Raw genomic sequence first — 231779 nt, 5'->3', positions numbered from 1 at the left:
AACCCTAACCCTAAACCCTCCCAGAACCGGAACCCTCCACTGAAACCTAAGCCCGCCTCGAACCCTATCCCTCCACTTGAGCCACCCCGTCACTTGGGCCCTCACTTCAGCCCTCGAGGGAGATCACGAGACTGGGGTCACTTTGGCCCTGGCGATGCCCTGGACCGAACCCTAACCCTAGCTCAGACTCTCTCCCAATGGAGACCCAACGAACAAACCATAAATCGTCTATGAGAAAAATTCAAGAACCCCAAAGAAATGGAAAACATTCCATGGTCATGGATTAGGAGAACAAACATTGTTAAGATGTCAACACTATCCAAAGCAATCGACACATTCAATGCAATCCCTATCACAATAACTTGAGCTTTCTTCACAGAGCTAGAATAAACAACCCTAAAATTTGTAAGGAGCCTGAAAAGACACCAAATAGCCAAAGTCATGTTGAAAAAGAAAACAAAGCTGGAGACATAACAATTCTGGATTTGTGGTATTAGAAAGCCACAATCATCAAGACAGTATGGTATGGGCACATAAACGGAGACAGACATCAATGGAACAGAAACGGGAACCCAGAAATATACCCTCAAACATATGGCTGAGTAATCTTCGATAATGCAGGAAAGAATATCCAATGGAAAAAAAGAGTCTCTTCAGCAAATAGTACTGGGAAAACTGGACAGTGAGAAGAATGAACCTGGACACTCTTCTTAAAGGACACACACACACACCTCAAAATAGATGAAAGATCTAAATGTAAGTCAGGGACCATCAAAAACCTGGAGGAGATAACAGGCAATCTACCTCCTTGATCCCGGCCACAGCCAACTTCTCGCTTCTCATGTCTCCAGAAGCAAGGGCAATATAAACCAAAATGAACTGTTGGGTCCTGAAGATAAAAAGCTTCTGCACCGCAGAGGACACAATCAGCAAAACTAAAAGGCAACTGAATGAAGTGGGAGAAGATATTTGCAGGTGACATATCAGATAAAGGGTTAGTATCCAAAATCTATAAGAACGTATCACATTCAACACCCAAAAACCAAATAATCCAGTGACGAAATGGACAACAGACATGAAGAGACACTTTAAGAAAGATGACATCCAGATTGGTCACATATGAAAAGATGCTCAATCTCACTTCTCATCACTGAAATTTAAATTGAAACCACAATGAGATATCCCCTAACACCTATCAGAATGGTTAAAATTAACATCTCAGGAAATGACAGATGTTGGCAAGAATGCATGGAAAGGGAACGCTTTTGCAATGCTGGTAGGAATGCAAAGTGGTGTAGCCACTCTGGAAAATAGTATGGAGATTCATCACAAAAACTAAAAATAGAACTACACTAGGCCCCAGCCATTGCACTACTAGATATTTATCCAAAGGATACACTAACGCTGACTCGAAGTGGCACATGTACTCCAATGTTTAAAGCAGCATTATCAACAATAGCTAAATTATGCAAAGAGCCCAAATGACCATTGACAGATGAATGGATAAAGAAGATATGTATATTCATACAATGGACTATTACTCGGCGATCAAAAAGAATGAAATCTTGCTCTTTGCAACAACATGGATGGAACCGGACTTTATTATGCTAAGCAAAATATGTCAGAGAAAGACACACATCCTATGATTTCTCTCATCTGTCGAATTTAATAAAACTGATGAACATAGTGAAAGGAAAGCAAAAATAAGGTACAAACAGAGAGTCAGTCAAATGATAAGAGACTGTTAAATAGAGGGAAGAAGCTCAGGGTTCCTGGAGGGCTACTGAATAGGGGTATGGGCTAAATGGTTGATGGGCATTAGTCGCGGCACCTGGGATGAGTATTGGGTATATTTTGTACTTGATGGATCACTAAATTCTACTGCTGAAACTGTATTCCTCTATAAGGTAACTAACTTGGGCTTAAATTTAAAAAAAGAAGAAATATTAAAAACAAGTAAAGAAATGTACTACCAGTCAAAAGAAAAGAATATTTAAATTGGGTTCTTTGAGTGGAAATGAAAGACTAAAAGTGTTACAGACAAGAAAGGATCAGAGAAACATCAAGAAACAATGACAAAACAACTAGTAGAATGGGACTAAATATATACCTATTAATAATCACTCTGAATATAAATGGAATAAATGCTCCAATCAAAAGACATTGGATAGGGTGTCAGAATGGACAGAACAAACAAACAAACAAAAACAAGACCTATCTAGATGCTGCCTACAAAGCCTTATTTGGACTTAAGTCACCTGCAGATTTAAAGTGAGGGAATGAAGAAACATTTATCATGCCAATAATGTCAAAAGAAAGCCAGTAGCAATACTTATATCAGGCAAAATAAACTTTAAAACCAAGACTCTATTTTGGTACCCTTTGGGTAAATACCTAATAGTGACATTGCATGCACCCAATATTTATAGCAGAATTATCAACAGTAGCTAAACTACGGAGAAAGCCCAAGTATCCATCAACTGATGAAGGTATAAAGAAGTTGTGGTGTGTGTGTGTGTGTGTGTGTGTGTGTGTGTGTGTGTGTGTGTACATATGTATATGCATATGTACATATGTGTATTTTCATATATACATACATACATACAATGAAATATAACTCAGCTTCAAGAAGAATGAAATCTTGCCATTTGCAACAATGTGGATGGAGCTCGAATGTATTATGCTAAGTGAAATATGTCAATCAGAGAAAGACAAATATACGATTTCACTCATGTGTAATTTAAGAAACAAAACACATGAAAACTAGGGAAGGGGGCAGGAAAAGAGAAGAGTGGTAACAAACCACATGAGTACCTTAATGTTAGAGAAAAAAAAGCCCTGAAGGTTGATGGAGGGAGATGGGTCAGTGCTGGGCTACACGGAGGACGAGTATTAAGGAGAGCACTTGTTGTGATGAGCACTGGGTGTTGTATGTAAGGGATGAATCACCGAATTCTATTCCCGAATCCGAGAATGCACTGTATGTCAACTAAGACTTAAATTAAAATACATAAATATATACATACATACATACACACAGACATAAATAAATAAAGCTATAACAAGAGATGAAGACAGACACGATCTCATACTAAAGGGGACAGCCAAACAAGAATATCCAATGATTGTAAATTTTGATGCACCCAACATGCGATCACCAAGTATATAAAACATTTATCAACAAACATAAAGGAACTCATTTATAATAACATAACAATAGTAGAGGACTTTAACACATCACTCACATCAATGGACAGAACCTATAAACAGAAAATCAACAAGGAAACAATGGCTTTAAATGGCACACTGGACCAGATGGGTTTAACAGATATATTCAGAACACTCCATACTAAAATGGCAGAGTACACATTCTTTTCAAGCACACATGGGGCATTCTCCAGAATTGATCACATTCTAGGTCACAAATCAGGCCTCAACAGGTACCCAAAGACAGAGATCAGACCAAGCATCTTTTCTGACCACAAAGCTAGGAAACTTGAAGTCAACCACAAAAAAGGGGGGGGAAGGCCACAAATAAATGGAGGTTAAATAACATGCTACTAAATGAATGGGTCAAACAGGAAATCAATGAGAAATACACTGAAACAAATAAAAATGAAAATACACTGGTAAAACCCTTTGGAATGTGGCAAAAGCAGTCTATGATGGAAGTATATAGCAATACAAGCCTACCTTAAAGAGCAAGAAAAATCTCAAACAATCCTAACTTACAACTAAAGGAATGAGAAAAAGAACAGCAGAAGTAAGGAAATAATGGAGATTAAGGCAGAAATAAGGCATATAGAAACCGAAAAGACACTAGACCAAATCAATGAAACCAGGGGCTGGTTCTTTGAAAGCAGTAATCAACTTGAAAACCTCCTAGGCAGACTTTTCACAAAGAAGAGAGAAAGGACTCAAATAAATAAAATCACAAATAAGAAAGGAGAAATAACAGTCAACACCACAAAAATACAATTAGAAGATAATATTATGAAAAACTATATGCAACAAATTGGACACTCTGAGAAAAATGGACAAATTCCTAGAAACACACAAACTACCAAAACTGAAACAGGAAGATACATAAAATATGAAAACAGAAAGAAATCAAATCAGTAATTTAAAAAATCTCCCCCCAACACAAGAGTTCAGGGCCAGATGGCTTCATTGATGAATTCTACCATACATTTAAGGAAGAGGTAATATGTATTCTTCTCGAATTATTACAAAAAATAAAGAAGGAAAACTTACAAATTCATCTTATGAGGCCATCATTACCCTGATACCAAAACCAGATAAAGCCTCCACTAAAACCGAAAACTGCAGCGGTGCCTGTGTGGCTCAGTCGGTTTACTGTCCAACTCTTAATTTTGGATTAGGACATTATCTTGCGGTGTGTGGGTTCGAGTCCCACGTTGGACCCTGCCATGACAGTGCGGGGCATGGCCAGGATTCTCTCTCTCCCTGTCTCTCTGACCCTCCCTCACTTTTATGTACTCTATCTAAGTAAAGAAATAAACATTTAAAAAAATGTTTAAAAATTTTTAAATAAAACTGCAGACCAATAGCCTGATGACTATGTATGCCGAAGTTCTCATTAAAATACCTTCAAATTAAAGTCAACAATACTTTAATAGAACTATTTACCATAATCAAGTGGGATATATCCCTGGGCTGTAAGGGTGGTTCCACATTCACAGATCAATCAACATGATGCACCACAGTAATAGAAGAAAGGATAAGAACAATATGATGGTTTCAACAGATGCAGGAAAACCATTTGACAAAATGTCACATCCATTCATGATAAAAACCCTCAGCAAAGTACGTTGAGACTCAACCTACCTGCACATAATAAAGGTCATCTAGAAAAAACCCACAGCTAATCTCATCCTCAATGGGGAAAAATTGAAAGTTTTTCCTCCAAGGTCAGAGACAAGACAGGGATGACCCCTCTCACCACTGTTATTCACATAGTACAGGAAATCCTAGCCACAGCAATCAGACATAAAAAAGAAATAAGAGGCATCCAAATCGGCAAGGAAGAAGTAGCACTTTAGCTATTTGGAACTGACATGATGTGCTCTATAAAAAACATGAAAAACTCCCTTAAAAATTGCTAGAATTGATATATGAATTCGACAAGTCACAATATACAGAAATCAATGTACATAAATGTATTGCATTTCTATACACGAATCATGAATTAACACAGAGAGAAAGTAAGGGATCAATCCCATTGACAGGTTAACAAATACCACAAGATAACAGGAATATACCTAACCAAAGAGGTGAAACACCTATACTCTAAAGGCTATGAAACACTGATGAAAGAAATGGAAGAGGACACAAAGAAATGGAAATACATTTCATGTTCATGGATGGCAAGAACAAAATATTGTTAAAATGTCTACACTCCTCAAAACAATCTACACATGTAATGAAATCCCTATCACACTAACAAAAACATTTGTCACAGAACTGGAACAAATAATCTCAAAATTTGTATGGAATGACAAAAGTCCCCAAACAGCCAAAACAAACTTGAAGAAGAAAAGCAAAGCTGGAGACATCACAATTCCAGACTTTAGGTTATATTACAAAGCTGTACTGATCAGAACAGTATGGTACTGGCAAAACAACAACACAACAACAACAACAACACACAGAGGCAGAGATCAATAGAATAGAAACCCAGAAATGAACTCACACCTATATGGTCAATTAATTCCCAACAAAGCAAGAAAGAATATCCAATGGAAAAAAAAAGATAGTCTTGGGACACATGGTTTTCTCAGTCACCAAAGCGTGTGACTGTGAATTCAGCTCTGGTCATGATCTCAGGGCAGTGCAGAGCATGCGTGGGATCCTCTCTCCATTTCTCTCTGCCCCTCTTTTGCATGCTCTCTCTGTCTCTCAAAATAAATACATAAACTTAAAGTCTCCTCAACATATGGTTTTGGAAAAACTGGACAGCAACCTGCAAAACAAAACAAAACAAAACAACAATGGACCACTTTCTTACAACATACACAAAAATAAATCCAACATGGATAAAGACCTATGTGTGAAACCTGAAACCATAAAAATCCCAGAGGATAACAAGGGTAGTATCTTATTTGACATTGCCTGTACAAACGTCTTTATAGATATATCTCCTGAGGTAAGGGAAACACAAGCAAAAATAATGGGACATCATAAAAATAAAAAGCTTCCATCACCAAGGAAATAATCAACAAAACTAAAACACCTAGAGAATGATATTTGCAAATGACATCTGATAAAGGGTTAGTGTCCAAAATATATAGTTATACTGCACACAAAAAATGAGAAATCCGATTAAAAATGTGTAGAAGACACAAATAGACATTTTCCCAAGGAAGACATACACATGGCCAAGAGACACATGAAAAGATGCTCAACGATACTGATCTTCAGGGAAATACAATTCAAAAGTACAATGAGATAACACATCACATCTGTCAGAATGACTAAAATCAATGAATGATGAAACAGTAGGTGTTTCCAAGGATGTGGGGAAAGAGGAAACCTCTTGCACTGTGAGGAGGAATGCAAACTGGTGCAGCCACTCTGGAAAACATCATGGAGATTTGTCAAAAAAAAAAAAAACTGGAAATAGAACTACCTTACGATCCAGCAATTTCATTACGAGGTATTTACACAAAGAATACAAAAATAATTCTTCAAAGGGATACCTGCACCCTGATGTTTACAGAAGCATTTTCTACAACAGCCAAATTATGGACACTGCCCAAGCATCCATCAACTGATGAATAAATTGAGATGTAGTATATGGAATGTAATATTATTTCGCTGTAAAAACATGAAATCTTGTCATTTGCCATGAGGTGGATAGAGCAAGAGAATGTTATGCTGGGTGAAATAAGCCTGTAAGAGAAAGACAAATCCCCGATGATTTAACTAACACATGGCAATAAAACAAAACAAAGGGGAGGAGGAAAGGAGACAGTGACAAGCAAACAGACTCTTAACTAGGAAACAAACTGAGGAGTTCCACAGTGAGGTGGGGGAATGGGTGAAACAGCTGCTGGGGATTAAGAAGTGCACCTGGGATGAGCACCGGGTGACGTGTGGAAGGGTTGCTCTATATTGCACACCTGAAACTAATATTACACTGTATCTTTACTCACTGGAATTTAAATTAAAAGATAACGTTAATGACAGGTACGAACCAGGTTTTCTATAGTTTTCAATCACTTCACTACGTTGGAAAAATAACCATGAAATTTTTTAAAAAGCATGTATGATGTGGGGGACAGTTTGTGCCCTTACCTCGGTCTCTGGTTCCAGCAGGACTCGGAAAGTGGGTCCCAGCTCATTCTTCTAGAAGGTCGTGAGACGAGCATTTCATGTATCCACGTCCAAACTGAATGCAGCTCCCGTTCTTCTGAATTTCTGTCAGGGTTTCTTCCCGGAAACAAGCCTGGATCTGGAACAAACCATCGACTGCATCGATGAGGTGATGTCGTGGGACCCCGCAATCCACGAGTCCTTTAGTAAAATACGTCTTGTTCAAATACTGTCCGGGAAGGGGAGGAATGAAACACGGGAACAGCCCAGAAAATGCAAAGGCCTGTGCAGCTCAGCAACCAGCTTGACCAGGGAAGCCACCCGGCGCCACCTCCTCAGCACTCAGTACAACAAGGCAGCTTCTCTCTGACGATTCAGGAGATGCCAAATTCCTGCAAAGCTCCCAAGGTCTCCCCTGGAGCGGCGGCAGAACCTGCTGGAAATGCAGCTCTGCTCTCTGTACTGAGGCAGCGTCAGAGGTGCTGAGTCCTCTGGGAGCAATAGAAGCCCTTCCTGCTCTCAGGTGCTCTGGGTCAGAAAAGCTGATGGTGCGCCCTCTGCTGGCCATCACTGCCTGGCACAGGAACCCGCCCCTCCGGGTCTGTGGTGCTCGAGCTCTCTCTGCTGGCCACCATGGGAATTCCTGCAATGTTGAAGGCCCTGGTCGCTCAGCTGAGAGACCGAAGGTGCTCTGGGCAACTAAGCCTGTTCTCCACATTGGGAAGGGTTTTAGTGACAGGGCCTGGGACACAAAGAAATCTTTTCCTTCTACTTTCTTGTGAGTGAAGAATGAAACCGAATTTATTAACGTAATGACATCATTTGTAATGTTTTAAGCAATGTTCACAGAAAAATAGACTGCCAACTTACACATGCTGAACAAGAGGTAATTGTGTTTACCACCAAAATACTTAGGTTAGATAAAGAATGGACACCTTTGAGAGAGAGATACTGGCGTCCAGCTATGGAATGAATGGGTCCTAGGGATACAAGGAACAACCAATGAAATGGAGTCAATCCTGTAATAATACTGTTGCATGCTTTCACATGATAGCTACACTTGTGGTTAAGTACAACATAATGTATAGACGTATGGAATGACTACAATAGATGCCTAAAACTAATACAACAAATGTGTGAACAATATCTCAATTAAAAATAGACATCCTTTACACTATCTTTAGTTTCTCCTTTGCCAATAAACTATCATTCCTGGGGTGCTTGGGTGGCTTAGTCGGTTAAGCGTCCGACTTTGACTCAAGTCATGATCTTGCAGTCCATGAGTCTGAGCCCCGCATCAGGCTCTGTCCTGAGAGCTCAGAGCCTAGAGCCTGCCTCAGATTCGGTGTCTCCCACTCTCTCCCTCCTCCCCAGCTTGGGCTCTCTCAAAAAAGAAAAAAAGAAACATTAAAAATGAAAAATTGTTCCTCATTTAGAATCTGTGAAATTCCATTTATACCAGATTCTCTAACATGACCATCTTGATGTTGAGAGCTTATCTGAAAAGTCACTAATAATATCTTTGATGACATATACGTGACAAGGTCAGAATGCAACTTACAGGGAGCTACACATCTGTTGTGAATTTACAGTATGTATCCTTGGCTAATATTTCCAACGAAATGTGCTTTGTGGATATGGATGGATGAAATAATGTCCATCAGTCATATAGGTCAATATCCTATAGGACCATTATGCCTTCAATTAGTAATTGCCATCTCTTCAGAATTAAAAGAAAGCTGGAATAAGAAAATGTCTTTGAATTTGATGTAAGAGAAGACTATGGTGTTTTAAAGGGTTCACCTACCTTCTGGAATCCTCAGATTGGTTGCGGACAGGAGGATAGCAACCCACGATTTGGATGCACACCGCTAGTCCCAGAGGGAGGATATGGAACTTATTGTCAAATATTTTTTTATCAATATCACTAGTCCACCTCTGCCAGGTCCAGACTGCAGGACCTGGGGGCAACACAACGCCTGATGCCTGGGTTCAGAACTTGAGGAAGGCCAGCTGGTGGGGGGAGGGGGGGAAATCCAACAGGGCCTGGGGCAGTGAGGAAGATGGCCCCGGGACACCTCCCCACAGGGCAGGCTCTGGAGTTTACCTGCCAAAGAGCAACACACTCTCCCTCAAGACATCCCTCTGCATGACAGAACATGAGGCTGAGCCTCACAATTCTAGAAGAAATGAGGGATACCCATGTTTTCAATTGCAATGGCCTCTGCAGGGCTCGGACCCAGGGATGTTGGAGTCTTGGGGTCATGGAAGTCCGATGCCCATGATACAAGCCCTTTCTGCCCCAGCACTCAGAGCCACTTCATACATCCCCTCTCCCCTGGCCCATCTCACCCCGTCCACATACCTGGACCAGGTCTCTACTTTCCTCCTTGTACTTCCTCTTTGTCTCCGTTTCTCTCTAACCACATCTCTCTCTGTTTCTTCCTTTCACTCTCTAGGGAGTGGTGTAACATACGGTGCTAAGCTTTATTCTTATACATGTGAATATCCAATTTTCCCAGCACCAGTTATTCAAGAGACTACTCTTCTCCACTGTGTATTCTTGACTCCCTTGTCAAATACTAGTTGACTGTGCATGCATTGGTTTAGTTTGGGCTCTCAATTTCTGTTCTATTGTCTTGTGTGTGTGCTTATGCCAGTGACATAACTGATTTCTTTGTGTTAGAATGAAGCTTGAAATCAAGAAGTGTGATGCCTCCTGTTTTGTTCTTTCTTGCATTGGCTACTTGGGTTCTTTTTGTGGTTCCAAATACATTTTAGGATATGATTTTCTAATTGGATAAAAATTGCATCGGAGTCTTGATAGAGATTGCACTGAATCTCTAGATGGCTTTGGGTATTATGGACATTGTATCTATATTAATTCCTCCAAAAGATGGACATGGGATGGCTTTTCACTGACTTGTGTGTTCTCCTGTTTCTTTCTCCAAATTAAATTTCTTCCATTCCTGCACACAGGTTTCATAGTTTTCTGTAGAGAGATTTTTCACTTCCTTGGCTTTATTCCTATATATTTTATTGTTTTTGATGCTATTGTAAATGGGATTGTTTTCTTTACTTCTTCTTGGATAATTTGGTTCGTGTATAGGAAGGCTACAGAATTTGATATGGTGACTTTCTATTTTGGAACTTTACTGCATTTCTTGATTAGATATTAACAGTTTCTTTTACATTAAACTTTTTATTTCAGTCCTTTACCTTATTTAAAAAAAAAAACATGTTATTTGGGAATAGCTGACACACTATGTTACATTAGTTTCAGATGAACAACATAGTGATTAGACAAGTGTATACATTCTGCTACGATAATACAGGTGTAGCTAATCATCTGTCACCATGCATCACTATTCCAGTACCACTCTCTATGTTCCCTATGCTATATCTTCTATCTGTGATTTATTCATTGCATAACCAGAAGCCTGCTTCACCCAATCCCCTTCACATATCTAGGGCATCCTTGTCTTGTGCCTGATTTTAGTGGAAAATCTTTCACAATTTCACTATTGAGTATGATATTAGCTGTGGGCTTCACATACATGGCCTTTCTTATGGTGAGATATATTCCTTCTACACTGAATTTTAAAGAATTTTTTAGCACAAATGGATACCAAATTTTCTCAAAACTTTTTTTCTGTGTCTATTGACATCATCACATGAGCTTTCTTTTTATTTTTTAAAATGTATTTATTAGTTTAGTTTAAATTTATTTATGAATTTTTTAGTATTTATTTTTTCAACTTTCTTATAAATACCAGTTGGTTAACATACAGTGTAATGTTAGTTTCAGGTATAGAATGTAGTCACCCATCACTTACATACAACACCAAGTGATCCTCACTACTAGCGCCCTCCTTAGCCCATCACCCATTTAACCCATCCCCCTACCCACCTCCCTTCTAGTAACCCTCTGTTTGCTATTTATAGTTAAGAGTCTTGTTTCTGGTTGATTTTTCTTTCATTCAATTATGTGAGGGGTCACATTGATTGATTTGCATTTCTGAAACATCCTTCCTTTGCAGGGAAAAAACCCTTCATCACAGTCAATGATCCTTTTAATGTGCTGCTGAATTTGGTTTGCCTGTACATTATTGGGAATTATTCAACTACATTCATAATGGGGATACTGGCCTATAGATTTCTGTTCAGGTAGTATCCTTTCCCAGCTTCCTACCAGGATAATTCCAGTCTCATGAAATGAGTTTTGTGGTGTTCATTCCTTTTGAATCAGTGAGATGACTGCTATTAGTTCTACAAACTTTTGGTCAAATTCACCAGTGAATCCACCTGGTCCTGGGCTTTTCTTCCCTGGGAGAACTTCAGTTACTGATGCAAATGATTTGCATTGGTTATCTTCTTGTATTGATACAGTCTTCCTTTAATGGGTCTGTGCAAACCTTCTACTTCTTCCTGATACAGTCTTGGTAGGTTGTGTGTTTCTAAGAACCTCTCCATTTCTTCTAGGTAGGCGGTTTGCTGGCATCTAATTTGGCCATAGTCGCCACTTTGTCTCCTTTATGTTTCTTTGATATAAAGTGTAATGTCTTCTCTTTTATTTATAATTCTTTTGAGTTGGGTCCTCTCTCTGTCTTAGCGTAGTCTATGTATAGTCTTGACAATTTTGTTTCACTCTTCTGAAAACCCCTGTTGGTCTTCTTCATATTTTCTATTGACTTCATGGTCTCAGTTTCATTGGTTTGCACTCTCACATGGATTACTTTCTCCTTTTTGAGAACATTGGACATGGATTGTTGTTTTTTTTCTAGTTCTTTGAAGTTAAAGGTAGGTTGTTCATTTGAGTCCAAAATCTATCCTCCACGCATGCAAATCCAGTGGCTCATTAGAGAACCTTCAATAGGTCTTTTCTGTCCTATTTCTCATTCTCAGAACTCTGAGAAATAGAACCAGAAAATTTATTTGAAGACACGATAGATGAAAACTTCCCTAATGCGGGGAAGGAAACAGATCCAGAAGCAGGAGGCACAAAGAACCCCCAATATATTCAACAGAAGCAGATCCACACCAAGTCATATAGTAATTAAAACGCAAAATGTCGTGATGAAGAAAAATTTTCACAGCAGGAAAACAAAAGATGACATTTACCTACAAGGGAAACCCCATAAAGTTATCACTGGATGTTTTTCAGAAGAAACTTTGAAACCGTAAGTGACCAGCATGGTATGGTAAAGGTGCTGAATGGAAAACATCTGCAGCCAAAGAGAGTCTATCCAACAAACTATCATTCAGATGGGAGGAGAGATCAAGAGGTTCCCAAATAAATACTCAGCGAGTTCACAACCAACAAACAATCCCTGCAAGAAATGTTAAAGGGGACTCTTTAAGTGGAAAAGAAACACCTAAAGTGACAATATTAAAGTGCGAAACGCAAAAGCAATAAAAATGAGTGTATCTGTAAAACATCAGTCCAGGTATTCACGATATGAAAGGTTTTGAAATAGGAACACTACATAGCTACAACACGGGGAGAAGAGGAGTAAAGAACTGGTTCAAACTTAAACAACTATCAACTTAATATAGACTTCTATATGCAGAAGTGGTTAGGTACAAACCTCATAATAACCACAAACCAAACACCACAAATACATATGCAGAGTATAAAGACAAGCAATTTCAACTGTGAAATTGTGATGAAACCCAGCAAACCAAAAAAAGAGAAAGAGAAGAAAGGATCAGAAAAATTCAGAAACAACCAACCTCAAGTAATAATAGGACAAGTACATGTCTATCCATTACTTTGAATGGTAACATAATAAATGCTCAAATCAAAGGCACTGGGTGACAGATAGGGGCAACTGGATGGCTCATCGCTTGAGATTTCAACTCTTGATTTCAGCTCGGGCTATGATCCCAGGATCATGGGATTTAGCCCCAACTGGGCTCTGCACTGAGCATGGAACTTGGTGAGGATTCATTCTCATTTTCATTCTCTCTCTCCCTCTCTCTCTCTTTGTCTCTCTCTTCCCCCATTCTCCCCACCCCGCCCTCCCATTCCTGTGCTCTCTCTCTTCATAATAAAAGGCACTGGGTGATAGAATGAATACAATATAGGACCCATCTATTTCCTACCTACAAAAGACTAGTTATAGAACTAAAGTATCAAAAGAAAACTGCAGTAGCCATACCTATATCAGACAAAATAGATTTAAAAATAAAACTGTAGGGGCGCCTGGGTGGCGCAGTCGGTTAAGCGTCCGACTTCAGCCAGGTCACGATCTCACGGTCCGTGAGTTCGAGCCCCGCGTCAGGCTCTGGGCTGACAGCTCGGAGCCTGGAGCCTCTTTCCGATTCTGTGTCTCCCTCTCTCTCTGCCCCTCCCCCGTTCATGCTCTGTCTCTCTCTGTCCCAAAAATAAAAAAAAATTAAAAAAAAAAAAAATAAATAAAAAAATAAAACTGTAACAGGAGACAAAGAAGGACACTATACTAATAAAAGGTACAATCGAACAAAAAGATAGAACAATTATAAACATATATACGCTCAACCTGAGAGCATCCTAATACACAAAACAGTCCAAAACTAAAGTAAAGAATTGATAGTCATACAATCATAGTAGGGCACTTTAACACCCCAATGACATCAATGGAGAGATCATTCCATCAGAAAATCAACAAGGAAGTAGTGACTTTGAATGATAGAGTAGATCAGATGGACTCAACCGATATATTTTAGACATTCCATCATAAAACAGAACAATACACATTCTTTTCACGTGCACATGGAACATTCCCCCACACTTGATAAAATATTAGGTCATAAAACAAGCCAAAACAAAATCAAACCGATTGACGTCATACCATGTGTCTTTTCAGACCACACTGCTATGAAAGTAGAACACTACAACAAGAAAAAAAATCTGGAAAAGGCACAAAAACATGGAAGGTAAATAACATGCTACTAAATAATCATGGCTCAACCAAGAAATCAAAGACAAAATCCAAAATGACATGGAAACAAATGAAAATGAAAACACAACAATCCAAACTTCTGTAAAGCAGGAAAACTGGTTTTAACAGTGAAGCTTATAGCAATACAGGTCTGCCTCAGGGGAAAAAATAAAACCCTGAAGTAAACTCCATAACCTTATAACTATAAAAGCCAAACAATGGACAACAAACAAAACCTCCAAACAGCATAATGAAGAAAATAAATAAAATCAGAGGAGAAATAAATTATATAAAGATTAACACCATGCATCCAATGGACCAAAAATGGATAAGGCTGTATGTGAAATCCTACCACACCGACAGAAGCAGGGTGAGGGTATGAAACACTCTAGAGTCAAGCTGGAATGGGGCGAGACGAAAACACCCACCAGAGCAGAGAGACAGGAGCAATAAAATGAACGTAATCCTTCCGATATACATGGCGGTGTCCACGCATGAATCTCCTCCTGCTCCAAGTGGAAGTGCAAACATGACCTACTTCGTACCCTAGCCCTAACCCTAACACTAAGCCGAATCCCAACACCTAAACTTAACAGCTAATGCTAACCATAACCCTGACACTAAACCCTGCCCCTATCCCTACATCTAAACCCAACCCTAACCCTACCGAACCATAATAGTAAACATAACCCGAACTAACACTACCTTGACCCTAACCCTCTAACCTTAACCCTATAACTTTATCCCTAAAACCCGAACCCTAACACTCTAACTCTACCCGCTAACCCTAAAATTATAAACCTAAAACTAACTCTACCCATAACCATAAAACTCTCACACTAACCCTAACCGCTAATCCAATCCATTAACCCATAATACTACCAAAGTACTATACCTAGACCTCACCTTATGCCTAAACCTAATGCAAACCCTAACACTAACGCTAACAACTAACCCTAACCCTACCATCTAACCATAACCCTAACTCTCAAACCCAAACCATAACCCTAAACCTAAGCCTAACCCAAGCCCAAACCTAACGTCTAAACCTAACTCTAACTCCAGACCCTAACCCCTAACCATAACCCTAAACACTAACCATAACCCTAAACCCAACCCTAATGCATAAACCTAACTCTAACCCCTAACACTAACCCCTAACACCAACCCTAACCATAAACCTAACCACCAACACCAAACCCAATCCCAAACCCTAACCCAACGCACACAACACACAGGAACGGTGTCACCTCGGCACTGGTGAAGTCCCTGGGCAGAGCATTAACCCTAGTTAAGGATCTCTCTGGATGGGGACGCAATTCCTATCTCTGAGAACACCACAAACAACGGGCCCAAAGCAATGCAGGATTACTCGGCATAGAACACGGAACATCATTATGACATTTCCAACGCCCGCATGGAGCTGCACAAGGGGGTTGATGAGGCCCAGCTGAAGATGGCACACACACAAGGTTGGCCCTGGCTCACAAAGATTAAGCCTGAACAGCCTGCTCCAATGAGGCCTACACTCAATCCTCTGAGGAGACCACTACCCTGCAAGATTTTCAGTGCTTGGAGGTTCCTGGGACCTAATCCCTCACCTTAACTGCAACACTCACATACCGCTCAAACTTAACCTCACCCCAACTCTAAACCTAACCCTACACATGACCCACACCCATGCATGGACCCTCATACAGCCCTCCCAGGTGATCACGGCAAAGGTGTCGCTTCAACCCAGGCAACGTCCCTGGACTGAAACTTAACCTTGGCTAAAGCTTTCTCCTAATGGGGACCCAAATCCTAAGTATGAGGACATGTATGTGCCAGTTGCCCATACACTTGTCTTCCCATGGAACCAAAAGACTAATCCTAATTGGCACCGTCCTTATGCGCTCAACTCAGCCCTTCCAGGAGACCACTGCCCTGCTGTGGGTTCAGCGCCAGGAGCCTCGTTGGACGTAACACTAACCCTAACACTCAAACTAACCCTAACCCTAAACCTAAACCTAACCTTAACCTTGACCCCTAACCCTAACCCCAACCCCTAAATCTGACCCTGACCCTGACCCTGACCCTAACCCTAACCTCTAACCCTAACCCTAACCCTTACCCCAATCGTAACCCTAACCATAAAATTCCACTGAATCCTAAACCTATCTCTAACTCTAAACTAACACTTGACTAGCACTCTCACATGGGCCCTCACTTCGGGCCTCGAGGTAGATCGTGAGACTAGAGTTGCTTTGGCCCTGGTGATGGCACTGGACTGAACCCCAACCATAGCTAAAGCTGTCTCCACATGGAAACCCAATACTAAAATCTGACAGCTCCAAGGACATGGGGTCCAGATGCAATGCAGAATCACTAAGCGTAGAACCTGGAACATCACTACGTCATTTCCAACTCCAGCTGCAAATGAACGAGAGGATTCCTGAGGCCTACACGAAAAGTGGCCCATACACTTCTCTTGCCTTGGAACCCAAAGACTAATCCAGACCAGCACACTCCCTTGTGCATGTCACTCAGCCCCTCAGGGATACAACTGCACTGCTGTGGGATCAGCTCCTGGAGCCTCCTGGGACCCATCCCTAACCCTAACCCTAACCCCTAACCCTAACCCTAACCCTTACCCTAACACACGAGGACATGTTCTGAGAGAAGGTGCACTGATTAGCTGTCATTACCTGTGGAAGTGGGTTTTGGCAACAGCAGGTGTGAGCTTGTTGCTTTTAATTTTACTGTGTATGCTTTGTATCATCTGAATGCTTTTTCAAATGAAGAATATCGCTTTTTCTCTGATGTCCGAAGCCTAGGTATTTAGATTGCTTGTCCTCCTGAGGACAGCTAGAAAGGATGAGAAAACATAAAAGGTAGGCTCGGGCAGCACAAACAAACAGGTTGGGGAGCATCTGGATGGAGCTAGGCCTCTAGAAAACTGCCTGCAGCGCTGGGCTCAGCTTTTCCACTAGGCTCTGTGGCCCCCGGAGGCAACATATCCCAGGTGGGCAAATATGGATGGGGAGTGGCATAGCCCAAATTTTGGATGGGACCCTTCTGGCCTGTCTGGTGCCCCTCTACACCTGTAGCCCAGCTCCCAGTACATCTCAGAGCCCCACAGATCATCCCGATCCCTGGAACTGAAATTACACCCGTAGTAGTAGTAGATACATCCTCTCTGCAGGAAACTGGTGTCATTCTCTTTGAGTTTGTTGGAAATAGAGTTTCCAAATAAAGAATTCAGGCCACAGGCTCAGTAGGCTTCAGGAGGAGGGAGGGAAAGTCCCCAAAGGAATGGGCAGGGGCTGTAGCACCAGGTGAGGCTGTGTGCCCACTGGACTCACAGGAGAACACTCTCCACGCTGGGCTATGGAGTGTGGGGGGTCATGTAGGGTGGTTAGCTGGCCCAGAGCTTCCCAATGACTGGAAAACCTCCTTCCCAACTCCTAGTCAATCACGTGCCCCTTGCTTTCATCTGTAGAGGTGACCAGAGGAAACCACTTTAGTCCACTAATGCATTAGCATCTTCAGGATGAGAAAAGTCAAGGGTTACAGTGAGAACAATAGCTGTGTTCCTACAAATCCTCAAGACAGTGTATTGATGAGCAAACACCTCACATGTGAGTGTGGTCAGTTCCTGCTGACCACACTGACTGTGAGCTGTCTCTAGAGCTGTGGGACAGGACTGAGACTGTGCCCAGTGTCAGCCAGGCTCACAGTACCTAGGACACATTACTATATTAACTACTGGGAAGAAGAGGTGGGGGACCCTCCTTGCCAATGCAGGAGCAGGTGCCACAGCCTGCCCTTCCTGCTTCCTTCTCCCTCCAATGACCCCTGCCCTTCCTGCTTCCTTCTCCCTCCAACCCAGTCCCATCTCTCAGTCCCTCTCTGTAACACCTGTACTGGCTCTTGCCCTGGCATGCACAGAATGTACGGCCAGTCAAGTCTGTGCCTCATGTCAGAGGCAGTCAGTATTGTTAAGGAGACAATGCAGGGTGCAGGGTACACCCCTAAGTGGGCAGGGTCCTCCACTGTTTTTGCTTCCTGGCAATTTCTAACCCCTTGAGCAGTGCCAGGCTCACAGTGAAGGCTTAAAGAATTTTGTCGAATAGGTGAATGAATTATTAGATCAATTTACCTGGGTCATCAGCTCAGATGACATAAATTTACTAATTTCCATTTATATTTACTAATTAAACATATTTGTTAATTAAAAATTACTACCCAAACCTTATTATCTCTTCACGTTGGTGTTTTAAACCCTCATGACATACTCCCAGTATTCAAAATAGTAACATCTGATTTGTGGACTTGAAATAGACTAGGAAATTCGATCCAATCTTTCTGCTGAAGACAAGTGGAAAAGCAGGGCCAATTATTTTTAAAGGTTGTCTGAAGGTATCAGAGAAGTGAGCAATTATGAGACAGATTCAAGAGGAAACAGACTGGCAGGTACGTGAGCTTGGATTGGGGCACTTGTGGCCCGTACATGCTAAGTGGGTTAGCAGTGCCTTTGACGTCCTGGGGGATATGGGAGGAGAATGTGGGGTGCCATCACCCAGGGGCACCCATGGTGATCTCCTGCATTTGGATTGGAACCCTGGGAGTAACATGAATTAGAGGTAAATGGGGGGGAAAAGCAAAGACAACCGAGCAGACTGCAGCTGGTGCTGAGACATCTGGGGGCTTAGAGATTCACAGTTTCTGAAGATAGAATTAGGTGATTTCCATTGTTAGTCAGCAAGGAGCTTCAAATTATTTCTAGAGGTAATTTTTAAGGCAATGTGTAGCCTGACATTCAGATCTAGCCTGACATGGGAGGAGACCAGATAACATTAACAAGAACCAGTAGAAAGAACCAACAATAGAAATGGGCTCACAGGGGATCAGAGATTAGAATTAGAATATGCAGGGATGCCTGGGTGGCTCAGTCAGTTAAATATGTGATTCTCGATTTTGGTTCAGGGCATGATCTAATGCTTGAGAGATCAAGACCCACAATTTTTACACAGTGAGTACACCATTGAATACACAATTTTTACACATTCAGTAACACACCCTAGCAGTGAGTGGTTGTGATAACCAGAAATTGTGCAGTGGGAATGAGCTGCCCGGTGTTTTTAGATGCAACATGAAGACATCTGTGATTCCTGTCAGGGGCAGGCCACAGGTCCTACTAATGTCACTGGGTTCTGTTGCCTGCACTGACACTTGAAGGAAATGCTTAATTTCAGTTAGAGGTTAGTGGGGGAGGGAGGGTAATATATAGCTCTTTCTCCCCCATCCATTATATCTGGATAGACACTCCAAAATCTCTCCAAATTAAGAATTACTATTTTAGGGATGCTTTGGTGGCTCAGTCAGTTAAGCATCTGAATCCTGATTTTGCCTCAAGATTGGCTCTTTATCATGGGATCAAGCCCCACATCAAGCTCTGTGCTGAGCATGGAACCTGCTTGGATTCTTTCCCTCCCTCTGAACCTCTCTCTGGCTCACACTCTCTCTTTCTCAAAATAAATAAATACACATTTTTTAAAAAGGAATTACCATTTTAAAGGGTATCTCCAGCCCTTATATACCCACTTAGCACAATGCTTATACAAAATCACTCCCAAACATGTTTGTTTTATTATTATTGAAGAAGATGGGACTCTTAGTTGCAGGTGACAGAAGTTCAGCTCACAATCTTGGACCACTTACATCTCAAGGTGCTGCAGGTACAGCTAGATCCAGGGGCGAGATGCCATTGTCAGGCTTCTTCCTCCCCTCTCTCTCTGATTGCCTCTGGTTCTGCTGGGGTGTTGGTCTCCCACTCCTGCCACAATCCACAATAATGACAAAAACTCTCTCTCACCATGCTGAGAGTCTCATGGAAGGACCACGGTTGGGTCTCATGCCCAACCCTTGAAATTATAACCCTGAACAAGATGGGGAGCCACAAACAGTCAGAACTGAGCCACCTAACTAAGCCTGTGGCAAGGTGTAGGAGCAGCACCCTGGCGAACAGATGGTTCCAGGCTGACAGAACCAGTACAGGTCCCACTGTGTTAAAGCCAGAGGATGAATGTTTAATCACAGTGCATTCCTTTAATGACATGGTAATAAAGAGACCTGAAATACAGTGGCTTAATGAAGGTGGACGTCTATTTCTAATACAACGTTGCCAGAGGTGGACAGGCAGACCGTTGGAAGCATGGCATCTGCAGGGAATAAAGGCATGCTCACAGATTCAGTGGGACAGGAAGTGGCACGCATCAGCTCTGCCACATACCATTGACCAGAAGTTAGTCATGGGGCCACTTGCAGCTGCCAGGGAAGCTGGGACATTCAGTCATTAGCTGAGTGACCGGGAGCCCAGCTACAAGTAACTACACTAAGGAAGGGGAAATAGATCCGAGTGCACAATTAGGAACTGCCCCATACACACTTTAGTGTAATTAGTGCTGTAATAAACGTACATGGAAAACTATCGCCCACTAGAATTCTAGAGTTGACAATACCCCATGCTGGCGAGGATGTGGAGCAGCTGGTGGGGGCGTGAAACGGCACGGCTGCTTTGGAAATCATTTCAGCAGCACCATTCGAGGCAGACAGGCCCATGCCCTCTAACCTGGAAGTCCCTCTTCCAGGTGTTTACCCACAAAACTGAGGGCACATGTTCACCAAAAGGCGTGTGCAAGAATGCTCGTAGCAGCTTTATTGTAACCTCAAATTAAGAACCGTCCAAGTGGACAACAGTAGAAAGACAAAGGAATCCCAGTGCATTCACATGGTGGAATACTACTCAGCAGCAGAAAAATGAAGGGCCCTGCAGATTGTGGAGGCTTCCTGCAAGCAGGAGAGGATCTGGCCAGGCAGCTGTGTCCTGGGACAGGGGTGGGGCTTTGACACGGCCAACCTCTTCTTGGGTCCCCCACAGCTCCCCAGATGGACTCTATGGTCCATGGGACTCCTAAGGCTCCCATGGAGGAGGCCATGCAGCTGTGCCCACTTCTCTTGGGACACCTGCTCAGGTAGTGTCCATGTGACAAGCTGGATTCTGAAGGCACCCAGCAGAGGGACCACACAGGGAGATAGAGACAGAGACTGAGACTGAGAGAGAGAAACAGAGATAGGGCCTGACCTGAGTGCAGCAGGTTATTCAGAGGCCACGTTCCAGTCTCTGCAGCCTGGTCTTGGCCTATGGGCTGAGGGGCCTTGAGCTGAATCCCTGCAGAGTAGGGTGGCTGCCCCTGTTGACCAGGGACATTGTGTTGTGTCTCGGGGGTCTGTTGGGGTGGCTGCACAGAGAATCATCTCAGACTGCTGGGGGTCCAGGGGCTGGTGCAGCAAAGAGAGCAGACCCATTGCCCAGCCCTCCACCCTCAGTCTGACTTCCCAGCATCTAGAAGCTTCTCTAGGGAGGGCAGGGCTGGCAAGAGAGCCAGAGGGATGGATGCTGCCAAGGGCAGCTGAGCTCAACCACTGAACTGGACTCGGCTGGAATCACCCACCGCTGCATCCAAACCACCAAAATGCCCAGATTAAAGCAACAGGCATGTATTGTTTTGCATGATTTTATATGTGGTAAGTGGGATCTGCTTATTTCCCTGGGCCCCAGCAGGCCTGAGTGGGGATGTCAGGGGCTCAGAACATGTCAGGATGTCCCCAGGCTCTCCCTGCAAGGGGTCTTGAATTCCAAGCTTCTCCACCCACTGGGGTCTCAGGCAGGTTCCCCTGGGAGCCCATCTGAGGAGGTCAATGTAGAGACCAGCACAAATGATGAACCTGCTGAGGCAGAATCTGCAACACATCTGGTTCACATCTTGTTTACCACAGGCAGATCTCCTGGATGGATGCGATGGGGGTACCCCTTCCTTCCCATCACCCACAGCTTAGCAGACAGAGGCTCACAGGTGGCTTCAGTCCTAGGAGGTGACAGTCCTGCCCCTTCTGTTGACCAACATCTACCTGGCTTGAAGTCCCTGGAGGGCAGGCAATAGCACATTCTGTACAGGACATCTTAAGTATAGAAGTGAGCACTGGAGACACATTCTCATGGGCCTGATGTTTGGACTTGGCACCTGTGCCCCTAAAATCTCCACAGAGATGGTTGTTTTATTTTACTTGTTTTTAATTTTTTTAATGTTTACTTATTTTTGAGAGAGAGAGAGAGAGAGAGAGAGAGAGAGAGAGAGAGAATGCAAGCAGAAGAGGGGCAGAGAGAGAGGAAGACACAGAATCTGAAGCAGGCTCCAGGCTCTGAGCTGTCAGCACAGAGCCCCATGCAGGGCTCAAAACCACAAACTAAGAGATCATGACCTGAGCCAAAGTCAGATGTTTAACTGACTGAGCCACCCAGGCACCCTGTCTTATTTTACTTTTAAAACCTAAAACATTTTAGTTAGAAATGCATTTATTTAGGGTGCTGGCACAGTGATGTGAGGCACACATACCAGTGACGTGATGGCTGGAGTCAAGCTCCGGACCTACCTTCTCTCTACTTGGCTACCTTTTGTGTGGGGTGACAGCACCTGAGGTCATGCACACTCAGGATATGGCTGTCAGCTGGTTACCATACCAGGTGCCAGGTGTTTGGGCTTCCTCCTACATCACTGTCACCGTGTACCCTGAGATCCACATGTCCCCACCCCACACCATTCTGTGCTTGGCTTCTGCCTGTTCTTCAGATTCCACACTTACGTGAGACCACACGGCCTTTTCTTTGTGTGTCTGGCTTATTTCACTCAGCATAACATCCTCCAGATCTGCCCGTTCTTTTTTACAGCTGAGCAATATTCCTTTGTATATGCATCACTCATTGGATGGACACTTAACCTGCTTCGATGACTGGCCATTGGGAACAATGCTGCCATGAACATGGATGTGCAGAGATCTCTTCCAGACAGTGATTTCCTTTCCTTTAGGTAAATCCCCAGGAGTGGGATTACTGGACCATAGGGTGGTTCTACTTTTAACTTTTTTTTTTTTTTTTTTAATTTTTTTTTTTTCAACGTTTTTTATTTATTTTTGGGACAGAGAGAGACAGAGCATGAACGGGGGAGGGGCAGAGAGAGAGGGAGACACAGAATCGGAAACAGGCTCCAGGCTCCGAGCCATCAGCCCAGAGCCCGACGCGGGGCTCGAACTCACGGACCGCGAGATCGCGACCTGGCTGAAGTCGGACGCTTAACCGACTGCGCCACCCAGGCGCCCCTACTTTTAACTTTTTTGAGGAAACTCCATACTGTTTTCGACAGTGGCTGCACCAGTTTGCATTTCCGCCAAGAGCGCAGCGGGGTTCCTTTTTCTCCACATTCTCACCAATACTTGCTATTTTAAAACAGTGGAGATTTAAACAGTGCCCTCATTGCCAGCAAAGAGTCAGGATGCACCCAGGGAGCTGGGTAGTGTTTAGGCCTGGGGGGGGGGGGGGGAGCCAGAATGTCCTGAAATTCATTGAGTGTGGCAAGCCTCTCTTGGCCACCTGCTTTCCCCAGAACTGAAGAGCTGGCTTGTAGGAATACTCAGCAGGAAGTTAGGGACAGGGGATGGAAAGGCCAACGGAAAGGGAAGAGAGACACAGAGACAAGGAAGTTGCTGGAGACCAGGTGCTGTGCGGAGGGGGGGACAATCAGGCTGGAAATAGGTCCCTGCAAGCTAGGCTGCCCCCAGAAAGTGGGTCAGAGACATGCTATCACAGTGCATTGGGTAAGAGCAGCACCTTCCCAATCACTGTGAAGCTTTATGGGCAGTGGGGCCATCTGACATGTTGGAGTGTCTCGGGAGGATCCGCTCCAGGCCCTGAAACTGCAGACAATGTGATTGTTAGTAATGATTCATGCCAACAGCCTTTTGGTGTCCATTGGCATTTCCTCTGGCCACATGCACAGTAGCAATCACGTGTCCATCAGGTCTGACAGTCCCGAGCACATAAGGGGATGCAGCCCTCTGCTTGTTTCATGGACACCAGGAGAAAGGAGGAGGGGATCAGATCAGGGACACCACTGAGGGCAGAGCAGCGCCTGCCTGGAGCCCCACAGCTGCCTACAGCCATGTGGAAGAATCATCTTGTCACCTATGCAGACCGTTCCTCCAGGGACATTAAGGGACAAGTCAGAAGTTCCACTCATGGGCTCTTCCCTGAGATAAACCTCCAGCAACGTAGGATCCGAATCCAGAAAGATCCCAAGGGAAACTCTCCTCTTCATGTTCAACTTGGATGAGAGCTTCCCTGGCTTCTGTCGTGCAATGCAACCTCTCAGGCACGTCAGGACCGCAGCCGCACCTGCTGCAGGCCTGGGTGCCCCTTCTTCCTCCCTGGGAGGGGGTGCCTGGGGTCCTTCCCTGAAAGAGCACTGTGTCTCCCCATGAGCACTAGGCTTGTCTCTTCCCTCCAACTGCAGCACCCTGTGACCGAGGACAAGGGGGTGCAAGACCACCCATCTCTAAGGGCCCCCAACAGACCGGGTGGGGCCACTCAATGATGACAGAATCCAAAGGCAGAGAGAGGAGTGGAAGTGACACAAGAAAGTAATCCATTTCAGTGATGACAACACCAGGAAGATAGCAGACCGACATCTCAGAGACTATTTCCCAAGAGCTGAAAGCACATCCAGGTTGATGTAAGGAAAATATGAAACAGAGGCCCCAGGGTGCACGCAGGGGGTAGTGAAGGCAGGTGGGTATGTGCAAGGAAGCAGTGGGAACATGCAGAGGGACAAGTGAGTGCGTGCGGGGAAACCCATGGGTGTGTGCAGGAGGGCAGGGGGGTGTGTGCAGTGGGGCAGTTGGGTGCATGTAGGTGGAGTAAAGGCAGCAGAGTGCATGCAGGAAGTAAGGGGGGCATCAGGAAGACAGGGGGTGGGTGGGTCCATGCAAGGGGGCAGGGGGTGCATGCAAGAGGGCAGGTGAAGGCATGCAGGGTGGCAAGGGGGCTGGCTGGGGGATGCAGGCAGAGGGGTGAGTGTGTACATGCAAAGGGACCGTGGAGCAAATGGATGCATGCAGGGGGACAAGTAGGTGCATGCAGAAAGTCGGGGGCTGCGCGCAGGTGGCAGGTGGGTGTGTACATAGGGTCAGGGGAACAGGTGGGTGTGTGCAGGTGGGCAGGGGTCAAGTGGGTGCATTCAGGGGGCAGGTGGATGAAGGCAGAGGGGCAGGGGGCAAGTCAGTTCATGCAGGGGGCCAGTGGACATGTATAGGGAGGCAGGGGGCAGATGATTGTGTGCAGGGGTGCAGGGGCATGTGGCTGTGTGCAGGTGGAGTGAAGGCAGGTGAGTGCATGCAGGGGGAATGAGGGAAGGTGGGTTCCTACATGAAGAGTGAAGGTGGATGGGTGTGTGCTGGGAGACAGGTGGGTGTACGGTGGGGGGCAAGTGGGTGAATGCAGGGAGGCAGGGGGCCCGTGGGTGTGTGCAGAGGGGCATTTAGGTGCGTGCAGGTGGAGTGAAGGCAGGTGAGTGCATGCACAGGGTCAGGTGGGTATGTGCAGGGGGATAGGGAGGTGCATGCAGGGCATCAGTGGGTGCATGCACGGGAAGATGTGTGTGTGTGTACAGGGGGCACCGGGTGCGTGCAGGGGGCCAGTGAGGCTGGTGGGTGCATGTATTGGGGAGTGAAGGCTGGTGGGTGTGTGTAGGGGGGCACTGAGGTCAGGCCCATCATTGTCCTGGGGTCTGTCCCAGGTGGGGTCTTGCTGGCTCAGGGCAGTCCTTGCTGCTTGAGGGTGTAGTGTGGGTTCCAGCAGGGGATGCTTTGCCTGTGGGGTCTCTTGCCAGAGTTCAGAGGTGGCTGGGACAAACAAGGAGTCAATTAGAGTACAGACCCCAGTCAGAGTGGAGGCAATAAAATCCTCTCTGTTCTTCTTGGCATCTTCACTGTTGACACTCTGCCCACCATGATGCCCCTTTGGGAAGGCAGTGTGGCAGTTTGTGTACCTGAATTGTGCAGGTGCAGGCCCGTGACTGAGCCTGTGTTGAATCATCCCTGAAAACACATGCAAGGATCCTCACAGAATGTGCACAGCCACTGTGAGCCACGGAGAAATAAATAACAGTGGACATCTTCATGTGGTCCACAGGGACCAGTCCGCAGTGTGGCACCACCTCCCAGGGGCACACAAGCCTTTCAAGGAGAACAGTGCAAATGTGCCCAGACACAGGAAGACGCTGGCGTCAGTGATCCTGGCACATGACAACATTAAGGGGACTGGGCAGCTGGGAAAAAGGCACCTTTACTATCTCACAGTGTCCATGGGTGGGAGTCCTGGTGAGGCTGAGCTGGGTACCCTGAGACAAAGACGTGAGCTGGGGCTGCTGTCCCATCTGAACCCCCCACCAAGAGGCAGAACCTGTCTCCTTATTTAGGACTTTTCCACCTCTTAGGTCTGAGGAAAGAATGGATTTGGGGCCCATGACCTGTGCAGAATAATTTATGAGGAACTCAGAAGTTCACCGTGATATTTTCAGGGCTGGGATGGTCCTGCAGAAGTGGATCCTGAGGACAAACCTAACCCTGGCCCACACAGTCATCTGGCCCCTGAACCCAAACCCTAAGCCTGACACACGCTGAATCGTCACTCTCAATTCAGCCCTCCAGGGAGATCATTGCACCGCTGGCAGTTGAGTACCTGCTGCCTCCTGGGACCTAACCCAAACCCCAGCCACGGCTATTGCCCTAAGGGGGATCAGTCTGAGGTCTGAGATAAGAATGAAAGTGGGGACAAAGACCAGTGCAGGACATTTCAGCCAGGAACCCAGAATTTCACCATGACATTTTCAGAGACTGGATGGAGCTGAAGTAGTGGATCCTGAGCCCAAAACTACCCTGGTCCGTCCTATCATCTGGCTCCTGAACCCAAACCCTAAGCCTGACCCACACCCTAACACCCACCCTCAACTCAACCCACCAGGGAAATCACTGCAGTGCTGGGCATTTGGCTCCTGAAACCTCCTGAGACCTAAGCTTAACCCTAGCTACACATAGCTCTGGCCCTCAGGAGACCCATCTCCTAGGTCTGAGAAAAGAATGGATAGGTGGACCATGAGTGGCCAAGGATTATTCAGCATGGAACCCAGAAAATCACCATGACATTTCCACAGTAGGGATAGAGCTGCACAAGGGGGATCCTGAGCCCAAACCTAACCCTGGCCTACCCATCATCTGACTCCTGAATCCAAACCTTAAGCCTGACCTGTACCATCAACTCAACCCTCCAGGGAGATCACTGCACTGCTGGTGGTTCAGCCCCTGACATCTCCTGGGACCTAACCCTAACCCTGACCATGGCTCAGGCCCTAGGGAGGCCCACCTCCTGGATCTGAGAAAAGAACAGATTTGGGAGCCAAGAATGTCACAGAATTACTCAGCGTGGAATCCAGAAAGTTGCCAAAACATTTCCACAGCGGGGATGGGGCTGCACAAGGGTGATCCTGAGCCAAAACCTAACCCTGGCCCACACAATCTTTTGGCTCCTGAACCCAAACCCTAAGCATGACCTGTACCCTACCATGTGCCCACAACTCAGCTCTCCAGGGAGATCACTGCACTGCTGGTGGTTCTGTTCCTGCCACCGCCCGGGACTTACCCTTAACCCTAGCCATGATCCTGGCCCTAAGAGAGCCCACCTCCTAGATCTGAGGAAGGACCAGATTTGTGGTCCATGACTGGTACAGAAGTATTCAGCAAGCAACCCAGAAAATCGCCATGCATTTCCACAGCAGGGATGGAGATGCACAAGGGGATCCTGAGCCAAAACCTAATCCAGGCCCACACCATCAGCCGGCCCTTGAACCCAAAGCCTAAGCATGACCTGCACCCTAACAGGTGCCCTCAACACAACCCTTTGAGGAGATCATGGCACACTTGGCCATTGGCCCCTGCTGCCTTCCAGGACCTAACCCTAACCCCAGCCAAGGCTTGGCCCTAAGGGAGTTCCACCTCCTAGGTCTGGGGAAAGAATAGATTTGGGGACCATGACCTGCACAAAATTATTCAGTGAGGAACTCAGAAGTTTAACATATCATTTTAATGGAGGTGCAGAAGGGCATCCTGAGCCAAAACCAAACCCTAGTCCACAGAAGTGACCAGCCCCTGAACCCAATGCCTAAGCCCGACCCCCACCTTAACACCAAGTTCTAAACTTAACCCTCCAGGGAGATCATGGCACTACTGGTGGTTAGGCCGTTGCCACCTCCTGGGAACTAGCCCTAACCCTAGCCATGGCTCTTGTCCTACAGAGGCCCATCTTATAGATCTAAGAAGTGATTTGGGGCCAACTACAGGCACAGAATACTTCAGCAAGGAACGCAGGATTTAACCATGACACTTTGAAGGCCAGGATGGAGCTACAGTAGTGAATTCTGAGCCAAAACCCAACCCTAGCCCACAGGATTATCTGGCTCCTGAACCCAAACCATAAGCTTGACCTGCACACTGAAACCTACCTCAACTCAGCACTCCAAGGAGATCACTGCAGTACTGGTTGTTCCACCGCTGACACCTTCTAGAACCTAGCCCTAATCCTCACCTTGGCTCTGGCCCTAACGGGACCCACCTCCTAGGTCTGAGAAAAGAATGGATGTGGAGCCGGTGGCCAACCCTGCCTTATTCAGCAAGGAAGCCAGGAGGATGACATGACATTTCCAGGTTTGGACTGGAGCTGCTGAAGGGGATCCTGAGTCAAAACCTCACCCTGGAACACACCATCACCCTGAACGCTAACCCTAACCCCTAACTCCTAAACCCTAAACCCTACCTAACCCCAACTCTATTCCTAACCCCAATCGAATCTTTAATCTTAACCCCTCACCTCTTAGTCTAACTCTAACCTTAAACCCTAATCCCTAGCCCTAACCCTTGCCCTAAACCTACATCACACTTCTTCAATCCTCAAGGCTCCCAAGTGTCTCTTATCAAAGGATCATAAGGCCAGTCAATCAAGCTATATCCTGGCAAGGCTCTCCTCTGTCCTCCAACTCAGCCTTTAAGGGAAACATGTATATATTTGTGTTGGTTCAGGCTTGGAAATGGGTAGATTCCATGTATCCACAACAGCCTTCTCCTGAGACCAGTCTTCTCCTGAACTTTTCTCTGTACAGATCCCCTGGGTAAATCCAACTGTGTGGGGCGTGCGTGCACAGTACACACTGATCAGCCAGCCTTGTGCATCCAGGGCCCAACAAGCCAGTGGAGTTCAGGCTGTCCCCAACAAAGTGTATAAACATTTGAAAGGAGGGAGTTCACCCCCCAAAATCATTCCACAGTGGCAGATTTAAACTGACATCAGTCAGTCTATATCCAGACTGACTGCATGCTGGGGATTCTGACTTCCACAGCAATCAGTGCTCCCAGTGTTTTATCAGAAACCCCAGCAAGTCTGTGGAGCCTGACACTCACAAGGCAGTATAGCTTCCTCCAGCTCTGCCTTCAGGGGGAATATGTGCATTTGAGTAGGATAAGTCTAGGAACTGGGCAGATAGCAGGTGCCCCAAATAGACTACTGGAACACAGCCTCTCCCTACAGCTGCCCTGTCCCAGGTCCCTAGCTCTTTGGATCTGCCCACCTTTCATATGCACACTATAAACTGTCTCAGCCCACTAAGGGCAGTCATAACCCTGTAGGTGTGTGGAACCAAGGCTAGTCTTGAACCACCTGCAGAGCCTCCTGGCTGAAGGTATACACCCCAGAATATTTTTCTCAGGCAGCAACTTTAGACAACAGTCAGACCCAATTTGGACTGGCTGCCTGATGGGGTTCCCAGCTGCTACAGCAATCAAGGACCCCAGGTGTCTCTTAGAAGAAAGCTAGGATTCCCTATCCCTAACCCTTAACCACATTTTGTTTATGCATTCACCATTGATGGGATTTTACACAGTTTCTACATTTTGGCTGTTATTAACATTGTTAAGTGCTCAAAGCTTGAGGCTTGGGTTCAAGGGTGGCATTGGGGGTTCTGGTTTCTGGTTCAAGGTTCAGGGCTAGGGGTTCAGATTGGGGTTTGGGTTCTGGATCCAGGGTTCAGGTTAGGGTCTAAATCTGAAATCTGTTTACTCTGTGTGTCATGAACTGGTTCAGAGTTAGGGTCCCAATAACTGCCCCCTGACAGTGTTGTGATGCTAGAGTCAGTCAGCTGCACAGAGGCTACCCTTTGTCTCAAACACACCCTTTGCAGAGAGGGATGAACCAGTGGCAAATTCAGGATCATTGTGTGATTCATGAAGGTGTGAAACAAAAACCAGGACTCATGAAATATGAAACAAGAGACAATTCATGGACTCCAAATTCTTCCACAGTAACAAAACTAAGTCTGTCTCCCAATAGAATCTGGTAATGTTCCCCAGGAAGGACTATGGAACTCACTACAGGTAGCAAAAGAGGGCCCCCTCCCCTGGTTTAAATGATCACTTTTATTTTGTTGTCAAGGATAAAATTTCATTGATAATTAATTGCATATGCCAATGTACAGTTTGTGGGGGAGTTGCCAACCTTCTTCATATGCAAATACTCATTAATATGCTGATAAAATGCAGGCAACATTGTAACACTTTGGAATACCTCTCATTGGAACACCAACTACAAGGAAGGCTAATAGAAGTAATAATAATATATCTACTATTAAACTCAACAAAGCACCCTTTATGGGCACTTTATGAGGATACCTATCCGTAAGACCTAACATCTCACCATAAGGAATCTACCCATTAAAATCTTCAGTGGCAGGGCACCTGGGTGGCTCAGTTGGTTGAGGATCCCACTCTTGATCTCAGCTCAGGTCATGATCCCATAGTTGATGGGATCAAACCCCACATCTGGCTCTGTGCAGACAGCTTGAAGCCTGCTTAGGATTCTCTCTCCCTCTCTCTCTGCCCCTCCCCTGCTCATGCTCTCCCCTTTTCTCTCTCTTAAAATAAAGAAATAAACTTTAAAATTTTAAAATCATCAGTGACAACAGTCTGCTGGCCCCTGTAACCACCCTATCTCTTACCTAGAGGCTTGTAATACACATTCCAACCGCTAGAGACACACTTCCCAGAAACAGAAAGGGATTTGCCCACTCCCCAGGGCTGAACAGGGACCTATGTCTTACAATCAGGATCCTAGGAAATTAACAACCCTTAAAACAAAGTCACAGAAACCATGCCCATGCTTAATAAAACGGGCAGACATCTCATCAGTCAGATGCTGCAGATAACTACCACCCTCAAGAAGTAACTCAAACAGTGGACACTAGATCTGTCCTCTTCCCAAGGTTGCAAGGTACACCATAGTCCAATACTCCATCCTTAGAACAATTCCTTTTATTGTCCTAGTCAGTCCTGCTTGCAGGCTCAAAAAGTGAGCCCTGCAAAAGCCAGGCACCTTCTTGAGAGCACTCAGCCTGTCATGTCTATTGAGGTTCGCAGATCCTTTCAGATGGATGGTGCCCTCTCCCTGACTTCTCTACCAGCAACAAAATACTTGGAACAAATCTGGCCATACTCCACTCAAGAGGCATATTCTTCATCTGTGAAATTATTTTTTATAATATATTTATTTATTTTTTTAAATTTACATCCAAGTTGGTTAGCATATAGTGCAATCATGATTTCAGGAGTAGAATCCAGGGATTCATCCCCTACATATAACACCCAGGGCTCATCCCAACAAGTGTCTTCCTTAATGCCCTATTTAGCTCATCCCTCCACCTACAGACCCTCCAGCAACCCTCAGCTTGTTCTCTATGTTTAAGAGTCTCTTATGTTTGTCCCCCTCCCTCTTTTTATATAATTTTCGCTTCCCTTCCTTCTGTTCATTTGTTTTGTATCTTAAATTCCTCATGAGTGAAGTCATATGGTATTTGTCTTTCTCTAATTTCATTTAGCATAATATGTTCTATATGTTCTAGTTACAGCCATGCTGTTGCAAATGGCAAGATTTCATTCTTTTCGATTGCTGAGTAATACTCCAGTGTGTGTGTGTGTGTGTGTGTGTGTGTGTGTGTGTGTGTGTGTGTGTGTATCACATTTTATTTATCCATCATCCATGAAATTGTTGACAGTGAAACACCACCGACCCCTCACACCTTCTGAATCTAGGTAAATTAGAGATCCAGGTTGGCCAGGGCTGTGAACCCCACCCCCTATTCTGCACAACCCTCTACCTGTGTGTTCCAGACGGGTTTCCACTTTTTCATTCTCAGCCATTATCTCTATAGAATAGTTAATACTAACCCAGCACCTTGGACCTACTCAATACCACAAATTAATATGCATTTCATCAACTGTGATGTATCCCCAAGCCATTATCACCATGGCAATGGGAAATGCCATCCCCACCGGCAAAGGTTCCTCTGAACAAGAGCCCTGTGAAGGCGCGCTCTATGCAGTGCAAAGGAAAAATGCTACTCCCAGATTCTCCTGACAGTTCTCAAGGAAAGGGTTTTTAGTGGTATTTCAACTCTGACTTGCCTTGTAATGGCACGTCCACATGTCTGCAACCCAATGGGAATTCACTTGCTTACACAGCGATGATGCTTAGAAATGGAGCCGTAAATGTGAATGTGTGAGTGTGAACATGTGTTTACTCTTTGTTAGCCACAGTATTCACATAGAATACAACACAATAGAACAACTTCTGTCTCACAGTAATGGCCACGTTATGTGGCTACATAATGAACATCAGAAGGAATCCACTTTCACAGAACAAACTTCATCTGGAAGAACTCCCAAATCCAAGACCCAGTGTCCAGGGCACTGAGGCTGAGGACACACAGAGGGACAGAGGCTCACCCTGCCCAGCAGGGTTTCCAAGTACACCTGCTATTCAGGAACAACAGATCCAGAATCCATTCATCCACCCATCATCCAGCCAGGCAGCCATGAAGGATATCTACCTGTACCAGAAAGAACAGAGAGACAACAAATGACAGCATGGTGTGGCATGTGTTACTACAGGGGACACTCAGGAGGACCAGGGTGTGCAGGGTCGGCCAGACCAGGGGTGGAGATTGGGAATGTTCCAGGAGGATGGGCAACGCATGGCTACATGTGGCACTGTGACTGCGCATTCACCAGAAGATGACCAGGCTGGGGTGGTGGGCTGAGGGGATGACCAGGCACCAGGAAAAAGCAGGTGCTGCCCCAGCCCAAGACATTCAGCCAGCACCTCAGGCTCACCCAGGCCTGTACTGGCCCTCTGTTCCCCCGTCCTACCATCTGCCGTGATGGCTCTGGGAAAACTGTCTCCTCATCCAACCCTCCTCCTCACCTCACCCACCTCAGACCTTGCTGGACCCAGAGCACCAGAGAAGCCCAGAGAAGTCTTTGCAGTCAGGGGACCAAAGGCTACAATCTGCTCCCAGAGCTGGCCAGCCCTCTGGGGCCCCCCAACACACCCCTGATGGTATTGACAGAGATGCAGCTGGTGTCTGAGCTGTAGAGTCTGTTCATCTCACCTTCACTGAGAAGGGCTCTACCCGCGATGCACACTTAGATTTATACTCTTTAAGAAACATTTTCCTAGAGACTTTTATCCCAAGGTGTCTTCAGTAAGTCAAAAGTTCAGTAATGAGACTTCTTTCAGCACAATTTCCTTTTACATGACTCCTTAGATGAGTCCTTAAGGCAGGTTGTGCATAAAACGAGGTGTGTAGTTTGCCATTTCTTTCAAGTTTGAGGCACCAAGGGCAGAGCACGCCTGATAGTTATTATTGTTGCTTTCACAGAATGCTGAGTTTTCCCGCCTTTATCTCCAGACCCAAGGAGCGAAAAAAGGCCGGATGAATCTGCACACTTTGAAATGCCTGCAGGAATCTGAAAACCCAGGTTCCCACAGAAGTGAGCTAAATAAAGTTTAGGGACCTGGGTGACCAAAATGGGGGGAAGATAGCAAGTAACCAAAACAAAGTGTCACGGTGTCTGCAACCTTCTCTACCTGTTCAGAGTGAGCCACAGCTGATAGGAGGAAGACACAGTGAGCCTGGCTCCTCTCTTTGGGCTGTGCTTAGGCACAGCAGAAGCAGTGCTGAGCCAGTACTGAGTCAAGGGGAGAGGGGGCAGCCAGCCATGGGCAACACCTGCCAAGTACCTGTGGGACCAACTCCCAGCCCTCACCTGTGGTTTAACAATAGTTACAGTTATTTGTGTTTTTACTGTGACCAGTCGTGTGCTCAGTGCTTTGATTATATTCTCTTATTTGATTTTCTAAGCCACTTTATGGAGGTATGACTGACATACAAAAAGCGCTACGTAACAAATGTATGCAATAGACAAATACCATAAACATATCCATCACCTCCAAAAGTTTCCTCTTGCACTATTTATTTATCATCATCGTCTCCACCGTCATCTTCATCATTTGTGTATGTGGTACGAACGCTTAACATATGATCCATCCTCTGAGAAAATTTTAATTTTGCAACGCATCCTCGTTAACTACAGCAACCATGCGGTACAGATCTCCAGAACTCATTCATCTTGCACACCTGACAACTTTGACAGGCACCTCTCCCTTTCTGTGGGAGTCGGGGACTGGGGGTTGGGGGTGAGGCAGGGAATACTGTTTCAGGTCTTTACAGCTCCGATGCAGCAGAGGGTTGGTGTCTTCCTAGTCTGTACAGATCCTCTGCACCTGGCCACGCCCCCTTGATCACACACCCTAAATCTCAGCCTGTCCCCCAGGCCCACCCATGGGTTGCAGAAAACCTTATTTCATGGACCTAAGAATACCCTACATATTCTCTTCTCCCTTCTTCCAATGACCCTGCTTGCTTCCCCACTGAAAAAGAGCTGGTGGATCCATTTCTGGGTTCTCTATTCTGTTTCATTGATCTATGTGTCTGTTTTTGTGCCAATACTGTACTGGGCTCCCCTTTCTCCATATCCTTGTCAACATCTGTTGTTTCCTGAGTTGTTAATTTTAGCCACTCTGACCAGTGTGAGGTGGTATCTCAATGTGATTTTGATTTGTATTTCCCTGTTGATGAGTGATGTTGAGCATCTTTTCATGTGTCTGTTGGCCATCTGGATGTCTTCTTTTGAAAAGTGTCTCTTCATGTCTTTTGCCCGTTTCTTCACTGGATTTTTTTTTTTCGGGTGTTAAGTTTGGCAAGTTCTTTACAGATTTTTTATACTAATGCTTTATCCAATGTCATTTGCAAATATCTTCTCCCATTCCGCCGGTTGCCTTTTAGTTTTGTTGATTATTTCCTTTGCTATACAGAAGCTTTTTATCTTGATGAGATCCCAATAGTTCATTTTTGCTTTTATTTCCCTTGCCTTTGGAGACATGTCAAGTAAGAAGTTGTTGCAGCTGAAGTCAAAGAGTTTGTTGCCTATGCTCTCCTCAAGGATTTTGATGGTTTCCTGTCTCATATTTAGGTCTTCCATCCATTTTGAATTTATTTTTGTGTATGGTGTAAGAAAATGGTCCAGTTTCATTCTTTTATATGTTGCTGTCCAGTTATCCCAGCACCATTTGCTAAAGAGACTGTCTTTTTTTCCACTGGATACTCTTTTCTGCTTTGTCAAAGATTAGTTGGCCATACATTTGTGGGTCCATTAACAACTCAGGGAATAATAGATGTTGGTGAGGATGTGGAGAAAGGGGAACCCTCTCGCACTGTTGGTGGGAAAGCAACTGGTGCAGCCACTCTGAAAAACAGTGTGGAGGTTCCTCAAAAAATTAAAAATAGCACCCTACTATCCAGCAATAGCACTACTAGGAATCTATCCAAAGGATACAGGAGTGACGATGTGTAGGGGTACATGTACCCCAATGTTTATAGCAGTGCTATCAACAATAGCCAAATTATGGAAACAGCCCAAATGTCCATCAACTGATTAATGGATCAAGAAGATGTGGTATATGTGTATGTGTACACACACACACACACACACACAACAGAATACTACTTGGTGATGAAAAAGAATGAAATGTTACGATTTGCAACAACGTGGATGGAACTGGAGGGTATTATGCTAAGTGAACTAAGTCAGTCAGAAGAAGACATATATCATATGTTTTCACTAGTATGTGGAATTTGAGATACTTAACAGAAGACCATAGGGGAAGGGAAGGAAACATAAATTACAGAGAGGGAGGCAAACCGTAAGAGACTCCTAAATACAGAGAACAAACTGAGGGTTGGTGGGATGGGGGCGGGGAGGTAGGGAAAATAGGAGATGGGCACTGAGGAGGGCACCTGTTGGGATGAGCACTGAGTGTTGTATGTCAGTGATGAATGACAGGAATCTACTCCTGAAGCCAAGACTACACTGTACACACGGTATGTTAGCTAACTTGACAATAAATTATTTAAAATTATTTAATTAATTAAATTTAGAAAGAAAGAAAGAGCTGGTGGAGAAAAGGTGAAGTCAGGCTATGCTAATAACGACACACATGTGGGGCCTCCTGCTTCAAGGAGGGCTGTTGAGAGTGCTTACTACTTCACACATTTATTTATTCCTCACAACAACCTCAGGTAAGCAAGGGTCGCTATTGCCTTCATTTCACACATGAGAGAGCCGAGGCAGAGTGCTGGACTAAAGTACCCAGCCCCACACACGATGAGTGGTCAGAGATGCAATACAACCCAGATGTTTTTAACCTGGGCCTCACCTAAAAGGAAGGTTCTGGTTCCAGCCCCCCGTGAAATGTAGCCACATCCCACCTCAGGTTTTAGGAGACACTGCCGGATCCTCGTCTTAAATCCCCTCAAGATCAACAGGCTCTCAAATAATCTACGCTGCCAAGTTACTTCAACCTCAGGCTACAAATCTGAAACACTGAAGACAGATTGGGAGAGCCCAGGACACAGAAGAGGAGGAAGCAGCCACCCAGCTGGAGAAGGGGGAGGGCTTGGGGAAGTGGGACACATGTAGCCAGGAAGGAAGAGCTTGTGGACCCTCTCGCTGCCCTGCCTCCACTCAAGCACAGACTCTTACCAAGTCCAAGGCTGCATCGGGACTCTCCTCAACAAATGTCTGCGTAAGAAAAGCAACAAAATGCATAGTTCTGTTGTGAGTCACTGAGACTGAGCTATGAGAGGCAGACACAAGCATCACCTGCACTCTGTCCAGCACATGCACATGCCCAGAGGTAGGTTCTCCACAAGTCATTTCGGAGATTTGTGGACAGTATCTGCTCTTCCCCAAGCCGAGGAAACTGAGACTCACAGAACTCAAGTCTCTGGACCAGGATCACATGCAGTCTGCAGACAGAAGGTGGGAAACACCAGTGTTCTGGGAGGTCCCCATTACTGATGGAGCCATGGCTGAACATGCTGGTCAAGAGCCAGACAGGATCCTTTTGCAAAGCTGCGAACCTGCACTGGGCTGCCACTCTATTAGGTGACTTATTACAGATATGCATACTCATGGCAGATGCTTCAAAAGTGCAAAAGAGAGAAAATAAAACTCCCCTGTGATTCCATCCCAAGATATACCCCACCATTAATCTACTGATGGGCCTCCTTCAGCCTCAGGCTGAGCTGCTCTGACCTGGAGTTTGGTCTGGAGTGGATGCCACACACCACACACTATTCCTGGATCTCTCGGTGCACAGCTGAACAACACGCTGAGAGCCTAAGGGTGGGTGCCTGTGGCTGGGAGAGCCTTCTGAGGGTGTTGACTGGGAAAGGTCCTGGGCTTGGAGCATGGGTGTGTGTGTCTTCATCAGACCTCTGCTACTCGTCAGCCTCGCTGCTCAAGGATGGTCCACAGAGCAGCTGCTGCCTCACCGCTAATTGGCCTGATTTGTCTCTTTCTAGCCCAAACACCACAGCCCGCATTACCAGTGGGACTGACACCAAAGCTACCAACACTAAAGTCAACAGCCACCTGCCCCAGCTTTTTAGACCCTGCCCCAGGGCAGAGAAGGAAGGGGTGGGGTGGAGGTACTGGGGTGGTCACTCAGAGAGTTAGGGAACTAATGAGCCCTCTATTCCTGACTTCTAAGGATGGGGCACCAGATCACTCATCATTGGTGGACAACAGAAGGTCCTCAAACTTGACCAAGCTAAAGGAGAGGATGGCCTGGGTTGGGGAATAGAAAAGGGATGGTCCAGGATCCTGACCTTCTCCTGGAGGCCAGCATTACCACACACCCATGTTTGTCACTTCAGCACCATTGACATTCTGGGAAGGATCACAGGATCACAGTGAGAGATTTGCAGTGAGGGCTGTTCTATGCGTTGTAGGGTGTTTAGCTGCATCCTGGCCTCTACCTGCCATCAGCACACCCTCCAGACATTGCCAAGTACCCTTGCAGAGAGAGAGGGTAGGAATTCTGTTTAGAAACCCCTGAACTTATCCTGCTGCACAAACGCAGGCTCTGGGCAGCTCTTACGCCAGCCATGCATGCAGGACTCCCCTCCTAGCCTGGCACTCCAGGAGGTAAAGCAGGGTGGGTGGCCCTGGCTGGTTCTCTACTGCTTCACAGACTCTTCTCCATCACACTTGGAATTGACAAGATGTGTGGACAGCTGATTCAGTGACTCACACAAGGTTGACATTTCTCTCTTTGTTATCAGGGCCTTAAAAATAATTTATCACTGTGTGTTCCACTATTAAATACTGATGATTTTTCTGATGATGGTACCTTTATTCCTCAACTATTTAGAAGTTTGAGATTTGAGGGCCACCTGAGAGGCTCAGTTGTTTGAGCATCCAACTCTTGATTTCGGCTCAGGTCATGATCTCAGGGTTGTGAGATCAAGCCCCGCATCAGGCTCTGTGCTGAGTGTAGAGTCTACTTAAGATTCTCTCTCTCCTGGGGCACCTGGGTGGCTCAGTGGGTTAGATGTCCAACTTCAGTTCAGGTCATGATCTCACAGCCCCTGAGTTTAAGCCCCACATCGAGGTCGCTGCTGTCAGTACAGAGCCGCTTCGGATCTTCTGTCCCCCTCTCTCACTCTGCCCCTCCCCTGCTTGCACTCTCTCTCTCAAAAATAAATAAATCTTAAGAAAAAAAAAATTTTCTCTCCCCCCCCCCTTCTCCCTGGCTGGTGTCTCCCTCTCTCTCTCTAAAAAAAAAAAAGGAAGAAATTTGAAATTTTTTAACTTTATTACTCATTCCATTGTGGATGCTAATGCCTGCAAGGTCAGGCCTAGGGCTTTGGGGAACATATTTTCCTGGGTCTACAATGTTTCCTTTTTGATACTGGGGGACTTGGTCACCATTTTGGATGGATTGTCTGAAGCCAAACACATGAGGGGGATTAGGCCCCTAGCTCTCCCACTTTTCTTTCTCAGCCTCTGTCTGAAACCAGCTGCTCACCCTGTACAAATGGTAAGGGTGTATCTCTGTGATCCAGGCCTCTGCCTCGGCCATGAGCTTCTCTCAAGGCTGATACACTCACTCCTGGCACCGACTCTGCTCCAGGCCAGGCGGGAGACCCCTCGGAGCACTTCTATTGGCAGAGCACTTTTCGAGATTTCACAGTGGGACCCATCTGCCCCATTATGATACCAGGATACTGCCAGGAAGCTGCCAAGGCACCTGCTTCACATATAAAGAAACCTGAGGCCCAGGAAAGTGACATGCTCAAGTTCAGGTCCTTTGTGAGATGCCTGCACAACACACAGCGTAAAGACAAGGCCTACCGAAATTTCCAACACCTTTGCTGAGAGTCTCAATTAACTTCACCTAACTCTCTGAACACTTTACTGAGGCAGCTAGCTCCACGATCACAAACAGAACAGCAATTAGGAGTGTGCGTCCGGCCTGTGACTGGGGCATAGCACGAACCGTTTGGAGCCCACCTGCCCCAGCTAGAGAGAGCCCAACAATAGGGCTGCCCGCTGCTCCTGGGCTCCTGTGGTTGTGTGTCAGGCCAGGACCTGTGGGGAGATTTGCAATCATGCTGCTGGATTAAGAAGCTTTTCCATCTGAAGGTTCGGCCCAGCCACTTGGTTTTGACTATACCCGACCCACACACAGGCTTGAAGCCCAAAAGAATCACCTTCAAGTCCCCCCTGGAGACTCAGGCTCCGTCCACATACATGTCCTCCTGCTGACCATGCCCCTCAAGAACTGACAGAGCAATAGAAAACTACAAACAAGGACACACAAACCAGCAGGGGATCTTGTTCAAGTGCAGATTCTGCTTCAGTGGGGCTGAGGGGGTATTGATGAGAAGCACCAGATGGGACAAATGTAGCTGGGCCACAGGCATGACAGAAATGATCTCACTTCCATCAAGGATGGAATTTTGTAGCTTCCAGCCCTCTCTCCATCTCCGAGCCCTGAGTAAGCCAGTTGGTGCCCTGCACCTGCCCACATCACCTAGAATGCTGCCCAACTCCTTCACCCCTTGTCCCCACTTCTTAAGAAATCTACGGGGTGCTCTCCCCCCAGCATGATCACTGTTTGCTGACAGTGATGACCATTCTCAACAATCAGCAATAGCCACAGACCCACATTTCCATTTAGGGGATTTCTCCTCTAAAGTCAGCACCTCTGTGCACAGTTTGCTCTCTCAGCTGGCAGAGTGTGTATCTCTTTGGAATTCAACTTGGAATTTATTAAAATTTGAATTGATAACAAACCATTGTATCAGGTCCTTTGTAGTTTTCACACCAGTGGACATCCTCAAACTTTTTTCTGGAATAGTCTTTTCCTCTTGGCATTTCTGCCTTGATTTGGAATCCTGTCTACATGACTGGACCCCTGGCCAGATTGGTGTCTTTTTTAAAAAGCAGGAACTATAACTCTATGCCTCTGCAATGCCCCTGGCATGTATGTAACAGGAGAGCTTAGTGAAAGGAAGTAAAAATTAAATTCTAAGTGATACAGTTTGCCAATCTGTGTTAAAGGATTTAGATATATGTGTGCTCCGTGACATACTCATTCCATTTTTTTGTAGTCAGTTCTAATGAAATAATTAGAAGTAAGTGAATTCAAGAAACACAGTATGTTATAAAAGCTAAACATTGAGAACATCTTGAATATCCAATAATGCAATGATTAAAAATTATGTCTATAGGGGCGCCTGGAAGGCTCAGTTGGTTAAGCATCTGAATCTTGATTTCGGCTCAGGTATTATCTCCCAGTTTATGGGATCGAGCCCCACTTCGGGCTCTGTGTTGGCAGCACTGAGCTTGCTTGGGATTCTCTCTCTCCCCCTCGCTCTGTCCCTCCCCTGCTCGAGCTCTCTCTCTCTCTCAAAAGAAATAAACATTTTTAAAAAATTATGTCTATATTTATATACGCAGCTCTTAAAAACCTTATTTAAGAACATTTAATGAATGTGTTTCTTACATAACATGAGGTGAAAAAAATAGGTTGCAAAACTGGTTAAACAGCATGATCACAATTTTATAAAATATATAAATATATATTCAGAAAAAAACCCATAAATAATATATACCAAAAGGTTAATAGAATTGATTGCTGACCAGTATAATTGTAGGTGACCGTATTTTTTTTTCTTTCAATTCTTTGTATTCTCCAGATTTCTTTTATAGTAATTTATAGTAATTTCATAATTGCATAACTTATAAATTACGATTATTTATGGTATACCATAATATAATAATATTTAACCTTACTTGTCCCGTCTTCTTAGCTCCATCACAAATTCCTGAAGGATGAGGATTTTGGTTTCCCGCTTCCAGAGGGAAGATTCCAGCTCCTCTTCCAGAGCCCTCTAGAAAATAAGTACACAGTGACGGTGCTAACAACCGATTCCGTCTTTCTCCTAAGATACCCTTTTTTCCACTGGCCTTACGGAAGACTTCCTTTCCATCGGATAGGCCTAGAGGTGCTTCTGACGCTCTCCTTGCTTCTACCTGTGCTAAGTACGCCTTAGGAGTTTGCCTCCTTGCAGAACTTTCGCCTGGACCCATCTACTACCTGGCAGCTAGTACCGACAGGTGTGGCCCGAGGGAGTCAGTCAAGCCTCCACTGGTTCGCGCATCACCCAAGAAAATGACAAAAACCAACCCAAATCAGCCCCTTTCCCTGGCCGCCCAGTGGAGGTAAACAGAATCATGGTGGAGGGGAGATGAGGGAGAAGTTGCGGGCGCCCAGGTGGGAGTGAGGCGCCCCGAGTTGGTCCAAGCTTCTTTTCCCTGCCTCCGGTCGCTGCCACCTCCCGCGGAGCAGCGGCTTTGGGGGCTGGCCGCGGGGGCAGGTTCTCGGGGCGCCGGGCGGGACCAGGTTCCTCCGGACTCGTGGGGCGGGTCCTCGGGGAATGGGGCGGGGATTGGGGGGCGGGCCCTCGGGGCTCGGGGCGGCACTAGGGTCCTTGAGAGTCGTGGGGCGGGTCTTCGGGGCGCGGGGTGGGCACGGGGGGGGCGGGTCCTCGCGGCGCGTGGCGGGACGTGGGTCCTCGGGACTCGCGGAACGGGCCCTCGGAGGCGGGTCCTCTGGGCGCGGGTGAGACTGGGGCCCCCGGAGCTTTGGGGGCGGGCCCTGGGTGGGCGTGGGGTGGGGGGGAGTTGGCGGCTCCACGGGAAGCGGGGCGGGCCCTCGGGGCTCGCGGGGCGGAGATTGGGGGCGGGTCCTCGGGGCGGCGCGCGCCGGCGTCCCCCCGCTCCTCCCGCGCGCGGCCCCTGGAGTCCCGAGGCGCGCGGCCAGCCCAGCTCCGGCCGCCGCACTGAGAGCGGCGGGGCGGCCGAGCGCGCGCGGGCCGGGGCCGGGGCCGGGGCCGGGGCGGGGGGCGCCGCCCCCAGCGTCCTCTGCAGCCCCGGGAGCGAGGAGCCGAGGCGAGGACGAGGCTGAGTGGGGCCGGAACCATGAACCGGAGCTTCCACAAGTCTCAGACCCTGCGCTTCTACGACTGCAGCGCCGTGGAAGTCAAGAGCAAGGTAAGCCGGGCCCCCCTGCGAATGAATGGGCGCCCCCGGGGGGGACTGGACGCTGCGGGAGGTACCGGGGCAGGCGACAACTTTGGAGTGCGGGGGTCCAGCCGCCTTTCCCGCCGCTGCAAGGACACAAAGCCCGGCCGCCCGGCGGGTGCAGCTGGAGCCCGGCGGTAGGAGGGCCGCGCGGGCTCCGGACCCCCGCGGGAGCGGCTCTTTTGTTCCACGAGCGGGAGGCGACCCGGCGCGCCACACGGTGGAGGGGCGGCGTTTCCGGGGCGACCCGGGGGCTGCTCGGAGTGGGGTCGTGGGGGGGGGGGGGAGGTGCTGGGGGGCCCGGGCCGGGGGAGGGCCTGGCCGCGCCGCCTCCTTCGCTGCGGAGGAGGCTCGGGTCTAGCGAGGGGAGAGCGGCAGCGGGCCGGGACCACCCCCCACCCCCCGCCCCTGGCCCAGGCTCTCTGGGCGCGCCCGGCCGGTGGCCCCTCCCGCTGTCCGCGCCCCGGCCCGAGCGTGCCCCAACTTGAGAGCTGCTGTGCGCGTTCGGGTAATTGGCTGATAGGATCTGGCGCTTCTGCCCTCTGCGGGGGCGGCTCATTCGCGGCTGACGCTTTTGTCTGCGAGGGTCCTGTTGCAGTGGCTCAGGGTCCCGGAGGAGGGGGCTCCTCGGGTCCTAAGCTGCCGCCGCCTGGGGGTTGGCCCTCTCGCCCTTCCTCCACGCCTCCCCCGTCCTGTAAAGCGAGGCGGAGCAGCTTGACCGGTGGGAGAGGGGCAGGGCCAGAGGGTGGGCTCGGACCCCCATCTCCACACGCACTTGGGCGCCGGGCGTTCGTGTCTAAGGAGCCGAGTCCAGTGCCCCCACTGTCCAGGCCGCCCCTGCCCGCCAAGGGCGGAGGGGGTCCTTTGGTAAAGGGTTTACAGGGCGTCCGCCGAGGATGGGGGGCGGCTTCTCCGCAGTGAGCCAATGGAGTTTCGGGATTTCGTTTTCATCTTGAGGAGACCGTCTTTTTATGAACCCCTCACTTCTGTTAAGGTCGCACCCTTCCCCCGAATGCTAACTCTGTGACCCTCGCCCGGAACTCATCCCCTCTTTAGCCCAGGAGTGCCCCCAGCCTCCCAAATCAAGTGTGCCCGCTGCGGGTTGTGTGAGGGAAGAACCCACAGGCATGAGTGGGAGCTCCAAACAGTTGTGGGTTTCTTTAACTGGGTGGAGACAGCTGATTGGAGCTCCTGGACCACTACCATAGGCATTGAGCACATGTAGTGGTTCCTTTTTTTTTTTTTTTTTTTTTTAACTTTTTATTTTGAGATTATTTTGGATTCACAGGCAGTTGTGGGAGAGAATACAGACTCCCAAGAAGGTCACTTGTAGTGGCACAGTGTCTTATCCAGGACCTGGTCATGTACCTCTGCTGTGTGTACGTCCCTGGGATTACCAGCAAGCACAGACAAGCCACAGAACACTTCCATCAAGGGTCCCTCCGGCTGCCCTTTTAGGGTGTTTGATTTCAGGTGTAAACTGACTAACACTAAACGCTTTTCCTAAATCACACGAGCCACATTTCTCATGCTCAGTAGCCATGTGCGCCTCACAGCTGCCTGATGACAAGCACAGCTCCAGAGGACCGATCTAGAAGGACAGATCTGGAGGAGAGGCCCTCACCAGGCCTTATCACACAGTTCTGGACTGCTGGTACAGGGCAGGCTACTGGGGGCCTGCCTTTGCCTCTCCTCCAGGACAGGAGTGAGAGGCTGTGGGGGTTCTGGCTGCCCAGCCAGCTGTGTCAGACTGCCCTACCCCTTCTAGCTCCCCAGTTGCTGGCCCGTGCTCCAAGCTTGGGTTCAGGCTCAGATGCAGTGCATGTTCCCCTGGTGGTGAGTGGCAGAGCTGGAGTTTGGGTTGGATTTGGGAGCACCCCTGAAAGGGCCACACCAACCTGGGTGCAGGGAGTGCCTGCTGAGCTGGCTGTTGGACACACACACGTTCCGTTTTGGATGACGGGGCTTGCCTTCTTGTCTGTCCAGAGAGTACACCTGGCTCTTCCTTCCGCATACACCCTCCCACTGCCCCCCTTAGTGGTTAATACTTGATACCATGGCGCCCATCTCCGCAGGGAGCCTTTACTCCAGCTGCTCTTGTCAAAATACAGGAAGCAAAACTTGATGACAATGATGTCCTTATTCAGGTTAAACGTAGCGCCATAGCATCTCGGTTTGCGTGTGGGGAAAATGGTGCCGGGGCCTGAGTCCAGCTAGGTCTGCTACGTACTTCTCTTTTGAACTTTCAGGAAAGTCATTTAAACTTTCAGAGCCTTGGTTATTTCATCTGTAAAATGGGCATTGTTCCTGTTCTGCTTACTTCCCAGGACAAAAATGAGGTAATGAATGTGAAAGCACTTTGAAGACTTGAGGAGTTCCTGCAGTTGTAAATGTCAGTTCCTGCAGTTCAGAATATTGGGTCTGAAATCGTGTGGCATTTCAGGATATTGGGTCTGAAATTCACCTCTCACCCTCTCAGAATTTTGGGCCATGTGCTACAGCTAGTCAATTCCCAAAGCCTTGATCTGGTGGCTCTCCCCCATCACAAACATTTCCACATACTTGTGATTGATCTGTTCCTCCCCAAACCAACAGAATGTACTTCTTACTCCCCAGCCCTGGGAGTGGGACTGCCTTTTTGCCACTTGCTTTGACTTTTGCCTCTCCTCCTATGAGACCTGCAGTGTGGAGGGAGGAACTGTGCACAGGTCTGGGGGAGCATGTTCAGGCCCAAGGGAGCACATCTTGGAGCCTCGTAGGGGTAGCAAGAAGGCCAGTGTCTAGGGGAGGTGTCTGCAAGGGGCAGAGGAGTTAGAGGATGTCTGAAGGAGCACAGTCACCCTCTGTCAGCAGTGTGCTCCCCCCGCACAAGCCCCTACCTTCTAGTTGAAGACCCTGGTGCTAAAGGAGGCCCGTCATTGTCCAGACACCCAGTCCCAGTCGGGCCTCATTCACATTCTCTTAACCTGGTGGCCTGTCTGCCATGGTTATGTAGCTTTCCCCCACCTGAAGTGCTCTCTGAGAATCCACCCTGTGCACCAGCCCTCTCCTACAAAGCCCATCCGATGCCTTCACCGGGCCAAGCCCCCTCCAACTCCTGACCCCTTCTCATCTTATGGCCCTTGTCACAGTGTGGCACAAGGCGGTTGTTCACAACAGAGACAAAGACTGTGTTTACAACTCAGGGGCATGTCATGTCCATTGTGTTTGGCGGAGATTCACTGCTAAGGGTTTTAATCCAGTGTTTGCTGCTTTGTTTAAATCATGTTGGAGATGGGGTGGCTGGGTGGCTCAGTCGGTTAAGCGTCCGACTTCAGCTCAGGTCACGATCTTGCGGTCTGTGAGTTCGAGCCCCGCATCGGGCTCTGGGCTGATGGCTCAGAGCCTGGAGCCTGCTTCCGATTCTGTGTCTCCCTCTCTCTCTGCCCCTCCCCCGTTCATGCTCTGTCTCTCTCTGTCTCAAAAATAAATAAACATTAAAAAAAAATTTTTAAAAACAAATAAAAAATTTAAAAAAAAATCATGTTGGAGGCTTTTCTGGATTGTAAACAAATATGTTGTCATTATAGAAAATTTAAAAACTGTATCAGGCACAAAATGGGATCAGTCTCCCATCCAGAAATGACCACTGTTCAGTGTTGCCATGTGTCTTCTTGACCCTTTATAAGCATATGTAGCATCTTTATGCTACAGAATCAGGATCATATTTTACAGGCATGTTATTCTATAGCCTGCTTTCCCCCATCAGTTTAACAGTGTGTTTTCTCGTGTCATTAGAACTTCCTTAAAAACATTTTTAAAACATATTTTAAAATTACTACTTAGTATTTATTTTATGTGTAAACCATAATTAATTTAACCAGTATCCTATTTGGGTCATTTCCAGTTGTTTTCTGTAATAAACAATGCCGTGAATAACATTTATATTTAAAGTCTAAATAAACATTACCTACAGGGTATGTATAGATATGCTACATAAAAGGTATAAAGAACTGCTGATTTATTAAGTCTTATTGTTTCTTCAGGAAGATTCCTAGAGTGCAGCTGCTATGTTAAAAATATGCACATTTATAAGACTTTGAATATATATATGTATATATTGCTAAATTTTCTTGCAGAAAGTCTCTTCTGCAGATTTATATACTGTTTCACATCTGCCCATCCATCTCTGTCACCCCTCCCTCCCTCTAGCACTGGTATTTCTTTCTTTCTTTCTTTCTTTCTTTCTTTCTTTCTTTCTTTCTTTTAGTTGATTTATTTATTTTGAGAGAGAGAGAGCACGAGTGGGAGAGGGAGACAGAGAGCTGAAATCCAGAGTTGGATACTTAACCGACTAAGCCACCCAGGTGCCCCTGCCCCTAGCACTGGGCATTATTCTTTCCCAGGTAGATAAGTGGAACCCCATCCCATTGTTTTAATTGGTATCTTTGAATTATTGGTGAATTGAACGGTTTTATATTTGTGGGCTATTTGCCTGTTTTTAGCTGCCTCTTTCTTTCCTACATGCTTTTTTTTTTTTTCCCCTGTTAGTCCTTATTTTTTATTGAATTATGGGAGCTGCTTGACAACAGATTTTCCCACCTGTGCTGAGGTAACAGTGTTTCGGCCCACGTGTTCCCTGGTCCCCAGACCTTATCTCTGGCTGAGGTTGTTGGCTGCCTGGTGCTGCAGGAACATGTCTTTCCATCTGGTGGGCTGGGGGCTGGGCCAGGCCCTCCCCATGGGGTGATTGGGCACTTGCCTGCAGCGAGCCAGTTAAGAACTGCCTGACACAGTTTGACTCACCTGTGTGTGTCAGCTACACCCTTTTAAGATTCCAGCTTTGTATGTGTGCACGTCTGTGTTCAAACAGGTTCGGTGACTTGATGTGGGAAGCTGCATCTGGAGGAGACTCTCACCAGGAACCCAGGTAGCAAATGTCAGTCTAGTGGGTGCCAGTGGTGTCCATGCCAACCTTTTGTGGGTCTCAGAGCCCTGTGAACTCTCCCAGAGGGTACTCCAACTAGTCAGGAGTTCGAGCCTTTTTCTAGGACCCATGGCATTTCAGATGGAGGGTTCTCCCAGTTTCAGGGAAAGAGTGTCAAGAATTGGAAGGTGCAGCTATTCAGGGTATCAGAAGCTCAAAGGTTTCTGGGTCATGTTTAAAATCAGTGAAAAAGGAGAGGCACCCCGACCCTTTCCCATGAAGGTGCCTCCCGGACCTTTAGAGGCAAGCAAGGAATGAGCTAGGAACGATGGCAGCAGAAGCCACCATGACAGTAGTCATTTAACAAGGGAGCATCAAGAGTTAGTGTAAGACTTGTTCAGCTGGCTAAGTACGTGTTTACTGGCTCACCACTTCCTCTTGGCAAATCTCTAGTCTTCTGTGAACCTGGGGAGTGATGGGAGATACTGTGAGCCTTTTTAGACCCTGCAGCTTTCCTCTGAAGCTACCCCTGGACACAGTAGGGCTATACAGATGGTCCAGGCTGGACACTCCCCTCTGTGTACAGGGTGCACTCAGAAGTATTTCTTCAAATTTGTTTAACTGCAGATACACACGCCAGACACTGTTCTAAATACACAGCAATTGCAAATAATAGTTCCTTAAGTCCCATCACAGCCCTGCAAGATGGGTTCCGTTATCACCACCAGTATATAAGAGAGAACACTGAGGCCCAGGGAGTTCCACGAAGCTGCCCAAGGTCAGAGACCCCCAGCAGTCTGGCTCCAGAGTGCATGCTCTTTGCCATGAACTGTCAGTGGCCACTGGGGGAAGAGGGCTCCTGATTTCTCTTCCTCTGACAAGCCCTGAAATCCAGGTCTGGGTATTGATGCAGGTGTTCTTAGCGTGCCCTGTGCAGAATGAGACAGACCCCCTTCGGCTGTCTGGATCTAGAGCTTGTAAGGGTAAGCTCTTGTGCTTTTGGGGCAAGAAGTTCTATTTTTCTTACATCACCATTACAGGTTCTTATGGGATGGTCTCAAGGGAAGTTTTCTACTCAGTAGTTGTTCTGGAAAGTCTGATTCCACAATGCGTTGATTTATTGTATTGTATTGTATTGTATTGTATTGTATTGTATTGTATTGTATTTACTGAGCAACCACTATGTGCCAAGCATAGGGCTCGTGGTGGGCGTACAAAGATAGCTAAGACAAATGTTATCTCCTCCTTATAAAACTATGGTCCAGGGACACCTGGGTGGCTCAGTAGGTTGAGCGTCCGACTTCGGCTCAGGTCATGATCTCACAGTTCGGGAGTTCGAGCCCTGCGTTGGGCTCTGTGCTGACAGCTCAGAGCCTGGAGCCTGCTTCAGATTCTGTCTCCCTCTCTCTCTGTTCCTCCCCCACTTGCACTCTGTCTCTCCCAAAAATAAAGATTAAAAAAGAAAGAAAGAAAGAAAACTATGGTCCAATGAAGGTTTGGTCTGGCACGTGGGAAGATTAGGGTGGGGGTGGGGGTGGGGTGGAGGTCCTTCATTCTGATATCCCAAGTGTCACCAAATCACCACTTCCCACTTCCTTGAGCTCAGAGGCTTCTGGCACATCCCAGCTGGCCTGTCAGCCCAGCAAGACCAGTCATGGTGGTCAGCCTCCAGGAACCACCCGCCTGCTTTCTAGCAGCAGCAGAGTCAAAGTCTGCTATGGTTGCTTTGAGATAAGTCAGACCACCTTCTCCCTTCATTGCTTCCAGAAGCAGCTGGGCTCTGGCCTCCACTTTTCCTCATCTGGGGGCTCTCCTCTGCACTAGACCAGGAGGCCAGCTCTGAAAACTAGCTACATTTCTCAGTGATCTGCTCCAAGGAGAAACTCGGCATCTAAAGTGTGAAAAGCAGTGTTTTGCACACAGGAGGTGCCCAAAAAATGTTGGCTGAGTTGAATTCAGATAAGGAACAGCTGGATTTTCCTGTTGGCTACTAGTCCAGAAGTTGTTAGGATACTTTAGAAAAGAACTACTTTTTGAGGAAGGTGACCAAAACTTGGCTCACTGATGGGATTATTCTCCGGGCACCTCTGAGAGGAGCCTTGTCCCCTCCCTGCCAGTGCTGCAGGGGACAGCATGGACAGAAGCAGGGAGAGGATGAGCTAAACAGAAAAGAGAAACTTTGAGAGTTGAAAGGAAATTGTTTTAAAAGTCCGTGTTGATATTTCTGCTGTGTTGGTATCTGCTAATTTCCTTAGTGTTTGATCACAGGCCGAGAGCCCCAGGGGGTGCAGCCCGTGGGCCCCTTTTCAGAGCCAGCTCTGTGTGCGTCTCCAGGAGCCAAGCTCATAGCCCTTCCTTGCAAGCTCCATTGGCCCTACATGCTTCCTCCTCTGGAGCTGCCGCAGGCAGCCCCGAGTTACCTACAGGTAGGGGTAACAGGCCCAGGACACTCACTGTTACAGCTGTGACATCAGTTACCTTTGATGCCTTTTTTCCCTGTCCCCTCATTTCAGTTCTTCCCAGGTTCTCAGGGTCCAGGGATGTGTGTCCCACACCCCATCACCCATCGCTCTATCTCCTCCCAAGGCCGTGTTCCTCATTGGGGCTCTGAGCAGATGCTCGCCATATCCCCAACCAGAGCACCTGCTCTGTATTTTGGGGTATGTGTGTTGCATTTTACTTGGGGGTAGAAAAAAAGCTTTTGCTGCTCACAGAGTTTGAAAACCACCCAGAGCCTCATGCATGGCCCAGCCTTGTTAAATTCTTGGTTTGTCTCCTCCCCCTGCTCCACAGGCTGACCTTCTTACAACCCGATCCCTTCCCACTCTTGCCCAGGCTTGAGGCTGCAATAGCTGCCTTTTCAGTTGGCTGTTCCGGACCTACTTAATGCGGCAGGCTCTCTCCTTGTGACACTAAAGTACACTAATCTCAGGCGTGCAGCTTAATGAAAGCTTGCATGCTTACACACCCAGGTGACCACTATGCAGATCACAATGTGGAACATTCCAGTATCCAGGAAGCTTCCCTCATACCCTGTCTAGTCAGCACCCACCCCCAGTGTAACCACCATCAGGGGCGCGGTCACTAAAGATGAGTGTTCTGGTCCTCGGATGTGATGTAACGATACACTCCTGTGTCCATGCACACGTTGTGTGCATCAGTGGAGGTTTTTTATGGGTGCCACGTGTTGTGCTTCTGCCTGTGTTGATGGTGCCCAGAGCCGCGTGCATGTCCTTTGGTGGCTGTGTGCACGAGTGCCTCTTCAGTGCACTCGTGCTCTCCACTGGCCTCCGTGGTACTGCTGTGCTCGGTGCGGTGGGACACTGAGCTGCCCTGGTGGTCCTGCTGAGTCTAACCCACCATGCAGTGCGACTGTTCTCAGCTCTGGCCCTGGACTAGACTGGATTTAGGGGAGCGGCTGCTGTGGGACGTCTGAGCATTTGAGAGTCCCAAAGGCCTTGAACCACAACTTATTAAGTGTGTGTTGATTAATAAATTAACATAAATCAGGAAGAGATTCTGTGTCGCAGAATTTATGTTTCCACCGCTGACGGGTGAAGGGACTCTGATACTTCTCCATGTGATTCTGTGGTTCCTTTCCTTCAGTCCACACCAGCTTCCATGGGCCCCTCTGGTGGACCTGGCGTTGTGCAAGAAGCTGAGACCCTGGACGAACAAGGATGGGCCTGCGGGCTGCTCGACAGGTCACAGGGCATCTCATGCGTTGAGTGAGATGCGTTGTCTCCTTTTTGAATAGTGTCTGATCTTCATGTGTAGAATGAAAACCCCACAAGCAGCCTCAGCTTGGTGGGCTGTGGACACCTGTGCAGGTCAGAGCTTTCAGCCACCTTCACCCTGGGAGGTTTCCTGTGTTACCCGGAAGCTCTCCCTGATACACACCTGTGGATGTCGACAGATCACAGTGCAGCCACCGGTGGGGCTTTGTCTGCTCCTCCTTAAAGCCCAGTGAGCAGGTGTATCTGTTCTCCATGTTATCACATCGGTGTGCTTGCCGAAAGCTGGGTTAGGCATCAGTCTACCAGGCAGACCTCTCTTGGTATCTTTGCTTCTGAGACAAGGCGAGGACAGACAGGGCACCCCTTTTGGGGGACGTGTGCTTTGTGGAAGGACCCCAGGGTCCCTGGGTAAGGGCTGTGGAAGAGAGAATTGTGAGGGACAGCTGAGAAAGGTGCCATGCTGGAAGGATGTGGAGAATAAAGTAACATCCATATCCTGTTTTCCACGGCACGGGGGCCTGAGCCACTGGCTCCCCACCCACAAGTCCTGACCTGACTTCCCCTGTTGGCCTGAGATAATGATGGGGTGTTGCTATGGGACAAAACAAACTTCTGTGCCTGTAGGATGTTCCCTCACGTGGGGCCGCAGGTGGCCCCAGCCTCAGGCCCATCAGCAGCTGTCCAGACCCAGGGGCACAGGCCCAAACCTCATAGGAACATGCTCCTGTTGACGGCAGGTGAGGCAGGGGCTCTGCTTCTCTGGGCAGATGTTGGCAGCACTGTCAGGGAGACACTCCCGGGTGAAACAGCGTGTTGAGGAACACCCTTCGCTGTTCACGAGGTGCGGTGAGCTGCCCTGGGTTCCCCCTCACCATGCTTGGAGGCACCTGTCCCATCCCCCATCTCCCAGGGGCGTGGCCCCATTGCCAGTCTGCCGGTGGTGCCTCTTCCCAGCCAAGGTGGCCGAGGACTCTCGTCATGGCGTTGCCAGAGATGAGCACGTGGCCATGAGAGTGGCCAAGGCTGTGCCGTTGAGGGTGCCATGCATGTCCCCTCAACTGGGTTTCTGGGAGGCACACAGTCTCTGGGCCCCCTCCCTGCACCAGGAGCCTGGCCAGCCTGGTGGGAGCATCTGCTGCTCAGGTCACATCACCTGGAGAGTCTAGGTGGCTATGACCCTCTCTGTTCAGTTGTGGCTTCCTTTCTTGAAGCATCAGCTGTGTGCTGTGCTTTCTGCCAGGGCTCCCGCCAGGTCTTCGACATAGATGTTTTCCTCAAAGCTCGTGACACAGTGTGCATGAACTGTGGTGGGAAGCACCCTTGGGGCTTGACCAACCTATTAAGTTAACTAAGCAAGGCCCAGGTATAAGTGGCAAAACCAGATCCTAAACCCTCAGTTGCTTCCCATCTGTTTCACGTTGTTTCCTGATTCTACCTGCTGGAAAATAGACAACAGCTACCTGCCTGGATGTGGTCTGAAGTCACATCCTCTATCTCTCCACCTCCTCCCCGCCCCCACCCCCAGCACCTCCTGGACCCTGGCTCAGGGCTGTACTGCTTCCTGTGTGTCCCTCACGGGTCCTGTGAAACCCCCTTTCCCAACAGCCCCATGAGCTCCAGCCTGTGCATCGTCTGTTTGGTGCAGGGATGAACCTGATCCCACTTCCTCCTCTGGTACCCCATGGGATCTTCGCAGCTGTGGTCAGAGTAGTTGGTGACCACCCCTGTCCCTGGCACACTTGAAGTGCCACAAAGCGGATGCCCCTTGAATTGCATGGCTAAGGGTGCACAGTGCCCACTGGGCTCTGAGCCTCCACCTGAAGCTGCGGGGTTCGGGTCATGCTCATGAGCACAGCTTTTCTCATACAGAATTATAAGGAGGGTGTTTCATCTGAAACATGGACCTGAGAGATAAGTGCCAGCCAGGGATGGAAGGGACGGGGCTGAGGAAAGTGGCTCCTCAGGAACCGGGAAGGTGGCTCAGCTGAGGAAGGATGTATTGCTTTCAGTGGCCCACAGCATGTTTGGGTCTCTGAGAAGGGCTCCCCAGGATCAGCTGTGCGGGAACGCTGTGCACCTTCTCCAGGCAACCTGGCCAATAGCGGCCGTTGGCTGGGATCACACTCTCAGGACAGCCCATGTATTTGTATTTGAGTCTCACGAAAACCCTATGAAGAAGATATTTTTGTCCCTTTTTTACAAAGGAGGAAATATGCTCAGGGAAGTTTAAATTATCCAGAGTCACACAGCCAGGAAAGGTGAGTTGGGAATTTGAACCTGCAGAGCCTTGAAGTTAATGACTCTGCCCTCCTGTCTGTTGTTGGACACCATGGCCCAGATCTGGTGCCATCGCAACCCATCCCCGTCCCTGGAAACTGCCCCTTTTTTGTACATCGTGAATTCATGTTGGGCTATGACTCTGCTTCCCTAGGGGGCCAGGGACCCAGGTCTCTGCCTGGGTGGCTCTCTGCTTCTGGTCCCAGAAAGGCAGGGTCAGATGGCCTCCACATCCTGCATGCTGTGGCCTAGGCAGACCTTCCAGTCGGCGGGCTCCCCCTCCCATAGCAGCCGGGGCAGCCCGGCTCTCTATCGTGCTGCTCCGCCTGCAAGAGCCCCGCCTCATCCACACACTCAGTGGTTCAGGCATCCCTTCCCACTTGGGGGTCTGCTCCCAGGGCCCGAGCTTCCACATGGGGTTCTCACCATGCCACTGGAGCTCTCTGGCTCTTTTCTGCATTCCCTCTGGTATTAGCCTCAGTTTCTCCATTTACTGGGCTCATGACTAAGGGCAGGGATTGAGTCCTTCCAGGTCTCAGTGTCCTGGCCTTTAACATGGGACTAGTGACACCTCTGGATTTCTGTTAGGGTTAAAAAGAGCTTGCACACAAAGCGTGGCACTGATCATACCTCGTCTACCGTACTGGAAATCCCTGCCAGACAGAAACCATAGACCACGTTCCTAAATTTCTGTGTTCTCCACTCCCAGGCCCACCCTACACCTACATTTACCAGTGCCGGATCCCTGGATGCAGATGGCACGTGTGACCTGGAGAGTATGTATGTGAGCAGAGGAGTGCATGCAACACCTGCAGCGCGCACACACACACACACACACACACACACACTCACTCACTCACTGAGGTGACCCAGGTACACTGGGCTCTTGGTCCCCAGCAGCCTCACACAGGATGTGGTGCCTGTCTGAGCAGTTCTGCAGCTACTGGTGGCTGGGACGTCATTGCTCTGGATCAAGATGGGTGCATGGGGCACAGGAAGGGGCCCTGCTCCGCTGCCAGCTCCACCCCGTCTGACTCACAGGTCTGTGGCCTGATTTTAAACTGCCCTAACATGCCAGCCCAGGAAGTCATCCCATGGTGGGGTCCCACATTCTGACAGATGCCACATGAGGATAATGACCCGTGCTTCCTGATCATTTCCAAAAGGGGGGTCTTCCCACAGATTTCCATATGGCCTGCACGTGCGTTCGTGCTCCTTGGCCCTGTCCCCAAATGGTCCAAGGTGTTGGCATTACCTTATGAAAGTATGCTGCTGAGATCTTTCACACCTGGGCTGCCTGGCGCCTTCAGTCTGTGCTGCAGGTGACCTGTTCCCATCCTCTCTTTACCTGAATATTTCCTTTCCTCAAACACAGAGTTTAAATCAGGGCCTGTGTCCTACAGTTTCTTTGTTTGCATTTCCCAGTTTGTAATTACACATTTGCATGTGTGATTACTGTCCAACATCAGGCTTTCAAACAGCCATCAACCCAATGAAGACGCTCAACACCAGCACGGGGCGCCACCCACGTCCGGCATTCAGCAAAATTTTGTTCAGTGAACGAATATGTAAACAGATACCAAAACCCAGCACATAGCAGTGACCAGCAAGATGGTTACTGGGATGTTTACAACCGTGCTTTTCACACTCGTGTGCACAGGAGTCACTGGGGGTCTAGTTAGAATTCAGGTTGTGACTCCCTAAGCCTGGGGCCTGAGTTGAAGGTCCCAGGTGACAGTGATGCTGCTCCTTCAAGGAACACACTTTGAGGAGTTTCTGAGCTGCGGATCCCTGGGCCCAGCCGCAGAGGTGCTGGCTTCCTGGCCTCAGGTGTGCCAGACGTGCACAGCTCCCTAGGCTCTTCTGTTCACAGCCCTGGGCTGGGCCTTGCTGCCTTATTTGTGCTGCGCCCCAAGGATCACGCTGGATTCGGCTTTGCATCGTTTTCTGTCACTGCCCACGTGGTTAAAGGCTTCCTTGAGTCATTAAACCCACTAATACAGCGTGTATCTGTTGGCTTCATTATATTTCATCCTGGGGATGTACTTTGTTTGGTGAACTTTTACAGTTAACATTTTATACTACTGTAAATATTTTTAAATGTTTATTTATTTTTGAGAGACAGAGTGCGAACAGGGAGAGAGAGAGGGAGAGACAGAGACAGAATCTGAAGTAGGTTCCATGCTCAGAGCTGTCAGCACAGAGCCCCAGTGGGGCTCGAACCCACGAGCCGTGAGATCATGACCTGAGCCCAAGTCGGATGCCCAACCGACTGAGCCACCCAGGTGCCCCCAAACTACTGTATTTTGATGAACGTTTTCCTTGAAAATCTCTGTTTCTGATGACTTCCCGCGATTGCTCTCACCTGAGAGGCCTGGAGGCGGGGTCTCACTGGGAGGTGTTCAGGGGGTGCGGTCTCAGAGCCTGGGTGGGCGGGACCCGAGCTGGAGGCGGGGCCTCGGCGGAGCCCTGCAGTGACGCCTCGGAGGGAGCGGGCCTGAGACGCTGGGCCGGGTGGTGCCCAGCGGGGTGGGGGAGGCTCCGGGAGCTGCAGCGATAACCAGGGTAAAGTGAGTGTGGCATTTTAGGTCTGGGTTTGTCGTGCGTGAAAGGACAGAGTAGCCCCCCTGGATGCCCCTCGGGAGTATCTTTTATCCAAGATAAGTAACATCTTACGCTAGGAGTCCCGGGTGGGTCGGCCCCACGCCCCGGTCCGTGCGTGTCCGAATGAGATTTAGTGGCTCGGACCCTCCTTGGCCCCTCAAGATTAGGGCAGCTTCGAGATAACTGAGGAGTCTAGCCCTGAAGAATTTTTTTTAAGTAAAATACTGCTCTGTGGTAGTTGTATTAATACAGTGACCAGGAGTAGAAGCGGCAGCGGCAGGAGGGAACCTGCTCTGTGCTGGAGCCTTCACCCGCACCCTTTCATAATACCTGCAGGTGGGGCTGGAGCTCAGAGAGGATGGGGGGCTTGTCCCAAGTCCTCTAGTCCAGGGCAGGAGGGGCAGGGGCCAACCCATCCCGGACTTGGGGAAGAGACCCAGGTGGCCCTTGTGCCCTGATGGTCTGCACTCCTACATAACTCCCAGCAAATTGGAGAGCACATGTGGCCTCCTTGACATGTTCTGGCCTTTTGCCCGTGGCACTTACCAACTTCTAACATATTCTATGACTTAGGCGCTCGTTATTTTTAGTTTGCTACCTGTCTTCCCTGCTGGAATTTAAGTTTCATAAGGACAGGCATTTTTTCTGTTTGGTTCACTCCCTTCCCCAGTGTGTAGAAGTGCCTGTTGGGTAGAACCACTCCACACATTTTCACTGGATGATAAAAGCAGGGGCCATACATTACACTAGTTATTCAGTAAACGTATTTTGTACGACTACTGTATGCCAGGATGGGGGGTGGGGCAGGGGATGAAATGGAGACCATGTTTTTCTTTTACAACTGTAAAGACCAGCACAGGAAAATATTTGCTTGGTGAATAAGTTCCTGTTTGGTATTTTGGAGGAGTGAGTTCAAATAAAAGACACATGTCCCTTAGTATGACACTTTTGGAGAAGTATCCTGGTGACTTGGTGGTTCTTGGGGTCGCTGTCTGGTGACAGGAAGCAGTGAAAGCTAATGATGCTTCTCAGACGTACTTCTCTTTTAGAGTCAGTTCTGCCCAAGGAAGGATATGAGCTGGGAAGCAGGTGGGACATGGCCGCAGAGGCTCTTGGGAGAGTGCGTCTGCCTGCAGCAAGTGTGTGGTGGGTGATGCATGGTGACTAGCGGAAGGCACGGCCTGGTGTCCGTGAACCAAGGGCTCCCACCCGGGTTTATCCAGAGCAGAGGGCATGTGGTCAGAGAAACTGACTACCCTTCGTTCCTGGGAAAGTAATTTGGAAACCAGGCCTTTCTTTAAGAAACAGCTTCAGGCAGCCCTTGGGTGTGATTGAGACCCCATGACCTTTCCTGCCTTTAAAACTGGCCGTTATCATTGAGCCATCTGAAGCAGGGTCACAACCTGATTACCACAGAGAGTGTGTTTTACGTGGCTAAAGACCCCTCGGTTTGCCTGTTTACTCACCTGTTTGCAAATAGTCACTGGGACATTGTCTCCTCGGTTTTGACGGTGAAAACCTCACCCTTGTGTTGGGGGGGTGGAGGGGACTGGCATTTATCTTCAAATCTAACATACATGGGACAGGGCTGATGTGTGACATGGGACATGGTTTGTGACTTCATGCTTATATCTCCTACTGCGTTCCTGTTTTGAGACTGTCAGTCAATGTCCACTTAATTAAAATTCTAGAATTTTATTTTAAAACCAGTTGACGGAAGTTTAATTCATTAATTCAACGAAAATTTGTGTGTCTACTGTATATTAGGGACTCTACTAGTCTAGAACAAGCAGACCCCATGCTCCTGGGCTCGCACTCTAGTGAGAGCTATGGCAGTTTGCTGCCCTAACTCATATGGTAATTGCAAATTTTGTAAAATAAATAAAGAACCAAATTTGTGGCTCCCTGAGGTTTGGGAGGTGCCTTAAAAGTGACCCAGTTACTAAGCAAATTTTAACTGGTAAAAACTCTACCTTAACACCTGGCTCCTGTGACCTTCCCTGGTGAGTCTGACGATACCCTGTCACGTCCCTGTCTATGGGTACCTTACAAACCAGGAGCCAAGTGACTTAACCTTTCTCAGTTCAGGGGCATCTGAGAGTTAGAGATTCCTCCCTTACAAGACCATGAGCATCCAGAAAAAGAATGTTTTCAAAATATAGAAGATAAGTGGGAAAAAAAAAAAAAAAGCCCTCCAGAGTTGACCAGTGTGGATAGCATGCTACCATTTATTTAGAAAAGAAGGAATATAGATACAGTTCACATGTGCCTTCACATGCAGAAAACACCTTTTGAAGGGTGCATACAACTGAAATCACCAGCTCCAGTGGGGAAGGGGCAGGTTTTTACTGAATACCTTTTGACTTTTCAGCTGTGTGATTCTACCCCTATTCAAACCATAAAGAAAAACACACCAAACAGTGTGTAGTTCCAGTTTTGTTTTGTTTTTTTTTTTTAAGCATACATGTTGGAGAGGCCTCCACGAACATCCTGTCACACACTGCACAGATGTCTCAGTGCAATGTCCCTGCATGTGACCCTCGTGAGCCAGCCCAGGTACTGAACTGACCCCAGAACTCTGGGCTCCACATGGCACCTCAACTGTCATACCAGATACTAGACCTCGATTTTCCTCTTTTCTAGGCTTGAGATTAAAAATGGTGTATGTGCATCTCCTGCCCCCACAAAACTGTTAGAAATACAAACGTGTGAGCTTTTAATCCTCAAGTGATAGAAACAGTGATTAATTGCCTCCCCGACAATCTTCGCAGCATGTGGGGACATCACGTGGGGTTCAAGCCCTGAGTTCCCTCTCTAGCTAGAAAGACACTGTGTGAAGCGGCCTAGATGAGAAGAAAGTGCTAGGTTTGATTTCCTTCTCTTCTCTTTGACTTTAGCCCTCACAGAGGGGATGACCTTGTGCCACCTTGTGCCAGAGCTGCTTCTTAATCATCAGAAATGTGCCATCTTAGGGGCACCTGGGGGGCTCAGTCGGTTAAGTGTCAGACTCTTGGGTTTCAGCTCAGGTCATGTTCTCACGCCTTTGTGAGTTCAAGTGCACTGAGAGTGCAGAGCCTACTTAGGGTTCTCTCTCTTTCCCTCTGTCTCTGCCTCTCCCCTGCTCACAGTCTCCTCTCTCTTCCTCTCTCTCTCTGAAAATAAATAAATAAACTTAAAAAACATTTTTTTAAGGTGACATTTTAGAGTTTTTAAGTAAATGTTACCTGAGTGAGTGTAAGAGGAAATCTGGGAACCATGTTTTCAGTGGTAGGAAGAATGGTTTTTTCGGTTAGCTTGGAGTGGCAGCAGCTTAGCGCTGCCCATGTAGAAAAGGATCAGAGTCAAGAAATGGAGTCTTATTTCCAACGTGGAATCAAGGATTTGTGTGGCCTTGGGCAAATCTCTCACCTTCTCTGAGACCCTCAGTGTGAACTCTTGGAAGGGCACTTCCCATGGGGAAGCTTAGGACTTAATTGTGTGCATGAAGACAGCTAACCCAAACAAGCCTTTTGTGCCCTGCAGTGTCCTACACAAAATAGATTTTTTTTTAAACATATGGGTAAGTGTAGAAAGACCTCATTATGTATCAAGAAAAAATTTTTTACATTTTTAATATTTTTAACCTGGAAAATAAGAAATAATCATGTTAGTGGTAACAGATTATCCTTGGAGTCACATGACATTGATTGATGAAAATAGATTTGTATTGCCAGAGCCTTGGGACTCCAGAAATATCGTTCATATAAAGTTTTAGTTTCTGAATTGGACAAGAGGGACTGAGAGCCTTTTGCAGTTTGGGGCCAGGGTGGAGATGGGTGTGAGGGAAGGCAAGTTCTACCCTGCTCAGAGTGCCTGCCCTCTGTCCTTACCAGTTCAACACTGTGGACCAACTTGAACTGGAAAAGCTTGCCCTACCAGCTTGGACTAAGTCTCACGACACGACCCAGCAGTAATGACAGGCACGGGGGGGGGGGGGGGGGGGGGGGGGGGGAGGGGGGGGAGTCCCTGGGGTGTTCCCTGACTTCTTAAGTCTTTATCTTATAAATTGATGTGTGCTGACAACAGATGCTTGGACACTTGGTCCTTCAGCATTTCCCGTATGCCTAGAGCAAAAGCAGAGCCTCCATTGTATTTGGCCAGTGTCACTCTCTGGGGTTTCCAAGTTTCTGAATACAGCTTCCAATCAGTCTTCAGTCGGCTATTTTAGAAAATTATTCTTTGAGGTGAAACCTTTTTAAAAAATAACAGCTCTGTAAGCTATAATTCATGTGAAATAAAATTCACAACTTTAAAGTACACATTCAGTGGTTTTTAGTATATTCACAGACTTGTGCAATCATTACCACTACCTAATTTTAAAGTATTTTCTTCACCCCAAAAATAAACCTCCTACCTCTTAGCAGCCGTTCTCAATTCCTTCCTGTCCCCAGTCCCTGGTGACCACTAGTCTGTTTTCTCTGTGAATCTGCCTATTCCATACATTTCATACAAATACATCATACAGTACGTGGTCTTGTGTATCTGGCATCCTTCACTTAGCATGTTTTCAAGGTTCATCTTTGTTGTGGCATGTATCAATACTTCATTCTGGGGGACAACACAGGCCCGTTCCACTCACAAGAGCTTGGCACTATCCAGGGAAAGCCAGAGGCCCCACACACAGTGTTGCCACTTTGGACCTTAGTCTGGCTATGGGGTCAGTGTGCCTGATGGAGACCAAGTACACGCTGCCAGCAACTACAAATGTTGGAAGCAGGAAAATAAGCTGCCTCTGTAGTTGTCTCTTAATCAGAAGAAACAAATTACAAACAGGCAAAAGTATACTTTTCTGCCATTTACATATACCTCTGTAGTTACATTTAACAGTACTATTTATTCCAGTTAATATATAGTGGTCTTTTATTTCAGCCTCAAGGATAGCTTTAAAATTTCTTGTAAGGCAGGCCTGCTGGTAACAGTTCTCCCAGTTTTTGTTTATTTTGGACTGTCTTGTTTCTCCATTTTTTGAAGGATAGTTGTGCTGGATATAGAATTGTCAGTTGACATTGTGCCCCCAAACATGTTACCCCACAGCATTTTAGCCTCCGTGATTTCAGATAAGAAGTCAGTTATTCATATCATTGCAGATCTTTTATATAGGATGAATTGTTTTTCTTCTTTTAAGATTCTCTCTTTGGCTTTGGGTTTTACAGTTTGACTAGGATGCATCTAGTTGTGTATCTCATTGAGTTTATGTTAATTGTAGTTTGTTGAACTTTTGGATATGTAGTTAAATTCATTACATTTGGGAAGTTTATACACATTGTTTCTCCAAATATTCTTTCTGCTTTTTTCTCTCTCCTGCTCTGGGACTTCCAGCTGTGTTTCTTTGGATGCATGGTAATACGCCACAGGTCTCTGAGGCTCTGCTCATTTTTCTTCATTCTTTTTTCTTTCTGCTGCTTAGACTATACAGTCTCAATTGACCTATCCTCGTATTTTCCGATTCTTTCTTTGACCACCTCTGATTTTCTGTTGAGTCCCTCTAGGACATTTTTACTGTAGTTATTATATTCTTCAACTCTAGAATCTCAATCTGATTCTTTTTTTAAAAATGATTTCCAGGGCGCCTGGGTGGCTCAGTCAGTTGAGTGTCCGACTTCAGCTCAGGTCACGATCTCACGGTTCCTGGGTTCGAGCCCCACATCAGGCTCTGTGCTAACAGCTCGGAGCCTAAAACCTGCTTCGGATTCTGTGTCTCCCTCTCTCTCTGCCCCTCCCCCACTCACGCTCTATCTCCCTCTCTCTCTCAAAAATAAGTAAACATTAAAAAAAAATTTTTTAATTTCCATCTCTTTGTTTTTATTCTGTGTTTGGTTAGACATTGCTTTCATGATTTCCTTCAGATCTTTAGACTTGGTTTCCTTCACTTATTTGAACATAATTATAATAGCTGATCTAAAATCTTTGTCTCGTAAGTGCAGCATCTGGGCCCTTCATTGGCTGCTTATTTTCCTCTGCATGGAGGCCATTTTTTTTCTGTTTCTTGATATATCTCATAAATTTGCTGAAAACTAGACATTTTTTTTTTTAATGTTTATTTCTTTGCTGCTTTTTGTTTGTTTAGTGACTTTCCTGGACAAATTCTGTAAAGTGTATTATTTGTTATGTGCGACCACTGTTAACTTCATGGTCATCTGGTAATTGCACAGAGATTTCCTTTCATGAGCTCAACCAGTAGGTCCCCCAGCCTCTGCTCGAGGCTCTATGTGTGTGTCAGTTCCAGCTGCTTAGGCTCCACTTTAGCCTTCACTTCCTGACTCACAGAATCCCAGGTCAACCAGATAGAGATTATATAGCCTTCTTGGGTCTCTCCTGATCACACACACAGCACTGCATGTGTGTGTGGCCTGTGTTTGTAGGAATTTCAGAGCTTTTCCCAGCCTCCTGTGGGTATCTTATTCCCCTCCATTTCTTTCACTGTGGTAAAATACACATGACGTAAAATTTGCCACTTAACCATTTTACGCGTGCTGTTCAGTGTCACTAAGTACATTCACACGGTTGTGCAGCTGCCGCCCCCCCCCCCCCATATCCAGAACTCTTTTCGTCTTGTAAAACCAAAAGTCTGTCAGTTAAGCAATAACTTCCCAGTTCCTTGCAACTACCGCCTGCTTTCTGTCTCCATGATCTGATGGCTCCCGGGACCTCCTACACGTGGAACCACACAGCGTTCACCCTTCTGCTGCTGCCTCGTTTCACACAGCACGGTGCTCCAGCTTCGTGCATGTTGCAGCAGGTGAAAGAACACCCTTCCGTTTTAAGGCTGAATGACACTCCATTGTATGGATATATACCAGTTGTACTTAGGAGTTCTCTGTATATTCTGAGTATTATCCCTTTTTGCAGGCTGTTGTACTCTGTGGATAGTGTCTTCTGATGCACAAAAGGTAGTTTTCACTAAGTCCGATGTCTGTTTTTTCTTTTGTTACCTGTGCCTTTGGTGTCATATCCAGTAAATCACTACCAAACCCAGTGTCCTGAAGCTTTTGCACTATGTTTTTATTTAAGAATTCTGTAGTTTCAGGTTTTACATTTAGGTCATTTATCCATTTTGAGTGACTTTTGGTAATGGTGTTGTTACGTAAGAATCCAACTTCAGTATGATAAAAGCATTTTATTTAAATATATATATTAGCATGGGGTACTGACTTTATATTTTTACTTCCCTTTATATCAGATTAAACAAGTTTCCTCTAAATGCAGACACGATTCGTTGGCATATAATTCTTGGTGTACTTACCAGAAATTGAAAAAGTGGTTCCAAGGATTGGGCAGTAAATCTTGCAAGTCCAGTGGTTTCCAAGACTTTGCTTTCAACAGCGTTGAAAGTTGTCCTAATTGTCAGCTAATAGATTATTAAAAATATTGTTAATGATAGACCACTCTATGATTATTTATTTTTGGCACATTACTTGGTAAGAGTCACAGAGCTGAGGTCTGGCATGCCTTCTGAGCCCTCAGTCCCATCAATTTACATTCACAGGGAGGAGAAGGAGCAAAAGAGCCAATGTTACTCTGACCTCATTTAGCAAAAACACTCCTCATGAAAGATTTTTTAGGTGTTTACTTTGGATGGTTAATAATTATTTATGAAAATGTGTAACTCTGTTTCAGTCATGATTTAATCATTGTAATGACTTAGGCTACAAACTTTTTACTGTAAAAAATCTATTTATTTTATGTTACTGTATAGTTTTGGTCCATAACCCAGACATTAAGTTCACCATCATAGCCAGTTTCTGAGCACACAGTTCACAGTATACAGTTTACATTCACCGTTGTGCATACCGTCCAGTACTCTTTCCATCTTGCAAAATTAAAACTCCATACCACTGACACAAATATAGAAATATTCTCCACAAATAGAGCCTTGTGGCCATGTGAAAAAGAATGTTTAATTCAATTTATCTGATTTTCTTGCATAGAAGAGTGGTAGGGTACTCCAGCATAAATTATTATGATAAAATACTAGGCTTCAGTCCTCTTGGAGCAGTGTGATAGAAACAAGGGACCAAACAGAAAAAAAGCCCATGTGGAATTTCTGATTGTTACAAAAGAGTTGGTTATTCTATTTTAAAATGCATGATGGTAACATCATATCACTATGGCATTTAGCTTTCATTGACTGTATTTAAAAGATCATCTGATAAAATATTTATTTTTAAAAGAAATACAGTATGCTGGAAATTATATCCCTTGCAACCATTTATTTTTGTTATGAAAAATTTAGATGCTAACTTAAAAATATGTTATCCTTTTTATAGTGGTAGTTTTTCAGAATTCCTTAGGAGGTATGTGACATTTGAAGACCACTGCATTAGTACATAGGGATCCCTATGCAAATGCCTGAACCAACTTTAAAGTTTTCTGGAGACCACCCTGAAATGCCGAGCCTCGCTATAGGAGTTTGTTCCCGCGGCAAGGCTCATGACAAGGTAGTGACGGCTGAGCGTCAGACACTCGCCTGCTGTCCCACATTCAAACCTGCAGAACTCCACAAAGGGAGGTGTCTGTTTGGGAGGCCGTCTCCTCAGTCCAGAACAGGTACAACTTCAAAGCTAAGTGCTCACTAAGGAAAGTTTTAAGAAAAACTGACATTATGGCACCTGCCCTAGGTTGGCAGGCAAGTTAGACAGCGGCCTCAATCTACCTTTTCCTCCTGTGCCCTGCTCACAGCCGTAACATTTCCCCTTAGAAGGACCCAGATCCACAGAGTAAAGCAACCCACAGAATGAGAGTGTTTCAAATTATATATTTGATCAGGGGAATGAGCCAGTTACAGAAAGACAAAAACGGATGATTCCACTCATATGAAGTACTTAGAGGAGTCATATTCATACAGACCGGCGGGTAGGTGGTGTCACCAGGGTCTGGGGGAGGGGCTGGGAGTCCGTGTTTAATGGGGACGGACTCAGTTGCACAAGATACGAAGACACAGGGATGGGGACAGCTGCTCAGCAGTGTGAACGTATTACTGCCACTGAACTCTGCACTTAAGTAATGGTGAAGATGGTAAACTTTAGGGGCACCTGGGTGGCTGAGTCCGTCAAGCATCTGACTTCGACTCAGGTCACGATCTCACGGTTTGTGAGGTGGAGCCCCACATCCAGCTCTGTGCTGGCGGCTCGGAGCCTGGAGTCTGCTTCGGATTCTGTGTCTCTCTTGTTGTCTGCCCTTCCCCTGCTTGCACTCTGTCTCTCTCTCTCTCTCTCAAAAATAAAAAAAATTTTTAAAAAATTTTTTAATGGTAAACTTTATGTTATGTGTATTTTGCATAATAAAAAAAATTAGGAAAAATGCTAATATCCCATTTCATACCTCTTTTTGCCAAACTTTGGGACTCATTCAACGTAAGAAGCATTGTTCACCATACTGCTGGATGGATTAACAAAGTCAGCCTCGTTATCAAATACAAATCAGACTTGCTTTCTGTCAGGAAGCAGTCTGCATTCATTTTCATTTCCAATCCACACGTTAAGACGTATTTTGAAGAAGGGGCACCTGGGTGGCTCAGGTCATGATCCCAGGGTCCTGTTCGTGAGCCCCGTGTCGGGCTCCATGTGGAGCCTGCTTAAGATTCTCTCTCAGTCTCCCTCTGCCCTCTCCTCTGCTCACTCACTCTTTCTCTCTCTCTAAAAAAAAGTTTAAAAAAAATTATAAAGACGTATTTTGAAGAAAACCACTAAAAGATTGGAGAAACAAATTAGATTAACCTTAGATTGACTGCCAAATGCAGGAGGGACTTGGCCCAGCATGGGCTGTTTCTCACTGCTCACCTAGGATGTGGCCTAATCCAGGGGGAGTGAGTCAGGAGAGGCAGCCGGTGTCCCTTAAATCAGAGTGAGTGTGTGGTGTCCGGTTTGGGGGAAGAATCAAGAACCGCACATGAAACTCAGAGGCATACGCTGATTTCATTGGACACCATTGAACTCTCCTTATGTGCTTAATGAAAAGAGGGTGCATACTGATAAGAACTAATTGCTCTGGAAGTTAGCTTGTATTAGATCTGAGATGGGAGAGATGACGGCTATTGTTGAAATAAATATTCATGATGTGACGACATAACCGAATCTGAAAAAAGATCACATTAAACTAATGTAGGCTTGAACTCTTGTGTCTTCAAAAGTTTTGTGGCCCCAGGATGTGTGTGAGAGATTGTGTGCTGCTCACCCTGGGCCAGCCAATGGTGCATGCTGGGATAAATACGGAGAAGAGGAGGAATGCTGACCTTTCAGCAATGCGGGAAGGATTTCTCGGTTTGCTGTGCTGTGTTCACAGGCCCCATCTCAAGGTGGGCACCTCTGACAGCGGCAGAGCGGCGGGGGAGAGCCTTGCCGCGTGGCCCTCTGTGCTGAGCCCGGAGCCCCTCCTCCCCTGACCCAGTACGTGGGAGGAGGCCTTAGGGGTTGTGCTTGCCCATCGAAGGTGGCTTTTCTTGAACCAGTATTTCGGAAAGTCCCACTGTCCTGCGTGCTGAAGTATTTTATTCCTGGGGCAATGCGGGATGGGTGAGAGGTTTGTTTTGTTTTTTAAAAAGGGAAATGGAACAGCACACTCTGGTTCTCAGAGATCTGTGGCCACGGAGATTTGGAGACTGATTTCCCTTAAAACCAGTGGTTTTATGGTGTGGTCCCCAGCCCAAGGGCATCAGCTTCTCCTGGGAACTTGTTAAAAATGCAAATTATGGGGCCCGCTCTCCAGATCAGCCCAGTCCAGACCTCTAGGGGCCTCCAGGTGATTCTGATGCCTGCCCACTTTGAGAACCACACAAACCCATATGGTTTGAGTTGATTTGCCCTTGACTAGTTGACATAATGTCTAGATGATGTAATGACTCGTATTGTGTAAACATTAGACATTTCATTTTTGTGTATTTTGGAACCACTATAATTAGTTTTCAGTTGTGTTGAAGAGCACTGAATCTGTGCTGCCTGATGAATAAAGGTCTGTATTGCCAAGCGAGGGACAACAGCATGTCCTAATCCAGAAACCCTCAGGCCAAACAGAGGTGGTGTCCTTGGATCCCAGGATGGTTCAGCCCGTGGGAGGTGACCTAGGGTCCTTTCCTGGCAGAGAACTGTGTGGGCACCTGAGCCAGGGCCAGGGACTGTCAGGAAAGTTGGGCCCTGGGTATCTCCCAGAGCAGGCGGAGTGAGTACCGTCTGTTGAGAGAGGAACCTGCTCTGTGTTTTGGGCGGGACCAGGGCCCACGTTCGTGTCTCCCTGAGATTTGTGAAGCCTTCTTTTTACCACAGTCCTTCCTTCTTTCACTTTTGCTTCCACTTTTGATCCTTCGGTCTTTTAAAAATACAAATCAGAGGCCCCTAGGTGGCTCAGTCCGTTAAGCATCTGACTCTTGATATTTGCTCAGGTCATGATCTCGCGTGGGGCTCTGCACTGACAGCACAGAGCCTGCCTGGGATTCCCTCTCTCTTGCGCTCTCTCTGTCTGCCCCCCTGTCGCTCCTACGTTTGCTTTCTCTCATTCCCTCTGTCTCTCAGTAAATACATAAAATTTTTTTAAAAATCAAATGCAAATCATATCAAATCAGTTCCTTGCTTAAAATTGAAATTGTTCCAGGACCACCCATTGCCCTCAGGAAAAATACAGAGCGTTCAGCTGGCCTTGCTTCCCTCCTGCCCATGAGTGTTTGCCCCTATCTCGGGGCTGTGCGGACACCGCAAGCTGAGCCTGGACAGCCACCCCAGGTGAAGGCCCTCACTAAGCACAGGCTCCTGTTTCAATCTCGTCCACCATACTCCTAATACTTTTTGACCTTGCTTTTTCTTCAGTAGCCTCAGCTCCAGCACCTGTCCTGTCCAGGACACAGGTCAGCGTTGAGTGAACTGATCCCCCACACTCCTGTCTCCCCTTTCCTTGTGTGTTTGCAGAAGCTCTATGAGGACAGGGACACGGTTCGCCGCTGTGTCCGGGCCTCACGGAGGCTCAGGACGCGCTTGGCATGACGTGAACAAGCCTTATTTCCCGTCCTTTCCCTGCTACTTATGTCCCCCCTGTCTCTTGCATTGTAGTTTGGGGCTGAGTTCCGGAGATTTTCCTTAGACCGTCAAAAGCCAGGGAAGTTTGAAGACTTCTACAACCTGGTGGTTCACACGCACCACATCTCCAACACAGACGTGACCATTGGCTATGCAGATGTGCACGGCGACCTGCTGCCCATCAACAACGATGACAACTTCTGCAAGGCGGTCTCGAGCGCCAACCCCCTGCTCAGGGTCTTCATCCAGAAACGAGGTACCGGGGGCCACTGCACCCATTTCAAACATGCAGTTTTCGGTTTTGTCTGTTGCTACAGAGCCATGCGTTCTCTTTTCTAGCCTGTGGTAGAAAAGAAGGTAACGTGTGTTTGGTCAACACCAGTTTATTAGAAAGTCTTCAAAATTTTAAATGCATTTTCAATCTTAAAGAGTGTTGATTTCTGATTTTTAAAGACTGAGGAAGAAATACTATTGATGCTTTCATATTTTAACTGGATGCGAGTTCGCTAACAAAACGGCATTAGCCAGTAACCCAGGAATGAAACTTGTGGTTGCTAGTGTGTGTTTTCCACTGTCTTTTTAGGATTGGAAACTTATGCTAGCTTTAAATTATAACTTTGGCTAACTTTTAGCTCTGAGGGTCTAGCTTTGCTGTAACAGTATCATTTTATGGGAAAACCGGCTGCTAACGTAGGTTAATGGTTGGGAGGGCGTGTGCCCCGCTGTTGAGTCGAAGCTGGGCCTCGTGCTGGTCTCATCTCTACACTCGGGAGAAACTTCCCATTTCCAAATAAAATACTGAAGGAAAGAGCCGCCTGCAGGGAGGCGTTTCCCGGCTGATTTGGTCGTGACTGGAACTTCTGTGCCCACAGCGAGCGCACAGACCGCCCGCAGGGGACACTTGCAGGGTGACCGCCGTGGCTCGCCGTGTTGGCTGCAGTGGCCTCAGTGGGGGCAGGAGAGCTGAGCAGAGACCGGGAGCAGCAGCCACAGTGTTCGGAACAGAAGGAGGCCGGGACGCTGGAGGCCGAGGCGTATAGCCGGGCGCCTGGTTCTGAGGGCAGGCGGTGCCTCAGTCCCTGCTGCGGCATCACGTTGTCCCGAGGGGAGAAGGCGCACGTGCGGAGAGCTCAGGGCGTGCTGGCCGCGGCTCCGCGAACATTCTCTCTTCTTGTTTGTGCTGCTGGAAGGGAACAGCGGGAGACCCGCTGACCTCACCTTCTGCCTGGTTCTCTGGCACGAGATCAGACAGCTCTGCGTCTTCAGTCCCTGCTGAGCCTGGCCGTCCCGCTGATGGCACCGTCACTGCCGCGCAGTGGCTTTTGCTTCGTCCCCAGCCCTGCAGCGTTGCTCCGCTGCCTCCACGTGACCCCGGGCTCTGCCGCGTCCTCCTGCCGGCTGCTCTGGCCGCACCTGCGCCCGGCTGCCCCCCGCCTGGAGCCGCCCTCTCTCAGACCGCGCTACCCAGTCACTTCGTGTCCCCTCGGCCCGTTCTCTGTCCTGTCACTCTGCTTCTCTGTGCCTTACTTAGCGGCCGTTCTCAGGGCTCCTTGCTGGCCATCGGGGCCACGTCCCGCCGCTCCGCCCTGGCCATCCCGGGTCACAGTGCTTGCTCTCAGGGTGCGGGAGGGTGAGCAGTGGGTGCGGAGCACCGTGTAAACCGGAGATCTGCACGCGGGCTTTGTCATCCATCCGTCACAGAGGGAACGAGTGGTGTCTGTGCGGAGCTGAACTGGAGGTGCCACCGAGGGCGTGCCTTTCCCTCAAAGTGCTGCTGACACCTGGCACCCCGTGCTGTGGACCCTCTGAGGCTGAGGTGACACAGGAAGCTCCGAGGTTCGTGTGCTCACGAGTGTGTCCACTTCCCAGGGGCGACTCTGGCGGCTCTGCCTCTTTTCAGCTTGCTGGCTGAGGCCCTGTGTCCTGTCTTCATTGTTTACTTTCCCTCTGGCACTGCCCTGAGAGAAATAGCTCAAAGTTTAATTGGCCGGCTCAGGGTTTCTTCCCCCGCCCCGTAGTGTGTCACCTGCAACCTGTGCCTTTCTCTGTCACATGGCAGAGACCTCTGTCAGGGACCCCAGTTCAGACCCTGCCTCTAGCACCTTCTCGCTGACTCTGACCAGCTGATCCCTAATGTTCTGGTCTATAAAATGGGAGAGCAGCGCCTACCTCAGATAGTTGTCATACTTGGGGCACCCGGGTGGCTCCGTCGGTTAAGCATTTGACTTCAGCTCGGATCGACATCTCACAGTTCATGGGTTCGAGCCCTGCGTCCGGCTCTGTGCTGACAGCTCGGAGCCTGGAGCCTGCTTCGGATCCTGTGTCTCCCTCTCTCTCTGCCCCTCCCCAACTCACACTCTGTCTGTCTGTCTGTCTGTCTGTCTCTCTTTCAAAAATAAATAAACATAAAAAATTAAAAAAAAACAAACAATAGTTGCCATACTTAAATAGGAAAGGGCTCCTGGGGTGCCTGGGTGGCTCAGTCAGCTAAGCTTCCAACTCTATTTCAGCTCAGGTCATGATCTCACAGTTTGTGAGTTCGAGCCCCACGGTGGGCTCTGTGCTGACAGCTCAGAGCCTGCCTGGGACTCATTCTCTCTCCCTCTCTCTCTGTCCCTGCTGTGTGCTCTCTCTCTCTCTCTGAAAATAAGTAAAAGAAAAAAGGTACTCGTAATATTCACAAAGCTCAGCGCCTCGATTCCATCTCCGGGGAAACGGGCTCTGCTCTTGCCATGCTCAGTGGACTCTTGCTGTAAATACTGTGTCCAGGTGGGAGAGGCGGGACAACTGTGTTGCTGTGGATGGTAGGAAGCAGGAGCCGTCCTGACACCCTCCATGTTCAGGACAGACTTGCTAACTGTGAGAAAGGCAGTGCCCATCTGCAGGGAGGCCATCGCTGAGGCTACCCTGGGAGGTGACACTCAGGTCCCACGTTCTTTTCCTACAGCAGGTGTTCCGAGATGTCGGTCACAGTAATACCGTTTTCATGATTTTACTGCAGCCACCCTCACTCAGTCACTTACCTAATAACTTTCTATACCGTGGTGTATATTTTAGGAGAAAACTGTACTCCTATCACAAGTGAAGAGCCATCAGCCTTCTAACAGATGTTGAAGTAAACCCACAGTTATGTTTAGGAAACATACTTTGTCTGCCACTCATTAATCTCTTACCCCAAACCACACATGCACATCACAATGAAACTTCAGGCCAACCTCCCTTGTGAATACAGATGTGGAAACCCTTCGACAAAATACCAGGATGTGGGAATCCTATTCCCACACAGGAACTTATGCGTGACTGTTGACTGCCGCGGTGTCCATGATGGCCAAAAGGTGGAAACGCCCCAGCGTGCGCAGACCGGCGAGTGCACACAAGACGTGCGGTGGGACAGGGCTCAGTCGTAGACGGGACTGAGGGGACGCAGCTCGCGGGAACCCTGGAAGGAGGGGCAGGTGAGAGTAGCCGGGTGTGCGGGCCGCTGTCGGAGGGGTGCGTTCAGTCTGTGCTCTGAGGTGCAGAGTCTGTGTCTGCGGAGCCGCTAAAACTTATTCGTTGCCCCAAAGCAATGCTCAACGCTCAGCGGCCACTTGCAGACGCGCGGGGCAGTGGAGGGTCGGCCGCCAGTGCAGCGGGGTCCACCTTCTCGCATCAGGTCTTCCGGCACACACGTTTCCTTGCCACAGTCTATTTACTGCCATGTTTCCCACTTTTTTGTGCTTATTCTTTTTTAATAATTGTGGCAAAATACATACAACGAAGCTTGCCACCGCTGTATACCCATCCGTCTCCACGATGCTTCTCATCCTGAAAAACCGAGTCATTCTGTCTTTTAAACCCTATCTCCCCGTTCTGCCCTCCCTCCAGCCCCTGGTGCCCACCACCCTACTTTCTACCTGTGTGATTGTGACCCCTCTAGGAGCCTCCTGGAAGTGGATTCCTGCAGTATTTGTGACTGGTTCGTTTCACTGAGCATTATGTCCTCAAGGTTCTTCTCAGGGGAGAGACTGCCAGCATTTCCTTCCTTTTCCAGGTTGAATGATATTCCATTTGAATAGGCCACATTTTGTTCATCATTCACCCATCAGTGGACATCTGGGTTTCTTCCATGTTTTAGCTGCTGTGAACATGAGACAAACATCTCTTTGAGACCCTGTTTTCAATTCTTTTGGGTATAGACTCTGTAGTGTAAATATTGCTGCTTCACATGGTAGTTCTACTCTTAAGTGTTTGAGAAACCGTCATACTGTTTTCCACAGCAGCCGCACCATTTTGCATTCCCACCAACAGCGCACAGGGTCCCAGTTTTTCCACACCCTCACCAGCACCTGTTTTCTGGTTCTTTAAAAGTAGCCATCACAATGGGTGTGAGGTGGGATCTCCTACTCTTGATTTGCAAGTCCCTAATCCTTAGGGATGTTGGTGTTTGCAGTGCTTCATGGGCACTTGTACGTCTTCTTTGGAGAGACATCTGTTCAGGTCCTTTGCCCATTTTTGCACAAGGTTACCTTTGGTTGTTGAGTTTCAGGGGCTCTTTTTGTTGTGGATGTTAATCCCTTGTCAGATGTGGACTCGCAAATATTTTCTCTCGTTCTGTAGGTTGCCTTTATACTCTGCACATTGTCTTTTGATGTACAAAATTTCTAATTTGGAACAAAGTCAAATTTGTCTATTTTTTCTTTTGTGAACTGTGCCTTTTATAACTGGCCGTGTGCTGGCCTGCCCCGAGACCTTAGTTCTCGCACGGCCTCTAGTGACTGTCTCCTGTCCTGTCCTTGCGTCTGCCCTACTCCCGGGAACAAGCAGTTCTTGCAGAAAAGGTCGGTGGTCCCCACCTCCCACAGCGTTTGTCTGTCTGGGAACGTCTTGATCTCCCTCTCGCTTTGCAGCACAGTCTTGCCGGATATAGGAGTCACACGTGACGGGCCTGTCTTCGTACATTGTTTTGAATGTGTTGTGCACTTTCTCTGAAACCCAAAGTTCCTGGTGAAAAATCTGCAGATAAGCTTACTGAGGGCCCCTTGGGTGTGATGATTCCCCTCTCTCTTGGTGCTTTCAAGATTCTTGGTCTTTTGAAAGTTTGGTTACAACTTGTCTCAGAGTGGGTCTGTCTGAGTTCATCTTATTTGGAATTTGCTGAGCATCTTGGATTTTATATTCATGTCTTTCTTAAAGTTAGGAAGATTTATAACCATTGTTTCTTCAAATATTCTCTCTGCCCCTCTCTTTTCCTTTTGAGACTCCCACAGTGTGTGTGTCGGTCCTCTTGACGATGTCCTATGGGTCCCTCAGTCTCCGTTTTCTTCATTTACTTTCTATTCCACAGTGTTGATGATTTCCACCGTCGTGTCTTCAGGTTCACTGGTATTTCTCTGTTTGTTCAAATCTGTTTTGAATCCCTCTAGTCAATTTTTCATTTCAGTTATTGTACTTTTCAGCTCCAGAATTTCTTTGGGGTTTCTTTGCTGGTTTTCTCCTTCTTTACTGATATTTCCATTTTGTTCATACTTTTTTTTCATGATTTTATCCACATCTTCTAGTTCTTTCAGCATCTTTAAGACAGTTGCTTTAAAGTCTCTCCAGTAGATCTGACACCGGGTCCTTTTTAGGGACAGATTCTGTTGAATTATCTTTTTCCTTTCAATGGGCCGAAGTCCCCTGTTTCTTTGTGTGCCTCGTGATTTGCTGAGCGCTGGACATTCAAATCTCATGATGCGGTTACTCTGGAAATCAGATTCTCCCCCTTCCCCAGGGTTTGCTGTTTTGTTGTCCTCGTTCTTTTCATGGTTGCAGGCTCTGTGCCGGGGGTCAACCTGAGGTGTCCATTTAATGTCTTCCTCGGCCTTTTCTGAGCCTTTCCTTGGACATGTGCCATCACTTCCTAATTTCCCCCAAATAGGCAGCTGTTTTTCAATGTCCTAGTCTTTAACGTGTGGCTCCCGAAAGGGGAAAAGTGGAAAACAAAAGGGGGATAAGAGGGCACTTATCCCCTTGAAGTCACTCGAGCTGGAGGGGTGACAGCAATGGCCGCCAGCCTCTGAATCCGCACCTGTGTGGTCAGAGCGTGGCCTCCTGGCGTTTGGGGGACAGGGTCCTTTTCGTCCACCTGGCTTCTGCGGGCTGCTCCAGAAACACGTGCCCGGCTGCCTGCCACATGGCTGGGGCGCGGGACGGGTAGGTGCTGCTGTGCTGCGAGCTGGAATGGACCAAAATCGACTACTTCTCCCGGACACGTGGCAGGCCTCGGGCAGAGTCCACAGTTCCAAAGCAGTCCCATCACACAGGTTCCGCCCCTGCTGTTGTCATCTGGGGGGGAGAGATTCCTGGGGACCCTGCTCTGCCGTCTTCCCAGAATCCTCCTGTGCTTTTCTTGTGATTTCACTGTTGAAAATGACTCCATGCCTAGTGCAGGAGTGCTACTGAGTTTTCCTAAGTGCAAGAGGGATGTGATGTGCTGTACATAGAAAGTGCTCTTAGCTATGAGTTCAACATTAAGAATCAATAATATATACTAAATACATGTCTTTTTTAATGTTTATTTATTTTTGAGAGAGAGGGTGGGGCGGGGGGGACAGAGAGAGAGGGAGTCGGGATCTGAAGTGGGCCCTCTACTGACAGTCTCTGTGGGACTGAGTCATGAGCCATGAGATCATGACCTGAGCCAAAGTCAGATGCTTAACTGACTGAGCCCCTCAAGCACCCCACTAAATATATATCTTTAAATAGAAACACATATAGCAGAAGGTTTTATGTTGCTCAGTGGATGAAAACGTTGGTCAGAGGCTCACAGGAACCTAACCGTGTATTTTCCAAATAGCCATGTTTCAGTATTCAATAATTCAATGTTCACGGAGACTTTATAGAATATAACTACCATGTATAATGAGAGTCAACTGTGTATGAGAAGTCCAAAGAGACAGAAACAGATTTGTGGTTGCTAGGGAGAGGGAGTATTGGGAGGTTAGGGTTTCTTAACTGGGCACTGAAATATTCTGTAATTCAATAGTGGTGTTGATTGCAGGCCTTTGTAAATATACTCATAACCATTGAATTATACTCCTTAAATGGGTGAGCATTATGGTATGTAAGTTATTTTTCAATAAATTATATCTCAGTATCTCTCTTACAAAATTAAAAAGTATGAGATTCAAACCAGAGTCTCCTGAGTCTGAGCCTTGACCTTGGGTGACGTCATCTGGGCTCATCTTTAGGCTTTATTTCCAAAATTCAGCCATTTTCAATATGTGTAAAAACTTGGAGTTTTTAATTAATTTATTTAGCATCAAAACTCCAGGCAGTGCTCAGGAACCTGCAGCTGGCCTCTATTTGGGGTCCATTGGTAAACTTATGAGGTATGTAACTGGTCCTGCACAGCAGGGGTAGCAGGGCCTGCAACTTTGTTACAATAGAAATCATGGATATTCTCATATTGTATGTTCATGTGCTTATTGTGGCCAGATATTTTGAATGCTATTTACTGTAAGCACTATTTTATTATTTTTTTTTTAAGTTTATTCACTCATTTTGAGAGAGAGAGGGAGGGAGTAGCAGAGAGAGAGAGAGAGAGAGAGAGAGAGAGAGAAAGAGAGAATCCCAAGCAGGCTCTGGGCTGTCACCACAGAGTCCAAGGCAGGGCTCGATCCCACAAACCTCGAGATCATGATCTGAGCCAAAACCAAGAGTTGGGCACTCAACTGACTGAGCTACCCAGGTGCCCTTGTAATCGTTATTTGAAAACACTGGTATGGATTGTTATTCATTGTGTTAGTAAGAAAGCACATACAGTGTTATATCACATATTGGCTGTAGTATTTTGATCACTGTCTTCAAAGTAACTGATTTCCTTTATAAATACACGTATTTTACTTGATGCCTTTAAGAACATTATTCTGAGCAGCCATTTCCCAACACCATCTCGCCGAGGGCCCTTGGAGCGTGCAGGGTTAGGAAGCCAGTTATGGAGAGTCTGCATTTGAGAGCTCAGATGACAGGCCAGGAATGACTTGGATTTTGTCCTCCTGGGACCCAGCCAGGGACATCTTCCTTAGGATGTTAGATGGCATTTCTGCCCAGGGGGACAAAGGACCACGCCTTTGGCCTTCACACATACAGGCTTCTCTCCTTCCACATTTAGTAGACTTCTGTAGTCCTCTGTCCAGCGCCGGACCCCTGCTAAACACTGCGGGGTCTCCCCATGTATGCACAACAGACATCATCATGCCTTTCACTTGAATGCTGTGCCCACTTAAGTAAGTTGCTGGAATCGAATTGTCCCAGGATTTGCGTACGTGCGCCACACACCCAGCCAGTGCTGGGGAGCCAATCTTCCCTGTCTCCTGCTCACTCCCCTGGTCATCCCCAAGGATGCAGGAACATTTCAGAAAGCTGGCCCAAACCAGAGAGAATGCAGGAGAAGACCAGCAAAGATACTCAAAGTATCTGTTTCTATTTTTAGCAGAATAAACAGGAAATGCAAACACTAACTTTTCACCACATATCCTTCAATAAATCCCTCCAACACCAGCTTCCCAGCCCTCTTGTTATTTAAGAGATGGGCCTTTTTGCCTCCCAGGCCCCAGCCCAGAACTGGAGGTGGAGCTCTTCTGTCCCCAGGGTGGGTGGCCTCAGGGTGTCACAGGGGGCTTGAGAAGACTTAATTATACCACAAGATTTTCAGCACAATTAGAATGCTCTGAAGTGTTTACTTGTAAAAGAAACATAAATACTGTGCGCTTCCCCGTATCTTTTCGCTGTTCTTGGTGTCGTGGTGTCCTTCTCAGTGCCTCGAATGAACAAGAGACATATGTCTGATTTATCACAAGTTGCATGATTGGGGAGGGGGAGGGAGGGAGTTACCAGAAAAAGTAATTACGGGATGTTCTTCAAAGTAAAACATAGAATCGCTGACAATTTGGTTACATGCACTGGAAGAATCTTAAAGTGTCAGGCTGTGTAAATCCTGCTTATAATTGCTTTTCTCAGATACTTCATTAAGTCCCAGAAGTTGTGTTCGGTTTTTAGGTTGGGGGTTCACTGCTTAGCAGGAAGCACTCAGGGTCTCTGACGTTTTAGGGTGCTACAATTCTCTTTCCTGAGACACTGCCCCGGGTTGGAGGCTGTGTGTGTTGAGGGCAGGGAAAAGCCTAGTTGTGCTGAAGTAACCTTGTCTGTGTCCCTGTGCTTGTAGGAACAGATGTAACACCCTCTGCTGTGGGAGCTTTTTCATGAGACATATTTGCTTCTTTAACTGCCACTGATTCCTGGAAGTTTGCATATTTGGAGAATTTCCTTTTTTTTTTTTTTTTTTTTTTTTTTTTTTTAATTGAAAGAAAAGGCAAACACTCTCCCGTGGCTCCACCGTGGGAACATTCAGAAAACAAAATGCCTGAAGCCCGCATTCACCCCTGGAGTGGGAGTGGAAGGGGGGAGAGAATGTGCTGATGTAGCTCATTAAAAAGAAAACAAAGCCAGAGCCACCCACCATCCAGAAGAATCCAGGGGCTGGTCCTGGGCAAACTAGCCATCTGTGCAGGCAGTCAGAAACCACGAGGTCATCGGCATCTCCTGGACACAGCTTGGTGCACCTGTGCCCCGGGGCTGCCCCTGCCCCCCAGCTGAGCCTGTGAGAGGGCGGGAAAGTGCCCCAGCCCAGTGAGCACCTTGTACATGGTGGTGACATGGAGGTGGGTTTGACCCTTTTCTTGTTTGTTTCCTGGTCACATGTTTTTTTACATATTCAAGCCCAGGGTGTGTTTATAATTTGGACTCGTGCTGTTTAAAGTCCTAATATATCATAAATATATCCTGTCATTAAACTCTTTGCAAGACTTTTTGTTTTTATTTATTTTTTTAATTTATTTTTTCCCTTTTCTTTTTATTTACTTTGAGAGAGACAGGGAAAGGGAGAATCCCGAGCAGGCTCTGTGCTGACCGTGCGGAGCCCGATGTGGGGTTCAATCTCACGAAACCGTGAGATCATGACCTGAACCATAATCAAGAGTCGGACTGAGCCGCCCGGGCACCCGTGTAAGACTGTTTTTAAAAGTCTTTTCTGCTTATAACATATTTGTAAAAGAAAATTCAAACAATGTGGAAATAAACAACTCCACCACCCCCAAGGTAACCACCATTAGCATTTTGGTGACCCCTCCCAGATCACGTGGTATAGGTAAATAAGTTGGACATAGTTTTACATAAATAGGATCATAATGAACATACACTTTTAAATTAGTTTTAACTCACAGACATTGTTTTAAGCTAGTATTGTATTTTTTTACTTTATGTAGATGTATGTAGACACAAACTATCTTTTAATGGAGATATATAAATGTATATATAAATGTTATATCAATGTAACAAAATGTAACCAACCACTTATTTTATATTTAAAACTTTTCCAAATTTTCATTCTTACAAACTGTGTTATGCGTTTTTACTTATGTGTCCATCTGTCTCTTCTGGGTAAATTAGCCGAAATGTCTTGCTAGGTTAAAAAGCATATGTATTTTGAGCTAAGACACTGCCAGTGGAATTCTTTTTAGGAGGGCATTAGAATGACATTTGAATGGAATCTTCTTAAACACATCTTTGAAGACTGTCCTTGTGTGGCAGGAAGACTCATGAGCCTTGAATTTGCCCTCCTGAACGCTGCAGTGAAGGCCGGTGAGGGTTTCCCCAGAAGTGGGCTGTGGGCTGCTCTCCTGTTAGGACAGCAGCCAGCTTTGGACCCTGCAAGTCTGGGACCTCAGCTGCCGCCTTATGGGCGTCTTATCCTGCTCTAAACAGCTGATATCTTACGTCCTGTGTGTAGGGAGCTCCTCTCAGCCTGGCCTTGCTGGGTGCAAGCTGCAGACCCCAGGGCTAAAGTTTAGAGTAGAGGCCGTGGTTTTTGCATGGGGACATGGTTCCTGCCGAAGCTTCCACAGAGGCCAGAGAGTACTGTTTGTCTGGAGGTGACCATCTCACTGATCCTTTTCTGTCAGGGCAGAGTGGCTGGTCATATGATGAGTAACATGTTTATTTAAGCCAGTTCTCAAAGAGGACGAGGTCAAGGATTCCAGTTTGATGGGAAATAAGGCCAAGCATGGAGGCACAGCGTGGGGCTTTCTTTCAACATTGAAGCCGACAGTCCTGAGCCAAGTGATTGGTTGTCAGGCTGCCTGTGTTAGCAGGATTTCTCTTTGAAACAAATCTTTTTAAACAAAAAGCAGCATACTCCTCAGATAATGTAACAGGGCTGTGTTTCTGTTTCCAGGGTGGGTTAGGTTGTGTACCTTCGCCTATTTTTAGAAGAAAGGGATTCGTCGGCCCTTTGGATGGCCTGCCTGGTAAGCCCCACACCCTACAGCCTGAGCCTCCTGCGAGTGCCTGACTGTTTAGAAGCTGCTCAGAGCTGGGCGATCAGGTACTTCCCGTGGGAGGTGGAGCCCTGGTGCCCCCCTGACCACACAGGCCTGCAGACTGGTCATTCCTCCCTGGATTCTCTGAACCCCACGCCTTCCTCAAGCACTGCGGCGAGCAAACTGGACACCGTTCCTGCCATTTGAGTCCGGTGTCTCCTGGGGGCGTGTGGGGGTACGTAGCAGAGCCCCAGAGACGGGCCTGGCCCCGCAGGGCCGTGCAGGTGGAGTTGGGTGATGGAGAGCCACGGGCAGGGTTAGCAGGGTCTCTGTGGGACCTGACGGAAGTGTCGCTGCAGGGGTCAGTTCATGGGAAGCCCGCCGCGCTGCCTTCCCTGAAGCCTGGCTGGAACCACGCACTCCTGCGTGTCCTGGACCACGTGCTCTGGGAGGCAGGGCCCCACCTGTTCATCTTTGGAAGCGTCTCCCACAGTCAGGACCCAGGTTCAGTCAGGACCTGGTTGTCTGGAGTGGATGCTACTGTTTTGTTCAACATTGCCAAAGGCAGGCAGAATGAGAAATGCCAGCCCCCTTTGGGGTTGAGCTTTCTGGCCCTTGTTGGGGATGGGCAGACACAGGTGTCAGCATGGGGATTTTAGAGGGATGATCTAGCTTCTAGTACCTTCTGAAAGTCAGGTCCTTGCCAGTCCCTTTTGACCCTATTGATGGTACCTGGGGAGGTCAGCCAGCCCTAACTTGGCACCATAAATTATGGAGCCCTCCCCTGAGGATTCGCTCATAATGGCTACAGAATTACCAGCTCTTTGCTAGTTTCCTCGTTCAGCTAAGACGATGTCTCAATAGGCCTCATCCCAGTTTGTGGTTGTGCTTCTGCTCCTCCATTTAGCACCCCGTTACTGAGTACCCACAGGTTGGACAGTTACAGGCTCACCTCACATACGGGCTCCTGCCCTCGAGGGACCGGGGAAAACAGTGACCACCCAGGTGAGCGTGCTGTGGGAGCCAGAACGGAAGGTCCCGGAGGTTTTTCATGAGGAGATGGCACCAGGCTAAGCACAATGGGCAGACTGAAAAGCGTGTGTGAGTTCATGGGAGAAGCAACAGGTTGTGGGGCTCAGTCTCGAAGCACCAGGCTGAAGTGAGCCTGGGAAGAGATGGTAGGAGACGACTGGGGCCCAGCGAGCACCAAGACGGTCTGGTGATTGTTCCCTTGCCTGCCAACAGTGGGTGTGCACCGATGAGCTGGGACTAGAGTAGGAAGCCCCTGGCAGAGGACGCCGTCGGCTGAGAGACCCCACAGGACCGGCAGAGAGGAGAAGACACGTGGGGAAAACGCCTAGAGTGATGTACAAGCTCTGTGACCAGTTGCACGTCCCGTGGGAATCTGTTCTCAGATGACCTCAAGTTGAGATGGGTCTTAGCATGTGGCTGATTAAAACATCTGCCGTAGGTAAGGGGTAGTTGATAGGTATTAATCTTAAATTGTGCTCTCTTAAGCATCTCGCGTTCAAACCATCTTTGCTGGAAAAGGGCACCAGGATCTGAACACATTGAAATTCTTCCTCTTAGCCACAGGCTAGCCCACTGAGTCTACACCTAAGTTGTGGTCTTAGTGTAACAAAGCTGGGGGCGCTATTTATGCCCATGTTGAACCCATCGAATGTCATTCCATCTGGAGGAAAATCTTTTTAGGAAGGAGTGAAGTTACTTAAGAGAGCCTACAGTTACCTTCGACCCTGGAGGGCCCCAAGAGGCAAGGATGCCCCTGGGACAGGCTCTACCCGCTCTGTGTAGCCATGTCTGTTTAAAAGGTTTTCTTGTTCCAGAGGGCAGGTGTGGGAGGCCAGGAGCCAGTGGAAGTCCAGGTGGACTCTCAAAAGCCCACGCTCCAGCTGAATCTGGCCTCAGCAGAATTCACAGGGAACAGAAGGGAGTCATCCCACATGGGCAGCTGGACAGGAAAGGGGATGGTCTGTTTTAGAAAAATGGTTTCCAAAGCCCTGTGTGAAATTACTGTGGTGCCCCTCCGTCCCAGGCCCTTGGACCCACAGCTCTGGAGATGTTTGCCTGTTCATTTGTTCCTTTTTTACTTTTCTTTCTCCATCACTTCCCAAACTTCCAGCACTGTTATGCCAGCCTCACCCCCTTCTCTGTGTCTGTGTGACTCCACTGGGTGGCCGTGCTGGAGAGAACACAGATGATTTACCTGCACTAGCTTGGAGTCCAGAGATATAAAAATTTCCACTGTGAACTTTTCTCTCCCAGAAGCGTAAGCAAGATTTGGATTTCCTCCTGCACAGTGGTCTGTCTTCCTGTTTTTGCCGGTATCTCTATTTTCCACCCTGTCCTGTGGGAAAATGATTCAGCACGGAGGCCATCGGCCACAGCACATCCCCTGGCACCCCAGGTCTTCTCCCGAGCCGTTTCGTAGCAGCCAACACATGCAGACAGAACTGGGACGAGGCTGACAGCTGGCCTGGGGAACGCAGGCAGGATGCGGCCCCTGGCCTGCCAGCCCCACCCCTGCCCACCACTAGGCTGGGAGACTGTGCAGGGGAGCGTCACTACAGTGTGTATTAACCACTGATAGTGGAAAAACCTCCGTAACATAAAACTTACCATTTTGACAATTTTAAGTGTACAGTTCGGTAGGGTCAAGTGCATTCCCACTGGTGCACAGCCACCAGCCATCTCCTGAACTTTCACATCCTCCACACTGAAATTGTACCCATTAAAGCCTGCCGTGCTGGGTGAGTTCAGGTCAAGCTCTGGTCGGGTACTTTCCCAGAACATATCTACGTATATCTGATGTACGTCTGTCATCTTGTTAGAAATTTCAAATCAGAGGGTAAGGAATTATACTTTTTCCAAAAGCACATTGTCACTTGCTGATGGGAGTCACCACATCCCTGCAGAGAACCAGGCCTTCCCTGGGGCTGTGTCTGTGGCCCAACCCTTCTCCCTCTGGCTGCTGGTGACCGCACTGGGACCCGGGGCTGGCAGGGACGGCCGTGCATGTCGTAAGTCTCAAGTTAAATTACCCCAGGAGGAAGCGCCTTCCAGACACTCTGGACATAGCAGGGCATGAGCCATGACTCAGAAGAGTCGGTCACCCCATCCCTGTCTTCCGCTTGCTGGGGACCCTCTGACCTATGGGGAGTCCAGGTTGGGAAGTCATCCCGCGATGGCAGCCTCTGTGCTGCCTTTATGTGCTGGGACAGGAGACCACCGATGGCCTGGGGCTTCTCTGTCAGTCCAGCAACAAAGAGCTGCGGATGTGCTTTCTCCTGGACATCTCTCATTCCGTGTCCCAGACACTGGGGGGGGGGGGGGGGGGGGGGCATCGTGACAGCCCAGCTACACAGCTCCCTCCCTCCCTGTGGCTGATAAGCCTGGAGGCTCCACTGACAGACCTAAGAGCAGGAAGATGGTGAGGTTTGGGGCAGAGCTGCTGCTTTTCCAGACCCAAGTGCTGCTGCTCTAACCATCCTGCCTCCGCCCTGCCTTCCCCGGCGTCACCAGACCGCCTGTGGCACCCCCTCCCTGGGTGTCGCTGGACCGCGTGCGGGGCCCCTGGCGTCACTGGACCGCGTGCGGCACCCCCTCCCTGGGTGTCGCTGGACTGTGTGCAGGGCCCCCAGGTGTCGCCAGGCTGCGTGCGGGGCCCCCTCCCCGGGTGTCGCTGGACCTCGTGCGGGGCCCCCGGTGTCGCCGGAACGCATGCAGGCCCCCGGGTGTTGCCAGACTGCGTGCGGCACCCCCCCCCCCCAGCGTCGCTGGACCGCATGCAGGGCCCCTGGCACAGCCTACCCTTCAGGGCATCCCAACAGCCGGCCCTCAGAGCAGTCTCCCCTCAGCCTTGGCCTGCCCTGGGCTGCAGTTGGGGTAGACATTTGGTTGAGGCCTCTCGGCGGGGGGGGGGGGGGGGCGTCCCTGCCCATCCCCATGTGACTTCAGTGGAGAGGTCGGCCTCAGTGACCCCAAGAGAATAATTATCGATGCCGCTTATCTGCAGGAGCACGTGCCCTGCCACAGGGTACTTTGTGTGTCGGGGTCTCCTGTAGAGTGCCCTCTCACCTTTGACCTGAGCACCACCCAGGGTTTTCCAGCTTCCCTCGGTGGTTGCACAGAGGTTCTTTGTGTGGTTAACACGGAGAATATAAAGCACACATTTTCGATGTTCAGGATCGCCAGTGGGCGGAGTCAGAAGATTCGGGGTCTGGGAGACAAGTTGTCGCGTGAAGAGGGGAACCCCCACATGGGGAAAGTGTAACCTGGACTGTGTCTCTAAGGAACGAGTCTTCGGGGCGCCCCCCCCCCCCCCCATTGCCCAGTGCGCAGGCACGAAGGGTAGCAAACGCTAACAGAGCCTCCTGCTCTGTCGGGATCACAGGAATTTGAGGTCGCTGTAACGCTAAGGGGTTGTGTAGTCCAGCCCCATGACCTACAGGTGAGGACACAGGCCCTGCACGTGGTGCTGCAGATCTAAGGGGCTGCCGATTCCACAGGAGGCGTTGCTGGGGTTCCTGCTGACTGCCAGGCGCCTCTGAAGTTAAATCTGCCCTAAACCCTCACTGCTTTTCAGTCTTCATGCCCGGTGCTGAGACCCAGCTAATGCTCCCGTGCCCCCCTGCTGCCAGGGTTGTTCTCCAGATGCTTTGCCTGGCCTGGCCAGTGACTGCTGAGCATTCCTAGGACGGGTGTGGGTGGGGCGGAGGGGAGTGACAGGCTGCACACATGGAGTGTGTTTCACAGGCGTTTCTGAGTCTGTGTTACAGACAGGCACTCGTGAGCCCTATTTTCTGCACGCAGGCAGTGATTTTCTTGTGTGGGCTGCAGGGGCCAGTGAGGGTCCAGGGGCTGTGCGGCTGTCACGGACGAATCGGGGCACCCTCGCCCACAGACCCCACAGCACCCTTCCCCCTGCCCACCACTCCCCCAGCCCATAACGTGGGGCTGGGCTGTCTCTTTCACAAAGGAGAACCTGAGCCCCAGAGAGCTGCCAGGGTCCAACCTGTGCCTGGATCTGCCTGTCCAAAGCCTGTGCTCTGGTGTCTCCTCCCACGGCTGTAGTTGCGAAGAAAGCATGCCCTGGGCACACGTACTGCCTGGCACATGGGTTAGAGTCTCCGTTTGCCTGAGGGGGAACGTCAGGAAATGGCCTAGGATGGCAAATTCCTTGGACGACAGCATCTGGAGGGTGAGCCAGCGTGCATTGTGGCTCTCTGTCTGCCCACCAGGCGTGACCCCAGCCAGGACTTTCCTGGCCCAGATGGTTGTTGCCGCACTGGGCAGCTTCTTAGAAATGCCAGGAAGATGACGCATTCCAGGGGCTTCAAGACATATTAAGTGGACAACACAGAGTTCAAAACTGTGTGTGCTACATTGCCCTCCGTAATGGAAGGCGACGGTAAGAATCTCTGTTCATATTTGCTTACATTTGCATAAATAGACTGCAGATAAATAAGCTAAATAAACTGGCAAAAAATCACAACGTTGGGTGGGGGTGAAGAGTGGCTCTGGGTTTGGGGGTTCTGTTTGGGTGATGAAATGTTCCAGAATCAGTTACATGGCTCTGTGAAGCACCAGAAACTTGATTTGCACACATTCAGCAGTGAACCCTGGTAGATAAATCACATACCGTGTGATGTCTCGGTCCAGCTGCTTAAAACATCTTCCTGAAGCAGCACCGCGTTTGGCTCGGAGCCTCCATCCACTAGCTGAATTCTTGGCGTTTCGCCCCTTCGCTCCAGAAGGAGATGGAGTGGGGAGGGGCTCCCGTGAACCCTCGTGGCCCCAGGAAGGACTGGGGGCAGGGGCTGCACCCTGAGCATGGTGAGGAGGCACCTCGCGTGTGCTGCCACAGCTCTCGCTGGTGTCCGTGCTCAGGAGATGTTAGTGCAGGAGCAGAAGACGGCAGAAGTTGGCGGTCTCCTTGGTGGGCTCAGAGGAACAGAGCCGTTGGCCCAGTGGCCCTCCCCTTAGGACGGGCTGCTCCTGCGGGACTGGGCCTTGGTGGAGTCAGGAACGGCCTCTCTGGGGCTTCTGCCATCCCCTCGGAGAGGAAGGAGGGTGGTCAGTCCAGCACACCGGCCAGGCCTGGGCTGTTAACGCCGGCATGAGAACCACTGAAGGAGGTCTGCTCTAAGTACAGGCTTTCCTGCCAGCGGTTATTTTCGGCTGTTTCGATTACAGTTGTCCTCTCCGGTAACTGCCATGATGTCCCATAAACACAGGCTGAAGCACAACGTGGCTGCAGGGCCAGGGCTGGGCGGGCAGACACGTGGATGGTCCTGCTCCTCCTGGAGGTGACAGCGACCCTGTGAGGCTTCAAGTAGAGACTCAGAGATTGAGCCGGTGAGTGGCAGCCATGGCCTCTGACTCGGTGGATGCTGTCACCGATGCACCCTCTGTGGGCACCTAAAACTGCTCTGTGAGCTGGGGACGCGCAGCTGCAGCCGATCACCCAGCCCAGGCTCTCCGGGCCCCACCAGGCTTGACCGTAGGTTAGGCAAGCTGGCTTTCCTGAAATACCCACTGTCCATTGTGCCCTGGCAACTGCAGCACAGAGCAACTGGCATGGATGCCGTCCTGCTTCTGAGACAGGCTCCCAAGAAGCTACAGGAAGTCAGTCGACGATTTTGTTGGGAATTGGGAGGGGTTCTCGTTTCTGCTTTTCCATCTCCTTTCTCCTACGCCACGAACAAGGCTTCAGTGTCCGGTGTGGAAGACAGAGGGCGCTTCTCCTTGGGAAGGGGAGGGGAGGGGACAGGACCCGAGTCACTTTGGCCACCAGCAAGGTTGGGTGGGCCTGCTGAGGCGAGACCTGCTCCTGGTTGTTAGTCACCCCTGGGGATGCCAAGTGCAGACCGCGGGCCAGCAAGACAGGCCAGTGTTCTTTGTCCCTGGTTGGAACGGAGGGTGCACAGACCATCACTTCTGGGTCTCAGAAGGTGGCCCCAGAGGCCTGGGGGACACCAGCTCCATGTCCTGATGCCCCCTCACTGTGCCGGTAATAGCTGGGCCCCTGGAGCCATGGGAGCACTCGTGCCCACTTCCCAGTGGTTCCTCAGTCCAGTTCGGGGACACAGGACGAAGCGGCGTCTGACTGCTCTACAGCAAAGACTTGGGAGGAGCAGGAACCCTCTAGAGTGCAAAGGGTTGACTGAGTCCACTTCTGGCTTGTGAAGTCTATTGTCTGAGATCAGCTCTGTGTTTCTGTTAGTCTCGCTCCCTTGGAACCACCCCTGTCCTCCACTTCCTGGATTAGCCTTTGCCCTTCAAGGGAACCACAAGGAGAGTGAGCCCCAGCTTCTCAGCTCACCGGCCACGCCACCCTGGGCAGTCCCCTTCATCTCTCTTGTAACCCAGCGTCCTTCCTGTCAGACTCAGAAATGTTCCTGGCATATCAGCTCCAGCTGCTGCCACCCTCCTTCCCCTTCCTGTGGCCCCTGGAGCAGGTGCGCGGAGCTCTGGGTGCAGGAGGTGGGGCACAGGTGCCCCAGGACCTCCCTGAGAATGAGCTGCACCCCTCATCAAAGCTGGTCTTTGGGCCCCCAGTGTGCATGGTCCTCACACTGCCCATCACATGTGTTCTGTCTGCAGGACAACATTCCTTCCACTCCAGAGCGAAACTTAAGAACCAGGCTTCACTGTTCTTTTTTATAAATTTTTTTTTTTTCAACGTTTTTTATTTTATTTTTGGGACAGAGAGAGACAGAGCATGAATGGGGGAGGGGCAGAGAGAGAGGGAGACACAGAATCGGAAACAGGCTCCAGGCTCCGAGCCATCAGCCCAGAGCCTGACGCGGGGCTCGAACTCACGGACTGCGAGATCGTGACCTGGCTGAAGTCGGACGCTTAACCGACTGCGCCACCCAGGCGCCCCTTTTTTTTTTTTTATAAATTTTTTTTTTTTCAACGTTTTTTATTTTATTTTTGGGACAGAGAGAGACAGAGCATGAATGGGGGAGGGGCAGAGAGAGAGGGAGACACAGAATCGGAACAGGCTTCACTGTTCTTAAGTTTCGCTCCGGAATGGAAGGAACGTTGTCCTGCAGACAGAACGGTTCCATATTGAGCTCTCAGTGGGAGACACCTGCTGTGCAGAGCTGTGGGGACTGCCCTACGTCCATGGGGGATACCATGAGAACTCTTTTTTTATTATTATTTAAATTCAAGTTAGCTAACATACAGTGCAATATTGGTTTCAGGAGTAGAATTTAGTGATTAATCACTTGCATACAGCACCCAGTGCTCATCACAAGTACCCTCCTTAATACCCGTCACCTATCTAGCCCATCCCCCACCCACCTCCCTCCATCAGCCCTCAGTTTGTTCTCTATCATTAGCAGTCTCTTGTAATTTGTTTCTCTCTCCTCTTGTTTCCTCCCTTCCCATATGTTCATCTCTTTTCTTTCTTAAATTCCACACATGAGTGAAATCATATGGTATTGGTCTTTCTCTGATTGACTTATTTCACATAGTATAATACATTCTAACTCCATCCATGCCGTTGCAAATAGCAAGATTTCATTCTTTTTTATGGCTGAGTAGTATTCCAGTGTGTGTGTCTGTGTGTGTGTGTACACACCACATCTTCATTATCCGTTCGTCAGTCAATGGACATTTGGGCTCTCCCCGTAGTTTGGCTATTGTTGATAATGCTGCTATACACATTGGGGTGCATATATCCCTTTAAGTCTGTATTTTTGTATCCTTTGGGTAAATACCTATAGTGCAATTGCAGGATCATAGGGTAGTCCTATTTTTAGTTTCTTGAGGAACCTCCATGCTGTTCTCCAGAGGGGCTGCCCCAGTTTGCATTCCTACCGACAGTGAAGAAGTTTCCCCTTTCTCCTCATCCCCACCAACATCTGTTGTTCCTTGTGTCGTTAATTTTAGCCATTCTGACAGGTGTGAGGTGGTATCTCAGTGTGGTTTTGATTTGTATTTCCCAGATGATGAGTGATGTTGAGCATCTTTTCATGTGTCTGTTAGCCATCTGGATGTCTTCTTTGGAAAAAAAGTCTATTTGTGTCTTCTGCCCATTTCTTAAATGGGTTACTTGCTCTTTGGGTGTTGAGTATAATAAGTTTTTATAGGTTTTGGATACTAACCCTTTGTCAGATATGTCATTTGCAAATATCTTCTCCCATTCTTAGGCTGCCTATTAGTTGCGTTAATGTCTCCATCATGGAGATAAAAGGCTCCTGTGCAGAAGTTTTTTATCTTGGTGAGGTCCCAATAGTTCATTTTTGCTTTGGTTTCTCCTGCCTCTATCGATGTGTGTAGTAAGAAGTTGCTCAGGCTGAGGTCAAACAGGTTTTTGCCTGTGTTCTCCTCTAGGATTTTGATGGTTTCCTGTCCCACTTTTAAGACAAAATTCATCCATTTTGAATTTATTTTTGTGTATGGTGTAAGAAAGTGGTCCGGTGTCATTCTTCTGCACGTCACTATCCAGTCTTCCCAACACCATTTATTGAAGAGACTTTTTTCCATTGAATATTCTTTCTTGCTTTGTCAAAAATTAGTTGACCATCCAGTTGTGGGTCCATTTCTGGGTTTTCTATTCTGTTCCATTGATCTATGTGTCTGTTTTTGTGCAGGTACCATACTGTCTTGATGACTACAGCTTGTAATATAGCTTGAAATCCGGAATCATGATGCCTCCAGTGTTGTTTTTCTTTTGAAGATTGCTCTGGCTATTCAAGGTTTTTTGTGGTTCTATACAAAGTTTAAGATTGTTCTAGCTCTGCAAAAAATGCTGGTGCTATTTTGATAGGGATTGCATTAAATGTGTGTATTGCTTTGGGTAGTATTGAATGTACAGAATTTATAGTATTGAAGTATAGAATGCTTTCCCATGTCTTTGTGTCTTCTTCAATTTCTTGTATAAGTGTTCTATAGTTTTCAGAGTATAGATCTTTTACCTCTTTAGTTAGGCTTATTTATTCCTAGGTATCTTACTGGTTTTGGTGCAACTGCAAATAGGATTGATTCCTTAATATCTTTTTCTGCTGCTTCGTTATTAGTGTATAGAAACGCAAGATTTTTGCAGGTTGATTTTATATCCTGCAACTTTGCTGAATTCATGTATTAGGTCTAGCAATTTTTTGGTGGTGTCTTTCAGGTTTTCTACATAGAGCATCATGTCACCTGCAAATGGTGAAAGACTGACTTCTTCCTAGCCAGTTTGGATGCCTTTTACTTCTTTTTGTTGTCTGATTGCTAAAGCTAAGCCTTCCAGTACTGTGTTAAATAGTAATGGTAAGAATGGACATCCTTGTCTTATTCCTGACCATAAGGGAAAGGCTCTTAGTTTTTCCCCATCAAGGATGATACTAGCTGTTGATCTTTCAGATACGACCTTTATGATGTTGAGGTATGTCCCATCTATCCCTGCTTTGTTGAGGGTTTTTATCAAGAAACGATGCTGTATTTTGCCAAATGCTTTTTCTGCATCTATTGACAGGATCAGATGGGTCTTATCCTTTCTTGTATTAATGTGGTGTATCACATTGATTGATTTGTGAATAGTGAACCAGCCCTGCAGCCCAGGAATAAATCCCACTGAATCATGGAGAATTATTATTTTAACGTGCTGTTCAATTCGATTTGCTCCAATCTCATTGAGAAATTTTGCATCCACGTCCAGGGGTATTGGCCTATAGTTCTCCTTTTGAGTGGGGTATTTGTCTGGTTTTGGAATCACGGTAATGCTGGCCTCATAGAATGAGTTTGGAAGTTTTCCTTCCATTTCTTTTTTTGGGACAGTTTGAGAAGAATAGGTATTAACTCTTCTTTAAATGTTTGGTAGAATTCCCCTGGGAAGCGGTCTGGCCCAGGACTCCCGTTTTTTGGGAGATTTTTGATAACTGATTCCATTTCTTTGCTGCTTATGGGCCTGTTCAAATTTTCTATTTCTTCCTGTTTCAGTTTTGGTAGTTTATATGTTTCTAGGAATTTGTCCATTTCTTCCTGATTGCCAAATTTGTTGACACATAATTTTACATAGTATATTCTTGTAATTGTATTTCTGTAGTTATAATCTCTCTTCTTTCATTCATGATTTTATCTATTTGAGTCCTTTCTCTTTTCTTTTTGATAAGTCTGGCCAGGCGTTTATTAATTTTGTTAATTCTTTCAAAGAACCAGCTCGCAGTTTCATTGATCTGTTCTACTGGGTTTTGTTTGTTTGTGTGTTTTGTTTCTATATCATTTATTTCTGCTCTAATCTTTATTATTTCCCTTCTTCTGCTGGCTTTAGGCATTATTTGCTGCTCCTTCTCTAGCTCCTTTAGGTTTAGAGCACAACTCTTAATTGGATTCCTGCTCAATTTCTTACATTGGTTCTAAGACCAGAAAAGATGAGAAGACATTGACCATGAGGTAGATTTTAGGGACTGGGGGTGAAATGCTTGTTAGCACTCAATTACAGATGAGACTGAGCAGCTACCTGGGGTTAGAGGGTGAGTGTGCATGAGTGTGTGTGTCCTACTATAACCCAGAGTCTTTGGTTATGTGCCTGGAGTGATTTTGCTTCGGGATGGCATGACGTTCAGGTAACTTTGGCTCCAAATTTAGGGAGATAGGAAAGACAAAGTTAATTTACTTTCATTAATGTTAGTTTTTAATCCCTTCTTCCTAATGTGTTAAAAGTTAAAACACCTTCTGAGGACATAATTCGCCATTCAAAATGGATTTGTAAGTAGATACCCAGTGGCTTAGGCAACTGTGTGCACCAGGGAATTCATTGCTCATAGCAGCCAAGTGAATCAGCACTCACTAGACTTTTACTAGTTGAGGTAAATTACTGGCAAATATCCAGGCTGCCCACCTAAAGTGTACAGGACCTTCCAGATCATCATAGGCTACGATTTTCTTTTCTTTCATTTAAAAAAAAATTTTTTTTAATGTTTATTTATTTTTGAGAGAGAGAGAGAGCATGCGCAAGCGGGGGAGGAGCAGAGAGAGGAGGAGATACAGAATCTGAAGCAGGCTCCAGGCTTGGAGCTGTCAGCACAGAGCCTGACATGGGGCTTGAACTCACGAACCGTGAGATCATGACCTGAGCCGAAGTCGGACGCTCAACCAACTGAGCCCCCCCAGGCGCCCCTACGATTTTCTAATAGTACTCCAGAAAGAACAGTTTCCTTGAGTCCAGAGCACGACCTGGGAGGATAAGAGGGCCTGATGTAGATGCATGCTCAGCCCTGTGTTGGATCCTGAGTGTCGCAGGGCACTGGGAGGCACCGGATCCAAGCACAGATGATGAGGGGAAGCCCCAGAAAACAAGCCCAGACACCTGCTCCAGGTTTATCTCCGGGCTTAGCCTCTCTCCTCACCGTGCTGGAGATGGCTTGTCTGCTGAGGTCTTGGTTGTGCCCTTGCCAACTCAGAGGACTGGACGGGGGTCTTCCCCACCCAGGGGAGTGAGGCCCCCTGTCCACAGGTCGCAGGGAGGGAGGGTCTCGTCAGCCGAGTGAGGAAGGCGCAGGCTCTCAGGGCTGCCCGAGGTGGTGGCCGTCACTAAAGTGGTGGCTTGAGGGTGAAGGAGGCGCTTTCCTCGTTCCAGACTGGTGTCATCTGTCACCGTGGCACCTGAATCTCTGCCTCCATCCTGCCTCTCAGTTGCTTATCTGGTAAAGGTGCCGTTACAGCTAATGAAACAATGTTGGTGAAGTGCTGAGGCTCCTTGGTTCGTGTGAAGCATCACTGAAGCCACGCGAACACGGGCTTTGTTTCACCACTCTCCTCCCTTCCATGGACTGAAACCAACGGCAGATGTTTGTCACCACCCTGGGAATGCTGCTGCCTCTTCTGCAAAGCCCGAGACTTCACTGCTGTCGCCTCCGAGAACTTCACAGAAGCTGGGATAGAACTGTCTGGAATGGCCAAAAGTTCCAAGTTTGTACAAAGTAGGAGGAAAAGAGCCTTCCGCACAGTGGATGGCCGCCGTGGTCAGAGATGCACTACAAACCAGCACGGCTGTGATCACGGCACCTCAGAGGAGTGGGGGTGGGTGGGGGAGGTCTGCAGTCGGCCAGGGCTTCCCAGGTGTGGCAGCCCCTGTCCCCCACCATGAGACCCGCAGCCTGGGGACAGGCGTGGAAACGGAGATGCGAACATATCCAAGAAAGCGAGGCAAGTTTAATTCCCTAGCAGTGATTTTAGCCCAGTTGGGAAGGAGAATAGATTAAAAGTCAGGAGACGGTTAGGATCTCTCACAACGCTTACCCTTAGGAGGCGTTCTGAGACTGCAGCACCAGGGAAGCGTGTGCTGTTGGCCGGTGAGACCGAGTACTTCTTGTTTCCTCCAAACCTGGAAGGAACCATTTTATTTTGTAATAAAGTTTTTTGAACAAAGACTTTATTGAGATACAATTTATATATCACATAATTCACCCATTTCGAATGTGCAGTTCAGTGGTTTTTAGGGTGTTCACAAAATTGTGCCACCATGAACAAAATCAGCTTTGGAGTCTTTTCGTCACCCCAAAAAGAAAGTCTGCACCTGTTAAGTTCTTTCTCCCCCAGCCACTGGGCTGGTCTCCATCTCTGTGGATCTGCCTGTCCTGGACATTTCACGTAAGTAAACTCGTGCAGTACGTGGTGGTCCGTGACTGGCGTCTTTCACTCCACACCGTGTTCCTCAAGGGTAACCGTGAATGACACTCCATCGTGTGGATGGGCCACGGTCTGTTCCATTCCTTCACTGATGGACACTTGAGTTGTTTCCCCTTTTGGCTGCTGTGAACATTTGTGTACAAGTCTCTGCACACGGGGTTCCATTCAGTCTGGGGGTTCCTCGAAAGCGTAAACAGGGAGTCACCGCGTGACCCAGCAGCTCGCCTTGGGGGTCACTGTTACTTCGTCGTCTCCCACCTGGGCACCTCCCACATCCTTTTCTCAGCTAACTGCCCTGACTAGAACCTCCAGTGCAGCATCCTGTCCAGGAGCGGACGTCCTCGCCCTGCTCCTGACCTTCCTGATGGAGGCTTCACCTTTCACCATCCCCATGACTTTTGCCGTGGGCTCTTCATGAATGCTTTCTATTGGGTTGAAGGTCTAATGTTTGTTTCTTACATCAGGGGTTAAATGCATCTGGGGGAGGGTTCTTAATTTCATCTTGTTTGAGAAATAAAACGGACCAAGGAAAACAGAGCTACTGAGCACTAACGTACTTACAAAAAAAAAAAAAAAATCTATAAAATCAGGGTTTGAAGCTCTTTCTGTAGCGTCAGCCTTCACTGAACATGCATCCCTGGGGTTAGAGTTTAGGTCTGTGTCTGTACATGTGGCTTCTTTAACTGCTCGGCGCAGACGAGGATGTGTGAGTGGATCTCCTGACTTGGAGAATTTTAACTTCATGCCACAGCCTTGTGTACAAGATACTCTTTTCTCCCCACCCCACTTTTTTTTTTTTTTTTTCCTTCTTTCTTAAAAGAAGTGTAAGAAGTCATTGAGGCTGGTTTTGATATGGAAAGATCGTGCTGACTGGTTTACTAAATTCAGCCTTTGTGGCCTGGGGGCTGGTGGGGAGCTAAAGCCAAAGGAATGTCTGTAGAAGGAAGGAGGTTTTTCCCCCGTTATTCATAGCACAGGGATGGAAACAAAGGATGAAACCATTCAAGGCCACACTGGAGGCCCTGCGGGAGCCAGGCCTGCAGCGTATGCCCTCGGGACCAGTGAGAATTGTCTCAAGGGTGCTGGCAGTCTGTCAGTTGGTTGTTTTAGTTTTTACAAGAACCATTGGGAAGACCAGCATATTTTCCCCCCTCTGCTGTTTGTGTCTTTGCCCAGTGCTCAGTCATGGCTAGTTTCACGGAAGCTCCTCGGGTCTGGAGGTTCTCATTTCTTCGATGCCTCCTTCCGACGGTGAACTTGCGGGAGGATGCGGGCATGTGGGCCGGTCTCCAGGGAGGACCTCTGAGCCTCCCCTCTGCGCTGATGGCCGCTGGCTGGCCCCCAGGCTCGGGGGATCTCTGACCCGTGGCTGGCGTGCTGCTCCAGCTTTCTGGCATGTGGTGCCCTCGACTACTGCACAATAGACTAAGGCTGTTTATCACCTCCCAGGTGATTTCAGGGTAATTGAGAAAAGTGTTGGATTAGCGCCCGTTTTTCCAGTGAAAGCTGTCTTTATGCAGTTTGTGTTCGTTCTGAGAACACATTGGCCAAAAACATTAATACCTGAGAGTGTGAATTAACTTTTAGTATGTATTTTCAGGTATTATTAGAAATAAGTTTAGAGTTGAGGTATCAAAATGTGTCAAGATTGATCGCTCGGCCATTAACAAATAAACGTGTTTATTGTCAGTAGAAGCTGAGTTCTCTAAGATGGTTCCAGAGCCCAGAGCCACACGCAGCACCTGTCCTGGCTCCTTCAGCCCTTCCTTGAGTGCGACTGGGAACGGAAAGCAGGGCTGCTACTTGTCTGAGCCACCCAGCAGAGTGGCCAGGCGTTTTGGGAGAGGGACTCAGCAGTTCAGGGTCAAAGGCAATGTCACTCTGTGGATGCAGGAGGACCTCGAGTACTTGGGGTGACATGGCCAGCAGATGGCAGGACACCCAGCCTCAGTTTCCCTCCTAGCACAGGTGAGGAGCAGAGAGGCAGATACAGGTGTGTGAGAGCTCTGGCTCGCAGGGGCTTCCCACCGGCGATACGCACGTGGTCCCAGGATCTCGTTAGGGTGCAGGTTCCATCGAGCCAGGCCAGCTCTGGGCAGCTTCACAGACCAGCCTGCACAGCAAGACCCTGCAGCGGCTCACACAGGGCTGGCTTGGTTCCACCGGGAGGGGCGACACCAGACCCCGTCAGGCCAGGAGTAGAAGACGGGTCCCAGTAGGGGCCACACTGTCATGAGAATGGCCCAGCCCTCCCCTGCCGGCCTCCCGTCCCAGCCTGCCATAGGCCCGGACCCAGACTACACGCCTCGTGTGGACTCTGGGGTAAGAGAAGGGTCACTTCTGCAGGCAGCTGTGTGGGTGCTCCGTGTCCCGAGTCGGAACCCAGGATGGCTGGGGGTGAGTTCCTACGGAGGCCCAGACTCAGGTGTTCTGAAGGCTGCTTCCTACACCACCCCATGTGTTCCCATGTACACACTGCGGCTCCCAGAGACCCGGCTGGGGCAAGGACAGCCACATGCCCGTCACCTGCCCTCCCGGGGCTCCTCCATTGTGGGGATGTCATGCCTGCTCCCGCCCCAGGACCTGGTTTCTCCTGCTGACCATAGCCTGGTCTTCTGGCCCATTCCCTGTGTGTGGCCCACAATCCCTTCCAAGCCTGAGAAAGGCTCCCAAGTGCCAGGCTCTTGGGCAGTGGACAGACAAGCCCTCCTGAGGCTGCAGCCAGGAGACAGGAGCACAGGTGGCTGCAGGGAGTAAGGGAGGGGGGCTGTCCAGATGTGGTTTAGGTCAGGGGCCCACCTGCACTGCACCCTCACAGTGGCCCAACCACACACAGACACCACAGGGCCACACTGGTTCTGTCGTTCGACCCATGTTTTCACACAGTGACTGTTACTCAGTTTCAGGCCTCTGGGCAGCCAGACTCTGCAGGGGGCCACCTGCCACGTGCTGGACATGTGTGCACATCGGGGGTTGTACCTCGGCACTGCCGACACCCCAGCCGCCTAACTCTGCTGTGGGGGCATCCTGCGTGTGTGGGGTGCTTATCAGCACCCCAGCCCCCTCCCACGTGATGCCAGTAGCACCCCCAGTTATGACACCACGTGTCCCTTGGGGTCAGGAACCTCTGGGGTAAGTCATGACTGTTCCCTGGGTGTCCTTTTCGGTGCTGTGATGAGGAAGGGGCTGGGCTTACAGGCTGAGGGTCTTGCTTCCCCAGGAAAGGCCAGCCCCCCGCCCCCGACCCCCCTGGCTCTCAGGCATGTGGAGCATGTGCTGACGTAATAGGCTGGAGCTAGACCAGTCTTGCTTCTTACAGAGATCAAGAGTTCCCACCATGCTGACTACCCCATCACTCTGGCATCATAGAGACAAATAGTTGTTGTTTTTCTTAATGTTTACTTATTTTTGAGAGAGAGAGACAGAGACAGAGATAGAGATAGCATGAGTGGGGGAATGGAGAGGGGCAGAGAGAGAGGGGGACACAGAATCGGAAGCAGGCTCCAGGCTCCGAGCTGTCAGCGCAGAGCCCGACGCGGGGCTCGAACTCACGAGCTGTGAGATCATGACCTGAGCCAAAGTCAGACACTTAACCGACTGAGCCACCCAGGCGCCCCAAGACAAGGAGTTTTAAAAATGAGCCGGTCCTTCCGGAAACTTCCAGGGGCCATTTGCATGCCCCAGCCCCTGGGGTGGTTTCCAGCTCTGCTGCAGGTTAGCATCACAGGGGAACTTTAGGAGATAAGGACACCAAGTCCTGGGCCCAACCAGGGGCTGGCTGATGCCCACGATCGTGTTCATGATCAGTCAGGAGGGCCCAGCGTCCCTGCCTACTGTCCTGTCCCACACCCTACCGGGAACCTCCCTGCACAGGAGCAGGTCAGCAGGTCTGCCCAGGACTGTACCTCCCAGAGCAGAGCAGGCTCAGAGCCTTGACTCTGGGGCCACCAAACTTGACTCTCCCTTGTCTTGAACACGACTTTGGACCCTGCCAGAGTCACAGCGCGCAGTCTGGTCAGACTTCTGCCTCCGTCCACAGGGAGGGGGCCCGGTGGGCGCAGCTCTGCCAGCCAGGCCCCCACCTACTGCTGCTGTCTCATCAGTCTCTCCCAGAGTCCTTAGCTGGCTGCCAGGAAACCCGCCTGCACATCGGAGGCTTTGGCACAGCCTCACAGGTCGCAGACCATGGGAGCATCCGTGTTAGAGCCTCACCCCTAACCGACGCGTGCGGTCAGTAGGATCGTTTGGGATCTGTGTTGCCCCAATCATTTGCTCTCATGGGACGGCACTCCCCATGGTAGCGATGACCACCAGGCTTCAGGGGTAGCCGTGGACTATTCGGGGTAAGCCCTAGCATTGTTCTCTGCCCCGGCACTCACTTATCCAATGAGAAGGTGCAGCCTTGGGGGTGAAGCGGCTGTGCCAAGCCCCAAGCCCTGGGGGCACCCGTGCCCGTCTGCTGGCTGTCCCACGGCCGGCACAGGCCCCACTCCCAGCTGCTGGCTGGCCTTTCCCCCTTGGATCTGGGTGACGCCAGAAGCGCGGCCAGCCCAGCAGCTGAGACTGCATGCAGGGAGGCTCAGGGGCAGGAGGAGGCTCCAGGGCAGGGGAGGGGAAGCGTGGCTTCGTTGGGGGACTCCACTCCCATCCGCCCGCTGCAGTGGTGTTGGGGGGGCCAGGAGACAGCCCTGGCGGGGGAAGGAATTTCCCTGCACCGGCTGAGTGGGCAGGGGCGTGTTGCTGCAGTTCGAGGCATGTGGCCTCATTGTGAGGGATGATGTCATCTTGCCCTGGCCTAGCTGTGTGTCTGAGGCTGCCCCTCTGAGACACACCTGAGTGATTTCAGCTCCCAGCGATTACCCAGTAAAAATGTTCCCCTCTAGTTACACAAATATGGCCGCGGTCATGCTTCCAGGCCCTCCCTTTAGAGGCTCGTGGGCTTGGTGCCGGGAGGTTTGGCGAGGAGTCCTCCTCCGGCTCCTGTGGGCTTGAGGCAGGAACGGCAAGTCCCAACTGGGGCTTTGTAATCGGTGCCCCCCCCCCCCCCCCGGCCGTCTCTGTGGCTTCCGCAAAAATGTAGGAAATCGGGTGGTTGATTCTTTCCCTTGACTCTGCACGTTCTTGATGAGTGGTCGGCCCAGATTGGATTTTCCTTCTCCCTTCTCGTTCTTCCCCTCCTTCCCAGCAGGAGGGGTAAGTGGCATAAACCCTTAAGGCTGTTTGGGAGTTAGGCAGGGTCAGGGCCAAGGTCAAGGGGAGAATTCGCTGCCCAGTGACCGGCCAGGCTCAGGGAAAGACACCTAAGGAAATCACGTTGAGTGCCCAGAGGCCCGGACACAGTGCCCTCCTCACCCCCTCACCCCCTCACCCCTTTTGTCATAGATCCACATCCTGTTTGAGCAGCACAGAAAAGTTAGCCCCCGGCATCGTCCCACAGACCCTTGTCCGTGACTGACCTTTGCTCTCTGCCATGCGTGTTCTGCAGATGCAGACTCCCTTTGGTTTTCCAGGTGGTCATGACCAGAGCTGTGCTGAAGGCGTTGCTCCTTCAGACTCTGAATGCCCTCCCCCCACACCTCCCACCCCCACAGATCTGCTGCCCACCCCCCCTCCCTGGGGCGGCCCCAGAGCAGAGACAGCCCAGGAGTCTGTGTGCCTGTTGTGGGCAGGGTGAGGGCTGGCCACTAGGACACATGAGGAATCAGGCTGTTGGCTTGTCAGTTTCCCAGAAGACAGAGGCTCTGGAGAAGTCTTCCTGCCTTGAGTGCAGCCCTCAGGCCACAGGCGCGGTGACCACAGAGCTCACAGAGGACCAGAGTGGCTTGAGAGGCGGGAGTGCTGGTCCTTAGCCCTGGGCTGGCCCGGCATGCTCTGCTGGGTGGGGTTTTGTTGAGATGGCCGCAGTTGCTGGAGATCACGCAGAGATCCTGTGTACGCGGCCCGCATTCCCCAATGGCGACACTTTACACTGTGTGGCAAAATGTCACACGTTGACATGATCAGCCCATCCTGTTCAGGTCTCCCCAGCTTCCCACACGCAGTCACTTGTGTGCACTCATGCAGTTTTTAAGGGCAAATCTCAGCACTGCAATATCTGGTAAAATCAAACACACAAGGAAAAGTCCGTATTTACTGTCTGTGGCAATATGTGCTGTTTCATGGGACTGATTTCTCCTGTGCTTGTTTCCTGTGTTTTTTAGGGCTCAGTGAAGGGCTCCTTACTCAAACAGTGGCTCACCTGCGGCCTGTGTCTGACACCTGTCAATACTTGCCCTTGCCTTGTGGCCAGGCCCTTAGGGCTGGGCAGTGTATGAGATCTGCATTCCCAAGGCAAGTGGGCCCCAGGGGAAGCCTGCAAGGCTGACTTGTGTTTTTATTTGTTCCCGTTTTTACGTCTGTCTCCACTCCCTTCTCCCGCTGCCCCGGCCGCAGTAACAGGCCCTTCCCTGAGTCCCAGAGCAGCCGCTTCCTCTATGGTCTGGGGCTTTGGGGGGTTTTGTTTTCGGTTTTGATGCGAGTAGGAAACATACTTTAAAAGTAAGACAACTGGTTCTAAAAAACACATTTTCTAAATCCAGACTTAGGGTTAGCATGTGTCCAGGAGTCTCTTCTCACTGTGCTGGACTTTTCCAGGTGGAGACATCAGGAAAAATGTCTCCTCCTTGCACACACACTTGAAGTCTGGTCGAGCACCTGCTCTGATGTACTGTCTTTCCCGTCCCTGCAGCACTGCTCCCTCCTGTTGGCCATACTTCTGTTACTGATGCTTTCCAGGTAAAACATGAGTTCCACCAGCTTTAAGAAGGTGTCCCTTGGGTCCCACACATCCCTCCTGACCTGTCCCAACCTCTGTCTTCATCGTGACTCTTCTCCATTTTCTGGGCCACTCCTCCCCACCACCCTCAGAGTAAAACCATAAGCCTGCCCTTCCAAAGCATCTCCTCCAGGAAGCCTGTCAGGATTTACTGTTCTCTAGTCAGAGGACACAGTAGGTTGCTGGGGCTGCTGGGCAGTGGGGCCACGGGATTCAGAGATGCTGCCTGTGGAGCCTTCATAGAAACAGGCTGATGAGGAGCTCGTCGTGTGTGTTGGCTCAAAGCTCAGCACCCTCACTTCCAGGTACACGTGGGTGTTCACTGGAGAGCGGTTTTGGGGGATCAGATGTTAAAATAGGGGCACATCCTTCCTGAGAGCCCTCGAACTTAGAGACAGCAGATTGCAGGAACAGGCTGTGAGCCGAGTGCACGTGCTGTGGACCGCATCGTTGACTGCAGATCTGCACAGTGAAGCCTCAACCCCAATGTGAGGCAATTAGGGTTAAATGAGGTCATGGGCGGGGCCTGGTCATCACAGAAGAGGAGGAGCACGGTCTTCCCCACCAGAGCTCCTCTGCTGGGCAGCAGGTGCACAAGGAATGGCATAAACCACCCAGCACGCCATGTTTTGTTACCGCAGCTGGAGCTTACTAACAATGTGTTTCCAATTCTGCAACAAAACAGTTATTAAGGTGTTACTTTATGTATTATCTGTATGCCATACTGTGATGGTTGATTTTATGTGTCAGCTTGAGCCTGAGGGATGCCAGGGTAGCCGGTAAAACATCACTTCTGGTGCATCTGTGAGGGCATCTCCAGAGCAGACCAGCCAACTCTCTCTCTCCTTGAACTGGAGCGACTTCTCCTGCCTTCAGCCGGCCGAGCTCCTGGCTCTCTGGCTGGCCCTCCATAACGTCCTGAGCCAGTTCCTGTAGCAAAGCTCTTCTTCCACACGTGCTGTGCATGCCCCATCGGTTCTGAGAGCCCTGACTAGTGCACACATGTTTCCTTGCACGAAATGGTCTGGGGAAGCGTGTGCCAGACCGTGATCGGGAGGGGCAGGATTCCCCAGGCGTTTTCCTTCTGTTGTGTGTATTTAATCCACTCGAGGCAGTCTGCCCCCAACACATGGAGTTGAATGTGCTGTCTGCATATTGTTTAGAGGAATGAATGCGTGAGAAACAAGTGAGCAGAGGGTAACGGGGGCTTTGCAGTGACACCTTCACTTCAGCAGAGGAGCAGTGCCCCCGGGTCTTCCTCTGCGTGCCACGTGGTGCAGCCACGGGAGCACCTGGGTGGCCCCATTACTTGGCGCTGTTGAAGGAAGCTGTCATTGGCCCCGAGGGCCAGAGGACCAAGGAGGAGACGGGTGGGAAGCTCTTGTCTGGGCCCCGCTTCCAGGAAGGGGTATTCTCAGCCAACTTGGCTTCTCAGGGCCTCAGGAAAGTCCCCTGGGAGTGGCTGTCTGGCCCACTGCGTCTGCCCCTAGTCTATGGACCTCAGGGATGCCGGGCTTGAGGGCTGGGCCCCATAGCACGGCTGCACAGCCGCAGCAGGTCAGAGGACAGTTCAGGTGGTGAACTTCCAGCAGGCCTCTTTGTGTTTCGTGCTCAGGATCCCTGGGAGATGTGGGCACCGGCTCAGGAATGGCAGATAACTCACCCTGGGCCGACAGGGCTGGACCGTGGGCCGGGCTTCTTCCTGTGTCCTGAAACCACAAAACTAAGAAGATCAGGTTCAGGGACACACTTATCACTGACCTCAGTGTTCACATCAGTAACTGGGACCCTGAAATCAGCAGAGTGTTGGGAGCTGCCCAGGACTGAGGACACAGGAGCCCCAGCATCCTTCATGGTGTGCTTTGAAAGTCCAAAAGCCGTGGCAAGGTATTTCAGAACTAACTTTATTTGTACTTTGAGGTGCTTTCCAGAAAGATCTGTTGTTTGAGGAAACTTCTAACGGAAAAGAACGAACGTTGGTTTGTGCTCTCTCCCCCTTTTGCAGGCGGGTCAGGGACCAGTTCTTGTTGTCTTGGCCCGCGTCTCGCATTCTCCTCCACGATAGGCTTTTCCAGCAACCCAGAACGACGCATTTCCTAGCACACATCACACTCATGTGAATTTGGGGAAACTCGTAGCTGTACTCGTCGGTACTTAATCCCTTAACTCAGAACTTTCCACACTGCATAGTGGGTTTGTTCGTTTTTACATCATGCTGGTTCCAGACGACTTCTGTACACGCCTGGCATTTGGGGTCGGACGTCCTTTCCAGGACAGACAGACAGAGCTCACAGACCAGACCCCAAGCGCAGGGCGTTATTTGTGTTCCTGTTTTTTTGAACCTGGGCCACAGCAGCCTTACTTAGAAATGACCTTGGGGGGGGCGCCTGGGTGGCTTGGTCGGTTAAGCGTCCGACTTGGGCTCAGGTCATGATCTCATGGTCCGTGAGTTTGAGCCCCGCGTCGGGCTCTGTGCTGACAGCTCAGAGCCTGGAGCCTGTTTCAGATTCTGTGTCTCCCTCTCTCTCTGCTCCTCCCCTGTTCATGCTCTGTCTCTCTCTCAAAAATAAATAAACGTTGGGGCGCCTGGGTGGCTCAGTCGGTTGAGCGTCCGACTTCGGCTCAGGTTACGATCTCGCGGTTCGTGAGTTCGAGCCCCGCATCGGGCTCTGGGCCGATGGCTCAGAGCCTGGAGCCTGCTTCTGATTCTGTGTCTCCCTCTCTCTCTGCCCCTCCCCCACTCATGCTCTGTCTCTCTCTGTCCCAAAAATAAATAAACGTTAAAAAAAAAAATTTAAAAAAAAAAATAAATAAATAAATAAATAAATAAATAAACGTTAAAAAAAATTTTTTTTAATTAAAAAAAAAAAAAGAAATGACCTTGGGGTCAAACAGGGACATGACTTTGGATGAGGTGATGGTTTCCTAAATATGACACCAAAAACAACAAAAGAAAAGACAGATAAACTGGACTTCATCAGAATTTTAAGCTTTTGTGTCAAAAGATACTATCAAGAAAATGAAAAGAACCAACAGAATAGAAGGAAGGTATTTTCAAGTCATTTTTCAGAGACTTCTATCTAGAATATCGAAAGAACACTCACATCAGTATAAAAAGACAGCACAGGGCACCTGGATGGCCCAGTCGGTTGAGTGTCTGACTTCGGCTCAGGTCATGATCTCGAGGTTCATGAGTTCGAGCCCCGTGTCTGTGCTGACAGCTCGGAGCCTGGAGCCACTTCGGATTCTGTGTCTCCCTCTCTCTCTCTCTCTGCCTTCCCCCTCTCGCTCTCTGTCTGTCTCTCTCTCTCTCTCAAAAATAAGTAAACGTTTTAAAAAAAGTAAAAATAAAAAATAATGATAATAAAAAGACAGCCCAGATGAAAGTGGGCAAAGCATCTGGACGCACTTGTCTCCAGAGACGACACACAAGTGGCCAGTGAGCACAGGAAAAGGTGAAAGATGGATAAAAACAGATGTGGCAAAATCTTTAGACGGTGCTGGTTGGTGGGAATATAAAATGGTGCAGCCATTGTGGAGAATGTGGAGAACAGTTTGGGGGTTTTCAGAAAGCTGGACATAGAGCTACGGTCTGGCCCAGCGATTCCACTCCTAGGGATACACCAAGAGAAATGAACACGTCCACGCGGAAACTTGGACACCCGTGTCCACAGCAGCATTATTCACAACAGCCAAGAAGTAGGAACAACCCAAGTGTCTGCCAGGGATACAAGGATAAGCCAAATGTGGTCCGTCCGTACCACAGGATAGATGATCAACCATGAAAAGAAGTGAAACACTGGCACCCACTGCAATGTGGATGAACCTTGGGAACACCACGCAGAGTCAACGAAGTCAGACACAAAAGGCCACGTGTTGCGTGAGTCCACTTGCGTGGACACTCAGAACACTCGACCGACACAGAAAGGAGAATAGTACTTGTTAAGGATAGAGGGAGGAGGGCCCCGGATGTGCGTTTCTTTGGGGTATGATGGACATGCTTTGGAATTAGATAGTTATGATGGTCCCACAACATTGTTAATATTCTAAAAACCACTGGATTGAACACTTTAAAATAGTGTAAATGGTGAATTTTATGTTGTATGAATTGTATCTCAATAAAATAAAACTTCAAGGCAAATGCACAGGAATGCTGCACACGGGCCGGTGACACCAAATGCTGACCTCCCCCGCCCCCATGACTGGGGCAAGGGGTGTGGCAGGTCTTCCCCAGGGGATTCCAGGTGTGAGAAGAAAACATAGTAAAGTACTGACAGTGAAGACCCAGTAGAGGGGTCTATAGATTTTTAAATTTATATTTGCTTCCATCTTTTCCCATAGTGAATATGGGTCATTTGAGTTAATTCTTTTAGTAGAGGGAAGTAACAGCCCTAACTCAAACAAGAGGCTTCTTAAATGCTCTCCAAGGAAGTTTAAACCCTCTTCTGCTACTCCCTTCCCTGTATCTCCTTGCCTTGGGCTTGGAGGGTGGGGGGAACATTCCAGAAACAGGACCCCAAAGTAAGTGAGGAATTTTATGCCCTAGGCTTCCTTTCTTCCTGTAGTGGTAGAAATAAAATGTTCTTTAAATGTTACCGAAAATACTACCTAGGTGAAAACTAGCATTGTGTTTTTCGTCAAAAGAAAAGCTTGTTGTCAGTTTCTAGCCTCTCTGAAATCTCACGTGAGGAGAGTTTATTTTGGAAAAAATGTGTTCTAAAGTGAGCGGAAGGAGGGCTCAGGACTGGCCATCTCGGTGGTGGGTTTGGGTCTTGTGACAGCAGGATCAAACTGCCTCCCTCCCCCTCAGCCCTGAGTGCCTGAAGGGCACACCTGCATCCCCACCTGTCGTCAGGTTCTTTCAGCTTCTCGGGGCAGACAGGTGTGTCTCAGCCCACCTGCCAGGGCCACTCCTGACCTGGGCATCCCCCTACCCTGCCGCGCACTAGCGGATGGAGGATGCAGGGCTCCGCCCACCGCGAGGTGGGTCTCGAGCACATTGTCACTGCTAATAATAAAGAACTGAAGATTTCTAATGACACAGTTTACACAGAAGAGCGGATCCACAGATACGATTATCATAAGCACTCGCTTGCTCTCTGCCGACTTCTGGGGAGGGGGTCAGCTGCCCTGAGGCTGCTGGGTTGGGGGACGGCGAGGCTCTCAATCTGGTCAGTCGCCTGCCCTGCCTGCCCAGCACCACCCCCTCCTAGGCTGAGGGGTGTGCCCTGGTGCTAGAGAAGGTGATTGCTCAGGACCAAGCCCTGCCGAGCACCCAGTGCTCCTTTGTCGGCCCAGAACCAGTCCCTGGGGCGAGATGTGCTGACAGGACCACAGAGAGCCTATCTGGAAGGTGCCAGGGAGGCAGCACAGGCAGTCCAGCAGGCCTAGGGGGAGGGAGGCAAGAAGGAAGGAAGGGAGGGACGGAGGAGAGAGAGAGAGAGAGAGAGAGAGGAAAAAAAAAAAAAAGAAAAGTGACAACCACCAAGTTTAGAAGATACCACTGTGCTACTTAGAAACAGATCCTGTAACTTGAGAAGTGAGAGTCCCCAAAAGCCAACTCTAGATCAGGGACCACTGTTCAGGGACAGAGGCACCCTCCCTGCCATGGGACATCGCAGCTCACCGAGAGGGGGGCCCCGCGTCCAGGGAGCTCTGTGGGTGACCTCAGGCCCCGGCCTCTTCCCGGCCTCTCCCTCAGAGCCTCCTGACAGCATCTGCCGGGGCCCTGCCAGGGCCAGCACCGTCCGCCCTGTCCTCAGTGTGGGTCCGCCTGCCCTCGTCCCACAGGTGGTCCTCGGTGACCTGGAACTTCCAGGTCTTTCCCTGATAGGGTCATTAGTAGATGAACTTTGACGGGTGCTGAGTGTCCGCACAGAACCCTGTGAGTGTGCAGCCAAGAACCGCAGGCGCCTCGGGGTGGGAACCCTTTGTGTTGGTAGTGTGATATCGTGCCTGTAAAGGACCGAAACGCGCGTTTGCCTTCAGAGATCATCTCAGTTGCTCTGGAAAGGGGTCCTGGGACCACAGCTACAGGAGGGGCCCTGATCGGCCTAAGCCATGGGACGCCCAAGCCCTTGACTGAGGAGTGGGTTGAGAGGTCTGCAGGGAGCCCCCAGCAAGGAGGAGGAAGACAGGCTGACCTGTGACCACCCAGCCCTGCAGTTTACAGCTGCCGAAGCCACACGTCCCCTGCGTCCTCTGAGCTGCTTGACAGCAGAGTCCAGTAGACTCTGCCAGTCTTCTTACTGTGCATTCGCCTGGAGTCCTTTTGTAAAAACGCTTATTAAACTTGCTTTGAACGTGGGACCAGCCCCGACAGAAGCAACCGCAACGCCAGGACAGATGTTGGAGCACATAAATGCATGCTCCCAGGTGCCCTCCCGCCTGCACCTCTGGTGCTCCCAGCAAGTGGGGAGGAGGAAGGAGAGTGTGGGGAGGGAGTCAGCTGGTGGGCCAGGCGGAGCCTCTGACAGCGAGACCTGTGGTCCCGGGAGCACCCCCCTCTGTCCCGAGCTGCGGTGCGGGGCAGCACGAAGGTGGGCTCGGGGACCACCTGATGCCTCCGAAGCCGTGGACGCCTTTGTAACACGTGGCACAGTTGGTTTTGCAACCTAGGTGGCAGACGTTTAAAATGTTGACATTTCCGGTATCTTTAAGAGTAAACTCTTGTTCTGACCTGTTTCCGATCCAGTAGTGTGGTTCCTCCAGAGTGTTCTGTGTGTCTGTCCAATTATGGAAGCGAGAGCTTCTCGGTCTTAACGACCCTTGGACAAGCTGGGACTGGAGGAGGCATTTTTACGCGGTGAAACTACTCTGTCCCCTCCCCTGCTGTCCCCTTCAGTCTCCCCTGCTCTCCCCTCAGTCTCCCTCCTGTCCCCTCCCCCTCCCCTCCTTCCCTCTCTTCTTCCCCTTCCCCCTCTTTCCCCTCCCCCTCCACGCTCCCTCCTTTCTCTTTTTCATTTCTAGATTTCCTTCACCCTGAAGCCAGCAGCCACTTCCTTGCAGCACTTCCTGTAGGGTTTTGTCCCCAGGTGACTCTCCTAGATGACCGAGGTGGGACAGACTCAGTGGCTCATCTTGTGATCCTGATATCAAATTGGGCTGATCGGTGGCTCTTCTCTTCATGATGCCTTAAAGTTGAGGGAGAGAAAGAGACGCTCAACTCCTGGGATGAGAAGCGGAGTCTGCGGCAGTGAGGCAGGTGGGCGAAGCTCGTCTTCTGGTTCTGAAGGAGAAGCCATGGTTTCTGCATCTGCCTGAGCGTATGCATGGAGCACCCCATGGACACCCTGCAGCCCTCACCCTGGCCAGCCCCTGCGTGCCCACAGCATCTGTCAGGCATCACCGCGGCTGCCTCTTTGCAGAGTAGAGCAAGCATGTGCACAAGGCCACTACCATCATTGCAAATCAAACGTAGCATAGGTGGTGTTTTCTCACATTTGTGCATTTGTGCTGTCACTGGGAGAGCCTGGTTGCCTGGGGATGTACAGGGCAGGGCACGCTTTCCAGTTGGAGGGACAGCCTGGACCTCCTGTTACACTCGCACCGAGAGCCCTTAGATGTGCTCACTGTCTGACCTGGCAAATCTGGTTCTGGGAATTCGCCTTAACGAAAAGATCAGAGGGGCACCTGGGCGGCTCAGTGGGTTAAGAGTGCGACTTGGGCTCAGGTCATGATGTCGTGTTTCGTGAGTCCGAGCCCCGCGTTGGGCTGACAGCTCAGAGCCTGGAGCTGCTTCAGATTCTGTGTCTCCCTCCCTCTGTCTCTGCCCCTCCCCCGCTTGCGCACATGCTCTCTGTCTCTCTCAAATATAAACAAACATTAAAAACAAAAACGATCAGCAATGTGCACAGCCACCTGACTCTTGTTTGTAAGACCTTAAAGGTTGGGTTAAATAAATTCAAGCAAATTTATACAGCGGAATCTTACAGAGTTTTTAAAAGTGTCTCGAAGCAGAATATTTACCGACCAAATGTTTCCAAACCATGGCATTAATGGGAAAAGCATCACACTATACAGCAGTATAGTGTGTATTAGAAAATACAGCAGTGAGCGTGTATTATTTCTGAAATGAGAAGAAAAGGCATTGATTAAAGCACAGCCACCAGCAAAAGAGCAGCCGTACGGGACACAGGTGCCCTTTGCAACAAGAATGCTTCGCACTCTGGGGCTGGAGCCCCGGGTGTGACCTGTGCGGCTGCCCCAAGGAGGTGTCTTCTACATGGGGGAGGGGGCTGTGATGGGTAGTTCACACTCCAGCTGCACGGGGTCAGCGGGCTGTGGGGGCGGCGCACAGACAGGCATGTGAGTCCCACCCCAGAGCACCTGCTGCATCGACCGCTCCCAGGCCCTCGGACGCCAGCCCCGCAAAGGGAGCACAGCCACGCGGAGGCCAGTCTTGGTGCTGACGCGCCGGCCCTGCCTTTGGGCTCTTGGGGGCCACGTGTCCCTCCTGTGGGTGGCCCAGGCACCTTCCACCATCTCGGGGGCACGAAGCCCTCTCTCCTAAAGTGAAGGCGAGCCCGGCTCCGAGGCCACCAAACAAAACCCCTCTTCCCTGTTCTGTCCTTGATACAGATTGTCGGTGTTCCTGGTTCCAGAGTAACCGAGGCTGCCTGGGACACACGTGCTGGTTGGGTAGAGCTTTGTTTTATTTTTGCCAGATAAGCAGCAAGACTGACAACATTCACTTTCCCCCTTACCCGCTGCCCCGTCCCGATGACCGACAGGAGACCGTGTGCCACGGGTGTGCGTGTTCCCAGGTAGGAACGCACCAGGAGCTGTGGCCGCTGCTCTGCCATCGCCCGGAGCTGGTGGGCAAGTAGACAGGCCCTGACGTCCCGGCGAGTGGGGGGGAAGCTGAAGCTAGGAAGCTGTCCGGCTGGCCCCTGGGCCGGTCTGCCCTCCTGGTCTGCTTCCCCAGGGGCTGTCCCCCGTCGCACCGCTGCTGTGACCTGTCTGTCCCTGTAGACACTTCTAGTCCTGGAGTTGACTGGGCCGGGAACTGCATGTGGGACCGTGAGCTCCTGAGAGCAGGTGCCACTTAGCCAGTGTGCCTCCTGCAGACTCCAAAGTAGCTGTGAGCTGAGCAGACGGGTGGCCGGGAGTCAATGGCAACTATTTTACAGTTAAAAGCTCATGCATTTGATCACATTAATTCAATAAGCGGTTACTCTGTTTTGTAAATGTCAAGCTTTGACTTTCCTGTTAGCTCCTGTCTTTGCAAATTATGCCATAAATATTGAAGCATGCCCAAAGGTGCTTCAGGACTGATGCTGGTGAGGAAGGGTGTACGGGTTCTGTGCTTGCAGAAGTATTTACTGAGGGCCTCTGGCAGACAGCTGCACCATGTGGGGGGGCTCGAGGCAGCTCCTTCCTTGGCCCCAAGGTAGCTGCTCAGTGTGACGGGTGAGGGGAGCAAGGCGCTTTCCTTGGGCGTCACCCCCCGGCCATCAGGTAGAAGAGGCGTGCGGTGTGTCCCAAGTGCTGGGCAGCAGGAAACAGGGAGTGGCAGGGGGCAGCTGGGAACTTTCCAGGGCACCAGGGACGGAGGCCCCGCAGAAGAGACTGTGTTTGCAGCTTCTCCCCTCCCTCGTGGGGGAGGGTCTGGGCTCCCGGAGCCTAGTGCTGGCCGGCTTGCCAATGTCCCAGCCAGGTCCGTCCCAGGTCAGGGAAACCACAGGCATGGGGTGAGAAGAGGGTCTTGCCTCTTTTTCAGGCCGACAAACTGCATCTTGTGCTTTGTCCCTTTGGCTCCTCATCCAGGTGAGACGCACAGGTGGCAGGCATCCGTGCTCCTTGGGGCTATAGGGACATGGGGCCCTGGTGGCCTCTGGGGGCCCAGACTGGCTCTAAAAGGGGAGCCAGCTCCAAAAGTGGTTCCGTTGCAGGACAGGAGACAGGCAGAACATGTGGTGACTTCTAGATCTGTCCGTCCCCTCCCCTCCTGTATCCTGGAGGGCTGCTGTGCCTTGTTTTAGAAGGAAGGGGCGCCTGGGTGACCCATTCGGTTGAGCGCCCGACTCTTGATCTCGGCTCAAGTCATGATCTCATGGTTCATGAGTTTGAGCCCCGCGTGAGGCTCTCTGCTGACTGCAAAGCCTGCTTGGGATCCTCTCTCCCTCTCTCTGCCCCTTCCCCACTCGCTCGCTCTTATCCTCTCTCTCAAAACAAACAAACATTTTTTAAAACAGGAAGACAGGTCTTAAACTTCGCCCCAGTTTACAGAAGAAGTGTTTTCGGTTTCTCAGTGCTGTGTCGGCTGTGGACTCTCCCTCGTCACACCAGGGCCGCTCCTGGTGAGTGGAAAGTCTGGACCCTTTCCCACCCCTGGTCGTACATTGATTGACAATTGCTGCCGACTGCTGGCTTCTCTGGCCTCGATGCAGGCTGTGGGCTCTGTGAGGCAGACGGAGGCTGTGGGCACAGAGCGGGCAGGTGCTAGTGCGGGAGTGACCACCCCCTGGCTCCAGAGCAAACCAGGGTGTCCTGACGGATGCCCGAGGCTGAGAGCCCCGACACAGCCCTGCTGCTTCCCGGCTCTTGTGTTGGGGTGCCCACCAGCCCAGCTGGCCAGGGATAACTGTCTAGGGGCTGCGAGAGTGACACCCACACCTTGTAGAGACTTCCAGGCACTTCCTGTAGCTGGTCTGCAGCATTTAATTATTAATGCATAGTTTATTTTAAAGAAAATGGTTGGTTACACCAAGGGAATGGTTTGCTTTGTGTCTGAGTCCTAGAATGATTTTTAGCCTTTTATGTTTTCAGATGTTTTAAAAATTGATAGACTTCATTTTTTCAGAGCAGTTTTAGGTTCACAGGAAACTTGAGCAGAAAATAGCGCAAATTCCCATATACCCCCACCCCCCACACACTGTTTTTCCTACCAGAACATCTCGTATTAATGTGGTGCATTTGTTAGGGTTGATGAGCTGAAACCATCTTTAACCAAAGCCCCTAATTTCCAGTAGGGTTCGCTCTCAGTGCTGTTCTGTGGGGTTTCCCAAACGCACAATGTCACGTATCCAACGTAACCCTACAGCCAGAGGAGTCTTGCTGCCCTGGAACCCTGTGCTCTGCCTGTTCGTCCCTCCCTCCCCCAGCCGCTCAGCCCCTGGTCGTCGTCTCCTGTCTCCACGGTTCTGCCTTTTCCAGAGCGTCCGATGGCCGGAATCATCCAGACTGGCTTCTTCCACTTAGTGATGTGCATTCAAGGCTCATCCGCGTCTGTTCATGGCTTGCTACTGTGTTTCCTTTCGGTGCTGAACAATATTGTCTACATGAACCACAGCTTATTAATCCATCCCCCTCTGCAGGACATCATGGTTGCTTCCAAGTTTTGGCAGTTCAGATGAAGCTGCTATACATATCCTTGTTCAGGATTTTGTGTGGAAACAAGTTTTCAGTTATTTAGATAAAACCAAAGAGTGTGTTTGCTGGATTGTGTGGTGAGAATGTTTCGTTTCTTTAGAAACAGGCACACCGTCTTCCACAGCTGGTTGTACCGTTCTGCATTCCTTGGCCTTTCTCTTCTGCTCTCATTGCTCTAAGGGACTCCACCCCTGCCCCTCACTTCCCCCTCCTCCCCACGAGGGTCCGTCCCTCACCTAGCACCACGTCAGAACACTCTGGTCGAGTGGGAGAGGACCCCCACCTGTAACACGCTGGTCTGAGGACACCACCTCGTCAGGTGCTGCCCACTAGGCCTGGCCCTAATCCCACCTGCATCCCCCTTGTCACGGCCCCAGGGGTCCGCAGAAGTGAAGGAGCCATGGTGTAGTGCTACCTTAGTAACAGCTATTTTTGTCATGATCTTTCTGTAATAGCAACAACAAATTAAGAAATAGTCTGCTAGTCTGCCAGTTAAAACAAGAATATTTCTAATTGTTTCATCAGAATTCTTCGACAACTGTATGCAGAGGGTGAAGCTCCTGCCCAGAGGTCGGCCATTAGCCCAGCGGCTCCAGCTTGTGTCCCAGTGGTGCCATTAGGTCACAGGGGTCCTGTTGGCCTTGCATGTTTCTGGGATTGTGCTTGACTCTCTTGGCCTGGCCTGGAGGGCTCGCCTGCTGGGTGTGCCTTCCGGGAGTCGGTCCCCGGTAGGAAGCCCCCCCCACCCCACCCCCCCCCGTGCCCATCACCCACCTTCATCTGCATCGGGCCCTAAAAAGCTGTGACATCGTACATTTTCAAACTAGAGAGGATTCTAAGAAGCATTTTCTCACAGAGTTGTCCCCACGGTCATATATGTGTCTGACATGGGCTAAAACAGTTCCGGACTCTGATCCGGCCTTCTCACCCGGAGGGAGGCTGGGGAGGCTGGTAAAAACCTGCCCCTTGCCAAGTTTTTAGTGCCGTCTTCCCGACAGAACCCGTCTAACTGGACCTGGGCAGAGGGAGAGAGACGGCGGTGGGGAGGCAAGACGCCTGCGCCCACTTTTGTGCTCTGGCATCCTCAGGGAAGCGAGGCCAGCACCTCCTTCCCCTCCTGTTGGAGATATCTGAAAATAGAAGCAGAGAAAAAACATATAACTTAATTTGAGTAAAAATGTGTAAATAGGAGGGGGGAGGTGGACTTTTGCCCGAATCTGTGTCCCACCCCCCCTTAGTTGTTCACTTTGGAGAAAATATGAGATTTAACATAGTACTCGATACAAAGAAGCTGTGACAATTTTTGTCTTGTAAAAGTTATTTTAGGAACCAGACTTGGAATCTTAGGAATGGGATATTCTTTGTAACAAATTTTGTCTTTAAGATAGTTGAGAGTTTTTGACTAATAAAGTGCATATGCGATGGTTTATCCGTACAAGTGACAGGGAACATCCGAGTGCTGTGCGGAGCTGGATGCAGAGGTGGGGGCGCCCGGGGACACGTCCTTCCCAGACACGGAGGGAGCTGTGTGCTTTGCTGCCTATGCCGTGGCTCGTCGGAAAGTGGAAGAAAGGTTTCTAGCCGTACCTGCCCTGGGCCCGTGGCTGCTGGGATAGGGGTTTGGAGCAAAGCCGTGGCCGGCCCACTCCCCAGGAATCCCACGCTCGCTCTCCCTCTTCCTCACGAGGCCATCTGCACTTTTCCACGTTCGAACCACCCACTCTTTGACCAATGCCCAGAGACTCCTTCATCTCTGGTATTCCTTAGCTCATCAGTTTCCTTGTTATTCGGAATCAGCCAATGATCCAAGGGCATCAGCCTCCCAAGGGCTGTGGGGCTGCACCCCAAACCTCAGGGTGAGACTTGCACAAGACCGGGGTCACTGGAAAACACTTCGTCCGCCCGTTTACAAAGCAGTTCCTCGAAAATGCCCTGAACACCCTCATCCTGGGCCACGTTCTGGTCGTCCTCACCTCCAGCTACAAGTCCCAGCCGCACCCTGAGGAAGAAGGCAGGAGCCTCTGAGCCCAGGGAGCCTTGTGATGACAGACACTATGTCTGACTATGTGTCAGCCTGACTGGCCACAGATACCGGCAGCTCGTAAAACATCTTTCTGGGTGTGTTTGCCAGGGCGTTTCTGGAAGACGGAGTACAGCAGACCACCCTCTCCAGTGTCGATGGCCCTCATCCAGTCCCCAGTCCGTTGGGGACCTGACTAGAACAGGAAGGTGGAAGAAGGCAGATCCTCTTTTTGCACCTTCTCCTGCCCCGGGACAGCAGTGCTCTGGTTCTCGGGCTTTGGGGCTTGGTCCACCATTGGCTCTCCAGGGCCCCCAGCTTACGGATGCAGACCGTGGGATTTCTGTGTGAGCCGGTGTATAATAAACCTCTCTCTATACACCCATACCCCCCACGCACACACACACATCCTGTCAGTCTGTTCCTGGGCTGAGCGGCGTGTGCAAGGGTGGGAGGCCGCACCTGCCAGATTCTCTGGGTACCATCATGGCTGCTGCCCATTGTAGACGCCCCTCTTGGGATCCTGTCCCACCTCCCCGAGGAGCACCTGTCAGGTCTCTGAGCCTATGCTCGCTGCCCACATGTTATGCCTGCACGTGAGTTTCCCAGTGGATGAGGCGTTCCTGGGATGGAACCACAGAGGAAAACCCAGAACGGGGGAGGTCCTCTGCTCCTTGACACCCCATGAGGCCTCAGAGGCCCCTAGTGGTAGCAGTTTACTTCCTTTGTTTCAACTGCCCAGCTTCTGCTGAAAAGCAATAAGCATCCAGTGTGTCGACACTTCAGGCCACCTTTAGATTTGCTAAAACTTGCTTGAAGGTGCTGCTAAATAAACAAGGGTAGCTGAACATTCAGGGTTAGGGTCAGTGTTGGATGTTGAGTCTTGCCAGCATGATGGGGGCCAGATGTTAGAGGCCCTGGTGTTGTGGGGTCCCTAAAGAAAGGACTGGTGTCGAGAAAGGACCCAAGTCAGCCCCTCTGGATCTGTGATGAAGAGAGCAAATCCCGAGGACCCACTCTGGCCACAGACTGGTCAGGTCCTTCTGGCTGTGGATTTTCAAGCCTTGTGCCCATGGTCCGGGCCTGCACAGCCCTGCTCCTCCAGAGGTCACTGAGGACAGAGATGCATTTTGTAAATCGGCACATGTGTGGTGGCTGTAAGAAGCAAGAATTGGCTGAAAAGGGCCACTTGTGTAATCTCTACTGAAGACATTTAACAAAAAACCGAAAACATTATTTTGTTGTCAAATAAGAAACTGCCCCTGAGAAGTTGTGTTTCCTTATCTGGCAACTAATTAAAACCCTCATGATGGAAGGGTGGTTCCAGGGTCGCGCCCCGGACAGGGAGGTTGTGAGTAATTGTTTACCATAGAAACTTGTTGGTCTTTAGATTCAAATGGGGGAGAGGTATGTGTAAGTACATGCATTCAATTTGATAATTAATACCAGTGTTCAGTTTCAAATACTTATCTGGTACAGATAGAATATCCTATCATTTAAAACAGATTAACAATCTTCATGTTGAAACACAACAATGTACTATATGTTGTTCAAGGAAAAGTGTGAAAACCAAAATTGTGCACAAAAAAAGTCAGGTGATTAAGGAACTCAGAAACCACCACCTTCACACTGATACGCTTTTTGCAGGAACGGATAGTGTTTCGAACGAAAAATTTGCATTATTTGGAAGTATGGGCTGGCTTTTATTAGAACAACTTTCTGACTTGTAGTCATGTAGATTTTTTGTTGTTGTTGTTGTTTTACACATTTTTATTTACTTTTGAGAGAGAGACAGAGCGTGAGCAGGGGAGGGGCAGAGAGAGAGGGAGACACAGAATCAAAAGCGGGCTCCAGGCTCTGAGCTGTCAGCACAGAGCCCGACGCGGGGCTCGAACTCACGGAGGGCGTGTGAGATCACGACCTGAGCCGAAGTCGGACTCTCAACCGACAGAGCCAGCCAGGCGCCCCGAGTCATGTAAATTTGAAAAATAGCTGGTATTTCGGTACATGAATTGGTAGAAAGAACAACTCTAGTGAATTGACTGAGAACACCAGCACAGATCAAAACCTTAAACACACTAATAATTCACCTGTGCTGAGACCACACTGCTCCCTAGCCTTCCTGCCAGTTTCTGCCCATCTCAAAAAAAACTAAGTCCATGGGCACATGGGTGGCTCAGTCGGTTGGGTGTCCAACTTCAGCCCAGGTCATGATCTCAGGGTTCAGGGGTTCGAGCCCCGTGTCGGGCTCTGTGCTGACAGCTCAGAGCCTGGAGCTGCTTCGGATTCTGTGTCTCCCTCTCTCTCTCACCCTCCCCTGTTCATTCTCTATCTCTCTCCGGCTCTCAAAAATAAATAAATGTTAAAAAAAAATTTTTTTTAAACAAACCTAAGTCCAGACCTTTCCACCAAGAGTCTTCCCGCTGCCCCGCAGGCTGTGGAGGGGGGTCGGGTCGGCGGCACCCGACACACACCACTCCCCCCAGACCGCACCACCTCATTGGCAGGATGAAGCGGGGTTTCCCAGCCGGCACTGCCGGGCGCGTGTTGTTTGGGGTGGGTGCAGCTGATAGCGGGAACACGGTAGTTAATGACCAGTGCCAGCCTGACCGTATGGCTGCGGGGGCCGGGTGGTGCGGTATGGGGAGCACTGTTGGCAGGACCGGCTTCGTTTCCGAGGAGGAGCACACGGGAAGAGTCGGCGTTTGTTTACGAGTCCAGATGGTGACAAAGTGGTAGCTTTGTCACTCAGGAAATAAGTGGAAGCGATAGATGATAATGCTTTCTGGCCGCTTCACAGAGGTTGGCGATTCAACACCATTAGAAAAAGCATATTCGTTAAGATGAGAAGTTGGCCGGTACTGTACTTCACATTGTTGTCAGCTGGGTAAATGAGGCTCCTCTGTTAGCATCTAGCACCCCAGGACCCAGTGGGTTCATGCCCTCACTGTGGACCCGTGCTCAGGCAGGATGCTCGTGGAGAACAATATGGACCCTACAAAAAGCACTTAAACATGAAAGCTACAAGCCAAGTAGCCCTTTAGACAAGAAGAGAGAATATCACGGAGGGGATGCCCCTTGAAGTCTGACAGATTTCAAGTCCAAGGAAGAGAGAACATGTGTTGACCGTCGCTTAGACTTGGCATGGGGGCGTGGGGATGGCCCGGTGAGCACGTAAGGCAGATGGGGAGGAGAGGCCCCAGCAAAGCGGGAAGACATGCTTAGCAGGCTGGGCCACAGAGAACCGGAGATGATCCGCAGAGCCCCGACAGGCCCGGAGCACAGATGGGGACACGTGAGGTGCCAGGGGCCCGGGACCCGGGAGAGAAGAGCCACGGACCAAGACTCAGTGGAGAAGGGCCAGGCGCCGCTGGGGGAGGGCCACAGGATGACTGAGTCCCCAGCAGGCTGTGACAGGAAGACCATGCTCTTAATTTCATTGATTTTTCTCTGTTGTTCCAGCTTCATGGACTCCCTTCCTGTCTGCATTATTTCCTTCTTTCTGTCTGTCCTGGGCTGCAAGGCATGGGGCCCAGAGGACTGACCGAGGCGCACCCGGCACCCCATCCCACCCCACCCCAAGTGCTGTCCTGGACTGTGCTTTATTTTCACCCTGGTCGGGGTTGGTTTTGTCCCTTGGAGATTATTTAGAAGGGTGTTACCTCCGAGTGTTTGGAGGTTTTCCTGGGTTCTCTGTACCAATCTCTACTTTGACCTCAGGCACCAGAAACACCATCAGAAGACACACGGCAGGATTTCAGGCTGTGAGCACACGTTGAGGCCTGCGGTGGCAGAAGGTGGTCTGTCCCACGTGCGTCCTGTGGGCACTTGAACAGAGCGTGTGCTCTGCTGTGGGTGGCTGTTCTGGAAATGCCACCTGGGCCCTGCCGGTCACGGTGCCATGGGGTCTCCTGTTCTGCGGACCGTGTGTGGATCCCACCCGGTTGGTTCCACGCGCAGAGGTTGGCTCACATGCGCTGCTGCTCCGTGGTGCTGCATATGCGCGAGAGTGTCTCAGGGGTCACCATTTTGTCATTGGGCGGCCGCTCTACCCCGCGGCCCGATTCTTCTTTATCTCACGCACGTGGTCGCGCTCCGCGTTCGTGTGCACTCTTTTAGCCTGCCTGCCTGCCACGCACATCGGTACCCACGTGCAGCTCCTTACTACTGGCTGGAGGGCGTGGGCTCCACTGACCCCAGGGGACTGTCCACCTTAGCACTCGGGCACAGGCCAGATATCCAGGCCCCTCGTATTGTGGCTGCGTTTGTCTGTTGTGTTTGGATGGGGTGGGGCGGTCAGGGTCTAAAAGCTTCTCTTTCAAGCTGCCCCTTTCTGGCTCATGTTGGTTCTCATCTGGGACGGTTGGGATATCTGAAAGGAACAGCACAGAACAGCTGGGGCTCAAGCCTCCCTGCGCCCCGCCCCGTCTGCCTTCTTGTCCCTCAGTGTCTCCTCACGTGGCTATCAAGTGCCGAGCCCAGGGTTTTGGTTGGACTCAGCAGGAGGGTGGGAGACGCACCCCCGTCTTCCAGGAGCAGAAGTCTATACACCTGCTTCTGCTGCTGTCTGGAGCCTCGTCTGCCTTCGTGGCCCCGTTTCATCCTCCTCCTCTGTCCCCCAATGTCTGGGCTTACCCTGGAGCCTCAGTCTGGTCAGTCGTGCACACGCCCAGAGTGCCTGCTCACCCGTGGGCCCAGCCCTGGTGACACAGAGGCTGAGCCACGTCCAGGCCTGCGAGAGGGAATGTGCCATTAGAGTCGGGTAAACTGAGGCTTGAAGACAAGCCAGCTTGGGGGGAAGGGGGGGGGGGGTCTGCTGCAACTCTAGGTCTGTGGGCCAGTGGTGTGAACAGAGAGGGACTCGGGCCACGTCTGTCCTCCCACTCGGCCCCCACCTTCCCACCCCCCCCCCATGTTTGTGCGTAAGTCCTTCACACAGGGAGACGCATGTGTGGCCCAGAACTGGCCTGGTTCCCACCTCCCCCCACATCAGGCTGGCCAGTGTCCAGTTGAGGGCTTGGCCTCCGGAGCACCCAGCCCTGTCCCACCCCTCCCTGAATAAACAGCCTCGGGCGGGGCCCACCTTCAGGAAGGGGTGTGGGCCATGGCCACCTGCAGCCAGGACCTGCCACGGGGGTTTGTCGGGAACGATGCCCTCAGGACAGTGTTCGGATCTGTTACCCATGGAGACACTCCAAGGCCCCGGTCCAGGGAACTGCCGTTTCCGGTGTGGGCTCCACCTGGAGTCGGCCTACCCTGAGGGGGAGCTGCTCATAGGAGCAGATGCCTTTGTTGGGGTTCAGCTTTTCGTCTGGGGGGCCCACTCCGTCCCCGACGCTGGGCCGCATCCCAGCGGCAGCTTCGCACCCCGTGGGCCCGCAGACACGGCTCCCTCCCAGCGGCAGACTCACCGTCCCACCCTGCTACGCCAGAGGATGCCCGGCCGGTGCTCTGCCCAAGGCGTCTCCCAAACAGTTTTATCCCAAGTGCCGTCTGTGTCTCTCTCCTACCAGTCCCTGGTTTCCTCAGGGCAGGGGCTCCTGACCCTGGAAGGACTTCAGGGAGCACTTGCTGGCACGGGAGGTTCCGAGCCTCCAGCAGCAGCGGGAAGCAGGAACCCTTCCGCACGATAAGGGAACAAAAGCAGCCGCGGGTGAGAATCGCAAGATCCATTTCGATGAAATCGCAAAAGCACAGACAAGCGGTGGTCACGTCTGCAGAGGAGTGCGGGACGTATTCAGGTGTCACAAACACAATTTTAAAAGTTGCCTTTTCTCAAAAATCCTGGGATCCTTGCGATATCCTGCGGATAAGAAATGACAAGAACTCGCTGAGGTGTGATCGAGTGACTGATAGGCTCACACCTGGGCAGGGGCTCCTGGAGCTAAGAGAAGAATTGCACGTTTTGGAGTTACGAAATGGAGAGAGAGTGGCGATGGGCACTCACAGGTGCTCTGCCAGCGGCTCCCACGACGGCTGTGGACCACTGTCCTCCTGTCTCCCCCCAGCGCTCCCACTCGCGCTTCCTGGCGCTCATCTCCGTCTAATCAATCAGTCTTCGGTCCCGCGAATGAGGAAGGGCCAGTGTTGACACGCAGACTGTCTCGTGGGTGCCCGTGAGTGTTCTCACTGCCACCGCTGCAGGGGCCTCGGGCAGGTGTGAAGATGTCCGAGATGCAGCCGACTCCCTGGGATCAGGCGCGGGAAACACGGACACACGCGTGGGGCCAACTGCTCCGCCAACCCCTTTCATCTGGTCCCAGAAGCACTTTCCTTGGGGAGCCGCAGAGGCTGGATGTGTGCGTGCAAGTGTGTGTTTATCGAAAAGAGAGGAAAGAACAACAAAACGATGTCATTCTGATGAGAGGAGACGCTTCCTTCAGGGCTCCCAAAGGCCACCTGCCTGTTTCCTTCCTCTGCTTTCAACTTTTGAAAATGTTACTTTAAGTCAAGCTCCTGACAGGGTCTCCCTGGTTGATGAACGAATGTGTTTGGCCTCAGTCACGTGCCACCACGGCCCATGTAGGGTAGAGCATCCCACGCACCCGGGCCACGTCGCGGGCCCGAGCGTCCTGACTTCACCTGAGGCCCCTGGGACACCAGGAAGGAGTGTGGAGGGTGCACGGCCGTGCCCGAGGCTTCCTCCACCTCCGCAAACACCTGCAGGACTGTCCGAAGGAACAGCCTCTTCCTACTTAAGGCGCTGCCTCCCGCACTCCCTGCTTGTCTCGTCCTGTCATCTACTAACCAAAAATAAGGCAGAATGACTCCGTTTCTCTACCGAGTACTAAACACATCTTCAGTTACACTGCTGGTTGGCAAACACTTCATTCCTGGGTGCTCATTTCTGATTAAGCTAGGAAAGGAACGGAGTCTCTGATTTAGAAGTGCAAGAGAGGGGTGACTGGGGGGCTCAGGCAGGTAAGCGTCCGACTTCGGCTGGGGTCATGATCTCACAGCTCTTGAGTTCGAGCCCCATGTCGGGCTCTGTGCTGACAGCTCGGAGCCTGGATCCTGGATCCTGCTTCAATTCTGTGTCTCCCTCTCTCTCTGACCCTACCCTGCTCCAGCTGTCTCTCATAAATGAATAAATGTTAAAAAAAATTTTTTTTAATTTACAAGTGCAAAAGAGGAAATACATAGAACATTTTTAGGAACTCAACAGGAGTTCAAGGAGTCCTTGTGGCCAGCTTCCTGTCCCCAGGAAAGTTCCTGGCACCTGGAGCGCCCCCCACCCCAGGTTGGCGGTGGGAACACAAAGGCATGACCTTGGCCGGTGGGGGAAGCCCTGCACTACAGAGGGGCGCTCCCGTGAGGGTGCCCCTGGAGCCAGGGCAGCCAGAGCACACATCTCACTCACTAGCAGGCCCAAGGCTTCCCCTTCCCAGCACGGATTGTTTTCGTGTTTTCGTATAATACAGCGCACGTCTGTCCCTGGCCATGTGCAACCATGAACATCCATACCGCGGACGATGAAAGGGAGTGATGGTCACTGGCTGCTCCCACCCTCAGCCTACCCAGGTGACACCTGGTGACCAGGCTGGAATGCTGCCTTTGAAGGCAAAGAAGGGAACGTGCAAATGCTGCCACCTAGAATAAATTTTTGGATTTTGTTCCCGTTTTTTATTGTGGTAAAATGCTCATAAAATTTGCCATCTTAACGATTTTTTGGTGTAGGACTCGGTGTCCCCGTCACTACCGTGCGTCTGCTCTGTCAGCTTGCAAAACTGAAACGCAATCCGCATTCAACACCAACTCCCCCTGCTCCAGTGCCACCACCCTGCTTTCTGTGTGACTGTGACTCTGCTAAGGACTTCACGTGAGTGGGACGATGCAGGATTTGTCTTCTTGTGGCTGGCTCATACCCCCGAGCATCATGTTCTCCGTGTGGCTCATGTCCCACAAGCGTCGGGACTGCCTTCCTTTTTAAATGCTGAATGATATTCCCCTGTGTGGATAAACCACATTTTGGGTTGCTTCTGCTTTGGGGCTATTAAATAAGGGTGCTATGAACATTTCTCTATTAGTGACGTTCAACATCTTTCTGTGTTCTGTGAACATTTGTGTGTCTTCTTTGGAGAGTATGTGTCCGAGTCCTTTGCCTGTTGTTGTTGTTGTTGTTGTTGTTGCCATTACCACAACTGGATTTTGGAAAGTGAGGCAGAGTCAGCATTTCACATTGTAGCCGTTCAGGTGTGCAGCTGGTGTATAGAGTGATATGCTAGGTATGCAGAGGTTGTTTGATATTTGCATATATTGTGAACTCTTCCCATTTCTGAATTGGGACCTTGTTACTGAGTTTTAGTTTTCTATATTCTGAATATTAATCCCGATAAGATACACAATTTGCAAACACTGTCTCCCATTCTGTGGGTTACCTTTTTTTCACTGTTGTCCACACTTGTGATGCACAAAGTTTTTAAAATTGGCATGAAGTCCAGTTTGACTTTTTTCTTCTGTTGCCTCTGCCTTTGGTGTCAAATCCAATAAATCATCAGGTATTACGAAGCTTTTCTCCTGTGTTTTCTCCTAAATTTTATAGTGCGAGGCCTTACATTGAGGTCTTTGATCCTTTTTTTAGTTAATTTTTGTGTATGGCATTAAGTAGGCGTCCAACTGCATTCTTTTGCGTGTGGCTATCCAGTTTTCCCAGCCCCGTTTGTTGAGAAGACACTTCTTTCTCCACTGACCGTATCTGGGGGGCTTACTTACGGTCTCTCTATTCTATTCCATTGGTCTGTCTTTATCCCAGTGCTACACTTTTTTGATTACTATAGCTCTGTGGTTAGTTTTAAAATCAGGAAGTGTAACTTTTCCAGTCTTGTTCTTCATTTTCAGGATTATTTTGGCTGTTTGGGATTTCTTGAGATTCAATATGAATTTTAGAATGGGTTTTAATGTTTCTGAAAAAAAAAAAAAAGCCATTCGGTTTTAATAAGAATTCCAATGCATCTATAGAGCACTTAGGGTAATATTGACATTTAACAATAAGTCTCCCAGTCCATGATTATGGGATGTGTTTCCATTTATTTAGGTCTTTTTAAAAACATTTTTGAGGAGGGGAGAGGGGCAGAGGGAGAGAAAGAGAATCTTAAGCAGGCTCCATGCTCAGCAGAGAGCCTGACATGGGACTTGATCCCGTGATCCTGAGATAATGACCTGAGCTGAAATCAAGAGTCAGACGCCCAACCGACTGAGCCACCCAGGCGCCCCCTCGCCCGTTTATTTATGTCTTAATTTCTTTCAGCAGTGTTCTGTAGTTTTCATTGTACAAGGCTTCACCTCCTTGGCTAAGCTAATTCCTAAGTATTTTATTCTTTTTGAGGCTGTCAAATGGGATTGTGTTTGTAATCTCCTTTTCAGATCATTCACTGCTCGTTTATGGAAGATGCTCTTTTGTGTCTTGATTTGTATCCTGCTACTTTGCAGAATTAGCTTATTGGAGCTAACAGCTTTTTCATGGAGTCTTTAGCATTTTCCACATTTAAGATCAGATCATCTGCAAAGAGAGATGGTTTTACTTCTTCCTTTCCAATTTGAATGTGTTTTATTTCTTTTTCTTGCCTAACTGCTCTGGCTAGTGTTGAACAGCTACTGTGTTGAACAGAAGTCATGGAAGCAGCAGTCTATGCCTTCTTCCTGCTCTTAGAGGACAAGCTTTTTTTTCCACCATTGAGTATTATGTTTGCTATGATTTTTTCATATGTAGATTTTCTTACGTGGAGGCGGTTTGCTTTTAGTCCTATTTTGCTGAGTGTTTTTATAATGAAAGGGTGTTGTATTTTGTCAAATGCTTTTTCTGCATCAAGATGATCATGTGTCTTTCCCTTCGTTTTGTTGATATGGCACGTCACATTGATTTTTGTATGTTGACTCACCCTTGCATTCCAGGGGAGAATCCCACTTGTCATGGTGTATAATCCTCTTAATATACTGCTACACTTTGTTTGCAAGTATTTTGTTGAGTATTTTTGCATCAGTGAGCATAAGGAATATTGGTCTGTGGGCTTTTTTCCATTGTGCTTTGTCTGGCTTTGGTATCAGGGTAATGCTAGCCTTAGAATTAGTTTGGAACTATTCTCTCTTCTTCAAATTTTTGGAAAAGTTGGAGAAAGATTGGTATTATTTCCTCTTTAATGTTTGGCAGAATTCATCAGTAAAGCCATCAGGTCCAGGACTGTTCTTTGTTGAGAGAGCATTGATCACTGATTCAATCTCCTTACTATTTATAGATCTATTCCGATTTTGTATTTCTTCATGATTCAGCCTTGGTAGGTTTTATGATTCTAGAAGTTTGTCCATCTAGGTGACCCAACTTGTTGGCATGCAATTCCTCCTAGTACTTTCTTAAAATCTATTTCATTTCTGTAGAAATGGTAGCGGTGTCCCCACTTTAATTTCTGATTTTAGTAATTAGTCTTTTTTTAAGTTTATTTTTGAGAGAGAGAGAGAGAGAGCGTGCACGCGTGCGTGTGCAAGTGGGAGAGGGGCAGAGAGTGAGGGAGACACAGAACCTAACGCAGCCTCCAGGCTCCAAGCTGTCAGCACAGAGCCCTTATGCAGAGCTCAAACCTTTGGCAAGGTCATGATCTGAGCTAAAGTTGGATGCTTAACTGACTGAGCCACCCAGGCGCCCCAAGTCTTCTCTTTTTCTTAGTCCATTTAACGTTTTGTCAATATTATTGGTCTTTTTGAAGAACTAACCTTTTCTGTCATTGACTTTCTCTATTGTTTTTATATCCTGTACTGCATAATATCTCTAATCATTATTATTTCCTTCCTTCTGCTTTGAGCGTAATTTGTTCTTATTTTTCTAGTGCTTTAAGTTGTAAAGTTAGGTTGTTGATTTGAGATCTTTCCTGATATTAACATAAGCTTTTATAGGTATAAATTTCTTTCTCAGGATTGCCTTTGCTACATTCCTTGAGTTTTGGTTGTGTTTTTGTTTTCATTCATCCCTAAGTATTTTCTCATTTCCCTGTGATTTGTTCTTTGAGCCATTGGTTGTTACAAAGTGTTGTTTAGTTTTTACTTTGTAGTGAATTTTCTAGTTTTCTTTATGTTACTGATTTCTGCCTCCTCATGCTGTGGTCAGGGAAGATACTTTGTATGATATCTATCTTTTAAAATCTATTGAAACTTAATTTGTGGCTTAACATTTGGTCTATTTTGGAAAATGTCCCAGGTGCACTTGAGGAAATCAAGTATCGTCTTCTTGTTGGGTGGAATGTTCTGTATGTATCTCTCAGGTCTAGTTGGCTTATTGTGTTATGTCCTCTGTTTGCCCACTTATCTTGTCTGGTTTTTGTGTCCCTTATTATGAGAGGGGTATTGGAGTCACCAGCTGTTATCTTAGAACTGTTTCCACCTTCAGTTGTGTCAGGCTTTGCTGCCTATCTTTTGATGGTCTGTTACTAGGTGTGTAAATGTTTGTAATTGTTATATCTTCTTGCTCTATTGATCCCTTTATTAATATGTAATATCCTTTGTCTTGTGTAACTTTTTTTTTTTTTTAATGTTTATTTATTTTTGAGACAGAGAGAGACAGAGCATGAACGGGGGAGGGTCAGAGAGAGAGGGAGACACAGAATCTGAAACAGGCTCCAGGCTCTGCGCGGTCAGCACAGAGCCGGACGCGGGGCTCGAACTCACGGACCTGAGCCGAAGTCGGACGCTTAACCGACTGAGCCACCCAGGCGCCCCTTGTGTAACCTTTTTTATTTAAAGTCTGTTTTGTCTGATATTAGTAGAACCACGCCTGCTTTTTCATGGAAACTTTTTCCTTTCACTTTCCTGTTTGTGTCACTGGGTCACAAGAGAGTCTCTTGTCAAGACAGCATATTGTTGGATCATGTGTTTTTATTCATTCTGCCAGCCTGCGTTTTCATTTGAGGGCCTAATTCGTTTGCATATAAAGGAACTGCTGATAAGAAGGGACTTACTTCTGTCCCTGTGCTCTTGGTTTTCTATATGCCCCTTAGCTTTTTTTGTCCCTCATGGCTTGCATTCCTCTCTTCTTTTGTGTTAATTTTTTTGTAGTGAAATGTTTAAATCCCTTCTTAATGTCCTTTGTGTCAATTCTATAGTAATTTTCTTGGTGGTTACAGCTAACTTCCGAAGGATCTAATGTAACTGATAGAAGCAGACGTTCGGTAGCAGCACGGCAGCTCCAAACACAATGCTCTGTTGTTGGTGTCACAAAATTACATTATACATGCGTGCCCAAAAACACAAACTGATAATCCTTGTAAACACGTAAGTCGTCTATGTTGTGTAGACGACAAAATTTGACGTTACAAACCAAAGTTACAATAATACCAGCTTTTAGGCAAATATTTCTTATCCTTTAAATATATTAGTTTCTTAAATCATGTAGAAACAAAAAGAGCACCTACAGACTATTGTGATAATAGTCTATTATACAAGTTATATATTGTTATAATGCTAGCTTTTATAATAGTCCTTGTATTTACCTTCATTCAGATCTTTATTTCTCACACAGCTTCAAGTTACTGTCTAGTTGTCCTTCACTTCACCTGAAAGACTCCCTTGAACATGTCTTGCCAGGCAGGTCTAGTGATACAAACTTTCTCAGCTTTCATATATCTGGGAGTGTGAATTTCTCCCTTACTTTGCAAAGACAGTTTGCTGGATATAGGATTCTTGATTGACAGTTATTTTCTTCTAGTACTTTGAATGTATCAGCCCCCTGCCTCCTGGCCTCCAGTTCCTGATGAGAAATGTTAATGATAGACTGATAATCTGATAAGGGTCCCTGGTGACTCATTTCTTGCTGCTTTCAAGAGTCTCTCTGTCTTTATAAAGTGGATTATAATGTGTCTACATGTGGGTCTGTTTGAGTTCATCTTAGAGTTCATTGAGTTTATTAGATGTTTATATTCATGCATTTCATCAAATGTGGAAGTTTTCAGGCATTATTTCTTCAGCTGTTCCCTGGGCCACGTTCTCTTCTTCCAAGACTCCCATGATGCATGTGTTGGTTCCCTAAATGGTGTCCCAAAGTTTCTTTAGGCTCTATTCACTATTCTTCAAGCATTTTTTCTTTCTGTTCCTTAGACACGCTAACTTTCATTGTCTTATATTCAAGTTCACTGATTCCTTCTGCCTATTCATAGCTGACAATGATTTTTTTTTTCATTTTGATTATTATACTCTTCAGCTGCAGAATTTCTATTTGGTAACATTTTAGGTTTTCTGCCTCTCTATCAATATTTCCATTTTGTTGATATGTCATCTTCTTACTTCCTCCAAATCTTCCTTTAGTTTCTTGAGCATTTTTAAGGCTGTTTTTTTTTTTTCTAATTTTAGTAAGTTGCATTGTAATATTTTCAGGTGTATGGTAGTGGTTCAACAATTATATACATTATTAAATGGTCACTACAGTAAGTGTAATTACCATCTGTTACCAAAAAAGTTACCAGTATTATTGACTATATTCCCTATGCTGTACTTTTCATCACTGACTTGTTTATTTTACAACTGGAGGTTTGTACCTCGTATCCGCTTCACCTGTTTCATTCTGTCCCCTACCCTCCTCCCTCTGGTAGCCACCAGTTTTTTCTCTGTATTTAGGAGTCTGTTTCTGGTTTTGCTGTTGTTATTTTTATTTGTTTATTTTGTTTTTTTAGATTCTGCATGCAAGTGAAATCATCCAATATTTGTGTCTCTCTGACACAATTTCACTTAGCATAATGCAGTCAAGGTCCATCCACATTGTTACAAATGGCAAGACTTCACTCTTTATGGTTGAATAATGTACATATATGTACATATATATGTACATATATTGTACATGTATGTACCACATCTTCTTTATCCAACAGTGGACACTTGGGTTGCTTCCATATCTTGGCTATTGTAATCAATGCTGCAATAAACATATGAGTGCCTATATCTTTTCAAATTACTGTTTTTGCTAATTTTTGTATATGGTATAAGATAATAGTCTAGTTTCATTCTTTTCCATATGGTTGTCCAGTTTTCATGGCCTATTTATTCAAGAGTGTCCTTCCCCCAGTGTATATTCTTGTCTCTTTTGTCATAAGTTAATTGACCATATATGTGTGAGTTTATTTCTAGGCTGTCTATGCTGTTCTATTGGCCTGTCATCTATTCTTTTTAATTTTTTTTTAATTTTTTAATGTTTATTTCTTTTTGAGAGACGGGGGCAGAGAGAGAGAGAGAGGGAGACACAGAATCCGAAGCAGGATCCAGGCTCTGAGCTGTCAGCACAGAGCCCGAGGTGGGGCTCAAACCCACGAACCATGAGATCATGACCTGAGCCAAAGTCAGATGCCTATCCAACTGAGCCACCCAGGCACCCCACTTTTTAATTTTTTTAATGTTTACTTATTTGAGAGAGAGAGAAAGTGTGAGCGGAGGAGGGACAGAGGAGAGAGAGAGAGAGAGAGAGAGAGAGAGAAAATATAAATATCCCAAGCAGGCTCTGCTCTGTCAGAGAAGAACCCAATGTGGGGCTCAATCTCACGAACCATGAGATCAGGACCCGAGCTGAAATCAAGAGTTGGACGCTGGACCGACTGAGCCACCCAGGTGCCCCGGTCTATTGTCTGTTCTTATGTCAATACCATACAGTTTTGTTTACTACAGCTTTGTAATCTAGTTTGAAATCAGGGAGCATGATACCTCCAGCTTTGTTGTTTCTCAAGATTGCTTTGGCTGTTTGGGGTCTTTTGTGGTTCCATACAAATTTTAGGGTTGTTTGTTCTATTTCTGTGAAAAATGCCATTGGCATTTTGATAGGAATTTCAGTGAATCTGTAGATTGCTTTAGGTAATATGGACATTTTAACAATATTAATTCTTCCAGTCAGTGAGCATGGAATATCTTTCCATTTACTTGTGTCTTCTTCAATTTCTTTTGTAAGTGTCTTAGAGTTTTCAGTTCATAGATCTTTCACTTCCTTGGTTAGGTTTATTCCTAGGTGTTTTATTATTTTTGTTGCAATTGTAAATGGGATTGTTTTCTTAATTTTCCTTTCTGCTAGTGTGTTATTAGTTATTATACACAATAGATTTCTGTATATTGATTTTGTATCTTACAACTTTACTGAATTCATTTATTCTAATAGTTTTTTGGTGGAGTCTTTAGGGTTTTCTATATGTAATCTTATCATCTGCAAGTAGTGACAGTTTTACTTCTTCCTTCCCAGTTTGGATGTCCCTTGTTTGTTTCTCTTGTCTGACTGTTCCACCTGCAACTTCTAATACCATTTTGAATAAAACTGGTGAGTAAACATCATTGACTTGTTTCTGATCTCAGGGGAAAAGATGCCAGCGTTTCACTATTGACTATGATGTAAGCTATAGGTTATCATACATGGCCTTTATTATGTTGAGGTATGTTTCCTCTACACCCACTTTGTTGAGAGTTTTTATCATAAGCAGATGTTGAATTTTGTCAAATGCTTTTTCTTCATCCATTAAGATGATCACATTTTGTTAATGTGGTCATCACACTGATTGATTTGCAGATATTGAACCTTCCATGCATCCCTGAAATATATCCCACCTGATCCTTCTAATGTAGCATTGAATTTGGTTTGCTAATATGTTGTTGAGGATTTTCACATCTATGTTCATCAGAGACATTGGCCTCATTTTCTTTTTTTGGAGTGTCCTTGGTTTTGGTGTCATGGTAATGCTGGCCTTGAAGAATGAATTCTAAAATTTTCCTTCCTCTTCTATTTTTTGAAATAGCTTGAGAAGCACAGGCATTAACTCTTCTTTAAATGTTTAGTGGAGGGGTGCCCAGGTGGCTCAATCGGTTGAGCTTCCACCTCTGGATCTTGTCTCACGTCATGGTCCCAGGGTCATGGGATCGAGCCCCACATTGGGCTCCATGCTCAGCTTGGAGCCTGGGATTTTCTCTCTCCCCTCTTCCTTGCTCATACTGTCTTTCTCTCTAACATAATAAGATAAAAAATTAAATATAAAATATTTGGTAGAATTCACCTGTGCCAGAGTTTTCTGATTACCAATTCAATTTTGTTACTAGTAATCTGTTCAGATTTTCTATTTCTTCCTGATTCAGTCTTGGGAGATTGTATGTTTCTAGGAATTTATCTATTGCTTCTAGGTTGTCCAATTTGTTGGTGTATAATTTTTCATGGTAATTTCTTATAATCCTTTGGATTTCTGTGATGTCAGTTTTAAATTCTCTCATTTATAATTTTATTTACTTGAGTTCTTTTTTTCTTGATGAATCTGGCTAAAGGTTTATCAGTTTTGCTTACCTTATCAAAGAACAGCTCTTCGTTTCATTGGTCATTTATATTGTCTTTTGGTCTCTATTTATTTTTGCCCTGGTCTTTTTTATTTCCTTCCTTGTGCTAACTTTGGGCTTTATTCTTATTATAGTCTTTTTCAGGTGTAAGGTCAGATTGTTTGAGACTTTTTTTGTTTCTTGAGGTAGGCCTATATTGCTATAAACTTCCCTCTTAGAACTGTTTTTGCTGCATCCTAAAAAAACTATTGTGTTTCCATTTTCATTTGTCTCCAGGAAATTTTTTTTATTTCCTCGTTGATTTCTTTGTTGCTCTCCTGGAATTAGGCTTTACTGGTTTTCAAAGCTTCCAGGGTTAAGCCTTGCTGATTTTTAAGGCTAGATATTATGGGGACTCATCTTCCTGGTGCAGGTTCCCGGGACCACGGGTGCCCATTGGGCTTGATCCCCTTACTCCTCAGGGAGTGTGATATCCTCTCTGCATCTGTGATTCCCTTCTCACGTGCCAGGGGTTTGTTTCCTGACTCAGTCTTTGCCCCTCCTGTCCTTCTTGGTGTGGCTTTTTCTTTCTGTCCTTGGCTGTGGAAGAGCCACTGTACTAGCTTCAGGTTGTTCTCAGATTGAGTTGCATCATATGTAGGGGATGCCTGGGTGTATTCGGTGTGTCTGTGGGAGGAGGTGAGCTCAGAATCCTCCTATTCCACCATCTTCCCCATGGTCTCAAGGCAATTGTGTTAAAGTCTCTCCAGTAGATCTGACACCGGGTCCTTTTTAGGGACAGATTCTGTTGAATTATCTTTTTCCTTTCAATGGGCCGAAGTCCCCTGTTTCTTTGTGTGCCTTGTGATTTGCTGAGCGCTGGACATTCGAATCTCATGATGGGATTACTCTGGAAATCAGATTCTCCCCCTTCCCCAGGGTTTGCTGTTTTGTTGTCGTCGTTCTTTTCATGGTTGCAGGCTCTGTGCCGGGGGTCAGCCTGAGGTGTCCATTTAATGTCTTCCCCGGTCTTTTCTGAGCCTTTCCTTGGACATGTGCCATCACTTCCTAATTTCCCCCAAATAGGCAGCTGTTTTTCAATGTCCTAGTCTTTAACGTGTGGCTCCCGAAAGGGGAAAAGTGGAAAACAAAAGGGGGATAAGAGGGCACTTATCCCCTTGAAGTCACTCGAGCTGGAGGGGTGACAGCAATGGCCGCCAGCCTCTGAATCCGCACCTGTGTGGTCAGAGCGTGGCCTCCTGCCGTTTGGGGGACAGGGTCCTTTTCGTCCACCTGGCTTCTGCGGGCTGCTCCAGAAACACGTGCCCGGCTGCCTGCCACATGGCTGGGGCGCGGGACGGGTAGGTGCTGCTGTGCTGCGAGCTGGAGTGGACCAAAATCGACTACTTCTCCTGGACACGTGGCAGGCCTCGGGCAGAGTCCACAGTTCCAAAGCAGCCCCATCACACAGGTTCCGCCCCTGCTGTTGTCATCTGGGGGGGGGGGGGGGGGGAGATTCCCGGGGCCCCTGCTCTGCCGTCTTCCCAGAATGTAATCAGGCACTTTTAAGCCTTCCATCCATTGTTAATTCTCTTTATTGTAGTCTCATTCCTGCCTCTTCACCTTGCAGTCATGTTGGTTGTGTGGGGGTGGTTTTGGAGAGTTCCAGAGAGCTAACTGTAGGGACGCGATTGGACTTAACTATATGGCCAGCCCAACTGATGCCAGATGGCTGTGGGCTCTGAAAGTTACTCCAGAGTATCATCCTAGAGGTTGAGACTTTCCAGAAAAGTGAAGTGCTACACATTTGGGCGAGACTTGTAGGGAATTAGCTGAAAGATGTGATGTGATGGTGGTGCCCACTGCCTCAGAGTTCTGTGGGGTCCCAGGGCACATCCGAGGAGCAGCCCACAGGTAAGCGGCAGAGAGCCAGACCCCACGGGCAGCCCCAGCCCTCAGGCGTCGCCGTGCTCTCCGGTGCCTCCCCCTCCGATGCCTCGCCCCCCTCCTGACCGCCTCCCCCACCCCCGTCCTGACCGCCTCCCCCTCCCGGTGCCGCCCCCTGTCCTGACCAGTACCTCCCCCCATCCTGACCGCCACCCCCTCTGCTGTTTCAGAGGAGGCCGAGCACTGCAGCTTCGGGGCCGGTGGCTCTCTATCCCGCCGGAGGAAGGCGCTGGCGCTGCGCGAGGACGGCCCCCGCCGGCGCGCACACCTGCACATCGGCCTGCCGCACGACTTCCGCCCCGTGTCCTCCATCATCGACGTGGACATCCTGCCCGAGACGCACCGCCGCGTGAGGCTGTACAGGCACGGCTGCCAGAAGCCGCTGGGCTTCTACATCCGCGACGGCACGAGCGTGCGCGTGGCCCCGCAGGGCCTGGAGAAGGTGCCGGGCATCTTCATCTCGCGCATGGTGCCCGGCGGCCTGGCCGAGAGCACCGGGCTGCTGGCCGTGGACGACGAGGTCCTGGAGGTGAACGGCATCGAGGTGGCCGGGAAGACGCTGGACCAGGTCACGGACATGATGATCGCCAACAGCCACAACCTCATCGTCACGGTCAAGCCGGCCAACCAGAGGAACAACGTGGTGCGCGGCAGCCGCGCGTCGGGCAGCTCGGGCCGCTCCTCGGACAGCGCGGCCAGCCGCCACAGCCTGCCCGCCGCGCCCGCGCTGCTGCACCTGCAGCCCGACGACGCGGACAGCGACGACGAGCCCGACGTGGTGCTCGAGGGCGTGCTGGAGCCGCGGCCCGCGCCCAGGCCGCCGCCCCCGGGCAGCCAGGCGCGGGTCAACGGCGCGGGCCCGGCGCACAGGCTGCTCAGCTCCCTGCGCGCGGACCCTCGCCACAGCCTGGCCCTGCCGCTGCCCCCTGGCGCCGTGGAGGAGCACGGCCCGGCCGTGACGCTGTAGGGCCGCCGCGCCCCCTGGAGGCGCTGGTAACCGCGGGTCCCGGGTGCGAGTGGGGACAGGCACTGTGCGCTTCGGGCCCCTTGTTGTTTTTATTTATCCCACCCTCTTGGCCCACACCCCGCGTGTGTTCCAGCTGACGGATAGAAAATACAGATACTATTTTTATAGACTTCTCCACGGAACAGAAAATGCACACGCGTGCAGTCAGTGCTCAGCCGGGGGCAGGTCCCAGCACTTTCGTAAATAACGTGGCAGAGAGGGTCTGACCAGGTGCAGAAAATACTTCGTTTTGAAAATACTTTTATAAATGAAGCTTTAAAATTCCTTTTGAAACATAGATTCGTGTCTTTAATGTGACCTGTGCAAAAACAACCTGTGACGTCAGCACTGTCGTGAGTGCGCGCCCCGGCTGCCCTGCAGACTCCGCTCACCGGCAGGAATGAGGGAGGAAGGTGGCAGCCAGAGCCTGGCTTTGAAGAGTCAATGCGCCCAAGCCTGTAACAGGTATGACCAGTGACACTGAATTTCAGACAGCCAAGCGGGTGCCGGACCCCCACACATCCCAGGGAAAAGCTCACATGGATCACGGCACCTGCGGGGGCTCAGCCTCTGGGCGGGGCGAACTTAGCCCTGCGGGGTTGGAAGGTACTGGAAGGTAAGTCTCGGCAATACTTCCGTGACCAAAAGCCACCATTAACTCTGAGATAAAAACTAGTCTTTTCCTGGGGTTTGAGTCTGAGGTCAAGTTTTGAAATATTTTCAGTGGAAATGATGGATAAGCCCACCACACACCCCTGGCAGGCCTCTGAAAGCTCACAGCCATTTGGATGTGTAGTTTCTGTTATCTTTGTTTTAAATTCACAAGTCACGTGGAACTTACTGATTTTTAACACAGAGTAAATTCATTATCACTTCCCTTTGATCTTCCAGCAATATTTATATATTTAGTAATTTTATAGGTTTATTCATGTTTGATCCAATATTATATGAAGTGTATTTTGTTTGAATCCAATGTGGAGGAGAAAATGTTACACTTATACTCTGAGAACTAAACTTTGACCAAATAAAGCTTTCATATAAATACAAGTAAAAATATTTTTTTAGGATGCCTTTCTTGGGAGAGTATACAGCTGCTTCTCCTGTGGTCCAGCACCCCCTGCTGGTCAGCCACAGAACTGTCCTGACTTCATGGATGTCAGGCTGCTAACAGATTGAAAACAGTATCTCAACATCTTCATTTTTCTTCATTAAGTGTAAAAGCAAATAATTTTTCCTTTGGAAACTATTTATTAGGCAGAAATAGCTTTTATTGAGCAGTTGTGGTTTCCTGCAGCTATGTTTGATTTTGTTATTTGTGTGCCAGGATCACTGTTGGTTGTGTTCCTAAGCACAGGGAAGACCAGAGATGCTCTCCCGTTGAGGTAGAGGGTGAGAGTCCAAAAACATCCAAATTTATGGGCTCCAGTGAGCTGTATGAGCATCTTTTCTGGCATCCAAGCAGTCAGAAGTGGGTTTTTTTTACTACGATAAGTATTATAGAACCAAAAGTCTAATGCTAGTTACTATCACAAATGAAATGTTCTTTTGCTGAGTTATTGCTGGTTTTTTAATATCTTGTTGAGTAACTGGTCTGTCACCAAGAAGGAAAGTTATATTTCTTAACATGTTTTAAATTAAGCAAATGTGAATAATTTTTTAGGGAAAGAAGAAAAAACCTACCACTCCGAGATTTGTATGCTGTTGTTTATAATATTAGGAGTTCTGAATTTCTTGGAACAGCTGCTTGAGTGTATTTTTGTACCCAGATCTTTACTTCTGCCATTTTCTTCTTAAACAAAAAAAAAAAAAAAAAACAAACCTATGTTGTATTACACATTAAAGTTTTGTTGGTTTTATATATCAAAGAATAAAAACTTTTTCTCTGCAATTAATGATACTTTTCACTTGTGTTCTAAATATTGGAGAAACGACCAGTTAATGCTGAGCAGAGAGATGCTTACCTCAGAATGGAGCACCTCCAGTATGTACCCAGTGCATATCTTGTGCCATATTTTTTCACTTAATCTTCATACATGTTCCATGAATCTGTACATGTTCCATGTTCCATTAATCTTCATACATGTTCCATGAGGCGAGTAACATTATCCCTTTTACAGATGACAAAATGGGCTGAAGCTCAAGCAGGTTGTAGGTCATTGCAGATAACCAAGTTGTAGTTGATGGGAGACAGATGTGTTTTAGGTCTAGAAACTTCTTTTTAAGTCCTTTTGAAAAAAAGATTTTCCAAATGCTTACTATACAGCGTTTCTTAAATATACCCAGGTTTGCAAAATTGCCATTAATGCTCCTTCATTCTGACATTGCTAAGCATAGTGCATAGGAACGTGATCTACGCACTCAGCCATCACAGATATCATGGTGACAGCAGCGGGCACCGAGAATTCCCGGAAGAAATGTGCTTTCTACAAGCGTTCATCAACATAACCCTTTCAATGACACGGAGCTGTGGCAACCCTGTCCCAGTTCATAGTTGAGGAAACTCTGGACGGTCACCCCCACAGTCAGAAGAGACGGGGCTAAGCTGGTCACGGAGGTGGAGAGGCGGGTGCACACGCCTGGCTGTGCGGCTGGTGCACATCTGCCTGACCGATCATCCACACCAAGCCCAGGGCATATGGTGCTCAGAAGAGTCAGCCTTTCAGCAGGTATGAGACTGTCCAGTGAATCAGAGCTTATGTAGCATTTTGCAGTATTACACAAAGTGATCACACATGGGGAGTGGGTGTCATGGCAAGTTGAAAAATGCTGATAGTCAAAAAATCCAGGGGCGCCTGGGTGGCTCAGTCGCTTAAGCATCTGACTTGGGCTCAGGTCACAATCTCGCAGCTCCCGTGGGTTTGAGCCCAACGTTGGGCTCTGTGCTGACAGCTCAGAGCCTTGGAGCCTGCTTCAGATTCAGTGTCTCCTTCTGCCCCTCCCCTGCTTATGCGTGCTTGTTCTCTCAAAAATAAACATTAAAAAATTTTTTTAAATCCAGTTTAGCTAAAATCTGAGGTAAGTCTTCCAACAGAAGGCCATAAGTTATTCTCACGTCTCCGTCAAATGTTTTTAGAAGCTCTGATGCATCTCTCGGGCCCTCGTCTCCAAGATGACCAAGGAAAGGAGTAACAGTCATGGCAGAAAGGGCCACGGCTGCATGTAGCATATCCGCTGCTCCAGCTGTGCCCGTCGCAGGCCCGGGACAAAGCCATTAAGAAGTTAATTACTCAGGGGCGCCTGGGTGGCTCAGTCCTTAGGCGCCCAACTCTTGGTTTCGGTTCAGGTCATGATCTCACACTTTGAGATCAAGCCCCACATGGGGCTCCACCCTGACAGTGCAGAGCCTGCTTGGGATTCTCTCCCCGCACCCCCGCATCTCTCTGCCCCTCCCTGGCTCTGCGCATGCCCTCTCTCAAAATAAATAAACATTTAAAAAAAAAAAGTTCATTACTTGGAACACAGTAGAGGCCACCGCCGCCAGGGACATTTTGGAAGTGAGTCTTCGACGCCTGCGTGGTTCCGAGCGCATGTGAAACTACGTTACATTGTGAGCTTGCCATTCATGGCAAGGGACCTGGGAGCTCCTGAGGCACCGAGGACAGAACTCCCCCACCCTGATTCAGGCCCTCAGGTGCTGCCCCAGGACCCCCACCAAAGCCTGTGTCAGGAGCTAAGTCCTTAAGGACTGAAGAAAAACTGTCTCTGGAAAAAAGTAAAATGGAGATTGTCCTTTAAAAATATATAAACGAATGAATGAACGAAAGCGCTGATGCAAGTATGAGCCAAATATGGTGGGAACATCCCTGGTAGTCCTCGCATGAAAAGAAATAGGCACGAGGATGGGTGGTACCAGGCTATTCTGCTGGAGAAAACGTACTCATAACAGGAATTCGTGTGCTGAGGTTTCGCAGCAACACTAAACATCAGTCACAGTGCTCTGAAAGTTCAACTTAAAAGTACATAATAAGGCTGAACTAGCAGCCAGTTCCTCAAAACACAAAAATATTTAATATGAATCCCTAAATTCTACACCTGAAACTAATATTACACTCTATCGTAACTGCAATTTAAATAAAAACTTGAAAAAAATTTAATATGTATTGTTCCTATTGCAAATATGAACCTGCTTAGCCGATTTCCAACTTGTAGGAAGATAAGGTACGTGGTGTAAACTTAAGGACTTCCCATCTGACGCAGGCTGGAAGGCTCTCCCACACCTCAGGCATCGATTGCAGTGGTGTGTCAGAATCAGCCAGAGTTGACTGCCCACCCCCCACCCCCCACCCCGGCCACAGAGGCCTGAATTCAGGAGATCTGTGGGTAGGGCTTGGAATTTTTCATTTCTAACAAGTTCCCAGGTAATGTGGAACCTGCCAGTCCAGGAGTCACACCTTGAGAACCACTGGCTAATACCCCAAAAAATTACTGCCCAGAGAGTGATAGGATGTGTCTCAAAGCAAATGACCTTAAGGACCAAGGCCCATCCAACAAGCATCAGGATCTTCCTCTGGTACATGCTGGCGCTGAGACCCTCATGTAACACCAGGTAACCTGCACACATACTTCCTGACGTGCAGAACCACTTCCTGTGCGTCACCGTCCACTCCCCACCACTCTCTGGTGCCATACCTGTGTGCCTGCTCTTCCTGCCTCTCATGTTGGATTCCTGGGTGCTCCTTATCCCCGAAGACACCCCCGTCAACATGCAAGTTCTTTTTCCTTTCCTCACCTTGTTTTCTTCTCCTTTATCTTCATAAAAAGAGCACTTTTGGGGATTGAGAACTTTTCATTACTGAACCAGGTTTCCAAGGAATGGAATAAACTCATTATGTTAATACAAAACAAAATGATTCAACGTTGGTCTCTCTAGCCCAGGAAACAAGTGCCATCTTCCAAACCCTTCCCCAGAGAGCTTTGAAAGTGAACACATTATTTCTTGACCTGAACCCTCTTGACCTCAAGCTAATCTGCCAGGGGAGGGAGGGACTGTGCAGCCAGCACTGCCGGAGGGAGCAAATGTCTGTCATCCCAGGATGGTGACCTTTGCTTTCAAGCTGCGGTTGTTTTTTCCTCTCTACAGATGCTTAATTTTTATTCATAATGCTGTGCACTGCCACAAGTCCCTAGTTGACCATGTGGCCCTACACGGACCCTCATAACACCTCCAAGGAAAGTGGGAAACATGCCCTCGTTCGTGCTAAGTCCAGGCACTCAGTCGCATGTGGCCAAGTTCATGCTCCTGCACTGCACCCGAGTGGCACGGACGTAGTGCCGTAGACACAGTCCCCCTGCACCTGACTTTCCCGGCACCTCTTTAGGCGTTCGGGCGGGAGCCCGGGAATGCCACGAGACCTCTGAAGCTTTTACGGAAGGTTCACACCAGCTATCTTCATATACCGAACCAAAGTCTCTACCCTCAGAGCCTCCTCTTGTGCCCCTGTCTTCAAGTGGACCGAGCAGAACCATCCCCAAAGCGCTCCAGAAAGTGTGAGTCACAGAAACACACCCGCTGTGGAAAGACAGCTGCGAGGACACCTACACGGGTCAGCGCAGAAACAGAATGTCCGGCGTGGACACACAAAAGCACACATACTATGAGCCAAAACCAGTTGTCTGGGAATGAGGTGGCACACGGTTCCTTTCTGACTTCTTGAGCTTTTCAGAAAAATGCAAGCAATCCATTCTGAAGTCAAAAAATATATAAATTCTCTCACTTAAAAAAATTAAAAGGTAAACGGAGCAAATGAGGGTAACAGAGATAAACCTGGGACCCCGCCCTGGGACTGCCACGTGCTCAAAGGACCCCGAGTGTCCTGACTCCTTTGAAGCCTCTGAAAGTTTCCCGAGAGACCGTGGGATTATGTGCTGGTTTTTTTAAACTTTTTGTTCTGATTATGAAAATTATATATGCTCATTCTGGAAATTCTGAAAAATAGCATGTGTATAAAGAAGAAAACTACCCACAGGAATCCCAGCAAACGGTGTTGATGTTTCAGTGCTTCCATGGCAGTCATCAGCTATAACTCAAGAGATGCTGGATAAATACTTGAGATACTGCCCAGCGATGTGCATCTTTCTCAGGTAACATAGCACAAGAATTTTCCTACGGCAATAAATTGTTCCAAAACAGTATTTTTACTTGCTGCAAAATAGGAAATCTATCTAAATTAAGTTGGCCATTTTCCTGATAGATACCAGGTTATTTACAGTTCATATTACAAAAAAGTACGGGAGCTATATACATAAATCTTAGCTTAGGTTTCTGATTACTTCCCTAGGACAGATTGCTAGAAATGAAATCACTGTATCAAAGGGTATGAATACCCTCGGAGTTTCAAAAAAAACACCAAGAATCTCACAGAAAAGTTACAAGTACAGCAAAAAGAGCTGAGTGTGCTACCAAAGGCATGCCCCAGGACTGTCAGTGACAACATCCTACAAACAAGGACATCTCCTGCCCCAGTACAGCCATCAAAACCCAGATTCTGACTCGGCCCTCCCATGGACACACCAGACCCACAGCTACATATGGACCAGGTTCCTCTCCTCTGACAACCAGCTGAGCAGCTGCTGCATATCCAGAAACAAGAAAAGAGCCACATCATGGTGGGTGGCAGAGGCTAAGACTTGATTTCCCTGTAAATCCACCCCCGGCACAGCAACCCACAATCGGGAGGGAACTCACAAACCCAGACCTTCTCCCGGAGCAGCAAAGGGTTCTACCCCACATCAGACACCCCAACTTTTAAGACCTGCACCTGAGGAACAAGCCCTCAAAACATCCGGCTTTGAAAAGCAATGGAGCAGGTAACCGGGAGACCCAGAGGGCTGTAGCAGCCTGAGAAATACCTCTTAAAAGGCTTGCATAGACTCCCCACCCAGGGCCAGTGCAGAAGCAGCTGTTTGAAAAGTGACTTTATGTCAGAGGTCCATTGACTAATCTTAAAGCATCGGCCCCAGGAGCCCGGCCTGTTGGCATATTTCCCAAGGACAGAGGCCCTGCCCTGGCGGGCACCATTTTTATGCTCTCCCTCTTCCACTCTCCACAATAACAGTATCTCCCACAGAAAGCTTTTACAGGCATCTGGTGCCCCGGTTTTTGCAGCTGCAGCCAAGGAACACCCCTCAAAATTCTGGTTCTGGAGGCCAGGGGGCTTGTGTTCTTGGGTCCCACGGGACTGTAACAATCAGAGAGACACTTGTTGGCAGAATACTGTCCTGAGGTCACCACACAGACAGCAGCCTAAAACATACGTCCATCTCTGAGAAAGTGGCAGACCAGTGTGGCACACACCTAGAGGCCATGGAGGTGCTCTCAGGGAGCACAGGCCAGGGGACACCACCCTTTTGCTCCCCCTCTACCTCTCTCCCTCACTGCGGTCTCCCGGGAATGAGCTTACACCTTTCTGGCACCCCAAGTTTTGCACTTGCTGCCAGGGACCACCTCTACATCACCTGGCTTTGTGCTAAGTAGTGGGGCTTTGTGCTCATGGGTCCCCTAGACCTGTAACCAGTGCAGAAAGAGTTCTCAAACAGCCACCACTCCCAGGCTAGAGCAAGAGACAACAGAGCCAGGAGTTCAGTTCTTTGGAGAAAGAGGGCTGTAAGCTGTCACCGATGCTGCAGCCCGAGGAGCAGGCTTCTGATTAAACACACATCTAAGGCTTGACTGGAAAGCCTTCCAGAGCCCTTGGAAGGTGGTTTTACCTTCATCCCTCTGCCATGCTCCAGGCTGCCAGCATCCCTCAGAGGGGAGCATCCCTCAGAGGGGAGCACACATGCCTGGTGCCCTAGTTCTCACGTCGGGTGTCCTAGTCTTTGTGGCTGCCACCCCAGAACACCTCCTTGAATGACTCTGGTGGCCAGGAGGCTTGCGTTCCTGGGTCCCATGGGACTATAAAAGGCAGCTAGTTCTTGGTAGGCTGCCACCCCCATGGCACCGCAGACTGGAACACATCCCTAGTCTCCCTGTAAAAGAGGCCTATTTGCTTGTCCTGGAACTTCAGCCTCATGGGCAAGCTTCAGAGTTGGCACACATCTAGAAGCTACAGAGATGCTCTCAGGGAACACAGGCCTGGGGACCTCCAGATCACCTGTTCTGTGGCCAAAAGGGCTTATGCTCGTGGTCCCTCAGGACTGTATATATTTGCATACTTTAAAATCTGCTACCTGAGTGTATAGCTTCCAATCAGCCTGAATCTACATGCTGACTGAGACTCCACCCACTGGGACACTAACAGGCCTTGCACACTCAACAACTGGGAGCTATTAAAATGGGCTGCTTGGACGATCACAAAAGTTTGAGAGACAACCAAGAGCTACAGTAAGTTTAAGCAGTAAGGTTCATCTACACAAGACGATTCCTTCAAAACTGGAAAAGATGGCTGTTTCAGCTAATCCATAGAAACACAAAGAGAGAAACAAGCAAAATGAGGAAACAGAGGAATATATTCCAAACAAAAGAACAACATAAAACCTCAGAAAATAACCTCAGTGAAATGGAGATAAGTAGTTTACCTCATGAAGAATTCAAAGTAATGGTCACAAAGATGCTCTCCAAACTTGAGAGAAGCATGGATGAATACAGTGAGAAGTTCAATAAAGAGACAGAAAATATAAGTACCAAACAGAAGTCACTGGATGAAGAATACAATAACTGAACTTAAAAATACATTAGAGGTGGGGTATTTGGGTGGCTCAGTTGGTTAAGCGTCTGACTCTTGATTTCAGCTCAGGTCATGATCTCACAATTCATGAGATCAAGCCCGCATCAGGCTCCACACTAATAGCACCAAGCTTGCTTGGGATTCTCTCTCTCCTTCTCTGTATGCCTCTCCCCTACTCATGCTCATTCTCTCTCTCTCTCCCTCTCTCTCTCTCCCTCTCTCTCTCAAAATAAATAAATAAACACAAAAAATACATTAGAGGGGTTCAACAATAGACTAAATGAAGCAAAGAAAGAATCGATGAACTCAAGTACAGGGCAGTGGAACTCACCCAATCAGAGCAGCAAAAAGAAAAAAGAATGAAAAAAAAAAAAAAAAGGTAAAGATAGCTTAAGGGGTTATAGGACAACATCAAATGGACTAACACCCACATGATAGGACTCCCAGAAGGAGAAGAGAGAGAGAAAGGGGCAGAAAATTATTTGAAGAAATAGTGACTGAAAGCTTTCCTAACTGGGGAAAGAAGCACATCCAGATCCAAGAGAGCCTAGAGAGTTCCAAATAAGATGAACCCAAAGAGACCCACTGAGATGCATTATACTTAAAATGTCAAAAGTTAAAGAGAATCTTCAAAGCAGCAAGTAAAACAACTTGTTCGGTACAAGGGAATGCCCACAAGACTCAGCAGATTTTCTAGCAGAAACTCTGTAGGTCAAAAGGGAGTAACACAAAACATTCAAAACGCTTCCAGTCAAGAACTTCCAATCAAGATTACTCTACCCAGCAGAGTTATCATTCAGAATTGAGGGAAAGAGAGAGTTTTCCAGACAGCAAAAGCTAAAGGAGTTCATTACCACTAAACCAGACTTACATGAAATGTTAAAGGGATGTTTTTAAGCTGAAAGGAAAGGGTGCTAATTAGTAACAAAACACATGAAAGCATAAATCTCATTGGTAAAGGTAAATATATAGTAATGGTAATTAATTACTTATACCTGGTATGAAGGTTAAAAGACAAAAGTAGTAATAACTATAATGACAGGGGCAGCTGGGTGGCTCAGTCTGTTAAGCATCTACTTCCAACTTTGGTTCAAGTCATGATCTCACAGTTCTTGAGTTCAATCCCTGGGTCGGGCTTTCTGCTATCAGCACAGAACCTGCTTCAGATCCTCTGTCCCCCTACCCCCTCCACTTGCACTCTACCTCTCAAAAATAAGTCAACATTAAAAAAATAACTATAATGACATAATTAGCTAAGGAATACACAAGATAAAAAGAAGTAAAATGTGACCTCAAAATGTGGTAGGGAGTAAAAATGTACAGCTTTAGAATGTGTGCATACTTAAATTACTTTCAACTTAAAATAAACTTATAAATATAGATTGTTATATGTAAGCCTCATAATAACCACAAAGCAAAAACCTGTAGTAGATACAAAAAAAGATAAAGAGAAAGAAATCTAAACACTCCACTACAGAAAAGTCATCAAACCACAAAGTAAGAGAGAAAGAGAAGAGGAAACAGAGGAACAACAAAACAGCCAAGAAACAATTAACAAAATAGCAGTAAATACACACCTATAGATAATTACATTAAATATTACATTAAATGTAAATGGACTAAATTCTCCAATCAAAAGACATAGAGTGGCTAAATTTAAAAAAAAATTCACTTGACAGAAGTATGGGCCCAAGTGCAACACAAGTCATGTACAAGAATGTTTGTAGCAGTAATTGCTAATAGTCTGAAACCAAAAGCACAAAATGCCCAAATAAATAATGGACAAATAAATAATACGTATTCTTATGATTGAATATTTGCAGGAATAAAAACAAACCACAGCTATGTACTGCAACATAAATGAATGTCCAAGCATAATGTTGAACCAAAAAAGCTAAACACAAAGAAACATACTGAATTATTTCATTTATGGAAAGGTCATCAAGTACTAATTGACAGTAATTATCACTGAGGAGCAGGGCAGGGGGGTGTCTGAGAGGCAGCATGAGGACTTCTGGGGATCTGGTCACATTCTCTTTCTTGTGTTTGGCATATTCATTTTGTAAAAATTCATTGCGCTGTGCATTTGTGGTTTGTGTGCTTTTTTGTATTTGTGTTATATTTCAATAAACAGATAAAAAATCATTTTAATGGTTAAAAAAAATCCAGGACCCATCTATATGCTGCCTACAAGAGATTCACATTAGATATAAGGACACACAGAGATTGAATATGACAGGGTGGAATAATGCAAATGAAAACCAAAAGAAAGCTGTGGTAGCTATACCTTGATCAGAAAAAAATAGACTTTAAAGCACACCGTAATAAGAGACAAAGACGAGCATTACATAATGATAAAGGGGTCAAGCCAATAAAAAGGTATAACGTTTGTAAATACTTATGCACCCAACATAGAGGCTCCTAAACATATACCACAAACATTAACAGACTTAAAGGGAGAAATAGACAGCAATACAATAATAGTAGAAATATCTAATACCAAATTTTAATCAATGAATATATCATCCAGTTAGAAAATCAATAAGGAAACATCAGTCTTATATGGAACATTAGACCAGATATATACAAAGCATTCCATCTGAAGGCAGCAAAATACACATTCTTCTCAAGTGCTCAGGAAACATTCTCCAGGATAGACCACATGTTAGGCCACAAAACAAGTCTGAATAAATGTGAGAAGACTGAAATCATATCAAACATCTTTTCTGACCACACTGGTACAAAACTAGTAATCAATCATGAGAGGAAACTAGAAAATTCACAAATGCTACTGAAAAACCAGTCAATGAAGAAATCAACAACTTGAGATAAATGAAAATGGAAATACAACATACCAAAATTTATGGGATGCAGCAAAGCAGTTCCAAGAGGAAAGTTCATAGCAATACATGCCTACCTCAAAAAAAAAAAAAAAAAAAAAAAAAAAAAAAAAAACAAGGAAAATCTCAACAACCTAACTTTATACCTCAAGGAACTAGAAAAAGAAAAAAGCCTGAAGTTAGTAGAATGAAGGAAATTATAAAGATCAGTGCAGATGTAAATGAAATATATTAAAAGGACAATAGAAAAGAGCAATGAAACAGAACCGGATATTTGAAAAAGTAAACAAAATTGGCAAACCTTTAGCTAGACTCCCCAAGAAAAAGAGAGAGGGCTCAAGTAAATGAAATCAGAAATAACAAGAGATGTTAAAACTGATACCACAGAAATACAAAGGATCAAAGAGATGACTATGAAAAATTATATGCAAACAAATGGGACAACCTAGAAGAAATGAATAAGTTCCTAGAAATATACAATTTTCCAAGACTTAACCAAGAAGAAATGAAAAATCCAAATAGTCCAGTTACTAGTAAAGAGATTGAATTAGTAATCAAAAATGTCCCAACAAACAAAATTCCAGAACCAGATGGTTTCATTGGTGAATTATACCAAACATTGAAGAAACTCTTTCAAAAAACAGCAGAGGAGAGCAAACTTGCAAATTCTTTTCACAAGGCCACCATTACCTTGATACCAAAACCAGACAAGGACACCAGAAGAAAGTTACAGGCCAATATCACTGATGAAGATAGATGTAAAAATCCTCAGCAAAATATTAGCAAACTGAATTCAACAATACACTAAAAGGATCATACACCATGATCAAGTGGGATTTATTCCAAGGATGCAAGGGGAGTTCAACATCTTCGAATCAATGTGATACATCACATTAACAAAATGAAGGATAAAAATTATATGATTATATTAATGCAGAAAATGCACTCAACAAAATTTAACATCCATTTATGATTAAAAACCTAACAAAGTAGATAAGAAGGGAATGTGACTCAACATTTTTTTAAAAACCATACATGACAAGCCCACAACTAGCATCATACTCAACAATGAAAAGCTAAAAGCTTTTCCTCTAAGATCAGGAACAGGATGGATGCCCACCCTCACCACTTTTATTCAATGTAGTATCAGAAGTCCTACCCATAACGATAAGGCAAGAAAAATAAAAGGTATGCAAATTGGAAAGAACAAATGTAAAGCTGTCACTATTTGCAGATGACATTATATTATATATAGAAAACCCTAAAAGACTCCACACACAGAAAGAAACTGTTAGAACTAATAAATGAATTCAGTAAAGTTGTAGGATACAAAATCAATATGCAGAAATCTATTGTGTTTGTATACACTAATAACACACTAGCAAAAAGGAAAATTAATAAAACAACTCCATGTTTAACCAAGGAAGTGAAAAATCTATGAATTGAAAACTATAAGACATTGACGAAAGAAACTGAAGAACAAATAAATGGAAAGGTATTCCATGCTCACTGACCGGAAGAATTAATATTGTTAAAATGTCCATATTATCTAAAGCAATCTACAGATTCACTGAAATCTCTATCAAAATGCCAATGGCATTTTTCACAGAAATAGAACAACGAACCCTAAAATTTATGGGACCATAAAAGACCCCAAATAGCCAAAGCAATCTTGAGAAAGAACAAAGCTGGAGGTATCATGCTCCCTGATTTCAAACTAGATTACAAAGCTATAGTAAACAAAACTTAATGGTATTGGCATTAGAATAGACACATAGACCAACAGAATAGAATAGAGAGCCCAGAAATAAATCCACACATATATAGTCAATTATTTATGACAAAAGAGAAAGAATATATACTGGGAAAAGATACTCTTCAATAAATAAGCCATGAAAACTGTACAGCCATATGCAAAAGGATGAAACTAGACTGCTATCTTATACCATACACAAAAATTAACTCCACATGATAAGCTCTCTGACATCAGTCTTGGTTATGAGTTTTTGGATCTGACTCCAAAAGAAAAGGCAACAAAAACAAAAATAAACAAGCGGGACTACATCAAACTAAAAAGCTTCTGCACGGCAAAAAAAATCATCAACAAAACCAAAAGGCAACTTACTGAATGGAAGAATATATTTGTAAATCATATATCTGACAAGGGATTAATAACTGAGATAGATAACATACACAGCTTGATCAATGGCAAAAAAAATCTGATTATATTTAAAAATTTTTTTAAATTTTTTTTAATATTTATTTATTTCTGAGACAGAGAGAGACAGAGCATGAGTCGGGGAGGGGCAGAGAGAGAGGAGACACAGAATCTGAAGCAGGCTCCAGGCTCTGAGCTGTCAGCACAGAGCCCGACGCAGGGCCCAAACTCACAAACCTTGAGATCACGACCTGAGCCGAAGTCGGTCACTCAACCGACTGAGCCACTCAGGTGCTCCATATTAAAAAAAATTTTAAATAAAAAAAAAAAATCTTACTTAAAACTGGGCAGAGGATCTACATAGACATTTTTCCAAAGAAGACACAGAGATGGCCAAGAGGTACATGAAAAGATGCTCAACATCACTCATCATCAGGAAAATGCAAATCAAAACCATAATTAAATATCAGTTCACACCTGTTAGAATAACTATTATCAAAAAGAAAATAAACAAGTGTCGGTGAGGATGTGAGGAAAAGGGAAACCTCATGCACTTTTGGAAGGAATGTAAATTGGTGCAGCCACTACGGAAACGGTATGGAGGGTCCTTAAAAAATTAAAAATATAACTACCATATGACCCAGTAATTCCACTTCTGGGTATTTATCCAAAGAAAATGAAAACACTAGTTCAAAAAGATATATGCATTCCCATGTTCATTGCAGCGTTATTTTCAATAGCCAAGATATGGAAACAATCTCAGTGCCCATTGATGAATAAATGGATAAAGAAAATATGGTATACCCTATCAAAATACTAACAGCATTTTACACAGAACTAGAGCAAATAATCCTAAAATTTGTGTGGAACCACAAAGAACCTGAATAGCCAAAGCAATCTTGAAAAAGAAGAATAAAACCAGAAGTATCACAATCCCAGATATCAAGATATACTACAAAGCTGTAGTAATTAGAACAGTATGGTACTGGCACAAAGATAAACACATAGATCAACAGAACTGAATAGAAAGCCCAGAAATATACCCACATTTATATGGTCAATTAACCTTCAACAAAGAAGAATATGCAATGGGAAAAAGTCTCTTCAACAAATAGTATTGGGAAAACTAGATGGCTACATGCAAAAGAATGAAACTGGACCACTTTTTTTGCACCATACACAAAAATAAACTCAAAATGAATTGAAGACCTAAATGTGAGACCTGAAACCTTAAAAAGAGAGGAGGGAGGGAGGGAGACAGAGAGAGAGAGAGAGAGAGAGAAGAGAGCACAGGCAGTAATTTCTCTGACATTGGCCATAGCAACATTTTTCTAGATAGATCTCCTGAGGCAAGGGAAAGAAAAGCAAAAATAAACTATTGGGACTACATAAAAACAAAAAGCTTCTGCACAGCAAAGGAAACAACCAACAAAACTAAAAGCCTAGTGAACAGAAGACACTTGCAAATGACATATCCAATAAAGGGTTAGTATCCAAAATATAACTTATATAAAACTCAACACCCAAAAAATAATCCAATTTAAAAATAAGAAGATATGGGGGTACCTGGATGGCTCAGTTGGTTAAGCGTCCAACTCTTGATTTCGGTTCAGGTCATGATCTCACAGTTTCATGAGTTCAAGCCCTGCATGGGCTCTGTTCTGACAGCTTGGAGCCTGCTTGAGATTCTGCCTCTTTCTCTGCCCCTCCCCCACTCACATTCTCTCTCAAAAAAAAAAAAAAAAAAAAAAAAATTCAGCCATGAACAGACATTTCTCCAAAGAAGACATACAGATGGACAACAGACACATAAAAAGACGATCAACGTCACTCATCATCAGGGAAATGCAAATCAAAACCACAGTGAGATATTACCCCACACCTGTCAGAACGGCTAAAATCAAGAAGACAAGAAACAACAAGTGTTGGCGAGGATGTGGAAAAATTGGAACCCTCATGCACTGTTGGTAGGAATGCAAACTGGTCCAGCCACTGTGGAATATAGAGGTTCCTCAAAATATTAAAAATGAATCACCATACAACCTAGTAATTCCACTACTGGGTATTTACCCAAAGAAAACAAAAACACTAATTAGAAAAGGCATTTGCACCCCTATGTTGATTGCAGCATTATTTACAACAGCCAAATTACAGAAGCAGCCCAAATGTCCATTGATAGAAGAAGATATGGTGCGTATGTGTGTGTGTGTGTGTGTGTGTGTGTGTGTGTGCGCGCATATGTGTGTAATGGAATATTACTCAGCCATAAAAAAGAATTAATCTTGCCATTTGCAACAACTTGGATGGATGTAGACAGTATAAACCTAAGTAAGTCAGAGAAAGACAAATACCATACGATTTCACATATGTGGAATTTAAGAAACCAAACAGAAAAGAGACAAACCAAAAAACAGACCGTAGAGAGAACAATAGTATATATCTCTCTTTAATATAGAGAACAAACTGATGGTTACCAGAGGGGAAGAGGGTGGGTGAAATGGGTGAAGGGGATTAAGAGAACACTTACTGTGATGAGCACTGATATATGGAATTGTTGGATCACTAGATTGTACATCTGAAACTAATATACCACTATGTTAAGAGAAAGAGATGTTAACTGTGTGTTGAGAGAGAGATGAGATTAAAAAAAGAAAAGAATACATGGTATATACACACAATGTAATATCATTCAGCCATTTGAAACAACATGGATGGATCTTGAAGGCATTATATTAAGTGAAATAAGTCAGGGAAAGACAAATACTGTATGATCTCACTTATATGTGGAATTAAAAACAACAATAAAAACCAAGCTCTTTGATACAGAGAACAGACTGGTGGCTGCAGGGGTGAAGAACGGGAAAAATGGGTAAAGGGGGTTCAAAGGCAAAAAGTTCCAGTTATAAAAGAATTATAATTTGTTATTAAAAAATCCCAGTTATAAAATAATTGTCATGGTGATATATACCAAGAGGACTATAGTTAATAATACCATATTTGTATATTTGAAAGTTGCTAAGAGAGTAGATCTTAAAAATTCTTATCACAAGAAGAAAAAATTGTGACTATGTGGGGTGAGAGATGTTAACTAGATTTATTTTTGTGACCATTTCACAATATATGCAAATATTGAATCATAATGTTGTGCACCTGAAACTAATGTTACATGTCCATTATGCCCTCAATTTTAAAAATAAATAAATAGAAAGTAAATGAGAATACAGATACCGTGGCTCCCTGGATTTTTCCATTAATTAATAAAATCTCCTATGAGAACCAAAAAAAAAAAAAATCTGTATGTTGATACACTATCATCTAACCCTTGACCCCACTCCTGCTTTGTCAATTGCCTTGATAACGCCCCTTACAATAAAAGCACCACTTCAGGGGCACCTGAGTGGTTCAGTTGGTCAAGCGCCCGATTTCAGCTCAGGTCATGATCTTGCGGCTCATGAGTTTGAGCCCCACGTGGGTCTCTGTGCTGACAGCTCGGAGCCTGGAGCCTGCTTCGGATTCTGTGTCTCCCTCTCTCTCTGCCCCTCCCCACCTCAAAAATAAATAAACGCTAAAAAATTTTTTTAAAAGCGCAAGTTCAGAATCCAGTCAGTTGTCTGCACTCTCCCTCACTGTGAAACGGTTCTCATTCCTTCCTTGATTTTCATGACCTTGACACCTCTGCAGGCTACAAGCCAGTTATTTTGTAATTTGGTTTTGTCTGAAAAAACCTCACAGCTAGTTTCAGGCAACAGCCCTTTGGCAGGAGTGATCACAGAAGCAATGCTGTGCTCACGGAACATTCCAGCAGGCAGCACCCCACTTGTCTGTCCACCACAGATGATGTCCATTCCCTCTGACCACTTCACCCCAGTGGCATCTTCAGGGTTTCCCCACTGTGAAGCTTTCTTTCGTCCTTTGTAATTATTAAGTATTTTGTAAGGAGGTACTTTGAGACTATGGAACACTGCATTCCCCAACAAATTTCCAAGTAATCTGTTTGTTTATATTAGTACGGACGCCTATTTTATTCAATTCATTGTAAGTCTTTACTGTCATTATTTTGGTGTCAGAATGCCTCAGATTTGGCCTGTGTGAGTCTCTTCAAACTGGCTTCTGTGTCTTTTTTACATTTCCTCATTATTCTTGAAGCATATTCTTGCTTTCTGGTTCAACTAGATGTTTCATTTCATCTCCTATTTTTCCTGCCTCAGACCTGAAGCCAACCTCTCCCCACCCCCAGCCCCCAAGGCATTCTGATTTCTTCTGTGGAGAATGGTGTTTAATAGCTAAGATCTGGGCTGTAGGTGTGCTTACTGCCCTGGGGTGCCACTATCAGGCCTCCCAGGACAGAACTGGGGGTTACTGCATGTGTGTGCAGTAATAACACACAAGGGTACACATGAGCAAAGAGAGCTTCCGGGCCCCCTCTACACACAGGCTTGACAGCCCATGGCAAGCCACTGTCACCATCCCCGTTCCCACACATTGCCACCCTCTGCTGATGTGGGCTTCACGCCCCTCCATGCCCTCTTACCCAGCTTGGGCTTTCCAGGTACTGACCTCCCATCACCCTGCCTGCACTGACAATGACCGTTCTCACGTCCTGCCCGCCCCCTTCATGCGTTCCTTTCTTGCCCTGCTCCAAGCATGCAGCCCCTGCTTCCCCCACCCATGTGGAGCTGGGCTGAGTCCTGCCACAGTTTAGGACTAAGAGGGAAGGAAAGGGGAAGAGGAAGGCTGTTTGAAGTTCTAGATACATGCATACATATATACTGCCATATTGCTGTTACCAAATTTATTTACTTACCAAAATTACAGAAAGAATCTCTCAGCTTGTCAGACTCTGACCCCACATCCTGAAGTCGATTCTCCACCACTGAGCTTCCCAGTGGGTCTCCCGCACAGCCATTCTTCCAAAGCCACTGCACGCCACTCCTCGCTTGAGGCAGACCCCTCATTACCTCCTCCTGTTTCCCTCCTCCTCTGGGAAGCCTTGTCTGCCATTCCCATTCCAGTCTTCCCTCTCCTTGCTCCTGCAATAGAGACAGACCACAGCGTTAGGGCTCAGAGTGGGGAGCTCCAGGAGGGCACAAACCCCATTTCATTCACTTTTCATCCCCACCAGCCATTAGGGACATGCACGTAATAGGACCCAGTGGGCATAGACGGAGAATAAATAAGCGATGGCTGCAACATTTCAGGAAAGAGGCAGGAGACATCATGAGTCACCATCCCATCTCTGCAGGCAGCTTAGCAAGCGGGACTGCAGCCAGCAGCCAGTTACATTCAAAGTTGCTAGATGTGGTGCTGAGAGGTTCCTTTATTCAAGAATTATTAAGTATGTGTCTAGACAGAAACTGTCTGTTTGCTGTCTTCTGGCCCCTTACCTGTCCCAGTGCAATCTCCACCTGGGGGCCAGTGGGGACAGGGACAGGCCATGGGGGTGTCTCCATCTCTCTGACCTCAAGTTACTGTGTGGGGTTTACACCTGCAGTTTTTTCTGCTCAATAAATGTAAGCAGTGAGGGAAAGAGATACGTTTCAAGAAGGCTTTCATGAGGCTGGTGGTGGCGGGATGTGTTGCTCCTTCAACTCAAGTTTCATAGGTAGTAAAAACAGTGAAGTAATTGTTTATCCTAGAACTTCACTGTCGGGGGTTATCAGCAACCAACCAGATGACCTACTTTTTTGATTCTTGAACTTCAAGCTTTGAAACTTCTGCATCATCTAGGAGCACCTTACTTCAACACTGACAGCAACAACTCCATGTACAATGGTTTAATGGGGCAAAGGGACTCACTTTTTTTCAATTGGTAATGCTGTTAGATGGCACACCACTTATATTTTGAGAACTAGATAAATATACATTCTAGAAAATATATAAAATGAAAAAATACAAAGAAACTAGGCTCACCACCCAGGTGTGGCTAGGGCTTTATTGCACATCATTCACTGATGACCCTTTTACTTCATAGTTGAGCCATACTGGACCTGTACATTCAGTGTTAATTAAAGCAATTAACTACAATATTTGTATACCCATGTTCATGGCAGCATGATGCACAAAAGCGAAATCATGGAAGTAGCCTAACTAATTTAATATCACTGAGCCTCGCCTTTAATATCACCTAGCCTAATTTAATATCACTGAGCTGTACAATTAAAAATTGTTAAGATGGCAGTTTTTATGTGTACTCTACCACAATAAAAATAATTGGGAGGAGAGAGGAGCTAAGACAGCAGAGTAGTAAGAGGATGCTAGGCTTGCCTCTTCCCTGAACACAGCTGGATAAATACCAAATCATTCTGAACAACCAAAAATTGATCTGGGGACTGACAGAACACATTGCACAACTAGAGGGAGAGAAGAAGCCACACCATAGAAAGCAGGAGGTACGGAGATGTGATTTGGGGGAGAAAAGGATCACAGGTGCTGCAGAAGGCCTTGGCCATGGAGAGGTGGGGGAGGGAAGGGAAGGGGCAGAGGCAGGGGGAGGGGGAGGGGGAGGGGGAGGAGGAGGAAGAGGGAGAGGGAGAGGGAAAACACTTCTCCAAAGCCATTGACCAGGAAACTGAAAGGGACTGTTTTTTTGTGAATTTTTACAACCAATGGGGCTCAAAGACTGGACTTTTAGAGGTCCATGTGATGCTCGGCGTGGAGCCCTGAGGGCATTACAGTGCTCCTGTGGAGAAAGAGGGCAGAAGCTCGGGAGCACAAGGTATGATCTAAGGATCCCTTGGGATGCACAAGAGAGATGGTTCCCCCTTCTTGGAGCACATCTGGGCAAGGTGGCATTGCCTCTCCAGGGACAAAAGAGCTGGCAGTCACCATTACCATCCCCTGCTCCTCAGCATAGGTGCAGAGACACCTGCTGAGAGTAGCTAACCTGAACACTGGCTCTTTGTTGCACATTACTCCAAAACCAGTGCTTCTGCACTTTGGTGCAACTGCCCTTCTGAGACAAACCTGCATCAGTCCTAACACAGTAAAACCCTCCCCCAGTGGACCATTGTGGATCTCTGCCATACCAGGTCCCTAAAGCTTGGAGTTTTAAAACTCAGCCAGCCTTCCTGGGATAGAACACAGGTGTGCTGAGCTTCCAGGTGGGCAGACAGCCCAGACACAGTCAGGGTGAAGGCAGGGATCTGAGGGATGCCCAGGACACAGGAGAAGAGATAGTCTGCTCTTCTGGGAGGGCTTCCCAGACAGCAGCAGGTGCAAACTTCCCTCTCCAGGATGAGGGAGAGGGATTGCACCATTTCTCTCCCCTGCCCCTCAGTGTAAACTAATTTCAGTAAGCAGCACAATGCCAACAGTGGCAGCCTAAATTGCTTACACCAAGTCCTGCCCCATGTTCTGCAGGTGCTGCTTTTTGGCTCACACTTGTCTAAGAACCAGAGCAGCAGGCCCTTCCCCAGAAGACCAGCACAGAACCACCGAACACACAAAGTCTACTGACCACAGAGTGCTGCAAAGTTTCAACTCTAGTGGAAATAGCCTCAGGTCTCTTTTAACAAGCAGACCAAAGCACACCAAGTTAAAACTTGCCACACTCCAGAAGAGGTCCAAAAACTCCCCACTGCAGGCAAGGAGAAACTCTACATGGACTCACCTGAGGGAAGGAACAGCCAAAACATAGCAGCAGAGTGCATGCAGCACACATCAGAGACACACCCTGAAGCACAAGGCCATGGACAGTATATGACCTCTTATTTATAAAGCCACTACTCTCAGGAGCAGGAATTATAACAGGCTTTCCTAACACAAAGAAGAAGGCCAAGATGGAGGAACTCATCCCAAAAGAAAGAGCAAGAAAAGGTCACAACCAGGGATCTACTCGAAACAAATATAAGTAATATGCTTGATCCAGAATTAAAAAAAATAAGCATGAGGATACTAGCTGGTCTCAGGAAAAGCATAGAAGACACCAGGAAGTCCCTTACCACAGAGACAAAAGACCTAAAAACTAGTCAGGCCAAAATCAAAAAATGCTATAACCAAGATGCAAAACCAACTGTATATACTCACAAGAAGGATGGAAGAAGCAAAGGAATGAATAAGTGCTATAGACAGTAAAATTATGGGAAATAATAAAACTGAAAACAAGAGGGAAAGAAAAATATTGGATCACAAATGTAGACTTAGGGAATTCAGTGGCTCCATAAAGTGTAATAACATTCATATCATAGGAGTCCCAGAAGAGAAAGGAAAAGAGGCAGGTTTATTTGATGAAATAATAGTTGAAATATTCCCTAATGCTAGGGAAGAAAATAGATGTCCAAATCCAGAAGGTACAGAGAACTCCCATCAAAATCAGGCTAACACCAAGATATATCATAGTTAAATTTTCAAAATATAGAGAGAAAGAAAAACCATCAGCAAGACAAAAGAAGTCCCTATCATACAAGGGAAGACAAGTAAGATTAGCAGCAGATCTCTCCAAAGATATTTGACAGGCCAGAAGGGAGTGGCATGATATATTCAGCATGCTGAATGGGAAGAATATGCAGCCAAGAATACTCTATCAAGCAAGACTGTCATTCAGAATAGAAGGAGAGATAAAGAGTTTCCCAAACAAAAACTAAAGGAGTCTGTGACCACTAAACCAGCCCTGCAGGAAATGTTAAAGGGGACTCTTTGAATGGGAAAGAAAGACCAAAAGCAACAGAGACTAGAAAGAAACAGAGAAAATCTCCAGAAACAATGATAAAGCAAGTAATACAATGGCACTACATTCATATCTATCAATAATCACTCTGAATGTAAATGGACAAAATGCTCCAATCAAAAGACATAGGGTATCATAATGGATTTAAAAAAAAAAAAATCCCTGTATATGCTACCTACAAGAGACTCATTTTAGACCTGAAGACACCTGCAGATTGAAAGTGAGGGGATGGAAAAACATTTATCATGTTAATGGATATCAAAAGAAAGCTGGAATAGCAATACTTATATCAGACAAACCAGATTTTAAACCAAAGGCTGTAACAAGACATGAAGAAGGGCACCGTATCATAATAAAGGGATCTGTCCAACAAGAAGACGTATGCCCCCAACTTGAGAGCACCCAAATATGTAAAAACAATTAATAATAAACATAAAGAAACTCATTAATAATACAATAATAGTAGGGGACTTTAACACCCCACTTACATCAATGGACAGACCATCTAAGCAGAAAAGAAAACAATGTATTTGAATGACACACAGGACCAGATGGGCCTCACAGGTATATTCAGAATATTCCATCCTAAAACAGCAGAGTACACATTCCTTTCAAGTGCATATGGAACATTCTCCAGAATAGATCACACACTGGGTCACAAATCAGCCCTCAAGAAAGTACAAAAAGACTGAGATCATACCATGCATACTGAAAGAACAAATATTGTTAAAATGTCTATCCCACCCAAAGCAATCCACACATTTAATGTAATCTCTATAAAAATACCACCAGCATTTTTCACAGAGCTACAACAAACAATCCTAAAATTTGTATGGAACCATACAAAAGCTTAAATAGCCAAAGCAATCTTAAAAAAGAAAGGCAAAGCTGGAGGCATCAGAATTCTTGACTTCAAGTTATCAAGACAGTATGGTATTGGCACAAAAACAGATACATAGATCAATGGAACAGAATAGAAAGCCCAGAAATGGACCCACAACCATACAGTCAACTAATCTTTTACAAAGCAGGAAAGAATATCCAATTGGAAAAAAAAAAAAAAAGTCTCTTCAACAAATGGTGTTGGGAAAACTGGACAGCAACATGCAGAAGAATGAAACTGGACCACTTTCTTACACCATACACAAGAGTAAATTCAAAATGGATGAAAGACCTAAATGTGAGACAGGAAACTATCAAAATCCTAGAGGAGAACATAGGCAATAATCTCTTTGACATTGGCCATAGCAACCTCTTACTAGGTATGTCTCCTGAGGCAAGGGAAACAAAAGCAAAAATGAACTATTGGGACTTCATAGAGATAAAAAGCTTCTGCACAGGAGCTTTTTATCTCCATGAAGTAAACATTAACAAAACTAAAAGGCAGCCTACAGACTGGGAGAAGATATTTGCAAACGACCTATCTGATAAAGGGTTAGTATCCAAAATCTATAAAGAGCTTATCGAACTCAATGCCCAAAAAACAACCCAGTTAAAAAATGGGCAAAGACATGAATAGACATTTTTCCAAAGAAGACATCCAGATGGCTAACAGACATATGCAAAGACGTTCAACATCGCTCACAATTAGGGAAATACAAATCAAAACCACCATGAGATACCACCTCACACCTGTCAGAATGGCTAACATTAACAACTCAGGCAACAACAGACGTTGGCAAGGATGCAGAGAAAGGGGAACCCTCTTGCACTGCTGGTGGGGATGCAAACTGGTGCAGCCGCCCTGGAGAACAGTATGGAGGTTCCTCAAAAGGTTAAAAATAGAACTACCCTACAACCCAGCAACTGCACTACTAGGTACTGACCTAAAGGATACAAAAATACAGATTCGAAGAGGTACATGCACCCCAATGTACACAATATACATATGTGTGTGTATGTATACACACACACACACATATACACACACAACGGAATATTACTCAGCCATCAAAAAGAATGAAATCTTGCCCTTTGCAATAATGTGGAGCTAGAGAGTATTATGCTAAGCGAAATAAGTCAGTCAGAGAAAGACAAATACCACATGATTTCACTTATATGTAGAATTTAAGAAACAAAACAGATGAACATGGGGGGAAGAAAAGAGAGAGAGGCAAATCATAAAACAGACTTTAACAATAGAAAACAAACTGGGGGCTGATGGAGGGAGGTTGGTGGGGGATGGGCTGGATGGGGGGGATTAAAAAGGACACTTACTGGGATGAGCACTGGGTGCTGTATGTAAGTGATGAATCACTGAATTCTGCTCCTGAAATCAATAATTGCACCATATGTTAACTGGAATTTAAATTAAAACTTGAATAAGAAAAAAGCAAAGGAATACAAACTTCTGGCTGTAAGCACTCTAGAAATACACTTTGGATTCTTAACTGACGTGTCTGTCGAGGCTCTGTTTAGAATGCCTGTGCGCAACCATTCTTTTGAGCACACCTGTCCTGTTTCCCTATGGCCTGATGACACTTGAGGACCAAGAGTATGTGGAGCAATAAATCCTTTGGGGGGCGCCTGGGTGGCTCAGTTGGTTAAGCGTCCGACTTCGGCTCAGGTCATGATCTCGCGGTCTGTGAGTTTGAGCCCCGCATCAGGCTCTGTGCTGACAAGTCAGAGCCTGGAGCCTGTTTCAGATTCTGTGTCTCCCTCTCTCTCTGACCCTCCCCCGTTCGTGCTCTGTCTCTCTTTGTCTCAAAAATAAATAAATGTTAAAAAAAAATTTAATAAATCCTTTAGGAGTCTGTTTTTGAATGGACCGTATAGGCCACATGACAGTTTTTTGAACATATCCCACTTACACTAATTTCTTGGCAATGTATCAGGCTGGTCCTTACTTGCAAGAAACAAAAATGACTAGCTGATGTAAGCATGGTGTGGAGTGTTTCCAGTGGGAAAGGGGGCAAGCAATAACTTGAATATGTTGCTTTCTAACTGGATACGAACTTCAGTACCCAAAGGAGGAGCACAGAATGAACGCCACCCCTTCCAGCAAAGACAGAACCTTTGCATCACTTATATTCTAAAGGCTGTAAAAGCAGAGACTCTTGCTCTGCACCTCAGCACAAGCTCAGCGGGGTCCACAATTGCATATAAGCACCTACCTTGGAAGAGTGGTCACGGTATCGCAGGAAAGGTGCCCCAGCTGCCCCGAGGTTCCCTCCTGCCACACAGGGCAATGCCCGTATGGAGGTTCTCTTCGAAGGGGGCTGCGTGTGTGAACTTCCTCTGAACCTGAAATGAGGCGAGGCCCCGACGTGAAAGCAGGCAGGCCTGGGCTGTGTACCGGCCCTCGTTTGTATCCTCAGACATGACTGAGTCCTGAGCTCTGCACACCTCTGCACACTTTTTCAAGTATGTCCTGAGCTGGGGATAATACAGGATCCATCCTTTTTGAACACGGGAACATTTGCTGATGTCGGGATTACAGGCAGGGATTCTGCAGTCACATTTGCAACAGCTTCAACAGGCTGTTGTGATTTGTTAGACTTCCAGATTGCCCCAGCTTTGGAAGGATCTCTTTCTCTCTTTCCTTATCTTTCTGTGACCTTCTCTCCTGTAGTTTCCTACCCTCCCTGGGGGGACAACATCCTTAGAGGGCATGAAAGCCAACATAGGTTGACTCACTTGCCTGGTTTCCTTCATCTGGAGAAATCATACCGATTTAAAGCAACAGGCCATGTTATTCCTACACCAGGAACAGTGTTCAGGTGTGACTTAACCCCTCCCTCAGGCTCCTTCCAGCAGGGGAATCAGTGAGCTCATGCAGCAGCACCTTGGCAGCCTCAGCTTCTCCCCATTTCTCCTTTAGTTCATTTGTTACAAGGCTAAAACATTGTTTTTTAAAGACCTGTCATCATTATGACATAGCTTATGCTAGGAAACAAGGCAATAGTTCCAATTTAAATCTGGCTCTACCACCCACTGTCCCATACAACCTAAGAAAAGTCACTTAATCCTCTGGGCCACTTTGCTCATTTGTACAAAGAAAAGCCTAATGTGCCTCTTGCACAGGATTGACAACACTCAGATGGGCACAGACTGCAGGTGCTATACAAATGCAGAATATATACTCTCAGGAACCATAGTCTATTGAAATACAAAAAAAAAAAAAAAATCACACCCATTCCTCACCGGAATTCCAGAAAGTTGCCTTTAAAGTAGTCTCCCTAATCACCATCCAGTATAAGTAGTAAAAACGCTCTCCCTACCACCCAGAAAGACAAGCTTAGGAAGGTAGGTTTCTTGGCCAGTCAACAGGGAATAGGTATTCAATTCTCGCTCAGGTTATGACGCAGGCAGTGGTGAGGTGTGTCCACCTGGGCATGCTCCCTCTGCCACCATTATTCAAGTTGTCGGGAACGATGGGACGACCGCAGGGAGAGATACTTGGATGGCCATATGCGCCCGTCCACAACTGCTCTAGTCGTCACTGTCAGCAACTGCATCACACATTTGGCGTGGCACCACAGCATACGACAAAGATGTTTTCAGTCTGTACACGTTAATTATACTTTACTACATGTTGGAAAGTACAGCCCTTGCTCCACTCTCCCTGTCGGGCATACAAATGGCGGTAATGGAAACAAGAAAAAAGAAGTTAGTCAAATTGAATTAATGGCTACTTCTTTGAAGCAACTTCTTTCAACTTAAAAACATAAGCATTCCATGTGAAAAGTTTTGCTATTCAAACTATCAAGCTAATAACCAATGCTATTCTTTGTACAGCCATTAAAAACTTTTTAACAATTCCATTCCTAAATTAAATGTACAAATTTAGTTCATCCTAAAGTAATATTTATCACAGACCAAAGCCTTTGATAGGAGTCTGGAAGATCTATAGAATTGATGAGCTTGTGAGTGTGTAAGACATGCTGTGTTTGGGTTAGATCTCAAACACTGCTGTGATTTAAACACTAAGATGTAGTTGTATATTTAAGTTAAAACGATTTGGATTTTAAGCTAGCTGAATATTTAGATTCCAACTGAATTTGCAACGGATAAAAGAAAGCTATTTGATCTATTTACTTTCTTTTCATTTCAGGCTATTAGCACTTGGCAAAGAGTCAAATGTTAGAAGATAAATCTCCAGGAGCCTCCAGTGATGAGGGATGGGGTCACTAGAACTCTTTTTGTGCAACGTTACTGACTTTGATTTTAGAAACCTAGAATACGTAATATAGTAGTGAAGACCATGCTAATCTAAACTTATGAAGTCAGAGAAACTTAACTTACTCTTTTTAGATTTTGGACTTGCAGTAACTGCACATCTTGAAGTGAGGCAGATGTAGAAAACTTTGATGGCAGACATTCTTAAAGGCTCAAATGGAAAACTCACAAGCAATGTGTTCAACAGCTGAAGCACTTCATCTAGTTTTATTTGGTCTCAAGCTGCCTTTGTATTTTTGTTACCATCTTTCTACTACCAGACACATCATCTAAATTGACATATCTTTGAGGGGCAGACACATGTATATAGCATAGACTCAGGGAAACTGGGTCCAAAAACACTTCATTGTTGAGGAAGAAAGAGTTGCATTATTACACCCATAATGAAATATTTATAAAATACTGGATTGTTGCTGATAATCTTAGAGGATGCCCACAAATAGAGCTTTAATCGAAAACACTATTGGAATATAACATTACCAAATGAAGGGTAGCTGCTTAATTTTTTAAATAAATATTAAATTTTAAAAAGAAAACAAATCACTGTGACACTCTCTTCCTGCACATGGCTTATCATCACAGCCAGAGGGACCTGACTATTAAGGGTGCAGGTGTAAAGAAAGGAACCTCTCGAGACTTTTATGCTAATCTAAGTAGTCTGAGTTATGTGATGCAACCAAATGACTGGGATTGAGGTAGACTTTATGTTGGAAAGCAAAAACACTGTTACGGCGGGGGGGGGGGGCAGTTGGCTGGCTCAGTTTGGTAGAACATGTACCTCTTGAACTCAGGATTGTGAGTTCAAGGCCCATGTTGGTCATGGAGCCTACTTTAAAAAAAAAAAAAAAAAAAAAAAAAAAGACTGTTTTGGTTACCCTCGAGAATACACCGTGTTCCAAACTCTTTGAATCTGCCTGTCTAGTCTTTTTTGTGTAGACATTGGCAACCCTGTGGGAAAGCAAGTTATAGACATTAATTTGTCTTTATGCAGGTTACTACAAGTAAGCAGCTTGCTGATTAAGTGCCTAGGAAATGGCAAAGACCCATTCTCTATTTCCAGTGGATGGAAAATAAAATGTATGATTATATTGAGACTGTTTCTTATGAAACACAGAAGGAAACACCATCCCCCGCCATTTTGTAAATGGAAAAACAGGCATATGGGGCAAGAACTTGGCATACGTTCTCAGAACGAATAAGGTTAAATAGTTCTTTTTCAGAACTTCTTAAGTATTGAGAAATTAGATAGGAGATATTGCTTAAATTATACTAAATCCCTCAGACATTATGGTGAGTATTTTGATCCTGGAAGCAAAATAGGTTTCATTTGGACAACAGTGTGCAGTCCTAAACATTTATTTAAGGATTCATTTCTAAAGTGGGACCCAAATAGATTAGAACTTATAGACATGGTAATGTCCTTAGACCATTTATTACCGAATAGATCTCATACTGAATTTACCAAGTTTTTCATTTTAGTTTTTAAAATACTGAATCAACATGTTTAACATTTCAGTAGTAATGAATCTATTTTTGGTACCTCAATCTTACCTTTAGTCACCACATCAGTTAACACAAAATATTATGTAGACTCCAAGCATCAGCAATGTCAATAGCTAGAATATGGCTAGAAAATTGTACAGTACCGGGTGTTGATATATGTGTGTTCTGCTTACTTCTAAGTACCTTACCGGATGAAAATGGTCACTACCATCACCTGCAAATAAAAACGAAGTGAACAGTGAAACAGACTGTGACTAGGAAGCAGGGGCACCTAGAACCAGTGTCATACAACATCCAGTTCGTATGTTATTGATTTTCTAAGTTAGAGAAGCACAGTAGAACTGCATGTGGCTAAAAGGCCCTCATGGATGTATTTGGGGTCATGTGACCAGAGTGGAACAGCAAGTCACAGAGGCTGAGTGTGGGTCTCCTTGTGCATTTCAAAAATTCCTGCCTCAGTTACTGTGCCTTTTGTGTAAGTTATCTCGCTGACCTACACACGCACTCTATTTAGTTATTTGAAAGCACATATAAAATCTAGACTAGTTTTTTAAAATAACCCCAAATTACCTTCCCCACAAAGTGCATGATTTCACAAGTCCTGTCCCACGGAAGCGCCAACTGTAGAGGCGCCTTCTGTCCTTTTTAGGGCCAAAGACACTTTCCTTGTAATGAGAAGACCTTAAATGAAATCTACATGAAAACACTTTCCGGCACTCACTGGGCTATGGTCTATGTGATCGTATTAACGTGTGTGTGGTGTTGAGAGCGTGCGCTTTTCTGCTTATTCTCCACCGCTCTTCTCACTGTATTTCATAGACAGCGCAGGGTTTTCCATGCCTTTGGTCTTCTGACAGCTGCTTGGTAGGGGGCTGGGGAAGCAAAAGGAGTCAACCTATCTGTAAACCCTGGAAAAACTTCGTTTTTTTAGGGATTTTACAACTCAACTAACAATATTATTTTGAGATATATCTATGTATCTGTACAGAAAAGTTGTCTTAAGAAAAACTACTGAACCGTTAAAACTTTATTATTCATTGCTATCATTCAATTTTCTCTAGCTTACTTCTACTTCTAGGTAAATGGTAACTTATTTAACATTAAACTTTCCACATCATGGATTTGTAAGCTGTAAGAAACCAATTTCTGAAAAAATATATGCATTTGTGACAACTAATTCTGAATCTGTACTTGTAGAACCACACAATCTTAGTTTGTAGTCAATATGTCTATATGGTTGAAGTTTGGTTTATAATTTAAATCTTAATAAAATTCTAAATTTTTATTGGAAAAGCTTGCCTTCTGAAAAGGACTCCATATATTTTTTCTTTAAAAATAAACATATAGCTCATGAGTTTGAGTGGGACACAAAAGTGGTCCGAAGAGCACCTCTTTAAAGGCTATGAAAAGCTCATCTGAGCGACTACTTACCACCTTAGAAATATTTCCCCTCAAAATGTGTCGATAGATCAAATGCATGAATGACTGGTATTAGTGTTTGTTCTCGATATGACTATATGGTGGACAGACACAACAGATTTTGTTTGACCTTAATCTATTTTAGGAGGTCTTTCTATTAGGATGCACTATATATCTTGATACACAAAGAACTAAGTACATGTATGGAGAGAGTAGATGTAGTATTAGAGACAGTATTGCATCATCGTTAAGTGACAGGTCACCTGGAGTAAATTAACGTCGAGTAGGGTGACCAACTTGTCCCTACTTGCCTAGATGTTCCCAGTTTGGGCACTGGAAAGTCCAGAGAAATACCTCAAGTCCTCAGCACACTGGGACAGCTGGTCATTCCACCTCTAACCCCATTTCTCCATCTATGAAATAAGAGGCACCGTATCTCGTCCATCAAGGGCATGAAGCTCTCCAAGCCCCCTACCTTGGGCAACAAAAGGGCCCGCTTTATGCATCAGGTGCCATCTATGTAAAATGGAACAGTATCGCCTACCTTTAAGCAAATGTTAAAGTGCAGATGGCCCTTCAGCAGACAGCACAGCGATCGCTCAGTGTGACATGACGTTGTCACTAGTACTATCGTTCAAGTATTCAGCCCATTTCCTAGCAACAGTAAACAGCTGATAAATGTCTAGAAACACTGCTTAAAAGCTGAGGCAAAAACTAGGTTAGAGTTTGAGGCTGAGTTTTTCTTCTTTTTTTCTTAGGGTTATTTGTGGCTTCATTTAGTGAGCTCTTAAGAAATCTAGAACTGGGGGCGCCTGGATGGCTCAGTTAAGTGTTCAACTTCAGCTCAGGTTACGATCTCGTGGTTCCTGAGTTCGAGCCCTGCTCCCTCTTTCCCTCCCTCTCTGCCTCCCCACCCCCACCACCCACACCCCACCCCCACGGCCCACTTGTGCTCAAGTGCTCTCTCAGATAAACTTTAAAAAGAATGTTTTTAAAGAAATCTAGAACTGCACGGTACTCATCAGATTAAAGGGGCAGCTGGATGAGGCTGGAAGAGGCGGGCAGCCGTCCTCCCACACGCACCTGGGAACTTGGCAGAAGGAGCTTGGTGTGTCAGGCTGGCTGCCTCAGAGAACACTCTCGTCCTGGAGGCTCCACCAGGGCTGCTGCCTTTGAAAGCGAGGGGAGGTCGGTCAAGTATCGACTACTGCACAGCAGAGAATTTCCAGGGCTCTTACTTCAAAACTTATGAAGAAACGAGGGCAGAGAGTTCTTTCTAAGAACTGTCCATGTGGACTTTTATGAGGGAGATGAAACCAACCTGAGTTTGAGGGAAGGGATAACATGAGCCCAACCCAACACCAAGGAGGCCAGGTGGCCAAAGGTCTCTTATGAGCAACAACCCTTTCCTGATAACTATGTGGGTCATTTTCTAAAAGAGCTCCGGAAAAACATCTATGCCCAGAGATACGAGTCCAGTGCGGTGACACAGCAGCTGTGCAGGGTCTCCGTTTTGGTGGTTATCTGTGGTGTGTGGATGAAGGTCTTCTGGCTCCCGACCGGCTTCGTCGCTGACTGCAGTTCGGTCTCACTGACGGAGGTGAAGGGCGGAAGAGTCAGCACACGGGTGGCTGAGCCGAAGAGCTCCCTGGAACCACCTGCGCTACGCAGGTCTCCACGCCACTGGGCCAGCTCCCCTTCTTGGACTAAGGCACCAATGCTGCTGTTGTATCCAGCACTGTCCTTGAACATGGCCACCTTTGCTTCTGTCTGGCCTGTCTGCCCCAACCCTGCACACTTCCATCATGGTGATGTCTGCCATCCAGATTCTGGCCCACGTTACAGAAGCAGCAAAAGGCGCATCTTTCCCGTGACCGTGCTATTGGGAGTCACCGTGCTATTTGCACTTGCAGCCTTGGGAGGCCTGCCGTCCGTTAGCGCTGTGGGAGCACCCTCCGGCCTCCTGCTGGCTTCCACCTCGTGCCTCCGCCCTGTACCATCCACCTGCAGCTTTTTAAAGAAGACATTCACGGGGTCCCTGGGTGGCTCAGTCGGTTAAGTGTCTCACTCTTGATTTTGGTTCAGGTCATGATCACAGTCTGCGAGACTGAGCCCCAAATTGGGCTCTGAGCTGAGAGCATAGCGCTTGCTTGGGATTCTCTCTCTCCCTTTCTCTCTGCCCCTCCCCTGCTCATTCATTCTCTCTCAAAATAAGTAACTTGAAAAAAAAAAAAAAAAGAAAGAAAAGAAAACATTCATGACCCTTAACATGAGGCTGAAATCCAAGATGACTTATCCAGATCTCTCAACCATATTAGAAACCTCCATTCCATTAGCAAGGCAGTGACCCACTCTGGAAGCAGCGTGCTGGTGTGGGTGGATGACAGATCAAAGAAAAGCGTTCACATAGAGACTTGGCATCAAAGGCTGACCGACAGCTACAACACAATTAGAAATCAGAATTCCTCTGTCACAGTGGTTCTCATCAGGGCAGATTCAATGACACCTTTGGTTGTTATGACGGGGTGGGGGCGGGGGGGTGGCAGTGCCGTGACTGAAGCAGCTGAGGCCACGGGTGCCAGCCCAACACTGCACCGAACAGGGCAGTCACCCCCAACAAAGAATTATCACGCAAGAGGCTAACAGAAACCCTGACTCACATCACTTAACAAAGGTGGGCCAGGTGCTCCCCTCACCGCTGCACACAGTAAACTGCTGCTGTCAGCACCTCCAGACTGGCCTCCACCACACGGACAGTCACCAGCACAGCCTCAGGACAGGCGAGTTCGACCCTACTTGACATCCGATTTGACGGTGGAGGCCAACATCACAGACACGTCAAGAGGATTTAGCCACATCTACCGTGGAGGCACTGGTAACTAGCTCTTTGGGGTTATCCTGACCTACTTTCACAGACAAGCAGTGTTTTTTAGCAAATAAATGTGGTATGTATTTCTACATTTAGATGATTACTAAGTCACAGTGACACATCTGTTAAAAGAATTAAACAGTTCTGTTTGCAGTGGTATAACAAATTTTAATTCAAAATAGACACTCTGAAACAATAGGTTAAAAAAAAAATAAACTTCAACAAGCTCTTTTTGGATTTACAACAGAGTACACCAACAATCACAGACCAGTTTCACAATCGCCTCAAAAATGCACATTATAGCAATTACATGCAGGTATTCTACTTTTTAAAATCCATAGAGTAACATCGTCTTATTTCCCAGAGACCGTCATATCCTCTGAGTACGTCGGACAGGTGCCTCTGCTGTGTACCACCAGGAATACGATTTAAGGTCAAAACTGGCTGGTCTCCATTGCTGGCTCTGGTGCTTTTAGTTATTGTGTGTGTGGAAAAAAAACCCTGGAGGTTTAACTGTCCAAAGGACAGTAATACAGTGGAGTTCTTCAGCAATCCCCATCCCACTAACCCAGACAGCTGGGCTAGAGGAAAGCCCATCTCCCCAGAACAAGTACGTTTACCTCTAGAAAACTGTCAAAGATGTAACAGCAACACGGATACAGCTCTTGCTCTACTCATTTCGCTTTGTTCTCTGAAAACCTATGTCTACACTCTAGTTAGCTTCCACACTCAGGGGTAAAAATTTTATTCCTGAGTCACATGGTCCTTTCCTTTCACTGGTTTATGAAGAGTTAGATTGGGAGGAGAGTCTGAGTGTGTGTTCAGCGTTTATTCTAAAGGCACTAAAAATGTATTGTCTTACTTTTGAACGGGGAAATGACTTACCACCATATCAAAAAGGGGAGAAGTCCACACTAAAAAGGATTTCCGCACCTACAAAACTGCTTTATTTGAAAATAACTCTTAACGAGCTAAATAGCAAGCTTCAGGTTCAGTATATTTTTAACAAAGGAAAACATTTGGTTTTCTATGAGTTGTAATAAAAGACAGCAGCTAGGACAAACTTGAAAAAATGTGAATCAGAATCACAATCTAGAAAGCAAGTACCTTGAGAAGAAGAAACCAGCGTAAGTTAATGCAGTGCGTCCTGAGGGAAGCACACACATCACAGGGGTGTGTACTCACTTCTGTCAGCCTCGGCGCTTACCGTTTGCTGCTACACGTGAAGCTAACTGAGGGAGATCAATGCAGTTAATCAAGTATTCTGAAACAAGCTGAAATTTCCTTAAATGAAAACACAAACATACAGATTTCAGTTTTCATCCTACGATACTGACACTACTAGGAAACAAGACGTGCATGAAAGAGCCAAGGATTTAATTTACATGACAGGGAAGAACTAAAAATAATTGTTACAAAATCAAACTGCAGGAAACAATAAATCCGAAACAACTATTCACTTCTTTTATATAGAAGTCTTTCTGAGCACCTGAAATAAATCTAAAGAGCAGCATAAAGACCACTGAAATTGATTAGTTCAACATACAGTGAAGAAAATAACATTTTTTTAAATCTCAATTGAAAAAACTACTAAATATCTAGTACTTCAGATTTCCTATTTTTTTTTTTTACAAGTTTTGTGGCTCAAACTCAAAGTTCAACCTGTGTTTAACATTTTTAAGTTCAGACATATCAAAGCCTAAAAGCACAGAAGGCTTGTGATTTTTTATTGCTTTCATGCAAATGTATCTTCTTTTTCCAAAAAATGAAGCCACATCAATTTTCCACACCCACAAGAGTGAGGAAAGAAGTTCTATTTCCTTTTTACTAGGATATGGTCTCTTGTGGAAATAATCTCTAAGAAATTGCTTTTTTTCCTCGTAAGAACGGTCTTCATATTTTTTAGGATTTAATGCTAAAATCTGAAGGGCATCCTCACTAACGAGCGGTCCCTCTGTCCTGATTTCATTCCTTTGTCTTTTAAAAGGCACCGCACTCGTCACCTTTTCGGGAGCCGGGGCTGCGTCGGTGTTTATGACGAGGGGCCGCTCCTCCACGTCCCTCTGGTCTTCTGTCCCAAAGTGGCCATCGGGCAGCTTCCTCTTCACAGAAAAACTGGAGTCGTGGATCACCTCCCCATTCACCAAGAGCAGCTCGCTGTTCTCAATAAAACTAGGCTGGATCTGGAGGTCTGAGCTGCTGTCCTTTGGGGCACTCCTGCAGCGCAGCAGGTGGATGGCGATGGCTGCCAGGGTCATGTTGCCCGTGTAGACCCCACAGCAGTGGATGCACTTGAAGGCCGGAGACTTCAGGATGGTGTGGACCGTTGGCGTGATGTGGTGCCTCTCCTTCAAATGCAGCTCGTACGCCTCCGTCGTCACAAAGGTGCCAAAGCAAAAGGGGCAAGTCAGAGCCTGTTTGCTGGGGCTCCCAGAGGCGCCCTCCGTCTGGGGCCTCACCTTTATATACACAGGCACCAGTGACTTGGAGTGTATCCCCGCCAGTATCGCCAAGTAGACTTCCCGCTCCCCAAGCTCCTCCTTTGGCAATATGGTAATGAAGTCAAGATGGGGAAACAGCAGGTTGCCATTAGCATCGATATCCAATTGAAAACCTTTGTTACTATAATCCACAGGTAACTTCTTCTTCCCTCGGTGCACAGTCCTACTGTGCTCCGAAAGACCTTTAATGTCATGAAAAGTGCACGGACAGAACAAGCACCCCAGGCCGTGCATGAGCAAGTGATGGATGAGCTCCTCCTCGGACACCAAGCACTTACAAGAGAGACAGCGAACGGTTTTCTCTCTCATCCACTTCAAAAACGGCGCACACGCTGCCAGCTTTTCAGGCTCCAGTTTTTCAGCAGATTTGGACTCACTATGCTTATGAGCCACTTCCATATGAACCTGGTAGACATTGGAAGGGAAGAGCTCATTACAGACCGGACAGGTTTTCCACTGCTTCGCCTGTTTGAGCGCCTGACTGGCCTCTGCCACAGATGGAGACGCCTGAACAAACATATTCTGAGTGGCATTCACCACCACGGGAGGAGAGGGCATGCTGGCCATGGAACTGGCCATCTGCGCAGCTGTGCCCGACTGCAGGAGCTGGATGGGCACCTGGGGTGGGGGCACAGCTGCGACACCTCCTGGAGGCACAGGCAAAGTGACAGATACGGGGGCAAGTGTGTACGTGGGAATCCCATTCACCTGTTTCCCTGTAGGTATCAGCTGTCTGAGAATAGAGCCTGACGTGAGGAAAGTGGTGTTCTGAGAAGCGCCAGGTCTAACTGGCTGACCTGCAGGCAGGATGTTGGTGCTCACAGGCTGATTCAGTTGCAGGACGCCAGGCCTCACTGGCTGGCCCACAGGGAGCACTCCTGACATGACAGGCTGGCTGAGCTGCAGAACACCGGAATTGATACCCTGGTTCACAGGGAGAACACCCGACGAGACCGTCTGGTTGGGAGAAAGGAGCCCCGGTGGGACGACCTGGCCTGCAGGCAGAACCCTCAGCGGGACCGTCTGGCCCGCAGACAGAACCCGCGAGGGGGCCGTCAGCCCAGCGGGGAGAACCCCCGATGGGGCCGTCTGGCCAATGGGGAGAACCCCTGACTGGACCATCTGGCCCGCAGGAAGCACCCCAGAAGTTGCCGTCTGTCCCGAAGGGATGACCCCGGCAGGGGTCATCTGGCCTGCAGGCAGGACCCCTGACGGGACTGTCCGACTCACAGAAATCACCCCTGGTGAGACGGCCTGAAGAACCCCGGGAGTGACGGACGGACTGACAGGAAGAACTCCAGGCCCAGCAGGTCTGTTTACTGAAAGAACTCCAGGCCCAACTGGTCTGTTTATGGGCCCGACCGGCTGGCTAAGGGATACAGCCCCCGGGCGGATGGTCTGGTTTAAGGGGAGGACACCAGTTGCAACAGACTTATTGATAGGTCCGACTGGCTGACTCAAGGGCAACACAGGAGGATTTGCAGACTGATTAAGCGGGACTCCATGAGAAAGAAAGACAGGCTGCGGGGCTGAGGGCGGCAGAGGGAGGTTGCTCTGGCCCACCGGCAGAGGACTGGAGACCAGGGTCACGTGGGACTGGGCAACAGCAGGCGGAGAGTGGGTGAGGCTTCCAGAAGTGCCTGAGGCCACAGTCACTGGCTGGACTGCGCCCTGCACTGGCTGCACGACGGTCTGGCTTTGGCTGTTCTGTGGCAAGGCAAGACGAAAGCAGGGAGATGTGGCTGCGATGCCCGGAGCTCCGCCGTTTGGGGGCACGGCCAAGGGTGCCGCTGGCTTTGGAGCAATGTGCATCTGCTTCAAAAGGCCGGGCTTCTTAATATGTTCTGAGATCACAGATCTGAGTTTATTTTCCAAATCCCTGTGTATATCTGAAGTCAAAATATGGTACATTAAAGCATCCTGGCTGCTGGCATTGGCGTTGCACTTTTTACAATAGTACTTGTCAGACGGTGGCATCTTCTCAGTAGAAAGACTTTCGTCGGTTTTCGGTTGCTCACCCGTTTCCTCAGTTCGCAGGCCAAAGTAGGAGTTAATTAAGTAGTGAAAATGGGCTACCAGCACATGCTTCTTCATACTGTAGTACAAAGTGTTTGAAAAGTTACATTTTAAACATGTAAAACTTATCACATCACTCCTAGAAGACTTAGGTTCACCTAAAATATTCACTGTGTAGTTCTGGACTTTCCGGACAGGTGCATGAAACATTCTGAAGTGCCTTCCCACAACTTTGGGTTGAGAGGAAAATACACAGTTTGGGCAAGGGATCACCAGCTCTTGATCAATTTCGTCTTCATGGTAGCGATGTAAATGATTTTTGAATGAAGTAAGCACTTTTGTAGAGTATTTACAGAGGCTACAACAGTATGGCTTTGTTCGATATCTCTGTTAAAAAAAAAAAAGAAAGTCAAACATACTTCAATAAAAATACCAGATCCTACACCTTCTACAGTTCACAAGTATAGGATTCTTTTTCTTCTAATGTGCCAGATAATGTAACACTATCACCCCTCAGGGAATGGTGTTTTTCTGAGCCAGGGCAAGCTTTTTCTTAGAGGGCCAGAGAGTAAATACTGCCTCTATGCCAACTACTTGGTGCAGCCATCGTAACACAAAAGCGCCTGTAGATAATATGCAAGTCAATGAGCGTGGCTTTGTGCCAACAAAACTATACAGACACTAGTTCAAATTTCAAAGAACTTTCATATCACAAAACAGTATTCATTTTCCGCCTCAAACGTCTGAAAATGTAGCAGCGATTCCTAGCTGCAGACGGTGCTCACAGGACCTGGCCCATAGCACGTCACTCCCTGACCCCTTCCAGGCCATCTACTAAAACCTGAATCTCCTCACTCCAGTACAAGAAACTCAGTTCTCTGCTACAGAAAGTTAGTTTCTCCCTTTCTCCTCCCATTTCCCCTAGTTCCAATGTTGTTTATACTTCAAATTCTAAAACCTCTAGAATTTACCTGCAAATAACCTAACATGCAAATTGTTAAACCGTCATTACTGTTATTTCCCTCACTCCTAGAAAAGGTAGGAGCCAAATGGACAGTGCTTACAACACGCAAGTGTCCAATACGCTATGTGACAAGTCGTAAGGAAAGAGGCTGTTCCTCAAGAGCTACAACAATCCTGAACGAGTTCCAGGCCAGAACGCAGACCAACCACGCAGAACTTCTCTTCGGGGCAAACATAGGGGAATCCAACAGGCTTGGGGCATAAGAACAGGCATCTGTATAAGAGCAAGACAACGGAGCAATGCAATGTTCTAACATCCAAAAATTTGCTGGGTTTGTGAAGGTCTGACAGCCGTGAAGTCTTTGGTCTCGCAAGTCTCCAGACCCTAGAGGTGCTGAACCACAGAACACCTGGCCCTAGTGTCACTGAGGAGGAAGGTAAGACCTGGGCCTTCACGCTGGGTCCCAGCATCGGCTGTAGGGGAGATCGGCTGTGTCGTAGATCTCTCTAAGACACGGATTCTTGCTGCCACAGCGGATCACCCCACCCTTCCTAAGCTTGTGTTCTCATGCCCCCACACACATTCTGTAGCTTCTGTCACCCTCTCTCTCCTATTTGTACAGGTTTCCCTCTTGTCACAAGTCAGAGAAGTCACCCAAACATGTTCAGCAGTGTGGAACTGCCTTCTCAGCAATTAGCAATATCCCAGGTTCTGCCATTCTGATAGCACGCAGAATAAACCTAAGGCAACAGCCAACCCCGGACCAAAAACTAAAAAAACAACAACCCGTATTTCACAGATTCATATTTTATTATCTCAGAAATCTGGATACACCTTACGACTAACAGTTCAACAGTACAACAAAGTTTAAGCATTGCTTTAGGTTTTTTTTATTAGTGGTTCGTTAAAAAATGGTGTGTCTCAGAACATAGTCAATAATTTTGTAATAACATTGTATGTGGTAACTGACTACACTTATTGTGGGGAGCACTGAGAAATGTATACAGTTGTTGAACCACTGTGTACATCTGAAACTAACATTATACATCAACTATACTTGACTAGTACAATTTTTTTAGCATTTTTAATTTTTATCTTTTATATATATATGTGTGTGTGTATATATACATATATGTATTTTATTTTAGACAGAGAACACGCATACGTGCAAGCAGGGGGAGGGGCAGAAGGAGAGAAAGAGAGAATCTCAAGCAGGAGCCACACTCAGCTTGGAGCCTCACACAGGCTCAATCCCACAACCCCGCGATAATGACCTAAGCCAAAATAAAGAGTTGGACCCTCCACTGACAGCCACCCAGGTGCCCCTAGAATTTTTTATTTTTAAGTAACCTCCACACCCAATGTGGTGCTCAAACTTACAACCACGAGATCAAGAGCCTCATGGTCTACCAACTGAGGCAGCCAGGAGCCCCAATAATACATTTTTTAAATGGTGTGTTTTATACTTAATGAAATAGCATAGTGAAAAACCAGTTAATGAAAATTACAGTCAATGAAAGAGCCAAAAGAAATTACTAACAACTGCACGTTACTATACATTAATGTTGAACAGATCTTTGGATTAGGGAAAGATTTCTTAAATATGAAAACATAAACATAATCCATAAAAAAAAAAAAACTGATAAACTGGACTCCATCAAAGTAAGAAAGCTTTTGCTCCGTGAAAGACACTGTTGGGGTGCCTAGGTGGCTCAGTCAGTTAAGTGTCCGACTTTGGCTCAGGTCATGATCTCTCGGTTTGTGACTTCAAGCCCTGCGTCGGGCTCTGTGCTGACAGCTCAGAGCCTGGAGCCTACTTCAGATTCTGTGCCTCCCTCTCTCTCTGCCTCTCAAAAGTGGAAGGGAGGGAAGGAGGGAGAGGGGAAGGAAGGAAATGAAAGAAATACACTGTTTAAAATATAAAAAGACAAGCCACAGGCTAGGAGACAATATTTGCAAACCTCACACCTAATAAAGGACTTATATCCAGAATACATGTTGTAGACATGTTCAAGTCCCAATAAGAAAAAAATAACCCAAATTTTAGAAAATGGGTAAAAGACTTTTACACTACCGGAGGGCATCCAGCTGCCAAATATACACATGAAAAGATGCTTAACATCATTAGTCACTAGGTAAATGCAAATTAAAACCAGAAAAGGTACCACTACAACCCTATTAGAATGGAAAATAAGTGGATAAAACCATAAGCACCATAAATGAGACAGAATTGAGGCTAGCTTGCGTGCACAGTATCTAGACCCCCCCCCCCCCCCCATCACAGAGGGAAAGCAAAATGGTATAGCCACTTTGGAAAACAGTGTGGCATCTGTCATAAAGATAAATATGTACTTCTTTATCATATACAATCCAGCAATCTCAAGCCTAGGCACTAGGCACTAGGCAAGAGAAATGAAAGTCTACGTTCCCATAACAGCCCCCTGCGGAAGCTCTGGGGTGAATACCACTGGGGAACACGGGGAGTGGAGACCTGGGCCCTACTGGCAACAGAGGAAGAAAAATGACCAAGGACAGATGCAGAGGACGGAGTGAGGCATCTAGGTGCTGGCAGAAACCCCTGCCCTGGACAGCGCACCGTCTCCCTGTCAGGCTGCTTCCTCAGGTCTTGCACTGAGCTCCGTCACGTGACGGGACCTTAGCACGTCTCTCTCCCCAAAACCCGAATGTTTAACAAATCTCTTTTTTTGAGCCCCTGAAGACCTCACTGTAGCACAAGCCACAGAATCAATCCAGCATGACTGCACATTTCTGCCACCTTAGGAACAAACAGGAATAAGGCCCTGAGCTAGCAGACAGCACAGCCTCTGCCACACCAGGCTTTGGTGGCTTTTCTGAACATGGTGTCTAGTCAACAAATCCAAACACCACTATTTCATACGGATTTAACACGTTATGCCTGGGCTCTATTCACCCCAACAAAAACATACACACCTTGAGGAAAAAACCTAACTTATACCTCTTTGTATTAGGCACTCAGAAAGTTTTACCTACTTTGTAGCAGGTTTCAAAAAGTGTTTCTTGATGAAAAGCATATAATTATATATTACAGTGCATGTTGCGTTATAGGATCTTCTGAGCATTTGGAAGACAGAAATCAGTGAGATGTAAGAAAAGATTCATGAAGTCAAGGTCTTCAAAGCAAGGCATATCTGAACAGCCATATGCTGTTCCAAGCAGGAGAATTACCAAGTCAAAGTGGTTTCAAGGCATCTTGTGTCTGATGGTAGAGAGGGAAGTGTTGGGTCAAGGAGGGCAGGAGACCAACAGGTGTGACACAAGACAGGCAGAAAAGTGGAACTGAGAACAGTTGACAACAGAAATGTTGATACAGAAAATTGTGACAGAACAATGATTGACTAGTGATAGGAAAAGTTTATTTAAAGTCAAAAGTCCTGGGGAGCCTGGGTGGCTCAGTCAGTTAAGTGTCCGACTTCAGCTCAGGTCATGATCTCGCGGTCTGTGGGTTGGAGCCCCGCACTGGGCTCTGTGCTGGGACAGGCTGAGCATGACAGTGAGGAAGATGCTAATGTTATCGATGGCTGGATAGTAGGAAAGGGTTTCCAGAAAACACTTTAATAAGGAGAATTTAGCTTGAATCTGCTTGGGTTTGGTCTCAAATTATTATAAATTGTATTCCTCAACTAAAAGATCCGTATTTTTAAATTGTAAGCTTTCAACTTTAAATTTCTGAAACCAGGATGTACTTTCATCACACATAATGTCATGGCATTTCTTTTTACTCAGAATAGTTAGAAACCAAGGCCCTTCTTATATGAGTAGCATCTTATGATCAAGGACAAATAACAGTTTCACTACATCACTTTTTCAACTTTATGTACAGAAACCTCTCAAAGCATCAATGATTCTATATTATAAAGCGTTTCACTTTCTCCTGCTCCTTCCCTGAGTGTTTCCATTTACGCCTCTCCCCCTCACTCATCAGCAATCCCAACACATGTGATGTTCCTCAAAAGTAAACTGAAACTTACCCCCAGCTTCTGAGGAAACATAAAAATCAAATACAAAAATACATACCACTTTCTTTCCAGAAGGTTCCCAGAGAGAAATATCTCCCCATGATGTGTTAAAAAAGTACTTCTCTCCTGGATCAAAGCCTTTAAGGTCCTTTTAAAAAGGGAGAAAAAGAGAGACCATTAAGCAATTTCAGAAGATAAATAACCTGAAGGGATTACTTAGCACCTAAGAAATCCGTGTGGGAAAGTGAAATGAAAATGTAGCCCATGAGCAAACTGCAGCCATAAAGCACAAGAACAGAGGAAAAGGCTGTAATAATCCAATTAAATATTAAAGTCTTAACGATCTTTTGAAAAAAAATATTTTATTTTTTTAATTTACATCCAAGTTAGTTAGCACATAGTGCAGCAATGATTTCAGTAGATTCCTTAATGCCCCTCACCCATTTAGCCCATCACCCCTCCCACAACCCCTCCAGTAACCTGTTCGTTCTCCATATTTAAGAGTCTCTTATGTTTTGTCTCCTTCCGTTTTTAGTTTCCCTTCCCTTGTGTTCATCTGTTCTGTGTCTTAAAGTCCTCATATGAGTGAAGTCATATATTTGTTTTTTTCTGACTAATTTCGCTTAGCATAATACCCTCTAATTCCATCCACGTAGTTGCAAATGGCAAGATTCCATTCTTTTTGATTGCCGAGTAATACTCCATTGTGTATATATACCACATCTCTTTTATCCATTCATCCAGTGACAGACATTTGGGCTCTTTCCATACTTTGGCTATCGGTGATAGTGCTGCTGTAAACATTGGCATGCACGTGCCCCTTCGAAACAGCATACCTGTGTCCCTTGGATAAATACCTAGTAGTGCAATTGCTGGGTCACAGGGTGAAAATTTTTTTAACATTTATTTTTGACAGAGACAGAGAATGAGCAGGGAAGAAGCAGAGAGAGAGAGGAGACACAGAATCTGAAGCTGTCAGCACAGAGCTCTGAGCTGTCAGCACAGAGACTGAGTTGGGGCTCGAGCTCACAAACTGCAAGATTATGACTTCAGCCCAAGTTGGACGCTTAATCGACTGAGCCACCCAAACACCCCTAAAAATTAAAGTTTTAAATTGTAGTTAAAAACTATAGTTTTATAAGAAATAAACAGATGAGATTTCCCACTAATGATTTTTATTTTTTAAGTTTATTTTGAGACAGCACAAGCATGGGTGGGGCAGAGGGAGATGGGGAAGGAGGATCTCGAACTCATGAACCCTGAGATTATGACCTGAGCCGAAGTTGGACACTTAACCGACTGAGCCACCCAGGCGTCCCCCTGCCCCCATAATTTTCAAAAAAGAGAAGCTCCATAAGCAAACACGGTCTTCTGTCAGGGGTGAGCACTTGGGAGGCTCCTGGGAGAATATCAAGTAGGAGCTCCAAGTGTGTGCCTGACCAAGGACACCAGAGTCAGTATGGGGAGGACAGTGTGGACAAGGGTGCGGCCAACACAACAGAAGGGGGTGAGGAGACGGAGGGAGGGATGGGGATAGTGAGAACTGGACAACCAGATGCAACAGTGTTCACACTGAATCCTGTGTCAGATAAACCAAGTACAAAACGTATCTGGAGGAAAACTGGAGAAGTCAGAATGTGGACTAGGTATCAGATGAGAAAGACAAGCGTTAACAACACCGAAAGCTGCAGGAAACTGAAAAAGCATGATCAGTAAGAGAATAAGAGCTCACTGTGGTAAAGACTCTACTCACATAAGTGTTTGCACAAAAAAAGAGAAGGCTAAACAATAAGATGTCAGTAGCGGTAATCTCTGAATGGCAGAAATGTGGCATTTAAAATTTTATTTTCTAAAGAAAGGATTACCTCCATTTTCTAACTTTCCCAATTTACACTGCTGTTTTTACAATGATTAAAGATTATTTGTAATACAAAAAAGAATTAGTTAAGCCAGATAATAATATAATAGCTGTCTTCAAATGTACCTATGCTAATACACTGCTTACCAAGTCAATTCAGAACTAGAGAAAAGTGCAAATTCGTACAAAGATTTAAATTGGAAATAATGTATTCTGAGGTGATGACATATGTACAAGTAAAATGTATGACAACAATAACACAAAGGCTAGAATGGGAAATGAGAGCATAGTATTGATGTTTTTTTCGTTTAATCTTTATTTATTAAGTAATCTCTATACCCCATGTGGGACTAGAACTCACAACCCTGAGATCGAGTCACATTTTCTACCAACTGTGCCAGCCAGACACCCTTTGTAAGGTTCTTATATGTGGAGCAGTATTATATTAGAAGGTAAACAGGGGCGCCTGGGGGGCTCAGTTGCTTAGGCATCGGACTCTTGATTTCAGCTCAGGTCATGATCTCACAGTTCGTGAGTTCAAGCCTTGCATCAGGCTCCACGCTAACGGTGCGAAGCCTGCTTGGGATTCTCTGTCTCCCTCCCTCTCTGCCCCTCCCCCCTGCTTGTGCTCATGCTCGCATGCTCTCGCTCTCTCTCAAAAAAAAATAAATAAACTTAAAAAAAAAAAAGGTAAACAAAAACATACAGCTAATAAGCCAATAATGGGAGATAAAATGGAATCATAAAAACTGTTCAATCCAAAACAAAGCAGAAGAATAAAAAAGGAAGCACAGAGAAGACAGTAAAAAGAAACAGTGACATGGGCAATTTGAACCCAACCATATCCATAACCACATTAAAGAACAAGAGCTGGAAACTTTTTCTAAAGTAAAAGCCAGATAACAAATATCTAGGGCTCTGCCAGCCATGCAGGCTCTCACACAACTACTCAGTGCCACCATCATACACAAAGGCAGCCATGAGCACTAACAAGCATGGCTACGTTCCAAGACAGTTTATTTACAAAACAGACAGCAAGCCAGATTTGGCCCACGAAGCATAGTTTGCCTACCCCTGGTCTAAATACTTAAATTAAGAGGCACAGAGTATCAGACTGGGTAAATAAAAACAAGATCCAATTAAATGCTATCTACACATTTTAAACGTTCATTTTAAACGTTGTTTTAAATGTTTATTTTTGAGAGAGAACAAGTGGGGGAGGGGCAGAGAGGGACGGAGACAGAGCATCTCCGGCAGACTTCGCACTGTCAGCAACAAGCCAACTTGGGGCTCAAAGTCAAACTCACAAACCAGGAGATCATGACCTGAGCCGAAATCAAGAGTCGTACACTTAACTGACTGAGCCACCAGGCGCCCCCAAAATTTCACTTTAAATACAAAGACAGACAGGTTAAAGGTAAAAAGATGGAAAGAGAGGTGTCACGCTATCACTAATCAAAAGAAAGCTGGAGGAATCACATTACCATCAAACAAAGCAGATTTCAGGGGGAGAAAAGAATATTAACATGGATAGAAGGTCACTTTGCAACAACAGGACAATTCATCAGCAGAACAAAGCAATCCTAAACGTGTATGTACTCAGAGAAAAGTACATGAGACAAAAACTGATTAAATTGAAAAGAGAAATAATCAAATCCAAAAATACAGTCGGAGACGTCAACACCCCCTCTTCTCTCAATGAGAGAATATAACAAATCCACAAAACTCAGGAAGGATAAGGATACACAGGACTGAACACAACCAACCACCTGACCACCTGACCAAACGCTAATAGAGCTCTCCAGCCAGTAACAGCAAATCCACATGAAACACTTACCAAGACAGAGCTTGTGCAGAGCCCTAAGTCTCAATAAATTTAAAAGAATTAGAATAATTATAAAGTATATTCTCTAACCAAAGCAAAATTTAACAGAAATCTGTAACAAGAAATAATCTAGAAAATCCCCAAATTCTAGAAACTAAACACCCTTTTAATTCATGGATCAAAGAAGAAATCATGAACAAAATTAGACAGCATTTCAAAACTGAACGAACGTAGAAACACGGTAAATCAAATGTGAAGGATACTTCTGCAATGCTCTCAAGGTACATTTATGGTGTTAGGTACTAAGAAAACAAAGGCCTAAAAAACAAGATCACCACGGCTCCTACAGATAAGAAATCATATGAACAACTTTATGTCGATAAATAGGACAACTTAAGTTGAAATGGATAAATTCCTTGAAAAAAGACCACCAAAGCTGGTTCAAAAAAAAAAAAAAAAAAAAAAAAAGGAGAAAGAGAAAGAGATGATAACTTGATATCTAGTCAAGAAATTGAATTCAAAGTTAAAAACCTTCCCACAAATAAAACTCCAACTGCCGATGGCTTCATTGGGAATTCTAAGCATTTACAGAAAAAATATTATCAATTCTACACTAAGTTCTTAAAGAGGAAGAAACAATTCCCAGTTCATTCCACAAGGCCAGCATTACCCTGACACCAAAACCAGACAAAAGATATTACAGACCGTGTCACTCATGAACATAGATGGAAAATCCTTAAGAAAAACTTTGCAAATCCATCCAACATATAAAAAGAACCAAGTGAGGCTCCTGGGTGGCTCAGGCCACGATCTCGCAGTTCGTGAGTTCTAGCCCCACATCGGACTCCCTGCAGACAGTGCGGAGCCTGCTTAGGATCCCCCCCCCCCAAAATAAATAAATAAACTTAAAAAACGGGGCTAACAATCACACTGCATGGTAACATAATGAACATCCTTACTGTTATTTTAAGCTTCATTTCAATTTTTTTTTTAATTCAATACCACCAAATGTTAAGGATACAACTGAAACCCTCACACACTATTTTTTTTTAATGTTTATTTATTTTTGAGACAGAGGGAGACAGAGCGTGAGTGGGGGAGGGGCAGAGAGAGAGGGAGACACAGAATCTGAAGCAGGCTCCAGGCTCTGAGCTGTCAGACCAGGCCCGATGCGGGGCTCAAACCCACGAACCGTGAGATCATGACCTGAGCCGAAGTCGGACACTTAACCGACTGAGCCACCCAGGGGCCCCCCTCACACACTATTATTAACAGGAGTGTGGAATCACACAACTACATAAAGGTCTGGCCGATTCCTATAAAACTAAACAAATAACCCCATAAACAGATGTCCACAAAAATACTTTTATAAGAACATTCATAAGAACCTTATTCACAATAACTAAAAACTAACAAGAGCCTAGGTGTCGAACGTCAGAAGGATCAATAAACTAATCCATCTAGGTAATGGAATACTGCAACCACACAGAACAATCTCTCACAGGAGCACACATAATTTCATTTACATAAAACTGTAGAATAGGCAAATCTAATCTATAGTACAAAATTTCAGAACGGTGGTAGTCAGTGGAGTGGGGCAGGGACTGACTGAAACAGGGCCAGAGGAAACTTTCTGGAGTGAAGGAATTGTCCTACATCTTGATGGAGACTCGTATTTCATGAAGATATGCACGTCACAAATCATCATCTGAAGACACTTTAGTGCATTTCACAGCATATGAATTCCCCACCCCCCAAATGCTGTAACAAACACTAAACTCTAGTGACACGTAAGCTGAGTGTTAAGGGTAAAATGTACTGTTGCTGCAACATTCTTTGGAATGCATCAAAAAATAAGAATGATGGGCTAAAGACAAACACATAATTGTTTAATATATGGAATTATTCCTATATACATACAATTGTTTTACAGATGATGATTTTTATATATGCACACACACACACACACACACACATATATATTAATTTTGTAGAATTTAGGTAGATGAGCTTTCACTGTACAGTCCTTTCAACATCTCTGTGGGTTTAAATTTTTCATAAGAAAATACTGGAAAAGAGGGGCACCTGGGTGGCTCAGTCGGTTAAGCGTCCGATTTCAGCTCAGGTCACGATCTCGCGGTCCGTGAGTTCGAGCCCCGCATCAGGCTCTGGGCTGACGGCTCAGAGCCTGGAGCCTGCTTCCGATTCTATGTCTCCCTCTCTCTCTGCCCCTCCCCCGTTCATGCTCTGTCTCTCTCTGTCTCAAAAATAAATAAACGTTAAAAAAAAAATTTTTTTTAAGAAAATACTGGAAAAGAAAGAAACAGCAATGTTTTGTCACAGGAGATAAGGGAGGAGAGTTTATTATTTTTTTAAATATTATTTATTGTCAAGTTGGCTTCCATCCAATACCCAGTGCTCATCCCAACAAGTGCCCTCCTCAATGCCCATCACCCACTTTCCCCTCTCCCCCACCCTGCATCAACCCTCAGTTTGTTCTCTGTATTTAAGAGTCTCTTATGGTTTGCCTCCCTCCCTCTGTAACTCTTTTTTTGCTCCTTCCCTTCCCCTCCCCCATGGTCTTCGGTTAAGTTTCTCAAGATCCACATATGAATGAAAACATACGGTATCTGTCTTTCTCTGACTATTTCACTTTAGCTTAATACCCTCCAGTTCCATCCACATTGCTGCAAATGGCAGGGTTTCATTCTTTCTCATTGCCGAGCAGTATTCCTTGTGTATATAAACCACATCTTCGGGGTGCCTGGGTGGCGCAGTCGGTTAAGCGTCCGACTTCAGCCAGGTCACGATCTCGCGGTCTGTGAGTTCGAGCCCCGCGTCAGGCTCTGGGCTGATGGCTCGGAGCCTGGAGCCTGTTTCCAATTCTGTGTGTCTCCCTCTCTCTCTGCCCCTCCCCCGTTCATGCTCTGTCTCTCTCTGTCCCAAAAATAAATAAAAAAACGTTGAAAAAAAAAAATTAAAAAAAAACAAAAACAAAAAAAAAACCCCACATCTTCTTTATCCATTCATCAGTTGATGGACATTTAGGCTCTTCCCATAATTTGACTACTGTTGAAAGCACTGCTCTAAACATTGGGGTACATGTGCCCCTATGCATCAGCACTCCTGTATTCCTTGGGTAAATTCCTAGTAGTGCTATTGCTGGGTCAGAGGGTAGTTCTATTTTTAATTTTTTGAGGAACCTCCACACTGTTTTCCAGAGCGGCTACACCAGTTTGCATTCCCACCAACAGTGCAAGAGGGTTCCCGTTTCTCCACATCCTCACCAGCATCTGTTGTTTCTTGAGTTGTTAATTTTAGCCACTCTGACCCGAGTGAGGTGGTATCTCAGTGTGGCTTTGATTTGTATTTATGGGACGAGAGTTTAAAGGAAGTGTTCTCCAATGCCAGGTGTGTGTGTGGGGGGGGGGGGGGGGGGAGATAGTAAGAAAGAAAAAACAATTATTAGGAAATAAATGGATACTAACAATATTCCAATATATTTTTATAGATAAGATATAGAAACAACAGGTTAATAAGCTCTTAAACATCTACTTATACATATATAGGTCTCTTAAAGATTGGTATAGGGGTGGGCTCACAACATGACAATCTGTAACACTGGTTTAAATGTCAATTTAATCCAAGACTTGACCCACAGAAATGGCTACTCTGAACACAACAGCACAAACTTGATGCAGTGAAGAACCAAGAATAAGTACCTAAATAAACAGAAAGACATTCAATGTTCATGGGTAGGGATACTGTCAAGATGTCAATACTACCCAAAGTGATCTACAACACAATCCTTATCGAAATTCCAAGTCTCTTTTGCATAAATGGAAACCCAACCTTCAAATTCATATGGAACTGCAAGGGAACCCAAATAGCCAAAACAATATAGGAAGGAAGGAAGGAAGGAAGGAAGGAAGGAAGGAAGGAAGGAAGGAATTGGAAGGCTCATACCTCCTGATTTCAAAACTTACCATAAAGCTACAGTAATGAACAGTATATGGGCACCTGGCTGGTTCAGTCTGTGGAGCATGATTCATGATCTCATGTAGCACCAGCATGAGGACAGACATACAGACCAATGGAACAGAACTGAAAGCCCAGAAATAAAACCCAAACATCCATGGCCAAATGATTTTTGACAAAGATGCCAAGTCCATTCAACGAGGGAAAAACAGTCTCTTCGATAAATGGTGCCAGGATAATGAATTTCCACAGGCATAAGAATGAAGTTGGACTCCTACTTCACACCACATACAAAAATTAATTCACAATGAATCAATGATCTAAACAGAAAGAAATACAACAATAAACCTCTTAGAAGAAAACATATAAAAGAATCTTCATGACTGGATTTGGCAATGGATTCTCTGATACAACATAAAAAGCACCAGCAACAATAAAAAAAGAAAAAAAAAGAAAGAAACTGAACTTTATCAAAATTTAAAACTTTTGTGCATTGGAAGATACTATCAAGAAAGTAAAAAGAAACCTACAGAATGGGAGAAAGTATCTGCAGATCATATCTAATAAGAGTTTAACAACCAGGAGAAAGAACTGCAATTCAACAAGAGAAAGACAAATAATCCAATTGAAAACTGGGCAAAGGATTTAAACAGAAATCTCTAAAGAAGATCTACAAATGACTAGTGTCCGATTTCAGTTCAGGTCATGATCTCGCGGTTCGTGAGTTCAAGCCCCACATCAGGCTCACTGCTGTCAGCCTGTCTGTGTAGAGACCACTTCAGATCCTCTGTCCCCACCTCTCTGCCCCTCCCCTACTTGTGCTCTCCCAAAAATAAATTAAAAAAAAAAAAAAAGAAGATATACAAATGGCCAAAAAGCACATGAAAGATGCTCACCCTTGTTAGCCACTAGAATGGTAAGGGAGGGAGAGAGAGAAAGGAATAGAAAAAGAGAGAAAGAGGACAAGGACGTGGATAAACTGGAAATCTCATACGCTGCTGGTAGGAATGTAAAAGGGTACAGCCTCTGTGGGAACAGTTTGGCAATTCCTCAAAAAGCTCAACATAAAATTATCACATGATCTAATAATTCTACTCCTAGGTATATACCCAAAAAACTGAAAACAGGGGCTCAAATAGATACTTGTAAGCCAAAGTTCACTGCAACGTCATTCACAACAGCTAACACATGGGACCAACCCAATGTCTACCAAGAGATGACCTGCTAAACAAAAAAGGTGTATTCACACAATGGATATGATTTAGCCATAAAAAGGACCAACATTTTGATACATGCTACAACATGGACTATGCTTAAAAACATTTACCTAAGTGAGATAAACCAGGCACAAAGGGACCAGTATTACAATTCCGCTTACATGACACATCTATAACAGGCAAACCCACGGAGATAGGGTAGATGAGAGGTCACCAGGGGCCGGGCTGGGGAGGACGGAGAGTTACTGTTTCATAATTAAAGTTTCTGTTTGAGGTGATGAAAATTTTGGAAACACAGTGGACCGTGAAACAACACAGGTTTGAACCATACAGGTCCACTTATACACACACTTTTTTCAATGAATATGCACATAGTACTGTAAATGTATTTTCTCATGATTTTTTTAACATTTTCTTTTCTCTAGCTTACTTTATTACAAGAACACAGTACATAATACATTCAACATACAACTGTTGGTGTTGACTTGTGATGTCAGTAAGGATTCTGGTCAACAGTGGACTATTAGTAGTTAAGTCTGGGGGGAGTCAAAAGTTATGCCCGGATTTGACCACGTAGAGGAAGGGAACTCAGTGCCCCCAACCCCCACAAAGGTCAGGAGTCAACTGCAGATACTGTGGATAGTTGCAAAACAGTGTAAATGTTATTAATACTGATGAAGTGTGTACGTAAAAATGGCAAATTCTACGTTATATATGTTTTGCCATAATAAAAAACATCTTTAAATATCCTTGGAAGATTTAGGAGAAAAAAGAGGGCAAAATATTTCATTACTTACTTTACACGGATTATATGCTGAAATATTTTGAATATATTAGGTTAAGTAAACTAAATTATTAAATATAAAAAAAATCTGAGGTCTTAGAAAATACCAGTGAGAGCCAACTCCAAGGGCACAGGACTAGTGCAGCTGTATGGGACCCTGTGCTCAGAAAGGCCAGTGCTGGGGTTTAATGCTCTGTTGTCACCATCTCGAAATTGATAATTATTTTATCTTTGAATTTGTTTTGTAAAACCAAGTCTGATAGGACAATGGGGCACATGGTCCTACCTCCAATTTTCCTGGGGAAGAGTCTGTGCCTGCTCTCCACTCCTCATCCTGCAGTCATTCCCACTCTCATCAACACCACCTGGGGCAGTGACCAAGCTGTTAGGAAGTCCACATTCCATCATCACCTCCAGTGGGAGCCTGGCACAGACTCAGACAGGGGAGGGCTCAGGTGGGGACCTTGACCCCTGCCTGGATCCAGGTACCACAAGCACCCCAGCACAGAGGCTGCAACCCCTTGGGAGTTACTCACATGCCGTGGGTTGGGACAACAGGCCTATGGGCCAGCCCAAACCCACTTTTTTATTTTGTACACTGCCCTGTAAGTTACATCGCCAGCCCCTACTTTAACCAATCAAATGTTAACTTTAAAAAAAAAATCAAGAGACTCCAATGAGTAGCAGGATTTAGATCTACTTTTAGAAAAGAAGATGAGGTTCTTGGAAAAGTCTATCTTCACTAAAGTTCATTTTTCTCATACAGGCTTTCAACAAGACTGTGTTGCCTAAAATCTGAAGTCCTAACTCTTGGGAAAGTACAGTCCCAGACACTCTGGAAATCAGAGAAGGTAGCATGACATCTCACTGAACTTGAAATGCTGGGTAAGGAAGAAGGAAGAATCATGACAGGTGTGTCCACTCCTTAGCTCCTCCAGTTTCCAATGCAGACTCTGCAAGCCTCACAGTCTTCCGCTAAATTCCCTTTGGCTCAAACTGGTCAGTGTTGGTTTCTATTGCTTGAAACCCAGATTCTAAATACTATCGGGGATTAAGAATAAATGCATCTGACATGGAAAAGAATTATTAATATAAAATTCAGTGAAAGACAGAAACAAAGCTGGTATACTATCATATATAGGCTGATCACTCTCACTTAAATCTAGAAAAATACACAATGTTAACAACGGATATTTTGGGGTAATGGCTTACGAATGAGTCTTCTTTTCTTATCTATGTTTCTGCATATGTTTTCTAATTTTTCTAAACTGAACTTTACATTCCCTGAATTTTAAACAATTTTATAAAATATAGGACCAGCTACAAATTAAAAAACAAAAAACTTCTCCCTCAAAAGAATTAGTAACATTTAACCCAACAGTTAATCTAAATGAATACTTGTAAGCCATTCAGATATCTCAATTTCACCTTATAAAGTATGTACATATCTGTATCCACATAATCAAGAAAGTAAACAAGTCTTGAACAAATTCAGATGACTAAACACATTCTTAGGCTGATGAAGGAAGCAAAAGTTAGTGTACTGTTCTACACAATGTCAAAAACAAAGGACACCAGGATGAAAATTTTAGTTGTTACTGGTGTTTTATCTAAGAATAAAACAAAACCAATTTTGGAACAGAACTCCATTTATAAACTGAATTCACATTCAAGGTCACGAAAGAGACATGACAGCCAAAGGCCTGACCCTAGACTAGGTCCATCATGGACAAGGAGGACATACTATAAAGGATCAGAGGATATAAAAATACCAGTTTGCTTCAGTTGATAACCATCCTGTGGTAATGTCAGACTATCCTTATTCTTCGAAAACACACATTTGAAGTACTACACACACACACACACACACACACACACACACACGAGCAAATGTTAAAGCAAACTGTGAATGACTGGTTAATTTGGCTTAAGTGTAATGTGTTCTTAAATTCACTCTGCTGGTTGGATGGGGGTTAATCAACTGGGTTGTGGTTCTAAATTCCATGTTCCTGGAATACCCTTTCTAATTCTTCCCACTGAGTAATCCTACCCATTCTTTAAAAATAAAGAAAACATTTGAAATCTCATCTCCATAAAGGCCACACTAGCCTCCCCAGCTAGAAGTGATCTTTCTGCCTATTTCTCACTATTACTGTTAACTATGTCTTTCGACTCCTACTAAACTGTCATCTCTCTAATAAAGGTGAGGATCCTGGTATCTTAATTCTCTATATTCCTTCACTGTAATAAGGACACTGAGGTCCAAAGATTAACTGATTTGCCCAAAGTCACATAACTAGCTAAGAGCCAAGATTAAAATAAAAAGCATCTCTTTATATCCCCCCAATGATCCAAAAACATTCTTAGTCTATTTACTGAAAGATGCTACTACCCTTCAGGGCCATTTTTTGAGCATCAACCACATGCCAGGCACCACTGTAGGAGGTTCCCACATGTTATCATTTGAAATATCCTGTGTCTGTATGTACACACTTGTGTTCTTAGCTTATATATTCTCCACAAATATTAAATACACATACTTAGTGCGATAAAGTGATTTACAAGAAAGTTATAAGAAATGATTAATAAGGTTATTCAGATGACCTAATATGGATTTCTCAGATAAATTTGATCTTCATTCACAGTTCCTGAAAACGCTTACAAGCTGTAAAGGTGCAATGGTATTTTGTTATTAATGACGGTGACTGGTAGAACCATCCCCCATCCCCCACCCTCCCCACCCCCCACCAAAAAGTGCAGCTGGTTTCCAGGATGACCACCCCAGCTTCTGGGGAGGTGAGAGGGGCTGGAAGTTGGACAGACCAAAGACTTAATCAATCATGACTATAAAAATTTTATTTCTCTCTTCAGACAGCTTCCACACGTGGGAAACCAGAACACTTCTGTTATATGAGGGTGGGGGAACCCCCCTTACACACACACATTGTAATTGGGTATGCGAACTTTATTATTGTTTTTTTTAATTTTAGAGAAAGAGAGAGAGAGAGAATGGGGGAGAGGCAGAGGGAGAATTTTAAACAGGCTCCATGTTCAGTGTAGAGCCTGATGCAGGGCTCAATCCCACGACCCTGGGATCATGACCTGAGATGAAATGAACAGTTGGACATTCAACCAATGAGCCACCCAGGCACCCTGGAGTTGGGTCTAGGAACTTTAAAAGACTTCTCTATTACTAATGGCCTATGTCTACTATCAGCCTTCTCAATCTTGTCTCCAAATAATCACCTTGCTTTCTTCCTCATGCATAAAACATGACTTATAAACACAGATGCAAAGAACTCTCGAGAATCCTCTTACTTTAAGACTGCCGCTGAGCAGTAGCATCTCCCCAAGAGCTTCGACTTCAGTATCTCCCCCATCCTTATATTTGCAGATGGACTTTCCGTCATAGTCTGTTATTAAAAGTATTGCTCTACATGGGTTTTTACTTTCATTCATTTGTTCAAAAAATATTTGTTAAAAATCTATATATAGATATATGTGTGTATGTGTGTGTGTGTGTCTGTGTGCGCACACCAGATCACAATTTTGATCACCGTTATTACAGTGGATTACGAAACAAGGAGGTCCTTGTCTTCTTACATTTAAGTGGGGGAGACAGATAATAAATAACATCAGGTACTATGGGAGGTCTGAAGCAAAACAGAGCAGGTAACACAACAGAGAATAGAGGGGAAGGCAGCATTTGAGAACAAAGATCTCTCTGCGACAGTAATGTCTGAACAGAGAATTACCTGGAATCCTTCAGAAATTAGTATTTGCCTACTTGAGAGCAACAACCAGTTCTGGCCATAACGAGGATCCTGGTAATTAGTTTTACACCAACTTTTAATAAATAAAATCAACCTGGCTGAAAGTCTGAGATTTAACCCTTCTCAGGCCAATACTGTGACTCAAACTGTTCACGAGTTTGAAAACCAAAAAAACAAAGAGGACACAGTCTTATTTTGTTAGTTATGAATAAAACATGCATACAATTACCAATGGCTTCAAGGATACACACCAGACCTTAACGATATTTATTTCTTTACTACATATGCCAGCCATGTATTCTCAAGTTATAAGAAAGGAAAAAATTATACGAGAACACAATTTATCAGAGTATGTGACTGTGACTTTAATTTTTAAACTTTTGTTAAGACTGCACATAAATTCACAAATCAGAAAACCCCTATCACATCATGTACAAATTCCCATCTGGTGATTACTCCAACAATAGCGGGAAATCAAGTTAGGGTCTTCTTTTGCTAAAATAACAAATAATTCAATACACTCCCTTCAAGGATCAAAAACCAATATATTTGATAACTAATGATGATAAAAAGGCCCACCTGAAAGTAACTTTAAAAACTTGAACAGCTTAAAGTAGCTCACTTTAAGTCAGAAAGACATAAAGAAGAACTAATGATGCTCTCACGCAGTCATTTGATTAGCAATTTCCATCTTGAAGAACCTTATCCATTCTTCAAAAACTCCCCGTTCAAATCTTGCCTCCATAAGCCAACCTCGTGCCTCTAGCATCACTGTCCTCTCTCCATCTGCCTCATGCACTCTTACCTTCAGCAACTCCTTGCAGCTGTCAAGCCCAATATCCACAAGAATGCCTTTCACCTTTCTTCGTACCTTCCTGATGTTGTCAAGATTTTCCACAGGAATTTGAAACATTTTTGAATCTTTCCTTAAAAAGAAAGAAAACAAAACTGAGTACCTGTATCTATATCTTTAACAGAGTTCGTAAAACACTAAGAACAGAGTAATTTTCAACAAATTATGCTAGGACAACTACATATCCATATGCCAAAAAATGAAGTTCGACTCTTTCTTACCACCATACACAAAAATCAACTCAAAAATGTATCATACACCTCTGTGTTAAGAGCTTAAACCTTAAATCTCAAAAGAAAACAGGCATAAATCTTCGTGACCTTGGATTTGGCATCGGATCCTTAGATATGACACCAAAAACCACTAACAACTAAAGAAAGAGTTGGACTTCATCAAAATAAAATACTTTTACACCTCAAAGAAAACCATCAAAAAAGTAAAAAGAGAATCCACAAAAATGGGAGGAAACATTTGCAAATCGTATTTCTGAGAAGGAACTTCTATCCAGAACATATTAAGAAAATACCTCATAATTCAATAACTAAAAGACAAAGAACCCAACTTAAAAATGGACAAAAGATCTGAATATTTCTCCAAAGATAATATGCAAACAGCCATTAAGCACATGAAAAGACGCTAAACAACATCAGCTGTGGAAATGAAACTCAAAACCACAATGAAATATGTAACTTTACACCTACTAAAATGGCTATAATTTAAAAAAAAAGAAAAAAGAAAAAAGAAAACAAAGACAACAGCTCTGGAAAGGATGTGGAGCTACTGGACCTCTCATACCTGGAGGGAATCGTGTAAAATGGTGCAACCAGTTTGGAAAATAGTCTGGCAGTTCCTCAAAAGACTAAATATATAAGTATCACATGAACCATTGATTCCACTCAAGAGAAATTAAAAACATGCATCCAAACAAAAACCTGTTCACAAATGTTCACAGCAGCATTATTCATAATAGCCAAAAAGTGGAAACAACCCACATGTCCATCAACTGATGAATGGATCAATAAAATGTGGTATATCCATACAATGAAATATTTGGCCATAAAAAGAAATAAAATACTGACACGTGCTATGATGTGGATTAGCCCTGAGGAACTGTGCTAAGTAAAAGAAGCCAGACATGCAGGACCACATATTCTAAGATTCCATTCTTATCAAGCATCCAGAACAAATTTATGGAGACAGAAAGTAGGATATTAGTTGTCTAGGGCTGAAGAGGAACTCTACGGTGATGGCTAAGGAGCAACACCAAAGTTCTAAAAATCAAATGTGACGATGTATGCACAACTCTGTGAATATACTGGAGGACGGTGAATTATTCACTTTAAACAGGTGAATTGTACGGTATATAAATTACATTTCCATAAAGCTGTTTTTTTCATGTTTATTTTTTTATTTTTGAGAGAGAGAATGAGAGGGGCGGGGTGGGGGGAAGAACAAGAGGATCTGAAGCAGGCTCTGTGCTAACAGCAGAGACCAAAACACGGGGCTTGAACTCACAAGTTGACGCTTAACCAACTGAGCCACCCAGGCGCCCCTCCATAAAGCTATTTTTTAAATATCTGAAAAGGCATAAAACTAAACTAAACCCTGTGGTACTTGACCAGAATAGGAGGTACAGGCGTGACCTTATTGTTTTTAATATATACTTAAATAAAAAGTAAGTACAACCGTAAATGTGTGTGTATATATTCCATAGCTTTGTCACTAAGATGGCCTAGAAGCAGCTGCACACTCCAGTAGCAGTGAGCACTCCTAAGGCCCAAATCTTACTTTCTAAATAGAACTTTCCATTAAAAAAAGAACGAGGACTCCTTAGAGAAATGGCTGATTCTAGGGCTGGATCATGGAAAAGACAAGATGAGCTGAGATTGTCCTGTACCAGAAAATAATGAAGCTGCTCAAAGAATGAAGAGACTTGTCAAAAGGACTCAAAAGAAGCCAGGTTAAAGAAGTTCCCACAACCCAATTATGGGACAATTTGGGCATCCAATAGATTACAACCTGTGCCGACGCATTTTCCAAAGACAACGCGACAATATCTCCCATCCCACGTGCCATTTTGAAACATGATCTCGACAGGCCTCCTCAAAGGTGGGGCACAGATGCCCTTGGACCTGGGCAGAACTTCTGTGGCTGCCTCAACCAACGAAGTATGGCAGAAGTAATGCCACGTGACTTACCAGACTGGAGCACCAAAATGCCACACACTTCTGCCTGTCTAGGAACCTTCTTCACTCTTGAAATCCAGACACCACATCGTGAGGAAACCTAACTGGCCCACGTGGAGAGACTACATGGAAATGCTCCGACATCAACCACCAGACACGTGAACGAAGACACTTTAGACACCTGCCTATCATGTCACCTCGGCCTTAGAGTCTTCCCAGATGAGGAATCAAACAAGTCATCTCCCCTGCTCCTGCCTGAACTCTGGATTCAAAGAATTAGAGTTTCAGAAAATGTTTTATTCTATGAAGTTTTGAGGTGCTTTGGTATATAGCAACAGTGACTAAAATATAATCCACCAGAACATAAATTTAAGTCCATGGTGATTTAAACAAATACACTGAAACTCTGATCAGGAATGGGATATGTACATGATTTCCAAGCGGCTCCCTAAACATTACTTAATAATAAGCAAGAGTAATTCACAGAAGTCTGGTGGACTTCTTAGCCCAAATTAAGAGACCCTGTACAAAATAGCCTATATTTATCAAGTGCCCAGACCATACAAGGTAGCACTACTCATAACAGCCAAAAGATGGAAACAATTTAAGTGTCCACAGAATGGTAAATGGATAAACAAAACGTGGTACACCCATACAACACAATGCTACTTGGCACTAAAAACTAGGCACTGATGCATGTCACAACAGGAATGAATCTCAAAAACACGCTAAATGAAAGAAGGCAGACACAAAAGTCCTCACTGTCTGACTCCATTTACGTGAAATATTTACAAGACGACTCTAGAGACAGAAGGTAGGTAGCTGTTGGCTGGGAGTGGGAACAGGTTATTGGAGTGTGCCAGAAATGTTGTATCATTAGACTGTGGTGATAGTCATACAACTCTATATGAATTATGCACTTATAAAAAAAGATCATGAAGAAAAAAAAAGTTACAGAGAGGGAAGGAGGCAAATGTAAGAGACTCTCAAATACTGAGAACTGAGAGGATGGGGGGGAGGGGTGGGTGATGGGCATCGAGGAGGGCACCTGTTGGGATGAGCACTGGGTGTTGTATAGAAACCAACTTGACAATAAATTATATAAAAAATAAAAATTAAAAAAATCATGAAGAAAAACTAAAGACCATTTCCCACTGAAACAGTTCCCACTGAAAGATACTAAAAATAAGTAAATACAATGGGCCAGTCTAACTGGATTCTTTTACTAGAAATGTTATTGGAGCTGGCAAGACTTCCGTGGGATCTGAGGGTTCCATGGTAATCATGTATTTATTTCCTGACTCTGATGGCTGTACTCTGGATATGTAGGATGCTTCTCTTGTGCTAAAGGGCATTGGGGGTAATGTGGCATCTTGTTTGGCAACTTACTTTCAAATATTTCAGGGGGAAAAGTTCTTTGTATTATACTTGCAACTTTGTATAAATCTGCAACTATTTCAAAAAGCTTTTTGGTGGCGCCTGGGTAGCTCAGTCAGTCAAGCATCAGACTCTTGATTTTGGTTCAGGTCATGATCTCACACAGTTTATAGATCAAGCCCTGCGTCCAGCTCTGCACTCACAGTACAGAGCCTGCTTGGGATTCTCTCTCTCTCTCTGTCGCTCAAAAATAAATAAACAAACCTAAAAAAAAAAATAATTAAAAAAAAGGTTGTTGTTTTTTAAATGTATAAGCTATCAAAGCTAAAAAAGTCAAATTCAAGTTAAAGAACACCAGGTAAAATAATGAATGCCAATTTTTTATTATCAAAATAACTTTTAAAGATTGATAATATCTATTGATAGTGAAGTACACAAATCATAATTTCTACATGTTCAGAGGGTAATTTGGCCATATCTCAAGACTTAAAAAAAATTTTTTAACGTTTTATTCAGCTATTATATTGACTTATTTGAGAGAGAGAGAGAGAGAGAGAGAGAGAGAGTGAGCGAGCACGCAAGCAGGGGAGGGGCAGAGAGGGAGACACAGAATCCAAAGCAGGTTCCAGGCTCTGAGGTGTCAGCACAGAGCCGGATGCGGGGCTCGAACCCACCAACGGGGACCTAAGCTGGAGTCAGACGCTCAACCAACTGAGCCACCCAGGAGCCCATATAGCCAAAGACTTTAAATGACAATTTCTATGAGTCAGCAATTCCACTTTCACACCCCTCTTGTAACCCCTCCTCCCCCAGCATAAACCTGGTGCCCCTCCAAGTTCACACTTCTTGCACGCACCAGGGTGCAATTATCTATTTATATATCCATTCTCCTACTAGACTGAACTTCTTCAGAGTAGGAATCATGTTTTATTTGCATGTCTGGGGCCTATCACTGAGTGTAATATACAGCAAGTGTTCACAGTAAATGAACAAGAAATTAAATAAAACAGGCTAAGAATCGCAAGACATGCAGACAAAGGTTCAAAAGGTTATGGAGGGTTAGAGCTGGAGCCCAAGACAGTCTAAGTGAACAGACCAGCATCAAAAACCGATTGAGGTAAAGGAAAAGTCAATGTATTTGGCAAAAGGTAAGTAAAACCAAAAAGGCAGCCTAGAATCAAATGAGCGGGTCTGGGGGGAAGAGGGGTTAACATGTAAGAGGGAGAGGCTCAGGGTGGGTACAAAGGAAACACAAAGTTCCTCAGAAGCTATCCTGAAATGAGTTTTCCAAACCCCATTATCTAGGTCAGAAGTGTATCTCAGGCTCCAAAGGAGAGACTGAAGGATCATGCAGTACTTTATAACTGAAGGATATTAAGTCACAGGAAATAAAGTAAAATACTAAAATTATTGGAAATGAAATGTACTGAATTGGGTTTAGCTTTTAGAAGCCTCACCTCACAGAGGGGCTGTCAGGAGCCTCGTGATGGTGTCCCTAAAAACTAAACCCAAGGTCACTGTCAAGCCCACACTGGCTCCTATGGCCAGAGCAAGGCTCAACAACAGTCATTAGATGCTTTCCACTCAACTCCACCAGACTTGCTTTCATTTCCCCCCTAGAGTTCCATCACCCTCTCTGCCTTTGGGGCTCTTCTTGCCCAGAGCCAGCTGCTGGTTAGAAGTGTTCGGGGCGCCTGGGTGGCGCAGTCGGTTAAGCGTCCGACTTCAGCCAGGTCACGATCTCACGGTCCGTGAGTTCGAGCCCCGCGTCAGGCTCTGGGCTGATGGCTCAGAGCCTGGAGCCTGTTTCCGATTCTGTGTCTCCCTCTCTCTCTGTCCCTCCCCCGTTCATGCTCTGTCTCTCTCTGTCCCAAAAATAAATAAACGTTGAAAAAAAAAAAAAAAAAAAAGAAGTGTCCAAGATTAAAGCCACCACCCACATGTACCTGAAAGAAGGAAGCTAACTTTGTCACTTGCAAAGAAGTATGGCTTTACATAGTAAGCACTGGTCTTACAGGGTTTTCAGAAGCACCGCGTACAGGTATTGGTGGCCTTTCAGCAGCACTAGCTTAGGGGCTGGACTACTGTCACAGGCTGCTTCCTGGAGGCTGCTGCGGACTGCTAGCTGGCCCTACAGCTACTTGCTCAAGGCTTGGGAGTAGGGCCAGGAACTGTCAGTCTTCTTCCTTGAATCTGGAGAATAGGCACTTTTTATTTTCAGACAGAGGTGCCCCCATTCCCACACCATTGCTACGGCGGTCCCCAGCCCCCCCCCAAAACAAGTACATTAAATCCTTCTCCGTCACGAAACAGGAGACTAATGCAGCTGCACTCCTCTATCAGTCTCAGTTCACAGTAAGTTACCTTTAATGTCAGTGTGTGGTACACGGGACCTACCAAAAATCCCACTGATGTGCACAATAGTATTTCCCAAAGGGGCATTTGTAGGGTTTCCTTTGTTGTTTTTTAGCATCTTGATCATTTAAGAACATTCCATTCTGGAAAAAATAACACTTCAAAAAATAGCCGTTCAGGTAACAGACGAAACTTTTCAAGCCAGAGGACGCTTGTGCTTATGAAATCGAAGTTCCAAAAGGGTTTCACATGAGAGGCAACACTACACACTAGTCTCACCGGCAAAGACTCTGGAACTGGGGGGCACCTGGTGGCTGAGTCAGGGAAGCCTCCGGCTGGATTTCAGCTCAGGTCACGATCTCACCGTCCATGGGTCTGAGCCCCGCTGGGGCTCTGCGCTGACGGTGTACAGACCGCGTGGGATTCGCTTGCTCTCCCTCCCTCTGCCCCTCCCCTGCTCACTTGTTCTCCCAAAATAAACAAACAAACATTTAAAAACACACGTATCTTCTTTAACCGTACTTCCTGGGTTCAAATCAACTCCACAATTTATAAGCTGTAAAAATCTGGCAAATTACTTAATCCCAGGGCCTCAGGTGACCGTAAAACAGGAGCGCACAACCTCGGAAGCAGTTGGTGAGGATGAGTGAGTGAACACAAGAAAGGCACAAGCCCTGTGCTTGCTATCATCTAACTTCAAAATCCTAATGAAACGTCCCGGCCACTGGAATAATACAGGACTTGCTTTTCAAGCAACTTAAGAAACACGTAATGCCCGTGCCCTACGTGAGAGCACAATTCGAAGGCCCCCGGCCGCCTCCTCACCGGGACACACTGCCTGGCACAGGGCGGCAGCCAGCGGAGGGCAGGGCAGAAATGCGGCCGCGCACACGCGCATCAAGAGCACACGCGCACCAGGAGCACACGCGCATCGAGAGCACACGCGCACAAAGCTCACAGGTGCCCCGGGGCCGCTCCAGGTGACAGCCTGGCCACAAGTCGGCCTCCGTCCCCCGTAACCAATCAACATCCAGCCACCCCCCCCTCGGTCACACAAGTCAACGGGTCCCCCACTCCTGGCCGCCTCGCAAGCGGCACCCCTTCCCCTTCCCCGTACAGATCCCTGGTGCCACGCGTAAAGACCAGCGGCTCAGCGGTCCCAGCTCCAACCGAATTATCAAAGTTCGTTCACAAAACCGCCAGTCACGCCTCCACCACTTACCTCGGACCAGAGCGGAGCCTGCTCTCGTCACCTCCACTTTCACTCGCGGTCCCCCCCACCCCCAGCCGTGCGCAGCCCCCATCAGCCCTGTGTGGCCCACCGGCCCAGCTCCCGCCGCGGGCGCCTCGCGGCGCCAGGGCCCGGGGCCGCTCGTTCGATTCCATCAGAACCAGCGTTAACCGCATTCTAGCAAGCCTTCCACTCAAACGCAGAGAAAACACTTCAAATAGTTAACTATCATCAGGCAACTGCGCACTACTTGAACTGGCAGGTGGCATTTTTGACGTCCCAAAGCCCAATGTTCGCAGGAAACTCGCAAACACCATCTCTGCCGGCGCAGGCAGCGGAGGCACACGGAAAGTTACAATTTTAATGTCAACATCTGCATATCCATCGTCGCCATTCACGTCAACAGCTCCGGAGTGGCCGTCGCGGTCCGGAGCTGCTCCAACGGTCCCTCTCCGCCGGAGGACAAGCGCCCCCGGGCAAACCTCGGGGCGGCCGTGCCCGCCCGGTCGACGGTAGCGGCCGCCCCCGGCTGCTCCGAGAACAGGCTCCGGGGCGAAGCTCGGGGCGCTCGGCGCGGCGGGAGGCGCGCCCCGCGGAGACCGCCCTCACCTCGCCCCGGCCCGCGCGTCCCTCGGCTCCGCTCCGCCCGGCCCGCCCCTCACGCCCCCGCGCCCGCCCCCGCCGCCCGCGCCCGCCCCCCGCCGACCACCCCCGACCCCCACGTGACGCGGAGGGATGACGGGCGCCGTCCGGGCCGCGAACCCCGCGCCCAGAGGACGTCGCGGGATTCGTGAGGCGGCCGCGGGCCGCGGGCTGTGGGCGGGGCGGGGCGGGGCCGCGGTCTCGGCCGCCGTCGGGACTTCGCGGGCCTGGGCCGGGCAGGGCCGGGGGCGTCGCCGCGGGGCTGGGCCGGGGCCGTACCTACCGCTGGGCGCCAGGAGCGCCGCCGCGTCCCCCGCCGCCTCTCGCCGCGCCGCCGCGGCCCGCCGGGGCCCCGCGCCCGCGCCCGCCTCCGCCCCGAGCGGCGGGACCCCCGCCTCGGCGCGCGCCCACCCCCGCGCGACCCCGTCCCCTCCTCCCAGCACGGCCAGAAAGAGAAAATGGCGCTCGATTTGCCTCCGGAAGTGACGCGTGCCCTCATTTGCATGCCAATACAGCCAGCCAATGGGAGGAGAGTGTGCATGGGACCCCTGGACACTGCCCCACAGGACCCTTGGGGCCCCTGCCTAAAGCTGGACTGGAGGCTCAGGAGTGAGAGTGGGGGTCCCCAGTTGGAGCCCCCGCCCCTCCCCCCCTTCCTGCCACAGTGGGCTGGCCTGCCAGCCTCTCACTAGCATCTCTGCAAACTCTCGAGAGAGTTTGAGGAGGTGATGACGTCATTGAAGGAGGGGTGGAGCGAGGGTGGCGTCGACCACGTGACCGGTCACGTGGGCTCACCAGAGCTTTGACTTCGTTTGCATGGAATGGGGGTGGAGCTAGTGGCAGTAGCAGGAATGGGTGACCCCGCCCACATCTCAGAGCCAATAGGAAACCGGGCGTGAGGACAATCTTGCCCTGCCATTGGAGAACAGAACTTGGGCTATCAGAACTTCGACAAGTGTGCCCTTGAAATTGACACATCTTGGTGAACTGGCTGGATGGGGTCTCTTGAACTCATCATTCTTTTCTGAGAAAACTGTCACACTTTTTCTTGAGAATTCTGATTTTTAAGTTGGAGCCACACTATATGTTGTGTAGAGAAGAGGTTAATTGCATACATTTGTAAAAACTCTTAACTGCCCTAAAAGTTCACTTTTGCCCAGATTTTAATTGTGAAGCAATACTATTATATTTCTCAAAACGAGGTAACACGTGAAGTAGGAGCTTTCAAAATAGCTTTGGGTATTCATCCGTTGAGTCAAACTTGCATGGGGGAAGAGAAGGACCACACCGCCTTCAGGGATCTTGCACTTTAATGAGAGGCCAGGTGTGTATGCAAACACCTCCTTTTACTTATCCGGTTCTTGTCCTATTCCTGCTCCTTAAGGACCATTCCACCCCTTTCCCATTTCATTGACCCTCTCTGGGCAACACCTGCCCTTCCTCGACTTCATTTTCAGCCGAAGACCACGTCTCCTTCCAGAACACCAAGACCATCAGACTTTGTCTGCCTCAATCTCCCAGCTGCTAGGTGCACACCTATTTCCTCAACAACTACCCCGACCTGGGAGTCAGTTTCACAGGATGTGTCTGCCCCTGTTCACAACCAGTCTGTCACTCCTGGGACCTTGTTTGCCCTGCCCAGCACTTCATGTTCGGCCATTCTCTCCCATAATTTCAGCTTTTTCCCCTTTACCGGTACCTCCTGCTCAGTAGAGCCCAGAGACCCAAAACAGCAGGCACTAAATAAATGTCTGAATTCATTTAAAAATTGTGTTAAATTCAGGGCTGATATTACATAACCACAGTTTGCTTCTTTACAGGAATTCCCTGCAGGGATACAAGTCATAATTGAAGAAGTGTTTGTTCCTTACATGTATTAATGAATTATGATTTAATATGATAGTGAATCACAGTGGTAAATGGGTATGATATACCTATATATATTCCATTGAGAAATCATGAGTGTCATGAACAGTAAAGTTAAAGCTTTCCAGTCCCCCTTGATCCAGATAAATGTGCTCTAAAGAGAGCATTTTGTCACATTTCTCCCAACATTGCCTGGGCTCCCTTGACTCTACGTCCTTGTGTTCTCCCGCTGCAACCCTTACCACTGCAGAAACGCCTGGGTCACCCGTGACCTCGCAATTGTCAGACCCAAGAACAGATGTGAGTCCTCACCTTTCACTGGTAATCACTCTCCCTTCCTGAAGCTCTCCTCTCCCTGACAACTCCCAAACGTGCCCTTTTATCATCTCCAAGCTCACGGGCTGTTCTTACGTCTTCATCAGCTTCCCTTCCTCAGCTGATCCTTAAGTGTGGCTCTCCAGGACCATGCCCACTTTCATTCATTTTCAACCCATGTTCATTACCCAGGTCCTATGTGCCAGGCACTGTAGTAGGTATCAGAAGTCCCACCCCTCTCATTTTATTTCTCTGCATACTCTCCCTTCTTCATCTCCATTGCAGACTCAAATGTCACCACTTCAAATCCCAATCAGTATATCTACCTCTTTCCTAAGCTTCACTTTTATTTTTCTGGCTGCCAATTGGCAGCCCCACTCGGGTCTCCCACAAGCACCTCAGATTTAAAATGTTCCAAACAGCCCATCAGCCCTCCTCGTAATGACAGTGAGCAGTGTGCTTAACTGTCCTTCACTTTCCCATCTCCAGTTCTCCCGTTTTACATCCTAAACATTCCTCCAACCGGTTCTTTCACTGGCAGCCTTGGAACTCAGGTCATTCCTGACGAACACCAACACAAGCACCTACCTTATCTCCAGCTTTGGGTCCTCAGGTATATTCTCTAGTCAGCCATTCTACCAACCTAGCTGAGGAAAGCTGGGCCCTGCCATCCTCTTCCTGTCTTCATCCTTCCACATCCCCCCCCAGCATCAAGCCCAGTGGGGAACAGGGCACACAGCTCCCCACGCTTGACCAGTCCCAGCCCATCTGCTCCCGAAAACACCACACAGTGTTTGTTCACAGAATTCCTTTACTCCCCACTGCCTGAGCTAATTTTCATTCCGTTGCCATCCAAGGCTGAGTTCTGCTGGCCTCTCTTCCAGGAAGATCTCCGTAACCACAACCACTAGACACAGAAACATCCCAGAATGTGGGAGGCGCTTCTCCTTGGTATTCCAGAACATTCTGTGTGTGTCTGTCACTGCACTCACCGTGTGGTTTTGTCAGCATCTGCTAATGTGTCTCTCTCCCCAGGAGTGCTGACCAACAGGGACCATGCCTTCTTCAGCACTGTATCCCTGATGCCTAGGCTACTTTAGTAAATATAATGTAAATACATATTATAATAAATATAAAACTTCAATAAATGTTGAATAAAAGCTTTCCCCCACTTATTCTTTTTTATTTTTTTAATGTTTATTTATTTTTGAGAGAGAGAGCAGAGTGTGAGCATGGGAGGGGCAGAGAGAGAGGGAGACACAGAATCCGAAGCAGGCTCCAGGCTCTGAGCTGTCGGCACAGAGCCTGACGCAGGGCTCGAACTCACAGACAGTGAGATCGTGACCTGAGCTGAAGTTGGACACCCAACCGACTGAGACACCCAGGCGCCCCTCCCCTACTTATTATGAAAGATTTTGAACATATTGAAAAGTTGAAATAATTTTACAGTGAATACTGTCACTGAGATCTTACAATTAACATTTTGCTCTATTTGTTTTATCACCCAGCCATCCAGATATTTACCTCTTGATCCATCCTTTTTTTTTTTTTATGCATTCAAAGAAAGTTGCTGACATCAGTCCAGGTCACTACATCCCTACATACTTAAGCATGGATATATAAGGAATGATGTTTAAAACAACAATCAAGAGCTGTGATGTTGAAAGACTGTCCCTCTCTCTCCTGCACAGAAGAAATGAGCAGTCTGACCCAGCGTGACTCATCAAGATCATTTTCAAAGACTCAGGAAAATTCACTGCGGAGATGTCAGCCAATCATTCAAAATCAGAAGCTATACCTGAGGAATTATCTGCGAGGCATGTCACGGCACACACGAGTTTGTTCTGCTTTTTCTTAACCAACTTGGTGTCAGAACAAATACAGGTGATTTGATTTTAGTTGTTCAGTTGGGTTTTTAAAAGTGAAGGTGCTGTGCTGAATCTTTCCTACTCTCACCTCTAGTTCACCCCATAATCAGCATTAGCATTTGTGAGTCCAGCGTAAAGAGAGCAATCTGGGTGACCACAGAACAGAGAAAAATCTTAAACTAGTCTGACACGACAGCCCACAGGTACTTTTGTACAAATTTAAAGGGTGGGAAGCCCTTTGGGCTTCTTGCTGCCCCGAGGGCCCTAGCTTAGAGAGAGAAGTGCTATTATAAGTGCCTTTATATGTAAAGAAGGAGGGGGGAGCACCCTATCCTCTGGGCAGACCCCAACCCACATCAAGACACAGATGGGTGAACAGAGCGGGCTTGATTTCAGCTCCCACCCGCCCACCCCAGCTTGTCCCCATGCAGGGCTTATGCACACTCTGCAGCTACATCTGGCAGCCGTGACTGATCTATGCACAAAGAGACAAACTATACACGTGCTCATGTACAATAAAATAAATTGCTAAGGTTAACCTAAAACCACTGAAATTCCTATAGGAAAGAGGAAGTTATTCTTTGTGAACAACTTACGTGTAATCATGCCTTTTTTAAAAAACTGTTTATTTATTTTTGAGAGAGGGAGACAGAGTATGGGCGGGGGAGGGGCAGAGAGAGAGAGAGAGAGGGAGACACAGAATCTGAAGCAGGCTCCAGCCTCAGCACAGAGCCTGATGCAGGACTGGAATTCACAGACCCCAAGATCATGACCTGAGCCAAAGTTGGACACTTAACCAGCTGAGGCACCCAGGCACCCCGTAATCATGCCTTTCTTCTACATACACATTTTGTGTGTCTATTGGGTGCTAAAGAGACAGTGATGAGCAAGAAACAACAGCTTAGAATCCAGTGGATAAGATCACTAGTGAACTAGCTACACAATGAGAGTTTAATTATAAACAGAAGTAAACACTCCTGAAGAAGGTAGGCTCTCCACACTTCTGTGATGCAGAAACCTGATCTAGAGTAGAAGTCTTTTTCTTAATTCAAATTAGTTAATGTACAGTGTAATAATGGTTTCAGGAGCAGATAGAATTCAGTGATTCATCACTTACATATAACACCCAGTGCTCATCCCAACAAGAGCCCTCCTCAATGCCCATCACCCATCTAACCCATCCCCCACAGACCTCCCCCTCCAGCAACCCTTAGTTTGTTCTCTGTATTTAAGAGTCTCTTATGGTTTGCCTCTCCCTCTGTTTTTATCTTATTTTTCCTTCCCTTCCCCTACGTTCATCTGTTGTGTTTCTTAAATTCCACATAAGACTGAAATCGTATGCTATATTTCTCTGACTTCCTTCACTTAGCATAATACCCTCTAGTTCCATCCACAATGCTGCAAATGGCAAGATTTCATTTTTCATCACCGAGTAGTATTCCACCGTGTGTATGTGTATGTGTATACGTATATGTGTGTGTGTATATATATATATATATATATATATATATATATGTATATATATGGCACATCTTTTTTATCCATTCATCAGTTGATGGACATTTGGGCTCTTTCCATAATTTGGCTATTGTTGATAGCACTGCTATAAACATTGGGATGCATGTGCCCCTTCGAATCAGCATTTTTGTACCTTTGGATAAATACCCAGTAATGCAATTACTGAGTCATAAGGTAGAAGTTTTTACTTTTTATTTTTTTTATAATTTTTTTTTACATTTTATTTATTTTTGGCAGAGAGAGACAGAGCACAAGTGGGGGAGGGGCAGAGAAAGAGGGAGACACAGAATCTGAAGCAGGCTCCAGGCTCCGAGCTGTCAGCACAGAGCCCGATGCGGGGCTCAAACTCATAAACCGCGAGATCAGGACCTGAGCCGAAGTCGGATGCTTAACCGACTGAGCCACCCAGGCACCCCAGAAGTTGTTTTTTTTTAATGTTTATTTATTTTTTGAAAGAAAGAGACAGAGCACGAGCTGGGGGAGGAACAAAGAGAGAGGAAGACACAGAATCTGAAGCAGGCTCCAGGCTCTGATCTGTCAGCATAGAGCCTGACGCGGGGCTTGAACTCACAAATTTGAACCAAAGTTGGATGCTCAACTGACTGAGCCACCCAGGTGCCCCATGGGTAGAAGTCTTAAAGAAGCAACAACCTGAAGTCAGAAGTACAAGTAAACATTAGTGGCTCAAAGCAGTGAGAAGAGGTAAGAGGAGGTGACTCCAGGCAGCAGGAGCACCCCTGAAAAGGCCCTGGGACTGGAGGGAGCATGGGGTAGTCAGATTGATCAAAGAGACCAGAATGATGGAAGTGCAGATCACAGGAAGAAAAATACCATGAACGGAGGCTAGAGACCAAGTCATGATGTCATTTTGGTCTTCTTAAGAAGAAGCCAAGTCAGTGTTTTCAGTAGGTGGGTTGATAGAATTAGATTTGCATTTGAAAAGTATAGCTAGCTATAGCAGAAAGGCACGAGTGGTGATGGAGGAAGGGTGGCCGTAGCAACAAGAGTTAGGAGCTTGTTGGAGTGGCCCAGAAGGAAGATGGTGGTAGTGTGGAGTTGAGATTACGGCAGTAGCTCTGAAGATGAAGAGAAGCAGACCGCTGTAAGAGATATTTGGGAGGCCAAGTGAACAAGGCTTGATGATAGTTTGGACACTGCTGTGAGTGAATATCAGGAAGGATGGCATTGAGCAACTCAACACCAAAGCCCCCAAAGTAATTCAATTAAAAAATGAGGAGAGGATTTGGATAGACATTTCTCCAAAGAAGACATCTAAATGGCCAACAGACACATGAAAAGATGCTCAACATGACTCATCATCAGGGAAATGCAAATTGATACCACTGTTTTACTCCTGAAGCCAAGACAACCCTGTATGTTAACTAACTTGAATTTGAATATTCTCAAGTTTATTTATTTTTGGGAGAGAGAGAGAGAGAGAGAGAGAGAGAGAGAGATCATGAGTGGAGGAGGGGCAGAGAGAGAGGAAGACACAGAATCCGAAGCAGGCTCCAGGTTCTGAGCCGTCAGCACAGAGACCGACGTGGGGCTCGAACTCATGAACTGCAAGATCATGACCTGAGCCAAAGTTGGGACACTCAACCAACTGAGCCACCCAGGCCCCCCCCTTAACTAACTTGAATTTAAATTAAACAAACAAACAAACAAACAAACAAACCACAATGAGATATCACCTCACACCCGTCGGAATGGCTAGACTCGAAAAGACAAGAAATAATAAATGTTGGTGAGGATGTGGAGAAAAAGGAACCCTTTTTCTATTGGGGGAAATGCAAACTAGTGCAGCCACTGTGGAAACCAGTATGAAAGTTCTTCAAAAAATAAAAAATAAAGATGCCATATGATCCAGTAATTCCACTACCGGATATTTACCCAAAGAAAATCATGAATTGAAAAAGGTATATGCACCTCTATGTTTATTTACAATAGCCAACATATGGAAGCAGTCCAAGTGTCCATAGATACATGAATAGATAAAGAAAATGTGGCGCATATATATATATATATATATATATATATATATATATAGTGTATATATATATGTGGCATATACATATATATAATATTATTCAACCATAAAAAAGAATGAGATCTTGCCCTCTATAACAACACAAGTGGACCTAGAGGGGATGCAAAGGGAAATAAGTCAGAAAGAAATACATATACTATATGATTTCACTTCTACATCCAATCTATAAAACAAAACAAATGAACAAACAGACCCTTAAATACAGAGAGCAAACTAATGGTTGCCAGAGGGGAGGGGTATAGGGAAATGAGGAAAATGGATGAAGGGGATTGGAGGCACAGGATTTCAGTTATGAAATGAATAAATCACAGTAAGAAAAGGTACAGCATAGGGAATGTAGTCAGTGGTAGTGTAGTAGCACAGTGTGGTGACAGGTGGTAGCTATACTTGTGGAGAGCATAGCAAAACATATAGAGACGTTGAATCCCTGTTGTATACCCGAAACTAATGTAACACTGGGTGCCACCTATATTCAAATAGAATAAATAAATGAATAATTTTTTAAAATGCAAAACCTCAAGAAAGAGGGAAAAAGAAAATGATTGTGTTGAGGATGGATAGTGGCAACACTAGAAAAAGAATGAGGGATCACAGATTTGGTCTTGACCACATTGAGCATGGCTGTTGAGACCTCTAGGTGTTAATATCAAACAGATAGTTGGAAACAAGATCTGAATCTAAGAAGAGAGCCTGGCATAGAAATATACATTTGAAGTTACCATAATATAGATGATAATTAAGCCCTGAACATGGATGAGAGAGAGGAAAGAATGGAACACAAAGGTTCTAGTATGAAAAATGTACTAGATGGAGGTTATTTCTTGGAGTCACTTCTACCCTGTGATTCTATATTTTAATACAATAATAAAGTTAAAGTACAAATCACTTTGTAGACAACCACTTTCCTAGGTTTAGTATGACAACAAGATAATGGAAACTTGTAAATTGTATAGTTGGTATTGGTGTTATTATGTAATTGGCAAAGTATTAGATCCCATACTGATAGAAAAGAATTCTATCATAATAATTCTAGAAGTAATTTCTTCAGAAGAAAATTTTCAGATATGTTCATTTCGATTATCTACATGAACTATTGTAACACTTTGGGAAAGTTTGACAGGGTCAAGCTTGGTGAGGTGTATAACCAGTGTAATTCAGCTTACGATGGTGGGTAAACACAGCCAAGTAATCAATGGGACAATGACCAGTGGAATAATGGTGTAGTCTGGTGCCGATAGGAGGGGCAACTTACCCAGGCAGGCACTGGGGAGAGCTGACCAGGGGAAGTGATGTCTATACTGAGGATGAACCAGGTGAAGAGAGAAATAGAAGGAGTATTCCAGGTAGAATAAATAGCCTTTCCCAAAGCCAGAAAGGAAAAGAAAGCAAGACACATTACAGAGAATAAAAGGTCAATTTTGTTATCAGCTCAAGAGAGAGGACTGGAAAACCAGAGATACAGAGGGTGAATTTATTCCAAGGGCAATGGGGAGCCATGAAAAGACTTAAAGCAAGAGGGTGACCTAAACAAGTGTGTGCTTTGGGAAGGTCACTCCAATTTCAACTTTTAGTACCTGTTTGTTTCAGGCAGTTTCATAATCTACATTAATCCAGTTTGTCATGTGGAAATAAATGAAGATCACCCAAGTGAGAACACACAGCAGTTATTTTTTCAGACCTTGCTCTAACAAGTGAGTCAGCCACCAACACATGTGTTTGGTAGAGTCTCAGAGGGGGCAGAAGAGGGTGCTCCAATTGGAGGCTGTTGGCACAGGAAAGTTGGAGGGGGGCTAACTAGATTTGTCACAGTGTGTGTCTGGGGGCATACAGGTTCAGGGAACATGTTTGGCTTTCTCTTGCTGGTCCTAATTTGGAAGAGGAGAAAACAAATAGGGAAGCTGGCAGTCACTGACCAAGCCCAGATCATTCTGGGCTGATGGCTACAGAGAAGGTTGTAAATGTCCATTTGTATAGTTAGTCTCCTGGTTCTTCTCCCTTTCAGATATTCTGTCACTTGTGAGAGGCTGACCAGTTCATGGGAGGCTGGGGATCCAGATCTTCACAGCTTGGGGACTGTTTGGTGCGTCCACAATCACTCACATGATGATAGGTGGTCTTTCTGTTGCTGCATCATCTGATCTGAGAGCAGCAGCTGCCCAGAAGCATTCAAGATCAGACAGGATGTGACAGATCAGCATCATGACCACTAACAATTCATAGTCTTGTAGGGTGCTTTGGAACTAGGAACCCCATTTGCCCAACCCAGGCAAGAAAAAATATCCCATAGGCCATGATGATTAACCTTAAAGAGACAAATGACTTTTCCTTGAAGCAAAGTATGGTCTGTTCTCCTTTGCCTGTTTCATTGATCCAAGTACAGCAAGAAGCGTCAGCAGTGACGTAGAATGGGCCTGACAGGCCAGCAGGAACTCTAGAGCAAGCCCCATCACCCATCGGCATTTACACGGATCTGTAGCTCCCCAGGGCAGCAGGGACACAGCTTCTCTAGGGTAAACAGCAACTCTCCTTCTCTTTGTAGCGTTCCCACCTTTAGGAGCATTGCTCTGGTTGCTGGCATTATAGTGAGTCAGAAATCCATCCAGAAAAAGTGCCTGAATAATCAAGGTAGCCTCATGTTGGAGCTCATGTCTGAGTTATGGTTTCTAGTGTAGAGGTCTCTAGAATTAGGGCCTCTGTGGACAGACACGCCTCAGAGTACTGTTCCTAAAGTGAATCAGGTGTTAGTCTAATGTGTAGAACTCCTCCTTAAGGAATGTGGTGAAAACCTCAAGACAAGGGAAGGCAACCTGGCTATGCGTGCATGCGCGACACTCCTCACAATTCTGTAACACAGACCGCCCATTCAGACTGTATGTTACCATATATGGGAGACAAAGGAGCAAAAATTGTACAAAAGTCTACATCCCACTGAGCTGGGGTCTCAGTTTTTTGGGTGCGAATCCACTGAGCCCGGGCCAACAAGACAAAGTTGCTTCCTGGACAGAAAAGCCTCGCTGTCCCGTCTCTCTGTGTGAGAATCCTGCTACACAGAGGCAAGCAGCACCAACTGTCCTGGCCCCCAAAGTAGTATCCAGCAGGGGCACATGGAGATCCAGGAACAAAGGACTTACCTGTGACACAGGTGGAGACGAAGGCCCTACTTTAGCTGGTTGTGTATTTGGGTCTCTATTTGTCTCTTTCAGGTGGCAGGTATCTTGCTCATTGTTCTATGAGTTATCAAATCAAAATTTAGAATTACCTAGAGTTTGATCAATAGATTTTATTAATTTATCCTTTATCTGGGAGAGAGGGACATGAGCAAAGTCACGGGTTAGGAAGATTTATGATGAGGAATTGGCTCACACAATTAAAGAGGCTGAGAAGTCCCACATTCTGTTGTGCGAGCTGAAAACCCAGAAAGCCAGTGGTGCAATGCCAATCCGCATCCTGTTGGTATGAATCCTGGTCTAGGACAGGAGAAAACTCCTTCCAGCTCATGCAGCCAGGCAGGAAGAAAAGTGAAGTAATTCCTCCTTCCTTTTGTTCTATTCAACCCCTCAGTGGCTTGGTGGCTTGAATGATGCCCACACACTTCGGGGAGAGCAGTCTACTTTACAGAGCACACCAATTCAGATGCTAATCTTATCTGGAAATACACTCACAGACATACACAGAAATAATGCTTGGTCTGGGGACCCCATAATCTTCATACTAAAATTAACCATCACAACGGGACATGGCCAGGAACCAAAGCCTCAAGGGTCTTTTAAATATCTTCAATGAGGGGCGCCTGGGTGGCGCAGTCGGTTAAGCGTCCGACTTCAGCCAGGTCACGATCTCGCGGTCCGTGAGTTCGAGCCCCGCGTCAGGCTCTGGGCTGATGGCTCGGAGCCTGGAGCCTGTTTCCGATTCTGTGTCTCCCTCTCTCTCTGCCCCTCCCCCGTTCATGCTCTGTCTCTCTCTGTCCCAAAAATAAATAAAAAACGTTGAAAAAAAATTAAAAAAAAAAAAAATAAATATCTTCAATGAATTTTATCTGGCTGCTACTCTCCATGGGATTTGAATATGTTTCAGTTATTATATGCATATTTTCAGGATCAGTTGAAGTATTTCCTTGCCAAAAAGCTGTAGCCCTTTATAGTTGCTAAAAACTGTTTGATTTTGTGTTTCCAACCAGGGGCATGCCAACTTTTATATCAAGTGATCAAGGCACACACTATTGGAACCATTATGAAAGAATTCAATGAAGTGTCCCTACTTGCTCAAAAACTATCCTGCCTCTGTCATCTGCAACATTCTGGAAATGCTGAAAGAGCCAAAGGCATCCTTAAATTAGCAAAATTTTCAGAAAGTCTGGGCTCCTTTGGCCAAAAGTACCCCACTAGCCCTTACAGCCACATGGTTTACACCCTCAAGTGCACATCAGTTACCCTATGATCTGGTAATGGGGAAGGCCTGTGCATTAAGGGACTTTCCCTCTGAGACTAAACCCTGCCCTGCTGCACACAGACATGAGAAAATGTTGCAAAGGACTCACGTACTAGCCCCTCCATCACCAGCAGGTGAAGGAGGCCTTGCCACATCATTCCAAATAGCCTCTTCATGACCTTCTACTCGGAGCTTTTGTCTATTGGAAGAGACATCTGAGAAAACTGCTCTTGAACTTCATTGGAAGACCCCTCACCTTCCAACCCAGGGACAGATGTATCACTAACATCATATCCAGCAGTAAAACTCAAGAGAGTCAGATTTCACAACGTGATTCACGAGTTACAACTAAAGAAGCAATCCACAATTACACCAAGTTGGAAGACTATTTCCATAAGGGACCTCAGACTTCAGCCCATCTTCAGAAGCAGGCAGTGGACCTGACACCTGCAGAGCAAGCTGATGGCCTCACAGAGTGGAGCTCTTCCACCCACAGCTATAGTAAATGATGGGCTTTGCTGGAAGTTGAGTTAAAACTCCAGTGGCTTATCTGGATTGTCCCTCCACAAACAGATGATGGGGAGTTTTATAGTTAGGGATGCCAGGGAAGGAGGCTGGTGAAGAGCTTTCTTCAGGTTCCAGAATGCCTGATCATGCTTCAGCTCCAGGACAAGAGATTCCTCAGTCCCTCCCTGAAAACTTAGTTAATTCATAAAGAGGTGTCAAAATCTCAGAAGAAAATGGCCTCCATTATCGGTAATATCCAGTTAAACCTGTAAATCCTCCCAAATGCCATTTTGTAAGAGACCTGGGATAAGTTAGGCTGGTCTTTAGTCTACTGGAAGAGTGGGGTTTTTTTTCCTCCTGAGCTAGGTTATGCCCTAAATAATGGGCCATGCTTTTGCAAAATTGTAATTTATCTTTTGAAACTTTATGTCCCTTTTCTGCCAAGGCTGAAAGTGAATGGAGTCCTTTTCACAGGATTTGTTGTTTGAGCAATGTAGAAAATCATCTACACAGAGTGTCAGAATTGAATCATGAGAGCAATTTAGATCCTTTCAGTCTTGATTGAGGACCTGAGCAAAATAAGAGGAAGGGTCAGTGAGCCCCCAGGGCATAACCATCCAGGTGTACTTTTGTGCTTCCCAGGTAAAGGCAAAAGGCACCACGTGTCTTTATCAAGGGGCCCACCGAAAAGGGCAAAGATCCACCATACTGAGTAAGTGGCTTCAGGAGGAATTGATGGCAAAATGGTATTTGGGTTAGTGGGAAGGGAAAATGACAAATTTGTTGATGCCTAAGGTCTTGAACAAGTTGATATCCTCACCCATTTTGTTCCTTTACTGAAAGAACAGGAATGCATGTGGGCAAGTATGGGGCACAAGAAGGCCATCAGCTAGAGGCCTTCAGCTAGAGGCTTGATCTCTTCCTTTGCTTCTGGCTTCAAGGAATATGGGGGAAGTTCAGATGTTTTAGTAGGATCTAGCTGAACTTTTACAGTATAAATGTCCCATGTCCATGGAGTTTTTACACTTGTCAGGTATAGGATCAAGATCTTTATATCTAGGGTCTGCATCAAATATCATGGAGAAGGCAGACTCAACTTGATTATGAAGACATGAGTTGTCTGGGATTCAAGGAATTGTCCTTGTGGTGTGCATTTATGGTCTAGTCAATTTTTACAGGAAATGTTTCAAGTATGACTTTGGAGATGTCAGTCTACTTTTCTGGCTTTCTTTGGACCCTCAGGTTTATCATGGAAAGATGGATCCTGTACGTCCCTTTCCAGGTCAGCCCAATTGGCTTTTGCCATCCAGGATTTGGAATATGAAATTCTGTTGATATAGGTCAGATAACCCTGGGTCACATGGATCCAAAAGAATTCCAAATCCAATGAATAGTTGTTGGCCTTATCTGGTTTCAGAGAAATCCTTAATTATAGTTCTTAATTTGCCTTGGGTCCAAGGATTAAATTCCACAGTTGCCTACATATCTGACTTATGGAAGGAAAAATCTCTAGAGGCAATTGGTAATTTGGGGTTTTAAGGGAATTTTGGGGAAAGTGAAGAGGGTCTGGAAGATGGGAGAGGAGGGCAGAGTTGATGGAGGTATGTATAGAGAGCAACCAAGGCAGATCCCAGGGGGATGAGTCGCTGGTTGTTGTCAAAGTGTGTTAAGTTGTTCATTAGCTTTAATCAGATAATCTTCTGGTGAAATAATTTCCTATTCAGAATATAATTTGGAGGGCTCTGCATACCAATAAAGCCCAGCAGGTGGGCCAGCAGGTGGAACACCAGAGAAAATGCTCTCTCTGAGTCAAAGCCAGGCTCTCAGAACACAAGACTGAGACAGAAGGACAACCTCATCTGGTTTCATTGGTGACTCACAGTAGTTTGTCCAAGAAGACACCAGTCCATGGGAACTACAAACCCAAGTTTTGTAAGGCTGGCTCAGACAACAGGCTCGTGGGCCTATGCTGAGGTTCTACTCTGAGATTCTTGTCATTATGACCAAACACTTTTAGACAGCACAACAGAAAACCGCAGTGTAGGGGCACCTGGCTGGCTCAGTTGGTACAGCATGCGACTCTTGACCTCAGGGTTGTGAGTTCGAGCCCCACATTGGGTATACAGATTACTTTAAAATCTTAAAGAAAAAAAAAAAAAAAAACAAGAGGGGTGCCTGGGTGGCCCGGTCAGTTAAGTGATCGACTTTTGGTTTTAGCTTGTGTCATGATCTCACAGTTCATGAGATCAAGCCCTACATCGGGCTCCATGCTGAGAATGTGGAGCCTGCTTGGGATTCTCTCTCTCCTTCTCTCTCTGCCCCTACCCTACTCATGCACAGCTCTCTCTCTCTCTCTCTCTCTCTCTCTCTCTCTCTAATTAATAATAATAATAAATATAAAATAAAATAATAAAATAATATAAAAATAATATAATAAATAAAATAATAATATAAAATAAATAATAAATATTAAAAAACAAGAATGCAAAGACAGCAGACCGAAAGGATGCCATACAAACTGGAACTAACAAGATCTGGGCAGCAGCCTGAGGATAGCTTATATATTCCAATCAAAGACTGCAGAGTTCAGGGGCACCTGGGTGGCTCAGTTAAGCGTCTGACTTTGGCTCAGGTCATGATCTCATGGTTCGTGGGTTCAAGCCCTGCGTCAGGCTCTGTGCTGATGGCTCAGAGCCTGAAAGCCTGCTTCAGATTCTGTATCTCGCTCTCTCTCTCTGCCCCTCACCTGCTGGTGCTCTGTCTCTCAAAAATGAATAAAAACGTTAAAAAAAATTTTTTTTTAAAGATTGCACAGTTCAGACCCCATGCCAAATTACCACAAGAGCCTCTGTGGGGACCACACCTGGTCAGAGGTGGGGGGCTGCAGTGACAGACAGGGCAGACTAGACCTTGGCAGAGCCTGCACAGCAGTGGAAAGAAATGAAGACCACGTGAATGAGAACAAACATAGTCCACTTATCCAAAGCTTGCTGTGACCAAGGGTTCAGCCACCATCACTTGGTTTTTCGGAGACTCAAAGTGGAACAAAGGTCACCTCAGGTATGTCCTGATAGTGGCTGTGAGCCTGCGGGTGCTGTAAGTGGCTCCTGGAAGTGGGGCGTCCAATGCCATGGGTTCAGGGAGGAAATTTAGCTTTCTCTGAGTCAGAAGCAGGGGTGGAAGATGGGGCAGTTGTAGTCGCTGATCGAGTCCTACTGTATATATGCTCTGGCCACCATCATTCGCATGTATATTCTCCAGTCAGGATCTACGGCCGTTGTTAAAAGAACCACGTGAGATCTCAGCAGTGTGTGTGTGGAGGGCCTAGAATAACAGGAAACAGATGCACCTGTTGGAGCCCCTGCCCTTCTCTTCCTCTCTCAAAGGCCCTCAAGCCCAGGGGCTCCTTTCACCCACCACCACATCCATCTCCTCCTGATCTTTGCCTCATCTAATCTGGGCTCAGGTGGCAGGGGGCAAGTGAGGGTGAATGAGGTCGGGTGTTAGCTAATCACACCCCTCCTTGAGGGGTTTGAATTCTGACACAGAAAAGTCTCTAGAACACAAAAGAATGAAGTGATAATGGTGGCTTCATGGCTTGGGATCTGCTCATCTGAGGTAAGGGGCCATTTCTCCTGCCCTCTAAGGTGGTTCCAGTCTTCCTTTGACTTTCTGCTCACTAACATCCAGGAACCCAGGCAGCATTGTGCGTCTTCTGTCATGGACACTGTGCTGTGCAGTAATGGCCAGTGACCCTGGCTGCCACATTCCAACTCTGCTTGCCAGAGAGAGAGAAGATGAAGGTTTGGTACACCCCTTCAGAGACCCTGCCCTCACCACAGAACCCAGGGGGAACCTCTTCTCAAGATGATGGACCCACAGATTTAGAGTAAGTTATGGATGCCAGTGCATTTCCCACAATCAAAGAGGACTCAATTATAAAACAAAAAAAAATGTACTGACAAGTGTTAACTTGACTATTTTCAACTACAATCATTTGCCTTTTGGTCACTCATATATTAAAATGATGGCATTGACATATATTGCCTTACTTAATAGATAAATTATCCTTGGTGGCACAGTGACTGATGGAGCTCTAAGGAACTTGCTAGAATGGCATAGTACATTGGAGAAGCCACATAGGCTTTGGGGTCACGCAGAGCTCAGTCTTAATATGGGTTTTTCCATATGAGCTGTGTGCCCTCAGGCCACTGTGGAACTCCACAGTATGTCACCACATTTGTTAATTGGGGATAATATTTATCTCAGGACTTTTTATGAAATGGAATGAAGTATCATGTATAAGTAGCTGAGCATAGTGTCTGAAATCTAGTTAGCACTTACTTAATGTCATGTCTCCCTCTCACTTGCAGGTATGTATCAGTTGAGTGCTGCTATAAGCCTTATTCGTAGAGAATGGTAACATAAAGACAAGTTGTAATTGTTCATTATTGATTGGAAAATGGCAAAAGAGTCCCAATAATTTACTTTGTTACTTGACTTTACAATAGATTGAGAAGGGGAAAGGAGAGACTTTAACATATAGCAATACATCATGGCAATGTTTAGTTATGGTTAAAAAATATAAGATAAATGATAATATTGAGTGAAAATGATCAGTTGAAGACAGAGGATGAGCTACGGATTACATTTTCTCTTATTGAGGTGAAACTCACATAACATATAGTTAATAACTTTAAAGTGTACAGTTTAACAGTGTTTAGTACATTCCATCACTTCTCTCAGTTCAAAACATTTTCATCACCCCAGGAGAACATCCTGTATCCATTAGGTAATCACTCCTCATTCCCCCTCCCCCAGCCCCTGACCACTATCTTTCTGTCTATGGGTTTGTCTATTCCAGACAGTTTGTGTAAAAGGGATCATATGCTGTGTGATTTTTTGTATCTGGCTACTTACACTTAGCATAATGGTTTTGAGGTTCATCCAAATTACAGCATCCATCATAATGCATTCTTTTTAATAACTGAATGATATTCCATTGTCTATATAAACTACATTTTTATTTTATCTTTTTTTTTTTTTTTGGAAAAATATGGGATGCCTCATGAATTTGTGTGTCATCCTTACACAGGGGCCATGCTAATCTTCTCTGTGTCATTCCAATTTTAGTATATGTGCTACCGAAGTAAGCACTAAATCACATTTTTAAAAATTCATTCATCCATTGATGAACATTTGAGTTGTTTCCACATTTTGGCTATTATGACTAATGCTGTTATAAACATTCATGTCCAAGTTTCTATGAGGATATATGTTTTCATATTTTTTGGATATGTATATAAGAGTGAAATTGCTGGATCGTAGGGTAATTATGTGTTTACCTTCTCGAGGAACCACCAAACTGTTTTTCATAGCAGCCACACCATTTTACAACAATATATGAAAGCTCCAATTTATTCACACCCTCGCCTATGCCTGCTATTTTTCATTGCTAAAATAATAATAATAATAATAATAATAATATCACATAGCACCTAGAAATATTTTAAAATGTCCAGATCGCAACATAAATGTACAAAGCATACAAAGAAACAATGCAAGCATGAGCAGGGGAGGGGCAGAGAAAGAGGAAGAGAGAAATTCCCAAGCAAGGTCATGCTGTCAGCACAGAGCTCGACATGGGGCTAGATCTCAGAAACAGTGATATCATGACCTGAGCCAAAATTAAGAGTCAGATTCTTAACCAATTGAGCCACCCAGGTCCCCCAACTTTAAGTGTCTTAAATGTTCACAGGGAGCTGAGGAAACCATAAACAAGGAACTAAAGGCAATCAGGAGAATGAGGCATGAACAGTAGGGAATATCAAAATAAAGGGATAGAAATTATAAAAGGAACCAAATAGAAATTCTGGATCTGAAAAGTATAGTAGCTGAAATTAAAAATTCATGAGAGAAGTCCAGCAGCAGATTTGTTCAGATCTTTCTGAAAGGATTGACAAACTTCACTATAGGACAACTGAAACTACCCTGTCTCAGGGGCAGAAAGAAAAAGAATGAAGCAAAAAGAACAGAGTCAAGGAACTTACAGGACATTATTAAATGTATCAATATACACATTATGGGAATCCCATAAGAACAGAGAGAGAAGGGGAGCGGAAAATATTTGAAGAAATAAGGGCCAGAACCTTCCCAGATGTGATGAAAGACATGAATCTACACATCTAAGAAGTTCAATGAACTCCAAGCAGGATAAACTGAAAGAGATATACAATATGCAAACTATCAAAAGACCAAAGAGAAAATCTTGAAAGCAGCAAGAGAGAAACAACCTGTAACATACAAATGATCTTTGAGAAGGCTAACAGCCAATTTCTCATCAAAAACCATGGAAGCCAGAAAGCAGTGGGATAACATTTAAATAATGTCAGCTAAGAACTTTATAGCCAGCAAAATTATCCTTCAAGAATGAAAGAGAAATTAAGACATTCTCAAATAAACAAAAGCTAAAAGAATTCATCACTAGTAGACCCATCCTACAAAGGGAACCTAAAGAGAATTCAGTGTAAAACAAAAGGAACCTAGATGTAACACAAAGCCATACAAAGAAATAAGACCTCTGTAAACATACAAATAAATAAAAGCTGGTATAATTGTATTATTGGGCTATAACTCCTCTTTTTGTTTCCTAAATGATTTAGAAGCCACAGGCATAAAACAATAATTATATATTTATATAATGGGCACACAACATATAAAGATGTAATTAGTGACAATGACAGCATAAAAGGGGAGATGATACTTGATAGGAGCAGAGTTGATGTATGCTGTTGAAGCTAAGTTTGTTTCTATCCCATCTAGAGTCATAAATTTAGGATTTAACTCTAATCCCCAGTTTCACTAAAAAAATAACAAAAAATTATATAGAAAAAAATGAAATAAAAATCAATCTAATATAAAAGGAGATAGCATTGGAGGAATTAAAAAACAGAAAAATAATAAATATAGAAAACCAAATAGCAAATGGACAGATCTGAAGAGCCTAGCTGGCTCAGTAGGTACAGCATGTCACTTGATCTCGGGGTTGTGAGTTCAAGTCACACGTTGGGGGTAGAGATTACTTAAAAATGAAATCTTTTTCAAAAAATTGACAGAACTTGGGTGCCTGGGTGGCTCAGTTGGTTAAAAGTCTGACTTCAGCTCAGCTCATGATATCACAGTCCGTGAGTTTAAGCCCCATGTCGGGCTCTATGCTGACAGCTCAGAGCCTAGAGTCTGCTTTGGATTCTGTGTCCCCACCTCCCTCTCTCTGTCTCTCTCTTGAAAATAAACATTAAAAAAAATTTAATTGACAGAACTAAGTCCTTCATCATCCATAATCACTTTAAATGTAAATGGATTAATCTCACCAATTAAAAGGCAGATATTGGCAGAATGGATTTAAAAACATGATTCAACTATATAAGAGACTCAATTTAGACCCAAAGACAAATAAGTTGAAAGTGAAATAATGAGGAAAGATATTCCATTCAAATAGTTACCAAAAGAGCTGAAGTGGCTATACTAATACTAGACAAAGTAGACTTAAGTTAAAAAATTGTTATAAGAGAGAAACAAGGGCATTACATATTGATAAAAGGGTCAATTCATCAAGAATATATAACAGTTATAAACATATATGCACTAAATAGGTGGAGCCCCAAAACATAAGTAAATATTGATAGAATTGGAGGTAAAATAAACAGTTCTGCATTAACAATTGAAGACTTCAACACTCCACTTCGATAATGGATAGACCATCTATATAAAAGATCAACAAGGAAACAGAATTTGAACGATATTAAAATCATTTAAAGCTAGGGGCGCCTGGGTGGCTCAGTCAGTTAAGCATCTGACTTCAGCTCCGGTCATGATCTCACAGTCCGTGAGTTCGAGCCCCGCGTCGGGCTCTGTGCTGACAGCTCAGAGCCTGGAGCCTGCTTCGGATTCTGTGTCTCCCTGTCTCTCTGCCCCTCCCCCACTCATGCTCTGTCTCTGTCTCTCAAAAATAAATAAGCCCTAAGAAAAAACAATTTGATCAATTAAAGCTAATAGACATATACAGGCCACTCCGCTCACCAACAGCAAAATACACATTCTGAAGTGTACATGGATCATTAAACTTTAAATCAACAATTGAATTTCTGCTCTTTTGATCAGTTGGCTATTGGTAAGAAAAAAAATAGAATTACTTATTTGGGTCTTTGTAACTATGGGCAGTCCTTATTTCTAATACTTCCAATGTGCTTTGAAGACAGCCTACAGTACAACATCAAGCACAAACAAGCATTTCCTTGGGTCTACAGTTTCTTGATGTGCATGAAATCATGTAGAATGATTGTTGGTAAGTGTAACATTGTATTTGAACTAAAATTATACTGCTGTTTTCCCACTTGCCAACTTTTTCAGAGGGAGAGATATACTTCTCACATTAGGAACGTGAAAATTCAGTCTTTGACAAGTCCACTGTCTCTACTGATACCAGCATAGTAAAGAGGTCATGAGGTGGGCATCCCTGATCCATCATTCCAGAGTCAAGCCTAGTTAGTGCTTTCTCCTTGAATACCAGGAATTCTGGAGAAGGTGCTCATTTCAGGTATAACTGAAAGGGGGTAAAGCTCTTCTGCACACATGAAAAGGAGAAAAAATCATTTTTTTTGTTAACATTTATTTATTACTTAGAGATAGAGACAAAACACAAGCATGGGAGGGGCAGAGAGAGGGAGACACAGAATCTGAAGCAGAATCCAGGCTCTGAGCTGTCAGCACAGAGCCCGACGTGGAACTCGAACCCAGAGACCGTGAGATCATGACCCGAGCCGAAGCCGGACACTTAACCAACTGAGACACCCAGGCGCCCCCAAAATTAATTTTATTTATTGACATGGAGGTGAACTTGAAAATCTAGGGAACTGACACTATGGTGATGCATGAGGGATCTCACTCCAATCCATTATTATCATAAATCTATTTATTCATTTCTAACTCCTTAGGCCTGGAGATTTCCTCCTGTACGCTAAATCAAGGAAGTTATGGATTCAAATTCATTTATTGTGGCCACCAATTACTCCAGCTATTAGTCAACCAACAAAGCAAACTGTAGGAGTCACAACCAGCTGCTCATGCTAACAACAAATCCAGAATATTTGCTAAGTACCTCTATATCAATACATTCAGCTCAATCCAACATTGCTCTACTCCTTATTATCAATAAAATCACTTTCAAACATTTTACTCAGGATTCTTCTGACAATAACTACAAAAAAAAAAAAAACTTCATATATGCCTTTTTACCTAGGTTAGACTTTGTATTCTTCTTCCATGATGTGCAGGTAATGAGTTTAGAGGCAACAAAACGTGGTGGGATGGGAATAGCATTCTCTTGCAAACTAATTATCTCAGTGAGAACATACAAAGTCTGCAACAGGGAGGCAGAAGTTCATGGAAGTTCATTGTTCTAATATTCATCAGAATCCACTCAAAGATCCCCATTCCAATTCTTAGGGCTCCACATTTCCCCAGTCAATGTCCTAACTTTTGGTAAAATGTCTGGAGAGGCTGTAGTATCAACTTGTATTGTTCTCCAACAACTTGAGGGGCGCCTGGCCAACAACTTGAGGGGCACCTGGGTGGCTCGGTCGGTTAAGCGTCCGACTTCGGCTCAGGTCATGATCTCACGGTCCGTGAGTCCAAGCCCCGCGTCGGGCTCTGTGCTGACCGTTCAGAGCCTGGAGCCCGTTTCAGATTCTGTGTCTCCCTCTCTCTCTGCCCCTCCCCTGTTCATGCTCTGTCTCTCTCTGTCTCAAAAATAAATAAACGTTAAAAAAATTTAAAAAAAAACAACTTGAAAGATAAGATTTGGGTCAAACAAAGAAGTGCACTCTTTTATAGCTCGGGGTCCAGCCCACTTGCTGGAACAGCTTATGAAAGTTTAATCAACTTGGTGCCCTTGGAACTCTGTGCATAGGAAATCCCTGCCTAGCCTACGGAGCCCCTTTACCCATTAGCACTTGCAAGGCTCTGTCTCCCCAGGGTACTCTCTGGTTCCCTCTCAGCCCCTTTCAAGAACCCCTGACAGCAAAAATAAGCTGGAACATGTGAAAAATAATAAGCAAAAATAAGCATGGAACAGTTCTTAAAAAGCCTGGAGCAGGCTTGAGTTTAAGAGAAGAAGCAAATTTAAAGAAGCAGAGTGCAGTCACTCTTGTTCCTTGTAGCCTTATTTTGTCGGGTTTGTTTTGCTTACAAATAGAAAGTTAAAACGTGCTATCATCTGAGGAAGATTTTTATCAGTGACATATTCAGCGCTCATCTTTCCTGGGCCACCCCAGGCAGCAGCTCAGAGAACAGCACCCTTTGTAGTCCCCAGGAGGGAGTATCTGGCTCAGTATTTGACACACCTGCAAAGTTCACGCCCTGTGATACCAGTGGCTAGTTTCTGAGCACCCACCATCTGCCACAACATGCCAACCACAGTGCTTGAGGCACCCGGCCCTGCTGGGGTTGAACAGGGAATGTTCTGCTCTCTCATTTCAGCTCCTATCATAAGTGTGTCCTTTCTGTGGCCCATTCGGTGCCACATTTTTTTGTTGTTATTGTTGCCATTGCATTTTTGTGCTTTTTCTTGGTGTTTTCAGTGTTTAAAAAGTCCCCAAGCGTAGTGCTGAAGTGCTATCTTAGTGTTCTTACACGCAAGAAGGCTGTGATGTGCCGTATGGAGGAAATGTACGCGTTAGATGGGCTTCATTCCGGATGGGTTAGAGCACTGCTGGCTGTGAGTTCAATGTTAATGAATCAACAATATATCTTAAATAGGGTGTCTTTAAACAAACACACACATAGAACAAGGTTTTGTGTTGATCGGTTGCTGAAAACGTTGTGACCAGAGGCTTGTAGGAACCTAACACTGTATTTCCTGAAGAGCGATGGTCCACATTCACTAATTCAGTGCTGGCGGCAGCTTCATAGTGCCTCAGGACCACGGTTACAAGACTCAGCGTATTCGTCTCCATTTGGCTCTAGAGAGAAGCAAAACAACACTCTGTCCTTTTGGTGGAAGAGAAAACCGCAAGCCGATGTCCAAGTACAGCGTAAGCTGGTATTAGCAGAAGCACAGAGCAGCCATGTCCCAAGCCTGGACTGGTTTCACCTCACTTTCTATAATGTTTCTAGCGTTTCCTCCAGTGATTTCCTTCTGCATAGGGTTCTCCAGAGTTGAGTCTCAAGCTCTTTTAAACGGATCCACCTGCCTTAACAGAAAAATAACAGAACAGTTGGATTGCTGGCCTCCTCATGGTATTCTTACGGTGTTCTTAGAAGAGGGATACAAATATTTTTTAAGGAGAGAAAGTCATCATTTAAAAATTGGTTTATAGGAGCACCCGGGTGACTCAGTCAGGCGTCCAACTCTTGATTTCAGCTCAGGTCGTGATCTCATCATTCGTGGGATCGAGCCCCGCATTGGGCTCTGTGCTGACAATGCAGAGCCTGCTTGGATTCTCTGTCTCCCTCTTTCTCTGTGCCTCTCCATTCTTCATGCACATGTGCTCTCTCTCTCTCTCTCTCTCTCTCTCAAAAAAAATAAATAAACTTAAAATATTTCGTTTACACACAATATATGCCTGATTCCCAAACCAAAAAACACACACACATTCATCATATGACGTAGAGAAGGGAAAAAGAACGAACATTTAATTCTCAAAACATCCTTAGAGATGTTCTTGTCTCCTTTTACAGAGGAGGAAACTGCAGCTCAGGGAGATTCGGATGGTCCCTAAATCCACACCAGCAATGGCACGCAGAGATGGGCCATCTGACTCCACGCTCCTGGTGTTCCCATTTTTCCACAGGAATCACCCTTCAACACTGGCCTTCAGGACCAGAACGGAGCCCGGCCTGACAGAGTGCGGATATGACTCCTGACAGACAGCACCAGCAGGAGGGAGCCGACCAAGCAGTTAGCCACCTTGAGCCTGATAGCAACAGGTGCACATTAAAGACTTCTCGACCTGATTTTTGGTCGTCATCTTCCTCTGTGTCTAATTTTTCCTCATTTTCCGGGTTTTGTGTGTTCACATCACCACTGAATAACATTGGGACTTGGTCACCAAAACCTTTCTCCTTATTCTTCCCTCTCCAAGATGCTCTCTTCTCTCCTTGCCATATATATTTTTACATCATGATGCAGTCTTTCAAAATCACCCTCTGTAATTTCAATAACTTTGGGCTTCCTGGATACTCCAACTCCCTCCTCTCTGCCTTTTCTACCACCTTCCTTTCCTTCCATAAAGTGCTGGCTCCAGGCGGCTGAAATGGGGGTGATTTCTCTCCATTTTCACATCAGGACATACTCCGCGTTTGTTTTAAAACACACAAGAAAACGGATTTCTAAATTATTTAGGAGGAAAGTTGATGATTTTCTTTTAAAATAAAATATAGGTGAGGCTCACTTTGAGAACTCAGACTCTGAACCTCAGCTAAGTGTGTGGCTTTCCCCGTGAGACACTCCCAGATGCATCCACATCCATTTCTGCTCTGCAGCGCACGCCCGGTGAGGAGGGCAATGACCTTCGGGAACCTCTGCAATTAGTTATTTACCAAAAAGTAAACATTTTGTATGGAAAACTGCATAATACCTAATTCAGAATTTGTCCATTATCATAATTGTCATGTTTTAATAAATCTTACTCCTTTTCCTTTTATAAAAGCAGAATGCTCACATACTTCAAACAGGTGCCAAGCTTAAAACTTACCCTTTAAGACAGAAACAATTTCCCCGTATCTGTCTCCATCATTACGTATTTCACACACAATCCTGTTTGCACCATGCAATGTAATTTTATATGTGGCTGCTCATTTCTTTTTGCTTTTAGTGATTTTATCTTACACTTCTCTTTTGGCTTCACTGTCCTTTATCCAACTCCAGATTATAAGATTAGAAGTGAACATTTTTTCTGGCCTTGCCCTGGAACACGGCCAACGCTGAAAAATAGCAAACATGAGAGGCGCCTGGGTGGCTCAGTCCTCAAGCGTCTGACTTCAGCTCAGGTCACAAGCTCACAGTTCATGAGTTCCAGCCCCATAGCTCAGAGCCTGCTTTGGATCCTCTCCCTACCTCTCTCTCTCTCTGCCCCTCCCCCACTCATGCGCTCTCGCGCTCTCTCTCTCTCTCTCTCTCTCTCAAAAATGAATAGACATGGGGCACCTGGGTGGCTCAACCGGTTGAGCGTCTGACTTCGGCTCAGGTCATGATCTCACGACTCATGACTTCACACCCCGCATCCGGCTCTGGGCTGACAGATCAGAGCCTGGAGCCTGCTTTGGATTCTATCTGTCTCTCTGTGCCCCTCACCCCCTCTCAAATATGAAGAAACATTAAAAAAAAATTTTAAGGGGCGCCTGGGTGGCTCAGTTGGTTGGGCGTCCGACTTTAGCCCAGGTCACGATCTCATGGTCTGTGAGTCCGTGAGTTCGAGCCCCGCATCGGGCTCTGGGCTGATGGCTCAGAGCCTGGAGCCTGCTTCTGATTCTGTGTCTCCTCTCTCTCTGCCCCTCCCCCGTTCATGCTCTGTCTCTCTCTGTCTCAAAAATAAATAAACGTTAAAAAATTTAAAAAAAAAAAAATTTTTTAATGAATAAACATGTTTTAAAAACAAAAAACAATAAACATGAACAGATACGGTCCACCCCTTGTAAGGTTGGGTTTGTACCACGATTCTTAGCCATTCTGGAACACAGCTGCACAGGCACGGGCAGCCGCGTGCCCGGTGAGGGGTCCTCTCTTGAGGGTGTGGCCGTGGAAGCGCAGAAAACAGGCAACCGGAGTCGCTGGTCCCGTCTCAGGTCATCCGACGGTGCCGCTGAATGGACAGACTGCGACAGGCCCAAATCCCGCACCGTGGAAAAGACCCGGGGCTTTCTTTCCCTCCGCCACCACGTGAACAGCAGTCACACAGTGTCAGCTTTAAAAATGTCAGAGCTTGCCCTGTGCTGTTGTAAGACCTGATCTTGTCCCGGACGTTGAGTCCGTTCTCTTGGAAGATGCAGAGGGGCCCTGCAAGGGTGGGGTCAGAAGACGACGGCCGCGAGCGAGGTGTGAGGGTCGCACCTGCCCCTCGCCGGACCCTCCCTTCTTCTCACGGCACTTCGGGCCCCCGGGACACCCACACTCCATTTCCTGGGCCCGTCCCGGCAACTCCACTCTGCGTCCAGTGGGTCGAAATAAGGCGGGGCCTCCCGGAGCTGCCTGCCGTCACAGACCTGTCCTATCTGCGGGGGAAACCGGGAAAGAGCCGGGCTTTGGGTCACTACCCCTGCACGGCAGGGGGCGGCCGTGCTAACAAGGACGCTTGCACGTTCAGCCGACGCACTGTATCTCCTCTGGTGATAAAAACTCGGGGGCAGGGAAGGGGTGGAGGAAGGCCTAGCTGGTTCCATGGGGCAGAAGGACCAAAAAAGCCCTAGGAATCGCGGAGTGCTCTGACCTACCCCAAGAGGTTCCCAGGTCCGCCTCCACGGTTGCTTTTGCTGTCTACACCCCTCACTTCCCTGGCGGGTGGACTCTGCTCCGGGCCTCGCCCTGAGCTTTCACTGCGCCAGGGAGGCCGGACATAGATCAGGGGTGCCCGCCACCGCCGGGCTGCACTGCCGGGCTCCCTCTCTGTGGGAGCCATCACTGCGATGCTAAAGGCCACTCACAGGTGAGCCACTGAAAGGAGTCCTTGACGCCTGCTAACCCAAAAGAAGGGAAACAACACACTCCATGCCACTCAAGGGGAGCAAGTATGGAATGCCTAGAAACCAACACGTCAGGAAAACTTCACCTCATGAGCAAAAGAGAACATTCGGGTCAAGAAAAATTGCTGCAAATCTCTGAAATGCTAAATGTTCCAGTTTTCTCTAAGAGACCCATTCCAAATATAGATTGGAACATTTCAAAAGGAATGGTTTGTGTCAAAAGACATGCATTTGGGGATGCCTGGCTGGCTCAGGGTTGGGCACACAGATCTTGATCTCAGGGTCGTGAGTTCAAGCCCCACTTTGGGTGTGGAGCTCACTTAAAAAAAAAGAAAGAAAGACAGTCATATTTTTTCAGATAACAAACAATAAAAAGGACGGATGCCCAACTATGATCGATTTGGCCTTGGAATAATTGTCATCGACATTCTTATTACCAAGCTTTCATCTGTAAAGAAGGTCACGGGTCACATGATTATCAGGTATGTGGGGCCAGGATCTAAGCCGGAGGACTGGGGACATCCCATCACAAAGGAGGTGGATCCATCCCAGAGAAGAGCCCCACGTCTGGTCCAACAGAGGTATGGGCGATAAATGCCTTCCCTATGCAAGCAGCCGACCCAGCCCGATGCAGAGTGAGGCCACGATGGATGGAACAAAACACGTGTAGTTTAGGAATGTTTCCATTCTCAGGGGCTCAGATTAAAAAAAAAAAAAAAAAAAAAAAAAGGCATGATGCACTGACTGTATCACTGGAAGACAGTCATTACGATGTCCTGTGTATACAGCGAGTCTAAATCACAATGTCTAATCTCTGTAGATACCCTCCCCAAGCATTCAGACACAAAACTTACAAATATACTTATTTCACCCCTGCCTAATGATTTTAAAGAACAAATTTTCATTTAGAAAGCCCAAAACTCAATACTCACATAATTCTCTTCAGAGAATACAAATTTGGAGAATACTTAAAAATAAAGAACACTGTCCTATCCAAAATCTTCCCACACTTCTTTGACAACAGATATCGTTCGCTAGGGTTGGGCGAATTACATAAGCTGTTTTCACTTCTGACCCATCTTGGAGGAAGGACAGGAGGAACAACGTGCTCCCTGCTTAAAGCAGCAACTGAAACGCGGTCCTGCATTGTTTCCTCCTCTGACTCAGGGGCTGCGGGGCTCAGGGCCTCACTAGATGCTGTGTGCCCCGCAGGCCCGAGTTTGCACAGCTGCAGATCCCTAGCATGACCAAAAGGAGACCACGTCCCAAGGAAACACCAGCGTACAAGTAATGGCGTGTAATGCAAATGTTTGGTTTGCGCCTGGCTCCGGCCTGCTTCCCCAAAGGCCAAAGATCAAACTGCAAACCCTCAACTCCACATATGCCATTAGCAATACATTTCCAGAGGTTTCAGACCAGACTTCTTGCTTTTTCATTTAAATTTGAGACTTAGGATGTTTATGGTACCGTAATACAAAGTTTTAGTCTTGTGAAATTTTACCATTTTCGGAAGTATCCCTTTGAAGTATTTTTTATGTGTATTTATTTATTCTGAGAGAGAGAAAGAGACAGTACCAGCAGGGGAAAAGCAGACAGAGAGAGAAAGAGAGAGAGAGAGAGAGAGAGAGAGAGAGAGAGACCATGAGCAGGGGGGAGGGACAGAGAGACAGAATCCCAAGCAGGCCTGCCCTGTCAGCACAGAGCCTGACCAGGGGCTCGAACTCACACACTGTGAGATCACAAGCTGAGCCGAAATCAAGAGTCAGACGCTCAACCTCTGAGCTGCCCAGGCGCCCCATTTTGAAGTATTAAAATTATATGTTCAACGCAATAGTGGGGTTGGCTCAACGCAATGCCAAGAGAGAACATGACACGTTTGTGGTAGGAAACACGTTCACACCTTCCACTATCCGAAGTGCAGAGCCCACGCTGTGTCAGCGGTCATGCCACAGATGTCCTGAGCCACAGAAACTACCTGGTCAGAATCAACTGCTTGGCCAGCTAATTTCTGACTGAACACAGAATGGGAGCCCTCTAAGCAGAAAACTTAGTTTCAAAACATGATATTTCTTTAGACGTTTTGGGAGTTTTTCTATGACCACAAGATTAGGAAAACTCACTTATTCCAGGTTACCTTGTTAGGTACGATCATATTTCTTGATACTCCTGATAATTGTTTTTATTTTGAAGTTTATTCATTTTGAAAGAGAGAGCATTCGTGCGCACGGGTGGGGGAGGGGCAGAGAGAGGGAGAGAGAGAGACAGAGAGAGAGAGAGAGAGAGAGAGAGAGAAAATCCCAAGGAGGCTCCACACTATCACCGCAGAGCCCAACGCACGGCTCAAACTGAATGGTGAGATCACAACCTGAGTCAAAACCAAGAGTCAGACACTCAATCGACTGAGCCCCCCAGGCGCCACCCCCGCCACTGGATCATTTTCTTCAGACCCATCTTTGTAAGGTGTAAGTTTACACAGCACTATTTTCTTCTCTCCTACTTATTAGAAAACCAAACAGCAGAAATTTTTCTGATCACACACATAGTTTTGGAGAACCCACCAGGAACGCCATCCCCTCAGCTGTCATTGCATGTTGTTTCTATGAAACTGTCCCTTCCCCTTTATTTATTGAACAACTCCCAAGCAAAAAGGAAAGCAAAAACAAAAGTGCTGTGCTCCTTGCATTTTTCTTAAGTCAAACCAAACTGGCAGCGGCATGAAGAGCCCACGTACAAAGCAGTCAGTGAAACTTACAGGAAGCCACTCAAAATATCATCAGGGCAAGTCCACCTGTGATTCAAGTTCTTCAGAACAAATAACCGGAGAAACTGAACAAACATCCCCTCCTCTTCTACCTTCAGAAAGAAAAACAGAAGGAGACTTAGCCCCCGTGTCGCAAACGCGCCCGACCCAGTGGTCGCAGGACACGGAGCCGCCACCAGAAAGCTTCTGTGTGTGTGTGTGTGTGTGTGTGTGTGTGGCCACCCTGCCTCCATCCGCACTCTGCTTTGCAGCTTGAGAGCAGAGTGTTTCTCATTTTGATAGAAAAAGCTCTTCCGGGAATTTTCTGTACCGGGTCCGTCAGTCCAAAGGACACAACCAAGTCCATACTGGGCCCCCACAGAACTCGGCCCTGGCTGGATATCAGCTCTCATTAGTGCTGGTTTTAGAGCCGACTCTTGGACGTTACGGAGCATACACACTGATTTTAAAACCGTGTTGAAGAAATTCATCTTCGCAATGACCACGCTGCTCACCACGGTGACTCTTCCTCCCTGCCCCTCGACGCCGGGACTCAGACGCCGGGCACGCTGCCACACGTGGCGTGGGGGCCACGGAGAACGCACTGTGACTCCAGCAGACGCCGGTGAGCTGCTCCCCGTGAGGACGCCCACCTGCACCCCACGACCACCTCAGTGTGGGAGAGCACATCACCCACAAAGGTGCTTCCACTCATTTTGATCGTCACCGATCCAACAGGAGAAAAACAATTCCGTTTCCTTTTCTTTGACTACAGTTGCCTCCTGGAGCATTTGCTCGCGAAGACCAAGTCCCCCACGGGCACCCCAGGGGCTCTCTGGCTCCCGGTCCTCAGTGAGCATCACTCTGGGCCGCAGGGGGGCTGCCCAGGATCTGAAGGATCAGCCAGGACGGTCGCAGGGTAGGGCCACCCCCACAGGCTCCAGAGAGCCTCTGACCTGGACAAGGGCATGGGGCTCAAAAAATCAGTCCGCGAAGACACTGCCCACTTTCACACCAGGGGGAGTGTGAGGTTGGCACCGAGGAGGGTGCCTCCGCCTGCAATTGCCAGGAGGCGCAACGGTGCAAACATGTGACCCCCTCCCCTTCAGTTCCCTGCAAGCGTGTCAGGATGGATTGTTGTATCCCGACTGATGGTCGCGGGATGTGATGGCATGGGGATTTTTTTGAATGGCATGTTCTGATAGGAGGAAAATATTTTCGATATTTGGGTTTTAGGGGCGCCTGGGGGGCTCAGTCAGTTGAGCATCTGACTCTTGATTTGGGCTCAGGTTGTGATCCCCAGGTCATGGGATGGAACCCTGAGTTGGGCTCCATGTTGGGTATGGAGCCTGCTTGGGATTCTCTCTCCCCCTCAGGCCCTCTCCCCTGTTTGTGCGCGCGCGCTCTCTCAAAATAAATAAAATAAAATGAAATAAAATAAAACAAAATAAAACAAAACAAAACAAATATTTGAGTTTTAGTTAAATGAGTATGTATTTAACTTAACTTAAAACAACAATACAATACCCAAGGCCAAGCACCCATATCCCATTGACTTTTTAATCCCTCAAAGGGAACTCTTTTACATTATAAAAACTTTCTTGAAAACTTTAATCTCTGAGCATCCAGAACTTGAACCTCCCCTGCCCCACACCCTCCACGACCTCCTCCTCCAGAAACAGGCCCCCGGGGCTTCCTGTGTCTCCCTCCGGACCACGGGACCCCGTGTCTCTAGGGGAAAGAGCTGGGGCTCAGTGGGCCTGTCTGAGGCAGCCCCTCCCTCTGCCCTTCCTGCAGCCCCGCGAGCAGACACCCACTTTCCAGGCCAACGGCGCCGACTGACTGCAGAGAAGCCGCTCCTGCACCTCCCGCTGCGGAAGGAAACACACAGGCCGCTGTGCTTGCTCTGCGGCAAACCTAGGTTTCTCATTCCCAGATCCCAGGGTTTCTCATTCCCAGATCCTAGGCTACACAACGACAAAATAGGTTTCAAATAAACAATAAAAGAGAAGGAAAAAGGAACTATTTCCCATCTTAAGAGGATTATGTAAAAAATCAGTCTTTAAAATGTTGACTTTCAGAACTTCAGCCACAGCAAAACTGGAAACCAAACACATCCTGTTTCCACACAGTCCCCAAGCCTGACGGTGCCACCTGCAAGAGAGGGGCTGCCTGACTCCACGGGTCAGAAGCCGCGGAGGTCCCTGGGTGTGCGCCTGCGGGGGGAGGGGGGGCCGCCACCCCCACCCGCCCCACCCCCACCCCTCTAGTTGGCCCCGACCGCCCAGAATTCCAGGTCTTCCCCCTGCCCAACACCTGGGAAACCCTTCAGGTTCCGCATGGCCTTCAGGGCCCGGCGCTCGGCGCTGGCATCCTGGTCAGGGCGGCCTCGGCTGGGCTGACCCCCGCCTGCACCCCCGAGGCCCCGTGGGCCTGTGTTCTCGGGGGCAGGAGCGCAGGTCGGTCTCGCAGTTCGTCCTTCCTGCCCAGCCCCCCGGGGCGCCCCCTTCACGGCCCAGTCCTCACAGCCTACCCTCCACCACTTTCTCCCCTTTCCAAAGTAATGGAGAATCATCACCGAAGACAGAAAAACAAGAGAAAACAGAATCGCCTGAGCCTACCTCCCAACCCTGCGGTGTGTGATTTGTACCCCTGCCCGTGAGTTCTGCACGGACCGGAACTTTCTGTGGCTCCCACGTGCCTGCGCAAGTGTCTGCCCTCTGGATTCCGGCTGGTGAAGTTCGTCCCTTCAAAGCCGTGCCCGTCCAGGTTCCAACTTTGACCAATTCTTGGGAGCTGCAGACACGGGTGAATTCATGAACAGCGAGGCCCATGCGGCTGCTGGCCTGCTGTCCCCGCACAAAAGGCACAAACGCCCTTCTGCCTCTTGTCTCATGGGCCCTCACCATGTCTGAGGCATTTTAAAATCCAGTTCTATCATCAGAGTGATTCAGTACACCCACACTACAGAAGGCACTAACTCGGCAGGCAGCCTTGGCCACGGGGGGGGGCCTCCCGGCTTGGGGTCGGTCAGAGCTGATGGAGGCCCCGGGTCAGGGCCCAGCTAAATGAGAGGCACTGAGCAGATCATGTTCACAGACCCGCAGCAACTCAAGGTGTGGGGACAGGAAGGACTGCAGAGAAACACGGCTTTTTCTGACCCACGGAGGCCAGCTGGCCGGGAGATCACCTGCAGACGGGCCTCCAAAGTCACCAGTTACAAGAACGAAGCTCGTAGGTGATCATCAGGGATGGGGGCTAGAGGGACCCCCGAGAGACTCACGGGTCCGGAAGACACTGCCAGGCTGCCATGTCCCTTGGAAAAACACGTCCCCCCACGCTGGCCGGGACCGCCACAGGGAAGCTGTGTGAGCCGGGGGTGGGGAGACTCTGGCTCCTGGGAAGACCTGGTGAGGCTGATAGCTGCAAAAGCACACCGACCCTCGCCTCACACAGGAGCCAGGCACAGAGAAGGAGCACCCCGGCAGCACATGCCCCCGGCCCCCCCTCGGCAACACGGCTCCCCCGGGCCCAGAGCAGTGTCCTGCCCCCGCTTGGCAGCCAGGGTGTCCCCTTAGTTTAGTCACCTCTCCAATAACTTTCTGCACAAAGTCCCACACTGTCAATGCTTCACTGAAGATTTAGATAATTGTATTTTTTAGTTTTATTTTTTATTTTTTTTTTGAGAAAGAGAGAGAGAACAAGGAGGGGAGGGGCAGAGAGAGAAAGAGAAAGAGAGAGAGAGAGAGAAAGAACCCCAAGCAGGTTCCACACTGTCCGCGCAGAGCCCGATGCGGGCTCCATCCGAGGAACCATGAGATCATGACCTGAGCCAAAATCAAGAGTCAGGCACTCAACCGACCTAGGCACCC

At 46.5% G+C, this 231779-nt stretch overlaps 2 protein-coding genes, 1 long non-coding RNA gene and 1 other non-coding gene across 11 annotated transcripts; 1 reads left to right on the top strand and 3 right to left on the bottom strand.

Annotated features, from left to right (window-relative positions):
* Window positions 1-42738: 42738 nt before the first annotated feature.
* On the top strand, window positions 42739-134955 carry PARD6G (par-6 family cell polarity regulator gamma). The gene is made up of 3 exons (XM_078435085.2): window positions 42739-43034; window positions 68663-68885; window positions 132188-134955. Exons 1-3 carry the CDS (start codon window positions 42963-42965, stop codon window positions 132982-132984), a joined length of 1092 nt encoding a protein of 363 aa, XP_078291211.2. The 5' UTR covers window positions 42739-42962; the 3' UTR covers window positions 132985-134955.
* Window positions 134956-149555: 14600 nt separating this feature from the next.
* LOC132664963 (uncharacterized) lies at window positions 149556-159446 on the bottom strand. The gene is made up of 3 exons (XR_009603931.3): window positions 158466-159446; window positions 157570-157621; window positions 149556-151717 (listed from the first exon to the last, which is right to left on the bottom strand). It is a non-coding gene; the product is annotated as an uncharacterized LOC132664963 (long non-coding RNA).
* A 7799-nt stretch (window positions 159447-167245) lies between these two features.
* ADNP2 (ADNP homeobox 2) lies at window positions 167246-198524 on the bottom strand. Of its 8 annotated transcripts, none has more exons than XM_060611767.2 (4): window positions 198163-198269; window positions 190041-190161; window positions 175859-175948; window positions 167246-171225 (listed from the first exon to the last, which is right to left on the bottom strand). In XM_060611767.2, exons 2-4 carry the CDS (start codon window positions 190146-190148, stop codon window positions 167950-167952), a joined length of 3474 nt encoding a protein of 1157 aa, XP_060467750.1. In that variant the 5' UTR covers window positions 190149-190161; window positions 198163-198269; the 3' UTR covers window positions 167246-167949. The 8 variants fall into 8 exon arrangements, with proteins under 8 accessions (XP_060467750.1, XP_060467753.1, XP_060467752.1 ...); XM_060611770.2 differs by having other exon boundaries at window positions 190041-190156; window positions 198163-198266; XM_060611769.2 differs by having other exon boundaries at window positions 198159-198181.
* A 16957-nt stretch (window positions 198525-215481) lies between these two features.
* Window positions 215482-215588, bottom strand: LOC132666179 (U6 spliceosomal RNA). Its single transcript, XR_009604544.1, has one exon. It is a non-coding gene; the product is annotated as a U6 spliceosomal RNA (small nuclear RNA).
* Window positions 215589-231779: the final 16191 nt, after the last annotated feature.

The sequence above is a fragment of the Panthera onca genome, chromosome D3 (assembly GCF_046562875.1).
Source record: "Panthera onca isolate mPanOnc1 chromosome D3, mPanOnc1 haplotype 2, whole genome shotgun sequence".
Taxonomy (NCBI): Eukaryota; Metazoa; Chordata; class Mammalia; order Carnivora; family Felidae; genus Panthera; species Panthera onca.
The sequence above is the reverse complement of the archived record's forward strand: the minus strand, read 5'-3'. Positions and strand labels throughout refer to the sequence as shown.

Bases quoted from the DNA above. Each gene is read 5' to 3' on its own strand.
- PARD6G (XM_078435085.2), top strand. From the start codon at position 42,963: ATGAACCGGAGCTTCCACAAGTCTCAGACCCTGCGCTTCTACGACTGC. The intron at 43,035-68,662 runs GTAAGCCGGGCC...CTTGCATTGTAG, and splicing joins CCGTGGAAGTCAAGAGCAAG to TTTGGGGCTGAGTTCCGGAG. The intron at 68,886-132,187 runs GTACCGGGGGCC...CTGCTGTTTCAG, and splicing joins GGTCTTCATCCAGAAACGAG to AGGAGGCCGAGCACTGCAGC.
- ADNP2 (XM_060611765.3), bottom strand. From the start codon at position 197,413: ATGCGGTTAACGCTGGTTCTGATGGAATCGAACGAGCGGCCCCGGGCC. The intron at 190,162-197,228 runs GTAAGTGGTGGA...TTTCTTTTTAAG, and splicing joins AGGCTCCGCTCTGGTCCGAG to GAAAGATTCAAAAATGTTTC. The intron at 171,226-175,858 runs GTATGTATTTTT...TTTTTTTAACAG, and splicing joins AACCTTCTGGAAAGAAAGTG to AGATATCGAACAAAGCCATA.